The sequence below is a fragment of the Delphinapterus leucas genome, chromosome 1 (genome assembly GCF_059928025.1).
Source record: "Delphinapterus leucas isolate spDelLeu-1000000601 "Yukka" chromosome 1, BTC_Dleu_Yukka2, whole genome shotgun sequence".
Classification (NCBI taxonomy): Eukaryota; Metazoa; Chordata; class Mammalia; order Artiodactyla; family Monodontidae; genus Delphinapterus; species Delphinapterus leucas.
Genome location: NC_143129.1, coordinates 116,922,746 through 117,211,103, shown reverse-complemented (window position 1 = coordinate 117,211,103; position 288,358 = coordinate 116,922,746). Strand labels below are relative to the sequence as shown.

The following is a 288,358-nucleotide window of genomic DNA, read 5'->3' as shown; positions in this document are numbered from 1 at the left end:
CTGATTTTAATGCTTCCCACTATAGCAAGAAAATTATAATAAGAAAGAAAAGATTTTATTAAGCATTTATTCTGAATCAGACACAGTGGTATTCACTTTGCAATAACCCTACAAGATGGATCACATTAATTTACCCATTTTACAGTTGGAAAACCTAGCACAGAGAGTTGAAGTCAATTGCTCGAGATCTCATGTCTAGAAAGCTCTAGAACCGGGACTCAAACCCAGGCCTGATGGACTCTAAATCCCGTGCTCATAACCACTACACTATATTGCCAAGTGGCAAATGACGATATTGCCAGATGGAGCAGGCTGAGCTTTTGCTGATTTAGGGGAAAGAGAACCAGTAAAAGATCAGTTTCCACAAGTGCAAAGGCAAGTGCAAAGAGATAAACATTTAGCAAATTAATGCAGTAGTTTCAAGGGTAGTTTGAGCAGATGCCATGTGGAAGTTATCAGAGAAAACATCAGTTCTTTAAGCCAAATGGTATTTTGAGAGTATGAAGAGAATATGATTATAAGAATTTTAACCATAAGAACAAATCTATATGCGTAAACACTTAGCTAAGAGAATAGGGCATATTGCTAAGACTATTACATTAAACATGTCTTTTACAAATTAATGAGATATTGGTCATTAAGAAATTACAAGCGCTCAAATGCAGTGATTATGTTGGGATTTGAGGTATGATTACCGAGGTTAATATTTATATAGAAATACGCACCTTCCTCCTCAGTTCTCCCAGTAGAGGATCCCAAGAGGCCAAGACAGAAGCAGAGAATACCTCATCCGTGATAATTTAGGGCCCTCCAACTCAGAGAACAGAGCCAGGAACTGCGAGAAATGGAAGTCTGAAGGGGGCTGGAGTCAGTCACCAAAACAAGGCTCCCACGGCAGAGCTCAACAACGGCCTGCCACAGATGTGGTGCTTTTCATGTGAGCCATCTGGCCCTCCTGCTTTTACCTGCATATTGGAATGTCTGTGATCTAAAGGGCCAGGTGGTAAAGAGAAAGAACTTAAGAGTTTATGAAGAATTCTCACATATATGAATTATCTTGCTAGACTATGAATAATTCAAAGGCCATTAAGTAAAGCTAATCCATCTTTGTTACCCCTACCTATATGTAGCCCAATTCTTTCGTGATTTCTTGGGAGATGATGAAAAGAAGCAAAATTCACTAGTCTGACATGAGAACGACCTCAGTTGAGTTTCAGCATCCCACGTCAGGTACCGAGCAGGTGTTAAGGGTACGTTTGCACATAACAATGTGGAAAGAATATGACACATTTACACTGACCATTATGGGAACTAGAAGCACAGGGAGAGAGAGGAAAACTCTAATGAAGTCCAATCTTTGCCCTTCAACAGTGAGGAACTCTCAGTCTCTCCCGACATGGTCCAGCCTGCTTACTCTGAGGAATGGAAAGAACAAATGTTTTCCTCATCCTATAGCATTTATTTCACCAGCAGTCAACATCTCTGCCATTGCCCTTCTGCATGCCAGGCTCAGATGGAAGTCTCTTCCTTTTTGGAACTGTATAAAAAAATCTTAAAGTTAGAAGTGGAAATAAACTGAAAACAATCATGGGACCAAAACAAAACAGCAGATAAATACTTGCCGGAGTGAAATCCAACAAACCTATTTTGTAGCTTGCATTAGGCTAGCCATCTGCAAGTTGATCTCAGGAAAATTATAAATTAAAAATACTATAAACCATCATGTACATGATACATAGTTGGGACCTGGTAAATATTTGTTGAATGGATTAATTAATGCTAGCTTTTGCAGTACAGTTCCAGATGTGACGATTCAGCATTCTTGTTAAAATATCTCCAGCTCTGCTCACCTGGCTTCTGTCACAGCACACTCTGCTGATTCTCATTTTTCCTCTGTACCCAGTCTCCTTCACTGACGTTCTTTTCCTCTGTCCACTCAGAAAGGTCGTATCCATGAGAGGATCGAGCTTAGTCTCTTGTTCTTACTGCACACACTGCACAAGAACATGCTAATCACCATTAACCCCAGCCTACATGGTGGTGATTCCCACATCCCATCTCCAGCCTCGACCCTCTCTGAGCTTCAACCCCAGAACGTTTCCCACGTCCATCCTGCTGTCCTCCCCAACGTCCTCATCCGTTCCCCCCTGGGCAACCGCAATGTCCCTTGTCCTCTACACCAGCATTGCCTTTCTCAAATCTATTCTACCCAGGTTGCTAAACCCAAATTAAAGCATGCTGTCCTTCACTTTATGACTTTTAGTACTCCATCCCCCACCACTACCTATAGGACCAAGCTTCACCTCTTCAGGAGATGTATAAGCATCTCCAGGATCTGTCTCTGCCTACTTTTCTACCTTCGTCTCCTCCACTCATTGTCTTGCTCTTTACTCACTAGAAATTCAAACTGCTTGTTGTTACCCACACGCTCCATACTGTTTCATGCCTCCCTGCCTTTGCCCTCATTGTTCCCCCAGTTCCTACTCCCTTTCAAAAATTCAGTTCCAGCTGCCCCCCCTTTAACCTTCCTGTCCTCCTCCTCTACTCCCTGTAGACTGGGTCAGGTGCCCTTTATCCTGTGCAACCCTGCATAATACACATTGCTACCACTGAGTTTCCCACACTGCATTAAAACAGGCTATGAACAATTCTTCCTCTATCAAAACCTGCACTGAAAGAGGGGAATAAGACAGGTTTGGCTTCTCAGCACATAACATGGTATCTGGTATAGAGGGCAAAATATATATATATATATATTCTTTATATATCATATATATATTCTTTTATATATTATATCTGAATCACTTTGGTGTACACCTGAAACTAACACAATATTGTAAATCAACTATATTTCAACAAAAATTTAAAGATTAACATTAAAAAACTAAATAAATATTTGCAGATAAAACTGAGCTGAGAGTTGCAGACATATAAATTAATTAGCATATCAACCATCTCTGAGTGCACAACTACTCAGAGCACAATCAATTATTCCATTTCCTAAATCCCCCTGAGGAAGACGCTCACCCCACTCCATGCCGTTCAGAGCCACAGTTGCTAAACTGATATTGCCAAAACAGGCCTCAAGTAATGAGAAAGGTTCCATTTCCCTCTACCGTGAAATTTTTGAGATAGACAAAATGATGCTAGGACCCTAGCCACTAGTCCTGCCACATTTAGGATCCTGGCATCTATTGTTATGAATGTACTGCCCAATTGAGCACTCTTTGACCAATACTGTCACGGGCCAGGAGAACAAGCCAGCCACGGGTAGGTTTCTCATTAACCTCACTAGAATAATCCATTTCTCTGTCTTGACACTGTGTGCAGAAATAAATTGCCCATTTTGTTGAGGCAAGCACATTTTCAAACAACTTGAAACTACTCCAAACACCAATAGCCACGTGTGAGGGAAAAAGATGAAATGTAGTTTGTAGAAAATAAATTCTTGATTATGTTAGACTTACAGGGTATACGCGTTGTTGCTCTGTCAGAGTTAGAGGTGAGAGGCCCAGCAGTGTTTTGCTCCTACGTCAAACACAGAGCTGGCAACTTACTGTGCAAAATAAACTGCGGAGAAAAATAGAAAGGTGGCATCTCTGCTTTTTAACTATATTCCTCAAAGGTCATCATGAAGAGAGAAGTCATCATTATAGCAACCACGTGGGTGTTCTCTTGCTTCTTGGAAAGCTTTATAGGCCAGTTGTTTACGGCTAACTTTCAGTGAAAGACTAGTTCAAGTATATCAAAGCTTTATAGGCTGCGTGGGAGCCATTACACGTGGAAGATGACCTGACTGTTACTTATAAGGAGGCCAGAGACTGGTATTCAAGAAATAATAATGTTACCATTGCAAATAGAGACCAAGATTGTCCTAGGAGATCATTCTGAGTAATCAAGGCACTAGTTTTCTGCCACCTCGATGTGTAGGGACAATATGTGTGGTGACCACATTGAAAGAAAGAAACAAAGAACCTCTAGCCTGAGAATTGGTGAGCAGGCATATGTGTATAGGGTTTGAACAAGTCACAGCTACATCTATGGCTCATTTGGAGGTCAATGAATGGATAAGAAATAAAACTCAAGACAGCAAGATCTATACTTAAATAGTGACTGACTTTTGTTGAAGTGTTGAATCGTAATGGATACACTAATAGCAGTGAATGCTGTAAGGTCCAAGTTTTCTTAACTCCTTCTTCATAACAGTACTCATGACTGGTCCTTCATTTACTTTCCCACAGTCATCAGCCTTGTCCAAAACATTAGCTCTTCAGACCTGGGCTACAGTCTCACATCTGGGCCTCCAGCCTAAAGACTCTCCCTTCTCCAGTCTTTTTCTTTACACCCTTACCATGTTTGTCTCCTTAAATACTCTTTGAGTAGCACAGACTTCCATCCACTTCCATTCTTTTAGGGAACTGTTGCTTCCCTATTTTAACCATGTGTTTTGGGATGACAGAAACGTTCTCATCACAGATATCCCCTCCTAGACACAGGGGGAAGCATCTGACCTAGAGGGGACTAATCATGGTACCTATTCTCCTTGCCATAGTCCGGATTCACGCTCAAACTTTTTACCAAGGAATCAGCAAAAGTTGGAGACTTCTGCACAGGTGGATTTACTGTGACACGAAAGAGGTTTAACTGTCAAGGCCCCTTATCAGAACAGGCTCCTGGGAGTGGTGGATATTCTGGGACGTACAGAGTGTCTGCCTGGGGAGGGAGTAAAGCCAGGTTGCAGTCATGAGCATTTCTATGTAGGCCGTTCTGGTAAATTGCTTAAAGAGATCTCAGAGGGTAGAGACCTGATCTTCAAGGCTCCACTAATATGATAAATTATTTTCTCATTGTAAATATTCTTTTATTCACACATGTAGTTTTACATTCATAATTTTCTTTTTTTTTTTCTTAGAGGAGGTCCCTCAAATTCTATAAGCGGCAGGTTATTGTTTCAGGGCAGAAATCTCTAGGTGTCACTCTTAGAAGTTCTCCAGGATATGCCCCATATTCAGTCCAATCCCTCACAGCCTTCCATACCACATGCACCCTGGGTTCCATACTCCTCACCTCCTCATCACTCCTTCAATAGCCTGTGTCCAGCTTAGCAGCCTTTCCCTGCCCTTTCCATCTTGGAATGCCCATCTGAATCAGCCAAAGACCCATCCTTCAGGCCCTGCTAAAACCCCATGCAAATAAATTTGCCAGACATTTTTTTTTTTTTTTTTTTTACTTTTACTGGCTTTCCATTATCCTTGTAAGAATCGAATGAATATTTGTTTAATGAAATTGAATTGGATTAGGATACTCATCACAATATGCCCTGCATTAGTTACCTGTATGTCAATCTTTCCATCTTTTCTTTTTTTTTTCCACATATTTATTGGAGTATAAATGCTTTAAAATGTTGTGTTAGTTTCTGCTATATAACAAAGTGGATCAGCTATACGTATACATATATTCCCATATCCCCTCCCTCTTGTGTCTCCCTCCCACCCTCCGTATCCCATCCCTCTAGGTGGTCACAAAGCACCGAGCTGATCTCCCTGTGCTATGCGGCTGCTTCCCACCAGCCATCCATTTTACATTTGGTAGTGTACATACATCAATGCTACTCTCTCACTTCATCCCAACTTCCCCTTCCCGGCTGTGCCTTCAAGTCCCTTCTCTATGTCTGCATCTTTATTCCTGCCCTGCCACTATGTTCATCAGTACCGCTTTCATAAATTCCATATATATGCATTAGCATATGGTATTTGTTTTTCTCTTTCTGACTTACTTCACTCTGTATGACAGACTCTAGGTCCATCCACCTCATTAAAAATAACTCAATTTCGTTCCTTTTTATGGCTGAGTAATATTCCATTGTATATATGTGTCACATCCTCTTTATTCAATGATCTGTTGATGGACATTTAGGTTGCTTCCATGTCCTGGCTATTGTAAATAAAGCTGCAATGAACATTGTGGTACAAGTATCTCTTTTTTTTTTTTTAATTTAATTTAATTTATTTTTTGTACAGCAGGTTCTTATTAGTTATCTACTTTATACATATTAGTGTTTATATGTCAACCCCAATCTCCCAATTCATCCCACCACCACCATCACCCCTGCCATTTTCCCCCCTTGGTGTCCATACATTAGTTCTCTACATCTGTGTCTCTAACTCTGCCATGCAACAGGTTCATCTATACCATTTTTCTAGGTTTGTGGTACATGTATCTTTTTGAATTATGGTTTTCTCATGGTATATGCCCAGTAGTGGGATTGCTGGGTCGTATGGTAGTTCTATTTTTAGTTTTTTAAGGAACCTCCATACTGTTCTCCATAGTAGCTATATCAGTTTACATTCTTACCAACAGTGCAAGATGGTTCCCTTTTCTCCACGCCCTCTCCAGCATTTATTGTTTGTAGATTTTTTGATGATGGCCATTCTGATTGGAGTGAGGTGATACCTCATTGTGGTTTGGATTTCATTTCTCTAGTGATTAGTGATGTTGAGCACCTTTTCATGCATTTGTTGGCCATCTAGACATCTTCTTTGGAGAAATGTCTATTTAGGTCTTCCACCCATTTTGGATTGGGTTGTTTGTTTTTGTGGTATTGAGCTGCATGAGCTGCTTCTATATTTTGGAGGTTGCTTTGTTTGCAAATAGTTTATCCCATTCTGAGTATTGCCTTTTTGTCTTGTTTCTGGTTTCCTTTGCTGTGCAAAAGCTTTTAAGTTTCATTAGGTCCCATTTGTTTATTTTTGGTTTCATTTCCATTTCTTTGGGAGGTGGGTCAAAAAGGACCTTGCTGTGATTTATGTCATAGAGTGTTCTGCCTACGTTTTCCTCGAAGAGTTTTATAGTGTCTGGCCTTACATTTAGGTCTTTAATCAATTTTGAGTTTATTGTTGTGTATGGTATTAGGGTGTGTTCTAATTTCATTCTTTTACATGGAGCTGTCCATTTTTCCCAGCACCACTTGTCAAAGAGGCAGTCTTTTCTCCATTGTATATTCTTGCTTCCTTTGTCAAAGATAAGGTGAGTATATGTGCGTGGGTTTATCTCTGGGCTTTCTATCTTGTTCCATTCATCTATATTTCTGTTTTTGTGCCAGTACCATACTGTATTGATTATTGTACCTTTATATTATAGTCTGAAGTCAGGGAGCATGATTCCTCCAGCTCTGTTTTTCTTTCTCAGGATTGCTTTTGCTGTTTGGGGTCCTTTGTGTTTCCATATAAATTGCAAAATTTCTTGTTCTAGTTCTGTGAAAAATTCCATTGGTAGTTTGATGGGGATTGCATTGAACCTGTACATTGCTTTGGGTAGTATAGTCATTTTCACAATATTGATTCTTCCAATCCAGAAGCATGGTATAGCTCTCCACCTGTTTATATTATCTTTGATTTCTTTCATCAGTGTTTTATAATTTTCTGAGTACAGGTCTTTTGCCTCCTTACGTAGGTTTATTTCTAGGTATTTTATTCTTTTTGTTGCGATGGTAAATGGGATTGTTTCCTTAATTTCTCTTTCTGATCTTACATTGTTAGTGTATAGGAATGCCGGAGATTTCTGTGCATTAATTTTGTATCCTGAAATCTTACCAAATTCATTGATTAGTTCTAATTGTCTTCTCATGGCATCTTTAGGATTTTCTATGTATAGTATGTCATTGGCAAACAGTGACATTTTTACTTCTTCTTTTCCAATTTGTATTCCTTTTATTTCTTTTTCTTCTCTGATTGCTGTGGCTAGGACCTCCAATACTATGTTAAATAGTAGTGGCAAGACAGGACATCCTTGTCTTGTTCCTGATCTTAGAGGAAATGCTTTCAGTTTTTCACCATTGAGAATGATGTTGGCTGTGGGTTTGTCATATATAACTTTTATTATCTTGAGGTATGTTCCCTCCATGCCCACTTTCTGGAGAATTTTGTCATAAATCGGTGTTGAATTTTGTCAAAAGCATTCTCTGCATCTATTGAGATGATCATATGGTTTTTATTCTTTAATTTGTTAATATGGTGTATCACATTGATTGTTTTGCTTATATTGAAGAATCCTTGCATCCCTGGGATAAATCCCACTTGATCGTGGTGTATGATCTTTTTAATGTGTTGTTGGATTCTGTTTCCTAGTATTTTGTTGAGGATTTTTGTGTCTATGTTCATCAGTGATATTGGCCTGTAGTTTTATTTTTTTGTGACATCTTTGTCTGGTTTTTGTATCAGGGTGATGGTGGCCTCATAGAACAAGTGTGGGAGTGTTCCTCTCTCTGCTATTTTTTGGAAGAGTTTGAGAAGGATAGGTGTTAACTCTTATCTAAATGTTTGATAGAATTTGCCTGTGAAGCCATCTGGTCCTGGACTTTTGTTTGTTGGAAGATTGTTAATTACAGTTTCAATTTCATTACCTGTGATTGGTCTGTTTATATTTTCTAATTCTTCCTGGTTCAATCATGGAAGGTTTTACTTTTCTGAGAATTTGTCCAGTTCTTCCAGGTTGTCCATTGTATTAGCATATAGTTGCTTGTAGTAGTCTCTTATGATCTTTTGTATTTCTGCAGTGTCAGTTGTAATCTCTCCTTTTTCACTTCTAATTTTATTGATTTGAGTCCTCTCTTGTTTTTTCTTGATGAGTCTGTCTAAAGGTTTATCAATTTTATCTTCCCAAAGAACCAACTCTTAGTTTTACTGATCTTTGCTACTGTTTTCTTTGTTTCTATTTCATTTATTTCTGCTCTGATCTTTATAATTTCTTTCCTTCTACTAATTTTGTGATTTCTTTGTTCTTCTTTTTCTAGTTGCTTTAGGTGTAAGGTTAGACTGTTTATTTGAGATTTTTCTTCTTTCCTGTAGTGAGCTTGAATTGCGATGAACTTCCCTCTTAGAACTGCTTTTGCTGCGTCCCATGGGTTTTGGGTCATTGTGTTTTCATTGACATTTGCTTCTAGGTATTTTTTTTGGTTTCCTCTTTGACTTCTTCAATGATCTCTTGGTTATTTAGCAGTGCACTGTTTAGTCTCCATGTATTTGTGTTTTTTACTTTTTTTTTTTTTTCAGTAATTGATTCCTAATCTCATAGCATTGTGGTCAGAAAAGATGCTTGATGTGATTTCAATTTTCTTAAATTTTCCAAGGTTTGATTTGTGACCCAAAAAGTGATCTACTCTGGAGAATGTTCCATGTGCACTTGAGAAGAAAGTGTATTCTTCTGCTTTCAGGTGGAATGTTCTAAAAATATCAATTAAGTCTATCTGGTGTATTGTGTCATTTAAAGCTTGTGTTTCCTTATTTATTTTCTGTCTGGATGATCTGTCTATTTGTGTAAGTGGAGTGTTAAAGTCCCCCACTATTATTGTGTTACTGTCGATTTCTACTTTTATGGCTCTTAGCAGTTACCTTATATACTGAGGTGCTTCTATGTTGGGTGCATAAATATTTCTAATTGTTATGTTTTCTTCTTGGATTGATCCCTTGATCATTATGTAGTGTCCTTTCTTATCTCTTATAACAATCTTTATTTTAAAGTCTATTTTATCTGATATGAGTGTTGCTACTCCAGCTTTCTTGTGATTGCTCTTTGCATGTAATATCTTTTTCAATCCCCTCACTTTCAGTCTGTATGTGTCCCTAGGTCTGAAGTGGGTTCTTTGGAGACAGCATATATAAGGGTCTTGTTTTTCAGCCAGTTTGTGTGTTTTGGTTGGAGCATTTAATCCATTTACATTCAAGGTGATTATCGATATGTATGTTCCTGTTACCATTTTCTTAATTGTTTTGGGTTTGTTTTTGTGGGTCTTTTTCTTCTCTTGTGTTTTCCGCTTAGAGAAGTTCCTTTAGCATTTGTTGTAAAGCTGGTTTCGTTGTGCTGAATTCTCATAGCTTGTGCTTGTCTGTAAAGGTTTTAATTTCTCCATAGCATCTGAATGAGATACTTGCTGGGTAGAGTAATCTTGGTTGTAGGTGCTTCCCTTTCATCACTTTAAATTTGTCCTGCCACTCCCTTCTGGCTTGCAGAGTTTCTCCTGAAAGATCAGCTGTTAACCGTTTGGGGATTCCTTTGTATGTTATCTGTTGCTTTTCCCTTGCTGCTTTTAATATTTTTTCTTTGTATTTAATTTTTGCTAGTTTGATTAATATGTCTTGGCATGTTTCTCTTTGGGTTTATCCTGTATGGTACTTTCTGTGCTTCCTGGACTTGATCAATTATTTTCTTTCCCATATTAGGGAAGTTTTCGACTATAACTCTTCAATTATTTTCTCAGAACTTTTTTTTTTTTCTCTTCTTCTTCTGGGACCCCTATAATTCGAATGTTGGTGCATTTAATGTTGTCCCAGAGGTCTCTGAGACTGTCCTCAATTCTTTTCATTCCTTATCTTTATTCTGCCCCATGGTAGTTATTTCCACCATTTTATCTTCCAGCTCACTTATCTGTTCCTCTGTCTGTTATTCTGCTATTGAATCCTTCTAGAGTGTTTTTAATTTCAGTTATTGTGTTGTTCATCACTGTTTATTTGCTCTTTAGTTCTTGTAGATCCTTGTTAAATGTTTCTTGTATTTTTTCCATTCTATTTCTGAGATTTTTGGATCACCTTTACTATCATTAGTCTGAATTCTTTTTCAGGTAAATTGTCTATTTCATCTTCATTTATTTGGTTTTTACCTTGCTCCTTCGTTTGTAACAATTTTTTTTTGTTTCATTTTTTTTTAATGGGTGGGTCTGTATTCCTGTCTTACTGGTTGTTTGGCCTGAGTCTTCCAGCACTGGAGTTTGCAGTCAGTTAGATAGAACCAGGTCTTGGTGCTGAGATTAGGATCTCCAGGAGGTCTCACTCCAATGAATATTCCCTGGGGTCTGAGGTTCTCTGTTAGTCCAGCAGTTTGGACTTGGAGCTCCCACCTCAGGAGCTTGGGCCTGACCTCCAGCCTGGGAACCAAGATCTCACAAGCCATGTGGTGCAGCAAAAAAAAAAAAAAAAAAAAAGAAAGAAAGAAAGAAAAAGAGAGCAGTACAATAACAAAAATACATAAATAAATAAAATTAGAAAGATAAAAAAATATATTAGGAAAAATTAAAATATGACTGAAACAACTGCAACAAGGTAAAATAAAACCATAACAGAAAAAAGGAAAAAAAAGGGAATGTGTATGTGCCACATCTTCTTTATCCATTCATCTGATGATAGACACTTAGGTTGTTTCCATCTCCAGGCTATTGTAAATAGAGCTGCAATGAACATTTTGGTACATGACTCTTTTTGAATTATGGTTTTCTCAGGGTATATGCCCAGTAGTGGGATTGCTGGGTCATATGGTAGTTCTATTTTTAGTTTTCTAAGTAACCTCCACACTGTTCTCCATAGTGGCTGTATCAATTTACATTCCCACCAACAGTGCAAGAGGGTTCCCTTTTTCCACATCCTCTCCAGCATTTATTGTTTCTAGGTTTTTTGATGATGATTATTCTGACTGGTATGAGATGATATCTCATTGTAGTTTTGATTTGCATTTCTCCAGTGATTAGTGATGTTGAGCATTCTTTCATGTGTTTGTTGGCAGTCTGTATATTTTCTTTGGAGAAATGTCTATTTAGGTCTTCTGCCCATTTTTGGATTTGGTTGTTTGTTTTTTTTGTTATTAAGCTGCATGAGCTGCTTATAAATTTTGGAGATTAATCCTTTGTCAGTTGCTTCATTTGCAAATATTTTCTCCCATTCTAACGGTGGTCTTTTGGTCTTGTTTATGGTTCCCTTTGCTGTGCAAAAGCTTTGAAGTTTCATTAGGTCCCATTTGTTTATTTTTGTTTTTATTTCCATTTCTCTAGGAGGTGGGTCAAAAAGGATCTTGCTGTGATTTATGTCATAGAGTGTCCTGCCTATATTTTCCTCTAAGAGTTTGACAGTTTCTGGCCTTACATTTAGGTCTTTAATCCTGCCACATCTTCTTTATCCATTCATCCGATGATGAATGGATAAAGAAGATGTGGCACATATATACAATGGGATATTACTCAGCCATAAAAAGAAACGAAATTGAGCTATTTGTAATGAGGTGGATAGACCTAGAGTCTGTCATACAGAGTGAAGTAAGTCAGAAAGAGAGAGACAAATACCGTATGCTAACACATATATATGGAATTTAAGAAAAATAAAATGTCATGAAGAGCCTAGGGGTAAGACAGGAATAAAGACACAGACCTACTAGAGAATGGACTTGAGGATATGGGGAGGGGGAAGGGTAAGCTGTGACAAAGCGAGAGAGAGGCATGGACATATATACACTACCAAACGTAAGGTAGATAACTAGTGGGAAGCAGCCGCATAGCACAGGGAGATCAGCTGGGTGCTTTGTGACCGCCTGGAGGGGTGGGATAGGGAGAGTTGGAGGGAGGGAGACGCAAGAGGGAAGAGATATGGGAACATATATATATATATATAACTGATTCATTTTGTTGTAAAGCAGAAGCTAAAACACCATTGTAAAGCAATTATACTCCAATAAGGATGTTAAAAAAAAAAAAAAAGGGAGTGTGGGAACAATCCAAAAGGAAAGAGCAATAACAAAGTATAAAGAATAAAATAAAATTAGAAAAATAAAAGATTCATTAGAAAAAAATAAAAATATAAATGAATCAATAACAATGAATCAACAAGGTAAAACAGAACCCAAATCCAAAAGAGGAAAAATGAAAAAAAAAAAAAAGCCTTGGCTATGGGGGCAGAGTTTAGGCGGGGACAGAAATTAGGCAGGGGCAGGATCTAGGCTGGTGGAGGGGGTGACGTTTGAGCATGGGGCAGGGCCTAGGCTCAGGACCCACAGCAGCAGCTGGAAAAGGCCTTAGGGGTGGGGCCTAGGCAGGACGACATTCAAAAGCATGGGACGGAGCCTCTGCTTAGGACCTGCATGGAAGGGGAGAGGCAGCACATGGAAAGGAGGACCTCTGTAGTGTGGAGTTCTGGAGTTTGGAGGTAGGGCCCTAGATGAGTCTGTGCAGGTGGGGTTTAGGCCCAGCATATTGGAGGGGGTCTCAGAGGGGTCTCAGAGTGTAGGGGCGGGGCTTGGGCTTTGCACAGCAGGAGGGAGGCTCCGAGGGCAGAGGATTAGGCCCAGGAGCCCAACAGGCTCCACAGTGCGTAAGTAGACAAAGTGCTGGCGGCATTCCCTTCCGTTCCTCTGTGCACGCCCCCTCCCTGTCTCTCCCAGTGTCTCCCCCATCCCTGCTGGACCCCTAACTGTGGCTGGGTTCCACTGGGTGTAGGAACTCCTCCCCTCCCCCCAGGCGCCCCTCAGGGGTGCGTAGGTCCAGCCTTTACTTTCTCTCCCCCTTTCCTCCCTCCCACTCCCTCAGGACCTGCACTGCTGGATGGGAACAGAGCATCAGGCCCAGGATCTCAGCTGGCTCCCGGGCACCCAAGTGGGCAGGGAAACCTGGCCACACTCCCTTTTGATCCTCTGCCCTCCCAGTGGTCCCCCAATTTCCCCTTTCATGCGTGGGATCCCTTCACCTCCCCCAGCTGCCCCTCAGAGGTACCAGTCCCATCCCACCTCCACTTCTCCTCCCCCCTTCACTCCCCCCACGCCCAAGTCCTGCCCGGTTGCTGGGGATTCCTCCTGTCCCCTAGGTGTCCGTGGTCCCCCACTGGTGCCTGGTAGTGCCCTAGTTGCGTGGAGCCGTGAATTCCACGTCCCCCTAGTCCGCCATCTTGACTCCACCCCTCCTCCGAATTCTTTATGAACCTCCCAAGGTCAGGACTCTATTTGCTTCAAGTGTGTGTTTCTACAGCTCCTATAACTGCTTTGCACATAGTTAGAGCTCAACAAATAACTGAATTGAATTAAACACATTCTCATTAAGTGGTTGTTGATTGACTGAAGGGTAAGGATTTTTACCTTGGCAGGTATTTCCCGAGCTCAGAGACCTGGTATACTGCCATAGAGGCAACTGTTTCCATTTCTCAGATTTTCTCCCTTTAGCACAAGGAAGCACACAGTGGGGAAACAGGCAAGGAACCTTGTACTACCCGGATTAGGAACCACAGTCCTGTTCAAACGATTTCCCTTCCTCTTAGATCCCAGCCAACAATTATAGCTCATTATGCTCCCTGCGAGACCCTGCCACGACTAGCTAGCTCTTGGCTTGTAACATCCCCCTGGCAATCAATACCTCACTTACTTACAACTTTCACTAAGCAAACCTTGCTGGAGGGTATACGAAGAAAGGCATAGCCAAGGAATCTAAGCGGTAGCTGGTAAAGCAGAGCCATTTTTCCAACCTCTGTTTAGAGAATAAAAACCACCTAAAGTAAATAAATAGTAGGACCAACCATGATTCATTGTGGTTAAGCTATTTCTACTCAAGATATGTGAGGAGAAAATAATAAATACTGTAAATTGCTCATGGGGCTGGATTGCTCAGTTCAGATTCAAGGCATATCGCTTGGGGTTATCTGGGGTGATTTATTAACCATCTTTCTAGTTTTTGTTAAGAGAAAAAAATATTCTTCAGGCAAGTTTTAGGCCCAGATCTATATGGCAGGGCTTTTCCTGAATTAGATGGACCTTTCGAAAATGATGCTGTTCCACGAGAATAGTTACTTTCTGAGGCTGGAATTTGAGAAGGTTTGTTCCTTTTTCCAGCGCAACTTGCTAACACAAGGGCACCCAGCCTCAGGTATCCCACTTATGATGCAGAGAGTAGCTCAGACAGGCAGGGGAATTGCCAGGATCCACAGGCTGAAAGAAAAAAGGGATTCCATTTGGGGCTCGACCTCCGCCTGGCTCAGGAAGATTGAGTTTGCTATCGGTGTCTGAACAAGCTCCCAAAGGCTAGCAAGCTCTCCCTTTCAAGACTCCCCTTTGTCACGGGGTAAAATGTTTATTAGTGAGGAATTTCAATTTCAGACCTTAAAATTGTCTTGCTTGGCCTCACGCTCTGTCCATGCCATGTATTTATAATACACGTCCTATCACTGTTTGAACATTTTTTTTCACCCTATGATCCTTTCCATGTTTGTTTTTAAAGAGATTTTCTTTTAAAACAAAGACTTATTACTTCATCTGGGCCATTTTATCCAGCATCCCAAAGGATTCTTAACAGGCTTGTGGTAGTTCTTAATGGAGTTTAGTGGAGAATCACAGCTGCAAGTGTGCCATGTCCACGTGCTGGTTGGTCTGCCCAGGTCTGAATGCATCACAGCTGCCATTCCACTGAGATGCAGCATACGGGGATCACTGTGTTAGTTTGTGAGGATTGCCATAAAAAATTATCATAGACTGTGTGGTTTAAAACAATAGAAATTTATTGTCTCACATTTCTGGAGGGTAGAAGTCCAAAATCAAAGTGTCCACAGGGTTCTTTCCTCCTGGGATGGTGAGAAGGAATCTGTTTAGTGCCTCTCCCCTAGCTTCTGGTGGTTGGCTGGCAACCTATGGCACTCCTTGGCTCTTAGATCTATACCTTCATTTTCACATGACATACTTCTGGTGTGAGTGCCTCTCTGTCCAGACTTTTTTCCTTTTTATAAGGACACGAGTCCTCTTGGATCAGAGCTCATGCTAATGACCTCGTTTTAACTAATTATATCTGTAACGACCCTATTTCCAAATAAGGTCACATTCAGAGGTACTTGGGGTTAGTACTTCAATATATGAATTTGGGAGGAAGACACAACTCAACACTTAACAATCCCTAAGGAGACACCAAAAGACCCTTAGAAAAAGCCTGTTTCTTGGGTCAAGACTTTATGTCATTTATCGTATGACAATCCTGAGTTAGCAGAAGAGAGAAGGATGTGCTTTGGTCACAAACTAATGCATGGCTTAATACAACAAAGGTTTATTTCTCACTCATGTCAAAGTTTGTAGTGGATCTGGTAGCTATTTTTTGAGGGCAGGGTGGGGAGTACAACTTGCCTCTAACAGTGACTCAGGGATCTGGACTGTTTTCATCTTGCATCTATCACCATCTCAAAGTTCTTCCTTTCCAGCCTTGAAGATGAGTGAGAAAGAGCATGAAAAAACTCACCCTTACTCTTAACTGCCTTGGGTTGGAAGTGACACGAATCACTTCTACTCCCAATTAATAGACCACAGTTAGTAACATGACCTCAACTCAGCTGCAAAGACAGCTGGGAAATATAGAGAAGCACATGGATATTTAATGAGCATAAACTACCTTTGCCACATCTTTCTTCACCTAGAACGTGATAGGTTTGATAAACTGATTCTGGGATAGTTTAAAAGCCTGGACTTTAGAGTGAGATTGGGTTTGACTGCCAGCTCCACCACTAAATAGCTAAGTATACTTGACCAATTCACTTCATCTCTCTGTCCCTCAATCTCCTCCCTATCAAATGAAGATAATAATACTGCCTCTCTTATAAGCTTGTTCTGAGCTTGTAAGTTTTTATTATGAGTGTTTCTAGAACAAGATACCACAAGAATTGAGCCATTTCATTTGCAAAAGATAATTTACAGATGTTAAAACAAAAAAGGGGGGAGGGTGTGTCATGTATGAAATAGTCTGAAAATTTTATTCATCTCAGTCCTGAGTAATTATATCTTAGTGCTTAGCAAAAATTTTATTAAATAGAGGAATTTGCCTTGTTGGTGACCCCATAGAGAAAGAAAAGTCATAATTGATGTCATCATTGTCAATCATCTCTTTATAAGAGGGAGTCAGAAAGCTTTGCTCCTGTATAGCTTGGAGCATATTGTTTTCATGGAACATTGTTCACCCCTTATGTAGCGAACCTCCATCTTTGTGCCAGATTTTCACCAGTAAAGTTATGAGAAAGAATGTTGGTAATAATCTGATTCTTAATATCATCCTTAGTGGAGAAAAAGAAAAACGGGACTTTGTTGAAAAAAACCTTTTCATTTTTAAATTGAGGTAAAATTCACACAACATAGAATTAATCATTTTACTGTGTACAATTCAGTGGCATTTGACACATTCAGAACGTTGTGCAACCATCACCTGTACCTCCTGCCAAAATATTTTCACAGCCCAAAGAAACCTCATAACCATTAAGCAGTCATTTCCCATCCCCCACTCCCCCAGAGCTCTTGAAAACCAACCACATGTTTTCTGTCCCTCTGGATTTACCTATTCTGGACACTTCATATAAATAGAATTATATCATATGTGACCTCTTGCATCTGGTTTCAGTCATTTGGCATATATTCAAGGTTCATCCATTTTGTAGCACAGATCAGTACTTCATTTCTTTTTACGAGTGAATAATATTCCATTGTATGGATTTACCACATTTTGTTTATCCATTCATCAGTAGGTGGATATTTGGATTGCTTCCATCCTTTGGCTATTGATAATAGTGCTGCTATGAACATTCATGTACAAGTTTTTGTTTGAATATCTGTTTTCAATTATTTTAGATATATATCTAGGAGTAGGATTGCTAGGTCATATGGTAATTCTAAATTTTATTTTGGGGGGAATTTCCAAACTGTTTTCCACAGTGACTATATCATTTTACATTCCCACTAGCAATATATAAGTGTTCCAATTTCTCCACATCTTTGTCAGCACTTGTTATTTTCTGTATTTTTTTAGCCGTTCTAGTGGGTGTGCTTCTCTAATGATTTGCATTTCCCTAATTCTAATTATGTGGAATGTCTATTCATGTGCTTGTTAGACACTTGTATATCATCTTTAGAGAAATGTCTGTTCAAGTCCTTTGCCCATTTTTAAGTGGATTTTTTCCTTTTTCTTGTGGAATTATAAGAGTTCTTTACATATTCTGGGTTCTAGGCCCTTATCAGATGTATGATTTGCAAGTATTTTCTTCCATTCTATAAGGTTGTATCTTTACTTCCTTGATAGTGTCCTCTGATGCACAAAAATTTTTAATTTTGATGAAGTATAATTTATCTACTTTTCTTATTGCTTTTGCTATATCTGAAAAAGCCTCTTAGAAAATATCTTTCTTAAAGTCTGACTTACAAACTCATTGAAAAGAAAAGCTAATTTGTCAATTTGACACATAAAGAGCAAGGAGTATTCTATGATCTTCTACACTCATCTATTAGCAAGAATTTACTAAAACTAATTTCCAATTTGTAATATATTTCCCCAAAAATGTATCTGTCATTAGTATGTCTTTATGGCTATTTGTAGAATCAGATGTGTACATGAGAAATATGCAGAATCCAATAAGATGTCATTAAAATATCCATAACTATTGTGGCCCAAAGAGGCAGAAAGGATCCAAAATTTAATCAGAAAATTTAGAAAATAAAGGGTAGGTAGTTATATCCTGGTTGAAGGTACAATATTATAGGCTGGCAACTAAACTAATCAGCTGAAGCAATTAGATAAAGCGTACCTTGAACCCAGGAGATAGGGATTGTAAAACAAACCTCATCTGAAGAAAGTAGCTTGAAGTCCTTGTTTTCATAGCAACTACTAAAAAGGGGTCCAGGTGTCCATATCTGAGATAAAAAGAATAACCCTGAACATGCAAAGCCTTGGATTCCACATCTGAGATGAAAACACTATTCCTTTAGTGAGTGTCTTTCCAAATCCAGGATGGTTTAGAATAAATTATAAAGATGATGAAGTATTAATACTTTCGTGTTAAGTTCAAGAATAGGTTTTTCATCATTGGGACAACCTGTGTATATTCAGTATTTAAAGTGTTCATAATAATTTAGAATTGACATATTAGAGAGTCTGACAGATTAGCCTTGTGATTCCAATTTAAAATATGTAATTGACTTGTGATTTCAAGTTGAGGTATAAGATTTTTGACTAAGTTTGTAAACAGAATTAGAATGTTTAAGAGAATTAGATTTACTATATTTATAAGTTTAATAATTTATTAGACTGAAATGACTTATTTGAATTCTCAAGGCAGTTTTGCTCATTAGAGACATAAACTTGCCTGGTCAAGTATCTAAAGTGCTTAAAAAGAAAACTGAATGCATTACATTTATAGCTGCAGTTTAAAATGCCAAAGTTTGTAAACGAGCCTGACTATTTAAAGAGAAACTAGTTTGTTAAGTTGATCAAACACTTAGTCAATTCCCCCTCAAAGTTATGCTCCATAGTTGTTTAAAAATTTAAATTTGTAACAAGAACTATTTATAAATTGAACTTCAAAGATTTAGAAAAAAAGTAGGGAGTTTTAATTTTGAGAATTCAACATTAACTTAAATTATAGGTAACCTTAATCATACAATATATTGGATTTTAAAATTTCAAAATTTTATAAGTGATGAAGGTAGTTTCTAATATACATAGTAACTAGTAATAGGACTATGGATATTATAAAATAACTTTTAACTTATCTATTTTTGTTTTGATTACATTATTTAAGGAGAGACAGAACTTTCTGGATAGCAAGCCATAGATATGATAAGCTGAATACGGTTCTAGTCCAAAGTTACATTTGGTATGAATCATAGGAGATAAGTGCTTTGTGGTCACACACACAATACATCACACAGGAAAAAAAGAGGGAAATGCCTTAGACAGGCAATATATTTGAAGCACCCCTATCCTCAAGTCATCTTCTAACAGACTGGAGTTATGTGAGGTGCCCATAGCTCATCATGACCATTCAAGTTGTTCAATCAAGGAACAGTCCTTCTGGGATAAGAGAAATGAAATTCATAAGCAAATGTCAACATGAGATAGACTCAGTAGGGGCAATTCTGCATATATTAGGTAAAGGCTTAGCATTTTTTTTTAATAAGTGGAAAAAGTCGGTTTCCTTACAAACAATTAAAAAAGAAAAAACAGCTTTAGAATTAGGTATTATTCTCTGAGTTCTGTTAATGGAGAAATATAATTGCTGCAACTAATATGTGTCACTGAAACACTAGCGACAAGACTAAAACTCCCAGGAAAGACACGGTCTTGACATTCAGGATGGCTGAGCTCAACATCTTTTTAAACTGCCTGCATATAACTTTGTGGTTTTAAAATGGAAAAAATTGGAGATTTTTAACAGTCTCAAGGAGTGACTATCTGATACAGTTCTCTAGTGGGAAATGAAGTGCCATCAGATGGCTAAAAGGCATGACTTTGGAGTCAGATAGCTTGGGTTCAAATCTTAGCTCAGGGGCTTCCCTGGTGGCGCAGTGGTTGAGAGTCCACCTGCCAATGCAGGGGACACGGGTTCGTGCCCTGGTCCAGGTAGATCCCACATGCCACGGAGCGGCTAGGCCCGTGAGCCAAGGCCGCTGAGCCTGCGCGTCCGGAGCCTGTGCTCCGCAATGGGAGAGGCCACAACAGTGAGAGGCCCGCGTACCGCAAACAAACAAAAAAAAAATTAGCTCAGTCACTTATTAAAGGAATGACCTTGGACAAGTCACTTATCTTCTGGAAGTTTAGTGACTTAATAGAGCTGTAAGTAGAAAAGGCAATAGCTATCTCCTAGGTTTGTGAAATACTGTAAAGACTTAGTACCATGATCACCACGCAAGAACCACTCAATAAGTTATACTGCTGCTTTCACTGCATTGTTAGATATAGGAAATTTCTGTTAAAAGGACACGAGTCCACCATTAACATGGCTGCATTTTTTTTTTCTGTCTTCAGCCTCTGGCCAAGAAATATGCATTACTGTTTTACATTAAGTTCATGTTTTTCATATGCTTGAAGCAAGTTGTCTCTTTAAGAATCAAGAATGATACACTGTCATCTGTTAAACATTTGAAGAAAGGACATGAAAGCTGAAGGCTTTTATTAAAATGTCTCTAGATATGAAATAACATTCTTCTCATTGAATGGTCATAAATTGAGAAAGATGAGAAAAGCCAGTTTGCACAGCTGTGAACGTGTAGTTATTTTAAACCAAAATTTGACTTCTAAAACCTTCACCCATACATGAAGAAACTACAAAATCATTAAAATTTGTGAGAGTTTGGGAGTGTTAGATATGATTTTACTGTTATCCTAATTGGTCTTTCAGTATTTCACTGTTACTTAAATTAATTCTCACACATTGGGATTCACCAGTACAAAGCATTAAGTAAACGACCATGGTCATACCTTGTATTTTTTGGTAAATTTGGGAGGCTGGGTATACAGTATGGATCAATGTCATCTAAGATCTCTGAGCCCACCCTGGGAAAATACAGCTTCTAGAAAACTGCCACATGGTTCACATTTACCTACGTCTCCACGAAGACAGTCCTCTTGTAAGCAAACTGCTCTGTTCAATAACTGTTTATTACAAAGAGACTTGAAACTTTATTTAGCGGCAAATACCATTTTTTCAAAACTATGGGTTCAATAAGTAGCAAGTTTTACTAAATGCATAAGGAGCTGGGATTTCATTTTTTAATTAATTAAGGAGTATTTTAGATAGAGAAATTAGGATTTCATTTTTTAATAAAGCAAGGAAGGAATAAGATGATCATAAATTTAAAAATGTTATACAAATGTGGACCATCTGTACCTTATCTTCACTAGAAGAAAAAAAATTAAGAAAGGAAACCTTCAAGTGCACAGGACATTTAAATGGTGAAGAAGATTGAAGAAGGTTTTGGAACCTCTATGCCTGAAGGTCTTCCAGAGGACAATCCATACTTACCTGGGGTGACTAAGTCCTCCTAAGCCAGATGCCATCACAAAGCCCCAATTAATCAAAATATTCCGTTTTTGACAGATATACCCGTGCATATTCTACGACAGGAAAGTCAAATTTATAGTTGGGAAGTGCATCTTTGATTGCTAAGCACTGAAATATCTGCCCAAATTAGCCTGACCCTGGATGTGGACTTTGATCTCAAAATGGTTGAATCCTGAAAATACTGTCATTGTCTTTGAAAGCGCCAAGAACTGGAGACAACTTTTTAAGTAGCATCATTAGTGTAGAAGCACCTTTCACAGATTTCATGGCATAACCTTCCATGAACCTGAGAGAGAAGACTTCATCACACCCAGACTCTGGGAGGGTCTTTCTTTACACTCCCATTTACCCGATTAAAAACAATTTGTAAAACTAACTAAGGCACAGTTAGGGCTCAAAAGTTGGAGTACTTAAGAGGATTTATTTAAATCTCTCAAAAAGCAGCTTGAAAACAAATCCTGTCAAATGCACAATTTCCCTATTCTTCCCAAAATTTTTGCTTGGCTCTTTCCCTTTTATTAAGCTCTGTAACTACTCATTATATTGCAAAATAATGTATATGGTTGTTAGCAATCACTTGTACCTAGAAACATTTCTCAAAGTTGTTTGAAAGCAAAGCCTTGAGATTTGCCAACATGGTAAAGCTTGATTATGAGCATATGATTCATCAGAGAAAATAAACTGAGAGAATATTTTTGTAATGCTATGAACACGCGCCCTTTTCTTCAGATCTTTTTCCCCATTAGCATCACCTGCATGAATTTTCTTCTCTCTGAGGGGGTACCAAAACAAAGCTTTAAACTAAATATATACAGCAAAACTCAGTGAGCTTTACTTGCCCCAGGGGCTGGCAAGGAAGGCCAACCAGATCTCATTTGCAAGAAGATTCAAGGTTTCAAAATGCCTTAGTAATACTGAGACTGACACGTGACTGCTAGGGCTAAGATCCTAAACTCTCCAGCAATGAGCCTTCCCAGGGGCCCCAAGCAGTGCACCTGGATAGACACAGTGAAGAAATGAAGGTAATGATGCTGGTGGTCGGATGGGGAAACAAGCCATCCTAAGAAGAGAAGTTGGAGGTTCAACGCTTGACCCAGGGATGAGGTTGGGGGACGGGAAGTCACAGAGGATGAATGATTTTAAGCATCTCTCAGTTTGGTGGCACTCATATTACCTTCAAAGGAAAATGATTATAGATGCGGAGTCACATGGGAGATCAAGCCACCAGAGATCTGAAAGGAGCAAAGCAAGAGAGAGAAGAGAGCATTTCCCCACTTCCATGTGCAAGACTGAAGGACAACTAAGCCATCTGAAAACAGCAGAAGAAGATGGGATTAACACGTACACACTACTGTATATAAAAGAGATAATCAACAAGGACCTACTGTGTAGCACAGGGAACTCTACTCAGTATTCTATAATAACCTAGATGGGAAAAGAATCTGAAAAATAATGGATATATGTGTATGTATAACTGAATTACTGTGCTGTACACCTGAAACTAACATGACATTGTAAATAAACTATACTACAATTTTTAAAAGGATTTTTCAAAAAGAAAGAAAATAGCAGAAGATACTACAGATACCTGAGAGCATTGTGGCCATTGCCGAGAGTGTCAGAACAGAAATAACAAGGGGAAATACGTGGAGATCAGCAGGATCAAAGGACTTGATAAGAGACCACAGATACTTCTTTCACTGATAGGAAGGATTTGGGGGAACTAGGGTGCCAGTGATTTCGCTGGGGGTGTTAAGCTGGAGATTATTGTTTTTCCCCATTATTGTGATCCTATTGTGGCTGCAGATAAGAATCTCATGGAAAGCAAATATGAGTGGTGTATTGAACAATCTGCACACGGCAAGGCTCAGTCCCTGCTACATACTTTCTTGTAGGGGGATGCTCTCTGCCATGATTTCTTCACACTTTCTCTTTTTATTGGCCCCTTGTGCAGTTCACTAGAGCCCCCTTGCTACTGGTGTCACTTCTTTCAGCTCTTGGTCGGCATCCTGGCCAGACGGTTCAAGCCCAGCTAGCTCCCATGGAGTCCCAGAGGTCAAAAAGAATCTCATAGAACCCTCCCAGGCCAGACAGTCGTGTAGCTGTAAGCAATATTTCCATTCTCATCTCTTGCCAATTCCTTTTTTCTTTATTCACATCAGCAAGTCCTCTTCATACAGAGATCCACCTGGAGAGAAGAAGCCAGACTCTCTCCCTTTTTTCCAGTCCCCCTTTCAAACTTAAGTGGCTCTCCCCTCACTTGTTCTGGTGGCTGCAGTGTATAGGTGCTCCAAGAATGCATTGTCCTCTAAGCTGACAACTTCTCTGATTATTCTTCTTGACTTCCTTATATAAATGGAGGGGCTAGTTTGGCCACCTCTTAAGTATGTCTTGCAAGGATTTTTGGAGACAGTTTTTAGAATGGGAGGCCTACTGTTCCCATTTTGGGGGATTGCCTGCATATCTGAGGCATAGAGACAGTTCAATTCAAAGTCTTGTCCAGTAAACACCTTAGTAAAGAGATGTTAAATGGGGCAGCAAGAACACTGCTACTCAAAGGAACAATCTCCACATCTTTCTTAAAGCAATGTCACTGCCATTCTATTGGTACAAAATATTATAGAAATATTATTTTTTATTCACATTCTATAGGCAATGACAATGAAACTTAAGCATCTTATCCAAGATCATCCAACTAATAGATAGGGTGAAGACAAGATTCTCACTCAGTTCTCTCTTGAACTGAGCTTCATGATTTGACATGTTATTTGACATACTCTCACTGCTATCATATTTTGTTTCCTCTTTATAGTGAATCTCTTATATGGTTAAGTCAGTATCCGTGCATTAACATACCTGAATATTTTATGTTGCTAAAGGCTAAAATTCATTGTTTTAGCATTTCAAGTAGATGTTATTTGGACATTAACCTAAACATATAGCTAAATCCTCTATACCTAAGAGACTAAGCATTTGTAAATTGATGCTTCATATTCCAACTCTTTAATTGATTTGGTAAAATTGAGAATGTATTCTCTAATTATATGAGGAGAACCCAGAGTCAGTATGTTAGCTCTTATGTAAAAATTCAAGGCTGTCTCATATTGTACATCCTCTAATAAACAGCAGGCCAATTATAGGTCAATCAGGTAATAGAAAAAAGTCATTAGCAAAACTAGATCTAGCATATCTGGCTTTCCAGACAAACACCCTGCAAGAGAAAAACAAAATCAATCTGACCCAGCTTCACCCTCAAGAAATTGCAGATCTATTTAGTCATTGTACCATGTCCAATACAACACATCTCCTAAATACTGGGGAATTTTAACATTTTGTCTAGGAATATTCCTGAAAAATGACACATCAATTTGATAAACTTTTTATAAGGTAGCCAACTTCTAAGATTTTTTTCAGATTTTTAAAGACTATTTTTTTAGAGAGGTTTTTAGGTTCTCAGTAAAAATCAGAGGAATGTAGAGAGATCTCCCATATACCATCTGCCCCTACACACGCATAGCCTCCACCGTTATCAGCATCACTTATCAGAGTAGTACATTTGTTACAATTGATGGACCTACATTAACTCATCATAATCACCAAAACTTCATCGTTTACATTAGGGTTCACACCACTGTTGGTGGTGTACATCCTATGGGTTTGGATAGATGTGTAGTGATGTGTATCCATCATTATAATATCACATGGAGTAGTTTCACTGCCCTAAAAATCCTCTGTGCTCCACCTATTCATCTTTCCCCCAATCCCAACCCCTGAAAATCACTGACCTCTTTACTCTCTCCATAATTTTGCCTTTTCCAGAATGTCATATAGTTGGAATCATAGAGTATGTAGTCTTTCAGGTTAGTTTCTTTCACTTAGTATTATGCATTTAAGGTTCCTCCATGTCTTTTGATGGCTTGGTAGATCATTTCTATTTTTTTTTTAAATAAAGTGCTCAGGTATCCTAGGATACTTTTATTTATTTGCTTGTTTGTTTGTTTATTTATTTATAGATCTTTATTGGAGTATAATTGCTTCACAATACTGTGTTAGTTTCTGTTGTACAACAAAGAGAATCAGCCATATGCATACATATATCTCCATATCCCCCCCCCTTTGAGCCTCCCTCCCATCCTCCCTACCCACCCCTCTAGGTGGTCTCAAAGCACTGAGCCGATTTCCCTGTGCTATGCGGCTGCTTCCCACTAGCTAACTATTTTACATTTGGTAGTGTATGTATGTCGATGCTACTCTCACTTCGACCTAGCTTCCCCCTCCCCCCCCGTGTCCTCAAGTCCATCCTCTATGTATCCATCTTTATTCCTGCCCTGCAACTAGGTTCATCAGTACCATTTTTTTTTTTTTTTTAGATTCCATGTATATGCGTTAGCATACGGTATTTGTTTTTCTCTTTCTGGCTTACTTCACTCTGTATGACAGACTCTAGGTCCATCCACCTCAGTACAAAAAACTCAATTTTGTTTCTTTTTATGGCTGAGTAATATTCAATTGTATATATGTGCCACATCTTCTTTATCCATTCATCTGTCAATAGACATTTATGTTGCTATGGTTTTCTTAGGGTATATGTCCAGTAGTGGGATTGCTGGGTCATATGGTAGCTCTATCCTTAGTTTTTTAAGGAATCTCCATACTGTTTTCCATAGTGGTTGTATCAATTTACATTCCCACCAACAATTCAGGAGGGTTCCCTTTTTACCACACGCTTTCCAGTATTTATTGTTTCTAGATTTTTTGATAGTGGCCATTCTGACCATGTGAGGTGATATCTCATTGTAGGTTTGATTTGCATTTCTCTAATAATTAGTGATGTTGAGCAGCTTTTCATGTTCCTCTTGGCCATCTGTATGTCTTCCTTGGTGAAATGTCTATTTAGGTCTTCTGCCCATTTTTTAACTGGACTGTTTGTCTTTTTGATATTGAGCTGCATGAGCTGCTTGTATATTTTGGAGATTAATCCTTTGTTGTTTCATTTGCAAATATCTTCTCCTATTCTGAGGGCTGTCTTTTTGTCTTGTTTATGGTTTCCTTTGCTGTGTAAAAGCTTTTAAGTTTAATTAAGTCCCATTTGTTTATTTTTGTTTTTATTTCCGTTACTCTAGGAGGTGAGTCAAAAAAGATCTTTCTGTGGTTTATTTCAAAGAGTTTTTTTCCTATGTTTTCCTCTAAGACTTTTATAGTCTGGTCTTAGGATACAATGACCAAAGATAAACCCACGCACATATGGGCACCTAACTTATGACAAAGGAGGCAAGAACATACAATGGAGAAAAGACAGCCTCTTCAATAAGTGGTGCTGGGAAGACTGGACAGCTACATGTAAAAGAATGAAGTTAGAACACTACCTAACACCATACACAAAAATAAACTCCAAATGGATTAAAGGTCATTTCTTTTTAGTGCTGAGTAAAATTTCATTATCTGGATATACCACAGTTTATTCATAAACCTACTGAAGGGCATATTGGCTGCTTCCAAGTTTTGGCAGTTATGAATAAAGCTGCTATAATCATCTGTGTACAGGCTTTTGTGTGAACGTAAGTTTTCACATTTTGGGGATAAATATTAAGGACAGCGATTGCTGGATCATATGGTAAGAGTATGTCTAGTTTCATAATTAACCACCAAACCGTTCTAAAGTAGCTGTACCATTCTGCATTCCCACTAGGAATGAATGAGTTCTTATTTCCCCACATCCTCATCAGCATTTGACGATGTCAGTGTTACAGATTTTGGCCATCCTAATAGGGGTGTAGCGGTATCTCATGGTTGTTTTAACTTGTATTTCCCTGATGATATAGGATGTGGAGCATTTTTTATATGCTTATTTGTGATTTGAATATCTTCTTTGGTGAGGTGTCTCAGGTGTCTCTGACAAAATCATTTTTTTAACAGAAATTGTTGGCAAGCTAAGTCCCCTTTTCATTTCCCTGATTCTATATCATTGTCATTTATTTAATTTTTATTTGAACACACATACATAATCTTACAGTTAACTCATAAAATCTTGTCTTCTTAGATTCTGCTTACCCCTTCAGCTTGTCAGTATCTTCAGTCATACTAGTAATTTTGCCTTCCAAATCAAAGTGGCTGCAGAATTTCAACACAGGAGTGTCTCTAAGGGTGGGGGAGTATGAATCTACATGGAGGTGAGTTCTTAAAGGAGTATTCACTGAACATGTTAGTCAAGACTAAGAAAACTTCTAATGGAGGCCAATGTGGAGAACAGGTTTTCCAATTCAACACTTGCTGTATTCATTTAACAAATATTTGATGTTCTTCAGCCTCATCTTATCAGCAAATTTGAAAATCACCCTTTCATATTTTCAAGCAAACTATTAACAGAACATTATACAGAACAGGTTTGAAGACAGAAATGTTACAAACTTGCTATCAGATTAATATATTATTATTAATATATGGAATTCATCAGAAATATTTTGCCATAGTTGCTTAATTTGTTATGACACCGCCTAATTTTACTTCCAAGCAGTCTTTTTGTCCCCTCAATTTAAGCTTATCATGACACAGAGGAAAATGTCAATATAAAATAATACATCTCCAAGATCTTCTAGTAAAATAGCTCTGGCAAAGAAAGAATTATATTAACATGTCTTATTTTTAGTAAATCCAGCCATCCATTCAATAGCTTGCCTATAATTTTGCCTGTAGTTGACATTAATTTCTAGAATTTACCTTTGGGTTTAATAAAGGTAAATGGAAAGCCCCATGACAGCAGGGTACCATAACTGCCTTGTGTCCTGAGAGCCCTGCACAATGCCTAGCATCCAGTAGGCACTCAATAAATGTTGGTTAGTTGGTTAGTTGTTGGTTGGTTGGTTGGTTGAATGAATGAATGGATCTGTGGTTCAGTGAATTCACTCTTGTCCCATTTTTTTTAAATCCAAATGGCATGTGTTTCTAGTCTTCTGATCCTCACACAATTTCTCAAGAAGTTCTCTGCTCCAGATGTGCCAGAAGTAATATGAAATTACAGACAGAATCAGCCTTAAATTGATACTGAGGTGGTAATGGCAAAGTACTATCCTTCCCAACCAGTGAATATGTCTGTAGTTCTCACACCCTATGATTCTGTAATAAATTTTGTGCCCTGAGTATCTAAAAGAGCTTTGACCTCTAGCCCTTTGTTCTAACATTGAGCACATATGTTGGACTATTTGTTAGTATATGCCTGACTACCCATGTACAGTTTTTAACTGCAGCTGAGGCCTGGCACCAATTCCTAAGCTTGGGGTACTGAACTCTTCTCTTTATTGCCAGCCAGAGACTGTATCTTTCTTCTGATACTCCTGTTATTGACTTTATACGGTAATATGACCTGCCAATTACACACTATTGCCATGCCCTGTCTACCATCTCGAAGGGCCTCTTAACATCACTAGAGTCCTGGCTAGAATTAGAATTTGTTATCTTCTCTTACATTTAGGGACCTTGGATGTCTGTCTGGCTTCACCGTGGGTAGGAGTAACTCTTCTGTAAGTTCTTAGGTATTCTGGTTTGTTTCCTCAACTCCCATTCAGCCAGTCTCCGGGTTCCTAGCATGTTCCATGACCAAAGAAACAATGACATTTAGAGTATAACCAGCTGTGTTAAGGACTCAATATCATTTAGATATCTAGGTTTTCTTGTCTCCTTGGATCTATTTTCCCTGTATAATTTCAGTTCTATCATATTTAGTTTGAATATTGAGAAGTTCTGAAGGTTTTCTTTTCCTTCAATATTATACGATCAGTCTTTAACAATTACATTAAACCTCAGTATTTTGTGTTTTAATCTGTTCGACACTGTTGTTATAGGTCTGGTCCACTGTCTTTTAATCACCATAATTAAATGTCCTCCTTTAAATCTTTTGTACATATCCTTTTAATTCATTTATTCCAAAAATATTTCTGGGAGCCTTCTATTTACCAAATCTTTTGTAAGTGCTGAGGATACTTCATAAACAAAACAAAGGGCAAACAAAGATCTGGTTTTTGGTGCCTATATTCTGATCTGAGGAGAAAGAAATTCAGCAAACGAGTGTAAATATAATGTCAGGTGGTGAAAATGCTATAATGAAAAATAAGGCAGTGCAAGAGAGTTAATGAATAGGGTGATGAAGGAAGTCCTCTCAAGGTCACATTTGAGCAGAGTGGAAGGGAAGGACCGAGCTGTAAGATACCTGTGTGGAGCTCTTAATAGGCAGATGGAATAATTAGGGCAAAGCCTTGAGGAGGAACTGTGTTTGTCTTTGTTCACCACAATGGATGAAAGTGAGCTGGCAGGTAAAATAAAATGTGACACTATAAAACAGAAAAGGAATACAGGAAAAAATAAAATGAAAAGTATACAGATGGGACAAATTGAAAACAAATAGCAAGATGGAAGATGTAAATCAACAACATCAATAATTACATTAAATACGTATGGTCTAACCCAATTAAAAATCAGAGATTGTCAGTCTGGTTAAAACAGCAAGACTCAACTATATGCTATGTATAAAAAACAGCTGTCTACAAGAATCTTTAAATAAAGATTCAGAAAGATCAAAAGCAATTGAATAGCAAAAGATATGTCATATAATCACTAACCATAAGAAACCTGGTATGGCTTTACTAGTGTCAGACAAAAGAGACTTCAAGACAAGAAGTATTACCAGGTATAAAGAGGGACATTTTATAACATTACAAGTGTAAACTCAACTGAAAGACATAACAATCATTTTTTTGTGGTAGAATATATATAACATAAGATTTACAATTTAACTACTTTCAGGTGCACAGTTCAGTGGCATTAAGTACATTCACATTGTTGACCAACCATGGCCACCATTCATCTAGAGAACTTTCTCATCTTCCCAAACTAAACCTCTATACCCGTTAAACAATAACTTCCCATTTCCTGCTTGCCCCAACCCCCTGGATACCACCATTCTATTTTCTATCTCTATGAAGTTGACTACTTTAGGTACCTCATATAAGTGGAATCATACGATATTTGTCCTTTTGTTTCTGGCTTATTTCATTTAGCACATCTTCTGGGTTCATTTATGTTGTGAAATGTGTCAGGATTTCTTTCCTTTTTAAGGCTAAATATTATTTCATTGCATGTATATACCACATTTTTATTATCCATTCATCTGTCAATGGATGTTTGGACTGTTTCCACTTTTTGGCTATTGTGAATAATGTTGCTATGAACATGGTTGTATTGATACAAATATCTGTTCAATTCTCTTCTTTCTATTCTTTTGGGTATATACCCAGAAGTGAAATTGCTGGATCATATAGAAATTCTATGTTTAATTTTTTTGAGGACCAGCCATACCGTTTTCCACAGTAGCTGCACCATTTTACATTTCCACCAGCAATACACAAGAGTTCCAGTTTCTCCACATCCTCATCAATACTTGTTATTTTCTGGGTTTTTTAAATATATAATGACTATCCTAAAAGATATAAAGTAGTATCTTATTGTGGCTTTCAATTACATTTTTGTAAAGATTAGGAATATTGAGTAGCTTTTAATGTGCTTATTGGCCATCTGTATATCTTCTTTTGAGAAATCTCTACTTAGTTCCTTTGCCCATTTTTAAGTTGGGTTGTTTGTTTTTTGTTGTTGAGTTGTGGGAGTCCTTTATATACTCTATATTAATCCCTTATTAGATACATGATTTGCAAATATTTTCTCTTATTCCATTGGTTTTCACTCTGTTGATCATGTCCTTCAATGCACATATAATAATCTTAATGAACTTCAAAATACAGGAATCAAAAACTGACTGAATTAAAAGGATAAACAGACAAATCCACAATCACAGTTGATTCCTTTAACATTCCTCTATCAGAAACTGATGAAACAACTAGACAAAAATATCGATCAAGATAAAGATTTGAATAACAAAGTTGACTTCATTGACATTTATTTGAAAAATAACTGACTAGAGGCCAAAATTTTATAGAATATGTTATCTGAGCACAACAGAAGTAAACCAGAAATCAACAACGGAAAGAGATCTATGAAATGCCAAAATATTTTTAACTTAAGTAACACATTTCTAAATAACACATGGGCCAAGAATAAATCACTGTTTTAATTCATTTAAAACAATTTTAATTGAATAATTGAATAGCAATAAAAATACAACATATTAAAATTTGTGTGATGCAACTAAAGCAGTGCTTAGAGGGAAATTTATAGGTTTAAACACATATATTAGGAAGGAAAGATGGTATAAAAATAGTGATATAAATTTCTACATTAAGAATCTGGGAAAAGAAGAGCAAATAAAAACCAAGGTAAGTAGAGGGAAGGAAATAAAAATATTGGAGCAGAAAAAAAAAGGAAATAGAAAAAAAAATCAGGGAAAGTTAACAAAATCAAAAGATGGTTGTTTGAAAAGAATAAAAATAACTGATAAACTTCTAGTGAACTGAGCAAGAGATTAAGACATAAAACATAACTCTGTGAGAGGGGATATCACTCCAGATCCTACAGACAGTGAAACTATAGTAAGGGCCATTCCACCACTGGCTTAGATGTAGAAAGTTGCAAGAGACCATCACTCTCATCCTAGCAACAAAAACAAGGCAGATCAGATAAACTACAAAATAATAGGATTATAAAACCAATCAAAATACTGAGCAGAAAAAGAACTGCAAATAGCCCAAACATCAGAAATAGAGGAGCCATATTATGTTGGAAAAGTAAACCCTCCAGATGTTCTCATCCCAGGCAGAAACGTGAAGAATCTACCACAGGTGGGATTAGTATACAAAGTATTGGGTTGTAGGCCAAAAAGTGCCTTCGGTTCTTAAGTAAAAATAAAAGACACATTTTTCATCTTTACAAAGAACTTTATTGAACTACATATTCACCCTTTTGTTCCACTGCCTTCTGCCATTTTTCAGGCAACTTCATAATTCCATCTTCCCAAAACTTTTTATCTTTCTGAGCAAAGAACTGTTCCAGGTGCCTTTGACAGTCTTCCAGGGGTTTGAAATTTTTTCCATTAAGAGAATTTTTTAAAGACCAAAACAAATGGAAATCTGAAGGTGCAATGTCTGGTGAATATGGTGGATGAATCAGAGCTTTCCAGCCAAGCTGTAATAGTTTTTGTCTAGTCATCAAAGAAACATGTGGCCTTGCAGTATCCTGATGGAAGCTTATGCGTTCTCTGTTAACTAATTCCAGACGCTTTTCATCGAGTGCTGCTTTCATTTGGTCTAATTGGGAGCAGTACTTATTGCAATTAATCGTTTGGTTTTCCAGAAAGAGCTCATAATAGAGGACTCCCTTCTAATCCCACCATATACACAACATCACCTTCTCTGTATGCAGTCCGGCCTTTGGTGTGGTTGTTGGTGGTTCATTTCGCTTGCCCCACGATCTCTTCCATCCCACAATATTGTACAGTATCCACTTTTCATTGTCCATCACAATTTGTTTTAAAAATGGAATGTTTTCATTACCTTCAAGTAGAGAATTGCATATGGAAATATGGTCAAGAAGGTTTTTTTGCTTAACTCATGTGGAACCCAAACGTCAAAGCCATTCACATAACCAAGCTGGTGCAAATTATTTTCAACACTTGATTTGGATATTTTGAGTATGTCAGCTATCTCCCATGTGCTATAATGTTGACTGTTCTCAATTAATGTCTCAGTTTGATCAGTATCAACTTCAACTGGTCTACCTGACTATGGAGCACCGTCCAGTGAGAAATCTCCAGCACAAAACTTCACAAACCACTTTTGACACGTTTGATCAGTCACAGCACCTTCTCCATACACTGCACAAATCTGTTTTTGCATTTCGGTTGCATTTTTACCTTTCTTGAAATAATAAAGCATAATATGCCAGAAATGTTGCTTTTTTTCTTCCACCTTCAATATTAAAATGGCTACACAAAAATTCACCAGTTTTGATAAGTCTTTTTTTAAATGTGCACTGATAAGACAGCTGTTACATACAGCCTAACCAATTTGTTCTGAATGAAGTTAAAGACTACTAAGTGCTGCTAGAGCCATCTTACGGAAAAAAACCGAATGAACCTTTTGGCCAACCCAATAATAAATAAAGCAATTATACTTCTGTATCCTATCAGCAAAAACTTAGAAAATAAAAAATTTCCATTTAAAAAGCACCCAAAATACATACTTATGAATATATCTAACAAAAAAAATCAAGACATATATATTGAAAATTCAAATCATTCTGTGAAACACTAAAGAATTCCTAAATAAATGGACAGAGATAAACCATATTCAGAGATTAGAAGACTCAATAATGTTAAGATGTTAATTTTACCCAGATTGGTGTAGAGTCAATGTAATCCCAATCAAAACCCTAGAAGAATTTTGTAAAAATTGACATATATATCATAAAATTATATTATGCTATAAAGGACTTAAAACAGCCAAACAACATTTTTTTTTAAAAAAAAGCAAAATAAAGTTGTATTGATGCCACTATTTGATGTCAAGACTTTAATATAAAGCTACCATAATTATGTGGTATACATGTAGTGCTAGTGTAATGATAGACAAAAAAAACTCTGTGTAAAAATATGTTAGGGTGTATATATGATCAAGATAGTTTTGACCAAAGTACCAAGATTATTCAATGAGGAAAGGAAAATCTTTTCAATAAGTATCACTGAAATAAAAGGATATCCTTATGGAAAAACAAACAAACTTCACCCCCTATCTCACTCAATATACAAGAACTAATTTGAGATGGATTACAGACCTAAATGTAAAAGCTAAATCTATAAAACTTGGAGAAGAAAATATAAAAGAACATTTTCATCACCTTGTGGTATGCAAAGATTTCTTAAATAGGACACTAAAAAAGCATTAACCTTAAAAGAAAATATTGAGTAGACATCATCAATATTAAAGACTTGTTCTTAATAAAATATACCATTTATGCATATAAAAAAACAGGCAATGGACTGCAAGGAACTCCTATAATGCATACACGTAACAAAGGATTTGTATACAGAGTATAAAAGGAACTACTACAATCAGTAATAAAAAGAAAAACAACCCAATTTTTTCAAATGGGCAAAAGATTGAACAGACAATTTACAAAAAAGACGCACAAATGGTCAATAAGCTCACAAAAAGTGCTCATCGGAGAATGCAGATTTAAACCAGAATGTGGTACTATTTCACACACACTTTTTTAAATGGCTAAAATTAAAATACTGACAAAATCATATGTTGGTGAGAATGTGTAGCAACTGGAGCTCTCATATACTTCTGGCAAGAGTATAAAAATGCTACAACCACTTTCAAAACCAGCAGTTTCTTATATAGTCAAACATACATTTACCCTCGTTACCTAGCAGTTCCTCTCCTAGATATTTACCCAAGAGAAATAGAGACATATGCCAAGACAAAGACAAATATAATACTTGTACAAGAATTTTTGTAGAGACCTTATTCATAATAGCCAAAAAAAAATGGAAGCAATGCAAAATCTCAACAAGAGAATACAGTAAAAACAAAAAAAAATCCGTGGCATATTCATAACATCAGTTACTATTCAGCAAGAGCAAAAAGAATGGATTGATACAAGCAGCAACTGGATGAATCTCAAATGGATTGTGTTGAGCAAAGAAACACAAACACATACTTTATTATTCTATTATTCCATGAAATCCAGAACAGGCAGAACAAATCTAGGTACAAAAAATCAGAATGGTGATTGCCTATGGGGTTGAGGAATATTCATATATATATATGTATATATATTTCTCAATGAGAGAAAGAGTGAGAGTTAGAAAGAGAGAGAGAGAGAAATAGAGAATGAGAGAGAATAGGAAAAGAGAAAGTGAGATAGCAAGTAGGGATAACTCTTTGGGGAATTTCTGCTACAAAGAGATTCAGAAAAACAGAGCAGGAAGGGAATGTGGGGTCAAGGTAACGTTGTTTGTATAAAGTCGGGTGATATTTCAGCCTTTTTGCACCATGATTCAGAAAAGAAAGAGTATGTGAAGATACAGGGAAAGAAGACCCAAATATAGAAGTGACGTTCTTAAGAAGGTAAGATGGGATGGATCCAGAATATAAATGGAGGGACTCTTCAGAAAGGTTTTTGAACAACCATCGTGGTCTCTTTAAACACCAAATTAAAAGAGAGAGTGCATTTAAAATGTTTAATGCAGTGCTGGCATATACTCAGTTGCCAAAGAAACACACACACACACACACACACACACACACTACTATTGCTCCTCCTTTTCTTTGTTTATACAGATTACATACCATGGGTGATTTCACAATTAACACTTCTCACAGCATGCAAAGAAAGCAAAGTTTGTCACTAAGGAAGGATGATGAATTTGGGTTAAGGGATTTTCACAGAAGGTTTTAGAAACTGATAACTTTAATGGCTATTCTCAAAAGACAAGCACAACATAAAGAGGAAATGTAAACTTCTTGGTCCAATGCAGGTTCAAGAGCTGAATTAAGGTTACAGTAGAATAACTGGTAATCATCCTTTCCTCATTTTGAACAGATTGAAAGCTCCAGCTCTTCCATAAATGTTACAAATATCCTAAACTGCCAGTGATTTCCATAAGCCTCACTGGTTTAGAATTAATACCACTAAAGCTCCATTCTCACCACCTACAGGACTGTCACACACACACACAAACACACACACACACACACACACACAGCCTGTGTTCAACATCGACAAATACCCACAGCTTGAGACTAATAGTCAGGAATTAGGAAGGCAGGAACCTTCGATAAAAGCCACATATAAAGGCCAAAGTGGATTTTAATATTGGGGACAACAAGCATTTACTAATTTTTTCTACTGTAGTGCACTGTCCTTCAATCTCTATTTCTGCTCCTAATTGTTCCTGCAGGTAGTAGGTTAACATGCATCGTACTTAGAGAAGGAAGCAATTGAATATGGCATAGATACTGAAAGAAAGGGCTCAATAAAAGAGCAGCATGCGCTTTAATCTGGCCTTTTACAACATCCACTATCAAAGAGCTTTGGGGGTTTAAGGGGATTGGATACCATAACCCATCTGTCAGGTCATTATGTAAAGAAACGCTCCTGCTGTTTTCAAGGGAAGATACCCTACTGTATATTATTATCATTAAGCGTTTACAGAGTACCGTAGTCTCACAAAGCACTTTCAAGGCATTTTTATCTGTTTTTCCTCAAAAAACACTGTCAACTCTGAGAATTATTTACAAATGAAGAAACTGAGGTTCAGGAAGATGATGGCAAACATCTCAGTCACCCAGGGAGTAGCAGGAGGTATGAGGTGAATTCAGAGCCTTAAGAAAAGGGAATACTTCCTGTGTCCCTTTACCTAAAAATATTCCAAAGGGTTTATTTTCTTGTTTGTTTGTTTCCTTTTTTCAGTCAAGACCATTTCTCCTGTGTTTTCCTGCAATCTTATGCATTATTTTATAGCAAATACTTATGGGTTATTTTCTGTAGACATAGGATGCATCTTAACAACAGCTGTGCATCAATGATTGACATTGTTCCATATGGGAGGAGAAACAAGATGCATTCAAGCATGAGCATGTGTAAAGATGGCCTGATATATCATAGCTATCATTTACAAAACTGGAGATCCCAAATCTAAGGCATAATGAGGCAAAAGTGAAATACTACATGTCCATTCATCCATATTGCTCATAATTTACTAGAAATAATTTAACATTCCAGTAAACCCTAAGCAAGCCACTTAGGATACAGGGGAAGAAAATAAAGATGCCCGCTGGGAAATAGCAAAGCTATCTAATATGGGCTCCCTGGAGAGATGTAACATGTCACAATAACATGGGTGCAGTTACCTGATTACGTTTGTTTTCCTGAGATTTTCCTCTGCTTTTGATTTTTTTTCTTTTTTATCTGAGACATTCTTTATTTCTCCTTTATTTCTTTTTCTTTTTTACATCTTCATTAGAGTATAATTGCTTTACAATATTGTTACTTTCTGCTATATAACAAAGTGAATCATCTATGTGTATACATATATCCCTATATCCCCTCCCTCTTGCACCTCCTTCTCACCCTCTCTATCCAACCCCTCTAGGCAGTCACAAAGCACCAAGTTGATCCCTCTGTGCTATGCAGCTGCTTCCCACTAGCTAACTATTTTACATTTGGTAGTGTATATATGTCCATGCCACTCTCTCACTTCATCCCAGCTTCCCCTTCCCCCACCCCCGTGTCCTCAAGTCCACTCTCTACATCTGCATCTTTATTCCTGTCATGCCCCTAGGCTCACCAGAACGATTTTTTTTAAATTCTATATATGTGTTAGCATACGGTATTTGTTTTTCTCTTTCTGACTTACTTCACTCTGTATGACAGATTCTAGGTCCATCCACCTCACTACAAATAATTTAATTTCATTTCTTTTTATGGCTGAGTAATATTCCATTGTATATATGTTCCACATCTTCCTTATCCATTCATCTGTTGATGGACACTTAGGTTGCTTCCATGTCCTGACTATTGTAAATGGTGTTGCAATGAACATTGTGGTACTTGTCTCTTTTTGAATTATGGTTTTCTGGGTATATGGCCAGTAGTGGGATTGCTATGTCATATAATAGTTCTATTTTTTGTTTTTCAAGGAACCTCATACCATTCTCCAGAGGGGCTATATCAATTTACATTCCTACCAACAGTGCAAGAGTGTTCTTTTTCTCCACACCCTCCCCAGCATTTATTGTTTGTGGATATTTTGATGATGGCCATTGTGACCAGTGTGAGGTGATACCTAATTGTGGTTTTGATTTACATTTCTCTAATGATCAGTGATGTTGAGCAACCTTTCATGTGTTTGTTGGCAATCTGTATATCTTCTGTGGAGAAATGTCTATTTAGATCTTCTGCCCATTTTTGGATTGGGTTTGTTTTTTTGATATTGAGCTGCATGAGCTGCTTGTATATTTTGGAGATTAATCCTTTGTCAGTTGTTTCATTTGCAAATGTTTTCTCCCATTCTGAGGGTTGTCTTTTTGTCTTGCTTATAGTTTCCTTTGCTGTGCAAAAGCTTTTGTTTCATTAGGTCCCATTTGTTTATTTTTGTTTTTATTTCCATTACTCTAGGAGGTGGGTCAAAAAGGATCTTGCTGTGACTTAGGTCAAAGAGTTTTCTTCCTATGTTTTCCTCTAAGAGTTTTAAAGTAAACAGTCTTACATTTAGGTGTTTAATCAATTTTGAGTTTATTTTTGTGCAGGGTGTTAGGAAGCATTCTAATTTCATTCTTTCACATGTAGCTGTGCAGTTTTCCCAGGACCACTTATTGAACAGGCTCTCTTTTCTCCATTGTATATTCTTGCCTCCTTTATCAAAGATAAGGTGACCATAGGTGTGTGGGTTTACCCCTGGGCTTTCTATCCTGTTGATCTATATTTCTGTTTCTGTGTCAGTACCATACTGTCTTGATTATTGTAGCTTTGTAATATAGTCTGAAGTCAGGGAGATTGACTCCTCCAGCTCTGTTTTTCTTCCTCAAGATTGCTTTGGCTATTCAGGGTCTTTTGTATTTCCATACAAATTGTGAAAATTTTTGTTCTACCTTTGTGAAAAATGCCATTGGTAGTTGGATAAGGACTGCATTGAATCTGTATATTGCTTTGGGTAGTAGAGTCATTTTCACAATGTTGATTCTTCCAATCCAAGAACATGGTATATCTCTCCATCTGTTTATATTATCTTTAATTTTTTCATCAGTGTCTTACAGTTTTCTACATACAGGTCTTTTGTCTCCTTACATAGGTTTATTCCTAGGTATTTTACTCTTTTTGTTGCAATAGTAAATGGGGATGTTTCCTTAAATTCTCTTTCAGATTTTTTATCACTACTGTACAGGAATGCAACAGGTTTCTGTGCATTAATTTTGTATCCTGCTACTTTACCAAATTCGTTGATTAGCTCTAGCAGTTCTCTGGTAGCTTCTTTAGGATTCTCTATGTATAGTATCATGTCATCTGCAAACAGTGAGAGTTTTACTTCTTCTTTTCCAATTTGGATTCCTTTTATTTATTTTTCTTCTCTGATTGCCATTGTTAAAACTTCCAAAACTATGTTGAACAAGGGTGGTGAGAGTGGCCCTCTTGACTTGTCCCTGATCTTAGAAGAAATGGTTTCAGTTTTTCACTATTGAAAATGATGTTGGCTGTGGGTTTGTCATATATAGCCTGTATTATGTTGAGGTAGGTTCCCTCTATGCCCACTTTCTGGATAGTTTTTCGCATAAATGGGTTTTGAATTTTGTAAAAAGCTTTTTCTGCATCTATTGAGATTATCGTATGGTTTTTATCCTTCAATTTGTTAATACGGTGTATTGCCTTGATTGATTTGTGTATATTGAAGAATCTTTGAATTCCTGGGATAAACTTCACTTGATCATGGTGCATGATCCTTTTAATGCACTGTTGGATTCTGTTTGCTAGTATTTGGTTGAGGATTTTTGCATCTATGTTCGTCAGTGATATTGGTCTGTAGTTTTCTTTTTTTGTGACATCTTTGCCTGATTTTGGTATCAGCGTGATGGTGGCCTTGTAGAATGAGTTCGGGAGTGTTCCTCCCTCTGCTATATTTTGGAAAAGTTTGAGAAATATAAGTGTTAGCTATTCTCTAAATTTTTGACAGAATTAGCCTGTTAAGCCATCTGGTCCTGGGCTTTTGTTTGTTGGAAGTTTTTTAATCACAGTTTCAATTTCAGTGCTTGTGACTGGTCTGTTTGTATTTTCTATTTCTTCTTGGTTCAGTCTCAGAAGGTTGTGCTTTTCTAAGAATTTGTCCATTTCTTCCAGGTTGTCCATCTTATTGGCATAGTGTTGCTTGTAGTAATCTCTCATGATTCTTTGTACTTCTGCAGTGTCAGATGTTACTTCTCCTTTTTCATTTCTATTTCTGTTGATTTGCATCTTCTCCCTTTTTCTCTTGATGAGTCTGGCTAATGGTTTATCAATTTTGTTTATCTTCTCCAAGAACCAGCTTTTAGTTTTATTAATCTTTGCTCTCATTTCCTTCATTTCTTTTTCATTTATTTCTGATCTGATCTTTATGATTTATTTCCTTCTCCTAACTTTGGAGGGTTTTTTTTTGTTCTTCTTTCTCTAATTGCTTTAGGTATAAGATTAGGTTGTTTATTTGAGATTTTTCTTGTTTCTTGATGAAGGATTGTATTGCTATAAACTTCCCTCTTAGAACTGCGTTTGCTGTGTCATAAAGGTTTGGGGTCATCGTGTTTTCATCATCATTTGTTTCTAGGTATTTTTTGATTTCCTCTTTGATTTCTTCAGTGATCTCTTGGTTATTTAGTAGCATATTGTTTAGCCTCCATGTATTTATATTTTTTACATTTTTTCCCTGTAATTGATATCTAGTCTCATAGTATTGTGGTCAGAAAAGATACTTGATATAATTTCAATATTCTTAAATTTACCAAGGCTTGGTTTGTGACCCAAGATATGATCAATCCTGGAGAAGGTTTCATGTGCACTTGAGAAGAAAGCACATTCTGTTGTTTTTGGATGGAATGTCCTATAAATATCAATAAAGTCCATTTGGTCTGATTTGTCATATAAAGCTCGTGTTTACTTATTTATTTTCATTTTGGATGATCTGTCCATTGGTGAAAGTGGGGTGTTGAAGTCCACTACTGTTATTGTGTTACTGTCGATTTCCCCTTTTATGGCTGTTAGCATTTGCCTTATGTATTGAGGTGCTCCTATGTTGGGTACATATATATTTACAATTGTTATATCTTCTTCTTGGATCGATCCCTTGATCAGTATGTAGTGTCCTTCTTTGTCTCTTGTAATAGTCTTTATTTTAAAGTCTATTTTGTCTGATATGAGTATTGCTACCCCAGCTTTCTTTTGATTTCCATTTACAGGGAATATCTTTTTCCATCCCCTCACTTTCAGTCTGTATGTGTCCCTAGGTCTGAAGTGGGTCTCTTGTAGACAGCATATATACAGGTCTTGTTTTTGCATCCATTCAGCCAGTCTGTGTCTTCCGGTTGGAGCATTTAATCCATTTACATGTAAGGTAATTATCAATATGTATATTCATATTACCATTTTCTTAATTGTTTTGGGTTTGTTTTGGTAGGTCTCTTGTGTTTCTTGCCTAGAGAGGCTCCTTTAGCATTTGTTGTAAACCTGGTTTGGTTGTGCTGAATTCTTCTAACTTTTGCTTGTCTGTAAAGGTTTTAATTTCTCCATCGAATCTGAATGAGATCCTTGCTGGGTATAGTAATGTTGGTTGTAGGTCTTTCCCTTTCATCACTTTAAATATGTCCTGCCACTCCATTCTTGCTTGCAGAGGTTCTGCTGAAAGGTCAGCTGTTAACCTTATGGGAATTCCCTTGTATGTTATCTGTTGTTTTTCCCTTGCTGCTTTTAATATTTTTTCTTTGTATTTAGTTTTTGGTAGTTTGATTAATATGTGTCTGGGCATGTTACTCCTTGGATTTATCCTGTATGGGACTCTCTGCGCTTCTTGGACTTGATTGACTACTTCCTTTCTCATGTTAGGGAAGTTTTCGACTATAATCTCTTCAAATATTTTCTCAGTCCCTTTCTTTTTCTCTTCTTCTTCTGGGACCCCTATAGTTCGAATATTGGTGTGTTTAATGTTGTCCCAGAGGTCTCTGAGACTGTCCTCAGTTCTTTTCATTCTTTTTTCTTTATTCTGCTCCCTGGCATTTATTTCCACTATTCTATCTTCCAGGTCACTTATCCTTACTTCTGCCTCAGTTATTCTGCTATTGATTCCTTCTAAAGTGTTTTTAATTTCATTTATTGTGTTGTTCATCTCTGTTTGTTTGCTCTTTAGTTCTCCTAGGTGCTTGTTAAACGTTTCTTGTATTTTCCCCATTCTATTTCCGAGATTTTGGATCATTTTTACTATCATTACTCTGAATTCTTTTTCAGGTAGACTGCTTATTTCCTCTTCATTTGTTTGGTCTGGTGGGTTTTTACCTTGCTCCTTCATCTGCTGCATGTTTCTCTGTCTTCTTATTTTTTTTAACATACTGTGTTTGGTGTCTCCTTCTTGCAGGCTGCAGGTTCATAGTTCCTGTTATTTTCGGTGTCTGCCCCCAGTGGGTGAGGTTGGTTCAGTGATTGTTGTGTAGGCTTCCTGGTTGAGGGGACTGGTTCCTGTGTTCTGGTGCGTGGGGCTGGATCTTGTCCTTCTGGTGGGCAGGGCTGCTTCTGGTGGGCAGGGCTGCTTCTGGTGGTGTGTTTCGAAGTGTCTGTGAACTTAGTATGACTTTAGGCAGCCTCTCTGCTAATTGGTGGGGTTGTGTTCCTGTCTTGCTAGTTGTTTGGCATGGGGCATCAAGCACTGGCGCTTGCTGGCTGTTGGGTGGAGCCGGGTCTTAGGGCCGAGATGGAGATCTCTGCGAGAGCTCTCAACAATTAATATTATGTGGGGCCAGAAGGTCTCTGGTGGTCCAATGTCCTGGACTCGGCTCTCCCACCTCCTCAGCTCAGGCCCAACACCCAGCCAGAGCACCAAGACCCTGCCAGCCACATGGCTCAGAAGTTAAGGAAGAAAAAAAAAAGAACAGATAGAACCCCAAAACAAATGGTAAAAGCAAAACTAAACAGACAAAATCACACAAAGAGACATACACACACACACACATGCACAGAAAGATCAAAAGGAAAAAAATAAAAGGGAGAGAGCAACCAAACCAATAAACAAATCCACCAATGATAACAAGCACTACAAGCTAAACTAAGATAAACATAAAACCAAAAACAAATCAGATGCAGAAAGCAAACCCCAAGTCTACATTTGCTCCCAATGTCCACCACCTCAATTTTGGGAATTTTTGTTGTCTATTCAGGTTCTCCACAGATGCAGGGTTTATTAAGTTGATTGTGGAGATTTAATCCGCTGCTCTTGGGGCTGCACGGAGAAATTTCCCTTTCTCTTCTTTGATCGCACAGCTCCTGGGGTTCAGCTTTGGTTTTGGCCCCGCCTCTGCACATAGGCCACCCTCAGGCATCTGTTCCCTGCCCAGACAGGAGGGGGTTAAAGCAGAGGCTGATTAGGGCTCTCTTGCTCACTCAGGCCAGGGAGAGGGAGGGGTATGGTAGCCATAATTGGAATGCGGGGCGAGCCTGTGACTACAGAGGCCAGTGTGACATTGCAACAGCCCGAGGCACACTGTGTGTTCTCCTGGGGAAGTTGTCCCTGGATCACAGGACCCTGGCAGTGGCAGGCTGCACAGGTTCCCATGGGGAGTGTGGGTAGTGACCTGTGCTTGCACACAGGATTCTTGGAGACAGCAGTGGCAGTGTTAGTGGTCCATACCTGCATTTGGGGTTTGAGATGATAGCTGCAGCTTGTGCCCATCTCTGGAGCTCACTTAAGCCAGCTGTGGGCACACAGAGCAGGAAGCCCCTCTCCACGTGCACCCCAAAACAATGGTCTCTTGCCTCTTAGGCAGCTCCAGACTTTTTCCTGGACTCCCTCCTGGCTAGCTGTGGCACACTAGCACCCTTCAGTCTGTCTTCACACAGCCAACCCCAGTCCTCTCCCTGGGATGTGACCTCCAAAGACCGATCCTCAGCTCCCAGCCCCGCCCGCCCCGGCGGGTGAGCAGACAAGCCTCTCGGGCTGGTGAGTGCCGGCCGGCACCGGTCCTTTGTGCGGGAATCTCTCTGCTTTGCCCTCCGCACCCCTGTTGCTGTGCTCTCCTCCGCGGCTCCGAAGCTTTCCCCCTCTGCCACCCACAGTCTCCGCCCACGAAGGGGCTTCCTAGTGTGTGGAAACTTTTCCTCCTTCACAGCTCCCTCCCAGAAGTACAGGTCCCATCCTTATTCTTTTGTCTCTGTTTTTTTCTTTTTTCTTTTGCCCTACCCAGGTACATGAGGATTTTCTTGCCTTTTGGGAAGTCTGAGGTCTTCTGCCAGCGTTCAGTAGGTGTTTGGTAGGAGTTGTTCCACGTGTAGATGTATTTTTGATGTATTTGTGGGGAGGAAGGTGATGTCCATGTCTTACTCCTCCACCATCTTGAAGGTCTCTCCTCCTCTGCTTTTGGAAACAGAATTATGGGAGTCATTTTTGTGAGTTTTACTATTGAAGGATTGCAGTTTTCCTTTGAAGAAGAATTAATCCCTATTTAAAATAAAGGAATGAGTAGCATTTATATATTTAGATCTTAATGTCAGAAAATGGAATCCTCAAGTGTGCAAAATTTTATGAAGATTCCGATCAAACTGGAAGACTTAATTAAAACTATGTTTTGTATCTTTTCAAGTTGTTGTGTCTCCCCCACATTGAAAAGAGGAAAATATCATACTATTCTTTTAATCATGAGTTGGTAAACATGATTACCAATATTCACTTACTTATTATCTACTGAGCACCTATCTTATGCCAGACACGATCCCTTTCCTAAGGAGTTCACAGCCTGATAGAAGAGATAAGATATATTCATATATAACCTTATTGCATGGTAAAAGGTGATGGTCCATCCACGAATTATAGGTAAATTATTCTGGAGCTTGAGGCAGGATTATCATCTCAGTCTCATTCACTGGAGGAGCCTGGGTTTGGACATGTGAGGAAGGAAGAGGGACGTGAGAAAGCTTTACATGACAGATTTTAATTGAGGTGGTCCTCCAAGGATGTCTAGGAATTGGCCACGCAGGGAAGTAGGATACTGGACATTTCAAAAAGAAGGTAGTGGCACATGTAAAGGCACAGGGGCAGAGAAGGGACTTATGGGGAGCACTAACAGTAGCTGGTAGACATTCAGATTTACTAGGTGGTTAGACTGGATCGTAACTACTAGTAAAAGGAAGTAGGAGAGAAGTCAAAGGCAGACCAATCAGTGCTGCTATTTGCAAATTTGGTTAATCCTCAGTTTTAAGAAATTCCGACTGAGGTGGCCTGGGGTACAGCCTTTGAATCTATAGCTATAATAATCCACAGGTGATCCGATACTCAACCAAGTTGGGAGCCACCAGCTACTTTCAATTTCCTCTCATTCAATATGTCTCTTCCTTTCATACCCACCCCCACTGCCCACCTCAGGTCCTCATTATTTCTCACCTGGATGACTGTAATAGCCTCCTGCCTCACTTTCTCATTACTGCTAGAATCATATTCCTAAATTGTATGTATATTCCTCACCACCCTACTTCAACACCGCTGATGGCTCCATATCGCCTATTAAACAAAGGACATGGTATGTACTTGGTTAGACAAAAGCAGACCCATAATCTACCTTTTATCTGCTTCCAACACAAATGTGCACACACACATACACACACACACACACACGTACACCCTCCCAACATTTCCTAAAGCCCATTCAGCCTCTGTTGCAATGTCCTGTGCTCCCCTTCTCTCCCAGCAGAAATACTAATGACATTTATCATTTTGTTCCAGGGAATCTATTCTAAAGGAAGAGTCTAAGATATTAAACTGTTTCTCTTTAGCCCTATCTCTGTCACTTCCCACAGCACTCTCTAGCACCAGCTGTAAGGAACTACTGGCAATTCTCATTGTCTTTTGTTAACAGTCTCCCTCTACTTAATGGCTTCCGGCTGGCTGATTCCCCCCCTTGCTTTTCACTTCTCTGTATTTCATCCTTAAAGAACAGTTCCAATGCCCCTCCCCTGACGAGTCTTCTCCATTCCGCTAAGCAGTTAGCTCTTCCCCAGACTGCATAGCAGCTTGACTGTGTCTCCACTATCACACTCATCCCATCGCATTGCAGTGATTTACTGATGAGTCTTCTCTGAACCACAAGGGCCCAGAGAACTAGTAGCATTTCTTATCTAGCTGGGTAGGCTTTATCATAGGCCTTTCTACATTTGTGAATATATCAATAAATGGTTCAACTCAGAAGTAATAAAGTCTTAAACTAGGGGTGTTTTGGAGGCTGTTGCATAGGCTTGTTGCCTGTTAAACGTGAATGATAAAGCTATGAAGGGTGTCAAATACGAGGTCAAGCCTAGGTGATGGTGAGGATGATCTTGCAAAAGAAATCAGAAAACACGGGCTAGGATGAGTAAGAAAGTAAAAGATAAATGTTAACAATTTCAGGCTGGGGCTTGAAGAAGACAAGGAGAAAGAGAGTTCAGGGTTCCAGGCATAGACACAATAGACATGCATGTCAGCCCATGCATACCTCTCTGTGAGCTGGGGAATCTGAGCCCCTCCATGTTCTGCTTGGGATCCTCTGTCTTCTGGCTTTCATGCTTGGGATTCAGTGTGGGTTGCTATTAGTCATTGTATGACTACATGAGAATCAATAGATGTGTAACCAGTCTATTGAAAGGACTGAACATACTGAGTACAAACAGGAAGCAGCTGTATCTTCCTCCTACCACTGCCTTTCAACATGTCAGATTCCCTTCTCCCATACCTGAATGACATTTTAGGCAGCTTCATTACTTTCTAGTCATTTTCAATAACAACAACAACAAAAATTAGTCCCATTTCAGTAATTATGACACACATCCAGATGGTAAAAGGTTCTCTTAAATTTGAAACTTGAGGCCTTTCTCACCTTCTGAGATGGCCCACACTCTGTCTGTGGAGTGTGTTTCTCTCTAAATAAATCCACTTCTTACCTATCACTTTGTCTCTCACTGAATTCTTTCTGCGATGAGACCTCAAGAACCTGAGCTTCATTAAGTCCTAAAACCAGATACTGAAACCCCCACCAGGTGGGAGAGGTTAACTGTGTGCTACCCACAGGCACATAGACCCCAGATCAGCTGGAACCAGAAGGCTGATGATGCTGACTCCTGCTTACCTCCCCACCAGCCAATCAGAAGAATGTCCACCAGCTGATCATGCCCTCCTCTTTGTACGATTACTATGAAACTCCTTGCTACCCCCTCCAGGTTGGGACACACAGTTTTGAGGGCATGAGCCCACTATGGCCCCCATTGCCTGGCAAAGCAATAAAGCTATGCTTTTCTACTTCACCCCCAAAAAAAAGAAAAAAAAATTGAAACTTTAATCTCACATCTCATTCAAAGCTTCTCTTCTCCCCCCCAGCACGGTTCAGGCCCAACCTGAGTCCAGGATCCTGTAGCAGAAAAGCTGGGCATTGTCTGTTCCTCTCTCCCTCTCTCTCCTCCACCAGCTACTCTGGCTTTTCTAGAGGCAGGACAGGGAGAAGGAGTGTCCAGAGAAAGGGACAAAATATTGTTACTTAGGCAATGATGCTTATAGTTCTATACTGGCTGTTCCTGATACTTTACATGCCATCTGTGTATTCACATGTTAGCTTTTCTGCGGGGGCCATTTGTGGGTACATCATAGCCCCCTATTTAGTAGATGTGGGCATGCCCCACCTAACTTCTTATGACACACACACACACACACACACACACACACACACACACACACACACACACACACCAGGGTCTCATCAAAGCAGTTGGAGCCCAGTTACATTGAGAGCTTGTTCTATGGAAAATACATATTTGTGTGACACCAGCTGATGGGAGCAGAGACCTGCCTTAATGCTGCCACTTCTCCCTGCACAGGTGGCTCCATAAGCCCCACAAAATCTTGATGAACCCATCACTCAATAATGAATAGCCTTCTTTGTCTCTGGGAGATCAGCCTTGTTATAACAGGAATGAAAAGAGAGAGAGAAGAGAAACGGTCAGTGCTCAGTTTTTAGTTTTTAATTTTTTAACATCTTTATTGGAGTATAATTGCTTTACAATGGTGTGTTCCTTTCTGCTTTATAACAAAGTGAATCTTCTATATGTATACATATATCCCCATATCTCTTCCCTCTTGTGTCTCCCTCCCACCCTCCTTATCCCACCCCTCTAGGTGGTCACAAAGCACTAAGCTGATCTCCCTGTGCTATGCGGCTGCTTCCCACTATCTATCTAGAGTCTGTCATACAGAGTCAAGTAAGTCAGAAAGAGGAAAACAAATACTGTATGCTAACACATATATATGGAATCTTTTAAAAAAAAAAAGGGGGTTATGAAGAACCTAGGGGCAGGATAGGAATAAAGACGCAGACGTAGAGAATGGACTTGAGGACACAGGGAGGGGGAAGGGTAAGCTGGGACGAAGTGAGAGAGTGCTCAGTTTTTAAATTTTAAAGTAGATTTGCGAAACTGATAGCAGAGAGCAAAGCGTGAACACTGAAGTTTTTCCTTGCAAGAACCAGGTTATTTTGCAAGAAAGATTTTTTTTTAATTCGAAAGCATGGTTTGGGGAATTGGGTAAGAAATAAAAAGGCAAAGCACTGAAAGAACTTGGGACATAAACTTTATGCCATAAACACTAATTGGAAAGACCAAAAGAGAGCCAGGTTACTGCACTCCAGAGGAGATAAAGATTCACGGGGCTGGAAGAGGAAAGACAATAATGAAAGAGGATGTGACTAGGGGAAGAGGTCCCTGAGGCCCAAGACGGGGGCCTGAGCCTGAAGGAAAAACAAAATGCACCCGAAACTGCCCAGCCTTTGCCAGAGCAAAAGGTACATGTTACGAGCATCAGAGAGGCATAGAAAACCCTCTCATTGTCCCATGTCCATTCTAAGAGCATCCAATGGACCAGTACACGTCATTGATGCTAAGAAATTCCATCTGCTTTTCTTTTTATTACCATCCAGGAATTTACTATTCACTGCAGTCTACTTATCACCTGGTGATCATGCCTATCTGTTTCAGCCCTATCTGAATCATCCTTTATGGACAATCTACTTCCTCCTACTGACTCTCTGGAAGCTCAGGACACTTGAAAGTCTCCAACAGAGTGCGCTGGAGTCTTAGGGTGGCGATATCACAGTAGAAGGAGAGGCCACCAGCCCCCAGCTTCTGTACACGGGTTATGTTGAGTGATTACTCCCACCCAATGCCCCTAGCAGCCCCCATGCCAAAACACCACAGTTATCATTGTTTCAAACATACCAAGGTTTACCTAGGAGAAAAGCATAACAACAACAATAAAGCCTGACAATCTGAAAAAAAGCAGAATACAGCAAAGTAAGTTTCCATCTTACTACAAGTTATCACACCAGCTATTCTAACTACTTTCTCAACTAGGATATGTGGGGAAAATGGGCTTTCCTGGATAGCAGGGCTTCAAACCACTTTCTCCCATAGTCTCATATATTAAGAGCAATATAACAAGAATATTTTATTCTTTTCTAAAAACTCTAAGTTATGTCAAATAAGTTTCTTATTAAAAGAAAACAGAGAGGAAGGAACATATGCAGAGGTGGTATGGCTATGAGGAATTCTAAAGTCAAATCAACACAGGCATTTAAAGACACTCTATACTGAATTCAATAATACTCAGTTTTCAAAATTAAATACCTAAAATTTATCGGGTCGTAAAAAATGTTCGTGGTGCATTCCACACTTCTCTAGATATTCACAAGCAAATATTTATTTCAACTTCTTAGAAATTTTTTCGGTGTCTTTTGAAATGTATTTGTATTGACCATTTCAGAACATATCAGTGTTGACCTCAACAATTACAAGTCATGACTCCTTCCTTCCATTGCTTTCCATATCAGTAGGCTAAAGCATAATGGAAAACCTTCAATATTCAGCGAATCTCTTACAGTCCTTGGATGAGTGACTACAGGTTATATATTCTGTTCATGCCTGTAGTTGCAAAGTACCTTTGTAGGCTACAGGATGAGCTATTACTCAACAAGAAATTGTTTTCTGTTTTTTCAACATTTTAACAAACATTTACTAAGAACCTACTTTGGTGTACTAGGAGCTGAAGACACAAAGATAAATGAGAAACAAGCCTTGCCTTTAGGGAGTTCATAATCTCTTTTATTTAGTGTATTTATATGGTGTTCTTTTTTTCTATTCAATTTATCCAGATAAATGGGGTGTGCCTGTTAAACTTTGTTTTCATACTTGTGTTGCTGTGTTTGAGGGGAAATCTGATTCTCCTTCCCTCTCTTGGTAGCTGTCCACATGAATGTCAGAAGTCTATTTCTTTTTCTGGTCCTCTCCCTCCTTCCACCTTAAACTTCCTTATATTTCTTCTCCCTTCCTTAGTGAGTTAAGTGACAGTATACTTTATTTTATATTTGTTAGATTCTTGTGTTCCCTGATCTCAAATCTTAATTTTTACACTTAAAATGTCTCTTTACTGCTTAGGTAGGCTATATTTCTCCCTATATATGTCAGTAGAACTCAACAGAAAAACAAGTTCTTTACCTTCTGAGCTGACAACCTTGAGGTTCTTTTCATATTTAGATGCTTCAATTATATCCCAAAACAGTTCCTCATGAAATATAATGATAATAATAAAAACCCGTAAATAATAGAAGGTGATTACATTCATTTCTCATTTCTACTCATTGTCTGATAGCAAGTGTCTCACTCTATGATTTTCATTAGACTTGACCTCATTTCTTTTATGTTCTTAGTATGTGGGCCAAAATAAAGCTATTTAATTTGAGAGCAATAAGAAATGCCCTTAAAAGAAATCAGAAAATGAACAGATTATGAGCAAGAAAAAAAATTCCATCACACCTAGAAAATAACATATGAACAAACCTGGCTCAATCATCATTTTACTTTATTTCATGCCCTTATATAATCAACTCCCCCGTGCAAAGCAAGATCAAGTTTACATGTATATTAAGTAAACAATATTTTGTGAAACTCCAACATTCTAAAGTCAGATTATTCACCTTATTTATTCTTATTTGGGGACTCTTTTACTATTAAGACTTACCCTTAATCTTGCTCAAAGTGCTGAGTGAATATATTATCAACTGTTTTCTCCTGAAAACTTTGCCTCTGCCAGTCCGCTTTATGAACTCCTGGCCACGGCTGTAGACTGCTGCAGCTCTCTGTCTCTCTACCACTGCACAGCTCCCTGTCTCTCTAACACTGCACAACAAACATGTCTGAGTTCTCTCTGTAGGGACCTTGGATTCTTTGTTCTGACAGCTGCCTTCTCTCTATGTTGTGTGATGGGAGAAGTTTTAAATCTCTTTGGTCACATGTCTGCATTTGGCATTTAAACTGAAAACGGATTGCACCACTGCACTGCTGCCTAAAGCATCTGTGTAGCTCCAGTGTTCCCTGCCCTCTCCTTACCCCCACAGCAGTCCTTACTGGCTTCATGCTCCACTCACACCGTGGGACTAAAGTAACTCAACTCGGTCAAAATGTTTGGGATATGTACTCTATGCTGCACAATCTGATCGGTGTTTAGAGATAAAAAATGAAAAGACACGTTAGGGGCAGGTGGAGATTTCAACCGATTTCAAGTAAAGGGAATAGCATTTTACAAAAGGAAAAGCAAGGAGGTAACCAGCAGAGTCTCTTCCAAGAATTGCATGAAACAAATGTTACAGATAAACAAAGAGCCTCAGAGAAGCTTAAGATAAAAGAGGCTTAAAAGCTCTTGTAAAAGTCTTAAGATGACAGAACTAGTATCAGATTTAGAATTAATACTCAGGTCTGACTCCAGAGCCCACGCTCTCCACATTATTGACCCAAACAGAATGCGATTCACTGTCCATATTACACATATGTCACATATGTAGCAACATGAGATACCTTCTTAATTCCTAATTCCTTGTCGGTATTGTGCTTCCCATAATATGGTCAACCTAATTTAAACTGGCTTCCTTCTCTACCGCTCTATTGAAACAGCTCTTGTGAAGGTCACAAACTGTCCCATGTTGACCAATTCACCTCTTTTCTCATCTCACTCAATGTCCATGCAGCTTTCATCTGCTTGAAACAATTTCTCCTCTTGGCTCCTATGACCCTTCCTACCCCTGGTTTTCCTTCGACCTCAGTTGTGGCTCTTTTTCTGTCTCCCTTGCTAGCTTCTCCTTCAACACCTCTAATGCGGGAGTGTACAGGCATGGCTGGGAGTCTTTCTACCCCCTATCTACCTTCTCTTCCAGAGGGAGCTCCTTCCAACACCATGATTTTAAAAATCTCCAACCCTGAATGCCAAAATGACAGAGAAATGGCTTAAAGAGTAGCCTCTGGAGCCAGACTTCCTGGATGGTCATCCTAGCTCCACTGACTAAACTAAACTGGATGATCTTGGGTTAGTTGCTTAACCTCTCTGTGCCTCAGTACTCTCATTTGAAAATGGATATGAGAATAGTAGCTATTTTTATATACAAGTATCTTCCTAATAATTCCACTTGGATATCAAATTTAACACATCAAAAGTGAATTCTATATTCCCCAGCCCCTCACAAACCTTTCCTCCTCATGTCAATAAATGTCAATAAACCATACACTCAGGTGTTCACGTCAAAAAATCTAAACACATCCTTGATTCTTTCCCTTTACTGGCCCCCAATACCAGCAAGTCTTATCCTCTACCTCCCCAATATTTTAATTTCTCCTTTCTTCATCTTCATGGTCTCTTTCACCCTCATCAAATCTACTAACATTAGTAGCCTCCCAAATGTCGTTATATTCACTCCTTCCACCCTACAATCTGTCTTCTGCATAGGAGTAAGAAAGGTCTTTCTTCAAAGGTATAGCAACGCCTCACTTTTCTGCTTAAGAGCATGCAGCGGCTTTCCACAGAGCTTAAAAAATCCAGCCTCCACACCATGACCTAGCAAGCCCGTGTGAGTAGCTCCTTCGTCTCCATCCTCATCTGTGCCGCCCTCCCTGACCTACCACAGGCCACCCCTCCCTCTTGTCACAGCCTTTCTGTGTTCCCTAAACTTGCCATCTTGTACTTTTCAAGGACTTTGAGCTTTGGTGGGATGTCCTTCCACTGGCAGAGATATTTTACCTCTGGATCTCTACTACTCATCAGACTGCCTGGAACATAGTGTGTGTTCTATAAATATCAATAGCTTTTTGATTGATTGATGGCCCTTTAAAGTCTACAGGTCAAAATTTTACTCATTTAATTTGTATTTTAAATGCTTTAGGGGAATTTTCTATATAAAGAAACCAGAAGTAAAATATTATTAAATGTGCAAAATAATTCCTAAGTTACAACTTTAAAATTGGGATCTTGCAGTTATAAGTGTGTGTTATACGAGTTATACGAGTGTGTGTGTGTGTGCGCACATATACATGATCTGAAGATTTTTTTGCAAAGTAGGTGGCTCACTGAATACATAAAATTTGTTATATTCTGAGGTAACTATGTCTAGTATAGAGTTAGGCCCAGGATGTTAAATATAATTACTGTTTTTTCAAAACTAAGTACAATATGAAAGGACAAGAGCAGGACCAGACCTCAAGGGTACAGGGCAACGCCTCCTTGTGGCATTAACATTCCTAGCACACGCCTGTCAACATTCCCAGCAGCAAGCTACAGAAACCAGGCAAGTATTTACACAGAATTTTTTAAAGCCACAAGCTTCTTCCTATAAAGAATTCTAAAAGTAAATCTTTTAAAAATAAATGCTTTAGGTGTATTTTTTCTGAATTTTCCTGAATTAAAGTAACATGAAAGTAACTTTCCTAAAAGCATAGATCTGATGAATTTATTTGCAGCCATGACCTTTTTTTTTCTTTTTCTGCCCTCACCTGGTAAATGCACTCCCAGAGGTTGACAAGTATCTAAAGATCCATAAAACTTGAATTTAAAAGTATAATAAATCATTTGTCACTGACATTTTTAAGATTTGGCCTTATCGAGTTTTAACTGATATGTTTTGCAGGTAGTCCTGCTGTTATATGGAAGCAATATAAGTTTAATATTTAGTTACTGCAACCTAAAGACACTGTCTTACTAAAGTATGAAAACCTTAAGAGGAAATTTTGTCCCTAAAGTAATTAAGGCAAGATTTTGAGACACAAAATCCAGCAAAATGTCCAATTAAAGTTAATCACAATTAATTCTTTGAAAGCTCAAAATTTATTGGTGACATCTTCACACTTCCACTTTATGGTCAAGTGTCAGTTGTTTGTATTCAGAGTTGCCATTCCATTTAACAGAACTAAAATCTCCCTAAAGAAAAGTTCCAGACATACCAGTTCTCTTAAAGTTGGATATTATACACCTTAATTATTTTCAAACAATATAAAAATTAAAAATCCACCACTCACACATTTAAAACTCCTGCAGTTTTACTTAACTTCATTATATCAGATGGAGAAAATATATCTTGTTGAAAAACATTTCTGACAGGACAGTGTCAATATTCAGAAACTTAAACATGGACGATAAATGAAATCGTAATGAAGAAATATATTGTGCATAGAAAAATATTTGAAGGCAAAAATATGATCTTTATAGAGATCGTCAACTGCCATAACCCTAACTAATCACTGCACCTCATCCATCATGTTCAGAGGCAGGTAAAGTAATAGATTCCTAAGTAAAGCTCGGACACGATTCTACCACTTACAGTGTAAAATGGCCACTTAATGTATTTTTGTAAAGCGTGCTTATGTTGCTCTCTCTTGGTGAAAAAGTAGTACTGTTCAAATTGATTGCTACCGATTTTTAAAACTTTGTTTAAAGGTTTTCTTGTTAAGAGAAACAGTATGTTTCAAAACAGCATTTTCAGTGCCATTTGCACAAATTGAAGTGCTAATTGCTAACCTTAGAACAGCTAGAACTGCTTTAAATAATTCCGAGTTTCTAAATTGACATGAATTAAAAGCCAGTTGGAGCACACACTTAAACGTTTTCATTTATGGCCTGCCAGGAAATTTCATTTTGTAATAAACAAAGTACCAAAGAAAATGAACAGGAGGGTACTAACTACTTAAAAAATTCAGCTTTGAGAACCTGATTTACTGAAAAGTGAAAGTCTTTGCAGTTTCCTAAGTGCTCTATCCATTTACATATTTGCAGAAACAAATTATGAACCATTTGAAAAGAAAACTTACTGTATAAACATAAGTAGTAGCAGAAGTCCAAATGATTAATAAAAAAAAAACTTGTGTGATTACCAATTTTAAAATCAGAGCCAGTGGTTTGCTGGAGCCAACTCTTACCAACTTGCAAAAGCTGACTCTGAAAATAATGTCCCAACTCCACGTTCACTGACATAATTTTGATATTAGAAATCTGTCATGTGGGAGTATTAACACTACAGAAATTGGCAAACACTGTAAATCAGCGTTTTGTTTTTCTGTATGTGTGTGTATTTACCAGCACACCACCAGAAATGTCAAAAAACATGCCAAAAAGGTCTTTCCCACTGGTTAATGACAATTGATCCATAATTAACAAATTAACAAAAACCAGAATTTTTCCTAATTACGATGAATATAAACACTGAATAAAGAACCAGGGGAAGCCATTACCTACTAAACATTGTATAAATGAAAATACAACTAAACTGAGTGTAGAATCTTGGAATAAACAGGCATCTTTTCCTTTCTCTTTAATTCACTTATAATTCAAGCAACATATAGCATTTTATTGTCAGAATAGAAACTTCACAATTACCATTTCCTCTCCTCCAAATCAAGAGTCTTTTCAGAGAGTCACTCCAGTCATACTTTAACCAGTTCTCTGCATTAGTCAAATAGACCTGACTAACCTTTGGGAAATTTAGCTTACCAAAATGCCACACTCAACCAACAAAGTGAAAGAACGTTTTGTATGCTTTTGTATTTTAAATACGGGACTGAATAAAGTGGATGTTCTATCATGTGAACGAAGACATGAAAGATGTAAGCAAAGGTTTCTTTGACAAAGACTTGAAAATGGTATTCCGTAAGCCAAGCCCCTCTTGTGCTCACTGGGTCATCTTTGGAAGGCAAGACTCAGGGACTTCAGAGTTTTCCTTTCCCTTGGAAGACTTACCCATAAGTTTAGAGAAATAACCTCAGGAAACAAGTGTTATGTTGTTTAAAACCTTAGAGCAGGACTTTCTATCTACAAGGTACGAAAACTTGACCTCTGAAGTATCATAGTCTTCTGCAGCTCACAGATGTCAAAGGCAATGCAAGGAACTCACAGCGCATGGTCTGGTAGCTTGCATCTGCATTAAGTACAGCTCACTGTGCAGGGAGGATTATCGAATAGAGGTTTGATTATTATTATTTCAGTTCTGCCTCTTCCCACAGGATCTGCTTGAAGATGTTATACCACAAGGTGACTATTTTATTGAAAGTAATATAATATTAATTAATTAATGATTACATATAAATAATGGAAAGAGACTAACTGAGCAATAGTTCAGTTAAGTAGCTTAACAATGTCACTAAGAGTGACAGCAGAGCTGAGCAATGGAAAAACAGTACCAGATACTGAGGGCAGAAACAGTGTCTTTTAAATTAATCTTTCCATGTATTTCCTCCTAATGAAAACCGATAACAGAAGCACATTATAGATGAAAAGATGTTAGAGAATATATAATCATTAAAGCAGCAAGAGTTGTCTCTCTATCATTTAAACCTCAGAATAGAATATCTAGTGATATAAGGTTGTTGCTAATATTATTGACAGACAAACAGGAAGATCATCATATCAGTAACATAGAAAGAAAGAATTATCACACTGCAAAGATCAATGGGAATGCAATTTGCACTGTTACAAGTCATTCAGTTGAAGATATGTGAGAATCAAGTTTTAAATACAACATATAATCAGAATCTATTGTGAAACCATATAATAAAAATAACTTTAAAAACTGCATCAAATCAATAAGGTATTTCCTTACTAAAATAAAAGCCTGACCTCTGGTACAGCTATTTTGAATGTTATCTAGCATAAGGAATGAAATGCATCTCTCTCATTGATGACTTCAGAAATGCACAAAAAATCTTCATAACCACCCTATCAACACTGTCATTATTCTCCCCATTTTACAGATAAGGAAAATGAGAAACAGAGTATTAAGGTCAGACTCTTAGGAGGTGGTAGGACTGGGATTCAAATTCTGACAGTTTCACTTCTGAGTCCTGCCTCCAAGCAGCTGCATTACACACCTCTCATCATTTGGACTAAAGCTGAAACTGTAGAAAATCCAGGAGTCCTTTCTGAAGAGAAAGTTTAACTGTTTTTTGTTTTTTTTTTTTACCTCTTCCTATTATGTGCTCCTATTTTTAATCTAAATATTAAGCATCAATTCCGCTTTCTGTTAAGCAAATTACTCATGGTACCTGGATGCCTATAAGGGCAATTCCATCTGGCAACCAGAGCTAAGCCCGCACATTATAGAGGTCCTCCATGTCACCAAGAATAGAACATGTTACAGAGTTTCTTACATATCTCTGTTATTTATCCTTAGTATATTTTATTATAACGATCTATTTAGATGACTTTTTCCTCTGCTGGAATTGCAGCTCATGGAAAGTGAGCATGTTGTCTTATTAATCATTTGTTTCTCTGGTATCTAGCACAGCTCCTGACATACAGCTGATACTTGATACATGTTTGTCAAAATGAAATTACATGTCTCAGCCAACAAAAGCAGGCTTGAAAGGAACAACTTCAGCCTGCATATTAAACACAAATTTTTTACACTAAATTTTTCACAATAATTTTTTAAAAAGTAGACAATCCCTTGATCTCTCTCCTTCATTCCTCATATAAAATAGGTCCAAAGGTCTGAAGGATTCTTCCTCAGAAATGTCTCTTGAATCTGGATCCACCCACCTAAGTTGAGGCCCTGGTCCTCACTCCAGTCCTAACTAGTTTCCTGCCGCCCAGCTCAGTCTTCCTCCTTCTTCCACCAGGCCAGCGTAGCCAACTCCATAAGTCGCAGACCCCACCTCCTTACTACTTGATTTTTTTTAATGCCCATCGATTCCAGTGTGTAAAGGGTATAATCCAAACTCTTAACTGTAGCATCTAAGGATTTTGCAGTTTGGGCTCAACCTACATCTCTTCATCCACTCCATACCCCAACCCACGCTGAGCCACACGGAGCTTCTCGGCTCTGTGAGTGAGTAGGGCCCTCTCACCTCTGATATTCCCTGTATCTGGAACCCTCTTCTTTTCTTTTGAAATCCTGCTCATATATCAAGACCTAACACCACTGCTGTCTTGTGACACTGTTCCCAGTTCTCCCACGCAGGATGCTCGTGGTTTCTGCTGTTCTCGCACAAAACCCTCATATCTCCATTGTGCCACCTGCCTGCGTTGCCGCTACCTAGCAGTGCCTATGTATCTCCCTACCCAGAATGTGAGGTCTGTATACCCCAGAGCTCCGTTCAGCAGTGCTTGGCAGGTAGGAGGCCTAGTGCTGTTTGTGGTGCTGACAGCATACATCAAGCCCTGTTGAGCAAAACCAAGAGCAGCCCATAAAAAGTTTTCACTTATTATGATTTTTCTTTACATCTTGTTTCAGAAAAGCCATGTGCACGGTAATTCTGTGATGTTTATACTTAGCATTTCCTAAGAACAAATACGTAAGTCTGTTCCTTACAGAACACTCTATTTTCCCTTCTATTCAGTGTATTCAGAGATCTTGATGGTTAGAGGAACTTTTGGGGAATTGAACAGACACATTGTTCCCTTGACCAAAACTGACCTGCTTCAAGAGGAGGAACGAGCTAGACAGCAAGGCTGGAAATATGTGATGGGAGGACCTGAAGCATGGCCCAGAGTGCTGTGACAGTTCGGGGAGCTCTCAATCCTAAAATATCACCACAGAATTGTGTTTCTCTGGGATGGTGGAGAAAGGCATCACGTGGAAGTAAAATGACAGCAACGAACATTTATTGGGAGGTATGCACCAGGCTCAGAACCCTGCATAGAATAGTCCAGTTAGTTCCCTTACAACACTATAGGGAATGCCCTATTCTACCATGAAGAAACTGAGGCTCAGAGTCATTGACACCCAGGTCATCTGGCATCTGAGGTCAGTCTTTCAACCAGCATCTTACTTTACTTAGAATAACAAAATCTACAGATTTTGGTTTTGTTTTGTCTAAAATCCCTGGCTGTGTAAATAACTTTTTTTTTTTTTTTTTGCGGTACACGGGCCTCTCACGGTTGTGGCCTCTCCCGTTGCGGAGCACAGGCTCCGGACACGCAGGCTCAGCGGCCATGGCTCGCGGACCCAGCCGCTCCGCTGCATGTGGGATCCTCCCGGACCGGGGCACGAACCCGTGTCCCCTGCATCGGCAGGCGGACTCTCAACCACTGCACCACCAGGGAAGCCCTGTGTAAATAACTTTTAACTTACTTGTGATCTTGAGACTGAATTTAGTGGGTATATGTACGGTGTTTTTATAGAATGGGTGAAGATGAGCACCATCTGGTAACAAGTTTCCTTCGTCTCATTCTTACAGATCCTGACATCCTGATGATACCCGACAGACTCAGAATGACAAAGAAGAGTCTTCTGATCGTCGGTGAGATTTTTTTTATATACAATGGGGAAATGACACTACTTTACTACAGAGACTAGTGGTTCCTATTTTCCTCACAACACAATTCTCATATAGACAAAGTTGGTTTTTATTTTTAAGAAACGAAGACCCTGTCCCACTCAGGTAGGTCATAGCAGAACCAGGACTGGAACACACATCACCTGCTTCCTATTCCATTGGATGTTCTATTACATAAGAAAAGTAAAAAAGATAGTAGATGAGAAATAATAAGCTAAGGAAGGTAATAAAGCAGACTCCAACCTTTATAAAGAACTTCCTTTTATTTTCCCAAAGCCTTGGGATTACTTAGCAAGGTGTTATGGTGCCATGGAGTTCTCTAGAAATCTGTAATCCCCTATTTAATAATTAAGTACCTAGGTCAGATGTGCAAACTGGTGTGGAAATTTCTAGCATGTATAAGAAGCAAGATCGATATTAGAACATTTCAGCTCTAGAAGTGAGCTTCTCCTGGTTTATCAGGATGTACATTCTCAGGAGATTCTAAACCACACAACTTAAGAGAAGTGAAACCATTTACCTGTTGCTCAGAAAAAAATGGATACTATGTGGACCAAAATGCTGAAAAAAGTATTAATCCAAAAGTGTAGACAATAATGCAGAAGTGGAATCTGCCTTTGCACTTTGTATACATTTATAAGAACTCAATGTTTTAGTTAAAACAACCAAAATAGGCAATGGTCATTTAGTATTTTTAGAGTGAGAATAATGTGGTAATGCTTCACATGGTAATAAGTGGAACCAGAGGAGATGAAATGCAGAAAATTAGAAATGGTCAGGAAAAAAATTCAAAAACACAAATATAAGTAATCTTTGGCTGAGAAACCTGAGGCTAAAATACAAAATGAAGCTAGCTTCTGAAGAATGTACTTATTCTTTATTTGCAGTAAATGTTTCATGACAACAAGACTGTTGCTTCAGTTTGGAAGAGTCAAAAACATAATGGGATTAGCTAAAGTTGCTTTTCTTAAAAATAATCCCTTCATTTTCTTCCACAAATGTTGAGTTTTCCTTTGTACATCACATTATGATGTAGAACATTTACTGAACAAATACCAATTTGAGTTCAAATGATATTAGGGTTTGATGATCTACCTATTTTTAGACTAAGGACTATGTGATTTTCTGAATTCACATTTTCATCATTTTAATGAAAATGAGGTAATATGTTGAAATTGTATTTTCTTAGATTGCATTAAGGTTTATATACTCTGTATTTTTCACACACACTGTCATACATTTTCCACAGAATCAGATATATTATAACCATGGCAATATATTAACATTTTTACTGCTAACAGCATACTGTATTGCCATTTTAAAAAATAAATTTTATTATGTTTCTTGACCTTTAAAAAGTTATCTTATTCTATCACTAGCAACAGCAGCATCTGTAATAGAACAGAGCTTGGCTAAATTTACATAGTTTTGTTATTATCCTTGAAGGTTTTTGTTACAACAGTGCCAATTTATGTGGTTTATGTCCGCTTGCACCTGTTCTTAGGACAAAATTTGGAATTTGCTTACCTTCACTGTATATTTCTACTTCTATATAAAATATTGAAGGCTGCCTTGCTATAAAGTTATAAAAATGGTGTCATTTCTGTACAAAAGTCTAGACACTACTTTCCAAGCCAAAATTTTAGTATTTTTGATAACTATATAAAATAGTTCAGTTTAGGTCATTATAGTACCATTCAGTGTATAACTCCCTAAATATACTGAATAGCAGTATTTTTCCTATATTTTTAAAGAGGGAGACTAATTTGGCAATATTTCATAAGGACAAATAGAAATGAAAGACGAAACTTCTGAAGGCTCCCAAAGTGTCTAACATACTGCTTAAGGAAAACTCAACCACAGAAAATAAATTGGCTCAGTAGATTTTGTCTCTCACAAATACAACAAATTTTTAATAAATTCCAGCTCTGAAGGAAACTTATCAGCCACAGACAGGCCTTTTTGTTTATATAAGAAGAGTCTTTCAGATGGCCAGCAAGGGCATCTAGATATACTGTCTGTTATACAAAGCTCTTATCATCTGCTGATGGGTGGCGTTAGACTCTCATTAAAGACAAACTTTTATCATGTTAGACCCAATACATCATTAATAGTTTTTCATAAGGGCTTGAACCACATTCTGACCACATCTTAAGCATTTTATATTACTTTGCATATCATGATTATGTTTCAAGTATCTAATATAACTCATGTTTACCATTAAGACTACTTAGCTGCAGTCATCCTTCTTGGGTCAAGACATTCCTGCTGAAACACTTGTTCAAATATTCCTCTGGAAATGACCAAATTCTCAAGCAACAAGTGCAAGTAGATTCTTGCACTAGATTTGTCAGTGTTCATAATTATACCACAGTTTATATTAAATAAATAAATTAATAAATACCTTGATTCCTTTATTAGTGAATGACTTGGTGTAGTTAGGTGTTTTCCAAACCTTAGTCAATAGAAGACTAGTCCTGGGAGATGCATTTCAATAAGATACCATAGTGGAATTAGTTTAGGAACTAGTGTTATGTCCCAGTCCCTCGCTGGGGACTCTCAAAGCATCTTAGAATACTAAAGACTCTTGATAGGTCCTGAAAGATACATACAAAGATACAAAGATGTATCTTATACATCCAATGTTTTCCACATTTACTTGACTGTGGTGACGGACATTTTCGTCACTATATTCTATATGTACATGAATAATCACTAAGAGACTAGTCTCTGCAAATTAAAGATCTATTATCTTACTTTCTACAAAAGAGCTAAATGTTAATCTTATTTTAAGGCACTACAAGAAGTTTTCTAACACTTGACATTATTTCAGAATGATTTATTTATAGTTTTAAAAGATTTTCAATCATTTACTATATGTATATTTATCTTACAAATTATTTGATATAATAGGGAGATACTAAACTACCCACATTGGTCTCATCTTTATCTGTCACTGAAAAAAATTCAAAGTTTAAAGATTTTATAGAATATTTTTACTTTATAAAATAACAAATCTTTAGAACTACATTTAAAAAGTCAATATCCATATCACTTGTTGCTGAGGTATACATGCATTAAAGTTCCTATCATGATAGATTTTTATCCAAAGAGCTTCCTTTCTTTAAAGGAAAAATATTCAATTTCTTTATATACAATCATCTTATAGACAATGGTAATAGTGGCAATAAGACTATGATATGCTACTTATTGAGGTTTAGTATATTTTAATAGTGCTAAAATTATAAATTCCTGAAAAAAATGTCATAGCTGAGATGCTGACACATTTCTATTCAGATTAGTAATACTATTGTTATAATGATGCTAGAAAGATATAAAAATGTCATTTCTAAATTTTAGACCAGTCTACCTTCCAGCTAACTAAGAGAGGAATTGACACCAACTCTGTTTACTCAACCTGACTTTAATAGCAGGTAAAGTTATCCCCACAGTTCTACTGCTGACTCTACAGCAGAAGAAAATTACTGTGAAAATATATTTCATCACCCTGAAAGCTTAACTGAGAGCCAGTCTCTTCTACTACTAAAAACAGTGTGTGTGGGGGAGGGGGAGTACAGAAATAACCATTTGATGACATATGTAGCTTTCTTATATTAAACATTTTTTTATTATAGTAACATATCTGAGTAATTGAAATAACTTCACCATACAGATATCACATGCTGAAGCATGACAATGCAATACTAATTGCACATTGTGTTGACATTTCAAGCATATTTTCTGTAACAACATTTGCATTCATATACAGGTAGTAAAACACATGGGGATAATTTGAGTCATGATTCATGGTAGCAAATGTATTGCTTTCAAGCTAACCCTCAAACCCAGAATCTTCAGCAAATCTATTAATATTCAATGTAGTAACATGTACATTAGTTATTGTATGAACCAACCAGCTCAGGACCAAGAACTGTCATTGTTAGCGTTTGAAAGAGAAATATCAGCATTATCTGATTATTTTTGTAAGGTAAGTCTTCTTACTAATTTAGAAAATATTAGTGTACTGAATGATGACTTTACCAATACTTTTCAAATTAGCAGGTGGGGATAAAATAAAAACTTTATGTAGCTCTTTTTAGGTAATACAGCCCAGTTAATGCAGAATGTTTCACCTGAATAGTTTTCCTTCAATACCCATAACAAGGCAAAAAAGCACCAAAAAAGGGCAAGAATCTCAAGGTGTGCAATTAGTTTTAATTTAACAATTTTTGGTCGCAAGACTGTTATTTGTGGCCATTATCTTGGTTCATATGGATCCAGACAATTAATGCTTTTTAGACATTGAAAGTTCAACCTTGTTCTTAAAAATCTCAGCAGAAAAACTGAACTTGATCCAATAACACATCTTATAAGTTTTATTGTTGCTGAAGCAAAAATACACCACCATAAACCAATGTTTAAAAGGCAGGATTTCTCTTTTCTTGAATTTGTCCATGCAAAGGTCAAAACTTCAAATGGAACTTAAGTTTAAAAAAGAAGAAGAAAGAAAAAACAGTGTAAGGAGTAAAATTTTGATCATCAAAATACTTTCAAAATTTTAATTTATTGGTAAGTAGCATTAGTGCAAAATATTTAGATAACTAATTCAGTTCTTGAAAGCTTTATTAAATTTCTCAATTTAAAGAGAAAAGAAATTTTCAAAAACCATCAGGTCACAGGAACACAACTAATTGTACTTACACTTTTTATTGTTTAACCCTTAGAACCAAGTAAACTAAGACTCAAAATGTAAAACAGCATTACAGAACAGAAAAGAAAAGTATTTATTGTCACTCTTCTCAAGGTATTTGGTATTATATTTTCAAGAATATACGTTTAAGAATGAAGCAATGCTTTATAGAAAACTAGAAATAATAGAGTTTATGCAACTATCAATTTTTTGGTACTTTTGAAAATAAGTAATGTGGAAGTTTAGATTTGAAGAGAAGTTTTAAATGGAATGACTTTGTCATGCTAAAGAAGAAAGCATTTGGATTAATTTATATTAAAACGTGAAATTTAGAGTTAGGGAACAAAATTCTATAATCATATACTTTCCAAATTAAAAAAAGAATTAGAATGAAATCTTCTTCTTGATGTCTAGAAGCCACTATCATCTAGCTGTGTGTAAATATTAGATGAGAAGAAGATCGGGGTTTTTTGCTTGAGTTTGGTTCATTTTAGTTCTGGGGGGAGGAATTAGTAGAAAAATTTTGTGTATTTAGACCTAATTCAGATATATGAAAAAATTTGTATAGATCTTTGCATCTGATAGAGGTTACCATTGGCATTTCCATATTTGATCCTGTTATAATTTCATTTTTACACATGCAACATGAAATAAAATTTGTTGCTAATTATCATAATATGAATCACAAATAGTTCCTTCAACAGAATACATAAAGCAAATGGTAATTATTACAATGCTGGATTATTAGAGTGAAAACTAATCTGCAATCTCATACAATGTTCATAGATGATAATTTAACATTAAAAGATTACTTCTTGTACAATTCTGCAATCATTCCAAACATATACAGTTCTGGAAAGCATTAGTCACAGAATGAGCAGGGATATATTTTTTAATAACAGAATGAAAATACGCTTTCATCATAAGTAAACCAAATTCCCTATCAAAATCTCTTGGTAAGATTGAATAGCTTCTGAGTTTTTCAGATAAAGTTATTTTCTCTCCTAGAAGAGAGAGAGTCAGACCCATACTATCACTTATACTGCTACGTTTTAACTCTATGAATAAAAAATTTATAATAAAAACTAAGGAATATTTTATATCACTAAAATATTTCTATGGCCTCTAAAGACTTCCATGGTTTATTACTGTATCTTCTTTTCTTAGTTTCTCATTAGGGAATAAGCATTAACACAACCGTAGTCCACAGCATACCAGGTAGTATACATAAATAATGAGCACATGGCTTTTATTCACAACTTCATCATATCAGGCTAGATCAGTATAAAGAGGCAAATGTGGGCAATAAAATTCTAGCACTCAAACAATGCCAGACTTAGGTAACTAGAGGAATGAAAATGAAATTTGCTCATCAGTAACTAACTGGGTAGTTCCATACATTTAAATTTACTTTTATTGTATTTATTTTTCCCCAGGGGGAGACATGTTAGACATTCTTTTTTCGTTTTAAATAAAAATTTCACTTTTATACAACTAAGAAAAGAACTTCCAAAGTACCCACTCTAGCAAATTAAGTCACCGTTGTGATTTAAGCTAATGCAAGTGAGTGGCCAACAAACTGGGTTGATATCATATATCAGACACTTGAAATTGTGTCTCATTCATGAACAAAATCATGAATTTCAATGAAAAATGACTAAAACTGCTCCATGAAAAGGCCTACTTGATGATCATTCTTATAATAATTTTGTTAATCTCCCAATTTTTGCATTATTTATTCCAAAAAATTCTAAACATATTTAAGAATTCACAAAATGGCATCATAAACACTCAGAGCTACACTGCAATTTCCTTCATCCTGACATCCTTATCCTCTTTTCCCACAAAGACAATAACAAACTCTTCTTTGGGATGCAATTAGCAAGGAAAAGTATCCACTGGAATACGGATGATAGGTAGTCATAAAGAATCAAGTAGCCAGCAATAATTTAGGGAAGAACCTATTTTATCCTAATACAGCCTCAGAACATGGCTTTAAAAGCACAATATATCAACTTACAACTTTGGGTTGCCAGTTATCCAGCTTGTGAATTAAAGCAGGCCAGTTTGCCCCTCTCAATTCTCCTTCTGCTTTGGGACCATTTCTCCATTTACTGGAAATAGCTTTCAGGATAGTAAAAGGAGGTAAAATACTCATGAATGTTGCAAATAATTACCATCTGTGAGAGAATAAAAATACTGGGAGAAGTTTAAATAAAATTCTAAAAGGTGAATATTGCAATCTCTAAGGATATCCATGGTACTATTTATATTTGTATAGAAAACTGAAAGCTCACTCATTGTTTTTGAAACTGTAAGCAAAAAAAAAGGAAGTAAACTGCTATGAAACTTACACATAATAACTTTGGACAAGAAGAAAACTTCAAACTCTATTTTGATTTTTTTTTTAATTCTCAAGGGCACATCGATAACTAATAATATTTAGTAATCAGAATCTCCTATTTGCAATAATTTAGATTATTTTCTATGGTGCAATATGAAACTCTGTATTAGTCTTTGCAATGTAATTTGGTCTCAGCATTGAGAGACTTATAAAATAAGTGTGACACTTCTGTAACACTGAAATAAGTTTAAAATATCAGCTCTTTGAACAGAAGAAATTGTATTTGACCATATGTACTCATCAGAGATATACTTTCCAAAAAAAAGTGAGTGGTAACAGCGGTAAGAGATACCAAAATCATACGGAACAATTTTGTCATTACCACCATTTTCTGTTCCCTTTATGTGACTCCCAATAAAAAGTAAAAATACAAGCTAGTAAGTTTTGTTTATTTTTAACCCACTGGATTGTCTTCCATTTTAGATCATAGTATGACCTTACTAGATCCTTACTGAAAATTTACATTATCACTTTCACAAGTAGCTAAATTTCCACACTGAGGGATAAAAATCTTGGAGAATCTGGTTGGGATTTTTATAGTACTTTACAGTGTGCTATAGTAATGACAAACCTGTTTCATACTTAATCCTATCATCAAGCAACACCAGGCTTCTAATTTTTGTTTTCATTTTAAATAGCCACTATATATGAGAATTAATAAGGTAATTTACTATTAATGCTTTTTCAAGTCAAAAGACATATTACCAGAAAATAATTTAACACTGTAATGGGATCTTCAAGATCAATTCTGTTTTATATACTCTGCAGCAAAAATAACATTTCTAGTAGGAAGGTATTAATTATAAACCTAGCAAATTCTAGACATTCACATATTTGTGTAAACAATTTTAACATGGTTTATTACATTTCCAGAAAGGTTAAATCTTATATCCAGTTTCCTGCTAATTCTTCCTTCATATATTATAATAAATATATGTTATTTGAGTGCATGTGTGTACATAGTTTCACACACATATATGTCATATATACATAAAACAGCACTTAATGGTCACTGTCTTTGCAATGTCAAGTTGGGAAAAATATGAATTGCTATTATGCATAACCCATGGCGATCTTCCCTCTGTTTCACAAATGGCCATACCGGGATGTAAACAAAACACTGGAGCGAGCCATTCCAGGTGAACTGTATTTCAAGTTGTAGGTTGGTGTTCTCATGAAGAATTGTGTACTTCCTGGTAGTAAATACCTAAAAATGATAGTTAAAAAATTAGACTTTACAAACTAATATTAACATCTCTCACTAAAATATTATGTGGTTAATAATTTGTACATCTTACGTGAGAAATGATACTATAACAATGCAACCCACATAAAAAGATTTCCTCTCCTGAGTTGAGGAGGGGAGGCAGGGAGAGGGTCATAAAGCCTCACCCAAAGAGTTGAATATAGATGTAACATGTGATCTTAGTGTCCCAAGACATCCCATAAACAGCCATGAACTCACATGATAGGAGACTGTTTATGTGACTCATGTTAATTTGGAATTCATCATTCACCTCTGTAAATAATGTGTGTAACCAGTCAAATATTTCTTAAAAACATGTGACGTGAGAATTTGGCTAACCAATTAAAATAATGTTTCAAGGATGTTGAAACCATTGATTATAATTTAATAAATATATAATTGATGTGTTATGACTATAGGTAATCTAAAAGAAAAAGTTAAAGATTAACATTCATAACTAGATTGTAAATTTTATATTCTTGGACTACTGGGTGCTTGTGATTACAGAAAACCAAAAACAATCATAATTACAGGTTGCATGCAACCGTTTCAGCCAAATATATTTCAGAATACATAAATTTTCCAGATTTTAGGACACTATAGTATATATATTATATATAATGTAACATCATCAGGGTCTTGGGGCAGCATCCTGTAAACAAATCATTAATATTTCTGTAGTGAAATGGAGAAATATTCACAATAAATTGGATAAAGACTATTAACAACTTCGTGTCAATTCAGATGTGCCAATAAATGGGTTACTTTTATTTTATTTTTATTCGTTTGAGTTTTCAGAGCTTTGGGATTCAGTAATTACAAGTAGGAGTGTGTGCCTGTATAATCTGTTTTCTCTGGAAAACCTCTGATTAGCATTAGGCCAGTCCAATCTATATGTTGAGAGAGAAATGATCAAGGAAATCCACATGAGCAAATGCAAATAAGCATCACTATTAAAAGCGTTAAATCCTGGTAATGATGAGAAGGACATGCTAGAAAGTCAGGACAAAGATATCTATAAAAAATTCCAAGAGCAGAAGTAGCAACAGAAGGAGATTTATAATTAGTCTTGAAAAAAGAAACAAAGGTAGAGCATCAAATCACTTATTTTCTTCACTTGACTTTAGCATCTTCCAGCCACAGTATCATACTTCCAAAGACACATGAAGAAATTGAAGGCCAAGGATTAGCTACCTATTCTATATGAAATAATGTTGGTAACTACTAACCTCTGTGTCAATGGGAAATTACATTTATAGTTGTGTTATATGAATTTTGTAGAAGAATATGAATTCACTATGATCAAACTGCATATAGCATTCAGATTAAAATGGCAGAATTCTCCATAATATTCATAAATATCATTTGATCATGAATTATCTGATAATATCCCCTTAATCTATTAATTAATATCACAAACTATAAATAATTGCTCAAATCATTAAGTCAATAGAGCAGTTAAATAATATACAACAATATAAATTAAATCAAAATTGCACAATGGGTGATGAATAACGAAACGATTTCTCACATCACAGATTATATAAATTATTTTCTTAATACCACTTAGGTAGTTTATATGGATTAATTATTATGTCAAGAGCTAGTGGAGTCATGATGATTGATCTGATATCTTCTGCCAGGAAAAGGCTACCCTTCCTATCTAGGGCAAAGGTGCAAAAGAAACTAAAGTGTTTGATCAAAAACCACTATTCCATATTAGTTGAGAGCTATTCTATCTTCTACTGAAAATACATTCTGATTTCATTGATAATTATTATAGTAAACAGTAACTTTTGCTGACTTTCTTTTGAAGAATTTCCAAGCAGTAGTTACTACTGACATTACGATAACATTCACATAGCCTTCTGAGCTAAAGATCTCCATTTTCACAGATGAAAAAATAAAAGTACAAAGTCCAGGGTTAGAGCTAACTAATACTATTTCCTTTAACACTATTTTGTATTTTAAAAGTGTTTTTGTGTGCCAGGACCATTATAATTGATTTTAGAATATTAGTTATTTCTAATGATTCTCTATGATACGTATTATTATCAGCTCCATTTTAAAGATGAAAACACCAGAGTGCACAGGAGTTAAATGCCTTGCCCACAGGCACGTAGCTAGTAAGTGGCAGAGCCAGGATTCAAATCCATTTGGTCTCACTCCAGAACCAGTGCTCCCAGCAGCTATACTATACTGTTATTTCTGTGTGAATCCCAATTTTAAAACTAAAGGATATAATGATTATACTCATTTTTTTCAGAAATATAAAGTATAAAAAACCTAGAAAGTAGAAAAATATTATATATCTGCAAACCTAAACTTTTTAATAGAAGCAGAAAAGGCTAAAATAAAACTTTTTTAAAGACTTAGAAAGGAAAAGAAATTCAGTGTGAACTAGAAAAAGCATATAAAATCACATTGGAAGAAACATTTTGCTTCCCTAAAGCAAGTGCTGTGGGATATTTTAAAGCATTACAGGGAAACACAATGGATTATTTGCCTTAATATCTCCATTAGTATCTCTTGGGAGATCCCACACTAGCTGAACATCAAAGATTATTTTTGAAATGTTCTTTGCAATGAAGTTAAATAATACAATTTGATTTTTTTAGCAGGAAGAATCTCTAGAAAGTGGTTCTATAGATTGTATCTAAAGAGTTTGTGCTAAAGCACCAAAAAATGTGAAGTTTCCAGCTTTATTTTTATTGTAGCTTACTCTCGAAGTACAAAACTAGCTAACTTGTAGCTAACTCATCCCAAGGAGAAACACCTTAGACTTACACATTTTTGTTACATTTATTCCTAAGAATTATTCTTTGATGCTATTGAAAAATGATATTGTATCTAAAATGTCATATATTCTAGCTGTTTGTTATTAATATAGAAAAAATACAATTGATTTTATCCCAACTTTGATTTCATCAAAATTGTTAAATTTACTTAATAATTTATCTGTAGATTTACTTAGATTCTGTGAACACAATCATATCCATTAGTAATGAGTTTTAGTTCTTTCTCTCAAATCCAATGCCTTTTACTTCTTTGGCATGCTTCCTTGAATGAGCTAGGTCCAACACAATGGTAAATAGAAGCGGTAATAACAGTCAGTCTTGTCTTGTTTCTCACCTCAGAAGGAAAGCCTTCAACATTTCACCATTAAGTATATGATTGTAGGGTTTTTGTACTTATCCTTTATTAGATTAAGGAATTTCCCTTTGGTTTCTAACTTGCTAAGCATTTTTTAAGCATGAATGTAATATACTGAATTCTAACAAGTGACTTATCCTTTTTTTTTTGAGGTACGCGGGCCTCTCACTGTTGTGGCCTCTCCCGTTGCGGAGCACAGGCTCATGGACGCGCAGGCTCAGTGGCCATGGCCCAGCCGCTCCACGGCATGTGGGATCTTCCCGGACCGGGGCACGAACCCGTGTCCCCTGCATCGGCAGGCGGACTCTCAACCACTGCGCCACCAGGGAAGCCCATCCATATATTTTTAAATGATTTTTTATTCTACTAAAATTACATTGATCACTTTTTAATGTTATTGTACAATTAAGCTGATGCAATAAACAAAAGTAAGTCATGATACATTATCCTATTTAAGGTTTCTGGGTTTGTTTTGCTAATATTTTATGTAAGATTTTTCCATCTATGTACAGGAGTGAGATTAGACTGTCAATGTCCTGGTCAGGTATCAAAGGTATGGTAGCCTCATAAAACAAGTTAGAGAACATTCCTTCCTTTTCTCTCTTCTCTGGGTGGGTTTAATTAGATAGAATTAGATAGTACTTCTCTCTTCTCTGGGTGGGTAGAATTAGATAGAATTAGATAGTAATTTTCTCTTCTCTGGGTGGGTAGAATTAGATAGTAAAGACCTATGAATCTGGACTTATCTTTGTGGAAGGGTTTTTAATTACTGATTCAATTTTTTCAATAATTAAGAGTATATCTTCTTCTCACTTTTGGTAATATGTGTTTTTCAAGGAATTTGTTAACAATCTAAATTACCGAATTTATCAGCATGAAATTATTCATATTTCTTATAAAATTTTCAATATTTGTAATATCTGCAGTAACATCTCTATTTCTATTCTTGACGTTAACTATTTTTGTCTTTTACATTTTGATCAGTCTCACCAGTTGTTTATCAATTTTATTAGCCTTTTAAAAAACCCACTTTTGCCATTTTGATCTTCTTTATTCCGTTTGCATCATTATATTAATTTCTGCTCTCATTTTTATTATTTCCTTTTTCTGTATTCTTTGGGTTTACTTTAATATCATTCTGTCATCATTCAGGACGGTTGCTTAGATCATTTAATTTTTGCCTTACCCCTCCCTAATATGTTCATTTAAGCCTATAAGTATTCCTATAATAATGATTTATGTACATACTGTGTTTTTATTTGTAATATTTTTGTTATCACTCAGTTAAAAATATTTTCTTACATTCATTATGATTTCTTCTTTGATTCATGGGTTATTTAAAGTATATTTTTTATCTTTCCAAAGTATGGATTTTCTGGATATTTTGTTATTTTTAATAGCACGTGATGAGAAATAATACTCTGTGTGATTTCAATTTTTCGAACTATGTTTTATTATTCCACTATATAGTTGATTTTTATAACAGATTCAGATATGCTTGGTGTATTGTATTCTGAGGTCACTGAATTCACTATTATATGACAGTTAAATTTGTTAATCATATTGTTAAAATGTTCTTTGTCTCTAATTTTTTGAGAAGTATATATTAAAATCTCCCTCAATGGTTGTAGATTTGTCTATTTTTCCCTGTAATTCTGTCAACTTTTGCTTTGCAAAACATCTGGGACATTGTCACTTGAAGGAATCTATGGTGTTTATCAAGGCCCCAATCTTTGACAGGCCCTGAACTCCTACTTTTTTCCCTTAGGCCCATGAGTCTGTCAAAAGCATTATTCAGTACTAACTAGTACTCACTAACAAGTACCTGGTTTTAACTCTCTGATGTCTTCAAGCAACTGTTTTGGTATTTTGTCCAGCTTTTCTTGTTGTCATCAGAGGGAGGATTTGTCCAAATACCCAGTGCTTGCTCTATTACCAAAGGCAGAAGCCCTAACTCAGTGGTTTTTAAAAAATGTTTTTAGCCACGTAAATGAGCTTATATGGAAGCTCAGTACATGAAAGATAGAAATACAGAGATGCTGAGACTGAAAATTGTCTCTGAGAGTACTACAACTTACACATACTAAAAGTCACATATTTGTCTTTAATTCTAAATGGAACTACGACTGTCCTGAGAAGTGCTAAAATGTACTTCCTGTTTATTTGTGTATCTTTGCAGCTTAAAAACAATATTTTCATACTTTTGGAAAACTACCTATTTTAACTGGACAATATTTATAAAAATCCAGTTTTTAAATGGAACTTAAAATCCACCTCCCATAGATCTTTTTGGTGATGAAGGGAATAGTAGAGGCATACTGAACAATAAAAATTAAACTAAAGGCATCTTCTCAACTATATTAGGATAAAGGACAAATGTTGAAATATCCCTATTGGGGGAAAAATTAAATTTATTACCCTTTTGTATGCTCTTACTTGGCTTTTGAAAGCAAAAGTATATAAGTTAAATAATACCATCTCCATGTAGGTTATTTCTGTCACCTCCGGGTTTGTAATTGCTGTCCTTGTTCAGTCCTTTAAAGGTAAAGATTGTTCAAATTAAAAGAATCTTATAGATAATAGCATGTATGAATTTTTAGTCTTTAGCTTTTTCTCTAACCATATAGACAAAAAGAGACTTTCAATTTCAAACTGCATTGTGGCATTACTTTATATAAAACTCACAGGGTCTAGGAAATGTAAACCAGTACCTGGAATTACCCCAATTGGTACCAATGCCTGAGAGTGATCCTCTTGAATCAGTTGCATATTTGTAAACCACTAGCAGGCACTGTTTACAAAGCTCGACCAGGCGCTGGCAACATTGGAGCTGCAAAGGAGTCACCACCTCCGGGCTTTTACTGAAAATACTCTCCCAAGAGGATCTGTTGGCATGGAAACAGGCATGACCTCATGTGGCTGTTAAAAATGGCAACCAACTATATCACTTACCTAGCAACAAACCCATTAAAAAAACGTAGAAATGGCCTCACACATTTGAAGTGACTACAGATGGTTGAGAGGTATAAAGTAAATATACAAATTTGGAAATTAATCTTTACATTAAAAAAACACAACATAGAATTCATATCTTTAAAGACTTCACTGCTGCTAGCTCTAAGTAACAGGATGGTTTCCCAACACCTCCTAAAAATTGAGTTACTCTACATTAAAGTAACTGTAAAATACTGAGCTAATTTCTCACAAGTTAGGTATTCTAAGAATTTACATTTTCTAGGAAGCTACATTTATTTTTATATTAATAATGATCCCACAAATTAAAAAGTTGCTGCAACTTAATTTGTGATCTCTTAATTGTTATCTCTCAGATTCTCTCTGAGAATTTTGGTTAATCATTTGCTTATGACCACCCCTTTCAAAACACTTTCATATGTAATTATGTCCATGATATTCCTAGAGCACAGGTTCTATACTGTAGATGTAATGTAATCTCCACAAGTCCTGCCCTACTGCAGTTCCAAAGGTAGTGTCTTCCCTCCTTCAGTGCACTCAGCTTAGTGCACAGCAGGCAGCAGTACATACTGTCTTGGTAAATTTAAATGTGTGCATGCATGCATGCGTGCGTGTGTGTGTGTACACATATATATGTATTCACAATTCCTAAGCTGATTGTCATGGCCCAAATCAGGAAACATCTTATCACCCTACCACCATCGAGAAAGGGAGAGAGAGACAGAGAGAGAGAGAGAGAGACAGACTGACTTATTTCCTTAGTGTAACTGAAACTCCTTTCAAGCCTCAAGGGGAAGGTTTGCTTTAAGACTTGGTAATGGTTCAAGTCTCATTTTACATAAACCAATTCTCTTAACCCGCAGAGAGAGAAAAGACTAGATTTTCAGAAAGAAAAAAATATTAAGGAAAATATTTTTCTGAAGAAATGTACTTCCCAGTGGGAAATTCAAAGATTCCATTTTCAATCTTCTGTGGATATTTGATATCTTTGGAATTTTTAAAAAATGCTTTAGAAACTCAGAAAGGTATTTTTTAGTAGAAAGGCTACTGTTTATTTTTTCAGGATAAAAGAGCATGTCATCAGTGAATGACAGATTTTCTTAAAGGGAATAAGATTCAAATAAGTAGATTGAAAGGAATAAATTTTCTTCCATTTTCTAAGATGTTCGGGGCTAAATGTAATACTGTTTTTATTATTTAAAAAGGATTAAAAGTTACTTTCATTCAAGAAATAGTAATATGTTAGCTAAATTAACTCTAAAAATTTAAATTATTACTAAATATAAGAAAAACTAGATATGATATGCATATTTGTGTGTATATAGATATATCTCCAATTTACTTGATGTAATCAAGAAAAACAGGAGAACACCAATTAATAAGGGAATATGTTTATAACTGATAAGTCTTGATCTAGCAAGGCTTACATGACTGGGCCCAGAGAAATCAAAATTTCATACAAACGTAAATACACAAAGAAAACATTCTGACTGTCTGACTCTCAGCTGAGCACTTTTACTTTCTCTCCCCTGGGATTCTGGGTATTTCTGTAAAAGCCTACCTCCATCACCACCCTCCCCCCTGAACTTGAATATATTTATATTTTGATACTTTGGAGACATCTGATTAGATTCACTATCAGGTCCCTCACATCACGGTAATTTTTCTTTTGCTGACTTGGAGTACAGACGTAAGAAAAGAACACATAAAATGGAGGAAAGGCAAAGGACCTTCTTCAAATAGCACCTTAATTTGATGTAACACTCTGAGTAATATGTGAGTTATAATATAAGCAGCTTTGGCTTCTCATTCTCTCATTGTTCCTTAAATATTCAAAATAAACATACGAATCAAGGTTCTCTACCTAATTTTGGTGTGTATGTTCACCACCACTGACCAAAGACCACATTCTACTCTATTAATCCATATTTATGTGTCAACACTCCAGAATCACTCATAAAGAAAAAAGAAAATGACCAGGACTTGCTTTGTTTGGTACTAGGCTAATGGCACCCCCTCTGCACAAAAGAAACCTATTCTTCAACCTGAATGTTTTTGAACCGTGTCCCCTCCCTCCTACCCACTACCTGGCACAGCTGAGTAATATGAAATGCCTCTAGAACACGACAGCGTCTCAATTTTCAATACTAACACAAAAAATTTTAAGAAGGTGAAAGGATGGAGAAATAATTTAAAATACCAGTGCCTTTATCAAAGAACCCAGGGTCTTATCTGCCTGCTTTCTAAATCTAAATTCCAAGGAAATGGGAGGGCCAAAATCTATGAATTCAAAAAGAAAAATTAAATGGTTAAAAAGTTCTCTCCAGAACTCCCTAATCCTCAGAGAAATATGAAAAGAAATGACTTCAAATGACATTTTTAATAATATAACAATAAGATACAGAATACTGAATAACCTCCCGGTAACAAAGGGGAATGATTAATGAAATCCAGAGACTTGAAAAGCCTCATATTATCCAGTAATCCAATAATTTTTACCAGCTTTTTCATCAAAATATTTAATAAAGCAGCTATCTAAAAAGTGAAACATTCATTTCTTTCTCCTCTGGTAGAAGCCCAAATGAATGACTGAGTAGCCCAAAGAAGAAAGGAAAGTAAGAAAAAAAAAAAAATCTGGACTACACCAACCGGACAATCAGCAACAGAAAGATTAATGAGCTGAAAAGTATGAACAACGCAACATCCAGTTGAAAGTGATATGAGAACAGTAAGAGTCACATCATTTTAAGTAGTCTATATGATACGCATACATTTTCAGGTAGGCATATAATTCAGCCTAGAAGCAGACTGCTGCCTTAGAATATTCCTTACAATTTCTTCTTTCCCTGAGATTGTAAAAGAAAAGCTTTTCTATGACAAACTTCCATAGGAAAATGTCTTTGGCTAAAGGGTCTAAACTAGATTCTTTTCTTTGGGGTTTACATATCAGGAGTTTGAGTGGAAAGAGGGCTTTTCCAAATAATACATTCCTTCTCCCATAGTCCCCCTGCCTCCTCCTCTTTGCTTTACCTGGCAAATTCCTCTTCTTCCTCATCTTGAAAGTCTAAGCTGAAATATTGCTTCCCTTGGCCACCCTTCCTGAGCTCTGTGGCCTGAGTTTGAGTCCCATAGCACCTAGGCTTCCCCTAGCTCAGTAAAACATGGTGGATAATTTTATGCATGAAAATTCCAAAAGCTGTTCCCCTGGAGAGGACACATTCAGAACGTGGAGCATCATTCTGAATAGCACTCCCAGGAGGCTGCATGTGATAAAAAATGGTCACTGAGCATGGGCTTCAGCAGCCTGGAAGAGCAAGAGAGGGGGATGAGGGTGTTTTCTCTTTGATGCATCAGCCAAACCCCTGGGCCAATGCTAGGAAAACCTATGACAAACATCTACAATATTCTTTGAAGTCTCTGGACGTGGACAGGGAATGGTTTATTCATTTTGTTTTATTATTGAGATGTTGACAGGCAGAGGCAGGAATCAAGGTGGCCCAGAGTTATTTGGAATGTTTTTTCTAAGAGTTTTACACCTAACTGTGAAAGACAGCTACACCTTTTATTAAAATCATTCCTTTAGAAATGAGCTAAGAGTAGATTTTTACCTAGACCGCTAGGCCGTTAGATCAAAGGTTAAAGGAGTATACATTGACTAGATACGATTCAAAGAATAAGCAGAACTAGTCTGGGTCCAAAGTGACAATCAAACACACACAAAACTATGTGACTTCACTAAGTTGAAGAAGCCTAGGAATGCCATTTGTAAAGGTACAAAAAAAAAAAAAATCGGATGTAAAACTCATCTCTACAAGCCTCCAAGTTTTTAAAGAAATGGATGGAGAGTGGAGGTCAAATAGGACTCAAAGCTACTCCTTCTCCAGCCGCTCCAGTGCAGTGGGCTGGGGATTGGGCTAATGCTATGGGCTTGCAGTATAGCAAGCTTGGCAACCATGAGCAATGCTGCTTTGAGAGGACTGAATAAAGCATAGAGTTAAGAGCTTGGGCTCTTGACTCAGACAACCTGGGTTTAAATCCAGGCTCACTATGAGAACTTGGGCAAGTTATATACTTTATGCTTCCATTTCCTTATCTATACAATGAAAATAATAATAATAGTTTACTCAAAATATTGTAGTGGTAATTATAAAAATGTTTACTATGAAAAACAGTATCAGGCACTTAGTAACCTTTCAATAAATGTTATTTACATTCTTTATGATTACTAGTAGTAATAGATACCACCAGAGACATCTGGGGGGGAGTAGTGTGCTAGGTACAAGAGAAAAGGATTCTGAATGGAGTCAGAGTAAATTACCAAAATAGTGTCATCAGCACCAATTTCAGTAGCAGACTACCTCAGTGCCTTCCATTTGTGAAGAGTAGCTGAAATCCATGTTCAACATTCCAACCAACGGATCAAAAAACAGAAAAAAATTCTAATTATGACTTTAGATTAAGAGAGCTTCTACAGACAGCCATCAACTAAGGGCCATGGAGTACAGTTCAAATGTTTCACTTAAGTCTCTGTAGAAATAATTTATGGCCGAGATTATTCTCAGATTTCATCACAACCCAGAGCACCTTGTGAATTCTCCCTGTTGGTGAATGGTAGCTGAGGAAAATTATGGTGGTGAGAATAAGTCTGCAAATGGTATAAATGATTCAGTACTAGATGACTAGAATATTTAAATGGAAGACATTCAGAGATCATGTCAGGCTAGAATAGTCTGTTAAGGTTTTACCAAAAAAAGGGCATGGTCTGGGTCTTTACATAGGATTTAAATAATGCAGAGGGGATTGGAGAAATGGGGTTGTAGAAGGCAGCCCAATCAGCTACTCATTGACACTAACAGTTCGGAGGCAGAAAAGGACAAATTTTTAAGATATTTGAAAAATAATGAATTTGTTTTTGGGGAGCAAAGTTTAATTAGGGGAGTAATGAGAGAGAAGACTGGAGAAATAAGAAAGAATCAGCATATTAGAGAGTCTTATATCTCTAGATAAAAAGTCTAGACTTTAATGATAAATGAGGGAAATCATTACAGATTTTAGGAAATGACTCTGACAGTAGGATGGATAAGGGAAACAAAAAACTGGAGGCAAAAATGCCTGGGAATCTATTAATTTCATTTAGCCTTTCTACCAAAAAGGCTCCTCTTCTCTGAAATCTTACAATAACGTATGTGTCATCTCCTTCATAATCATGACTTTTGCATGTATCTTATTTTGTCTATTAGAGACAGCAGAGTTTTATTGGTTAAGACCATGAAATCTGGGACCAGGCTGCTTAAGTTCAAATCCCAGTTGCACTAGGTCCTTAGCACCTATCTGTGCCTTGGTTTCCTTATCTATAAAATGGAAATTATCATAAAACCTGCTTCAAAGTGATGTTATGTGGATTAAATTACTTAATACATGTACAGTGCTTAGAACAATGCCTGGCACATAGTATAAGTGGTATAGTGTTAGCTATTATCATTTTTAAGTTTCTTCAGGGCAGGATCTATGTCAGATTCAGCTTTGTATCTCCAAAAGTATTTAAATTATCAAGTAAATACTCGATAATTGTGAAGAACAGTGAAAAACAACCTACAATTAAATAATTGATAATTGTTAAGAATAATGAAAAACAATCTAGAGTAGCCACAGTGGGGATGTGACAGAAAAACTAACAAGATTTAGCACATGACTGAATAAAGAAAATGAAGGAGAACAAGGATGTGGATGCCCCTGAGATATCAAACCCATGTGATTAGGAGAATAACAATGGGGTTTTGGGAAGTCCAGAAGGGAAGCCATTTCTGAATAAAAGGGAGGTATGGAACGTTTGGTTTTAGATATCTTGAAGACAAAATGACAGTGAGTCACAACAGCTTTGACAGGACTGAAAGTCTGCAGAGGAGCAGGAGTGTAGCCATGATTTTGGAAGTCTGCTACATAAAGGCAACAGCAGAAGAGCTGTAGGGATACAGATTTCTAACTGAGATTTTTCATTAATTAAGACTACTTTCTCTCCACTGAATTCAACTTTGTTGGGTGGTGTTGTGTTCATATCCATCATCTCATCTATATCAGCTTAAATGCTATAAATTATAGTTGAGTACCGAAACTTACATGCAGTTACAAATCCACATTTTAAGAGATTAAAGAAATTCAGCCATTTTATTGGGCTAACTTTATAACTAAATAGTAAATTATTAAAAATGACAATAATAAAAGATAACTTAAAACTTACCCTGAATCACAGAAACAGTTCCACAGTCCTTGGCCATGACTCCAGAGTAAGCGATTAAAAACTCGGTTGAAAATCCGATATAAATTTACTTCCTCGACATCAGGTACCTTCCAGATGCGTGGAAGAACTGTACGGACACTTGTTTTTACTATGTCCAAAACCTAGTGGAAAACCCAAAATATTTCAAAATCTAGGTGTATACGTGTGTGCTTAAAATTCAAAGATGAATATACATAATTCAAAAATGAATACACACACACACACACTCACTCACTCACTAAACGACAGCACAGAATGAAAAGTCCAGAAATAGATCCAGTATTTATGAAACTCTGGTATATGACATAGGTGGCAAGTCTGACTCATTGGAGTAAGAAGAGATTAAATTTAAAAATTAAAGTTAAGTGAAATTTAAATTAAATCGATAAATGGAGAATTTTTAAATAGTAATCTTCATGGAAAAATAGATAAAGTTGAATCATTCCCTCAATTCACAAAAATCAACTCTAGAGTGATTAAGGTTTTAAGTTTGAAAAATAAGCCATTAAATATCTTAGTGAAAAGTATTAGTGAATATCTTTTAGACCCTGGTTTAGAAAAAGGTTACTTAAGTAGCAAAAAAGTATAGAACATAAAAGATTAATAGGTTTCCCTTATATTAAAATTAAGAACTTCTGGCCATCAAAAGATAGCTTAAAAGAAATAAAGATCAAGTCACAAACTGGGAAAATACATTCAAAACATATACATCTAACAAAAGATTAGTATCAGGAATATATAATGAATGCCTAACCAATTGTTAAATACACACCAACAAATTAACAGAAAAAAATGGACAAAAATACATGAACAGGAATTTCACAAAAGAGGAAATAAATATGTCTGATAAACATAAAGAATAAAAATTAAGACTTATATAAGACATCATTTTCTATCCACTTAATTGACAAAAATTAAAAGTCTGACAACACCAAGTGCTGGAGAAATATGGATCTACAGCATCTCTTAGACTTGTTGGCAGGAGTACAAATTGGAAAATAGCTGGGCATTATCTCCCAAAGTTGAAAATGCATATACCCCAAGACCCAGCAAGTTCATTCCTAAGAGAAACTCTCTCACAGGTTAAAAACAAAAGCCATGTACAAGAATGTTCAAACAGCTGTTCACAATTACAGACAACTTGAAAAATTCTAACTCTCCATCAATGGGAGAGTGAATAAAAGTCATATACTCATTCCCTTGGACTTTTATACAGCAGTCAAAATGAATGAAATTAAAGGGCACACAACAACCCGGAGCATCTTAATTATCAATGGTTAAGTTTTTAAAAAATACATACCAGTCATTACATACAGCATGAAACTCTTTTAATAGAAGTAAAGACAATTAAATTTTAAAAATACTTACGAGGAATACACATAGATATAATAAGAATATATAAAGAAAGAAAGCAAGGGACTGGGGAATACTGAATTTAAGAAAATGGCTACCTGAGACATAAAGGGCCAGGGGGATGGAAGGTAGTCATTTGATAAGAAAATAGATTATTGCCAAGATACTTGATTTGGGTGTTGGGTTCACAAATGGTACAATAACTTAAAAACACTAACTAAATAAAAGCAGACCACATATGGACCAATAATGAGGAAGTATCATGAAATAGGCCTAGGATTAATCTAATTCTGGGAAACTAAAATCCTAGAGGTTCTGAAAAATTTATAAATCCCAAAAAGCTACTTTGACTAATTCAATGTATTTAATACTTCTGCAATTCAGGTATTTGCAAGGAAACACTTTTTTAAAAAAGTAAATATGAACAAATACAGTTATCCTAATTTCAGTTCACCAAAGTAGATTTTTCACTTCTTATTTTATCTAATTAAAGGGACTCCTTGTAAAGATGAGAGTGAGAGATGAAAAGAGAAAGACTTTCAAACATACAGACTGAATGAAGATACGGTTTTTCTCCATAGGTACAAACGTATAGAAAATTGGGAGCATATAAAAGAAGAATTTAATTTGTTTCTCTTTAAAACAGCCATATTTAAAGAAGTGATATTAGTTTTCTCTGAAAAAGGCAAATTTAGAATAAACATCTGTTTAAAAACTCATTCTACGAGGCCACCATCACCTTGATACCAAAACCAGAAAAGGATGTCACAAAGAAAGAAAACTACAGGCCACTATCACTGATGAACATAGATGCAAAAATCCTCAACAAAATACTAGCAAACAGAATCCAACAGCACATTAAAAGGATCATACACCATGATCAAGTGGGGTTTATTCCAGGAATGCAAGGATTCTTCAATATACACAAATCAATCAACGTGATACACCATATTAACAAACTGAAGGAGAAAAACCATATGATCATCTCAATAGATGCAGAGAAAGCTTTCGACAAAATTCAACACCCATTTATGATAAAAACCCTGCAGAAAGTAGACATAGAGGGAACTTTCCTCAACATAATAAAGGCCATATATGACAAACCCATAGCCAACATCGTCCTCAATGGTGAAAAACTGAAACCATTTCCACTAAGGTCAGGAACAAGACAAGGTTGCTCACTCTCACCACTCTTATTATTCAACATAGTTTTGGAAGTTTTAGCCACAGCAATCAGAGAAGAAAAGGAAATAAAAGGAATACAAATTGGAAAAGAAGAAGTAAAACTGTCACTGTTTGCAGATGACATGATACTATACATAGAGAATCCTAAAGATGCTACCAGAAAACTACTAGAGCTAATCAATGAATTTGGTAAAGTAGCAGGATACAAAATTAATGCACAGAAATCTCTGGCATTCCTATACACTAGTGATGAAAAATCTGAAAGTGAAATCAAGAAAACACTCCCATTTACCATTGCAACAAAAAGAATAAAATATCTAGGAATAAACCTACCTAAGGAGACAAAAGACCTGTATGCAGAAAATTATAAGACACTGATGAAAGATATCAAAGATGATACAAATAGATGGAGAGATATACCATGTTCTTGGATTGGAAGAATCAACATTGTGAAAATGACTCTACTACCCAAAGCAATCTACAGGTTGAATGCAATCCCTATCAAACTACCACTGGCACTTTTCACAGAACTAGAACAAAAAATTTCACAATTTGTATGGAAACACAAAAGACCCTGAATAGCCAAAGCAATCTTGAGAACGAAAAACAGAGCTGGAGGAATCAGGCTCCCTGACTTCAGACTATACTACAAAGCTACAGTAATCAAGACAGTATGGTACTGGCACAAAAACAGAAAGATAGATCAATGGAACAGGATAGAAAGGCAAGAGATAAACCCACGCACATATGGTCACCTTATCTTTGATAAAGGAGGCAGGAATGTACAGTGGAGAAAGGACAGCCTCTTCAATAAGTGGTGCTGGGAAAACTGGACAGGTACGTGTAAAAGTATGAGATTAGATCACTCCCTAACACCACACACAAAAATAAGCTCAAAATGGATTAAAGACCTAAGTGTAATGCCAGAAACTATCAAACTGTTAGAGGAAAACATAAGCAGAACACTCTATGACATAAATCACAGCAAGATCCTTTTTGACCCACCTCCTAGAGGAATGGAAATAAAAACAAAAACAAACAAATGGGACCTAATGAAACTTCAAAGCTTTTGCACAGCAAAGGAAACCATAAACAAGACCAAAAGACAACGCTCAGAATGGGAGAAAATATTTGCAAATGAAGCAACTGACAAAGGATTAATCTTCAAAATTTATAAGCAGCTCATGCAGCTCAATAACAAAAAAAAACAAACAACCCAATCCAAAAATGGGCAGAAGACCTAAATAGACATTTCTCCAAAGAAGATATACAGACTGCCAATAAACACATTCTTTCATGTGTTTCAACATCATTAATCATTAGAGAAATGCAAATCAAAGCTACTTTCATGTGTTTCAACATCATTAATCATTAGAGAAATGCAAATCAAAACTACAATGAGATATCATCTCACATCAGTCAGAATGGCCATCATCAAAAAATCTACAAACAATAAATGCTGGAGAGGGTGTGGAGAAAAGGGAACACTCTTGCACTGCTGGTGGGAATGTGAATTGGTACAGCCACTATGGAAAACAGTATGGAGGTTCCTTAAAAAACTACAAATAGAACTACCATATGACCCAGCAATCCCATTAATGGGCATATATCCTGAGAAAACCATAATTCAAAAATAGTCTTGTACCAAAATGTTCATTGCATCTCTATTTACAATAGTCCAGAGATGGAAACAACCTAAGTGTCCATCATCGGATGAATGGATAAAGAAGATGTGGCACATATATACAATGGAATATTACTCAGCCATAAAAAGAAACGAAATTGAGCTATTTGTAATGAGGTGGATAGACCTGGAGTCTGTCGTACAGAGTGAAGTAAGTCAGAAAGAGAAAGACAAATACCGTATGCTAACACATACATATGGAATTTAAGAAAAAAAAATGTCATGAAGAACCTAGTGGTAAGACAGGAATAAAGACACAGACCTACTAGAGAATTGACTTGAGGATATGGGGAGGGGGAAGGGTAAGCTGTGACAAAGTGAGAGAGTGGCATGGACATATATACACTACCAAACGTAAAATAGCTAGCTAGTGGGAAGTAGCCGCATAGCACAGGGAGATCAGCTCGGTGCTTTGTGACCGCCTGGAGGGGTGGGATAGGGAGGGTGGGAGGGAGGGAGACGCAAGAGGGAAGAGATATGGGAACATATGTATATGTATAACTGATTCACTTTGTTATAAAGCAGAAACTAATACACCATTGTAAAGCAATTATACTCCAATAAAGATGAAAAATAAATAAATAAAGCAAAAAAATCAATTTAGGGAAAAAATTTCAAAATAACATTTTATTTATAGAAGAATATCAACTACAGCTTCTCACAGTGAATTGTGTAAGCAGCATGACTCCTTCCTTTCCTGCTCCAGCTTCTTTCACTGTGAAGTGGGAACAGTATGTAAACCCTACAGGCGTCAGGAGTGTGTGGGCTGAAGGGGAGGAGAGTGAGGAGAGATAATGCAATCTGTAATAAAGTAGCTTGTGAAAAATAATGTCCTGGAAAAGCTTGTTATTAGATAATGAAAGCTTAATTATGAAAAGGGATTTGAAAATTTTTGATATGAGTTGTTCACAATAATACTGATATAATTTGGACATCAGACATTAATCCATACCTTTTATCTTTTTATGATTTTCAGTTAAGCTAATAGTTTAACCTTTTATGTTTTTAATGTAGAAAACAGGACTCATAATTGATGTGATATGAGAATCAACACTAGCAGTAAATGGCAAATTTTAATCAATTCCCTTCTCAACTTCCCTTCCTCCTTTCTATGTATTAGTGAGTAATAACAGGCCAAAAGTCATAACGCAGGAAGAATTTAAAAAGCAGCAAAGATAACCCATAAATTGGTTTCAAGAATAAATATGAGTTCTACATAATAAATGCAATTAAAATGTTAACAGTACTGGAAATTTTAACATTACCTTCATTTCATATTCTATTATTAAATAATTATTCAGCTTTAAAGTGACACAGCATTTGAGATGACGAGTTATTCGTTATTTCCTTCTGAATATGCACACAGTGAAAACCATAGGATGCGACAGAACCAAAGAGGAGGGCAGCTCACATGAACTGGCTGCCTGCTCCGCGCCAAGCACTGCTCTCCATACATCACTTAGAGGAGGCTCTCTTGGCCACTACCCTGTATATGCTTTGTTCTTAATTTCGACGGAATTTTAAAGCATGATGGTCTAATATACTAGCCTACACATGGCTAAAAGCAGCAACTTCGGAAAACGGCCCAGGAGTTAGGGATAGGGAATGCAGCTGTGCCACTCCTCATGTTTCCTCCAACATGAAGACGGATAAATCTTCAGACCTCTTGCAACCCAGCGAACAACTCTGCCTGAGGAGTGATCTCCCACATTGTGAGACCAGCATGGCCTGGGCAACCCAGAAACTTGCTCGTTCTTTGCCAGAGCACCTTCTGGGAAGATACATTCTCCTTTGCTTCCCTTCATCTTTCAATTTCAAGCTCTGGTCCTGGAGAAAGGAGTGGGTTAGACCTGTAATTTGGAGGATACGAGGGCATATAAACCAAGGAAGCAAGAGCCCAAACCCTTCATCTCTCCTCTGAGTCTTCATATAGCCTCTCTCCTCTGCCTGGAACAGTCTTGCCCCATCTGTTCACCTGGTGAACTTCTATGTTTTACCTCAAACATCACTTCTCCAGGGAGACCTTTACCTGCCACTAAACTATTGTATGATCCCTGAATGCCCAACTCTTCCCCTATTAATAATTATCTCACTTTATTTTAATTTCCTGTTTAGTTAATGGAGGCTGTTAGCTACATAAAAAGAGGAATTATACCAGTATACCCTGCCATGTCCCCAAGGCTCAAAAGAGGTCTAGCACTTAGTAGGTGTTTGTCTTAGTGAAATTGCTTCTTGCAAGAAAGTGAAACCTATGCAAACAAGGTAAAAATCAGAGCTAACACTTACTGAAGGCTTACAATGGACCAAACACTGTTCTAATCCCTTTTACATACAGCAATTCATTTAATCCTCAAAATAAAAGCATTGAGATAGATAACACTGGTCTACAATCCCTTTCCAAAAATCTTGAGGCTAGATTTCATAATCATACACATTACTATTTCCACAGGAAAACATGTGAATATTCAAACCAAGAGACAGACAAAAATAACAAATAACTTCCTGTAGGGTCATTGTCTCCAAAGGAGTTCCGGCAGGTTAGGTTTTGCTGCCTAATGGTTATGAAAAATGTTTGGTTCTGAAAACATTTTGGATCTCATTTTATGGATGAGAAAACCCAGGCATAGAGCAGATAAGTAACTTACCCAGGATTGCACAGTTAGGTAATGGATAGCTATGTAGCCAGACCCATGACCTTAACCACTACCTGACAATGCCTCATAATTAATTTGATCTGTCCTGGTGCCAACAGCAAAATCCTAGAAGAGGTTGTCTCTTCTTAGATTCAGATTCACCTCTAGTCAAGTAATACTTGGGAAAATGGGTGGAGTCACTGTGTACAAACAAGGTTGCCCAGGCACCCCCTCCAATAAGGCCATGCAGTCCATCAGGAACCAGTTTGCTTAAAAGGCCACACAGATGGGGAGACAATGCCTGTACCTCTAGCAAAACACTGGCTGAGTAATTTTAGGAAGGCAGAAAACAGGCAAGAAATCAGACTGGGATGAGGAAAATTAGTGTCAGTTCCATCCGCAATGCTATTTGGATTTCTGGGTGTTTTTCAGTTAGAAGTAAATGGATGGGAGATGAATAACTTGTGAAACACAAAAACAAATAGTCAGCAAGGTGCCCTTTGTGTTTACCTGTGGACTCATGTGAGGCTAACTTATAGAATATGTTAGGTAATGGATCCATTTCCTGACATTGTGACTTTTAAAAGCATCCCGATCCAACATCAAGCTCTCCAAGGGAAAACATAAATGGGATACTCAGTCAATGAAAGCACTAATAAAATGAAAAGATTTATCTTTTCCATATGAAATATAGCACATTTGAAGGCATAAAGCCCACAGACAAATTCATATTTTGCAAGAACATACAGATGCTGAATGACAAACTGCTCCATATGGCTGAACAGTTGGTCCTAAATTAAAATAATGGCATGAGGTGAGGGAGGTTTAGAAATAACATTAAAATCACTACATGCTGTACTAATGATGCATGCAGCAGCCATGACATAGAGTAAAGGCATCTTTGCTGATGGAAAATGAACAGCCCTGTACAGCATCTATGTCAGCCCAAATGAAAAAGAGATGGAAAATAATAACAGCAAAATTCATGCAGAAGCAGCTACAGTAGGTATTTAAAAAATTGCTATTTAGAGAAGAAATACTTGATAAACAAGGGTTTCTTAGAACCCCAAAATAAATGCAAATATTGTACAACCTTATTATCACTACTTATTTCTCTTCCTTCTCCAATCTTAGTTTATGCCTAGATATCAGAGAATAAGCTTTTCAGAAAATTTGGCATTCTTCACAGCCCACCATTGCTGTGATATTTTCATACTTCAAGTATATTCCTTACAAACTATATAAAGCAACTGCATTCTTAGCAGAAAGCTGAATTATGCTAGTGTGGAGTTACCACAACATGACATTAAGTAAGATCAGCTGATTCCATTTTCACCTGGTGAGGATTCCTTTCAGTAGTTTAGTCCTACATCATTGACCTTTAAATTTTACTCCCATTAAGAAAAATTTGAAATAAGACATGTGGAAGAGTTTGTGTGTGTGGCATTCTAATCTTAAGAGTTTTGCCATATTCAAATGAGAAACTAGCAAAAGCTTCCAATACTAGAGCAGAAAAAGTGAGATACATATTTCAACAATGGTTTCTAAATGGAATTAAGAGATTTAAATGAGAGTCTTGTGCATTCCACATCTAGAATTCTGCTTGGGACATGGTCGTCTCTCAATCAATATTGTTGAGTGCATGTTTTAATGAGCAAATAAATAAATGAATGAATAAACAACTCTCAAAATCCCCAATAGTGCCTAGTGTAGCTCTTGTACAAAATTGGCAACCAATGAATGTTTGTCAAATTAAATTGTATCACACACAACCTTTGTGGTAGTCATGCAGACATGCCATTTGCATCAACCAGCTTCTAAGAGTGCAGTTAGCTGACAGCATCCCCATTCAGGATCCGTTACAACAGTCAAGCCAAGCTTATACTCTCCCCAGGCTGCTCCCAACCAAGGATTGAGCACGGTTGGGATACCAGAGAGGGAATATTTCTGCCCAGTGTGATCCTTCTAACAGGCAATCTGTGTTCTGGGCTCCCCATCAGCCTGACAGGCCTTTCTCAGAACTTCACTAAAGTCTGAAGATCTTCATCCCCAATCCTCCTGCCTTCCATTCGCTGGTGTTAGACCAATATTGCAGGTGGAAGGCTCTTCTACCTGCTCAAACTTTCTCTCCCCTTTATCCTTCTTGGGTGTCTTCTCTCATAAATGTCTTTCACTTCTAATTCTGTCTTATGTCTGCTTCCCAGGGAACTGAACTGACATAGCCATCCAATGATTATTGACTATCATCATAGTCCAAAGGATAGATCTGATTAATCCACATCTAGATGTTAAATTAGTTAAGTTCTTGGCCTTCTAAATGGGTAACTTTTAATAATACCTAATGCTACATTCTAAAGCTGACCCACATTTCTAGGTTTCTTTTTTGTCTTGGATGCAGTTTCTAGCTTTATAAAGCAATAGCACAGGTTTCAAACAGACAGTCAAATGAAGAGTCAACATGTTACAACCCAACAGACAAATTTTTATACTTCATTTATACATATTCTACATAAAATAATTCTACACATGAAGAGTTATTAGTAATAAAATACATCAGAGAAACAGCCTGGCATGAAGATCCTTAGAAGGAAAAAAAAGTCACCTGCATTTTATACCTTCTAAGCCTAGAGCACCTTTGCCATATGATGGCTTACTTCCTCACAAGAACTCTCCAATACTTAATGCTACGAACCTCAGAGAAGTTGTGAGAAGTTACCTGTCCCCGCAAAAAGGGCAGGGGCAGTACTGAACCCAAGTCCATATGACTACAAGTCCAGTTCCTCTTTCCACTACCTATTATTGCCCCTTTAGTTTAATATCAACATATAAAAGCTTTAAAAAAATGTTTCAATACACTTTGCAGCTAATTATTATATTGGCTCTCTTGTTGTCAAGAAAAAAAAAATATTCCAGTCAGTCAGTCATTCTCAGATCCCACTTTACCTCTGATTTCATCTGAAATAAACAAGGTAGGGAATAATGTATAATATATACATTATTATAAATATATAAGGAAGTCTCATCCATCGCTATATACCCAGGAAATTAGAGTCTGTTTTGGGGGAAGAAAAGTCTTTTAAAGAACAAAATGGTTGATGAAAGAACAGGAAACAGAGTAATCATAACAACTGGAAGAAAAGTTGCTACAGATAAGTTGCATACTGTGTAAATACTGGGCTTCCTCTTCTCATCATAACCTACACCTAGCATCCCTCAGCCACCTTTCCGGACCCTCCATGAACCTGGGCAACTTTGCAAGATAAACTTATTCTTGTTAATATCTGCCCTTACTCTTCTCTGAGAGTCAAAATTCAAGCTATGAAATAATGCCATTTGCAGCAACATGGATGGACCTAGAGATTGCCATACTGAGTGAAGTAAGTCAGACAGGGAAAGACAAATATTGGGTTGGCCAAAAAGTTCGTTCGGGTTTTTCCGTACAGTGTAATGGAAAAAAACACAAACAGACTTTTTGGCCAACCCAATATCATATGATATCACTTATATATGGAATCAAAAAAAAAAAAGGTACAAATGAACTTATCTAAAAACAGAAATAGAGGCACAGATGCAGAAAACAAACTGATGGTTACCAGGGTGTGAGGGAAGAGGAGGGATAAATTGGGAGATTGGGATTGACATATACACACTACTATATATAAAATAGATAACTAATCAGGACGTACTATATAGCCCAGGGAACTCTACTCAATACTCTGTAATGACCTATATGGGAAAAGAATCTAATAGAGTGTATATATGTATAACTGATTCACTTTGCTGTACAGCAGAAACTAACACAACATTGTAAATCAACTATACTCCAATATTTTTTTTTAATTCAAGCTATGAATTCTTCTGCCCCAAATAGAACTGTCTATTAAATTACCTTGTAGAAGAATGACTGTAACTGCCTGGGTAGCTTTGTGTTGGAGATGGGACATCTTATCACTGATAACAAGCACAAAGGAAATATAGTAGCTTTGATTAATGCCAAAATGGAAGATGCAACAAAGGAGTTCAAAGAAAAAGAAAAAGGTGTTTAAGTTGTAATAAAAAACATGCCCTCTCTCATCAGTGCTCTCATTCCCTTAACATAACAGGGTATGATGAACACAGAGATGCAGATGCACATCTGAGAACTGGAGGGAAGGATTACACAAAGATAACTTACTCCAAATATTCTTAGAGTAAATCAGTATAGCAGAAGTCACTATACTGACACAAGTACTTGCTAGTAAATTTATAAGCAAGTATTTACTTTTACTCGAAATTTATAAACACAATCGAGCATAACAACCCTAAAACATGAAATAGATTGTTTCTTCTAATTGATAAACATTATTACTATTCATGCACATCATTTGATCGCCCCATACAATGTTTTATCAGACCTTCTCATATCACATGTTAAAAAAACATAACAGCATTATCTTAATTTGTTGATGTTCAGATAAATACATAGCACTAGTAAAGAAACAAGGGTAAAGAAAGAAGAAGCTAACTTGCTATTGACAGAATCCACAAAAGAGTCTAGATTTGAATCAACTGAACAAATGTTTATAGAAAGCCTACAGCTGACTACAAAGTAAGACACACCTCCCCTCCTCGCCCCTGGCTTTTAGAAAGGTGGAAAAAATAATACAGAAACCTCTCAAGTCAGATCATAAGTACAACTGAGTATGAAGTACTGTGAGGATTTAGAATAGGGAAAGATAATATCTGGTTATGGGGGAATACAGACAGGCCTCACAGAAATGTCTGTGTCTCCCTGTCATTCTTTCATTTCTAAAAAGATTATGTTCACTTGAAAAAAAACAGAAATAGACAAAAACAAAAGGAAACATGACACCAAATATTACCACTTTCCTTCCTCTGGCTCAGTAAGTCTATCCTCCAGAAATAAAATATCTTAATTTTTGAAATTTTTTTAACACTAGATATATATTTTTAAAACAGTAAAAATCAGAGTGGCGATTTAAAGTAGGACAACACATATTACTGTATAACTTGTTTGTTTAATTTACTATCTTGGTATAAGATGGCATATGAAAAGGAAAAAGGCACTCTCTCTTTGAGATGCCCAAGGCAATGGTGACCTTAATGGACATTCTTGCAAACCCTCTGATAGAATTTCTCAGCAGGAAAATAACTGAGAAGGTTCTCATGTAAGAACTTAGAAGGCTACACGTGGTCTGTCTAGATCCACGCTCTTAAATGCAGTAGTCACTAGACACATTTGGCTATTTACATTTAAGTTAATTAAAATTAAAAGTTCAGTTCCTTAGTCACAATAGCCACATTTCAAGATCTCACTCAATGGCCACATGTAGCTAGTGACCACCGTATTGGACATCACAGATACAGAACATATCCGTCATTGCAGAAAGTTCTATGGGACAACACTCACAGTAAATAAACCTGGTATTTTTATTTCACCTGGCTAGAGAATGGATTGGTCACAAAGACTGCATGGGTAACTAATGAAGAATAAAGATGAAAGCCACCCAAATCTGGAAGGCTCCCTCAGTGCCAACGTGAACCACACTTAATTGGCACTCATCACTCTGAACCAGAATGCTTCCCATATGTGAAAAGAGATGCCTGACGGCTGATGGACTCATGGCCTCCCAGAAACCATGCACTTGGTAGCTGCTTATCGCTTATATTCTTCACTCATGATTCGTAAAATCTGGCTAATTTTACCAATGTACATATGTTGCATATGTCACAAGTCATAATCTTGTGCTGTATCTCAAGTTAAGATCTATGATTCCAGAATAGCACTCAAATTAACACAACTGAATAGTATGGATGTACTATAATTTATTTAATCATAAATCTACTGATAGATATTTAGTCTGCTTCAAGTGTTTTGCTTGTACAAATGCCACTGCAGTGAATGCTCATGTGCATAAATCTTTTACACATACATTTTATACAGATTATTATTCTGTAGGACAGAATGCTGGAAGTGGTTTTGCTGAGTCATAAAGTTGTGAACGTTTGTAACTTTAACAGATACAGCAAACTACCTTTCTAAAGAGCTGTACCAATGTGTTCTCTCTCTAATAGTATAATAAAGCCCCTTTTATCCAAACTATTTCCATCACTGGATATTATGTCTTATTAATTTTTGCCGACATGTTTTTTACTTGCTTTTCCTTCAGCATTAGTGAGGACAAGATCTAGTTACATGTTAATTGGCTCTTTGAAGATCCATAAATTGTCTTTTCATGGCTTTTTTATATGCTTTTCCATTTTATTTATTAACTTTACAAGATAGTATGTCTTCTGCTGATTGTCGGTAGGAAGTATTGGTTTACTTGTGCTACTTTGTGTTTTATGTGCTGCAAACATCTGTCCTCTTCAACATCCACCCCTTTCCCCTGCCACCCAATTCTCCTCACCACTTCTGCCTTTTAACCTGGTTTAAGACACCTTTTGCCATCCATTAAGTTTTTATGTCAACAAATATGTCGTTCTTCTCCTTTATGATTTCTGGGTTCTAAAACCTAAGTCTTCCTTATGAAGTTGTTTCTTCATTCTAAGATTATAAACATAGCTTTCTGTATTTTCTTTTAAACTTTTAATATTTTTTTACATATAAAACTATCATCTATCTAGAATTTATTTCTGCATATGGTGAGAGGTAATGCTCCAACTTAATTTTCTTACAAAAAGGTAGTCAATTGTTTCAGTATCATTTAGGGGAAAAAATTATCTTTACTCCACTGATTTGAAATGTCACATTTATCAAGTATTAATATCTTATAAGTATTTTAATCTGTTTCTGGGTTATCTATTTTGTTTTAATTACCAATTTAGCTAAACTCTTCTATCTTCTAGGTTACAAAAAGTACAAGGACTTGAAAAGATTCAGGGTTCCAATTCCACTAAGAGGTCCTTATTTTAATGAATAAGGCCACAGTTAGTGACTTGACAAACAGGAGTTCTGGGCTTACAGTATGTTTTCAATCTACTTCTGTTACCAGCTTTGTTACACCCTCCTCAACAGTAGCACAGTGTTTGGCACATGACAGGACACTAAGCTGTCCTTTGTTGAATGAGTTAATGCTTAATAATGAGTTCAGTTTACTCAGAGGAAAGTACATAACTTCAAAGTCATTATTTGATCACTGTCAACTTCCAGCTTACTAGCAATAAATCCTAGAAAGGGGAAGTAACAGTTTGCACTATTTAGGAATACAACAGCTTCACTAAAGCTACTAAAATAGTACATCTTCCCCCAGATAATGTTGCAATGCATCTATGGGCCCCTCGGGCTGCTGGCCACTCCCCTCTCCTACTCTCTGAGATGTTGTACTGTCTCTGAAAATCTCCAAAGCCCCTCCGCATTGGAGGAAAACCTTCACATCTTCCCACCACAATGCCACAGACTCTACCTTCCCTCCTATTAGAATAAGTGCTCCTGGTAGGACAAACCTGCCCAGCTTACTTACTTCGAGAATTTTCTATCACCTCTCTTTCCTGTACCATTCCTCTCTTCTAGATCATTCTCATCAGCAACTAACAAGTGTAAATAGCTTCATCTTAAAAAAAACAAAAACAAAAACAAAAACACCTTGTCCTCAACCCACATGCCTATCCAGCTACCACCACATTTAACTCTCCCCTCTATAGCAAAATTCCTTGAAAAAGTGCTTGGACTAGCTGTGCTTTTTCCCATTTCTTGAACCTACTCCATTCAAGTTTTACTCCCCACCATTCCCCTGAATTTGTTATGATCAGGTAACCATTAACCTCCAAGTTGTCAAAAACAACAGTCAGGTCTTCTTGTTCGTCTTATAACTCCTATCAGCAACATCTGACTCAGTTGATCACTCCATCCCTGAAATAATTGCTTTACTTGGTCTCAAGGACCCCAAGTTCCCATGGTTTTTCATACTTTACTGGCTGCTCCTTCTTAGTCCCCTTAGATTAATCCCTCCACCCCATCTCTCTGATTTCTATACATAGAAGTGGCCCAGGGCTCAGTCCTCAAAACTCTTCTCTTTTCTAACCACACTTACTCTCTAGGTAATCTCATCTAGTCCCAAGGCTTAAATATCCTAGTGACCCTTAAATTTTGTATCTCCATAGGCAACCTTAGCTCTGAACTAAAAAACTCATATATACACCTACACACTCCATCTTCAGTTGGATGTCTAACCAATGTATCAACCTTAGCAGGTCCAAAACCAAAATCAAAGTAAAACAAAGCAACAGGAACAACAAAGCCCTGCAGTTTCTCCAGCATCCACCCAATTCAGTTACCACCCTAGCTAAGTAACCGTTAGCTCTTGCCTCAGTTACTCGAAAAACCTACCTGGTCTCTACTTCTGTTCTGCCACATTCCCTCTCCCCTAGTTCTATTCTTCACAAGTAGCTCTCATGAACCTTCTAAATTATAAACCAGACTATGTAACTCCTCTGCTCAAAATTTTCCAGTGGTTTTTCATTACTTGGAATAAAACCCAAAGACTGTCCATGGCCTGTAAAGTTGTGATCTGACCCCTGATTATCTATCCAACTGTCGCCTCCACATCACTCACTCTTAACCAGCACAAACCAACTATCCTGTACATAAGGAAATAAATGGTGTCTCCTGTCTCATGGATACATCAAGCTGACGTCTACCCCAGGGCCTCTGTATCTGCTCTTCCCTCTGCCTGATGCATTGTACCTACAGATGTCTGCATAGTATTTTTCTCATTTCATTTAGGTCACCTTCTCTCAATTTTTTAATCCTGATTTATTTTTCTTCATAGTACTTAATACTACCTTACATTCTAGTATATATTGGTTTATTGTCAAACACCTTAACTAGAATATAAGCTCTATGAGACCATGGAATCTTTTTTTAATCTACTTGTTTATCCTCAGAAGCTAGAACAGTGCCTGAAACATAGTAGATACACAATAAATATTTGTTGAGGAAATGAGTAAGCAGATGAGCATTTATATAGTTTGATTATGAATGTGGCTTAATGATCCTAGCTTAATACATAATCCAAAAGAGCAAATCTGTTTTTGGGTATTCATTACTCACTTTTCGTTGTTTTACAGAGTCCAATTTTATGAGCCAATATGAAGCCACTTTTGTTTTATGATACTTCCAGTTATCAATCATCTGTTTTGGAGGAGAAACATCAAGAAATTTAATCTAATTAATTTGTGAAATGAAAGCACTATAATACTATTTGCAGTAAAGAATGTCTACTTTCATAAAAAGACATGTGAGAAGACTTTTAATGTAAGATGAAGAAGCCATCTGAATTTAAAGCTTTTCTCTTTTTGCTGTAAAAAAAGCACACAATCTCTAATGGTTGAAAGTCAAATGTCTTCAGGAATATAAGGTTTGGGAAGAAGCCCAAAACATAGATTTTTCATTTTAATTCCAAGAACTGTATTTACAACATCATTCACAGTAACAAAATATTGAATAACACATTAGAAGATAGCCTATATTTAATTAGGATTCCATTATGCCCCTGTTTTGTTTCTTGTGCAAATCTGCAAAATTTCTGTATATTCTAGTTATATATATTATAATAAATAGATTAAAATAGTTGCTGAATAAGTAAACATATAGTAAATAATCTAATGTCTTGTATAATTATTAATATCTTTTATCAATTATATAAGCCTATATCCACGTTCTTTATAGAACAATCACAGTAGCCACAAATATTAGTTCTACTCTCAGATTATCTAATTTTTCATCTAGCTGATTCAGAAAGGTATTACATAACTTATATCTCTAAGATATAGAAATAAAATGTCTGGTACAAAGACGTCCTACTTTATTGAAAAAAATAACATATGTAAATAAAAATATATCTAGCATAATGCTTTATAACTAATGTTCATTTTTCTTCCTTTTCCCCTGATGTAACAAATAGCACCTCATTTGCAAACAAGATACCATTTCACTTTTTAAAAAATATGTAACAAATGCAACGCATAATATTTGGGGATTTTGGTTATAACTATGTTATGACTACAAAATACAAATTGCCATTATTGATTTGTTAACTAAGAAAGTCTTTTTTATTATTGTTTTTTGTTTGTTTTGTTTCTAGACAGCGCTTTTAGACAGGCCTAAAGTAAAGCTAAAAAGTGAAAAACGCCAAATGTATGGCTGTGGTTTTTATCCTACAATTGGCCACTAGATGGTGCCTTCTCCTCTGGATTAAAACAAAAAAAAACAAAAAAAACAGGGAGACCAGAAAACAACGTTCTATTCTGAGGAGTTATCTAAGAAGGACAATTTGAGAAGAATGCTTGAATGAAGAAATAGAACTCTGAGTGTAGAAATGCTCTTTCACCAAAAATATTCGAATAACTTGGACCTTCTTTCTAAATTAGGAGTAAGTCATTGACTTTAATGTGAATTTTAGGACTCTGACATTTTAGAACGTTCCACTGGGTGGTGCAAATGCTTGTGTAACAAGAAAACACACACAACATAAGCCATTTCAAAATCTGACTAACACCATGCAAGGTGTCACATTCAAATATTCTTGACACTTTAGGCCCATGGCCCCACTTTTTTCCTTATTATCTCATTCCATATTAGATCTTTCTAAATCGTTACAGAAGCAGGCTTAACTTGATGTGTCTTTAATCATTAAGAACAATAATTATTTAACACTAATTATTTTCACTTGATGAAGCATCATTAAAATAGGACTATACACTAAAGATATTTTGCATTGCTGATTATAAATGTGATTTCATTGCTCGTGAATCATAACAATTAAAATAACCCCTGTATCTTCTAAAGCTTGTGGAGGTTGAAAAGAACATCAATTAAGTTTACTATGTCATTGAGGATAATGCCATCAAGCAATAAATTTTAATATTTTAAGAAGATGAATAAAAAGTTATGAGCTCCTTGGTATTTTATATACATCAAATACTCACATCTTCTATCAGAAGTAATGATTCTGCATCTGATTTTCCAGGAAACCGGATCTTCATGTCCTTGAGAACAAATAAGGTCTGACTTGTTAGATCGTCTTCTTGTTCTTTTGGTCTCAGTTGCCGCAAAGACTCACTCTTAAATTTGAAAGAATACAGATATTTGGAGGGGGTCTTATTTCATTGTGCCACTATAATCTGAAAGATATTTCTAGGTAAAAATGATGCACTTTTAATTGATAAAATAACAATAAAAAAGGAAGAAAATAATGTTTTTACATTTATTCTTAGCATTAAAATCTTAGGATTAAAAGGGTATGATTTCCCAAGAGTGTCTTTCACACTTCCACACAGTTGTATTTTATGTAGCTCAAAATACTGAAACAAAAATACAAGTGTTTAAAAAAGACTTCCTGGTCAGTTTCATTTTCTACATATACCTTAGGCAATTCTTGATTAGAAAAAAAAGCATTCATTGTTACCCAGTGAAATTCATTCACTTATATTCTTCAGACTCTTCCCTTTGGAAGCAACTTCCACATTAAATAAACAAATTAAATAAGTCCCTGGTCTATGTGAAGGTACATGGAGATATCTATTTGAGCATTTATAAAACTAATACTATATGTTAACAACATACAGGAAACATTATAAACAATGCCGTACTTCAGTGCTCTAAGGCTAATTTACCAATAGTTTATTTTTTTAAACTATTAATCAATAGTCCCATTAAGGAAAATTTTCCATACAACAAATTTCCCCAAATTTACAGATATACTGTACAGTACACTGGAAAATCACATATTTACTCAGATGATTTTCAAAAAAATTATCCTACTCCATCAGCAAATGGAAAATAAAATACTATTCTCAGTGTTCATCCTCAAGTTCTGTGATACAGTGAAGTCTGCCTTTTAAGAGTCCATACTCAGTTATAGGTGAAGAAAGATGAATAAACCCAAATTCCAGGAGGCCATGAGTTGAATTATAGAAAGGATCTGAAGTTCAATCTGTCCTCCTTCCAGCTAATCTCTTTGCCACTTAAATCCTAAATACAGCGCTAATCTCAGGGGAGCAAAACAGAAGACTTACCATCGGAGAGTCGGTAGAGCTGGAATCATTTCTTTGAGGCGGATGCCCCATGTAGGAGGAAGCACGGTTTAAAGAATGTGACCGAGACCCTGAAGCTGACCGGGATGATGATATCACTTGCTGAGCAGAAAAGGGGCGGTTGTCTGCACTGGATGGTGATTGAGAAGAGATGGACCGAGGGCAACTGACTGAACGCCTTATGGAGCCTATGGATGATGGAGAGGAGGGATCGCACAGTAGCAGAGTTAGTAGAAGTTTTCCACTGTATTGGATCTATACAAAGTAATAATTAGCAGGGTGGCAGTAAATGTCAAAGCATAGGCATCATCATGAGAATATGAGTTTGGAGTTAATTCTTCAATTTAAGCAGTGAACTTGGTGCAGAACCCCTGTCATGTATAAAGAATGGCTATTCTGTATACATATATATAAAGAATGGATATCATGAGAATAATACTTATACAGTACTTTAATGTTCTATTCTCAAAACATGACATAAAAGGAACAAAAGAAAGGAACGCTAACATGTATGGAGCTCCTTCTATAAACCAGGCATCATGCTAGGTGCTTCACTTTTATTTTTGTTCTCACAGAAATCCTCTGAAGTACAAATCTCCATCACCTGGAGACTCAGAGAAAGAAATTTCTCAAGGTCACATGACAAGAAAGTTACCAAGTTCAGATTTAAATCCTGACTTAATGGCAGCAGCCTCCCTCTTTCTATAATGTCATGATGCCACCTACTATCTTCGGACTAGACTGGTCGCTTATTAGAATCTGTGTAGAGGTTAGAAATAGAGTATTTTACAGCAGGATTCATAGGGAGAAATGGATAGGAGTCTATATAATGGCCAGGATAAGTGGATGTTATAAAATTTAGGGCCCATGAGAATAAAATAATGATAATAAAACAGAAGAAAAACAAAGATTATCCTAATGAAGTTTAAATATGTAACTGGTTATTATAAGAGTAGTACTAGACAGATAAGTCGTCTTATTCACAGGACAGAAGAATTTTAAAAATTAGATTTACATTCCTATAGTAAAAGATTTAAGTGAAGAAAAATGTCTGGATCAAAAGGGTTGTTATCAGAACAACTAGGGAAAACCACAGAACATCTTCCTCAGGGCATATTGAGAACATTTGAAAAAGAGAACCAACTATTCCAGGTAAATTTTAATTCCTGACACAGAGAAATAGAATATCACTCAATATTATCAACATTTATATCTTTTTTAATACATATATTCTATATACGCTCTGTTGTATATTCTCTCTCTGCTTGGGAAATATATCAATCACTCTTCATTAATTAAATAATTTAATAAAACTCACATGAAGGCAGGATGAATACCCAAATATTTCTCTTCATTAGCTGTTGAAAAAAATTTAAACCTTTATAAAGGCAATGGACATGAACCTTATGTTTAGGGAAGTATTTCTAAAGAATATTTTGAATTGATGATAAGTCTAATAGTCCTCTTTTGGTTCTGGAGAGGACCAAAAAAGTATACTCATTCAAGCTATAAAAGATGTTAAAAAAAAAAAACAAACCTTCCATTTGTTCCAACCTCCTTCTGAACCTGAAAGTCACACTATTTTTTTAAAGAACGGTGCTTCTAAAAAGGGCTGTGTGGGGTACATAACACTGGTCAATCTTCTACTAAGAAATACCCATAAGCATGTACTAATACCTACACCTTGGCCCTGCTCTCTTCAAGGGCTTACAATGATGGGTTTGGACATATATAATCTGATCATAGCTGCAGAAAGAAATATCCTTTCTCTTGAGTCACCAGAGATTTCCATTTTTTCCTCTGCATACACTAGAATTCAGACAGAATAACTAAATAGCTAGACATGCCAATGATACTTAGATAAACAATAAATGGTTGAAACTTGCATACACAAATTATCTGAGAAAAAAATACGTCATATAGTTTTGTGTAGGACTACCATATATCAAATCTAAATATATCCTTTGGTACTGTAACAATTTTAAATTGCCTAAATTAACTATCTACAACAGAAAGCATTGTACATAATCTGGATTTTTGTCCTCGGTTATCAACATCCCTTTGTAGAGAAAACTCAAGGAGTGTTTGTGGCTAAGATATTCCTTAGTGTAAGATTAAAGAGGAAATATAAAACAAATTGAAACCCTTGCTGCAATTCTTAATGACTATAAAAACAAACAACCAATAAGGAAAAAGATATTAATTGAAATAGACTAGCTTTAAAATGTGAATTTATGCTTAAAAACATTTCTAGTACACTCTTGTCTGATCTCAATTTATTAACCTATTGGTCTGAGAAGAAAGAAGAATCTCAGAGCTATAGGAGCCCTAGCAATTTTTTCTCACCACTACCCTTATCCTCTGTCAGTTCCTGCTGTTAAGGATACATACATTAGCCAATAGAAAAGGGGCTCCAAAACTGACAAAATCTGGGCAGAACAATGTCAGCTTCCAAAAGAGAAACAGAGTCATATTTACACAGAGATGCACTGAAAGTACGTAAGGAGTCTTTAAGAAAAAGGGAAATAATAGATAAAATAGCTTACAAACTCTGGAACAGGTGCTCAATAAACATATATTAAAGGAGTAAATAAACAAATGAAATGGAACATAATACATTATTTCCCTTCCAAACACATAAGCCCTCAAAGACAGGAACTTTAGCACGTATCTTTATGGAATAATTTGGAAGTAAAAGAAAGACCATTAAAAATCTTCAACTATTAGGTCTGCATTCCTTATGCATTTTCTCATAAGTCTGGAAGGCCAGGTTTAAAACATACATATTATCAGGTAACTATTAAACCATTGCTGGAGATAGAGCAACAAAGGCTCAGAAATGTGTTTATTGCGTGATTGGACCGGTCCCTTTGTGGAGCCCTAGGATGAGGGAGGACAAGGCAAAGAGCGAGATGAGAAACAGAGGTTAAGAAAAGTCCTGCTTTGGAGGCAGCATCAGGAAGGGGTATCCGACTGAGCCTGGGCAACAGCAGTACCACACTGGACATCTGGGGATGAAAGACGAATAACAGACACAACAGTGGACATTTGGGATCGAAGAAGGAATGAAAGACAGGAGAATGCAAGAGAGAGAAAATGGGAAAAGGAATAAAAGAGGAAAGAGGAAAAAGGCAGCAGGAAAGGAAGGAGACAGAGAAGCTGGTTGGTTCCTCTCTTGAATACTTCCTATACACCGAAGCCCTGACTGAAGTGCTTACCCGTGACGAAAATGGGAGGGAACAAAACTTCTAACTATTTCACAATTGTGTGGCTCACAGATACATTCAAGTCAAATGCCTAGGGAGATACACACGTTTTTAAAAACAGGCGAGAATATGAAACAAAATGAGTGCCAGAGTGGGGAATGCAATGAGAGAATATTTGGGCTTAAAAGAGAATGCAGTCATCAGATCAACCATGAGGCACATTTTATACAATTCATGCAGAAATCTAGGACTTAACAAAAACTTTGAAATATAGAAGAATGGACTGTAGAGATCCTTAAGTCAACTCTTTTGTTTTCTATTTGCAGACCCCGAAAAGGGTTGTGGGATCCAGACCTAATCAAGTTCTGGTTGGAGAAGGAAGTGGGATAGAATCCAGGTCTCCTCACACACAAGGGTTCATTTGGCCCAAGGTCTTTTTATTGAGTTCAGTAATTTCAGTTCCATAATTTGTCACATAACAACTAAATTAGAAGAAATTAACTTACTGGATGGTTGGATTAATCTGTAGTGGTTGGACTGTTTAAGATTATATGTAACTTGCTTTTCTCTTTTCTTATTTTGGTACTCTTCTTTTTCATTTTCTTCTGATTCTGAAGAGCTGCTGCTACTACCATAGCTGCTGTCACTGCTGTAGTACTTCTGTCTTTTTGTTATCTCGGTACTCTCGGGCATGGAAGACAGAGGCTAAAATGGAAGGAAATGTGATATTTTGTTAGAATTCAGAAAGGCTCATTCACATGATTACTCACTATTTTTAATTTCTCACTTATGATTACTGCTTTTCACTTTAGTCTGAAAAATCCCCCCAAAGTACTACTGCTCTAATGCTATCCACTAATTGTTCTGTTTCTGTGAAATATTCTTTCTTAAATAATATAGTTCAGTCATGATGAGGAAAATGCTGTTTATGCACGATTCAAATAAAGGACCAAAATATCCACAAAGAATAACAAAATAAAGAAAAAACATTTGAGATAAAAACATAAAAATCAAACATAGCTTTTCTTCATTCCATGCAGAATGATTACTCATTACTCATCAAGACTCAGAGGTATACCTCTGTTGTATCCCTAATGTTCAAAATCACTCAACAAATGTGTATTTGTGTGTGTATGTGTGTGCACTTGTGAGAGAGAGAGAGAGAGAGAGGAGAGAAGAAGGGGAAGGAGGGGCAAGAGAGGCAAAAGTAAAATAAAATAAGGAAGCAGAAGCCAGATAAACCACTATAAGTAAAATAATCCACTATCAATAAAGTAGGCCTCATCTTAAAACAGAGCCTATGAGCCTATGATACACTCAGATAATATGCAACAAGAAGCAAGGCATTCCTCACATGTCTAATTTCTCTTTGGACATTTTTAGAAATAACAATTTTTAGTTAATTATCCACTTTCCAAATTGGCCATGCACAAACTCACAGCTTTTCTTGAAGGATTTCTACCTCTGTTACATAGGATCTGGCCATAATGGAGCAACAATACTTTTCATTGCCCACACTACATTTTTAAAAAGGGATATAATGTAAAAATCAGTATGGCATAAATTTTTTAGAGGATAAGTGCCATGTAGAAGGGTAAATCTGTAAAGATTTTAAACGTCAGGCTATCATGTTCCAATAATATCTCCATCAGAATCACTTGTCTTTGAATCTCCCAATCAATGTGTTTCCAATGATGCCAGCTGAAGGAATAAAAGATAAGGAAAGTGGGACATCTTCACTTCAGAAAGAATGTGCACAACCAAGAGCACGACAGTTTTGTAACTTAGTCATTTTAAGAGACAATTACACATGCCACATGCCTCTTATTTCCTGGGGAAGGTTCCTGCAGTTGTATACTAGTTTCTTGTTCTCTGTTAAATCAAACAAAAATGCTTTGATGTTAGCATATACCATAATGAAATCCTGGGTTACCCTGAGATTTCACTGAAATAAGGTATATCCTCCCATGCAACAGTGTAGGATGAAAGATAAAGAAAGAAATAGCATTTCACAAAGTGCCTGGAATACATAGTAAGCCAAAGCATGATGTTCTTAAAGTTACTGTCTTAGCAGAGGATGAAAAATAACCAAAGCAGGGAAGTAGTTTAATACACTAAGGTACCAACTTGTGTTTAAAAATATGTTCTCCTTTTGATAGTCTTAATATTTACTGAGCACTAACAATGTTCAAAGAGATATGCATAAAAACATTTACCAGTAACACAATCATCAAACATTTTGATAGTCTTAGGGAATATGAATTCTAGAGGAAGGATGTTTCTTCAGAAGTCTAGCGTACCCAGAAGAAACAGTGGCACAATCAGGCTTGCTAGTAGTGCCTTCCTTCAAGTAGGCAAACAGCTTTAAAGTTTCTTAAGGAGCTTGACTACATAATGAGTTACTCGATCCTATAAAGAATCACAAAGGGAAACGGATAGTTGAACCTTTGTGTCATATACGCATTTGGGATTTGTTAACCAATACACTGTTAAAGCAATAAGTAATAAGAAGTCACAGCAACATAAACTCCAAACAGTGCCGTAACTACAAATTGGAATTTGTAAACCCGCGTTGAGTTCTGACACAAACCATACCATTTATTTTTATGTCCAATTGTATTATGAACTGGCTCATATATTAAAATATATATAAATGGCATAAAGAATAATAAATACTAAGTACCTAGCACTTGGCTGAAGAACAATGCTAATACTTTATGTGATATTATTTACATAGCTAATTAATACTTCTTAGATTCTCAAATAAGTGAAAAGTTATTTCTCCCAAGTTCAATTTAACCTTGATAACCTTCAATTATTCTACCAGTAAAGACACTGGAAATCAGTGTTTGACATGTGATAACAACCCTCTAAAAAGGAAAGGCTGCTTTGAAGTTTGGCTCACTCCAGACCCTCAGTATACCTAAGGTTAGAAGTTATAAAAATAATTTTACTTTTTTTACTTTTTACTTTTTTACTGATTATGCAGTTTTCAACACTTCAAAATATTTCTGGTGTTAATAACTATAGGAACTAACCAATTCATTTCATTTCAACGAATACATTGTTAGTTCCTACTATTTGCCTGGAATAAGAGGGGTTGAAAAATACACAGTGTGAATTCTGCCCTCTAGGAAGTTATATTTTTATTTGGATGATAAGCCTTATTTGATGAAGCAAAGGAAAATATAAGACAGTAGAAGACTGACTTAGAGCCTTTGCATTTGCCAATCTTCCATGAATATTGTGCCCCCAGGTTGCCTCATATCTGGTTTGACAAATTGCTAAATAATTAATATACAAAGTTTAGAGACTTTCCGATGTTTTCCAAAATGAAGCAATAATTCACGAAGGTATTCACTTTTACAGATACTCTAAAAAATATTTGTTCCAAAGGAATTATCAACATCTTCTACAGTTCTTTGATATAGAATACATAATTCAGAAGAACAGTGCCTGACATTCAAGGTCTCTGGTCTTCATCAGATACGTATCTTTTACCAGGTTCATCTTGCACCAATTTACTCTCCAAGAATCTTCCACCCGAGTCATACCAAATTCCTTGTCATTTCTCCAACATCCTAAGCAGCATCATACCTCCATGTCTTTGCCTTTAATGTTCAATTCAAATGGCACTGCCTTTATGAAGCCATCCATAATCTACCAATCCCTTTCTTCTCTATGTTGCTGTAGCACTTCCCACTCCCTTAATTACAGTACTTGCCACAATATACCCTGGTTTTTGGTTCACCTATCTGCCCTTCCACTAGTCAGTGAGGTCCTTGTGGACACATTCAACAAATTTAACTAATGGTTTTGAGAACCTACTAAGTGCCAGATGCTGTGCTAGGTGCTAGAGATGTAAAGATGGAATACACCTCCTATCCTCAAGGAACTTACAAGCTCATACTAAGGCAAGCATGCAAACAATTATTTGTCACATCTGCTCTATAAAAGTGTCACTTGTGGTACATGAAATAGAAGGAGGGGACAGAAGATCTAAGTCCAGCTAGGAGAATGAGGGAAGATTTCACAAAAGCAGCGGGATTAGGAGGGGGGTCTCTAATCAATCAAGCAATTAATCAATTATTCTTTTAATAGGCAAGCATTCCAGGCATATAGAAAAAGCATGACAGAGCATGATGTATGTAGGGATATAGTAATAGTTCAGTATTGCTGAAATGTAAAGTGAAAAAAAGCAGAATGAAAAAACTTTCCAAGACTTTACAAATTCAACTCTTTCCTACTCTACTAGCAAGGACTTTGACATATAACAAAAGAACATGTGGATGTCATCACCACAGAGCAGATGAAGGTAAAGCAAACACCTACCTATTTTTGCCAGCATGACAGCTTTCTATGTCTTCCTAGAAACTGTAACTAGTTTTCCTTACAAAATTTCAATATTGCCGTGCCAGCAAAAGATGGGGCTCCCCATTAGGATCTCTGGAGTCATGATTTGCCTGATCTATAATGCTACACGTCTCTGATAATTATATGTTTGGAGACAGGAAAACATAATACTGAGTATAGAATGAGGGTACCAGTTCTAGGTCCTGCTTGGCCCTGACTCACAGGGCTTTCACTAGATGAGGGAAAGAGTCAGAAAATGAGGAAAACTATCAAAACAAAACAAAGCTTCTCCTGAGTATAAGAAAGCATGATCTTCCCAATTCTATGTTCACTGGAAACACAGTCCACAGAGTTCCTTGAAAGTAGCATCAGTCATTCTTACAGTGAGAAATACAAAGGGAAAATCAACTGTCCTTAGTAGAGTCTACTCTGATATTAAGGAAGATAAAGGTACTGCACCTTTGGTCCTCGAGACTTGGCAGTTTTGCCCATCAACTTTTCGTCATCAATTTCACATTGTTCCAGAAGATCCAAAATATCTTCCTCCTTAAAAAATATTTAATTAAAATCGTTATGACTAATGGACTCCAGAATTAATTAAAAGATTATTAATCTTGCGTACAACAAGGATTCCGAAAAGTATTTAACAAAGATTGCTCAGATCAAATGAGAAATAAAGGGTCATGGAAAACCCTCTTAAAGAAACTTTCACTAAAACCTGGCAATAAAAATAATACTTAGCTGAAATCTATTATGTATTGATTATCATAAACAAATATATCCTTATGTTCTAGTATACTATTAAAATCTTAGAATACAATACTTCAATAAATTAGCCTATTGGACACTTTAAAATTTCTAAAAGTTCACTCTAATTTTTCCAGACCGCAATTTCATCAATCATTGCTGTATCAATTAGTGCAAAATAATACTACGACTGCAGACAGAACACTGATGATTGGCCTAATAGTTTCATTTAGAACAATCTAATGTTAGTATTTAGGTAATAGGCACAATTTAATGAAACTTTTAAATTTTTAACTATTGCACACGAGTATCTTTAGAACTTTATGAAAGGTTTTCACTTTATAGGCCTAACACCTTTTCTCATGCTCTTCTAGAGTCACTTTGAAGTCAAAGGGTAAAGTTATAAAAACATACACCCAAGTGGATGTTGAGCAAACCAGAGCAATAGGAGTACAACAGCTTTACTAAATGAGGTAGAGTTAACTGCTTTCATTGAGTTATTTATTCAACCTATACAAATATCACAACTTCATTTATATATTTATGATTTATATCTGTGCTTCTTTTTTTAAAAAAAGGGTTTTAGAGAAACTAGAAATCTCACTGTGCAATGGAAATCTGTAAAATAGGTTACTCTTCATCGCCATCTAAGATTTAGCTATTAAAATATCAAAAGACTCTTAATATAAAGTTTGATTAAACAATAATCCTACAAAGGATTCCAAAGACAGCAGCACAAGACAGTTGAAAAGTAAGGAGTTCTGCTTCTGTTCAGGAGAAAGAAGGTCATATAGACAGCATTTTCATCATAAGAGCTAAAAAAAGATGATAAACTAAATAATCATATATTTTAAGACATTAGAAAGCTGTGGATAAAAGTAGTGTAAAAGGAATTATATCAGAGAGGGAAAAGTTCTCCCTAGGTGAGCAGAGATAAGTGGCCACTTTCTACTTTACGTTCATTTGTCAGGTCTGGACACAGATGAGCAGAGATTAGGTCTATAATAGAGAGATTCTGTGGGGGTAAAGAGAATCCAGTGGAGTTTTCAAAGGTCACGTGGGCTACTGAGACATCTAGAAGAGCCCCACAGAGCTGGTTCTCTTCGCCTGCTGGGTCTTTCCAATAGCAATTTTAGTTGAGTATGTAGTAGAATAGGGGGATAGAGGCATGGATGGCAAACCAGAACTAGAGAGAAGCTCACGCACTGCAACAGAGCCCGCGCTGCAACGAAAGATCCTGCATGCCTCAATGAAGACCCACGTGCTGCAACTAAGACCCACCACAGCCAAAAAACTTAAATAAATAAATATAAATAAATAAATTAAATAAATTAAATAAATAAATAAAACTCTATAACCATCGCCTGTAGTGTACACATTATTTTCAAGTAGACTTGGACATTCACTAATATAAGTACCATATTGAGTTAAAGCAAGTCTCAATTTATTTTACAAGACTGAAATCAGAATATGTTTTCTAACACCAATGAACTAAACTAGAAACTTTACCAAAAATAAAACTAGAACATTTTAAATGTATGGAAATTAAGCAACAAACTTCTAAGTAACCAAAATAAAAATATAATTTGAAATACAGTTAGTAAAAATACAATATATAAAAATGCTAGATATAAGGGTAATATACAAAAATAATCGGGTGTTCACATCCTGGCAACAAGTTAAAAATAAAAAAAATTTACAAACAATATTATCAGCAACAGCAGCAAAAACATCAAATACTTAAAAATAAGTTTAATGAAAGATGTGCAAGAACTATAAGCTGAAAACTACCAATATAGCAGAGTTATTAAAGATCCAAGTAGATGAAGAGATATGCCATATTAATGGATCGGAAGACTCAGTATTGTTAATTCCCCAGAAATTGTTTTGTAGAGTCCTCAGTCCAAATTAAAATCCCAGCAGCCTTTTTTGTAATTAAAAAATTAATCAAAATTTAGAATCAAACTGATTCTAAAATGTGTATGAAAGCATAAAAGGACCTAGAAAAGCCAAAAGAGTTTTAAAAAGAATAAATTTGAGGACTCACACTACCTAGTTTTGACACTCATTATAAAACAACACTAATAAAGACTGTGTGAGTGTTATATAAGAAGAGGTTCCCAGATCAATGGAAGGGGGCAGGCAAAGTGGTGACATTTAAACTAGATTTTGAAGAATCAAATTGAGACTTGAAGCCTATTTATTATGTGCCAAGGTACTTAATACAGACTATTTTAATTAACCTCAATTTTATTTTCATAACCTGTCAAGTATACTTTTAATACTACTATTTTAGTGATCTGATTGATCAAATAGTTTAATGTAAGTTTACAAAATTAACATGTGGGGGAGCTGGAATTTGAATGTAGGTCTATCTGGCTCCAGAATCCTTAGGATTTCTAGGAGCAGAGTGATGGGAAGATGGAACAGAGGCTGCATCCAGAGGAGAGAGAAATGACATTATAAAACAGGTAGAGGAAAATGAAAAGGTCTCTCACTGTCTGGATCAGGAAAAACAAAAAGACCACAGAACATAATTCTAATGGTGGAAATACTTGCATATGTCAAAAGAGGGAAATTTAAAGGAAAAGAGCATTGGGGTATACAATATTCCTTCTGCTTCTGTCCCTTAGGCCTAGCCAGCTTGAAAATGGCTTTATATCTTCCTGTTGCAGAATTTTAGTGAAAAGACCATAGCAATATAATATATAAACTTTAACTTATAAACTATAATAAACTTTATCATGATTTTTGAATCACTCAATATAACAGGGTATCCAAGATACTGGAGGTATCACTCTAGGGAGATTTCCAGTAATGTAAAATATAAACAATTTTAATAGGTCTGTGTGATGGAATGAAGAACACAAGAAAGGGTAAGTATGTGAGTAAATATGAATACTTAGAAAACTACTAAAGACCACTGACTGTTTAGACAACAAATAAAAACTTATTTGTCCAATGGAACATTAGCAAGCATGATGCTAGCAGAGGCTTGATTAGTTGCTGCACTCTGGGCTTGTCCTCTTGAAATGCTCCATTTTGGAACCCTGAGCTATCATATTAAGAGATCCAGTTACCCTCCTTACATGGTCATGTAGAGAGAAAAAGACACCCAGCCTGCTCCCCAGATGTTCCAGCTATCTCATCTGATGCACCAGACACAGAAGTGACGCCTTCTTGGATTTCCATCCCCAGTTGAGTTGATAAATGCAAATATATAATTCACTCCAAGCTAGCTCAGCAGAAGAACTACTCAACTAAGCCCAGCCAAGACTGTGGAATAATGAGCAAATAAATGCAACGGCTTATTATACTGCAAAAGATAACTAACAGACCTTTTAGTAAGGCAGATAGATTACTCTGTGTGTGTGTTTCAATTACTTCTCATATGCCAGGTCTATGCAGTATCAGGAAAAAATTATTGTATAATGTTAGTTACAATCTAACTATGTAGCAATATAGTTACATAGTTAACTATATTGTTAACTATGTAACTCATAGTTATATCTCATTCTCAAACAATGAGAACATCACAAACCACTAGGTTATTTCAATCTATTTTTTTATTCAGTTATGTATAAATAACTCTGTAACAAAACATTTATTACAATAGATTACAACATAATATCAACATTTTCTACTGCTTAACTTGTCTTGTTAAAAAAACATCTTATTTATGAAATCATTTGGTTGGTTATGAAACATTACCAACTGTTAAAATGGAAGGAAAGAGCATCTTAAAAGTAAAATGTTTTTATATGTGGAACTACGATGGGTTGTTTATAAAGACATATTGTGTGGCTTCATTCTTTTTTATCTTTATAAACATTCATTCCTTTACCTTCATCCTTTTCAAAGGATTATTCATCTCTCGCTGGAATGAAGCTGCTCTTCCTGAAAGGAAGGTCTGAAAGGCAACAGCCAACAAATTTTCATACTTTTCAAGTAGTGTTTTATCTTCAGGAGGATAAATTCGCCTACAATAAAATCAGATAAACCAGCTTGCTTAAAAAAAGCTATCATAGCACAAGAGTTAAGGTCAACTACATAGATAATTATTGACCATCTACTCTGTCAGTCACTTTACTAGATGCTAGAAATAAAGATGAATATAGTTACAAGAAATCCATAAATTTTCATTTGTTACCAATACAAATTGAAGTTTATCTAGAGAATTATCATTGAACAATGCAGTTCCAGAAGGCACGGTATAAAGGTTTGGTCAAGGGGAGGTGGTTGAAGAAGAATCGCAATTGGGCATATTGAGAAATACAGAACTTTACTGGAGAGAATTTAGGTGATGAGGGATAATTTGAGAAGTTTTAGACTCAGTGTGATTATTGATGTACACAAGAATGCAGGGATTAATTCTAATGATCTTTTGAGGGGTGGCGGAATTTGTCTCTCTGGTGGGGAGAATTAGGTAGACGTAGGGTGAGAGGAATGTGTTCTCATCATCGCTGTTGATAGTGTTAAGGCCGGGAAGAACATCCGGAATGCGGGAAGCTCTATGACGTCAAATCCTCCTAATTCTGTTGAGTCAGTTTCAAAGCTTGGGAGGAGGGGCTGTCTTTCCAAGAACACAAAGAGCTTAGGGGGTCCCCTTTTCTCCTGTCAAAGGTGATACTGTGGAGGAGGTCCAGTTCTGTACAATCCAAACCCCTTTCTATTGTCTCATACCTGCCTCCTCCAAACATTTTCATTATTTGCCTGGTTCCTGATATATCTGAACTTAAAACAAAGTACAGGGGCTTCCCTGGTGGCGCAGTGGTTGAGCGTCCGCCTGCCGACGCAGGGGATGCGGGTTCGTGCCCCGGTCCGGGAAGATCCCACATGCCGCGGAGTGGCTGGGCCCGTGAGCCATGGCCGCTGAGCCTGCGCGTCCGGAGCCTGTGCTCCGCAACGGGAGAGGCCACAATAGTGAGAGGCCCGCGTACCGCAAAAATAATAATAATAATAAATAAATAAAAATAAAACAAAGTACAGCAACCACTCTGAACTGACAGAAAGAATACTAAGAGACCTGAAACCTGACTTTTTCAAAATAGTGTATTATAATTAAATAAGGTGACATGATTACATCAGCCTGAAAAGACTTCACACAACCACCCCAGGAGCTCTCTCCAAGTCTGAACCATCTACTTGCTAACTATCTTTTCTTTCTGGAAATAAATTAAACAAAAAGCACTTTCTCAGAATGAAATAAACAGTGCTTAAAATAAGCTTAAAAGTTAAAAAATGCAGGCACTTCTGTTTTGACACTGCACTTCTTCAATCTATTAAAAAACAAAAGCACAGTTACCTGTAATTCCCCATGTGTCGATTTTCATGTTCTTCTTTCGAGATCTGCTTCCGTACCTGAGCAAGTCTCTCCTTCTAGAAATGAAGAAATTTTACAAATAAAACCTGACAAATGAATTATGCAATTCAAATTGCAGGTACATTGTTAAATTTTTCATACCAACTCTTCTTTCCGCCTCTCCAACTGATGTCTTTGCTGTTCTGAGTCTGAGGAACCCGGTAAAAGCCTTTTGATTGAATTTTGACCATAAAGTCTCCTTTGAGCCTCAGCTTTTTGTTTAGCCAAGTTTCTCCTTTTATCACTGGTCCTAAAATATAGAACACAAGACCATATTCAAGAATTCAAATAAGCTCTAACCTTATCCCTGTGAGAATCAGCAGAAGAGGGGACCCAGTGGAGATAAGAATCAGTTTTTATTAAATTTATATATTCACATATGTTATATTCACCTAGTCATTCATCAAATATGGATCTCCATACAGTAAATAGAAGTTCTGAAGGTAACAAGATAAAATGGAGACAGTATAGCAACTTACTAGCAATACAACCTTAGGTCAATTAACTGCGGGGTCTGTTTTCCCATCCATTAAATGCTAACAATATCATTTCCCTCCTAGAGTTCTTATAAAGATTAACTTGGGGTAACATTAATAGGTCCTTAATAAATGTTGTTTCCTTTCTCTTCCTTCAACCAATGCCCTTTATATTTAAGCATTCTTACTTATACTGACCACCCTTCAGCATATTTTCAATTCAGATTGAAATCTCAGCCTAACAATCATTGCTGAATTGAAAGCATTTGCATAGTCCTTCTCATTTTTGCCCAACGATGCAAATTTACTCATAGCGGTCTGATTTTTATTGGAAAATTCCAATAAAGTTGTAAGAGTGCTTTCCTCTGAACTTGTTTTCTCTCTCTTCCCTCCCATGTAGCTGGTATGATCAGATAAGCCTGACGTCTCTTCTCTCTCCCCCTGACTTACACTCTTATATACCAATCTTAAAGATCTAGCAGGAACAGGGTGGACTCTAGAGAAAAAAGGAAAGGAAAAGCCAATTTTTCCCTCAGCCATAGGAAAAAATAGAGTTCTTATTCTTGAGCTTATATTTCCATGCCTTGCAATGTCATTAGTCTGGTAGGGCCCAGATGAAGGTGTAAACCAAAGGAAAGGGTACAAGGAGGCCATCTGGCCAGCTTCTAGTGTGGAGAGGTAAAAGACACACTTAAGTTTACAGGAGGTCCCATTCTATTCAATAAGGGATTGCACTGAGAATACTGGGCCAAGGCCCTAGATAATAGAGAGTGTTCTTTTGCCTCAAGTATGCACCACCTCACAACTTGAACTTGCAAGGGTGTTAGGAAACTGATCTATTATCTTTCATAACAACATTACGGTTTCAGTGGCAGGAGTTCAACAAGTGAACAGAATAGAAGGAATAATTTGAGAAGAGGAATAAACACGTCCAGAAAATTGTAAGTCATTTAGTATGTCTGGAGCTATCGGTGAATGCAGGAAACTCAGCTAATTAAAGCTTTCTAGCTTTAATACTAGGTTACTGACTCTCAAATTGAACTTTAGGCAATGGGGGAGAGGAGAGAGTGAGTTTTAAAAGGAGAAGGGAATAATTATATTTGCAGGTTTTAAATGTTATGCCTTGGCAGCAGAAGCAAGAAGAACCACAATCCTGCAGCCTGTGGAACGAAAACCACATTCACAGAAAGATAGACAAAAAGAAAAGGCAGAGGACTATGTACCAGATGAAGGAACAAGATAAAACCCCAGAAAAATAACTATATGAAGTGGAAATAGGCAACCTTCCAGGAAAAGAATTCAGAATAATGATAGTGAAGATGATCCAGGACCTTGGAAAAAGAATGGAGGCAAAGATCAAGAAGAGGAAAGAAATGTTCAACAAAGACCTAGAAGAAGTAAAGAACAAACATCTAGAAGAATTAAAGAACAAACAAACAGAGATGAACAATACAATAACTGAAATGAAAAGTACACTACAAGGAATCAATAGCAGAATAACTGAGGCCGAAGAACGGATAAGGAACCTGGAAGCCAGAATGGTGGAATTCACTGCTATGGAACAGAATAAAGAAACAAGAATTAAAAGAAATGAAGACAGCCTAAGAGACCTCTGGGACAACATTAAAAACACCAACATTCACATTAGAGGGGTCCCAGAAGGAGAAGAGAGAGGGAAAGGACCCAAGAAAATATTGGCAGAGATTATACTCGAAAACTTCCTAACATGGGAAAGGAAATAGCCACCCAAGTCCAGGAAGTGCAGAGAATCCCAGGCAGGATAACCCCAAGGAGAAACACACTGAGACACAGAGTAAGCAAATTGACAAAAATTAAAGACAAGAAAAATTATTAAAAGTAACAAGGGAAAAATGACAAATAACATGCCACAGAGCTCCCATAAGGTTAAGATCTGATTTCTCAGCAGAAACTCTACAAGCCAGAAGGGAGTGGCATGATATATTTAAAGTGATGAAAGGGAAGAACCTAAAACCAAGGTTACTCTAGCCGGTGACGATCTCGTTCAGATTCAATGGAGAAATCAAAAGCTTTACAGACAAGCAAAAGCTAAGACAATTCAGCACCACCAAACCAGCTCTACAACAAATGCTAAAGGAATTTCTCTAAGTGGGAAACACAAGAGAAGAGAAGGACCTACAAAAATAAACCCAAAACAATTAAGAAAATGGTCACAGGAACATACATATCGATAATTACCTTAAATGTGAATGGATTAAATGCTCCAACCAAAAGACACAGGCTCACTGAATGGTTACAAAAACAAGACCCATATATATGCTGTCTACAAGAGACCCACTCCAGACCTAGGGACACATACAAACTGAAAGTGATGGGATGGAAAAAGATACTCCATGCAAATGGAAATCAAAAGAAAGCTGGAGTAGCAATACTCATATCAGATAAAATAGATTTTAAAACAAAGAATGTTATAAGAGACAAGGAAGGACACTACATAATGATCAAGGGATCAATCCAAGAAGAAGATATAATAATTATAAATATATATGCACTCAACATAGGAGCACCTCAATACATAAGGCAGCTGCTAACAGCTATAAAAGAGGAAACCGCCAGTAACACAGTAATAGTGGGGGACTTGAACACCTCACCAACGAATATATCATCCAGACAGAAAATTAATAAGGAAACACAAGCTTTAAATGACACAATAGACCAGATAGATTTGATATTTATAGGACATTCCATCCAAAAACAGCAGACTACACTTTTGTCCCAAGTGCACACGGAATATTCTCCAAGATAGATCATATCTTGGGTCACAAATCAAGCCTCAGTAAATTTAAGAAAATTGAAATCATATCAAGCATCTTTTCTGACCACAATGCTATGAGATTAGAAATAAATTACAGGGGAGAAAAACATAAAAAACACAAACACATGGAGGCTACACAATATGTTACTAAATAACCAAGAGATCACTGAAGAAATTAAAGAGGAAATCAAAAAATACCTAGAAACAAATGACAATGGAGACACAACAACCCAAACCTATGGGATGCAGGAAAAGCAGTCCTAAGAGGGAAGTTTATAGCAATACAATCCTACCTCAGGAAACAAGAAAAATCTCAAATAAACTATCTAACCTTACACCTAAAGGAACAAGAGAAAGAAGAACAAATAAAACCCAAAGTTAGTAGAAGGAAAGAAATCATAAAGATCAGAGAAGAAAACACTGAAATAGAAACAAAGAAAACAATAGCAAAGATCAATAAAACTAAAAGCTGGTTCTTTGAGAAAATAAATTGATAAACCTTTAGCCAGACTTATCAAGAAAAAGAGGGAGAGGACTCAAATCAATAGGTTTAGAAATTAAAAAAGAGAAGTTACAACAGGCACCACGGAAAAACAAAGCATCCTAAGAGACTACTACAAGCAACTCTTCGCCAATAAAATGGACAACCTGGAAGAAATGGACAAATTCTTAGAAAAGCACAACCTTCGAAAATGAACCAGGAAGAAACAGAAAATATGAACAGACCAATCACAAGCACTGAAATTGAAACTGTGATTAAAAATCTTCCAACAAAGAAAAGTCCAGGACCAGATGGCTTCACACGTGAATTCTATCAAACATTTAGAGAAGAGCAAACACCCATCCTTCTCAAACTCTTCCAAAAAACTGCAGAGGATGGAACACTCCCAAACTCATTCTATTAGGCCACCATCACCCTGATACCAAAACCAGACAAAGATACTACAAAAAAAGAAAATTACAGACCAATATCACTGATGAAAATAGATGCAAAAATCCTCAACAAAATACTAGCAAACAGAATCCAACAACACATTAAAAAGATCATACACCATGATCAAGTGGGATTTATCCCAGGGATGCAAGGATTCTTCAATATATGCAAATCAATCAATGTGATACACCATATGAACAAACGGAAGAATAAAAACCCTATGATAATCTCAATAGATGCAGAAAAAGCTTTTGACAAAATTCATCACCCATTTATGGTAAAAATTCTCCAGAAAGTGGGTATAGAGGGAACCTACCTCAACATAATAAAGGCCATATTCTTGGATTGGAAGAATCATTATTGTGAAACTGACTATACTACCCAAAGCAATCTACAGATTCAATACAATCCCTATCAAATTACCCATGGCACTTTTTACAGGACTAGAACAAAAATGTCTTAAAATCTGCATGGAGATGCAACAGACCCTGAAGAGCCAAAGTAACCTTGAGGGAAAAAAACAGAGCTGGAGGAATAAGACTCCCTGACTTCAGACTATACTACAAAACTACAGTAATCAAGACAATATGGTACTGACACAAAAACAGAAATATAGATCAACAGAACAGGATAGAAAGCCCAGAGATAAACCCACGCACCTATGGTCAACTAATCTATGACAAAGGAGCCAAGGATATACAATGGAGAAAAGACAGTCTCTTTAATAAATCATGCTGAGAAAACAGGACAGCTACATGTAAAAGAATGATATCAGAACACTCCCTAAAACCATACACAAAAATAAACTCAAAATGGATTAAACACCTAACTGTAAGACCGGACACTACAAAACTCTTAGAGGAAAACACAGGCAGAACACTATGACATAAATCACAGGAAGATCTTTTTTGACCCAACTCCTAAAGAAATGGAAATAAACCCAAAAATAAACAAATGGGACCTAATGAAACTTAAAAGCTTTTGTACAGCAAAGGAAACCATAAACAAGACAAAAAGACAACCTTCAGAATGGGAGAAAATATGTGCAAACAAATCAGCGGACAAAGGATTAATCTCCAAAATATATAAACAGCTCATGCAGCTCATTATTAAAAAAAACAACCCAATCCAAAAATGGGCAGAAGACCTAAATAGACATTTCTGCAGAGAACATATACAGATGGCCAAGCGCCACATGAAAAGCTGCTCAACATCACTAATTATTAGAGAAATGTAATTGCAAAACTACAATGAGGTATCACCTCACACCAGTTAGAATGGGCATCATCAGAAAATCTATAAACAACAAATGCTGGAAAGGGTGTGGAGAAAAGGGAACCCTCTTGCACTGCTGGTGGGAATGTAAATTGATACAGCCACTATGAATGACAGCATGGAGGTTCCTTAAAAAGCTAAAAAAAGAATTACCATATGACCCAGCAAACCCACTACTGGGCATATACCAAGAGGAACCCATAATTCAAAAAGAGTCATATATCACAATTTTCATTGCAGCACTATTTACAATAGCCAGGTCATGGAAGCAACTTAAATGCCCATTGACAGATGAATGGATAAAGAAGATGTGGTACATTTATACAATGGAATATTACTCAGCCATAAAAAGGAACGAAATTGGGTCATTTGTAGAGATGTGGATGGACCTAGAGACTAAGTCAGAAAGAGAAAAACAAATATCATATATTAACACATATATGTGGAATGTAGAAAAATGGTACAGATGAACCAGTTTGCAAGGCAGAAATAAAGACACAGATGTAGAGAGAGAACAAACGTATGGACACCAAGCGGGGAAAGTGGGGGTGGGTGGTGGTGGGATGAATTGGGCGATTGGGATTGACATATATACACTAATATGTGTAAAACTGATAACTAATAAGAAACTGCTGTATAAAAATAAGTAACTAAATATAAAAAAAAAAAAAAGAGTATCCCTTGGCAATACGTACAGTGGCTTAGAAGTAGATGAGAAAAGAAGCAGGCTGTTAAGATAGTCTATGGTCTGAATGTTTGTGCCCCCCCGCCAAAACCCATATGTTGAAATCTTAACTCCCAAAGGTGATGATATTAGTACGTGGGGCCTCTGGGAGGTGATTAGGCCATGAGGGTGGAACCCCCTTGAAAGGGATTCGTGTCCTTATAAAAGAGACTACAGAGAGCTCCCTAGACCCTTCTGCCATGTGATGATACAATAAGTAGTATGTGATCCAGAAGCAGGCCTCACTCAACCATGCTGGCACCCTAATCTTGGACCACCAGCCTACAGAACCATGAGAAATAAATCCCTGTTTTTTATAACCTATTAAGTCTATGGTATTTTGTTATAGCAGCCCGAACAAATTAAAACAAATGGAATGCTATTTCATCAGCAAATATAAAATATGACAGCCTGGACCAGGGAAGCAGCAGTCAGATTAGAAAATAAGGAAAGATTTGAAGGGTTATTTTAGAGGAAAAATGAATGACTTTGGTGATTAATTATTATTATTAGTTAGATGTGAGGAGTAACAAAAAGGGCTGAACTTGAGATGGCAACAAGATTTCTGATTTTAGTGACTGGATGATTGAAAATATCATTTTTCCAATGGTAAATACTAAATCTGGGTGAGTTTCCTTTGTTTAGGGAAAGGGTAAATGTGGTTTAGGTAGCCCTTAACTTTTAATTTTTTTGATATTCCATTTTATGTAGAACAATCATTTCTATTTACCATACAATTTAAAGGAAGGAGAGGAGAGAAAAGAAGAACAAAGACCAAACAGTTGATAAGAAAAAAATGTAAGAGAAGAAGGAAAAATGAAATGACAGAAAAGAGGAAGGGAGAATAAAAAAAAAAAGGATTGAGAATATTATGAATGCTGTGGAAGAAATGAACATAGAGCTATATGCACCTTCACAGCAAACACGGCACTCACAGACAAGGACACTGACACACACACAGCTCAAGAACATACCTATAAAGAAGAGTAACAGAAATAAGCTCACAAAGAAGTTCCTTTGGACACACTGAGAAACAAAGAAAAGCCAGTCACACCCAGACACTTTCTCTAGACGACTGCTCCCATATTCTGGCCTTGAGAAATACTGCCATTCTAAAAACTGTGTTTGGATTCCTATAAATATAGGTATAAATCAGCACTAATGACTCTTAGTCCACAATAAAAATTTAACCAGAGACCAAAGGATCTCCATTCACTTAGCACTGTAATGAGCATTTTTCCATTCAGCTGTATCCACACACTGTCCTAAGGAGTTTTGTTTATAGTTTCTGGAGCTCTTTCCACTACTCATTACTCTGTGATTCCATACAAGGGATTTCTCTTTCTAATCAGCTGGCTTCGCACACACAATCTCCTGTCATATGGAATCCCTGGAAGTTCTATGAACATCCTGTGCTTGCCTCACTTCCTTATCTTACCACAAGGAGTTATCTTGGAATGAAATGTCCTTCCCCTACCCTTGTCTTCCAACCTAAATTTTTTTTTAGTACTCACTATACGCTAGTTCTAGATATGGCCCTGGGAATACAAAGATGAATAGACAGAGACATTGCCCTCAAGTGTCAGCAATGGCATGTGAATAAATACATAGAGTACAATGGATGCTATTTAAAAAGTGATAGTAAGTAGGGTGATGGAACAGGGGAGGAAGTAAACCACTTTGCCTCAGCAAAAGCTTCAAATAGGAAGTCAGGCCTGTGCTAGGTATTTAAGGATGAGTTGACAAGAATGTGGTATATGCATGCAATGGAATATTATTTGGCCTTAAAAGGGAAGGAAATTATGACACATGCTACAACATGGATGAACCCTGAAGACATTATGCTAAGTTAAATAAGACAGTCACAAAAGAGCAAATACTGTATGATTCTACTTATATGAGGTACCTAGGCAAATTCATAAAGACAGAAAGTGGAATGGTGGCTGCCAGGGGCTTGTGGCAGGGGGAAATGGGGAGTTGTTTAATGGGTACAGAATTTCAGTTTTGCACAATGAAGAAAAGTTCAGAGAAGGATGGTGGTAATGGTTGCATAATAATGTGAATGTACCTATTGTCACTGAGTTGCAGACTTAAAAATGGTTACAATAGTAAAGTTTAAGTATATTTTACCACGATTTTAAAAAATGAATCAACATTCACCAGAGGAACAAAGCTAAGAGAAAATTTAAATAAGAATACACGCAAAACCATGAACATGTAAAACAGAATCGCATGAGAGTTCTTAGAAAAATTAATTCTAAGTCAGGGAAAAGAGAAGAACAAAAAGTGATCATATTGGCGAGATATGCAAGGGCCAGATCAAAAAAAGTCTTGTGTCTAAAGATCAAAAACACTTTGTAGGCAATGTTTAAACTTTATCTGATAGTGTGGAAACAATCTGAGCAGAATATTAGAGTTTATAAATATCTCTTTAAATGTTGGCATCACTCAGGCTCTGCCCTTACCCCACTTTACTTCTCAATATATACACTCCAACTGTATGTTCTCATCCACTGGATTCAACAGCAATCTATACACAGATTTCAATCACATAGATGTCTCTATCCCCTGGAGCCCTGTATATCAAATCTCCCACTTAACAATTCTGCCTGGGTGTCTCAAAGCACTTCAAAATCAACATGTTTAAGACTGAATTATCTCTCATTTCTACCTTCCTCCAACACTTCTAAGCCTGTTTCTTGCCTTAAAGCTCTATCTAAATAAATGGTATACTGTCAAATAAGTCATCCAAGCCAGAAACTGAGACTTTGAACTCCCAGCACCTACCCCTATAGTAGTGGGCACTCAATAAACACTTGTTAAATGATTTGCAGAGCAAGAGTGGACACTGCAAAACGGGGTGAAGGTTAGTGCTGAAGGAAGGAAGGAAACCAATAAAATAGCCAAGGAGAGAAATGAGAAGTCCCTAAACTTGAAAAGGAGTCTAAGAAATTAAGCGGAAGTCATACATTTGACAGAACTACTTAAACTATATGCCAAAAAATGTATAGGCATATTGCTTAAATAATCTAAAATACTTGATACACTTGTATAAGCTAAATAAAATTTTCCCATTCTACATTTCTTTCCTTTCTATTCATTTCCTTTAGAATAACTGAAATATCAGTAGAATTTAGGCAAATCATAATTTGATCATACAAAAGAAGGGGCCATATGAAAATTTCTGAACAAGTTTACATATCAATCTTTTTTTAATAATGCCTTCCACATAAATCTACTTCTCAATCAGGCATCTGCTAAATGCCTGAAAACATTTCAAATAAATAAATTGCTTGGAAGTATCCCACAACTCTTTTAGAGTTCTTGAAATGACAATTAGAACCAATTGAGATCATAAAATTCCTGAGCTTAAATGACCTCAGAGGTCCTTTAATCTAATACCTTAAATGCTATTTGTTTTTTTGGTTTTTTTCGCACACACACACTGTATTTTATTTTTACAAGAGATAAATAAACTGACACCAAGCATTGTAAATGAATGACCACAACGAAAGCAACAATGACTGCAATTGCCAAACACGAAACACACTCATACTATGTCACAATATTGACATTCAGTCCAGTAATCCTCCACTGTAACAGCTCCTTTACTTTGCAGTGAAAATTCATTTGTATATTTTTTGCCTCTGAGTCCTTGAGGGATTTTTTTTTTATTCAAACAGAAAGTCACAAAAATTATAATCATCCTCATCAGTTCACTCAGTCCCATGTAATTATTTTTTTTTATCTTGATCTTCTGTTAGCACTTTTATGAATTCATCAGTTTTCCATTAGAGTTCTGAAAATGCTTATTCATTCAGTTCAGCAGTATAGTCAGCTACCAGAAACCTGTACTTGTCAGAGTCTTTTCCATGAATTCCTTGAAGATGAAACCCTTTTATACGAACATTTTTGCAAAAGCATCAGAGTACACCCAGAACTGTCTGTAAATGACAAAACACTTAAAAATGACCACGGTTAAAGATTTGATGAAAGTTCATCATAATGCAATTAACAAGGAAATTTAGTTATTTCTGAGATATACATTTTAAAGTAATAACTAGAATTATGACTTATAACACTATACCAGAACGTATAAGATTTTTAGAAATTTCATGTAATGTATGAAACATTTATATTAACATATTTCCATACAAATAACCCAAAGGAAGTTTAGTATTAGTTGTTTCTATTTGGTTGTTTTTTTTTATACTGCAGGTTATTATTAGTCATCAATTTTATACACATCAGTGTACATATCAAACCCAATAGCCCAATTCAGCACACCACCATCCCCACCCCACTGCGATTTTCGCCCCTTGGTGTCCATACATTTGTTCTCTACATCTGTGTCTCAACTTCTGCCCTACAAACCGGTTCATCTGTACCATTTTTCTAGGTTCCACATACATGCGTTAATATACAATATTTGTTTTTCTCTTTCTGACTTACTTCACTCTGTATGACAGTCTTTAGATGCATCCACATCTCAAAAAAAGACTCTATTTCATTCCTTTTATGGCTGAGCAATATTCCATTGTATATATGTACTACATCTTCTTTATCCATTCGTCTGTCGATGGGCATTTAGGTTGCTTCCATGACCTGGCTATTGTAAATAGTGCTGCAATAACACTGGGGTGCATGTGTCTTTTTGAGTCATGGTTTTCTCTGGGTATATGCCCAGTAGTGGGAATGCTGGATCATATGGTAATTCTATTTTTAGGTTTTTAAGAAACCTCCATACTGTTATCCATAGTGGCTGTATCAATTTACATTCCCACCAACAGTGCAAGAGGGTTCCCTTTTCTCCACACCCTCTCCAGCATTTGTTGCTTGTAGATTTTCTGATGATGCCCATTCTAACTGGTCTGAGGTGATACCTCATTGTAGTTTTGATTTGCATTTCTCTAATAATTAGTGATGTTGACCAGCTTTTCAGTTGCTTCTTGGCCATCTGTATGTCTTCTTTGCAGAAACGTCTATTTAGGTCTTCTGCCCTTTTTTGGATCGGGTTGGTTGTTTCTTTAATATTAAGCTGCATGGGCTGTTTATATATTTTGGAGATTAACCCTTTGTTGCTTCGTTTGCAAATATTTTCTCCCATTCTGAGGGTTGTCTTTTCATATTGTTTATGGTTTCCTTTGCTGTGCAAAAGCTTTGAAGTTTCATTAGGTCCCATTTGTTTATTTTTGGTTTTATTTCCATTTCTTTGGGAGGTGGATCAAAACAGATCTTGCTGTGATTTATGTCAAAGAGTGTTCTTCCAATGTTTTCCTCTAAGGGTTTTATAGTGTCCGGTCTTACATTTAGGTCTCTAATCCATTTTGAGTTTATTTTTGTGTATGGTGTTAGGGAGTGTTCTAATTACATTCTTTTACATTTAGCTGTCCAGTTTTCCCAGCACCACTTATTGAAGAGACTGTATTTTCTCCATTGTATATCCTTGCCTCCTTTGTCATAGATTAGTTGACCATAGGTGCGTGGGTTTATCTCTGGGCTTTCTGTCTTGTTCCATTGATCTATGTTTCTGTTTTTGTGCCAGTACCATATTGTCTTGATTACTATAGCTTTGTAGTAGAGTCTGAAGTCAGGGAGTCTGGTTCCTCCAGCTCTGTTTTTTTCCCTCAAGAATGCTTTGGCTATTCGGGGTCTTTTGTGTCTCCCTACAAATTTAAAATTTTTTTGTTCTAGTTCTGTAAAAAATGCCATTGGTAATTTGATAGGGATTGCATTGAATCTGTAGATTGCTTTGGGTAGTATAGTCATTTTCACAATATTGATTCTTCCAATCCAAGAACATGGTATATATCTGCATCTGTTGGTATCATCTTTAATTTCTTTCATCAGTGTCTTATAGTGTTCTGCATACAGGTCTTTTGTCTCCCTAGGGAGGTTTATTCCTAGGTATTTTATTCTTTTTGTTGCAGTGGTAAATGGGAGTGTTTCCATAATTTCTCTTTCAGATTTTTCATCATTAGTGTATAGGAATACAAGAGATTTCTGTGCATTAATTTTGTATCCTGCAACTTTACCAAATTCATTGATTAGCTCTAGTAGTTTTCTGGTGGCATCTTTAGGATTCTCTATGTATAGTATCATGTCATCTGCAAACAGTGACAGTTTTACTTCTTCTTTTCCAATTTGGATTCCTTTTATTTCTTTTTCTTCTCTGATTGCCGTGGCTAGGACTTCCAAAACTATGTTGAATAATAGTGGTGAGAGTGGACATCCTTGTCTTGTTCCTGATCTTAGAGGAAATGTTTTCAGTGTTTCACCATTGAGAACAATGTTTGCTGTGGGTTTGTCATATATGTCCTTTATTATGTTGAGGTAGGTTCCCTCTATGTCCACCTTCTGGAGAGTTTTTATCATAAATGGGTGTTGAATTTTGTCAAAAGCTTTTTCTGCATCTATTGAGATGATCATATGGTTTTTATTCTTCAATTTGTTAATATGGTGTATCACATTGATTGATTTGCATATATTGAAGAATCCTCACATCCCTGGGATAAATCTCACTTGATCGTGGTGCATGATCCTTTTAATGTGTCGTTGGATTCTGTTTGCTAGTATTTTGTTGAGGATTTTTGCATCTAAATTCATCAGTGATATTGGTCTGTAATTTTCTTTTTTTGTAGTATCTTTGGTTTTGGTACCAGGGTGATGATGGCCTCAAAGAATGAGTTCGGGAGTGTTCCTTCCTCCGCAATTTTTTGGAAGAGTTTGAGAAGGATGGGTTTTAGCTCTTCTCTAAATGTTTGGTAGAATTAACCTGTGAAGCCATCTGGTCCTGGACTTTTGTTTGTTGGAAGATTTTTAATCACAGTTTCAATTTCATTACTTGTGATTTGTCTGTTCACATTTTCTGTTTCTTCCTGGTTCAGCCTTGGAAGGTTATACCTTTCTAAGAATTTGTCCATTTCTTCCACGTTGTCCATTTTATTGGCATAGAGTTGCTTGTAGTAGTCTCTTAGGATGCTTTGTATTTCTGTGGTGTCTGTTGTAACTTCTCCTTTTTCGTTTCTAATTTTATTGATTTGAGTCCTCTCCTTCTTTTTCTTCATGAGTCTGGCTAATGGTTTATCACTTTTGTTTATCTTCTCAAAGAACCAGACTTTAGTTTTATTGATCTTTGCTATTGTTTTCTTTGTTCCTATTTCTTTTATTTCTGCTCTGGTCTTTATGATTTCTTTCCTTCTGCTAACTTTGGGTTTTGTTTGTTCTTCTTTCTCTAGTTCCTTTAGGTGTAAGGTTAGATTGTTTACTTGAGATTTTTCTTATTTCTTAAGGTAGGCTTGTATAGCTATAAATTTCACTCTTAGAACTGCTTTTGCTGCATCCCATAGGTTTTGGATCATCGTGTTTTCATTGTCATTTGTCTCCAGGTATTTTTTGATTTCCTATTTGATTTCTTACGTGATCTCTTGGTTATTTAGTAACGTATTGTTTAGCCTCCGTGTGTTTGTGTTTTTTACTGTTTTTTCCCTGTAATTCATTTCTAGTATCATATGTTGTGGTCAGAAAAGATGCTTGATATGATTTCAATTTTCTTAAATTTACTGAGGCTTGATTTGTGATCCAAGATATGATCCTAAATGTTATTTGAATGCTTATAATAGCAGACAACTCACTACCTCATTAAGCAGTTCAGTTAAACTTCTAACAAATTTTTTCATAATGAGCCAAAGCTTACCACATAATAAGATTTCAAACATTTGACATTCATGATTATGTATGCTTCAACCAAACTAATAATATTCTATTGATCCAGCAATCCCAGTTCTGGGTATATATTTAAAGAAGTTGAAATCAGGATTTGACTGATCCTGTTGAACCAGGATTCAACAGATACCCTGCGGGTATATGATCTAAAGATACCCACATTCCCATATTCACTGCAGCATTATGCACAACAGCCAAGACACTGAAACAACCTAAATGTTCTGCAATGGATGAATGGATAAAAAATGTGGTATATATAAGATGGAATATTATTCAGCCTTAAAAAAGAAGGAAATCCTGTTAATGCTGTTCAATGGGAAGGTTAACTCTCACTTAACTGCTTCTCTTTTCTTCTCTGTTTACCCAGGCAGCGTGATACAGTGGAAAGACCTTTGGACAGAAAAGTCGGAAATGCATTTTTGAGGTTTTTTAACTCCCTGAGTGACCTTTGTGCTTTAGTTTTTTCTTGTGAGGTGAGGAAAACAGTCCAGAAGGCTTCCTAAGGTATTCTCCAATTCCACCCCATAGTCTGTATTATACCAACAATGCAATTTAAGCATATTTACTGTAGGTTCAAATAATATGGGGAGAAGGAGAAGCTGAGTTCAGGAGAAGAGGAAAAGATATTTAAAAAGAAGAAAACTAAATGGGTTTGAAGAATGGAATCAAGAAATTCACAATACAAAATACTAAAATTAAAAGACAATTCCACTTACAAATGATTGTTCTATGCCAAATATGGTGAAAAAAATTCCAGAAGATGGAGGAAACACTTTACCTTATATTTAGTAGCTTCAGTGCATTTAGCAGCACTCCCCTTTTTACATCATAGTCTATTTTCTGATCAGTTCCAAAGCTTGGAGCTCGATTGATCTGAAATTTACAAAGAAAACAATAAGTAAACAAATGTTGGTAGGTCAATCAATATGCAGTACAAATTTGTTAATTTAATGTGGGATCCCCAACCAGTAGAAGGACTCTACAATAAATCTCAAAGCACTATATGGTAGATGGCCCAGTCACCATTGCCACTCCTCCCTTCCCCAACACCTTAAGTCAAGGAGTTGCAAGGAATTGACTGTCATCACTGCCCCTTCCCCTTGCTGCCTTAGCTTCAGATTTTCAGTCAGCATATCTGCCCTCTCCCTCCTCTCCACTCTCTCCAATCTATTACTCCATGAACTCTAGGTCTTAACTTTAGGAAGTTAAAGTGACTCATCCAGACAAAAAGGTTGGAGGACCAGTAATAACAATAACAATAATAAAAATGGAACAAAAAATAATAGGGATATTACCAATATAGTAATAATTATATTCATGTATGTATTTCCCATATTGAAATTATCAGTGCCCTCTTTTCACTGCTTTCAGATCTTCCGGATGAATATGTCTATTGTTGCCTGAAAAATAAATTGTATTTCTTTCTTCCTGGGTCAGACAATAATTCATCAATTTTCATTTCATTTCATTGAAATTACTCAGAGGATACCATTAAAGGTAGCTGCAAACTAACCTCTATGAGCTTTTCTAACTGTTTAAGGAGTCATGGGAATAACTGAGCCATTTGTGGTTGTTCTTCTTTCCCACATCATTTCTAGGATTTCACTAAGAAGAAAAATAAGAAGTAACTACATATACCCTGAAATCTAGTATACAATATATTACCACTTCAAGAGCTGGAGTGTTTGTTTTTGTCTTTGTTGTTTTGGGTATTATTGTTGTTGTTGTTGTTGTTATGAAAATGTAATTGGGATAGCAGATGTTTAAGAAAATTACTTACTCAATTAACTCAGTTGGTGAGAACACTGCTGAGTTCAAAACTACAGCTTTGCTTCATGACCACCAACTAACTCCACAGGCTATCTCAAAAAACATGCATGCTACTCCTCATAGAGGTGGGTCATGTTATACAAAACCATCACCACAAAAGACAAGATAACTGACAACACGCATTTTACAACTGGCAGCTGAAGGAAATGCCACATTACACTTAAGAAATCATCCAGGAATACAAATGCCTCTAATTGTAAATGTGGCACAAGATCACTGCAGAAAAATTAGAAACAGAAGCCAAACAAACAACAGAAAGATCACCTGCAATTCCACTACCTTGTGTCTTGTTAACCATTTGATAAATGGTGCTCCAGATATTTGCTATGTATACATTTTATAATATTCATTTGCCTTCCAATATATCTCTATACTAAATATACTACTTTATAATCCAAGGTTTTCTCTTAATAATGTATTGTGAAAATCTTTCATGTCATCATTTTGATAGTTACCTGGTATTCCTTGTATAGAATTATGGCAAACTGTATTTTTTTCAATAGAGAAATGCCTTACTATATTATGCCTTTGCTGATTTCTGATATAGAAGGTGATGAACATATTCTTGTCTGTGTGATGTGGTCTCAAGGGGAAGAAAATAGCTTGGTAATTGCAAGAACATCCATTTATTCCAGGTAAATTTGAAAAAGGAAGTTTATTAATCTACTACTTCAAATCTCCAAGTATTTCCTCTTACAAGTGCAGAGAAAGGGTAAAGTAATATTTTTATATGAAAAAAGCTTCAACCATTCAATACTGATTCAAATCTCTGGAATTTGCAAAACAAAGATAGTTCTGCTACTACATGTAACAGGATTATTTAAAAAAAAACATTTTTGAACTGATGATTAAGTGGTTTACTGAAATGTTATCTATCTTTATAGAATTCCTCAGTGCTTCATTCTAAAACTGCAGTCTAGAATTCTGCCAAGCATATCCCTCCTCCAGGATGGTAGACAGTCTTGGTACAACATAATCTCAGACCCTCTCTCTTTTCTATTTCAGACTCTTCACTCTACTCTCATGCAAGAGAAATTGGTCTATCAAGAAATGTACCTACACATCAAATAAACTAATAAGTGGAAAGGAAGAAAAACTTAATTCAATTAACATTTTGGATGTTTTCTTTAAGTTTTATGAGAAAGGTAAAGAAAAGAATAAAAGAAAAACCACAAGTGGCTGACAGAAGAAACGCTGAAAATTAGGGTTCCATCCAGCCCAAGTTCTATTCTATAACGTGGACGGCTTCTTTTGGTTCTCATTTCCTAACCCAACTGTAAAACAAACAAAACCCACAAGTGTTAGAGTCTTAAAGCTCAGCAGCTTGTAAATGCGTGCAAAAAGGAAAATTATTAGAAAGCAAATTAAATTAATAAATACTATTTATTAACCAACCAAATCACAGTTTTATTATCAAGATAAGCACAATCATTTCATGCACACATAAAAGTTTCCATAATAGATTCTGTGCTCCTAAATTAGTGCTGTTTCCTCCGACTAGTAACTTCTCCCAGCCCCAGCCCCTACCCCACTTTCTACCACCTTAAATACTCCTCAGGTGTTCCCTCTTCTGCAAAGACATTTTTTTAACTCTCAAATATACACATGTACACAGAGAGGTTAATCACTCTGTTTGTGCTGGCTCCTTATTCCCTACTTATACTTGTAAATACTAGCATAAACACATATCTGAGTCCCCATTAGACCAGGACAACCTTATTTTTCTTCTATCTCCACCATCTGGCCCAATGATTTGTTGAAATTAATTCAAGGATACTTAAAATATTAGCATTATATTTATACTCCACTCAATTTCCATGTTTTTCCCTAAAAATGTTTTCTATGATTGAAAATTTCTGCAATTTGCCACTACGAATCATTGCCTGCAATTATTCCAGTTAACTAAAAGTTAACATGTTCAGAGGCACTCTCTACCTAATTCCACTTGATGGCGCCAAAAGGTTTTTACCAATGTATATTGGAAGTACTATGATTGCAGCCAGGAGAAAATACAAAGGAAGATCTAAATAAGATTCTTTAAACTGTTTTGATATAATAAATGTTCATTACCCACAGCTGTTGGTTATTGCGGAGTTTTTAAATGGTTATGATTGATCTGAAAATGATGAAAGAATGAATAGAAAATGAAAAGAAGTTATTGTGGAGTTTTTTAATGGCTCTTATTGATCTGGAAATGATGGAGAAAATAAAGTATAAAGAAACATGAATGTCAACAATAGTATTTCTGAGCCTTTAAAAAATACAGAACCATTCAGTCAATTCTGATCTACCAAGCTAATGGTAAGCTCCAGTTAGGCAAGTGCTTTTAAAAACAGGTAAATAAAATATCTATAAAATCATTACTCCTTGCTATCCTTTCAGTTCTACTTCATGCATACTGCCTTCACTTCTTTCCCACTCCATCAAGGCTAAAAGACAAGCAACAGGGGCAGAAAAAAAAAAAATACAGGTAAAAACAGGAAAGGAAAGTAAGAAGAGGAAAACAGCAAAAATAAAGGAAGAAAATGTTAGGCCTTAGGTGAAGGGCCATAGTCCAGAGTCAAGTGCTTTCATATCCAAGGAACGGAGGAAGCAAAATAATAAGCAAAATTCTTCACATTTATCATATTTCTAGGACCCAGGCAGGAGCAAAATTTGAATACCTGACAGAACGGTATTTGATTGGAAATATAATACACATTATTTGCTCATAGTAGATTCAACACACACACAAATGAAACCAGTAGCCCTCAAACTGGAAAAGTGTTCTTTCCTAAAAATATATTTTGAGTGTCTTGATCTCACCTATCACTCATTCAATTTGCTTTTGCAAACCTTGATATTACAGATGTAACTTCAAAGTCATTAACAAAAAAAGAGATAACCAGCTTAAAATGACAGGTAGCTGTTGATGATATCTTCTATAGTAATATTTTCCTTAAAATGTAACTAATCTAGTAAACACTGTTTAGGTAGGTGTTATTTTCTTGACAAAGTTTCCTAAATGCAATATTCTGTGGCCATGTGATCTATGACCATGGAGCTCGATGATCAGAGCCACATACTCTATGATCAGGGAGCTTAGGGGAATTGCTGGATGTGGTACTGTGTGACTTCTAAGGTTTCTTCTGTATACAATATAAATACAAACATGACTGAAAAGGTACAAAAATCTTAGATATTATTTTTATTTTGCCTTTATATTATTCTATATTTTCCAAATGATCTTTTATAATGGAAGAAAAATAATGACGACTCTGACCAAACCAGGGTCTGGCAGCAAGCCCAAAGGCACAGTTCACAGGCTAGACATGAGGGGAGCCCCAGGCACGTAATATGGCCTTAAAGGAGAATTCATGTCACCTGGGGTGTTAAGTATTAACTACTGATTAATGAACTAATTGGAGCCTCTCTCCTCCTAGAGAGTTTGAAGGGGAGACACACTGAAGGCAGGGAGCTACAGTCCTGCAGCCTAGGCACCCACGGAGAGGAAAGACAACAACCAGAAGTCATGAACTGGTAGAGCTGTGAGGCTGAGAAAATAGTGGAGAGAGTAGACAACAAATCAGTAAAAGCAGATCCATGCCTATATGCAAAATGCCTAACCTAGAAATTCACCCAGTGCTAATTTGGGAAAAGTAAGATTAAATACACTGACCCACTATCGGAACTGTTCTATTCCCCGAATGCTCATTCTCTTCCTCCCACATACTCTATTCAGGCTTCTTTCTGCTTAGTTAATGAAACAACTGTGCCAAGTACACATGTAAGAAACATTTGTTTTAGTACACAAGAATAGGGATCACAGGGGCCCTGAACCAAGATGGCAGAGTAGAAGGACGTGCTCTCACTCCCTCTTGTGAGAACACCAGAATCACAACTAGCTGCTGGACAATCATCAACAGGAAGACACTGGAAATTACCAAAAAAGATACCCCACATCCAAAGACAAAGGAGAAGCCACAATGAGATGGCAGAAGGAGCGCAATCACAGGAAAATCAAATCCCATAACTGCTGGTGGGTGACTCACAGACTGGAGAACACTTATACCACAGAAGTCCACCCACTGGAGTGAAGGTTCTGACCCCACGTCACGCTGCCCAACCTGCGGATCCACCAATGGGAGGAGGAATTCCTAGAGAATCAGACTTTGAAGGCTAGCAGGATTTGATTGCAGGACTTCGACAGGACTGGGGGAAACAGAGACTCCACAATTGGAGGGCACACACAAAGTAGTGTGCACATCGGGACCCAGGAGAAGGAGCAGTGACCCCAGGGGAGACTGAACCAGACCTACCTGCTAGTGTTGGAGGGTCTCCTGCAGAGGTGGGTGATGGCTGTGGCTCACTGTGGGGACAAGGACACTGGCAGCAGAAGGTTGGGAAGTACTTCTTGGCATGAGCCCTCCCAGAGTCTGCCATTAGCCCCACCAAAGAGCCCAGGTAGGCTGCAGTGTTGGGTTGCCTCAGGCCAAACAACCAACAGGGAGGGAACCCAGCCCCACCCATCAGCAGTCAGGGAGATTAAAGTTTTGCTGGGCTCTGCCCACCAGAGCAACAGTCAGCTCTACCCACCACCAGTCCCTCCCATCAGAAAACTTGCACAAGCCTCTTACATAGCCTCATCAACCAGAGGGCAGACAGCAAAAGCAAGAAGAACTACAATCCTGCAGCCTGTGGAACAAAAACTACATTCACAGAAAGACAGACAAGATGAAAAGGCAGAGGGCTATGTCCCAGATGAAGGAACAAGACAAAACCCCAGAAAAAGAACTAAATAAAGTGGAGATAGGCAACATTCCAGAAAAAGAATTCAGAATAATGAGAGTGAAGATGATCCAGGACCTCGGAAAAAGAATGGAGGCAAAGATCGAGAAGAGGCAAGAAGTGTTCAACAAAGATCTAGAAGAATTAAAGAACAAACAAACAAAGATGAACAATACAATAACTTTAGTGAAAAATACACTAGAAGGAATCAATAGCAGAATAACTGAGGCAGAAGAATGGATAAGTGACCTGGAAGACAGAATGGAGGAATTCACTGCTGCGGAACAGAATAAAGAAAAAAAAATGAAAAGAAATGAAGACAGCCTAAGAGACCTCTGGGGCAACATTAAACACAACAACATTGACATTGTAGGGGTCCCAGAAGGAGAAGAGAGAGAGAAAGGACCAGAGAAAATATTTGAAGGGATTATAGTCGAAAACTTCCTTAACAAGGGAAAGGAAATAGCCACCCAAGTCCAGGAAGCACAGAGAATCCCATACAGGATAAACCCAAGGAGAAACATGCCGAGACACATAAAATAAATTGGCCAAAATTAAAAACAAAGAAAAATTATTGAAAGCAGCAAGGGAGAAACAACAAATAACATACAAAGGAACTCCCATAAGGTTAACAGCTGATTTCTAAGCAGAAACTCTACAAGCCAGAAGGGATTAGCATGATATACTTAAAGTGATGAAAGGGAAAAACCTACAACCAAGATTAGTCTACCCAGCAAGGATCTCATTCGGATTCCATGGAGAAATCAAAAGCTTTACAGACAAGCAAAAGCTAAGAGAATTCAAAACCACCAAACCAGCTCTCCAACAAATGCTAAAGAAACTTCCCTAAGTGGGAAACACAAGAGAAGAAAAGGACCTACAAAAACAAACCCAAAACAATTAAGAAAATGGTCACAGGAACATACATATCGATAATTACCTTAAACATGAATGGATTAAATGCTCCAACCAAAAGACACAGGCTCACTGAATGGTTACAAAAACAAGACCCATATATATGCTGTCTAAAAGAGACCCACTTCAGACCTAGGGACACATACAGACTGAAAGTGATGGGATGGAAAAAGATACTCCATGCAAATGGAAATCAAAAGAAAGCTGGAGTAGCAACAATCATATCAGATAAAATAGACTTTAAAATAAAGAATGTTACAAGAGACAAGGAAGGACATTACATAATGATCAAGGGATCAATCCAAGAAGAAGATATAAGAATTATAACTATATATGCACCCAACACAGAAGCACCTTGATACATAAGGCAGCTGCTAACAGCTATAAAAGAGGAACTCGACCGTAACACAGTAATAGTGGGGAACTTGAACACCTCACTTACACCAATGGACAGATCATCCAAAATGAAAGTAAATAAGAAAACACAAGCTATAAATGACACAATAGACCAGATAGATTTAATTGATATTTATAGGACATTCCATCTAACAACAGGAGATTACACTTTCTTCTCAAGTGTGCACGGACCACTCTCCACGATAGATCACATCTTGGGTCACAAATCAAGCCTTGGTAAATTTAAGAAAATTGAAATCATATCAAGCATCTTTTCTGACCACAATGCTATGAGATTAGAAATCAATTACAGGGAAAAGAACCGTAAAAAACACAAACACATGGAGGCTAAACAATATGTTACTAAATAACCAATAGATCACGTAAGAAATCAAATAGGAAATCAAAAAATACCTACAGACAAATGACAATGAAACGCGATGATCCAAAACCTAGAACTGCAAAAGCAGTTCTAGTGGGAAGTTTATAACAAGCCTACCTCAAGAAACAAGAAAAATTTCAAATAAACAATTTAACCTTACACGTAAAGATAAAAGAGAAAGAAGAACAAACAAAACCCAAAGTTAGCAGAAGGAAAGAACTCATCAAGATGAGAGCAGTAATGAATGAAACAGAAATCAAGAAAACAAAGCAAAGATCAGTAAAATTAAAAGCTGGTTCTTTGAGAAGATAAATAAAATTGATAAACCATTAGCCAGACTCATCAAGAAAAGAAGGGAGAGGACTCAAATCAATAAAACCAGAAATGAAAAAGGAGAAGTTACAACAGACACCACAGAAATACAAAGCATCCTAAGAGAATACTACAAGCAACTCTTTGCCAATAAAATGGACAACCTGGAAGAAACGGACAAATTCTTAGAAAGGTATAACCTTCCAAGACTGAACGAGGAAGAAACGGAAAATATGAACAGGCCAATCACAAGTAATGAAATTGAAACTGTGATTAAAAATCTTCCAACAAACAAAAGTCCAGGATCAGATGGCTTCACAGGTTAATAAAGGAAAAGTCCCAAACTCATTCTATTAGGCCACCATCATCCTGATACCAAAACCAGACAAAGATACTACAAAAAAAGAAAATTACAGGCCAATATCACTGATGAATATAGATGCAAAAATCCTCAACAAAATACTAGCAATCAGAATCCAACAACACATTAAAAGGATCATACCACATGATCAAGTGGGATTTACCCCAGGGATGCAAGGATTCTTCAATATATGCAAATCAATCAATGTGATACACCATATTAACAAATTGAAGAAGAAAAACCATATGATCCTCTCAATAGATGCAGAAAAAGCTTTTGACAAAATTCAACACCCATTTATGATAAAAATTCTCCAGAAACTGGGCACAGAGGGAACCTACCTCAACATAATAAAGGCCATATATGACAAACCCACAGCAAACATTGTTCTCAATGGTGAAACACTGAAAGCATTTCCCCTAAGATCAGGAAAAAGACAAGGATGTCCACTCTCACCACTATTATTCAACATAGTTTTGCAAGTCCTAGCCATGGCAATCAAAGAAGAAAAAGAAATAAAAAGGAATCCAAATTGGAAAAGAAGAAGTAAAACTGTCACTGTTTGCAGATGACATGATACTATACATAGAGAATCCTAAAGATGCCACCAGAAAACTACTAGAGCTAATCAATGAATTTGGTAAAGTTGCAGGATACAAAATTAATGCACAGAAATCTCTTGCATTCCTATACACTAATGATAAAAAATCTGAAAGAGAAATTACGGAAACACTCCCATTTACCAATGCAACAAAAACAATAAAATACCTAGGAATAAACCTCCCTAGGGAGACAAAAGACCTGTATGCAGAAAACTATAAGACTATAAGACAGATGGAGAGATATACCATGTTCTTGGATTGGAAGAATCAATATTGTGAAAATGACTATACTACCCAAAGCAATCTACAGATTCAATGAAATCCCTATCAAATTACCAATGGCATTTTTTACAGAACTAGAACAAAAAAATTTTAAATTTGTAGGGAGACACAAAAGACCCCGAATAGCCAAAGCATTCTTGAGGGAAAAAAACAGAGCTGGAGGAACCAGACTCCCTGACTTCAGACTCTACTACAAAGCTATAGTAATCAAGACAATATGGTACTGGCACAAAAACAGAAACATAGATCAATGGAACAAGACAGAAAGCCCAGAGATAAACCCACACACCTACGGTCAACTAATCTATGAAGAAGGAGGCAAGGATATACAATGGAGAAAATACAGTCTCTTCAATAAATGGTGCTGGGAAAACTGAACAGCTAAATGTAAAAGAATGAAATTAGAACACTCCCTAACACCATACACAAAAATAAACTCAAAATGGATTAAAGACCTAAATGTAAGACCGGACACTATAAAACTCTTAGAGGAAAACATAGGCAGAACACTCTATGACATAAATCACAGCAATATCCTTTTTGACCCACCTCCCAAAGAAATGGAAATGAAACCAAAAATAAACAAATGGGACCTAATGAAACTTCAAAGCTTTTGCACAGCAAAGGAAACCATAAACAAGACACAAAAACACAGCCTTCAGAATGGGAGAAAATATCTGCAAACAAATCAATGGACAAAGGAGTAATCTCCAAAATATATAAACAGCTCATGCAGCTCAGTATTAAAAAAACAAACAACCCAATCCAAAAATGGCAGAAGACCTAAATAGACATTTCTGCAAAGAAGACATACATATGGCCAAGAGGCACATGAAAAGCTGCTCAACATCCCTAATTATTAGAGAAATGCAAATCAAAACTACAATGAGGTATCACCCCACACCAGTTAGAATGGGCATCATCAGAAAATCTACGAACAACAAATGCTGGAGAGGGTGTGGAGAAAAGGGAACCCTCTTGCACTCTTGGTGGGAATGTAAATTGATACAGCCACTATGGAGAACAGTATGGAGGTTCCTTAAAAAACTAAAAATAGAATTACCATATGATCCAGCATTCCCACTACTGGGCATATACCCAGAGAAAACCATAATTCAAAAAGACACATGCACCCAATGTTCATTGCAGCACTATTTACAATAGCCAGGTCATGGAAGCAACCTAAATGCCCATTGACAGATGAATGGATAAAGAAGATGTGGTACATATATACAATGGAATATTACTCAGCCATAAAAAGGAATGAAATTGGGTCATTTGTTGAGACGTGGATGGATCTAGAGACTGTCATACAGAGTGAAGTAAGTCAGAAAGAGAAAAACAAATACTGTATATTAACGCATATATGTGGAAACTAGAAAAATGGTACAGATTAACTGGTTTGCAGGGCAGAAATTGAGACACAGATATAGAAAACAAACATATGGACACCAAGGGGGGAAAGCCACAGGGGGGCGGGCGTGGTGGTGTGCTGAATTGGGCGATTGGGATTGACATGTATACACTGATGTGTATAAAATGGATGACTAATAAGAACCTGCTGTATAAAAAAATAAAATAAAATTCAAAAAAAAAAAAAAAAGAAGAGGGATCAGTTCTCTTTCTTCTTAAAGAAACGCCTTACCTCCAGAAGCCATGGCTTTAGTTTTCTATCCAACAAAATATCAAATCCCAGGACTTCGAAGCAGACACTTTCGCTTCCTGGAGGTTGACCAGGTCTGCACATTCGATATGCATGCAGGACATGAGGTTCTGCTACAATCAGAGTCTTTACCACCAATTCCTGTAAAGATTGTCATTTTAAAAAAAAGATGAAAAGCCTTATCTCTTTGTATCTCATTTACATACATGGAAATCAGGCCTGGACTTACAAACTAGCATCCTGGCCAGGTTCACAAAGGTCTGTGGCATCTAACCCCTGCCACTGCTCTGACTTATTCTCACCCAACTCTCCCCCTGCCCACTGTGCTCCAGCCATGCTGCTCTTCTCTAGGCCTCTCACACTAGCTGATCCCTCTTCCTGGAACACCCTTCCCCCAATATTCCCATGTCTGGCCCCTTGATACTCAGAGAGTCCTTCCCTGACCCCTGAGTCAAAAGTAGGCACCCATACATCATTCATTACTGTGTCACTACACAGCGTAGGACCAGCTGATCTTTTTTTTTCTTTTGTTAAAACAGAGTCCTTGTCTGTATTATTTACAACCCCATTCCCAGTGCTTAACAATAGTGCCTGGCATTTAGTAAATGCTCAAGATCACCTGTGAACAAATAAAAATTTATGAATGCGGCTTGTATTTGTTAAATAAGTAAGGTAGGATCACATGCTTGCCTTCTCAGAAACCATACAGAAGGCGAGGGGATGGGAGGGAAGACAATTCCAAGGACAGTAAACTATTTCACAAACAACATTATAGAACCTCCACTTAGACAAAGCCTGAAAGGTCAAGAGGACAGAATCTAGGAGAGCTGGGTTTCTCTGTGCAGTGATGATTCTGTTGTTCATAAGGTTTATCTGAAATCAGAGTACTGCCAATTAACAAACTAGCTGTCAACATTTTCTGTGAGAACACATAATACTACTAGGGTGAGTTACTAATGCTAATAAAAGAAAAAGTTGGTTTACCGAAGTTTGAGAACAAGCTATGGATTGTGGAAAAGCTGTCTCGCTGGTTTTTGCTTAGAATATACTGTCTTTTTAACTCCCATTCTACAGGTACAGGCAATATAGCATTGCAGTTAAGAAAATGGCTCCAAAGTTGACTTTCTGGCTTTATCCCAGGCTTTGCTACTTGTTAGATGTGCATCCTCAGTCATGTTGCTTAAACTTTGTCTCATTTTTCTAAAATGTAAACTGGCAATAGCAATAATACCTGCTGCAAAAGACTGATGGAAGGACAAAATGAGACTCCATGTATAACTCTTAGCATAGTGCCTAGAACAGAGTAAACCGTCAAGAGGGGTTAGCAACTTAACTACTATTGTTATATTTATTCTATTATTCTTCTGGAATTCCACCTCATATATCTGGTTAGACACAAACATTCAGCTGCCTGGTGGGAGCAGTATTTATTATGAGAGAAAGAAATGGAAGATGAAGTTAACCTCGCTGTTACCAAGAATCCCAACCCAGAACGTATGTGGGGATATCGGAGATGCCACAAGAGGCTGTTCTTAGAAAATTCTATTCAAAATAACAAATGCGTGGTAGCACCACAGTATATGCGGATAAAAAAGAAAAGCCCACGTTATATAAATCTTGAGATATTACTGAAATCACCTGAGTAGGAAAAAGAGGTTAAAACCTTGACTACTAAGTGTCTATGTGAAACAAGATAGGTGGGGAGATGGGGGGGCAGAGTGAGGGGGAATGAATATTTAGACTCTGGATTACAAATCTGTGTTTTTACTACATAAAAACAGCACACTTTTAGGAATCCAGAGGCAAGACTGCAGGTATATGTGAAATCAGTAATGATACAACCAAATACAAATTCCACTAATCAAATCAAATTCCACTAATGCTTTTGAGAATTTCCAACATTGCTTTGAAAGATGATTTTGTAGATTTGTACCCAAAGTATATAAAAAGCATTCATTAAGGATGATCTTATGAGTGATTAAAGTCATTTTTAACCTCCATGGCCTGCTTTTCTATTGATTTCTTATTTATTCTTGACCAGCACAAAAGCACATATATCTGTTCTTCATAGAAGGTATTGCTGAATGTTAGTTTTCATATGCAGACAGCTACTTTTTAGAGAAATTACCATCAATAAAGTAGTCACCGAAAAAAAGTTCTAAGTTAAATTCATGAAATTAGTAAACTATTAAGATAAAAATTTATTGCACAATTGCTTTCTTCATCTCCTCTTATTCTCTTTTTATACTATCCTATCGATTCACCTTCAACAGACATCTGTAAGTACATGCAATTCTTAACAAGAAAAAGTACTACTTAACAAGAAAAGTACAATTTATGTGCAAGTGTTTCCTACCAAACTCTTGAGTTTTTTGAGGCTTGGAGCTGTATCTTATAAATCCTCAAATTATCAGCCAGGGACAGGCTTATATTATGGGTTCAATAAATGTTTACTGAATAAATGAACGAGCAAATAAGTGAATAGAACTCTTTTCTCTCATCTGCAAAACTAAGCTCTACATCTTCTCAAAATAAATTCCTTCCTATTCTATTTCAAATAAGGCCACACCCATTCTCCTTATAATTATTCCTCAAAACTGCAGAAGAATATCTGAATACTTCTTCCCCCCTCCCCATTCTAAACATTCAGTTAATCTCAAGGTCTACTTCATTGTCACCTCTTTTATTGTGGTTCAATTCAGGCCATTCTTTCCCTGAAACTACTCCCAAATGCCCTCCTCTACCTACTTCTGGTCTTCACTCTAATCCATCCTATACCCATTGTCATATTTATCTTTCAAATGCATGCATGGTCTTTGGCCTTATTAATCTCCTCCCTTAAAAACTGAATGAATCCTTACTGCCTACCAAGTGAAGCCTTGATTTCCAGACCTAAAACTTGGCTCCACATATCTTTCCAGCCATTAAGTCTTCATGTATCTCCCACAAATATGATATGCACCAACCTGGGCCACTTTGAACTATTTTCATACCTCCATGCCTTTACTCATGCTTTTGCCTCCGCTTAGCATTCCCTCTTTCCGATCCTAGCAGTAAAAGTACTACTTATCTATTAAGGTCCATGACAAATTTCACTTTCTTCATAAAAGCACACTTTATCTGCCCAATCTAATGTAATCCGTTCTTTATTTAAAATGGTTGATGATCCTTTCAATTAATATGAGGAAAGACAGTTAAAACTGTGAAATGGTATAATCTTACTGAAATATCACTCCAAAACTTAGCAACATCATGTTGATTTGCTTGTAGAAATTCTGTAAACCATCTGATGGAACGTTTGCTGCCTTTGTTTTCAGTTTCATCCCTTTCAAAATGCTCATTGTGCTTGTTCACAGAGTAGTTTGTCAGATGCATGTATAACTGGGTCTGTAACAAGTCAGAACCAAAGTTGTTATCACCTATGAGACTCTAGAACCATGACATTTCACAGAAAAGAAAGCATCCAAAGAGGAAAGCCAATTTTAAAGTTTAAAATATACATATTCATAATTTAATGATTATAAAGGTAATTTTCAAAATGCAATGGCACATTTTTCTAAAAAAGGTTGTGAAAGTAGTCACCTTCAAAGTTACTTTTGTATATTATTGAAAAGATATCTACCATAGAAAGTATGAAAATAATAAGGATATATAGAGTAATTAAATGAAAATGTGAAACTACATATTGCTAAGCAAGAAAAATGCTGTAACTCTGAAGTTTGTTTTTCTTAGTTGGTTTGTTTTTAATGTTTTTCTAAAATTTTCATCCTAACTTGTTTTGGGAAAGGAATTTTCTGAGAGAGTATTCTATATCTTCTCAAACAAAGATTTAAAAGTAAAAGCTCAAGTAAGTAGCAGAAACCTAGAGGCAGGATACCAACCTCAACCTCTGCCCTCCCATCCTGACTGGAAGATCACTGTAACTTGTTAACAAGACAGAGTGCACTCAGAGTCAGGAGACAGAAGCACCACACGATGCTGTACAAATGTCTAAATGATTAACAGCAAATTTATAGCGCTCCATACTCGAGTTCTTAGGTCTTAGTCTCTCTATATTCTTATGTTTGTTGACAATGTTATCCTCAAATAAACTTGAAAAAGAATACAAAATTTAAAATTTCTCATAATTGTCAATTAATATACATTAATAGCTCCTTATCAATCTATCATAAACATTCATGAGGTCTGTAAATCCCACCCTCATGATCCTATTCCCAGAAACCACTTTAGATAGCAATGTTGCATCACAATGAATACATACTTTGAGCACATCATTACTATTCTGATTTGTTAATAACAAATGATATTTATATCATATTTTATTTTCACTGCAGTTACTTAAGTCTACAGTATTGAAATCTTTGAAGCAGAACTGATCATATGAGCTACATGTTGTTTATTAATCCATATGCCCACCAGTAATTAAGAATTTTTTTTGTTCATTGAACAATATTTAAGGAGCACCCACCACTGGCAGGAATGTGTGCTGTGCACTGTGGACACAAAGATTAACAAGGCAGACATAGTCCCTACCTTCATGAAAATTATCACTTTAAGTGATATTTAAAAGAAAGAGCATAACCTCATACTTGTCTAATTTTAAGTGCTTGATTTAAAGAAAACAGGAAATTAATCAAACTATAACATTTCTTAGTTTCCAAAATAGAAATTATTTTTGTTTGGAAAATAATTTTTTGAGGAGCTCTCCATTTGGCAGGAATTTCTTAAAAAAAATACTAACAGCAGTAATAAAAACTCTAGCTATCCTAGTGGAAAAGTGAATAAGAAATGGAAATTTGCATTTTTCTTAAAACATTACTTTTATATGTAGCATTGGAAATTCCACAATTTCACATCTACCTTGACAAAAATCCCCTTCTAAACAGTTCACTGTCAGTTGGACATTTGCCATAAGGAGAAGTGATGGCAGCTCTGAATCAAATAGCAACCTGCAATGCATAAAAAGTATATAACTATTCTCTACCCTGTTTTATAGTGTATAGGCTCAAAATAATGAATTGGAATATACAGAACCTTTCAAGGATTGACTGACTGCTACACGGGGTGGCAAAAAAAATTTATGTTTATTATATTTCAATTTCTAAAATTCTCTCTTATGATTTCCTTACATGTAGCTTATCAATATACAGCTCATGACAAAATGCACACTATTTTAAAAATTGGAAATACGAAGAAGGAAAAAAATATGAAGCAGTCTGCTGTCCAAAAACAACCAATGGGAGCATTTTGGTTTATTTTTTCCACCTTTTTTCTTAAACTTATCTTTTACATAAGAGTGATCTCACTTTAGATAAAGTTTTGCACTTCACTTTTTAAATTTTTCATATCTTCATGTAGGAACTCAATCATGAAATTTTAGAGATATATGAGGAACACTGATGTTTATACAGGAGAACATCATTTTTCATATGTGAAAACCAAAGACAGGAGATTATGTGACTCAAGAGCACTTGGCAAAGCGAAACCTAGAGGCCACATTTCCTGACTCCCAATCTTTCAATATGATTTCCTAACCCAGTGTACTTAAGCAAATCACATACATCCAACTTAAGAAATTAGAATAGATCACTTTATCACCTAAATGAGCTTTCAAGTCTTACCCTTTCCTATCTCTTCCTTTACTCTTTCCTCTCAAAACATGACTATCTGCCTTACATATATATAATCCAGTCTTACCCACTCCAACTATTTTAATTATAATCTATAAACTGATAAGCCCCAAATTACGCCTGTAGCTCAGTTCTCTCATCTGAGCTTTAGACCTATACTCTATATCCAAATGCCAATAGTATAGATCCATTTGGAAGTCACACAGGCATCTCAAATCAAACACATCAGCTTTCTGCAAAACTTTAAAAGCTCCTATACTCCCTATCACAGTGAATGTCACCATCCACCCAACTGCTGTGCCAAAACTCTTTTGAGTTTTATCCTTAATTTCTCTCTCTCTTTCCCTTATTCTACAAATCAACCTGTTGGTATATCAGTGTTACCCATGGTATCGTAAATATATCTGAAATCTGTGTTCTTATTCGTAGTCCTGCCCTACTATCACTTCAAATTAAGTCATCTTGTCTCTCACATGTGGTTAGACTAGAATACAGCTTCTTGTCTCCCTTACTCTAGTCTCCCCTATCCATCTACAGCCCCACCTCACATTCCCCACACTATAGATCAGGTGACCTTTTTAAGACAACAATCTCATTCCTTCTTTCCCTTGTTTAAAATCTTTCAATGCTTCCCTTCTTCTTAGGCTAAGTTCCAAAATCCTAGCCATGATCTACCAAGATCTGGCGTCTGGGACTCTCCATCCTGATGTCTTAGTCTGTACTTTAGCCATATTGAACGTGTGTGCTCTCTCCAGACGTATCACTCTCCCTACCTCTGGGCCATTCTTCTACCTGGAGTCTTAACCCATCCCACCCCACCTCTAACTTAGCTAACCCCTCACTCTTCAGATTTCACTTTACAAACTCCCTCTCTAACTGTATCTCCAACTGAGTTAGATGTTCCTGCTATGCACTGCCATAGCATTCTCAGTTTCTTAAACCATTACACTTACCACTGGGTATTATAATTGCTTATTTTATTTTCTGCCTCCCCACTAGACTGTTGCTTTTGTGAGATCAAGTACTGTATCTGTCTCGGTCACCGTTTTTCCAAAACCAGCACAATGTCTAGAATGCAGTAGAGTTCAAACATTTCTTGGAGTTTGGATGTATCCACACCTTATGACCTTTGAAGAGATGATTCTTTCTTTTATCTTCCTTCCCTGTAAAAACTTTGACAGTTCCCTTATTCTTCCTTTGCCAGGTTTACAACATTTTTTAGTTAATTGAACGTAGCAACATTTATGATTAGTCATTTAATTTTGGAAAATGACCACTCAATGTAGTCATTATGTGCATAATATTATAGAAGAACAATAACCAGGCCTTTGACAAAAATGGGAAACAATCCTTAATTAGGTATTTTTTTTACTGTAATTAGTAGATCCAAAAATAGAGGTAGAGGTTAACTAAACTTTGAAGTATGGATAATAAACTACGGTTTGTCTCTCATAAACTATAAATTACATTTATGACTTTCATGATAAATTATGATAATAAATTACAGTTTGACCTTCATAAACTACACAGTTATGACTTTCATCAATATGTTATGGTTACACAAAGATAATCTTAATGGAAAAATACTTAAAAAAATCTCCACTTAACAGAATTAAAAACGTACTATGAAACTGCCAATTTATGTCTCTACTTCACAATTGATCAACATAAATTTTAAATCTTCTCTTTTGTTCCAACAAAACATAACTCTACTTTTTGATAACTTTTGCTTTCTCTGTTTCATGTACTTTCTCCCACATTCTACATGTTTAAACCATACCTTTCATACAAAGACTGCTCAAATACCACCTCTCCCATGAGAAGCTGAACAAAACCTATTCCTACACTCAATTCTATAACACTATCTGTATTTCTCAATGGCATATTATTTTAATTTGTATTTCTGTATCAATCATTTCTATCCAGGACCACTACACACACATATATACTTTGAAATCCATCCTCATGCTCACAGCACCCAGATGGGGTGTATTTTCCTAATTAGCCTACCTGGAGCAGCAGGCACTTTTTTTTCTAATTTCCACAAAGTTGTCTTAAATTAGAGGCAGTCTTATTTATGTATATAATTCTTCTAGACTATAAAAGCCTGAGAGGAGGAACTTTGTTCATTTAACATTTATACACAATAGGTGTTTTAAAAAATAGATGTTGAATAAATTAATAAAATCATAGTGTCTGGTATCACTTACCAAATTGGTCTCATTAGGTGGAATGTACTTCTCTGTTCCCATTCGCACAAGTCCATCGTGGTAGAGAAATATTTTTAGTGGATCACACGATGTTACCAGAATATAAATTCGTAAATCAAACTTGTAACCTTCCATTAGGAAAGGCTTTTCAATGTATTCTTGAACAATCAAATGATCCTGAGATGGAAGTTTGTCACCATTTCTTATCAAAGAAATCCTAAATTTAAAGAAAAGATTAAAAGAATAATTTGTTATGGAGTCAGGATTTTAACAGTTATAGGTAATACTCAAGAGGAAAGTGGTCCCATCACACACACACAAAAAAAATACAGCATAAAAATACTGTCAGAAGCAACTTTTTTAGAACCATGGATACTAACCAAGGAACATGTAATAAAAAACAAACAAACAACAACAACAAAAAAAACAGCTGAATCTGTGTAAAAGAGATTCCTAGCATTTTAACTTACTCTGGTACCACCCCCAACCCCCAGCTCAGCAGTGGCCTTGAGCAGTAACCTGTGTTCCCAGTACAGGTACTGGTTCTAGAGGCAGTAGAATAGACCTATTCTTGTGGTTGTTTTGTTTGTTTGTTTGTCTATTTGTTTAATTCAGTTCTGTGGTTCCCTGGACAATCTCAAAGGTTTTCTTTTATCTTGTCTAACTGTGAACTCTCCCAGTGCTGAGGCAGCTACTTGGGGGGGTGGGGGGGTGGTCGGCAGAGACAATGTTGAAAACATTTAAAGACAAATGTAGTAGTCCCTGCAACAAATAGCAGTTGGGAAAACCATCAGACTAACTGCAAAGATTGGGGGGAAAGACAGGAATGACAATCTTTGGGGAATAAGGGCTTTGAAAAGCTCTCATATATTTCTGGGATTCTAGAAGACCATATGAATGCCCAGGGCTAAGTGCATGCTCAGGAAAGACCTGAGATGGCCCTAAGCTCTTACCTCCAGCTAACCATCAAGTAGGAAGTGAAGGCTAAGGCAGAGTTATAAACTACCTAGCTAAGTGTTGAGAGCATGTTCTAACACACACACACACACACCATCTGCAAGGACTAGGGGATATATATATATCTATACCTATATCTATATATACACACACACATACATATATATGTATGTGTGTATATGGATATAGGTATAGATACAGATATTTGGTTCCCAGTGTTTAAGGAAATTTCTATTCAATTACTAAGGGATTGGACAATTACACTGACCACTGACCTAACAGAACAGGAACTTCAGAGGTCACACACAATTAAAAAATACAAACTTTACAAAATTATTTCAGAAAGGTCACTAAACAAATAATCATCAACTAGAACAAATGGTAACAAAAAACCCTGTAGAGGAGGGAGAATCTAATTGTCAGAGTTGCTACATTACAATACACAAAATGTCCAATTTTCAACAAAATATCATGAGTCATTCAAAAAAAAAAAAGTATGACCCATACACAAAAAAAATTCTCAATTAATAGAAACTATACCTGAGGAAACCCAGACATTTGGCTGACTAGACAATAAATTATTTAAATCAACTATTTTAAATTTGTTCAAAGAGCTAAAGGAAATCATGTACAAAGAACTGAAGGAAACCATGGGAATAATATCTCACCAATGCAGAATATCAGTATAGACAGAAATTACTTTTAAAGGTGGCAGGGTAGGTGGGGGGAACCAAACAAAAATTCTGAAGTTGAAAAGTACAATAATTGAAACAAAAATACATTAGAGGGGCTAAACAGAAGATGAGGGAAGGCAGGGAAAGACTCAGCAAACTTGAAGATAAATCAGTTGAGATTAGTCTGAGGAACAGAAAGGAAAAAGAATGAAGAAAAATGAACAGAGCTTAAGAGCCCTGCAAGACAACATCAATAATATCAACACACTAATAATGGGTGTCTCAAAAGAAGAAAAGAGAGAGGGGCAAAAAGACTCTTTGAAGAATTAATGGCTGAGAATCTCCCAATCTGATGAAAAATATTAATCTACAAATCAAGAAGCCTAATAAACTTCAAGTAAGATAAACTCAAAGAGAGCCACACTAAGACATGTTCTAATCAAATTGTCAAAAGCCTAGAGAAAGAGAGAAAAAAGTAGCAAGACAGGCCACTCATCCCACCCAAGGGATCCTCATTAAGATAAACAGCTAATTTCTCATCAGAAACAATGGAGGGCAGAACACAGTAAGATGACATATTCAAAGTGCTGATAGAAAAAGAAAAAAAAAAAAACTGTTAACCAAGAAATCTATATCTGACAAAATATTCAAAATTGAAAGAGAAATTAAGACATTACCAGATAAACAAAAACTGAGAGATTTTGTTGCTATTATACCTGGCCTATAAGAAATGCTAAAGACAATCCTTCAGGCTGAAGCAAAGGGACACTAGGCAGTAATTCAAATCTACACAAAGAAATAAAGAGCACGTGTAAAGATTACTATATAGGTAAAAATAAAAGTCACTACTAGTGTAGTTTAGGTTTGTAACTGCTTATTTTTCCTGTATTATTTAAAACACAACTGCATAAAACAATTATTATAAATCTATTTTGATGGGTACACAATATATACAGGTGTAATTTGTGACAAAACATCATAAAGGGTGCAGAGGCAAATAGATGCAAAGTTTTGTTGTTGTTGTTGTTGTTTTTACTGTTAAAAGTAATGATATTAATCCAAACTAGGTTGTTATAAATGGAGATGCTAATTGTAACCCCAAAGCTACCATTTAAAAAATAACTCAAAAAATATATAGTAAAATAAATGACAATGAAATTAAAATGGTACACTAGAAAATACCCATGTAATACACAAGAGGGCAGAAATGGAGAAATTGAGGTATGAAAACTATATAAGACATAAAGAAAACAAATAGCAAAATGCCAAAAGTAAATCTTTCCTTATCAATAATTACATAATAAATAAGAATGGATTAACTCTCCAGTTGAAAGACAAGATTTGGCAGAATGTATAAAAAATATGGCCCAACTACATGCTGTCAACAAGAGCCACACTTTATATTCAAAGACTTAAATAGGCTGAAAGTGAACAAATGGAAAAGATATTCCATGCAAACAGTAACCAAGAGAGAAATGAAGTGGCTATACTAGTATCAGACAAAATAGACTTTAAGACAAAAAGTACTGCAACAGACAAAGAAGAACAGTAATATAATAATTTTTAAAAGTCAATACATCAAGAAGATATATTATAAACATATGCACCTCAAAACAGAGCTCCAAAATATGTGAAGCAAAAACTGATAGAATTGAAGGCACAGATAGACAGTTCAACAATAGCAGCTGAAGTGTTCAATGCCCCCCACTCTCAATAATGAACAGACAATTAAACAGAAAACCAGCAAGGAAATAGATATATTCTACAGATGAGAGGTGTACTTTACCTATGTACTTCTGCATTGCATGAGATAAACCATGGCAGCACAGTATGTATAGTATACTTTTTCAGCTATTTTATTACTGTAGTCAATGCATATTATTAACTATTTATACTAACATTAAATATATATAAAAATGAATTTTTAACATAATTTTTAACATTAAAATTGAGAAAATGTGAACTTCAATTATCTTCCCCAAAATGTTTACCTTGATACTAACATATAGTGAACCAAATTTACATTAAACAATTAATATACAATTTCCACTAACACTACATGTTGTTTGTCTTTTAAATCACTAAACCGCAGTTTAAAATAATGTCTGATTAAATTATTAAATTATGATTAAAAGTTAAAAGGAAATGTGTTGAACAGTAATTTACCTGGCAGCTATATTTCCAAATATCTTTTTTCCCCACAGCACTCTAAATCAAAGATAAAAATTACTTGTGTTTTTATTAAAAGTAGCTTCAGCCACATTTTCTTTCAAAAAGTAAACAGCAGAAAACTAACATAAGAAAGCAAAAGTAAACAGGAATATTAAGTTGTATAATCTATCCCCGGCTAACAGGTCTAGTTCTCAGCACTTAAGCTTAAAATGTGTTCTACTCATCTTCGATCCAATTACCATGGCTACATAAAGAAAAAAGTTATTTGTAAAGCAAAGAAAATAGATATTTTGTGCTTAAGATTTTTTTTTAAGATGAAAACAGCAACACCCTTTCCATTTCATTCACCAACTCAATTTAGCTCTATTGTATCAACTGATTTTCCTCTCCAAGCTTACTCTAAAATTATGATGAATGCAAATTTTATGTTTAAGAAAAAAATTAGAAAATATTTACTTTCTCTATTTTGTAGTCTCCTATCAAAGTCTCACAACCTGTTGATTAAATTTTTAGATTGAATTATTGAAGTCTCTGGGACAAGGTGAAAGCGCTCATTAAATATTTAGTTCCAAAAAAGCAAAAGTTAGAAAGCTATTTTATTTTTTTTTCATATTAGTACTCAACCATGAGCAAATGGTCACACTTATTCTTTCCCCCAATTTTTTAAAATTTTTATGTATTCCATATGAAAAATACCTACCCATGACCCATTGCACCATTAGCTGGTTTTACTATAAAAGTCTTCTGCTTTCTTTTTTTCTTTAATTCTTTCATATAATTCTGAAATTGTGTATATTCAGCAGGGAAGATCCATGTTCGAGGAACAAAGGTATAATCCAGAGGCCGGGACTTGATCATTCTGTAAGTTAGAGATAATATGAAAAGTAATTTCTATTCAAACTTATCTAAACTTTCTTTCTCTGTGCTACTGACATTTACTACAAGGATTTAAATTCCCTCCATTTCTTCATTTATTGATCCATTCATTAATTTTTTAAAATGCCTATTAATCACCTACTATATGTTAGGCACTATTCTAGATACTAGGGATACATTAGTGGAAAAAATAGACAAGAATTTCTGCCCCATGTATTAATTTACATATTAGTATCAAACATTTGAGTATATACTACGTGTTGGGCACTGAGGATTAACATGGTCTCTGTTCTAAGGAATTTATACATAGGCTATTAATTAAATACAGTGTGATAGGTGCAATAAAGCTACATAAGGCAAGGTAACATGTGGAAGGCAGCATTAACTCTGCCTCTGGGATGAGGGTGGTTAGTACGGTTCACAGCCAGGTGCCATTCATATTGCTTCTTAAAAGATGATTTGGAGTTTGCTGGGTCATCCATAGGGAAAAATTTTAGATTGCCTTTTACCCCGGTGTTTTCTGGAGTTTTACCACTTTTGTGAGAAAACCATTGAAGCCTCTGAGTCAGGTTTTGTTTACATCAACTACATCTCCCTATACATGTAGTTTTATGGCTACAATGTATGGCCTGACATTTTTGTATTTGCTATAAATCAGGCTGCCTATTTGGTACATAACTTAGTGATACTGATACAATACTAGATATAAAATGTTTGCTTTTGATTAATCCAAATGCTAATTATTTGGTACATATTGATTCCCAATAACAATTTTTAAATTCTTAGAAATATTTTTAAATATTACCTATTTAAGAAAACCTGATTGTTTCAAAAAGTCTTCTTTATAAATGTATCCAAGTCTTTTATAGATGAGTAGTTACTGTTTCCAAACGAGATTAGTTAAAACTAAAATGGGACCATAGTATATAATATGCACAGAAGCAGGGCCTATTCTGTAAGACTAGGGTGTGGAATATATAAGCCACCTGGCTTCCACAAAAACTGGAAGGTCATACAGTTACCATATTTCAAGTGCTCTTTCAAGAGAACCCGATAAAAAAAGTTACGTTTCCTCTATGAGAAGGAAAATAATCACCAACTACATCTGTCAAATCCAAACTAAGCCAACCAGGTAAATTATCTCAGTACAAAATAGGCTAACACTGATTGCTTTGAAACACACACACACACACACACACACACACACACATCTAAAGGAAGCACAATAACAGTGCTAATGTACTTGTTTTTATTTCCAACACCTTTGCATGTATTTATTATATTTTAACAATAATGTGAAATTAGATCAAGTTAAAGATTTAATAGAACAATACATTTTAAAACTAACCATGAGGTGTTTATGAATGATACCATTCTTTGTTATATTTAGAAAAAAATCCAAGCATACAATTTATCAACTTTCTTAAAATAAAAAAAAACCTTATCAACAGAAATATAAGCTGCACAAAAATTCTGCAGTATATTCAGTATAACACTTTACCTGTTAACAGTTTTTCCCATGAAAGCAGATTATTACTCTAAATAATGGTCTCTGAGATAAATATGTGTGCATGTATCCCCAGGTAGGAACGTATACATGTGTGTATGCGTATATGTGTGCACACAGGCACCTATTACAGTGCCTGGCTCATATTAGATGCTCAATAACCAGTATTCTGAACACACACATACCCACAGGTGGGATATAATGCAACAAATTAGTTCCTGCAAGGTTTAACTGAAAATAATTAAGTATATATTGAATGCCATGTACAGAAAACTTTTTACATTTAAAAGAAAAACTTATGCTGCTAGAGAGACAGCAAGTTGCAGTGAAAAGAACCTTGAAATTCTGGAGACCAGGTTTCTACTCCAGCTCTGCTGTTAGCTATTTGACTTTGTGCAAGATATTCATGTCTCTGACCCTCAATTACCTCCTCTGCAAAGTCAAAGAATAGAATCAGGAAAATTTTAAAACACTCCTAGCTCTAAAATTCTATCTCTTCCAACAAAATATCATTTCAAATCAATATAAATTTGTGAAAGATAGCACTATGACATTCAAAATGTAATTTTTGAACAGGTCTTCTCTACTACAAGAAAATGAAGATTACTTGGTCATATTTCTTGCTAGGAAATCCTTCCTACAGATCTCCCCCATTCCTGGAAAATGGTTGATCCTCTGGAAAATAAAAAGGTCAACATTAATATTTTCATTAACTTAATGAATATATTCATTTATACTATAATAAAGTTACATTCATTCTTTGAGTTTAATTTTTTTTAGTAAAAAACAAAAAACCTGATGAAAATGGACTAATTTGTTGCCTACAGTCAATTTTGTATAACCCTCTACACTAACAGGAAGAACTATTCAAAATCTCAATTGTCTAAAATTCCATGTATTTGGCTTTTTTATTTTTTAATATGTTTGTATTACATTCCAGAAATAAAATAATGAAGCCAAATTACACATAGCTGACATTACAAGGGATATCTGTGTTCAGATCTCTTTATGCAATCTACTCCACATCATTCATCTTTAAGCATAATGCAAAGCACCAGCCTAGGAAGAGTTTTCCTCTATCAATTCTTCCTTAAAGATGGAAAGAGGTTAAAAGTTAAATTTGAGAGGATGCAGTCTTCAGGCAAAGAGTCAGTATAACTGGACAGCAACAAAACAGGCTATTCAGGTAAATTAGAACTGAAATTTAATATGTCAACATATTAAGAGCCTTATCTAAAGAAAATTATAATGGAATTCATATAACTTTCCTACTGACCAAAAATTGGTCATGATTAATTTCCCACCTGGTAATTTTGCAGCTCTGCAATCTTCTCCTGCTGAACAGCTGAATCACACCATATAAGGTTACTTGTTTCATCCTCATCTGGCGTTTTCATAAATCCCATTTCATCTATTACTAAACGAACTGCAAGTAAACAGTTAAGTTAAACCAAAATTAAAATACTTCTGAAATACATTATTATGAAAATATTTTTTGATATATATCAATTTTAGCTCACAGTATTTCACTTGTAAAATTTCCATTAGTTATAGCATAACCTTATCTTTAGCTACAACAATTTAATGCCAAATTATACTCAATAGCAACAGAGAACTGTTTTTAAGTGGCACCCAAAATCCTTAGTTTCAATTTTCTGAGATTTAACAGGTACACAACACTATTAAAGAGTTTAGTGATTATTCATGGCATAGTGAAAATACACACACAGCTGACAACACTTCTACTCAGGAAAATGTACTTATGGCTTTTTCATGACCTTGGGTTAGGTACAAAAAGGAAAAGATAAAAATAGCCCCGATCATTAGACCAATCCTAAATTTTCCACCTCCCTAGTTCAAATTATTTTTAGCAGTTAAAACCAAGTCAGCTATATTGACACAGGATACAAAATAATGAAGCAGAATTACAGTAGAGATTTGGAAACTCTGGCCCTCCTATCTGCTCCCAACCCTCTAATCCTATGGAAAAAATTTATGCTCAGAGAAAATCTTGTTTTTTAGATTTCACAATCAACACACTGATATCACAATTATACAATTAACATATTGACATTTTTCTTCCAATGAAGTTCAAATTTAGAATAAAGATCAGCAAATACTTAGGATAAATTTAGGTTCCAACAGAATTTGGAGTCTTAATAGAATGGCGTAACAAATTAGCAGCACTTCGATGTTTATTTTTAAACATTTTCTTTTTACTGCCCTATATATGGGGAGATATGGTAAAAAGGGATTAATTGTCTGAATGTACTTGGCTCAAGTATGAAACTGATGACCAGACACCTGCTGGTCAAGTCCTAGGGACTCTTGATTGCTTTTTGGCTGAGGAGAAAGAATGGGCTTTTTATGCAATAATGCCTAGAACACAGGCATAATAAAAGAAAAGGACAGTGACTGGAGACGGATGAGGTCGGGGAAGGGATTGTTGAGGTGAAGTTGCTTTTATCCACGAGAAGCTTGATAAAACGTGGGGTTGTTCTGAAGACCTACGTGACAACGTACAGTACAAGAATTTGGGGAAAGGGCTGCTCCTCTCTCTGCTGCAGACCACCAGGCAGTGCTGGCGTCCTGAGGGCCCAAGAGCTTCTGTGTCATCTAGAGCTCGTGGGGAGGGCAAGGACCGTAGTGACACAGCCTAGGAGAGTTCTTTCACTGGTTCACAAGCAGAAAACAATGACAAGGCCAGAACCGCAGCTCAGGGGCAGACCCATTTCTGAGTGCATGGAAGTCATTGCCCTGGGCCTCTCAAATAACTGGGAAACCCCTGAGGAGAGAAATGGAACTGGTGGCAGTTATGGACGGAGGGAGTATAATGAGCTACTAAAATGTGTGTATTAATGTACACATGAGCTGGTGAGGCTGGGAACATTCAGGGTACATAATGGTGGAAAAGGTCCATTCTCTTTTTAGATTCTCAAAGTCAAATTTGTAAGGTCGGTCATATATAGATCTGTCTTATTATGAAATTCAAAGCTTGGAGAGCTGACAAAGTTGAACTTCAAAGAAAAATACAATGTAGGGTATTAAACTGTCACTTTTTTTTTCAGCTAAGCTATTCAATCATATTTTTGTTTGAATTGAAGTTTTAGAAATCAATTGGCATCTTTTTAAGTATACCATCCTCCACTGCACAGAAAAGAACTTCCTTTAACATGTCAGTTTCAAATAGAAGGCTGTTGGCAGCCAAAGCCTATATCCGTGCTTTTAAATGTTGGTCTTTTAGGAGCTCTCTGTACAAAAAGAAGTGAAGTAATTGCCTCAATATTGAATTTCTACCAAACCAAACTCCCCACTGGTAAATAGAGACAACCACACCAACCATTTTTCTCACATTTCCCCTTGCATAATTAAGTACCCCCTTCTCCAATCTGTCTTGTCCCCATTTAATGAAAATTACCAAAAATACATTCCTCACAAATTTGTCCTACTTTTTTTTTACCTTGACCCATAGAGCTTTCAGAGGCTGTTCAGGAGTTTTAAAAATAGGAATCCATGCAACAACTCTCTGAATTTTAGATACAGAGGACACCTTAATGTTCCTCAATTTAAATTTCAATTCATGTTTTATTTAGGCAGTATGATAGAGTAAAAAGAACACTAAATTTGGAAGCAAATTAATTCAGATCCAAGTTCTACTTTTGCCATCTGTACGATCTTGAGTAAGTTGCTAACTCTTACTGAGCTTCAGTTTCTTCAACTGTGCTAAGGGGCATTTTAAAAAGTAATAATTAAAATTTCATAATGTATTAATTATAGGACTAGTGTGAGAATGTAGTTCCCCATTCCACAACGTGTCTCCAAGAGGAATTATGGGAGAAATTTCTCTCAAGACTCAGAATTAGAAAAAAATTGCATTTCTCTTGAATAACCAGTACGGTTTTATCTTCTGGGCACTGTGTATTCTATATAGCTGATTATGTTTCGATTATTTGCTTTGCTTGCTAGGAAGCTCAGAGTCAAACCCATGCACATCTCTAACAATACAGGATTTCATGGAATGCAGTTTGTATTCTGATCAGCCACAAGATTCATCCTATTTTAGTGTTTTTATTTTTCCTTATTTATTTTCTTATGGCTGTTAGCCACTTCAAATTCACTATTAGAGTGAGGAAAGTCAGGGAAAAGGACAACAAGGGAGTAATGCAGCCTATTTGACAGGGTTACTGGAAGATTAAATGAGGTAATTCATGTGAAAATATTTGGTGCAGGGTTATAAAAGAATTAACATTAAGACTGGTAGTGATCAAAGTATTCTACATGAGGAAACAGGCAACACGAGGAACAAAACACAAGTGTCCTGACTATGGATTAATTATCTTTCTATTATATAATTCAACTTGTCAAAGGAGCAGTAATTAAATTACAAGAAGTAATCTGTTGCATATCACAAGGTTAAATAAGGGAAAGCAAGGTAACACTTTCTCCTGGACACACAGCCAATTGTCTCTTTCCCTCCCCTATACTTAGCTTTGTATTCTCCCAGCAGTCCCTTGTCCAAGTCTCCAAGCCTGATCTAGCCAGGGCTTTTGCTAAAAACACAACTGAGCAGGCTCAGCAAAGAGGTCTGGAATCAGTGTGAATAAGGCTAATGCAACTTCAGCCCTTAGAAGTGAGAGGGAACTACAGTCAAAAACACTCTCCTTTAGATCAAGTTGCTTATAAACCCCACCAAGACCTTAAAAGCAAACAGGAGGATAAGTTGACACTGCCCATTAGTCACCTTGACAACGGTTATTCTTGTTTTTTCACTCTAGAAAATACGCTACAAATAATTCACATCTCACCTTTCCACACTAACTCGCCCAAAGTTTTTTCCTCTGAGGAACACGTGTTGAAATAGAGTATTAGGGGACCTCGATTCCTATGAAATATTCCATTGAACCCTGATGAACTTTGGTGAATTACTGTAAGTGGAAACATGACCCTCAAAGGTTAATAAGAGTAAGAATAATTAACATCCTTGAGATTCACATGGTTTCCTCAATTCTTTTAATGCAAAATTATGTTTTAAAAAGAGGGAGATTTTTTGAGTACTTGTAGTAGTAATGAGTTTCTCAGTGCCAGGCAAAAGTATCTTAATTTAAAGTAATTCTTACCTATTCTCTCCACTGCAGATACTGCTTACATATAAAAACTAAAACTCTATTAATAAAAGGCAACAGTATCATCAAAATAATTTTTAAAGCATAGAGAGAAATATGTTCTTACTCTATTGTCAGGTTCTCATTGTTTAATATAAATCTCAAATTCTGCACTTTTCATTTTACATTTTTAATCTGTTTTAAAAATGATTTACAGGGCTTCCCTGGTGGCGCAGTGGTTGAGAGTCCGCCTGCCGATGCAGGGGACACGGGTTCGTGCCCCGGTCTGGGAGGATCCCACATGCCACGGAGCGGCTGGGCCCGTGAGCCATGGCTGCTGAGCCTGCGCTTCCGGAGCCTGTGCTCCGCAACAGGAGAGGCCACAACAGTGAGAGGCCCGCGTACAGCAAAAAAAAAAAGATTTACAAAATAATGAATGTTAAAGATTAAACATAATTTTAGCCCCAAGTGAAAAATGCATTACAACAATACAATTTTCCTAAGCACTTCTGTATTTAAAGATTAAAGCTAGAACCATTGGTTTTACTGCTCATATTACTTTACACTTCATTTAAAAACTAAGTATTAATCAAAATCATATATATTTAATCCAATTCCATCACTAACTAAAGCTTTTTAGTTTACAGTGCTGTTCTATTTGATTACTGACATGTTAAATATCTCATAAAAAAAGAAAATTTTATAGAAGCCATTCAAAAATCCATTACATAGAAGATAATTATCTCTGAGAAGATAATTATCTCTGAATTTCTATGTTGTTTTCAACATCAAATTAGTTTTTCCGACAATTATGAAAATCTCATGATTCTGAGGAGACCTACCAATTTCAAACTTTGTCCCAGCAACATTTGCTGTAATGGTTCCCTTCTTTTTCTTCTTTCTGACTTTCCTTTTCATCGTGCTTTGATAAGGCAATTCTGTATTCAGATCCAGGGGAGAGGGTCCCTGAATAACTTTAAAAGAAATGTAAACCAACCAAACATCACTGAAATAACAAAAACTCCATACCAGAGAACATAAATGCCCCCCACAAGGTAAAATTATAAATGCTGATTCTTTGAGTCCCCAATTAATTTTTAATTCTTAAAAAAATTAGCAGTGACGATCTATAGTACAGCCACATAATAGGTACACATGATTAAATCAAGCTGCTTACCTCTTTCTTGAGGCAAAGATGGCATTCTTGCCTGTGCCGATTAACAACAGCAGTGTGCGCTGCTGTACAAGCTCTTAGGAAGCCTGGAAGGCCCGCATTAGTCTAAGTAGGATACGGCTCCAAATCACTGAAAGTTCCTATCATATTATCTTGGTGGAATCCTCAGATTTCAGGACATTGACATTATGAGATAAGAAGGGACCTGCAGTGATTTTAAAACAAAGGCATTAGAAAACAACTTTTATGACATTTTTTTGACATATGCCAATATTCTTCTTTTTAAAAGTCAAGGAGAGATGAAAGTTAATGTAGTTAATCAACAAATACTAATTTATTAAACCTTATGTAAAAATGCCAAGCAATAGTCCCCCATTTTTAAAAGTGCACAATCTAAAGGAGGAGGTTTTAAGTCATGTATCATATTTGCATACAATAAATAACATGCTTTACACAAACAAGGACAACAATAACAATATTCACTACCATTTGTTGAACGTTTACTATCTCAGGTCACTTATACCACTTAAACTTTCAACAAAACTATAAGGTAGAAGCTTTTATCCCCATCTAACAGATAAGTAAATTGAGCTCAGAAAGGACAAATCTTCACAAAGAAAGTAAGTGACAAAGTAGAGATTAAAATAACATCTCTCCGATGTTAAAACCAGTGCCCTTAACCAGGACCCCAATGCCTGTAATTTAGTTGAAGCCCCGCTTTTAATATGAAACAGTGAAATAAGTGCCAGTGCCAGGGTAGAGATCACATGCTGACAGAATGGAGGAAAAAGAAATTCCCTTTAAGTTGTGTGAGGGGGAGGGGTGACTTCATCAAACAGACCACATTTGAATTATGCCTTTAAAAATGAGAACAATTTTGAAAGGCAGAAAATAGGAGTCATTACCATGATGATCTTATTTGGGCACACGGAGGAACACAATAAACATTTTGTAATGAATGAACTAATTAGTTTGGCTATGCCTCAACACGGTCTATTACACTTCACTTATATTTTCATTGTGTATGTATGAACCTAGGGGTTGTGCCCTGACTATACTATACTGCCCAGTCTATACTATCAACTTTCTAACTTCTCCCTTCATACTTCAAGAATCTTCAAGTTCTTGTAAAATGTCTCTGAACATAATGAAAGTTAAAAAACCTATCACAATAAACAAAGGTATGCTATCAACACCTTTATCAGGATATTATCAGGTTTATGAGAAGTTCACAAGTATTTAAAAATTCAGCTACATAAAATGTGACTCATATACACCACTCCCAACAGACATTATTAATAATAAGATTCATTATTAAAGAAAATATAGAGCTTAATTTGTTCTCAAGTATCATTTCACTAGAATAATTCTCTAGAATAATTCAATATCAAAACCAGGGCACTATTATTTATTACAGACCAACTATGGGCAGGCACTATGTTAAGAATCTAAACTATTTTACCTCATTAACAAACTTGGAACTTAGGTATCATTTCCCCCAGTTTTCCAGACTTGGAAACTAAGGCTAAATAAGTTAAGTAAATCAAGGTAATACAGCTTATAAATAGAAAACCTGGGCTTTGAACCCAATTTTGTCTGATTGTCTGTTCTATTCACTGAGCCCCACTAGTTTCAGACAGCGTGCTAATATGCTACATAGATGTACAAGAAGTTTGTGACCCTACTGCAGTCCATACTGCAAGATATGGGTGTATCTGGGAATTCACGATACTTCAAACCCAACAGTGAAATCACAGTAAACATCCCTAACCTGACGACAGTTCCCAATTCCAAGCTGGAAACAGACTAGATCATTTTTCAGAATAAAAGAAAGGAGTAGTTTATGGTTCAGTTTGGTTTCCTTCTGGAAGGTCTGATACCTCAGGGAGGTAACTATTTGAGTTTACAAGTCCTTGTGCAACACCTTGTTACTGGAGTAAACAAAGATCCTCTTACGGTAATGGAGTACTTATTACATTGAAAGTAGGTGACAAAGTAAACAAGAGCTTGAGAACAATGTTTGCCTAACTATACTAACAATAAATTAATAATTGTTATAGGCTGTAAAAACAGATTTATTAATTTCTGACTTACATAATGAGCCTAATAACTTCGATTTGTATAGAGCTCAATACAAGAACTGTTATCCCTTCCCCCAACCACACAGAATTTAAAGGCCTTAAAATTATTCTCTCCATAGATTATGCTTAATTCCATTTATGGTTTGGTGATTAACAATAAAAGTGCTCTAACAAACTCCAGGACCTCATTCTGCCATCCAATTCTAACCATTTCACTTTATTCTAAACAAGAGATTTGAGATGACAGATTGATCACACCACTCAGATGAACCATGGTTACCTACTTTCCAAAAGCAGAAAGCATGTTTTGGTTACCTCCCAAATAAGCCAAGTTTCGCTGTGAAGTAAAATCACCTGAGGCACTTTTGAAAATCCTGGTACCCAGGCCACATCCCAGACCCAGGTGGGGCTTAAGCATCAGCATTTTTAAAGCTCTCCAAATGATCCTAGTGTACAGCCAAGGTTGACAGCCTCTGCTTTAAGCACATAACTGCACTAAAGCAAATAATAGTTAATTACAACATACACATATCAAATTATAAGAAAAAAGTAAAACAAAGATGAAAACTCTTATAACTGGATGAAAAGGGTCAAATAGGTAGAAGTCATCTATAAAAATCCTCATATCTAGTTCAAGTAAACAAATTAGAAGAAAAAAGAATTACATCAGCAGAAATTGATTTCTAAGACAATTTTATTTTGCAAGTAAAGAAGCCATCTCCAAAAGGAATCAATTTACTAAAATGTCAAGCAAATAGTATCCTTAAATGTAGAACTTCAAGTGCTACCACGCAAAACAACAGCTGCATAAGACTGAAACAACAAAAATTCTAATATATTCGTGATGGAGTACCCTTTCTTCCCAGTTCTTCCTGCTGAATTTCTACCCATCACTTAAAATCCAAATAAATTTCCACTTTTTCCTTAAAGCGTCCTCTGATCATGTCTGAAGAAATTCATTTCTCCCTCTTCTGGCCTATCCTAGAGACCATTATTTGTACCCCTATCATATCACCAATCACAAACCAAGAAACTAAGCTCTGTGAAAACAGTGGTTTTCTTCTATCTTGTTTACTCTTCCACTCCCAGAGCCTAGAATAGTACCTAACACAGTGCTCAATAAGTGCTTGTTCATGAATTTTAAAAAATCAATCAACTAATGACACCTGGGAGTAAGAAGCGGTGGTTATGGAGCTCTGAGAAGCAAAACACATGTATATAGTATTTTCACATTTTTAAGTGAAAACAGCAAAGTACATAAAAGTTTACATTTGTGTAAAATGATAGGTGAATACATGGATATATGCACAGAGCAGTGGTGGCCTTTTGTAGCTGGGGGCAGAGCTAAGGGAGGCTAACTTTCATGTATACCCTTCAGTGACCCAAGCATGTATCACCTATTCAAAAAGTTAAATATATGTGATAAAAGTTTGTGTCAACATTATCATGTTGACAACAAAACCCATCAAATTGTGTATTTCATTTAGATGAAAATAATTTAATCTAGATGAAAGTATAATATGGTAGAAAGAGCACTGAACAAGAAGTCAATTAGAACTCTTACCCTTTATTCTGTCATTTACCAAATAGATGATTTAATTTCTTAATATGCAAAAGGAAGGAATTGATTCTTTCCAGCCCTAAAGTCTAAAATGTCAACCAATGAGGATAGCATTGTTGATATTTCGGATGACTACAAGATGAAGGCAAAACTACTTTTGTGTAAAAAAACTAGGAAATTCAGGCCTTCTCCAACAATTCCCCCAAACCCATGACCTGGTGAATGGTATATGGGCTCTTTGTACGTACTGAAATTTTAGCTTACCAAAGATTACTAAAATAATCTAACAAAAGGTCATGGGAACCAAAATTAGAGCTAAATTGAAAATATGTGTAATAACATTAAATAGAAATGTAATAAAAGCTGGTTTTCTGGTGATGAGAGAAAGGAGAAGGGACCCAAATAAACCAGTACCTACTGTATACTAAGCACTTTCACATAACTTTATGTGTATTTAGTCCATACAAAGCATTTTTTATTCTAATTTTACATATGGTAAAATTTAGATTCCGTGGATAAGTAACTTGCCCAAAGTCACACCTTAATAGGTGACAATGAAGTGATTTCTCTCTAAAGCCCATATTCTTTCCCACTTTTTGTGCTACCTTCAAAACTCAGTCTTTAAACATGACATATTAACAATTTCACAAAGAAGCTTAATTCTGCTTGACTGGAACTATTTTAAAAGCTAGGGAATGAAAGCAAGAGAATCAAAGTGTAGTTTAAAATGTGGTTGAGATCACAAAGTTGCATCAGCTTTAGTTTTCCTTCTTGGAACACCTAGGCAGCTAGCAGGATCCAGATCATCTTCCCGGGTTTCTCCTTCATGAATGTACTGCAATTCAACAAGTACTGTTATATATCAGGTACTGTTCTCAGTAAACAAAATAGATAAAAATTTTCTTTCTCTGTGGCGCTTGCATTCTAGTTGTGGAGAGACAAACAATACCAGTAAACTACAGAAATTTTCTTAGGTCACTCTTCCAAGGCAATAGAAATAAAAGCAAAAATAAACAAATGGGACCTAATGAAACTTACAAGCTTTTTGCACAGCAAAGGAAGCCATAAACAAAATGAAAAGACAACCTACGGACTGGGAGAAAATATTTGCAAATGTGACTGACAAGGGCCTAACTTCAAAAATATACAAACAGCTCCTACAATTTAATAACAAAAAACCCAGTTGAAAAATGGGCAGAAGACCTAAATAGACATTTCTCCAAAGAAGACACATGGATGGCCAATAGGCACACAAAAAAGATGCTCATCGTTGCTAATTATTAGAGAAATGCAAATCAAAACAACGAGGTACCACATCACACCAGTCAAAATGGCCATCATTAAAAAGTCTACAAATAATAAATGCTGGAGAGGGTGTGAAGGGAACCCCCCTATGCTGTTGGTGGGAATGTACATTTGTGCAGCCACTATGAAAAACAGTACAGAGGTTCCTCAAAAAAGTAAAAATAGAATTGCCATATGATCCAGCAATCCACTCCTGGGCATATACCCAGACAAACTATAATTAGAAAAGATACATGCACCCCTATGTTCATAGCAGCACTATTTACAATAGCCAAGACATGGAAGCAACCTAAATGTCCATCAACAGATGAATGGCTAAAGAAGATGTGGTATATATATTCAATGTAATATTACTCATCCATTAAAATGAAATAATGCCATTTGCAGCAACATGAATGGACCTAGAGATTATCATACTAAGTAACATAAGTCAGAAAGAGAAAGACAAATACCATATGATATCACATATGTGGAATCTAAAATACGACACAAATGAACATGTGTACAAAAACAAGAACAGACTCACAGACATAGAGAACAGATTTGTGGTTGCCAGGGTGTTGGGGGGGCAAAGAATTGGGAGTTTGGGATTAGCAGATGCAAGCTATTATATATAGGATGGATAAACAACAATGTCCTACTTCGTAGCACAGGGAACTATATTCAATATCTTGTGATACACCATAATGGAAAAGAATATGAAAAAGAATATATATGTATAACTGAGTCATTTTGTTTTACAGTAGAAATTAAAACAACATTGTAAGTCAACTATATAGGTCAATAAAATTATTGACATAAATTTTAAAAATAAGTAAATAAACTAAAGAATATGCTAAGTTCTATGGGGAAAAAAAAAAACAGAGCTACTAGTTAGGATGTCAGGAGTGTGGCGGGGAAAGGGTGAAGGTTTGCAATTTTAAGTACTGTATCCAGATAGGCCTCACTGGGGATGATATACTAAGGAGGACAATGATTTGTAATCACAAGTGGAGTTGATAAAAATATTATGCAGGGGCTTCCCTGCGCGTAGTGGTTAAAAATCTGCCTGCCAATGCAGGGGACATGGGTTCGAGCCCTGGTCCAGGAAGATCCCACATGCACCACAACTGCTGAGCCTGCGCTCTAGAGCCCGCGAGCCACAACTGCTGAATCCCGAGTGCCTAGAGCCCATGCTCTGCAACAAGAGAAGCCACCACAATGAGAAGCCCGCACACCACAATGAAGAGTAGCCCCTGCTCGCCACAACTAGAGAGAGCCCACGAGCAGCAACAAAGACCCAACTCAGCCATAAATAAATAAATAAATATTTTTTAAAAATATTATGCATATGTGAGCATATGGGCATGTAAGCATGTGTGGATGTGAACATGTACGATAGGGAGGAAATGGGGAAACCTACTACCTTCTGGGTACTGAACAATCTTTCAGCCCTTCAACATGATTCTTCCTAAATCCTAGTTTTCCTACATCATTTTCTACATTGATTTTCATATTTCTATTTTCACACTGGCAAGGAGTAGAACAGATATGTTTCACAATGTATGTAGATTTGTATACTTTTGATAGTGTATCACTTTTCTGAAGGAGGGAGGCACTAGAAAGATCCCAACCACTCCCTCCACCTTGTGTCCCCTATACCGACACTAGGTTGTGACACACTCCTGAAGACTCCCTTTGGTTCTTGGGCTCCCAGCAAAAACTGTGTAGTTTTTGGCATCTAGCTCACTCTCACCCCACTTCCATACTTTCAGTTTTCAAAACCCATCAAAAAATCTATATTAGTCAGTACAAGCTATATAATGCTGCAATAATAAACAACCCCCAAATCTTAGCAGCTTGAAACAACTAAGGTCTATTTCTTGATCATGTTACATCTCAACCATGGCAGGGGTGCTCCACACATCACAGTCACACAGAAACCCAAGCTGTCAGAACAGCCATCATCCTAACAATAACCAGTCACCGTGCCAGAGGGAAAGAAAGTTTTGGAGGATCTTTTGGCAGCAGCTAATGACACACACAATTTCTGCTCACAATTCAATGGCCTCAAGCAGTCACATGACCCTGGCCAACAAGAGTTAGGAAGTGCAATTGTATCAAATGACTAGCAGGAAAAAAAGCCAGTAACTAACACTAAGAACCATCACAGACTCAGACCTTGATTACTGCTTACATGAACCTAGTTTCTAGTTCTCCGTGACTCCACTTTATAGTATTCTCCCTTGCCTGGAAGAAAAATTGCTGAGATCTGTATTGGGTCCACTCTACCTCTCAGCTTTACGCAGTAGATAGTTAAATTTCTCTATCCTGAGCTGCTATGGAATGAAATAAAGATGGTGAAGAAGAGGAAGAAGACAAGGAGGAAGAGGAGGATGGGGTTGACACAGTCATTTATGTAAAACATACTATGTGCCAGGCACTCTTTTAGGTTTCTACATATAAGACTCTGATCTTCCCAACCCTAAATGGTATCCCGTTATTATCCCCGCAGACAGTTGTTTAAAGAAAAGAGATATAATGAACAATGATATTAAAACACAAATAAAATTTTTAAGTGATAACAATTTTGCAAATTTGCCCCAAGATAATTCTCTCTGGATGTCAAACTGTTATCATCTAATGAAAGATGTTTCAACTACTACTTCAAGAAAAATGAAAAATAATAAATATAACAAAAATTATATCTAATTAAGCTTTTACTTGGTGGGGAAAACACTCGCCATACACATAATGTATTATTTGCAGAGAGGTTATTGCAAGTAGCAGTCAGGAATCTATTATTTCATGAAAATCATCAAAATAAGGCAGTTGTTGTTTTTTTAGGTAAAATAGTAATATTTCCAAACATCAGATCATAAATACAATTTTGTCCATTGTTGTGTTTTAAAACATCATTAAATTTCAGCAGTTGGTCCTCAAACCAAATTTGATATGTTATTTTTATTTTCCAAGAAATGATGCATTTTCTTACATGAAAATAAGATAATAAAAGTAAATGAATCATGTGCTACTTTTTAAACGTTAAAATTTGAAGTGTTTCTTATTTGCTTTACATATTATGAGGATCATATTTAATGTGAGCCTTAGACCACCAACTTCAATTTTAATGTGCATACTAATCACCTGGGTATGTTGTTAAAGTTCAGATTCTGATTCATTAGGTCTGGGGTGAGGCCCGAGAGTCTGCATTTCTAACAAGTTCCCAGGTGTGTTGGTCTACAGACCACACTTTGAGTAGCAAGGCTCTAGACAACCACAATGTTTAATACTATGCTGATAGAATTTTTTTAACTTAAAGCCTTTCTTTATAATATATAAAAATTATGAAATTATAAACTGATTTTTAAATTTTTTTATTTAATTTATTTATTTTTGGCTGCATTGGGTCTTTGTTGCTGCACGTGGGCTTTAGTTGCAGCGAGAGGCGGCTACTCTTGGTTGCGGTGCGTGTGCTTCTTATTACGGTGGCTTCTCTTGTTGCAGAGCACGGGCTCTAGGCACCTGGGCTCAGTTGTTGTGGCTCGCAGGCTTTAAAGCGCAGGCTCAGTAGTTGTGGTGCATGGGCTTAGTTGCTCCGCAGCATGTGGGATCTGCCCGGACCAGCGATCAAACCCATGTCCCCTGCATTGCAGGTGGATTCTTAACCACTGTGCCACCAGGGAAGGCCTAAAATGATTTTTAAATTCATGTAGTTATGTGAAGTTATGTATTAATATTAAATGGGTCCATGAGTCAAAAAAATTAAAATAAAATTTAAAAGGTTGGGAAATGTTGACCTAGAACAGTGATTCTCAAAGTACAGTCCTAGGAACAGCAGTATCACCTGCAAACGTATGAGAAATGCATATTCTCAGACCCAACCTGAGATCTTCTGAATCAGAAATCTGGGGGTGAGGCCCACCAGTTGACAAGCTCTCCAGGTGATTCTGATGTAGGCTAAAGTTTGATAACCACTGTACTAGAGGGCCAAGCACCAGTGACATGCAAACCCCAAGAAAGTAAGGGACACCACTACTGGAGCCTATTCTCTCCTCACGGGTCTTTTGAAGCAAAGTCATATGACTTAGAAATCACCTGGCCAAGCAACAAGTAGTGGAGAAAGCACATGCCACGCAGGGCTTTGAGCAGCTGCAAAGGAAGGCATTTGCTACAAAGGATCTCATTTACTACTGCAGACAGCCTTGCAAAGTGAGGTGAGGTTTTGCTAATTTAGAAAGACATACCCCTTGCTTGAGCCCTAGGCAGTTGCCAGTGCTGACCAACAAAGAAATTCATTTTAAAGATAAGCAATCTACCAAAAATAATTATTTGAAGATTAACAGCAACCACAAAGATCAATTATATACCCTCTACTCCCAAGTATTGGTCCAGGAGCGTGGGAGCTTGATCTGAAAAGGTCATGGATAGCAGTAAAATAGTGGGAGAGGGGATGAAATGAACATCAACAGGACAGTGCATACATTGTGGTACACTCATACAGTGAAAGCACTATACACAAGTGAAACTAAATGAACTAGAACTACATGATGAATCTCACAAACAATGCATATCAAAAAAGTTGAGGAATATACACAGCAGTACATTATTTACGTGAAGTTTAAAATTATTAAAACAATAATATATGATAAACATTGAGATATACATATAGATCTCTTAGAAATTAATGCATATGAAATAAAAGTGTAAAGAACTACATGGGGATGATAAACACCCCATGATACCTCTTGAGAGGAAGGGAGAGCATGTAATAGCCAGTCCTGTTTTACAGAAAGTGAGCAGCTACGCTCCTATACATGCCAAAGATGTAACTCAATGTAAAGAATGAATATATCCTTATCATTCTAGCCTTTTGAAAGAATAGGTAGAAATGAAATAGCCAAAATACTTTTGTTTGAACCACTATATGTCTCCTTGGAAGTATTCTGTTTTAAGTCACACTGTTGAAAATGTAGGTCCAATTCTGACTCATTAGCAATGTGGTGGAGTCACTGAAGGATTTAAAGAGGAGTAACATAATCCAAATTTCTTTTTTATAGATTACACCAGCAGTTATTGTTGGGGCTGGATGGGAGAGCGGCAGGAGTGAACAGAGAGTCTCAAGAGTTGCACAAGTCCAGGAGAGAGATGGTAAGAGTTCGATCATGGATACAAGCAACAGACACAGGGAGAAAGAACACGTTAACTACAGAAGAACAGTAGAACTTGGTGATCAAGAAGGAAAAAGTAATCTTGGATGACTTACAGATCTCTGCCTTAGGAGAACTGGGTAGAAGACAGCACCATTCAACAAGAGAAGGCAGAAAGAAAAGCCATTTTGAGGGATAAGATGATTTCAGTTTTATATTTGCAGAAAAGGATAGATGGAAAAAAATAGACAATAAGACAATGGAATTAGTGATGACTGAAGATAAGGAAAACCTCCACTTTTAAAAATAAAATGCTTTTGGTTAAACACAGAAAGGTCCTTTCCAAAGCATAAATGCTCTTATCTCTGTGCTCTCTGCCAAGAAATGGCAACAGATTTTCAAAATGCCCAGCTGCCTGACTGGTGAACAAATGACATCACCCAAACAACTGTCACAGTGATACTGCTTTGCCACCACTCATTGTGTGTACAAATTAAAAGGGTTTTTAGAGAAGCTACTTACTCCCTGAACACAGAAACTTTTGTCTCCCTATCCCAGACTGGATATATTCTCAAAAGCTAGATCCATAGTGTTTTCCAGACCTTAAAAAAAAACCATTTGATCAACCACTTGTAAAGACCCAATAGGAAGCCAAGTGTGACATTACATAAGAATAAACAGAAGAACTATTTATTCATTCTAGCAACAATTGATATTTACCTTGAGCAACAGTAGCTCCCATGAATGTACTGCTTATTTATATTTCAAATTGCCTTAGACTGTTTAGCATTTGTTCAATGTTTATAATTAAATTACAGCACCCATACAAAATTCCACTAAGCTCTGTGGAATTCCTTGTCTTTGGAATTTAGTGTAGTATGACATGAAAAAATAGGGATTGATAAATAAGTAATGATAACAAAGCATAGCTTGAAGGCATTTTTTTCCTTATTAATAGCTATATTTCCAGTACTTAGGATAATGAAAAATACCCAAACCATGCTTGACTCCACAAAGACCTCTCTCTTGTTCTAAGCTATAGAATTGGAATTAAAGGTTCCTTGGACCCAACTTTCCATGATTTTCAGGAACCTAGATCACAAGTTGAAAGAGAGGGACTGAGGGAAGTGGAAAATTTCTAAAGTATCTAGTTCTCTGTACTCTGCCAGAAAATGCACAATAGATATCAAAATGCGCAGCTGGTGAACAAATGACATCACCCGAAAGGTCATCTGATGCCAGCATTTATAGTGTTCAATGTCCAAAACTTAACTCTTTAACTTCTGCTGAAAACCTGGCACTCCTCTTATGTTCCTTATCTTAGGCAAAGGCGTCACTACAGCCAAGTATTCAAGAGACAGATAAGTCAGAATCATCTTTAACTCTTTTTTTGACTTCCTTGTTTGATACTCATTCAATGAACACCCTGTTATTAATTTTAGGGTATACATTAGTTCCATTATTCATCTTACCATCTACCTCTAAAATGTGTTTTAAGTCTTAAATGTATAAAATGCATTGGGTTGTTAAACCTCAGATGGCATCCATATCAGTTAATGAGTTAACACATGTAGAAAGACCACTAGCTATCTACCTAATAGCCTTTCACTAGTTCTTCCTTACTAACAACACCTATTGAGTTATTATTAGAGGTGGCATTGTACCGATCTACATAAGCACATTTCCCAGACATCCTTACAGGTATACATGGCCATGTGACCAAGTTCTGGCCAGTGAGGTGCAAGTAGAAGTTGTTAAGCAGGACTTTCCAGTAAAAGGGAGGTAGACAATTGATGGACACTCATTTATTTGCTTTCTTCCTTCCATCCTGGAATGCAAATGTGATTGCAGGAGCTGCAGCAATTCAAAGGGGTGTTGGTTTTGTCATGGAAATGCTAATTCAGTCTTGGACTGCCCGCCTGGGGTGGGGGGCCTCCATCTTGTTAAGCCATGGTTATTTTAAGTTTCTGTCATCATCAGCTAAATGTGCCTTCTAATGGACATGCTACTCCAATAGAAATTACGAGTTTTGTTTCTGAAAAAGATAAACCAAATGCAAAGTCACTGGCACAAGTGACTTTAGGCATTTATCGTTTTTGCCACAGCTTACATTTACCCATTTTCTGTGAACAGTGATCTGAATCTCCTGTGAAGAACTACTCCGCCTGCTTTCATTCCATGTGCCTTCATGGGGTTGATGCCAATCCCAGCTCCAAGGCTAGGCAAATGACTCAGATCTAAAGTGATTGTGGAAGTCCATTCCCTTGACCATGGAACTGGTTCAGAGAGGAACATTGGATCCAACTAAGACCAGCAAGAATCAAGTCTAGAGCTCGTCTTCAGACTCTTAAATACAGGTTCTCTTCTGAGCTGGATTTGAACCTGAGAGGATCTGCATTGCTGGTCGTCATCTTGCCTCTACACAGAGTCTGAGGATAAAGTCAACGTGAAGGAGGCAGAGACAAAAACAGATAACATATTCCTGAACTTTTCAGTAACATAACCTAAAAAATTCATTTTTTGCTTAAAACAGATTCCTAACCAATGGAACTTAACCAACATAGGTTCCATTTTTAATTTTGATTTTAAAGAAAGAAAGTTACTTCAAAATGTCCTTGCATAAAATTCCGCAACTCAAGTGAAATAAGAACAGGCTTCCTTGCACGTTTTCTCCATGAGACAATTGGCTCCAAGGCAGCAGCTTTAGAAAAAAGTATTTTAATTTACATATTCTTCAATCTCAAACACACAGCCTGGAACATAGAAACTAAACTGCTGAACTTCCATATCAGAGGGATACAGTTCTGTAGGAGGTTTTTGAACTTAAAATAAGAAAGCAGACTCACAGATATAGAGAACAAACTAGTGGTTACCAGTGGGGAGGGAGGGGTGGGACAATATAGGGGTGAGGAAGCGGGAGGTATAAACTACTGGGTGTGAGATAGGCTACAAGGATGTATTGTACAACACGGGGAAGATAACCAGTATTTTGTGATAACTGTAAATGGAGTGTAACATTTAAAACTATATAAAAACTTTTAAAATTTCCATTGTATTGATTTCTATAATAGAATCAGGTAAATTTGTCACAGTTTTCAAATCCCTCTAAATTAAATTAAATCCCAGTAAAATTAATCCATGGTCTTAGAGTCACGCAGTCTAAGTGTAGAAAATCCATATGGAAAAAGGAAAATGCACAGGCCTAGTTCATATAATGCTCTGCGTGCCCCCATCAGCTAAATTAAGCTGAGTATGTCACCATAAGATCCTAAGGAGGGAAGGAATAATAAGACTACTTTGTTTCTAGATCGTTAAACTAGGTGTAAAGAGAATTTACAAGATCAGCTTTTGGAAAGAAGTAAAATACTAATAGCTTTTATCTAACAGGCCCAGTATTAAGAAAACTAATTAAACTTAACTATATTTTAATAAGTTTAGCTCATTTTAAAATAAGAATCTTTCCCCAAAGTCATTCCATACCTTTAAAAACAGTGTATCTATCTCGCACCACAATCTTTGCTGTGAAACCAGTCCTTTTATAGAAATGCATAGAAAAAGAACTATTTTTGTCCTTCATTCTAAAAACAATAACGGAATGCAGAATAGAATTAGTGCCCCAAGTTAACCAGTGCTCAATAATATAATATCCACAGATACTAAACGCTCAAGCAATACAAATTTCTTTTTTAATAGTTCTTTCTTCTCTTGACCTCTACCTTCCCTTCTCACACAGAGTAAATAAATACTATTAGGATGTATCTCCGATCTGTTTGAAGTTTAGTTACCCTCCATTATTTCATTACATTCCTAATTAAGGCAATACACATTTTTAATGCTCATCATTTTATTAGGTGCTCTACTGAGAAAAAAAAATATGCATCTTGCCTTCGACATACACATTTATCTTTGAGAGAAGTAGCTAAGCATATCCAAAACTACCTAAAAGATAAGAATTCATCTAAAACAGACTGACATACTGATTATATCAATAGAAATATACTTAAGAATGAGAGTAGACCCTAAGTATCTATAAAATTATACATGCAACCATATATCCACAACATGTATCTCAGTGTTATAAATTAACTACTATATAAAATCAACAAAGCTGATTTTCAGTTGTGCCTCATGGGATTTACATTTACTATTTTCTACTCTTACCTAGTATTCAAAGTTATCCATATACAGGAGATCAAGATGGCAATGTAAGATGATGTGGAGCTCACCTCCCCCCACAAACACATCAAAAAAACAACTACAAGTGGAATAACTCTCATGGGAAACTAACTGGAAACCTGCAGCAGGACTCCTATATAGCCAAGGCTGCAGAAAAGATTTACACGGAATTGGGTAGGGTGGGAAGAAAAGCATGAGGTCGGGACCTCTGCCCCTAGGAAGGGATTAGGAGGAAAAGGGACATCACACAGGCAGACATTCCTCCCAGGAAATGAGTGGGTGTCCCAGTCCTGGGGTCCAACGCATAAGAGACAAGCCACCTTGACTACTTGAAGAACTGCTGGGACAGATAGAAAGACTGGGGAAGCCTAGACTCCACTGGTGAGAGAGCACCGGTGCTGGCTTGCCCCCAGGTAGGGCGGAAAGAGGCCTGCCCTAGCAGCTACCGCCTCTCCACTACCTAATCTGAGCCAAGTGAACACCCCAGCCCCCCTCACTCCACGCCACAGCTTGATGCTGGGTCTATAGCAGCCAGGACCTGGGAAAAGACTCGATCTAGGGATGCACAGGTGACCCAGGGGCCTAGAGTGTGGTCCAGGTGGGGCAGCAGGAGCAGCACTGTTAGCGCTTACACAAACAGCACCCCAGAAGCAGCCCAAACTCCTGGCACCATGGCCACCAGAATTCCTGAGACCACCTTGCCCTACCCAGTCCTAGCTGAGCAAATGCTCCTGCCCCACCCACTCCATGCTATAGACTAGCACTAGACCTGGGGCAGCCACAACAGGGGAAAAGACACGACTGGGGACTGCATCTGAACAGAGCCACAGATGCCTACACAAGCAGCCGATCAAATCTCTGTAAATACACAAACTCAAACTGCTTCAGCACCTCCCTCTATTGGGGCAAAGGGCCCAGTGCAGAGAGAAGGAAAAACACACACTTAAACGGAACAGAGTCAGCTCAAACCTGACACTCAGGGATTCCACTCCAGCAACTTGGAAGCAGATAGGCCCTTAAGCAGGCAGTGACAGCCACTGAGCAAAAGGGAAGTAGTGCCTCACACCCTGCACAGGCTCTAGCTGCTCCATCACCAGCCACACCACCTATTAAGGAGATAGTGGTCAGCACACCCTGAGGAAAGTCAGCTGGGGTCCACATCAAATCCAGCCCTCCCACCAAACGCACTGGGCAAACACAGTCTACATAAGGATGCTCCTACATAAGAATACCCTTTCAAGACCACAACAGATAACTATTTCACCTAAATTCATAGAGACAGATAAAGTTAAGTAAAATAAAAAGGAACTACTCTCAATTGAAAGAGCAAGAGAAAACCCCTGGAAAAACTAAATAATGAAACAGAAATAGTCAATCTACCACACAAATAATTCAAAACCTTTGCAATAAATACACTAACTGAATTAGAGGAGAGAACTGATCTAAACACAAATCATTTTAACAAGGAACTAGAAAATATAAAGAGCCAATCAAAAATAGATAATTCAATATCTGAGATAAAAAGCACACTAGAAGCAATGAATAGCAGACTAAATGACACAGAAGAATGCATAAGTGATCTGGAAGAGAGAATAATGGAAGTCACTCATTCAGATCAGCAGACAGAAAGACAAATAAAAAAAGAATGAAAGCAACATATGAGATCTATGGGATAACATTAAACATGCCAGCATTCATATTATAGGGGTTCCAGAAGGAGACGAGAGAGCAAGATGAGTAATGAGAATGTATTTGAAGAAATTATGGCTGAAAAAATAAACTAAAAAATTCGTTTTTTGCTTAAACCAGATTCTTAACCAATACAAATAATCATAAGCTTACGTTCCATTTTTTTATTTTGTTCTTAAACAAAGAAAATTACTTCCCAATGTCCTTACATAAAATGCCACAACTCAAGTGAAATAAGAACAGGCTTCCTTACATGTTTCTTCCATGAGAAAATTAGCTCTGAGGCAGCAGCTTTAAAATTGTCTTTTAATTTACATATTCTTCAATCTCAAATACACAGCCTAGAACAAGGAGCTAAAGTGCTGACTACCAAGACTGAAACAGGAAGAAATAGAAAATACGAACAGACAAATTACTAGTAATGAATTTGAATCGGTAATTTAGAAACTTGCAACAAGCAAAATTCCAGGACCACATAGATTCACTGGGGAATTCTACCAAACATATAAAGAACTAATACCTATCCTTCTCAAACTATTCCAAAAGACTGAAGAGGAAGGAACACCCCCCAATATAATAAAAACCCTTTATGACAAACGCACAGCCAACAGAATACTCAACGGTGAAAAGCTAAAAGCGAGGGGGCAGATAGCAGCAGCAAGAAGAATTACAATCCTGCAGCCTGTGGAACAAAAACCACATTCACAGAAAGATAGACAAGATGAAAAGGCAGAGGGCTATGTACCAGATGAAGGAACAAGATAATACCCCAGAAAAACAACTAAATGAAGTGGAGATAGGCAACCTTCCAGAAAAAGAATTCAGAATAGTGACAGTGAAGATGATCCAGGACCTCAGAAAATGAATGGAAGCAAAGATTGAGAAGATGCAAGAAATGTTTAACAAAGGCCTAGAAGAATTAACGAACAAACAAACAGAGATGAACAATACAATAACTGAAATAAAAAATACAGTAGAAGGAATCAATAGCAGAATCACTGAGGCAGAAGAACGGATAAGTGACCTGGAAGACAGAATGGTGGAATCCACTGCTGTGGAACAGAATAAAGAAAAAAGAATGAAAAGAAACGAAGACAGCCTAAAAGACCTCTGGGACAACATTAAACGCAACAACATTTGCATTGTGGGGGTCCCAGAAGGAGAAGAAAGAGAGAAAGGACCTGAGAAAATATTTGAAGAGATTATAGTCAAAAACTTCCTTAACATGGGAAAGGAAATGGCCACACAAGTCCAGGAAGCACAGAGAGTCCCATACAGGATAAACCCAAGGAGAAACACGCCGAGACACATAGTAATCAAATTGGCCAAAATGAAAGACAAAGAAAAATTATTAAAAGCAGCAAGGGAAAAATGACAAATAACATACAAGGGAACTCCCATAGGGTTAACAGCTGATTTCTCAGCAGACACTCTACAAACCAGAAGGGAGTGGCATGATATACTCAAAGTGATAAAAGGGAAGAGCCTACAAACAAGATTTCTCTACCCGGCAAGGATCTCATTCGGATGCGATGGAGAAATCAAAAGCTTTACAGACAAAGCAAAAGCTAAGAGAATTCAGCACAACCAAACCAGCTCTACAACAAATGCTAAAGGAACTTCTCTAAGTAGGAAACACAAGAGAAGAAAAGGACCTACAAAAACAAACCGAAAACAATTAAGAAAACGGTCATAGGAACATACATATCGATAATTACCTTAAACGTGAATAGATTAAATGCTCCAACCAAAAGACACAGGCTTGCTGAATGGATACAAAACCAAGACCCATATATATGCTGTCTACAAGAGACCTACTTCATACCCAGGGACATATTCAGACTGAAAGTTAGGGGATGGAAAAAGATATTCCATGCAAATGGAAATCAAAAGAAAGCTGGAGGGACTCCCTGGTGGCGCAGTGGTTGAGAGTCCGCCTGCCGATGCAGGGGACATGGGTTTGTGCCCTGGTCCAGGAAGATCCCACATGACGCGGAGAGGCTAGGCCTGTGAGCCATGGCCACTGAGCCTGCGCGTCCGGAGCCTGTGCTCCGCAACGGGAGAGGCCACGACAATGAGAGGCCTGCGTACTGCAAAAAAAAAACAAACAAGAAAAAGAGGGAGATGACTCAAATCAATAAAGTTATAAATGAAAAAGGAGAAGTTACAACAGACACCGCAGAAATACAAAGCATCCTAAGAGACTACTACAAGCAACCCTATGCCAGTAAAATGGACAACCTGGAAGAAATGGACAAATTCTTAGAAAGGTATAACCTTCCAAGACTGAATGAGGAAGAAATAGAAAATATGAACAGACCAATCACAAGTAATGAAATTCAAACTGTGATTAAAAATCTTCCAACAAACAGAAGTCCAGGACCAGATGACTTCACAGGTGAATTCTATCAAACATTTAGAGAAGAGCTAACACCCATCCTTCTCAAACTCTTCCAAAAAATTGCAGAGGAAGGAACACTCCCAAACTCATTCTATGAGGCCACCATCACCCTGATATCAAAACCAGACAAAGATACTACAAAAAAATTAAAATTACAGACCAATATCACTAATGAAAATAGATTCAAAAATCCTCATCAAAATACTAGCAAACAGACTCCAACAACACATTAAAAAGATCATACACCATGATCAAGTGGGATTTATCCAACGGATGCAAGGATTCTTCAATATACGCAAATCAATCAGTGTGATACACCATATTAACAAACTGAAGAATAAAAACCATATGCTCATTTTCAACAGATGCAGAAAAAGCTTTTGACAAAATTCAACACCCATTTATAATAAAAACTCTCCAGAAAGTGGGCATAGAGGGAAACTACCTCAACATAATAAAGGACATACATGACAAACCCACAGTAAACATCATTCTCAATGGTGAAACACTGAAAGCATTTCCTCTAAGATCAGGAACAAGACAAGGGTGTGCACTCTCACCACTATTATTCAACATAGTTTTGCAAGTCCTAGCCACAGGAATCAGAGAAGAAAAAGAAATAAAAGGAATACAGATTGGAAAAGAAGAAGTAAAACTGTCACTGTTTGCAGATGACATGATACTATACATAGAGAATCCTAAAGATGCCACCAGAAAACTACTAGAGCTGATCAATGAATCTGGTAAAGTTGCAGTATACAAAATTAATGCACAGAAATCTCTTGTATTCCTATACACTAATGATGAAAAATCTGAAAGAGAAATTAAGGAAACACTCCAATTTACCACTGCAACAAAACAAATAAGATACCTAGGAATAAACCTACCTAGGGAGACAAAAGACCTGTATGCAGAAAACTATAAGATACTGATGAAAGAAATTAAAGACGATACCCACAGATGCAGAGATATACCATGTTCTTGGATTGGAAGAATCAATATTGTGAAAATGACTATACTACCCAAAGCAATCTACAGATTCAATGCAATCCCTATCAAATTACCAATGGCATTTTTTACAAAACTAGAACAAAAATTCTTAAATTTTGTATGGAGACACAGAAGACCCCCAATTGCCAAAGCAGTCATGAGGGAAAAAAATGGAGCAGGAGGAATCAGACTCCCTGACTTCAGACTATACTATAAAGCTACAGTAATCAAGACAATATGGTACTGGCACAAAAGGAGAAACACAGATCAATGGAACAAGATAGAAAGCCCTGAGGTAAACCCACGCACCTATGGTCAACTAATCTATGACAAAGGAGGCAAGGATATTCAATGGAGAAAATACAGTCTCTTCAATAAGTGGTGCTGGGAAAACCAGACAGCTACATATAAAATAAGGAAATTAGGGCTTCCCTGGTGGCGCAGTGGTTGAGAGTCCGCCTGCCGATGCAGGGGACACTGGTTCGTGTCCTGGTCCGGGAAGATTCCACATGCCGCAGAACGGCTGGGCCCGTGAGCCATGGCCGCTGAGCTTGTGCATCCGGAGCCTGTGCTCCGCAACGGGAGAGGCCACAACAGTGAGAGGCCCGCGTACCACAAAAAAAAAAAAAAAAAGAATGAAATTAGAAAGCTTCCTAACACAATGCACAAAAATACCCTCAAAATGGATTAGAGACCTAAATGTAAGACCGGACAGTATAAAACTCTTAGAGGAAAACATAGGAAGAACACTCTTTGACATAAATCACAGCAAGATCTTTTTTGATCCACCTCCTACAGTAATGGAAATAAAAACAAAAATAAACAGATGGGACGTAATGAAACTTAAAAGCTTTTTCACAGCAAAGGTAACCATAAACAAGATGAAAAGACAACCCTCAGAATGGGAGACAATATTTGCAAACGAATCAATGGACAAAGGATTAATCTGCAAAATATATAAACAGCTCATGCAGCTCAATATTAAAGAAACAAACAACCCAATCCAAAAAAGGGCAGAAGACCTAAACAGACCTTTCTGCAAAAAAAACATACAGATGGCCAAGAAGCACATGAAAAAATGCTCAGCATCACTAATTATTAGAGAAATGCAAATCAAAACTATAATGAGGTATCACCTCAGACCAGTTAGAATGGGCATCATCAGAAAATCTACAAACAACAAATGCTGGAGAGGGTGTGGAGAAAAGGGAACCCCCCTTGCACTGTTGGTGGGAATGTAAATTGATACAGCCACTATGGAAAACAGTATGGAGGTTCCTGAAAAAAGTAAAAATAGAATTACCACGACTGGGCACATACCCAGAGAAAAGCATAATTCAAAAAGACACATGCACCCCAGTGTCCATTGCAGCACTATTTACAATAGCCGGGTCATGGAAGCAACCTAAATGCCCATCGACAGACGAATGGATAAAGAAGATGTGGTACATATATACAATGGGATATTACTCAGCCATAAAAAGGAATGAAATTGGGTCATTTGTTGAGCCATGAATGGGTCTAGAGACTGTCATACAGAGTGAAGTAAGTCAGAAAGAGAAAAACAAATATCATATATTAACGCATATATGTGGAACCCAGAAAAATGGTACAGATGATCCGGTTTGCAGGGCAGAAATTGAGACACAGATGTAGAGAACAAACGTATGGATACCAAGGGGGGAAAGTGGCAGGGGGTGGGGGTGGTGGAGTGATGAATTGGGCGATTGGGATTGACTTGTATACACTGATGTGTATAAAATTGATGACTAATAAGAACCTACTGTATAAAAAAATAAATTAAATTAAATTTAAAAATTTAAATAAAAAAAATGTGACACAGACAGTAAGTAAGCAAATGCTGCTGGAAAAATGGCTCCAATAGTCTAGCTCCATGCAGGTTGTCACAAACCTTCAATCTGTTAAAAAAAAAAAAAAAAATACAGTATCTGTGAAGTGCAATAAAGTGAAACAATAAGAAAAAAAAAAGGAATAAGAAAAGCTAAAAGCCTTCATTATATTCAGGAACAAGACAGGAATGCTCACTCTCACTACTTCTAGTCATATAGTATTAGACGTCCTAGCAACAGCAATCAGACAAGAGAAAGAAGTAAAAGATATCCAAATTCGAAGGGAAGAGGTAAAATTATCACTATTTGCAGATGACATGACACTCTATAGAGAACCTCAAAGTCTCTACCCAAAAAAGTATTAGAACTAATAAATGAATTCAGCAAGGTTGCAGGATACAAGATTAATATACAGAAATCTGTTGCATTTCTCTACACTAATAATGAAATATGAGAAAGTTTTTTGAAAGAAAAAACAACTAGGAATAAACTTAACCAAGGAGGTAAAAGACCTATACTCTAAAAACTATAAAACATTGATGAAGGAATTTAAAGATCATACAAAGAAACAGAAAGATATCCCATGCTCTTGGATTGGAAGAATTAATATTGTTAAAATGGCCGTACTACCAAAAGAAATCTAGAAATTTAACATGACACCTACCAAAATACCCATAACATTTTTCAAAGAACTAGAACAAATAATCCTAAAATTCATATAGCACCACAAAAGACCCTGAATTGCCAAAGCAGTCTTGAGAAAAAAGAACAAAGCTGGAGGTATAAACCTCCTAGACTTCAGACAATACTACACAGCTACAGTAATCAAAACAGCATGGTACTGGCACAAAAACAGACACAAAGATCAATGAAGCAGAATAGAGAACCCAGAAATAAACCTATGCAATTGATCTACAACAAAGGAGGCAAGAGTATACAATGAAGAAAAGACAGTCTCTTCAACAAGTGGTGCTGAGAAAACTGGACAGCCACATGTAAAGCAATGAGATTAGAACATTCTCTCACACCATATACAGAAATAAACTCAACATGGTTTAAAGACTTAAATGTAAGAGCGGTTTGAAACCATAAAACTCCTAGAAGAGAATGTAGGTGGAACACTCTTTGACATAAATTGTAGCAATATTTCCTTGGATCAGTATCGTAAGGCAAAATAAATAAAAGCATAAATAAACAAATGGGATCTAATTAAACTTAAAAAGCTTTTGCATAGCAAAGGAGACTATCAACAAAATAAAAAGGCAACCTACGGAATGAGAGAAAATATTTGCAAATGATGTGACTGACAAGGGGTTAATATCCAAATTATACAAACAGCTCTTATAACTCAATATCAAAAAACAAACAACCCAATCAAAAAATGAGCAGAAGACCTAAATAGACACTTTTCCAAAGAAGACATGCAGATGGTTAACAGGCACATGAAAAGTTGCTGAATATCACTAATTGTTAGAGAAATGCAAATCAAAACAATGAGATATCACCTCACACCTGTCAGAATGGCTATCATCAAAGTCTACAAATAATAAATGCTTGAGAGGGTGTGGAGAAAAAGGAACCCTCATACACTGTTGGTGGGAATGTAAGTTGATACAAACACTAAGGAGAACAGTATGCAGGTTCCTCAAAACACTAAAACTAAAGCTACCATATGATCCACTCAACCCACTCCTGGGCATATATCCAGAAAAGATGAAAACTCTTAATTCAAAAAGATACATGCACCCCAATGCTCACAGCAGCACCATCTACAATAGCCAAGACATGGAAGCAACCCAAGTGCCCATCAACAGATGATTGGATTAGAAGATGTGGTGTATATATACATATATATATATGTAATATATGCATAATATGGAGTATAAATGGAATATTACTCAGCCATAAAAAAGAATGAAATATGGCCATTTGCAGCAATGTGGATGCACTAAGTATTATGCTTAGTGAAATGAGTCAGACAAAGAAAGACAAATACTCTATGATATCACATGTGAAATCTAAAAAATAACACAAATGAATGTATATGCAAAACAGAAACAGATTCACAGATATAGAAAACTAATTTGTTACCAAAGGGGAGAGTGACAAATTAGGGGTATGGGATTGAGAGACACAAACTGCTATATATAAAATAGATAAACAACAAGGATATACTGTATAGCACAGGGGATTATACCTATTACCTTGTAATAACCTATAATGGAGTATAATCTGCAAAAATACTGAATCACTATGCTGTACACCTGAAACTAACATACTATTATAAATTAACTATATTTCAATAAGAAGGAGAAATTTTAAAAAGCTATCCATATATTATACAAGTCTGACTATAAAAATGTGCTTTCTTTAAAACAATTTTAAACAAGGTACTGAAAAACTGTCACCTATTTCTGTCTTGGGCTGACTTTGGTGATCATGCCACATTGCTAGAACTTATACTAACAGATTATTTTTTTAAAGCTTCATTTATATCTTCCCAATCAATCTATTAAAGAAAAAAGAAAAAAGATTTGCTTTCTTTAAGAACATGAAAAAGATGAATCTTAAAACAAATATACATTTGGTGTGCAATTTTAAATATTGCCTCTACCTATATTATTTTCTGCCATTATTTAGTTATTTAAATATTCACTTTAATGTCTTCTTTAACTAGAATATAAGCTTCTGTACAGTATATATATTCTGCATTCTCCACAACACTCCGCATGTTCAAAATGTGGGTGGGCCTCATTCAATTAGTTGAAGGCCTTAAGAGAAAACACACTGAAACCCCAAAGAAAGAGGGAACTCAGCCTCAGACTGTCTTGGACTTGAGTTGCAACATCAGCTCTTCCCTGGGTCTCCAGATTGCCAACCCTGCAGATTTTGGATTTCCCAGTGGCCACAGTCACATAAACCAATTCATATTCATTCTCTCCTCCTCCCTCTCCCACTCCCTCTCCCCCTCGTCCTTTCCACTCTATATGTACTATTGGTTCTGTTTCTTGAGAGAACCCTGAGTAATACATTCATTATTCCACAGGGTCAGCTACATTTCATGAGACTAAAACCATGATTTAACATACTCTTTAAGGCAAAAAGTTTCTGGAGAAAAAGATATACCAACCTAAATATAACCAAGGCCTAAACTAAGGATGTTAGATTATTATAAAAAGGATGGATAAGGACAGTTGTATAAAGAACAATCTACAGGATTTATCTTAATAGAAGAGAGAAAAAGAGTAGATTATATAGACTATTTCATAATTACCACCATATTTCCTTGATTCTAAGCCATACTGTTTTGGTTTGTTTGTTTGTTTGTATTTTGGGTTTTTTTGTGGTAAGCGGGTCTCTCACTGTTGTGGCCTCTCCCGTTGCAGAGCACAGGCTCCGGACGCGCAGGCCCAGCGGCCATGGCTCACGGGCCCAGCCACTCCGCGGCATGTGGGATCCTCCCGGACCGGGGCACGAACCTGTGTCCCCTGCTTCGGCAGGCGGACTCTCAACCACTGCGCCACCAGGGAAGCCCCTGTTTTGTTTTTTAACATTCAAAAACATATAAAATTGTGATGCATCTTACAATCACTGACAGCCGGGTGGCAGTCCTGACATAATGATCACTGCCTGTGCATTTACATCAAAATTCGCAGAACCAGTGTCAGAGACTGAGAGAAAAACGCAGATATGATAATGGAACACTCTTTTAAGAAATTTGCATCACCAACTCTTGATGACAGAGAGGATGATGTTGTACAGAAAAACATGGACAATGAGGACTCTAAAGAAGAAGAGATTCAAAAGTGTCTGCCTTTGAATGTGAAGAAGTTTAAGGAATGCCTTGATCAATTTATTTGACTTATATTTTTCCTTTTCTTGTTTGCATGAAAGTGATGTGACTTTTTAGAATTATCTTTAAGAGCATTTAAAATAAATGCTCTTCCAGTGTGTATAAAATAAAATTGTAGTACTAAGAAAGTGTCGTTTCATAGTTGAAATTGCAGAGGGTTTTTTTTTCCCAAACTGATAAAACAACAGTGTGTCTTACAATGAATGTGATCTTAACTGCAATGAAAAATAGCAGCATATTGGCTATCAGAATATAGAGTGTATAGAACTAATGACAACTCCAACCATCTTTTGAACCTTCACTCTATGCCAACAGTTCTCAAACTTGAATGTGCATCAAAATCTCCTGGAGGGCTTGAATAAGATCGCTAGGACCCTTCCCCAAGCTTTTCGCTCAAGGCAGCACAACCCGTGTCAGACCTACTACAGCAAGGCTGCGAAACCTCATATACTCTTGACCTGGGCAGGATTAGCTCAGGGCAAAGGGTTGAGCCTGCAGAGAAAGGGTATCAGTACCTGCAGCTGCACAGAGGGCGGGGAAACAGTGACTGACACATGTGTGATCCACTTCCAAATCCAATTCTGACACCAACAATCTGTGTGGTAACTGCACAACGTACTAATATTTCCAATTATTAACCTGAAAAAAAAGGAAGAACTAAGACCCCTTCTAGCTCTAAAATTCTAAAATCTTTGTCCCAAGCAAAGAAAAAAAAATTATAATCTAGGTCACTCATGATCTGGATACGCTTTCTACTCAGGCCTCACTCAAAATATAAATTTTAACATTCCAGTTAAAACTGGACTCCAAATGAAGAACTTCTAAAGTAGTGAAGTGAAAAGTTCAGCAATTCTTCTCCTCAAAACAATGTTTATCACTGCACAAAACTGTCACAAACAACCATTCCAGGCCTCTGGAATATAAGAAATTGAAAGGCTTTCACTCAAGAAAAAGTACTGAACTTGGAGGAAGAACAGTGGGAGTGGCATTTTAGCCTGGAGCCGTCCTCATACACCAGTACCCTCTAGCTCCATCAGTACCAGGGCTGGGCCGGGCGTGGAATGCAGCAGCTTTGCTGCTAAATAGACCTGACTTGATTTGAAGCAAAGTGTGGAAAAGCACCATGCCCATAGGCATTATGAAAAAGAATAGCAAACTTGGTGGCAAATAATCAGGGAAGGCCAACATCACAGTTGCCTGTGGCTGTGATCCCGTCTATACCATTACCGGACCAGAAAAATACTGGAGTCATAAGTACCCACCCTCCATCACACCTAATCCCAAAATGAAGAGTGGCCTGCCATTTTCTCTGCCCTCTTTACTCATCACCTCCACTCCTTACCCACCCCTAAAAAGAATAAGAACTTAAGCATGGAATCCAAAGACACACAGATTATATCTAAATTCATGTTTTCAATGAAGACATTACTCCCCTCTGGCTAGTGAGAAGTCAATTATATCTGCTTCTTGACTCTCAGTTGGGTTCTAGTTAGGTGAGACATATTACAATTGAGTTCCAAGGAGAAGAGGTTTTATTACAAACACTAATAAAAGTCAGCTAGGATATTGGCCTGGAAAAGTATCTTTTCTTTTGCTCTCTTGTAACACTAAGGTTAAGGAATTGAGATAACTTTCTCAACTTATGAGTCCCTAATGTTTATCCCCACAACAGAGTTTCCATCTTATGCTGTCAAAGGAAAATGGAAATGCTAACTTTATAATCTCAATCTATATAACTGTCAAATGGAATTTTCCTTCACCCAAGGAGGTGGTAAGTTGCGGTGAAGATATTAATAATAAATGTAGAAGTTCTTTATAGGAAGTCTCTCTGTCTACCCTTTATTTAAATATGTATTTTATTTATTATTATTATTTTTTTATACAGCAGGTTCTTATTAGTCATCAATTTTATACACACCAGTGTATACATGTCAATCCCAATCTCCCAATTCATCACACCACCACCCCCACCCGCCACTGCTTTCCCCGCTTGGTGTCCATACGTTTGTTCTCTACATCAATTTCTGCCCTGCAAACCGGTTCCTCTGTGCCATTTTTCTAGGTTCCACATATATGCGTTAATATATGATATTTGTTTCTCTCTTTCTGACTTACTTCACTCTGTATGACAGTCTCTAAATTCATCCACATCTCTACAAATGACCCAATTTCGTTCCTTTTTATGGCTGAGTAATATTCCACTGTATATATGTACCACATCTTCTTTATCCACTCATCTATCTATGGGCATTTAGGTTGCTTTCATAACCTGGCTATTGTAAATAGTGCTGCAATGAACATTGGAGTGCATGTGTCTTTTTGAATTATGGTTTTCTCTGGGTATATGCCCACCAGTAGTGGGATTCCTGGGTCACATGGTAATTCTATTTCTAGTTTTTTCAGGAACCTCCATAGTGGCTGTATCAATTTACATTCCCACCAATGGGGCAAGAGGGTTCCCTTTTCTCCACACCCTCTTGAGCATTTGTTGTTTGTAGATTTTCTGATGATGCCCATTCTAACCGGTCTGAGGTGATACCTCATTGTAGTTTTGATTTGCATTTCTCTAATAATTAGTGATGTTGAACAGATTTTCACGTGCTTCATTGCCATCGGTATGTCTTCTCTGGAGAAATGTCTATTTAGGTCTTCTGCCCGTTTTTGGATTGGGTTGTTTTTTCTTTAATATTGAGCTGCATGAGCTGTTTATATATTTTGCAGATTAATCCTTTGTCCATTGATTCATTTGCAAATACTGTCTCCCATTCTGAGGGTTGTCTTTTCGTCTTGTTTGTAGTTTCCTTTGATTTGCAAAAGCTTTGAAGTTTCATTAGGTCCCATCTGTTTATTTTTGTTTTTATTTTCATTACTCTAGGAGGTGGATCAAAAAAGATACTGCTGTGACTTATGTCAAAGACTGTTCTTCCTGGGCTTCCCTGGTGGTGCAGTGGTTGAGAGTCCGCCTGTCGATGCAGTGGACACGGGTTCATGCCCCGGTCCAGGAAGACCCCACATACCGTGGAGCGGCAAGGCCCGTGAGACACGGCCACTGAGCCTGCACGTCCGGAGCCTGTGCTCCGCAACGGGAGATGCCACAACAGTGAGAGGCCCGCATACCACAAAAAAAAAAAAAAAAAAAAGAGTGTTCTTCCTATGTTTTCTTCTTAGAGTTTTATAGTGTCTGGTCTTACATTAAGGTCTCTAATCCATTTTTAGGGTATTTTCGTGCATTGTGTTAGGAAGCTTTCTAATTTCATTCTTTTACATGTAGCTGTCTACCTTTCCCAGCACCACTTATTGAAGAGACTGTATTTTCTCCATTGTATATCCTTGCCTCCTTTGTCATAGATTAGTTGACCATAGGTGCGTGGGTTTACCTCTGGGCTTTCTATCTTGTTCCATTGATCTGTGTTTCTCTTTTTGTGCCAGTACCATATTGTCTTGACTACTGTAGCTTTATAGTATAGTCTGAAGTCAGGGAGTCTGATTCCTCCTGCTCCATTTTTTTCCCTCAAGACTGCTTTGGCTATTGGGGGTCTTCTGTGTCTCCATACAAAATTTAAGATTTTTTGTTCTAGTTCTGTAAAAAATGCCATTGGTAATTTGATAGGGATTGCATTGAATCTGTAGATTGCTTTGGGTAGTATAGTCATTTTCACAATATTGATTCTTCCAATCCAAGAACATGGTATATCTCTCCATCTGTTTGTATCGTCTTTAATTTCTTTCATCAGTGTCCTACAGTTTTCTGCATACAGGTCTTTTGTCTCCTTAGGGAGGTTTATTCCTAGGTATTTTATTCTTTCTGCTGCAATAGTAAATTGGAGTGTTTCTTTAATTTCTCTTTCAGATATTTCATCATTAGTGTATAGGAATGCAAGAGATTTCTGTACATTAACTTTGTATCCTGCTACTCTACCAAATTCATTGATTCGCTCTAGTAGTTTTCTGGTAGCATCTTTAGGATCCTCTATGTATAGTACCAGGTCATCTGCAAACAGTGGCAGTTTTACTTCTTTTCCAATTTGTATTCCTTTTATTTCTTTTTCTTCTCTGATTGCCGTGGCTAAAACTTCCAAAACTATGTTGAATAATAGTGGTAAGAGTGTGCAACCTTGTCCTTTTCCTATGTTAGAGAAATGGTTTCAGTTTTTCACCATTGAGAACGATGCTGGCTGTGGGTTTGCCATATATGGTCTTTATTATGTTGAGGTAGGTTCCCTCTATGCCCACTTTCTGGAGAGTTTTTATCATAAATGAGTGTTGAATTTTGTCAAATGCTTTTTCTGCATCTATTGAGATGAGCATACGGTTTTTAACCTTCAATTCGTTAATATGGTGTATCACACTGATTGATTTGCATATATTGAAGAATCCTTGCATTCCTGGGATAAACCCCACTTGATCATGGTATATGATCCTTTTAATGTGCTGTTGGATTCTGCTTGCTAGTATTTTGTTGAGGATTTTTGAATCTATGTTCATCAGTGATATTGGCCTGTAGTTTTCTTTCTTTGTGACATCTTTGTCTGGTTTTGGTATCAGGGTGATGGTGGCCTTGTAGAATGAGCTTGGGAGTGTTCCTCCCTCTGCTATATTTTGGAAGAGTTTGAGAAGGATAGGTGTTAGCTCTTCTCTAAATTTTTGATAGAATTTACCTGTGAAGCCATCTGGTCCTGGGCTTTTGTTTGTTGGAAGATTTTTTAATCACAGTTTCATTTCAGTGCTTGTGATTGGTCGGTTCATACTGGGATCTTATATTCACCACTTACCTGCTTTACATGTCACATTCCATTTGTTTTTGTTTGCTTGTTTGTTTTTAACATCTTTATTGGAGTATAATAGCTTTACAATGGTGTGTTAGTTTCTGCCTTATAACAAAGTGAATCAGCTATACATATACATATATCCCCATATCTCCTCCCTCTTGCGTCTCCCTCCCACCCTCCCTATCCCACCCCTCTAGGTGGTCACAAAGCTGAGCTGATCTCCCTGTGCTATGTGGCCCACTAGCTATCTATTTTACATTTGGTAGTGTGTATATGTCAGTGCTACTCTCTCACTTTGCCCCAGATTATCCTTCCCCCACCCCATGGCTTCAACTCCATTCTCTACGTCTGCATCTTTATTCCTGTCTTGCCCCTAGGTTCATCAGAACCTTTTTTTTTTTTTTTTTGGTTCCATATATATGTGTTAGCATACAGTATTTGTTTTTCTTTTTCTGATTTACTTCACTCTGTATGACAGGCTCTAGGTCCATCCGCCTCACTACAAATAACTCAATTTTGTTTCTTTTTGTGGCTGAGTAATATTCCATTGTATATATGTGCCACATCCTCTTTATCCATTCATCTGTCAATGGACACTTAGGTTGCTTCCATGTCCTGGCTATTGTAAATAGAGCCACAATGAACATTGTGGTACATGACTCTTTTGGAATTATGGTTTTCTCTGGGTATATGGCCAGTAGTGGGATTGCTGGGTCATATGGTAGTTCTATTTTTAGTTTTCTGAAATTTCAAAATACTTTAAAGCAAAGATACAAAAATCATCAATTATGAATTATATGCCAGGATGAACTTTAGTATACAGTATTAATAAAAACCACTTAAAATAAATCTATAAATTGGCTACTTCTAAACAAAGACTGATTCCTAAGTATTACACAAGGATTATGATTGTGATTTACAACATTGTGTTTATTTTGGTACTGAAATGTTTTCTAAACTACCTCAGAGGTTAACATTTCTAGAGTAAATCAAAATGTAAACTAAGTGATCCCAGATTCCAGGAATTCAAGCCAAGACTTAGATCATCAAGTAAAAGTATCTAGCAAGTTAGATACAGTACAAGTTATACTTGTTTGAGGTTTTATTCACATTGCAACTCAGAGAAAATTAAGAACACATAGTAATACTGAACTCACTTAAAAAATGTTTCCCTTTAGGGCTTCCCTGGTGGCACAGTGGTTGAGAGTCCGCCTGCCGATGCAGGGGACACGGGTTCATGCCCCGGTCCGGGACGATCCCACATGCCGCGGAGCGGCTGGGCCCGTGAGACATGGCCGCTGAGCCTGCGCGTCCGGAGCCTGTGCTCCGCAACGGGAGAGGCCACAACAGTGAGAGGCTCGCGTACCGCAAAAAAATAAAAATAAATAAGATGTAGTTCTTCACCTGTCTACCTTTCAGCTGGGAATATTATGAAAGAGATCTCCCTTAGTTTGAGATCCCCATAAACAAACCCTAATAATAGGATTCAGATACAAGTCGTTTATTTCAGGAAGTACAGGAAATCCTGTTAGGGGAACTGGGAAGTGAGACAGGTAAGGGAAGGAAGCCAATCAAGCCAGTCAAAGCCAGCTACACTATAGGTGGCTGACCCTTAATCCCTGAGGAAACTCTGAGAACCAGTGTAAAACACCACGCTTCAGAGTTAACCTAGCCATGGATCAATCATTGGTTGACGGTTGCTGTAGGGAGCAAATGAGTATTAATTCCCTAGCACTTTTAGCCCTCCTGAGGGGTGAGAGTGGGTGTGGGGAGATGAGGTCTGGAAAGGCAAGGGTCCTGTAGTTCCATGGCTTCCAGAAAGGTCGTCAAAAGCCCTAAGGGAAAGTAATGCAGATGTTGGCAAGCAGGTAGAAGCAGGGACAGCATAATGAAGTGGTAAAGTACCAAAGATATGGTCAGGACACTGAGGGCTTTTAATCAACAGCTATCCCTAAATTACATTATTTGTGTCCAAGACTTAATTATCACTTACCGGATGATGGATCCATTCTACACTATGGTTTAAATTCAACCAACAGACCATCTATCGTGGCCCAGCTATCATATAAAAACAAGTTAAAATATCAGCACCAGTTCTTAGCAAGGTCTAGGATCCAGTTTCTATATGGAGGACTTAGGAATAACAATCTGGTTTAGATGGGTGTGCTAGGAGATTTGATATTGCACATCAAGTACACTATAGTTGCTTATATTGTTTACTTGCTGTATTTGCATAGTAGGTATTCTATATTAATTAGATTGGGTTGTGTGTGTGTGTGTGTGTGTGTGTGATTTTGATGAAGTAGATGTAGAGGTTCTACATATGTGGCTCACATCCACAGGATACACTTCAGTGGCCCACTGCTGGAACCTTTCATTCTGTCAACTCCACTGCATGCACTGGAGTTTGCTACACTCCTGGTTCTGTACCCCATCCTTGAATGTTTCTTCTGGACCCTACAGTTTTACTGCCTATTCAGACTTATCTTCCAGTTCTTGGCATGTAGTCCTTGGTTCTCTTTGCTGTTAAGGTTTTAATGCCTCTGTTATCTCTAATAATAAACTTCCCACTCCAGTCCCCCTGCCCTGTAAAAACCAATCCTAAAAATATAAGGTAAGAGGAAGAAAAGGAAGAGAAGGGAAGAAAGGATTTACACCATTTAAACCTCTAGTTCCTAACTCTCCTTTAAACTCCAGATTCTATAACCAACGCTTTTCCCTCTGACATTTCAAACTTAGTAGCATTTTCTATCTTAAAACTTCAACAATCCCAGTAAGTAACACATCCCATATGTCTACCAAGAGACTTGTATGAGAATATTCATAGCAGCTTTAGTAATAATAGGATGAAACCAGAAACAACACAAATAACAACTAAGAGTAAAATGGAGAAATAAATTGTGACATATCAATACAATGGAAAACTACATATTAAAAAAGAATGAACTACATCTAGTCACAACAACATGGATTACTATCACAGCATAATGATGAGTGAAAGAAGCTGGATATGAAATGGTATGCCCATATATTCTGTATGATTTCATTTATATGAGGTTCAAGAACAGGAAAAACTAAATCTATACAATAATCAAAACAGCATAGTACTGGCACAAAAACAGACACATAGATCAATGAAACAGAATAGACAGCCCAGAAATAAACTCATGCACTTATGATCAATTATTCCACAACAAAGGAGGCAAGAATATACAATGGAAAAAGACAATCTCTCCAATAAGTGGTGATGGAAAACTGGACAGCTACATATAAAAGAATGAAATTAGAACATATTTTCATACAATGTACAAAAATAAACTCAAAATGGATTAAAGACCTAAATATAAGACCTGAAACGATAAAACCCCTAGAAGAGAACGTAGGCAGAACACTCTTTGACTTAAATAGTAGCAATATTGTTTTTTATCTGTCTCCTAAGGCAAAAGAAATAAAAGCAAAAATAAACAAATGGGACCTAAAAACTTAAAAGCTTTTGCACAGCAAAAGAAACCACCGACAAAAAGAAAAGACAACATACTGAATGGGAGAAAATATTTGCAAATGATATGACTGATAAGAGGTTAATATCCAAAGTATATAAAATGTTCAAACAAATCAGTATCAAAAAAACATAAACAACCTGATTAACACATGGGCAGAAGACATGAATAGACATTTTTCCAAAGAAGATATACAGATGGCCAACAGGCACATTAAAAATGCTCAACATGGGGGCTTCCCTGGTGGCGCAGTGGTTGAGGGTCCGCCTGCCGATGCAGGGGACACGGGTTCATGCCCCGGTCCAGGAAGATCCCACATGCCGCGGAGCGGCTGGGCCCGTGAGCCATGGCCGCTGAGCCTGCGCGTCCTGAGCCTGTGCTCCGCAACGGGAGAAGCCACAGCAGTGAGAGGCCAATGTACCGCAAAAAAAAAAAAAAAAAAAAAATGCTCAACATCACTAATCATCAAAGAAACTGCAAATCAGAACCACAATGAGATATCACCTCATGCCTGTCAAAATGGCTATTATCAAAAAGTCTATAAATAACAAATGGTGAGGATGTAGAGAAAAGTGAACCTTAGTACACTGTTGGTGGGAATGTAAATTGGTGCAGCCACTATAGAAAGCAGTATGGAGGTTCCTCAAAAAACTAAAAATAGAAATACCATATGCTCTAGCTATTCTACTCCTGGGTATATATCCAAAGAAAATGAAAACACTAATTCAAAAGGATACATGCACCCCAATGTTCATAGCAGCATTATGTACAATAGCTAAGATATGGAAGCAACCTAAGTGTCAATCAACAGATGAATGGATAAAGAAGATGTACACACACATACACACACACCCACACAGACAGGGGTATTACTCAGCCATAAAAAAGAATGAAATAATGCCATTTGCAAAAATGTGGATGTACCTAGAGGCTGTTATGCTTAGTGTAATAAGTCAGACAGGGCAAGACAAATACTCTATGTTATCACTTACATGTGGAATCTAAAACAATAAAACAAATGTGTATAACAAAACAGAAACAAACTCACAGATATAGAGAACAAACTATTGGTTACCAGTGAGGAGAGGAAACAGGGGAGGCACAAGATAGAGGTATGGTATTAAGAGATACAAACTACTGTGTATAAAATAAATAAGCAACAAGGATATATTTTATAGTACAGAGAAATAAAGCCATTAGTTTGTAATAACTGTGAATGGAGTAGAATCTATAAAAATATTGAATTACTATGTTGTACAACTGAAACTAATATAATATTGTAAATCAACTATGATTCAATTTTTTAAAAAAACATAAACCTAAAATGATAGAATTCAGAATAAAGGCCACCTCTGGGTAGAATCAAAGGTCATTCACTGTGATTAGTCATGAGGGAAACCTGGGATGCTGGAAATGTTCTATATCTCTACCTGGGTGATGCTTACACAAGTTTAAACATACTTAAAAATCCATCAAGCCATATCCTTAATATGTGTACCGTTTACTCTATATATGTTACCTATATTTGTGTGTGTGTGTGTGTGCATGTGTGTGAGACCTCAATTTTTAAAAAAGGTAGTGATACAGAACCATCAGAGACAGGAGGAGAATAAGGAGACTCCAGGGTCACAGAAGTCAAAAGGAGAACAGGGTTTCCAAAAAGGTAAGGTATGATCAACCACATGAGTACTACAGAAAGAAAAATCAAAAAGAAAAACGACCAAGAAGTAGTCACCTTATTTAGAAAAGTGGAGGTTATGACTGTTTGGGGGACAGCAACAGGAAAAGTCAGATTACTGAGGGTTTACTAGATAAAAGAAGGAAGAGATGACCTTCAAAAGGGAATGGGAAAAGAAAGATGGCATGTAGTTTAGGGGAAAGAAGGTCTAAAGGAAAGTTGGGTCTTTTTGGAGGTGTGTAGTAAGAGAGGGATATGAGAGAAAAAACTTGAATATGTTGAGCCAGTGAGTTAAAAATAATTAAAAATAAAAAAGAAATGCAATGCCTAATGGGCTAGGCACAAGGATCTAACTACAGCCCACAGGCCAAATCCAGCCTACTGCCTATTTTATAAATAAATATTTAGTGTAACACAGTGACCCCCCCATTTGCATATTATTGTCTAAGGCTGTTTTTGCCCTAAAACAGTAGGACTGAATAGTTGCAATAGAAACCATCTGACCTCATACAGAAAAGTTTACTCACCCCAGAATGAGGGTACTCTAAGAGCTAAAAGGAGAATTAATAGACATAGAGAGGTTAACTCTATACAAGAGTAGAAAATGTGAGATTTTGTCAACAAATAGTGGTCGAGAGAGGGAGGGATATAAAAAAATTAGTCCTATTCTATGCCAGGGAATGAGCAATGCACTGAGTGTCCATATATAAATTAGAAATGGTTTCAGGCCCCCAGAAAATAAGTCAACTATAATAATGTTAACAATTACTACTGATGCTTCTACTACTACAGCAATGACTAATATTAATATCATACTGCTTACTGAACATTTCCATCTGGATATTTTCAATGTCACCACAAACTCAAAACCAAACTCATAATCTTGGAATCTTCCTCTCCCTACCCACTAGCAATTCCATGCTCAAGTCCTGCTTTGTTTACCCCCGATTATTTTTGGAACCCATCTACTTGTTTCTGTCCCCTTCACCTCCACATCTAGTCCTAGCCACCATCACTCTTTCACTTGAACCACTACACTAGCTTCCTAATAGAACAACTCATATTTACATTCTTAGTCCCCTCCAATCCATTTCCTACAATGCAGATTCCAAAATACAAATCTGATCACAATCTTGTCATGTTATTCTCGCACTTCCCTTCCCCGCACCACCCCCCACCCCGTCATCCTAGCTGGCTTAAACCCCTTTGACAGCTTTTCAGTGCTCATCTGATAAAATCCAAAAGCCCACTCATGGCCCAAAAAGACCTTTCCAAAAAAGACCTGTGATACTAGTCAATTCAGCTAAGCTAACAATATTTCCTAGATATCCCTTCCTTACATAGTTTCAGGTTAGAGTTAGCCACAAGAAGAAATCTGCATGTAATTTTGAAGGCAGAAGTAAAGAAGTAGACTTTATGCTCCAAAGGTCAGTACAGGGGCGCCATGCACTGTTGTGCATGTTGACACTGATCTGCTGGCTCCCCCTGTTGGTATAGAGCAGCATCTGAGCCTGCAGCTGCTCGAGATCCTGCCAGATCTTCAGCTTCTCCAAATCCTGGCACATCAAGCCTTTCTGGACCAGGCACACGTGCAGCTCCATGGCAAAAAACTGCACCTCTTCCTGGAGGTCACCCACATTGTCAAGACTAAAGAAGGCAAGAGTCAGATATAGGTTCCAGTTTGTTCTTATGGGTTCCAATCTGTTCTAGTAGATTCTAGTTCATATTAGTTCTTTCCGATTTTCAGCCCTGCTGACCCAGCACCAGATGCAAAATTATAAGCCCTCTGTAGACTGCTTTTCATCTTTATAATAAATACTTTATTCCATATCACTCTTAGTGGTTCTGCTTCGCTGATGGAACCCTGAACAGATGCAAGTGCCAATTAGTCTGCCTGTCTTTCCAGCCTCTGAGCCACCTTCCCTTTCACTCTCTGTGCGGTAACCACCCAGTGCATGTTCCCACTACATAGGCTTTATACATGATACTCTTTCTGACTGAAATCCACCTCCATCGGTCCCTGGCCTTTGCCTAGTTAGAGCCCACCTTCCCTGACATTACTCTCAGAGCATTGGGTACTTTTCCTTCATAGCACTTATAGTAATAATTATACATTTATTTTTAATCAATTCCATCTCTGTCACTGGCCTATAAACTTGCAAAGAAATGCGACTATGTCTGGTTCTGCTCACAGGTGTTTTCCAAGCACATAGAAAAGCACCTGGGACATGATAGGTGCTCAATAATGAGTGAATAAATGAATGAATATTTGCTTTGTACCAAGCACTATGTAAAATGCTTTATGTAGATTATCTCATGTAATACTTACAAAAACGCTATGAGTCTGGAACTATTATCATTCCCATTTTACAGATGAATAGATGAAGTTACATTGCTGTAAGCGGTAAGACTGGTACCTTACCACTTATGCACAAAGAACAGCTTTACTCCAGCATTCACACTATCAATCCCTTTGCCCTTCACAACACTATAAGGCCAATTTAATAAGATTTTTCTTTTTCATTTGACAAATGAATAAGCTGAGAGTTAAGAAGTTAGTTGACTTGCCTAAGGCCATGCTAGGTACCAGCTAAGGCTAGAGCCCAGGTCCAACACCAAGTTCGTTGCTTTTTTAAAAAAAAACCTGAATCCTGCTACCTCTCTGCAGCCAGGCACAAAATTCATCCCTATACTGTATCCACATTCAGATTCACCAAATCTCTCCTTCTGTGCCTAACCTCCACAGTAAACTCTCTATGAGCACGATCTTCTTTTCAGAAATTAATAAAGTTAGTGGGAAGACATAGCACAGCACTTTAAACAACACAGTTGTATGCTAATGTCATACAATGCCATGGCTTAGTTTCCGTTAGCATCATTTTAACACATCTTAAGACCTTTAATCAAAGGGAATATAGAATGGGGGGAAATGTATATCATAGCATATTTATATGGAAAAGTTCTTCAAAAGGATGAAGTTAACTTTTATAAGGAAAAGGAAGTAGTAAGGAAGAAGGAAGAAATAAGAGTAAGGGAGGGCTTCCCTGGTGGCACAGTGGTTAAGAATCTATCTGCCTGTCAATGCAGGCGACACAGGTTTGAGCCCTGGTCCAGAAAGATCCCACATGCCACAGAGCAACTAAGCCCATGCACCACAACTACTGAGCCTGCACTCTAGAGCCTGCAAGCCACAACTACTGAGCCCGCGTGCTGCAACTACTGAAGCCCACGCGCCTAGAGCCCGTGCTCCGCAACAAGAGAAGACACCACAATGAGAAGCCCGCGCACCGCAACGAAGAGCAGCCCCTGCTCGCCACAACTAGAGAAAGCCTGAGCAGCAACGAAGACCCAACGCAGCCAAAAATAAAAAAATAGAAAAAAAAAGAGTAAGGGAGGAAAGCCAAGGGAAGAGGGTGGAAAGGATGGGTTGAGAGTTAAATTTTTCTTCCTAACAAAAGTAAGCCATTTTTTTCAGTCACATAGGAGTGTATGATTTCATTTGCCTCTACAAAATATGCTTAGTCATTAATTCTAAGTGAATCACACGGCCTCTGACAACGGCTGTCCTGTGTGACACATTCTAGATTTCAACTGACAATCACAAGAGACTCTAATAGTTCCACAGTGTCAAAGGTAATAATTTGAGAATGAGGACAGCAGAGTGAGAGCACATGGCAGATAATCATACCGACAACATATGTCAATCTTTATAAGACTCAACTCAATGGTTTAGATACTTCTCACAAATTCTAGAGTCCAATCCAAGTGGATTATTCCTAGCTTGGGTTTTATCATATTGGAATGCTCTGGAAACAAATAATCCTTCATTCAAATCCTACATTCAGAAAATGTTCTTCCTTTCTCTACTAATACCTCACCTCAAAACTGTTCTACTGCTATCAAATTAATTTAATTTTGTGCCTACAAAGGCTAACAAAGTAAAGGATTAAGCCCTTCTTTAAGCTTAAAATTCTTTAATTTTCTTGATAACCTCAATAGCAAAGCTTTTTAAACTAAATCATCTGTAAAACCTTAAAAAGCTAATTTTCCTTCCTGAAATCTGACACTTCAATTTTAAATACCTAATTTCAGCTTTGAATACATGATGCCTGTTGGTATATCAAGCATTTCATTTTCAGGTGCACTGACAAGCAGAAATACCAACTTTTATTCTCAGTCACAAAGCATAAAGTTCTTCAACTTCTTTTGCAAATATCTGACTCTACCATGATACATTTTGCATTACACAGTTTTGTAAGTCACTGTCAATAAACAATAACTAACATATAGTAAATGCTTACTAAGTACCAGATACTATTCTAAGAACTTTACATCTATTAACTCATTTAAATTTAAGAGCATATGTACCCTACAAATGCTTTAATACTTGAATAGGTTGAAAGAAAATGCACAAAGAAAAAGGTAAGACAAGAATGCACTTTATCTAAACAAAGTTGATGTAGCAACTTACAAATCCATTTCCTGGACACAAAAAAATGTTTGTTTTGTTATTTGAACATTATTAAGTATAAGGAACACATACATCCATGAAAAAGGAATGCTTTCTCAGTCACCATTATGGAAGCTGTTATTGAAAACTAAGAAGCAAACTAAAGATTATGACAAGAACTAGTAAATTGTTATTTAAATGCAAAGGCAACTAATAAATTATATATTTGAAATAAATCATTCAGATATTCTTTTTGAAGCAATTATATTACAGAAAAATCATACTGAAAAATAATTATAATAAATAAATAAGCTTCCTAAGACCAAAATCAAAACAAACAACAATAGGAAAAAGCATACCAGAAGACTACTAAGTATATCAACTTAATACAATGGAAAATATAGACGCTGTTAATAAGCACACAAAAAATATTCCAGTCATCATGATATTAAGCATAACAGATCTTGACGTCAAGTGGCAAAAGAATTTGTAGGTTAATACTCACTTTTTTGTACTTTCTAGAAAATATACACCAGACACAATCCACTATATAATATCAATACATTTCTACTAAAATTAGAATACTCACGTTTGAGATATTTATCTGAATCAAACTGATCTGCTATACCTGTCCTGTAAGTCACTGTGTAAGGTTTAAACTTGAATCTAAAATATTTTTTAAGGTATTCAATCTATATTCTTGAGGCTGTTCAGTGAAAGACAATTCTATAATTCATTGAAATAACTGCATGGGTAACTCAGCTCCTGATGATAAAAGTAGCCATTTTCCTCTCTAGTAAGCAGTGTTCTCCCTTTTTTTCTCAGTCATATGCTATTCTATTCTTTGACAGAACAAAAACAAAACATAGTGTTTTCTACGTGATATGAAAAGTGTTTATTTAGCACAGTGCCTAAAACATAGTAAGCACCACAAAAGGGTTAGCTATACATTATTGTTGATGTTGTTAATCAAGGAAACCAGACATGTATCAAATTCCTACCATATTCCACACATTGCACTATAGGCTTCACAATCAGGCATTTCAACATACACTGCACCAGAGGAGGTTTAAAAAAATACTTATGCCTATACAATACTTAGGAATAAGCTTAACTAAGGACATGAAACTTGTACACTAAAAACTACAGAACAGTGACAAAAGAAATCCTAAAAGGGCCAAGTAAATGGAAAGACACCCCACGTTCATGAAATAGAAGACAATACTGTTAAAATAGCCACACTTCCCAAAATGACTTACAGATTCAATGCAATCCCTACCAAAATCCCAATGACATTTCTTACAGAAATAGAGAAAACAATCTTAAAATTCATATGGAACTACAAAGGACATCAAAAAGCCAAAACTATTTTGAGAAAGAACAAAGCTGAAGGTAACACACTTCCTAATTTCAAAATATATTACAAACTTATAGTAATTATAATAGCATGATACTGGCATAAGGCTAGACACATAGACCAGTGGAACAAAAGAGAGTCCAGAAATAAATCCACGTAAATATGGTCAACTTATCTTCGACAAGGATTCCAAGCATAAACAATAGGGAAAGGATAGTCCCTTCAACAAATGGTGTTGGGAAAGCTGTACATCCACATGCAACAGGATGAAATTGGACCCTATCTTAACACTATATGCAAAAAATCAAAATGGATTAAACACTTAAGTGTAAGACCTGAAACTGTAGACTCCTAGAAGAAAACAAGGGAAATGCTTCATGATAGTGGTCTTGGCAGTGATTTCTTGGATATGACACCAAAAGTACAGGCAACAAAAGCAAAGGTAGACAAGTGGGACTACATCAAACTAAAAAGCTTCTGCACAGCAAATGAAACTGTCAAAAGAGTGAAAGGACAACCTACATAATGGGAGAAAATATTTGCAAACCATATATCTGATAAGGGGTTAATAGTCATAATATATGAGAAACTCCTTCAACTCAACAGCAAAACAATAAACCAATTAAAAAATGGGCAAAGGAGTTGAATAGACATTTCTCCATAGAAGACCTGCAAATGGTCAACAGGTATATGAAAAGATTCTCAATATCACTAATTATCAGAGAAATGCAAATCAAAACCACAATGAGATATCACCTCACACAATTAGACTGGCTATTATTCAAAAAAAAAAAAGATAACAAGTGTTGGTGAGGATGAGGTGAAACTGGAACCCTCTCACATTGTTGGTGGGAATGTAAAATGGTGCAGGCACTGTGAAAAACAGTATGAAGTTTCCTCAAAAAATTAAAAATGGAACTACCATATGATCCAGCAATCCCATTTCTGAGTATTTATCCAAAATAATTGAAATCATGATTATGAAGAGACATCTGCACTCCCAGGTTCATTCCAAGACATGGAAACAACCTAAATGTCCATCAGTAGATGAATGGATAAATAAAATATGGTGTATGCACACAATGGAATATTATTATGCTTTAAAAAAGAAAGAAATCCTGCCATATATGACAATATGGGTGAACCTTGAGGATATTATGTTAAGTGGAATAAACCAGTCACAGAATGACAGATATTGCATAATAACATTTTTATGAGGTGTCTATAATAGTCAAACAAGGAGAAACAGAAAGAAGAATGGCAGTTGCCAGGAGTTGAAGGGAGGGGAATATGAAGAGTTGCTATTCAAAAAATATAAAGTTTCAAAAAAGAAAAAAAAATACTGATGCCTGGGTCCCAGGCCCAAACATTCCAATTTAATTGGTCTGAGATACAGGCTGGGCATTGAAATTTGTTAAAGCTCCCCATATGATTTAGACATACAGAAAAGTTTGAGAACCACTATTTAAATAGATGTGTTGTTTCATTTGATCCTCATAGATTGTTTTATTAGTTCCATTTTACAGATGGGAAAACTGAGATTCAGACATATTCACTAACTTGTCAAAGACTTGGACAGGTCTCCTCAACTCTCAAAACCTTTGAACTATATACCATGTTGCCTTCTGAACTGCAAATATGCTAAAGCCATCGGTCTGTTTCTCACAATTTTGAAATCCTGATGAGAAAAAGCCAAATAGTTCGTTTGTAAACCTGCATATTGGGTATGAAAGGGTCCTCCCTATGAATTCTGAACTCTAGTACAGGTTTTGCTTATTTGTTTTTTAAATACAGACCGTGACCTATAGAGGGTCATGAAATCAATTTAGTGAGATTCAATCAGCATTTTTAAATGAAAGAATAGAATAGATGAAAATATAAGAGAGACAGACTGCATTGCATGTAGGAGGAAAAGTAAGTACTGAGTCTTGACATTTTTCTTTCTGGTGGGGGGCAGGGGGAAACGCATGGGTGTGTTTGGGTGTATGTATACTATGGCAAGAAATAAATTGTTATTTCTTCTTACCATGAGTTGCAGCCAAATATGTTTGAAAAATATTCTAGCTAGAGATAAAAGCATGAGATAAAAAGACGATCCTGAAAATGGTATTCATTTTCTAATTTGCATGCATTTAACCTGTGTTTTTCTCTAATCCTGGAATGTTCTCCTTCACCACCCAACATTCAAGCACAGCTTAGATGCCCTTTCTTTTCCTTCTATCTCTTAGGCAGAATGGTCTGTCCTTCCCATGAACACTGTTACATAATCTACCACATTGTATCATATTTTTAAAGTATTTGATTTAAAGTTCTTTACTGGAAAAGGCAGTGTCTCTCATTCTGAGCAATATGAACAAAACACAGAGCCTGATACATAGTAGAGCTTAATGTGTTTATTTGGGTTTTTTTTAATTAGGTTACAGCAACTCTGCATTATTTTACTCATGAAATTTTGGTGATACAAAATAAAAGTTAAGAATGAATCACATCTTCCATCTTTCTAAGTAATCACAAATATAGTTACTTTAATATCTGGCTTATCGACACCTAGTCTACATGATATCCTTTCTCTGCCAAGGATTACATCAAAGAAGCAGGAAGCCAAACTTTGAAGGTATCTCTATTGCATTAGCCTACATTGTTTATGCCAGCCTACTCTCTTATCTATTTTAATACTAAATAGACTTCCAATTTCTGTTTTCATACTTGGTTTTAATTAAACAGATTTACTGAACACTTACCAAACAAAATACACTAAATAGGTTATGTTTTGTTTCCATTTTACAAATGGTAACGGGGAAAAAAAAACATTTTTACTAAAAGGCAAATCAAAACGAAACAAATAATGATTTATTCTCTCTTAATCTTAAATTCTTAACTCCACCAAACTCTTTTTATCATCTATGTTCATCTAAATAAAGGTATTTTATCATGTCTTTCACATTTCTTAACTTCATTGAAATACTGGCACTATTTGATTATTCAAAGAAAGTATTTTAAAAATATACATTTTATATATATAAATATATATACAAATATGAGGTTTTAATATCTTATATCCCTGACCAGTCAAAAGTCCAATATTATCACAGTGATCTGAATAATTAAGACATTTAACAGATATCATTCACCATATCTAGTAAGCAGTTAATAGAAACTACAGAAATTTAAATAAAACAGAACTCAAATTTATTTAGCATTAGAAGAAAGTAATTTTAAATTATAATAGGATATAAATGAGAATTAAAATTGGAAGAATGCCAGAAAGCATACTCCCTAAAAATCTATTTTAGGAATCCATGTGAAAAATTCTGCCAGTCTTTCTGCAAAGTTAACCTTCAAAATTTCTAGTTACAAACCTTTGCAATCTTAAAATGTGAAGAAGAAAATCACATACCATTCTTTGGTTTCAAATTTTTGGCCCAAATCAAATGGCTTTATTACCTTCTACTTTATGCAGCTTCACGGAACATTATGGGCCCAACTATTAGAATGAACAGCTAGCCATGGCTGGAGCAGACTGGCAGACAGCATCGCTGATTCATCTCAGGAAGAAGCAGGCTGAAGCACCTACAGTTCTGATGATGTCCAAAGAGGGTAAAGTAATGGTCATAAGCCAAGTATTTCCTCTCGGAGCACAGACAGAAGGACTGGAAGTAGACAAAACTCTGAGCTCGCTACATTTGAATTTCAATTTAAATGTAGTTCCTTTGGGCCAGAAAAGGGCAGAGGGGAGGTAAAAGTAATAATTTGCAGAGCTATACTGTGATCCCAAGATTGGACAATTTAAGTATGTTTTTTAGAATACAGTAACGTTTTCCTGTTTCACGTAATTTCATTAACAAGTTATGTGACTATTTCACCTATACTATGCTAAGTATTTAGCTTGTACTTTATAACCTGGAGGTAACCTATAACAAAAAAAATGAATTTCCTATTTTCCTCATTTTAGTCCATTAGAATTTATATAACAACTATCTCACCTACCAAATATATACCTAAACAGTTTAGAGTTAAAATAATAACCCTTCATCTATTATATTATACAATCTGAGACAACTGCTTAAGAAGACCATTAGGATAAAAATGATGCAGACACCAGTCATAGAGATTGAGTTACAAATGTGCCCTGGGGACTATATGCACCAGAGAAGCTTTTCTTTCTCAGCTTCCCAGTCCATTTATCTGGCTCCTCACAGACCAGAATCCACTAATTAGAGGAGATGGACTAAGGGACCCTAAACCAGAACCACATCCAAAACTCAAATGAGACAGATAAATTATAGTCATAGAAAGAAAGGAAAGGAAAGGAGAGGAGAGGAAAGGAGAGGAGAGGGGAAGGGAGGGGAGGGGAGGGGAGGGGAGGGGAGGGGAGGAGAGGGGAGGGAAAACGGTAGCCCTCTTATTTACCCTCTAGAATGACATCCTGCAGATTTTCCATAATATAGAGAAGAATTGCTCTTTGCCAAAAATTAAACATTCATCTAGTTTTCCTATGAGAAACTGCAAATCTCAACCATGAAAGCAAGACTAATAAATAGGTAGCATAAATCTAATAATTAAATATTTTTATAATTTTATAACTGATTTTTGTAACACATTGTATGACTCATTTTTTAAGGATCAGTTTAAATCAAAATTAAATCAAATTATACAGAAGAGTTTCCAATAAAGCAAGAGGTGTTTTGGTATTTGGAAAAGGAAAACTGAATGAGAATTATAGTTTATTATATTATTATAACATATAATACTATATATTAATAATCATTTATAATTAATAATAGATTATGTTATTTTTATATGTTACAAATAAATAAGCATTTATTTAAACCCCAAAACTCTAATCTGGCAGTGAGGAAAATAAAAATTTCTAATATGATGGAAATTTGGCTACGTTATAATCAAATTAGTTGCTTAGAATTTGAAAACAATCATTGAGGCTAGGATATATAATTGAGTCTAATTCATTCTTTAGCACATGTTAAAAGTACCTAACTGACTCCAAACCTAAGATCATGACCTTCCCACTGATTTAGTCTGGACAAGAAGGATGGGCCCTCCTTTCTCTTGTGGGCCCTGGGAAGCAGAGAGGAGCCCGTGCTCTAGCTTCAGCTGCCTGCAGACATCACAGTGAATCTGAGTTAGTCCACCGTGGGCAGCCCCAGAAGGCTTTAAATGATGTGGAAAATGTGTACAGATTGTAGGACTTACTTAAGGCAAATTCACAAGGGATTACTAATGAAAGAAAATTAGACTCAAATGCTCAAAAGATTTTTAAAAATCAAATACCCATTACGTTGATCTGATAGCTGACTTTAAAAGACTACTGCTAAGGAAGCAAACCAACCTAAAATGCTCATGCAATTACTACAAACTAATTTTACTCCTCTATTCAAAAAAGTCTGAGGCCTAATTCAACTTTTGCTAGGTGAGAATTTTCCAAACCCCAACAATTTTGTTTTCACTTTCTCTCGATAGAAACTTAACTGATGGTTTAAAAAACACTCCAGAAAAAATATTTTGGTCTGAAGAAAAAAATTACACTTCTCTGCAAGAGAGGCGGAAGTGGTAATTCCAACTATTTTATCTCTACCTAAAACTGTTCTAGCTGAAATGGGCATTTGGAGCCACATTCCATGTCATAAATTTAGGACTTCCAACACCTACTCTTCTGTGTGTTGGAACAAATGCAAAATTGATTTTGGAGGAGATTTAAACCTGTCTAAGATCATTACTTTAGCCCATTTGCTGCAGAGGAGCTGTGGCCTTCTATTTAGCTACATATATTTGGTAAAGTCCTCCTATTACTCGGTCCAGCTGACTCTCAAATCATGGAATTCTTTACTTGACTGAAAAGAAATAATAGCAGGTAATTCTTAGGGAGCAAAACCTCAAACAGATTGCTCCTTAACATCTCAGCTAAGAATAATAATATGTATGAAGGAATTCCTAAAAGATATGCAGAATTTTCTTTGAGATACTGTAACATCCATTCCTAGATTAAGCTAGATCATCAGAGAGCTACATACCTGGACCACACTACACTGTTGGTCAGAGCCACCCTATAACAGAAGAATAGTTATCATTTATTGAGCACAGACTACAATCTTCACCTATATCACAATGCTCTCAAGGTAGATATTATTCTCATGTTAGAGAAGAAAATAATCAGATCTTTGGAGGTTACTTCCCCCCAAAACACAGATCCACATCATGGGCCCATTGAAGGACATTATAAAAAATAGCCCAAAATATCCTACTGAATTCCACTGTAAGGATGTTGAAGACATTTTGCATTACACTATACTGAATTCACTTTAAAAGAAACTGTAGCATAAATTTCACTTTGGATTCTACATAGCAACAACTTTGTTCCTCTTAGGCAATTGGTTTGTTTTTCTCTTTGATTAGTTTTTCAATTAATCATTAAACTTTCTATGTATGTCCCTTTTTGCCTGGAAGTTAGAAAACTTGAATTAAATGTGTGCCCAGCTCTCAGTGCTTTGCGACCACCTAGAGGGGTGGGATAAGGAGGGTGGGAGGGAGATGCAAGAGGGAGGGGATATGGTGAGATATGTATGCATATAGTTGATTCACGTTGTTATACAGCAGAAACTAACACAACACTGTAAAGCAATTATACTCCAATAAAGATGTTTAAAAAAAAAAGCGTGTCCAGCTCTAATAAACATGCAGGGTTTCGTAACATGGATTTTGTGAGCTAATGTCTCCCCTAGCTCATTTCATCTTATTTTTTCCCTCACTGATATTCTAAGATTTTTTTTATTTATTTATTTATTTTTTTTGCGGTACTTGGGCCTCTCACTGTTGTGACCCCTCCCGCTGCAGAGCACAGGCTCCGGACTCGCAGGCTCAGCGGCCATGGCTCACGGGCCCAGCCGCTCCGTGGCATGTGGGATTCTCCCGGACCGTGGCACGCACCCGTGTCCCCCGCATCAGCAGGCGGACTCTCAACCACTGCGCCACCAGGGAAGACCCCTAAGATTTTTTTATCATCTCATCTTGCATGTTCATTCTATTACAAACTAGGTATCTTCAAATGGTATTACCAAAATCTTATAAAAAATCTACAAGGTGTACATTTTACTACATACAAATTATACTTCAATGAAGTACCAGGGAAAAATACAAAAGAAAAGCCATTTACAATAATCAAAATCAAAAGACAGTAATGTAAATATTTCTTGTACTATCTTTTAGTCAATTCTTGGTAAAACATTCTAAATTACTTCATCCTTGCATAAGTTATAACTGAATTAATATTTCTTTTATAATTTGTAACTTAAAATATAGTTATATGTCTATATAAGACATTTGTTAAAGTTAGGGTGGAGATAATTTTGAGGGATTTCATTTTGTAAAGATTACATTATGGACTTCTATTGGTCTATTTATCGTATTTTTTCCTAAGAGATTAGCATACATATCAATGAATTGATGTGGAGGAAAAAGCATCTTTTTGTGAAATAAAAATACTAGCGGAGAAAGAGGAAAATGTGCACGTGTAACAACTTGTTTAAACCAATGCCAAGTGTGAGATGCATATACCCATGACTCTGGCTTCACTTTTCTCCTTGCCTTGGTCATCTTAGTAGTGCTTCTCAAACTTTTGGTGCTGGAACTCTTTATGCTCTTTCAGTTTTGTTGAGCTTTGTTTTTGTGGGTCATATCTATCAATATTCACCTTATTAGAAAGTAAAACTGATAAATGTTTAAAATACTTATTCATTCATTTTAAAATAACAATAATAAAACCATTACATGTTAACAAAAACATACTGTATTAAAAAATAACTATAGTTTTTTTAAAAAGGAATGAGTAACATAGTTTTGTACTCTTTCAAATTCCTCTAATATCTTTCTTCAAGAAAATAGATTCTCATACCTCTTTCTGCATTCATTTTGATAAGTTCTTCTGGTTGAAATATATGGAAAAAATTGGCCTCACAGAGATATGTAGTTGGAAAAAGGAGTATTTTAATACCCTTCTCAGGTTATTATAGATATTTGAATTTAATACAACACCCAAACTCAACAAGTGGTAGTTTCTTAGTACCACATGAGGCCAGTAATATTCTAACAACCAAAACCAAATAAAGGAAGCACAACAAAAAGGAAACTACAACCAATATCTCTCCTGAAATTAATAGCAAAAAATATTTAACAATGTTGGCAAATTGAATACTACAATAAGCATGTATATGTATGTGTGTTTGTATGTGTGTATGTATGTGTGTGTCATGTATACATGACCAAATGGGATTTATTCCATGTATGCAAGGCTGATTCAATATTAAAAAAATTAATCAATATAATCCACCATATCAATAGGCTAAGGGAAAAATCATATGTCCATAACAATTGTTGCAGAAAAAGCATTTGATGTAATTTGATATCCATTCAAGATAAAAAGTCGCAGTACACTAGGAACAGAGGGGGGAACCACCTCAACCTAATAAAGAACATCTACAAAAAAACATACAGCTAACATCATACTTAATTGTAAAAGACAGAATAATTTTTCTCTAATATTGGGAAGAAGACAAGGACGTCCACTCTCACCATTCAAATTATTTAGCACAATACTAGAAGTTCTAGCCATTGCAACAAGGCAAGAAAAATAAATTAAAGGCATACAGACTGAAAAGAAATTGTTTCAGTTTGCAAATGACACGACTGTCTACATTTAAAAAAAAAATCAAAGGACCTACAGTCCTAGATCCAAAATGTGAGTTCAATGAGGTTTCAGGGTACAGGACCAACACAAAAACCAATTGCATTTCTATATATTGACAGCAAAGAAATGGAAACAAAAATTTTTTAATGCAGTATCATTTACAGTTGCCCCAAAGAATATGAAATACTTAAGTATAAATCTAGCAAAACATGTGCAAGATATGTGTAATTAAAATTATGATATTTTGATAAAAGAAATCAAGGGAGATGTAAATACCTGGAGACACATATCATGTTCACAGATTGGAAGAATCAATGTAGTAAAGATGTTAATTCTGGACTTCCCTGGTGGTGCAGTGGTTAAGAATCTGCCTGCCAATGCAGGGGACATGGGTTCAAGCCCTGGTCTGGGAAGACCCCACATACCATGGAGCAACTAAGCCCACGGGCCACGACTACCATACCCCCGTGCCACAACTACTGAAGCCGGCGTGCCTAGAGCCCATGCTCCACAACAAGAGAAGCCACTGCAATGAGAAGCCCTAGCACTGCAACAAAGAGTAGCCCCTGCTTGCCACAACTAGAGAAAGCCAACGCACAGCAACAAAGACCCAATGCAGCCAAAAATTAATTAATTAATTTTTTAAAAATATTAATTCTCCCTAAATTAATGTACAGGATTAACATAATTCCTATTAACATATTAGTTAAGTTATAGCAACAAAATTCTTCATTAAACAGATTAAAAAATGGATCTTCCAAAAAGAAAAAGTTAATCAAAATTAAGTTTAATTTGTTAAATAACTACACCGGGCATCATAATTGCAAAGTCTCAAAAAATCTCATGGACTTCAAAGAATAAAGAGGAAAATAATAAACAGCAACTTGAAACAATTCTATCAATACATTTTTAAACTGCTAAAAGTAATCATTGCTACACAGGCAATAAAAGCAAAACTACACAAATGGGACTACATTAAACAAAATTTTTGTGTACATCAAAGAACACAATCAATAGAGTGAAAAGGCAACCTATGGAGTGGGAGAAAATCACTTATCTGATATAAAGAATTCCAACAACTCAACAACAAAAAATCAAATAACCAGATTTAAAAATGGGGAAAGGGACTTCTTTGGTGGCGCAGTGGTTGAGAGTCCGCCTGCCGATGCAGGGGACACGGGTTCATGCCCCGGTCCGGGAAGATCCCACATGCCGCGGAGTGTTTGGGCCCGTGAGCCATGGCCGCTGAGCCTGCACGTCAGGAGCCTGTGCTCCGCAACGGCAGAGGCCACAACAGTGAGAGGCCCGCGTACCGCAAAAAAAAAACAAAAACAAAAAAACAGTTGTTTGACTGGTTTAGAGTAAAAATGGGGAAAGGACTTGCATAGACATTTCTCCAAAGATGATATAACAACAATCCCATTTCTAGCTATATATCAAAAAGAACTGAAAGCAGGGTATTGGAGAGATATTTGCACACCTATGTTCATAACGGCACTATTCTCAATAGCAAAGATGTGGAAGCAACCCAAATATACATCAACAGATGAATGGATAAACAAAATGTGGTGTATATACAATGGAATATTACTTGGCTTTAAAAAGGAAGGAAATCCTGTCATATGCTACAACATGGATAAACCTTAGGGCATTTTATTAAGTGAAATAAACCAGTCACAAAAAGACAAATACTGTATGATTCCATTTATATTAAGGTATCTAAACTACTAAAACTCATAGAAACAGAAAGTAGAATGGTGGTTACCAGAGACCTGGGGGAAGGGGAAAGGGGAGTTGTTGTTTAATGGGTATAAAATTTCAGATTTGCAAGATGAGAAAGATCTAGGGATCTATTTCACAACAATGTAAATATATTTAACACTACTGAACCATACACTTAAAAATGGTTAACATGGTAAATTTTATGTTATGTGTTTTTATCACGATAAAAAATACAAAACGTTAACTGAAAGAAAAAATTGTTGCATTTGTGGAATGCCTACAAAATATCAGAAATCACCCAAATAATTACATAAATCACAGTATTTTTACACTACTCTGGACTCTTTTCTTCCAGAAAACATGAATATCACTTGCATATTACCATAATATGTATAGTTATACCAAGGGGAGAAAAACTCTTGGATTACTATTATGTAATTTTACTTGGAGATCTAAATATCTATATTCATAGGTATTGCTGAGTGTATTTGTTTAATTTTGTTCTCAGTAGAAGCTATACTTTAGGACCTTCACTTCATCCTATATTTATTATTCTGGTTCCTTATGAATTCAAAAACAAAATTCACAGATATGCTTTCAAGCACATTAAGGAAGTAAATAGGCCATATTATAACTAATGAAAAATACATTTAACTTTTAATTCCTTAGTCAAGGATGAAAATAGCTCTCAACACATACCCAAGATACATTTGTTTGTTTGTTTTTGTTTTTGTTTTTTGCAGTACGCAGGCCTCTCACTGTTGTGGTCTCTCCCGTTGCGGAGCACAGGCTCCTGAGCCGTGCAGGCTCACGGGCCCAGCCGCTCCGCGGTATGTGGGATCTTCCCGGACCGGGGCACGAACCCGTGTCCCCTGTATTGGCAGGCGGACTCTCAACCACTGCGCCATCAGGGAAGCCCCAAGATACATTTTTAAAAGAGAAAATGCCTCCTATTCCAAAATGACAACCTCCTAACATATGTAGCAGCAAACTTTTCTTTCTGCCAGAAATGCCCATTTGGCACTGATTTCTGACAAGTGAAAAAGTTTTCCACATATGTATAGTCCACTTGATTTTAAGAAGCACTGATCCCTCCCTTTAAAACTTTCCTGAATATTAAAATGTATGTTTTCCTTTAATTTTTGCAGCAAATTCCAGAAATAACTTGTTTAAATTTTCCAAAAATAATGGATTGAAGTATGTGTGTGTTGACTAAGGGTGAAACTGACATGGACTAAAGTAGACATCAGAGATTAGGAAAAAGTATTCAATGGATTTGACGAGTCTTTTTTTTTTCTCAAAATACTGTAAAAGTAGTAAAACCATTAAAACTATCTAATAAATGAATGAAGGTCATCCCCTTGTTTACATATAACAGTAAATAGTAGCACCTATTATCAAAATTAGTATAAAAGGGGCAGCTGTAGACCAATTTCTAATCCTATGATGATTCGGCATGCATTTTGCCTGTTTTTTTTTTTTTTTTCCCTCTGCCTAGCTCGATTTTTCACATCATTAAAACAGAGGAAGTAATATCTGTCAATCTTTAGGATTCTAGATTGAGAGATGTAAGTAATTAAATACAACATTATCATCTTGGATGTGATCAAACCTACAGCTAAATGAAAATGTCTCCATCTGGTTTCATGTGAACTAAACTGATTGTAGAAAGTGTTCAATTTCTATCTTTCCTCTCCATAGAGTAGCTAGCACATATTTGTTTGGGTAACTGCAGACAGACCGATTCTAAATATAAACTGAGACGTGTGCTAAAATTACTGTCCTGATTTTTCAGCAATCACTATGAATGTCACACATGAATTCAGATTTTATTTATTAAATACCTGGAAAAATATATTTTAAATAATAGCAATGACAAAATTACACATGAAAATCTTCCCATCAAATGCAATGATGCAAATTAAATCCACAGTTCCTAACTTTTCCTACCAATACACCACACATACAACCATTCATATCACAAAGCCAGTCAAACACAGTACTAGAATCACATCAATTAGATTTTACACAAATTTTAAGTGGGCTCTCTTCTCTTACAAAAGAAAGTACTACCTTAAATGAGAAGTATACCTAAACAGCCCTAAAATTCTAATCCAGCAAAGAGCATAGAAATAATCTTGAAGCTGCTGCCTGGATTACTGCTGATCCATCTTCCAAATCTACAAATGTTCACTTTACTTTAAAAAGTCAACTTCACTGCAAATAAGCTCACAGAGGAGGGAGGAGAATTTTTATGAAAACAAGCTACTGCCACCTTGCTGAATTAGATGTGTCACCAGTTCAGACTTTGCAAAGTAGTGGGTAAAAGAGATAGAAATGTTCAAAATAATCTTTTATCAAACATAATGTTCCATTTCACATAGCTACGCAGAACAAAAATAACACAGAAGTTTGGAAGCTCAGGTGCCATAACACAATTTAGAAAAACCAAACAATGTGGACAGTTCAGCATGCCCATTGGACCAAAAATATCATCAATTTCAAAAGGAGTAATCAGCCCCAGGGGAGACGCAGTGACCACTTGACCACCTAACTCTAAACCTTCAAAGAAGTCAAAGAAACACAGGCCAACTAGTTGCTTACAAGTAAGAAGTGAAAGAAAAAATAGAAAATTGGATTTATCACTCAACTCCCAGAGCCTAAACAATCCCAACACCTTGGCTTTGTCAACTATCGTGTGTACCATGGGTGGGAACGTGTCAGGTAAATGTCAAATGGGAACTAACGAAATAAGGGTAGTGGAGAATAAATAATAATAATAAATAATTTAAGTTTTTAGCTTTAACTTAACCCTAGGGAAAACTGTTGACTAAGCCCAGTTGAACTTTGACAAATAATGCCTGGGAGGAATGGAAATAGACTTACCACCTTCTAATAGCTTAAGCAAACTGTTTTAAATAGTAAGTCCCAACTAAGCACACAACAAATTCTGCCCAGAATATTACTCAGCCTACCTCAGTGCCCAATTTCCACCAGAAATCATCTGTCAGGTCCTAAAAAGACGGGGCCTATTTTTGGTTTGTAAAGTGATGCTTCAGTTTTCATTGTTTCCTTTCACATCTTCCCAAACTGATGATATATTCCAAGTGCCTGCCTCTCTGCTAACTGCTTGTGCCCTCGAGGCGCTTTTGTATCCCTAACTCCCCTTCCACTGGTTCTCAGAGACACTTCATGGCCTCCCTGCCTCAGTGGCTCCCTGGCCTCAAATTCCAAGGAGAATGGGGGTGGGATCCAGAGGAAACCCAGGTGAGAGCCTGGGGAAGCAAGGCAGAGGCCTGGCCAATGTACCTGTCCAAGGAGGTAGCGTCATGTAACCCTACAACTGGTGGGACACTGAAGCACACTGTCTCTCCTCAATGAGGGGAATTTCCTCTGGTCGAGAAATACTGGGAACGAGAGGAGGGGACACCCGAATGCCGGCAGGGGATGTTGGAAACCTTAGGCGACTCCCCAGCGGCTGCTGTTCTCAAAGGCCATCTCTGGCAATGTACACGGGGGAGAGGGGGAGAGTCTTCAATGTCCACCAGACACTCTTGCACCTTGTAACCTGGGTTTCTGCTGAGAACTGAAAGAGGTCTGGAATTCCTGTGCTTACCTATGTGGATTCTCCAAATTAGAACGCGATAGTGAGTTCATAAGCCTTGCACTGCCGGGGTACTGCAGCTGAGGCCTGGGAACCTGATACAGAAGGGTGGAAGGAGTTTGAAAGAGACAGATATTGTGTGGAGGATAGGGGTGGATTCCTGAGGGAAGGGCACGGTAAAGGAGAGAGTTGACGTCCACAAATACAACACCAGTACCAGAAAGTAGTCTATCACACAAGCCCCTTCTCTGGCTACAAACTCTTGCTCACTCTCACCAAACCTGTCCTCCATTATTTACATCTTCTCTCTTCAGTGGCCCCAACTGCCTGCCTTTCTCCCAGTATCCATGATTTAACTAATCTTTCTAATCAAAAGACAAGTTTGCCTGAAATAGTATAATCTGAGGAGTCACAGACAGGAGTGTTATTAATTATTAACATGCAAATATCCTGTACTTAATATGCTAATGCTCCAAAGAAAACATACAGAATCCAGTAGAGTTTTAAAACTTGCATAAAATTTAGTCAAAGTCAGCATCACAAAAAAAATCTGTAACTATGTGTAGTAATGGATGTTAACTAGACTTACTGTGGTGATCATTTTGCAATATATACAAGTATTAAATCATTACGTTATATACCCAAAACTAATAAAATGTTATATACCAATTATAGCTCAATTTTTTAAAAAAAAAGTCAAACAAGAACTCATACCTTTTAACCCAGAACTTTTATTTCTGAGACTCTATCCTAAGGAACTAATTTCTAAAATTTAGAAAAGAGCTTATGAACAAAGATGTTCATCACAGTGTTGTTTATTATACAGTGACTATGTATTTGTATAACAGATTCACTTTGCTGTATACCTGAAACTAACACAACATTGTAAATCAATTATACTGCAATAAATTTTTTAAAAAAAATACAGTGACAATGAGGAGTGATTAGGAATTTATGGCACATCTACCTCATGGAAAATTATGTAGGCATTTTAAATGTTCACTGTCAAATTGTAATTAAGTGAAAATTACTGTTATAAAATTTATAGTAAAAATGTATAAAAAGTAATATACACAGCATGATTAAAACTATGTGTGGAAAAAAGAGTGGAAGGAAACACATCAGTATGTTAATAGTGGTTGTCTTTAGTTAGTAAGATTACGGTGATTTTTTTAATATATTCTTAGTTTCCAAATTGTTTGTAATACTATAATGAAAGGGGGAAAGCTTTTAAAAAGGCAAACCTCCTTGGAAGAGGAAAAATCTTACTTGCATAGAAAACTTTCTGGGTTAGTACTTTTAATATTAGTACCCAGGAAATATAACATTTTCTCAAACGGCACTTGGAACAAGGAATATGGAGCAAGACAAGCCAAAGAGAAACTTGGCTTGCTCAGTGACCTACACTAGTTCCCTATGATTACCCAATAAGGAGCAGATTTCACTGCCTGATACGCAAGGTTCTTCATAGTTTGTCACCATGCATCCAAACAGTACATGACCACTTCTCTGCTGAACTTCTTCCTCTGGCTTTCTCTTTCCTACTAAAAGCCTTCCCATCTCTCAGAGAGTGATTTAATACACTTCCATCCATGAAGACTTTCCTGATCCTCTTATGGCCCTAGCCATTACTATTTCTCCTTCTTCTTAAGGTGTTCATATGGCACTTAAGTCTGCACTACATTTTTCCGGTATTAAGCCAATTCTACCTATTTGGTTAATTGCTCATACGTAGGTAAATATTTTCCCAGCTAGACTTTTAGTTTCCCCGGCTAGATTTTTAGAATTTAGATGGTCTGCAGATAGTAGTCATTTGACAAACACACACACACACACACACACACACACACACACAAAGGGAAGAGAGAGAGAGAATACAGTTCCAAAGCCAAGTTGGTATTATATTCATACTCAGTGATGTTATCTAAATAAAGTGTACTGCATCTGTTTTAAAATGCTCCTACTGACCCTCCAACGCTAGAACATGCACTTTCCTTTTTTTTTTAAATAGCAGTGGGATTGTATTTTTGCTTATTCATTTATACCAATTCTGCTGTCTCCTTTGGGATTAAACAGATTGGACCACAAGAGGCCTCACTGAGGTCAGGGTATGGTCTATAGCCATATAAAGAACAAAAAGAAATGACCTCCTAGAAATCAAACTTAAGACTCATCTCAAGACCCTACTTCTCTTAACAGCCTTGTCTGAACAACAAATGTAAATTTGTGCCTCCATTTTATCCCTTTAGTCTATCAATATCCTCATCAACTCAAAAAAGAATTCTCCAATGCAAATGGTTAAATACTTTAGAAATGATGGACTAAGGTGACTATGATCCTATCTGCCCTCATATACTAGTCCAGTACTTGGAGATAATGAGCATTTGTACTATAGCAACCTGCTTCCTGAAACATCAACAAGAGTTGCATATCTTAAGAGAAAATACATAAATCGTAAATGAAAGCAAATCAAATGGCCAAGCAAGGAACAAAGGAAAACCTAGCATCCATTATTTTTATAGAAAGCGCATACAAGGTCAATATAACTGTTGACTCTGAAGGGCAGGGTAAAAACAAATCAATACAGTTTCCCACTATACAGAGCTACACTTTGCTACAACACATGTTTTGTGTAAGAGTCAATGCTTGTCCAGATTCCACCACTAGCTAGCTGTGTAATCTTGAACCTTCTCTGTATTTCAGTTCCTTCGTCTGTAAAATGGAGCTATCACCTGCTATGCCAAAGCACAAAGCATTCACCATCTATCACTGCCAAAAATATTTTGAACAGCTCCTGTTATGACCTAGCTCTCCTATGCAGTGTGGTCCAGATACTACATTTTGGCATATGCTTTCTAAGAAAATAGTATATTTTTTCATATAATTCAAAGAATGCTCCTACTTTTATACTAAAAGAATGATAATTCCATACACAGGAAGTTTACAGGTTGTTGCTGTTGTTTGAGATTACTTCTATGAAAATTAATACTATGTTTAATATGTAATAAATCATATACTTGTACATATAACTTGGACACACTTGGATACACAACTCCTTAATACAGTGGAACGTTCGTGGGCTTTGGAATCAGGGCATCTCATATCCAAATACCTATGCTGTGACCTTGAGCACGTAATTTAACTTCCCCGCTCTTCACTTTGTACATTTGGTTCTGAGTTGTTGTCATGATTTAATGAAATTATTTATATATATATATATATGTATGTATACATAAAGTGCCTAGGCTCTGAAAGTATTATTTCCTACCTCCCTTAAATCTTTTCCTACTATGTCAAGACCAATCAAACCCACTCTGAATACAAGACAGCTTGGATACAGCATCTTTCTCACACGTTAGCGGGGGATGCAACGCGATGTCAAGTTGCATGAATGATGGCACGAATTGGGCATCCAACCGAGGAAGAAGTAGAGAAAATGACAGGTGTAGAAAAGGGCCCTAGACTTCACTCGCCTGTGCGAAAAAGACACACTGAATACTGCACCGCACACTCACGGAGGTCTGTACCGTGATGTGGGAAAAGGACAGAATCACAGAACAAGCCAGCAGGGAGCCTCCCAGCTCCCCCCACCCGACCTCGCCCACTGGGGTCGTTCATCTGGAACCCAAAAGCTGAGGAGAGAGCAGCAACTGACCTCGCCCCCCCCCACCCTCCCCCATTCTGCCCAAATCTCTCAGGGCGCGAATGGTGCTGAATCATTAGCACCAACAGCAGCAGCTCCCCGTGCCGCTGCTCTCGCGGGGGCCAGTGTCCCCGGAGCAGTGACCGTCCGGGCGGGGGCCGACACCTCGGGGGCGTGGGGACAGGGAAAGGGGGTCAGGGAGGATCGGGGCAGCAGGTACTCACCGGGGTAAGGAAATCCCAGCCCGGGTCCTCGCCTCCGGGCTGCGGACGGTCCCTCCACGGCTCCCGCGCACCTCGGCTGCCCACCGCAGCTGCCCCGGGCCCGGCAGCCCGCGCTGAATATCGGCTGCTCCCCTCCGCCCGCCCACCCACCCACCCACCGCCCGCGGCAGCCACAGCTCTAGGCGCCGGCGCTCGACCCGGAGCAGCTGGAACAGGGGTCGCTGCCAAAGGGGTGGTGGCTACCGATGGGCCAAACCATTCGCGGGCGGCGACCGGGGGTGCGCGACGTGCGCGGCGGAGCGGGAGCGAGGGCGCCGGGGCCGGCGACGGTTGGGAGGAACCAAGGACGAGGGGGCTCCTCAGCACCCCGCCCCGCTCCGGGACGGCTACGGGCGGGAAGGGCCAACCGAGGAGCGTCCGCTTTTCCCTACTGACGACTGAGAAGGTGCTTTAGCTTTTCTGGCCCCCCTCCCGGTTTGCTTTGGTCCCGCTCTGGGTTCTTTTAGAAGCCAGCAAACAGAAGACCTAGCAACGCGGGCGCCTGGGCGGTGTCCCCTCCTAAGGAGATGTGAAAGGGCGCTGGCCCGGAGCCCTGCCTCCGTGCCCCTGCTGCTCCAGCGCGGGCCCCGGGGGCGCCAGTCCTGCTGCAGAGCTCACCACTGATGTATTACCACCAAACCAGAGCGGGCCGTCTGGAGCCCTTGAAGGGACTCTTAGATCTTTTATCCAAGCATCTCTGTGGAGCAAAAAATAAAAGGGTATTTATCCAAAGCCAGCTTGAAAGTTAGAAAATAAAATCAAGTGGTGCCCCCATCCTGTAGGTGCTTTGTAGTTACGGAGAAGTGAGCGACAGTTTGATATCCGTTTTCCTTTCCTCCGCAAATGTTGAACCACAGCAGATGGAAAATGTAGATTTAGGAAACCGCTTTAACATATAGATCTATACAAGATGATTAAAGAAATGCACAACTATTTGAGGGTCATTGTTCACCATTTTACAGATTAGTGTCTTGGGAATGGGGAGGGAATCGTGTCTTCATATGAAGTGAACTTTATGTAACTGGAAAGAGACGCCCCACACGTGACATCCCTTAGACTTTAGTGAAAGCACTTTTGTGGTCCCTGCCCCTGACACAACCAGGCTGAAACAAGTTCCTGTCAGACCATGGTGGAGATGGAGACAAGTGTATTGTTCTCCTTATAGAAAGAAAAAAAAACAGAGTTGGCAACTACCTATAAAATATGATTTAAGGGAGACCAAAAAAAGGCCCACCAGATTCTTCTCAATATGAAATTCCACAGTTAAAAGCCGTTTTCTCTGGATTAAGGCTTTGTTCTCTTTTGAGTAAATTAACAAGACTGTTTAACATAAATTGAGTACCAGCTATGGACCAAACACGGGGCATGAGGGATTTTAGTTTCCCAACCAGGGATCAACCTGTGGCCCCTGCAGTGGAAGCATGCGGTCTTAACCACGGGACTGCCAGGGAAGTCCCCATATAGCTGCTATTTTTAAAAAAGAGAAACTGGCCTCAGAGTTTGTTGTGCTGGGTTCACATATCATAGAATGAGTGGCAGACCAGGCATTGCAACCTGGAGTTTTTGACTAACGCCTTTCCAATAGAATGCCTCTGGGAAACACAGGCCAAGCCTTATCACACCCATGATTGGCACTTGAACATGAGTTTGTTTATCCTTCCCTTGTGCAAGCTAGGTTTCATTGTGGAGAAAGGAACACTTCAGTATCTAAGTTGGACGTCACCCTGAGATTAGGAATAAGGATCAGAAAGAAGCTGGACTTCATGCAGAACTAGACTGAAAACATCTATTTCAAAAACTCATGATTAAAGTCATGTGAAGGTGAGGAGGAATTCTTCACTATTTTTTTGTTAATCACTATATGGCACTTTACACAACACTTAAACAATTGTTACTCTATTACACTTTACGCTATCATTCTTCCAATCCCAGGTAGGAGAAAGAGTTTTTTAATGAGCCTAATGTCATTATATACCTCCTTATATACCTTACTAGAATTTAAAGAAGTTAACAGGGCATTAACAACTTTCATATCACCTTAAAGAAGCTTTCTGAAAATTAAGAAATTAAATTGTTAACCTTATGTTGTGCCATTGTTATGATGTTAACTTTTGTTAACTTTTGTTACATCAGTACCAGCGCAACAGAAATGCCCTGAGCTCCACGTTGCTGAGAAGCCGGGGCACTAGATCCCCAGTGAAGCCAGGCAGCTGTGACTCAGGGCCAGGATGGCCTCTGCCTCAGAAATGTGTGATTCTTCTCTCCACGGACAGATGTTTCACTTTCAAAGGAGACAACAGAACTGAGGTAGACAAGATGCCTTTTGAATTAGAATTCTCTGCCTGGTTGACAGAGATATAAGCAAGGAGCATAAGGTCTTTGGTGGGCCACCTGAGACCAAACTGGGATTTAGAACCTTATCATCTATAAACCTGATGGACTTGGCGACAGCTCCAGCCATCTGTTCGTATACATTGATGATCTTGGAGCATGTGTTTCTGAATAAAGAAGAATGGAGAAATTTTGTGCCAGAGGCCTTGGGAAACTGTCGAAAGGAATGGAGGGAGTGATGTTGTGCCTGCATTCCCTGCTCTCCCACAGAGTCTTTGAAGGTTTTAAGCCCTTTGGGGAAAGAACTTAGGGCCAGAGACTGAGGAATCATTTTTGCAAATGACTGTGGGATTTCAGATTTAAGAAGTATTACTTTGGGCTCTGGTGACAAAGTACAGCACAGAACTGGAGAGAGGGTCATTCTCTCAACCCAATCTGCCACAGACCTCTGTGTACCTTGTCACCAGTAAGGAAGGGCTCTACCCAGAGAAGTCATATTCTCATAAAGAACACTAGTGCCCAATCAGGGTCAAGATAACTTGATGAGGAGCACAGACCAGTAGAACAGGAGTGGAATTCTTCCTGAGCATCTGAGAGAAACAACTGAAGATTTCCAGTCCTAAGTGGTGGAGCCCGGGTAGAGGGAGGTGATTGATAAAACTTATTTAGGTAGTGATATTAAGGTGAATTCATTTGTATTCACAAACCAGAATCACCTGGGGATGTTCAAATGCTATTACACTTAAAATTATATTAATAAAGAGAGAGCTAGAGAGAAAGAAAATACTTAATGCCTTTGATAAAAGTACAGTGTGAGCCACACCATGTTGAAACTTGATTCAAGAATATTAAGTACCTACTATGTGTTGGCCCCATACTAAGGTGTATGGTGACATTAACCTTCCAAGCTACTCTTGCTGAGGAGAGTATTTACTAGCGTAATTGAGGCAGGAGATAAATGGGTTCCAGTTGTAGAATTTACAACTAGCCTCCTATTTATACTTCAGATAGAAATAACAACAGGAATAGGATGAATAGCTGGACTTTGTCTCCTGTGAACACTTTAAGATAACAGTAATGGCAGAGGCAGAGAGGGGCTAAGCCCTGCCTGGATAAAAGATAAGGAAGTCACATCTTTCTCATTGTTGGGGTCAGGGAGACGCCCCAAATTACACATGCACAGAAAGTTTCCTCAGGAGAGGGGGCACCAGACCACAATAAGTTTTGCTAACTTCCCAGAGACCCTCAAGTTGAAATCCATCTTGGCTAAAGGATGCACGTGCACATAGGGAGGACCCTGAGACAAATCAGGTACAGGGTCAAAGCAAGACAATTGGCCAGAGGAAAACAAAGACCCGGAAGACTGCCCCCTTATAAATGATCTAAACTTCCCAAGGGTGCAACTCTTACTGAGCCCACCCATGTGTCTATCCGCACGTATTCCTCTCTTAATAAGCACTTTACCTGCTTGGCTATTTTCCATCTCTTTGTTGAAATTCTTTCCCAAAGGGGCCGAGACCCAAAGCAGTGCCGCCATCCAGGTTCAATCCGGGGTCGGGGAACCGAGATGCCACTTCAAGTTCCCACAGCCGCGGCCACCCTACAGGTGCCCTGAGATCATTATTTCTGTTTATTTGCTTTTAGCTAACACTTTTTAAATCATTATTATTTTTAAAGTAAGTACTATTATCCTATGAAGCACTATTTTCATCCTCATTTTTTAGATGAAGATACTTAAAGGTTAATTTGTCAAAGGTAACACAGCTGGAAAAAAGCAAAGCCAGGTTTCAAACTCAAACCAATACATGACGTTACTGTCTACATACTTTTACTGCCTCCTGCTACACAGAAAGCAAGTTTCACATCGTATGTTTGTCTACCATGGGAAATCTATTTTCTTTTTTTGTAATCGATTTTCAAATCTCATACTTAAAAGGAAATGAATCATTTCTCACAAAGAGGATTTAAATGAGAGTCCTCCTAGTGGAAACACAGTACCCTTTTCTATGGACTGTTTCAGTGGAACATTGGGTAACCGTTAGGTTTCCGTGCTCGGAATAGAAACCCTGAAACAAGAAGTGACCATTGCAGTATAGACTTAGCCAGTGATTTCTACACTTTTGCTACAGATTCTGATTGCAGGAACTCCTGGGTGAGACCCTAGAATCTCTACTTTTATGAAGCACCATAGGTGATTCTAATGCACAACCAAGTTTGACCAGTCCATACAAACAAGAACAGCTTGGGGCTCACAAAAACATCCAGTCTCCTAGACTCGCCCCTTAACCCTACCAATTATTGAGAAGGAAATGGGAGACTAGTATTTAAAACCTACTATATATAATTTCACATTTCTTGTACTGAAGTGTATTTATTAAATTGTTTAGAGTCTTTTTCAGTATTGTTTTGATCATTCTGAAAATTCTTCAAAAAGCCTTAAGTTAAAGATTATACTCACAATTACTATTATATGTAGATATCTGGAATTTAAGACTCTTCAATTATTATATGGTATTTTTCGTGCAAGAAAAAAGAGTCCAATTAGCACAGTGTAAATTTATGCATTAATTTTTGGAGAATTGACACATCTGTAACAATAAGTCATTCCATCATTCCATCCAAGATGATAATGGACTTTTCCATTTGCTTATATTTTGTCATGCATTTCCCAAGAATATTTTCGTAGTTTTGTTCATATATGTTCTGCACCTACTAAACTTACACCAAATTATTTTCTAGCATTTGTCCTTTGAGTAAAATATTCTTCCCATTTCTTTTTTTAGGTGCTTTTGCGCGAACAGAGCTAGACTGGTTACTTCTGTAATTTATTTTGTATTCAACACACCAGATTCTCTTATAACTTGCTTTTTCATGAGAGTCTTTTGGGTTTTCTGAAAAAACAGTCATCATCATCAGGAAGTTTATCTCCTTTTCCATTATTTATACTAGTTATTTTACTTACATTTGCTAGAATCACCAATACAAGTGATTACAGTGATGTGTGTCTGATTCCTGATTTTAAGTGAAAGATATATTTTTTGCCATTTAAGATAATGTTTATTTGTGGGCTTCTCTTTATTATAAGTAATTTCCTTCTATTCCTATTTTGCTTCAAGTTTCCCTTGGCATTGGTTGCTTGACCTTTGTCTGATGCCTTTTCACCACCTATTGATAATGGTTGGGATTTTTCCCTTTAATTTTTAATGTAATCAATATGTAGGTAGACTTCCTGGAATTGAACTGCCCTTTCATTTCTCTAATAAAAGACTGTTTTGTCATAGTGTATCACTCACTTGATTCACTCCTCTATTATGTTCTCTAATATATTATTTAAACATTTGGCATTTATAGTCATAGATGAAATGGCCTGCACTTTTGTTGTTGTTGTTGCGTTGCTTCTTTGGCATCAGTATTGGAGGTGCTCTGGTCTCATAAAACTAACTGGAGAACTTTCAATCCTTTTCTAAGACCCACAATAGTTTAAATAATATTGGAATTATCTATTCTTTAATAGTTAGATTAAAAATTCACCTGTGAACCCATCTGCCTGCTGCCTTTTTTGATAGGAGATCATTTATCACTTTTCCAATCTTTTCTGTAATAATTGGTCTATTCGGGTTTTCACGTCTATCTCATTTGTGATCATGTATATTTTCCTAGGAAAGTATTCATTTCTTCTAGGTTCTTGTTCTTTTAATACTGCTTTAGAGTCACTGTATTTACTTGGAATTCTTTTAAGTTCTTTCTACTTTCACATTATTAATCTTGTCTAATTTTTATTGCATTCTCTTTTCTTATCAGGCTCACATTGTATTTATCTACTTTATTGGTCTTTTTAAAGAATCAATCTTTGAATTTATTATTCTTTTCTGCTATTTCATCTATTTTAATAATTTCAGCTTTTATCAATATTAATTCTCTCTTCAAAGTTTCTTTTGTTTTGCTTTTATTGATGTTCTTATCTGGATTCATTAAGATAAGTACTTAATTCTTTTATTTTTACATTTCTGCTTCCATACTTAAGGGCAACACATTTTCCTCTAAGTTCACCTTTGCTGTTCCCCATTATTTTAGTACAAATTGTTTGTTTTTCCATTGCTTCTATGGTATGAACATTTATGTGTCCTACCAAATTCATATGTTAAAATCTTAATCCCCAAAAATAATGGTATTAGGAGGTGGAGCCTTTGGGAGGTGCTAAAGTTATGAGGGTGAATCCCTCATGAATGAGATTAGTGCCTTTATAAAAAGAGTCCTAGAAAGATCCTTAGTCCCTTCCACCATGTGAGGACACAGTGAGAAAGTACCTGCTATGAACCAGGAATAAAACCCTCACCAGAAGTGATATTAGACTTCCAGCTTCCAGAACTGTGAGAAATAAATTTTTGTTGTTTATAAGCTACTCAATCTGTGATATTTTGTTATAACAGCCCAGAGAGACTAAAACAATTCTTTAATTTCCTCTTTCATACCAGACTTATCTCATTGTGTGTTTCTTAATTTCCAATTAACTTTATTGGACTGTAATGAGAGAACATAACGTGTAAGCTCTCTACTTTGAATTTGTTAAGGTTTTCTTTTTGCCTAGCACATGATTGATTTTTGGAAATATGCTGTGGAAACATGTTTTTATATATCCTATTCAAGAAATAAAATGTTCTATATTAATATGTTAAATCAAGTTTATAAATTGCATTATTCGTTTCCTCTATATCTTCTCTATAGCTTTTACGGGGGGAGTCTATTAAATTATTCGAATTCTTGGAAATATACTGAAAAATTCTGTACAATTGTATTTTTATCATGTTCTTTCATTTATTTTTTTTTCATAGAAATAAAATGTCCCCTTGTAATCCTAAAAGTTTTGTTTGTATATTTAGTTTCTTATTTTATTTGCTAAAAACAGTGCATTTAATCAATTTATAATGTCTGTCCTTATCCTATTGGGTGCTTTTATCCTTCTATTCCACTTTGTCTGCCATTAATATTTCCTCTCTTGATGTCTTTCTATGCATTTCCAATGTTTTGTTTGGTTTTGGTTTTTATGGTTCTTTTATTTTCAAATCCCTTTTATTACTGTATTTTAAGTATGTATTTTGCAAAGAGCAAAATTCTGCTCTTTTTTAAAAAACTGTAACAGACTTTTGTAATAATAGAATTTGAGTCTATCACATTTTATATAATGCTTGATATGTATCACATTGCGCTTTCCATATTATTTTTTACTTACTTATCATACCACATTATGATAAGTGGGATAAGGGGAAACCTTTACCTTTTTTATGCTTGCTTGTCTGATCGAGTTTTATTCATTCCTCTTTCCCCTTGTTTATTTGCAAGTTATACCATCTTTTAATTTGTTTTTCATAAATGGTTATCTCCCCTTCTCTTGTTCTCATAATCAGATAGTATTACTGGGCTATTATATGAGAGCAAGATATTAATTACTTTCCTTACCAAGATTCTATTTTCCTCCTTTTCCATTTCAATAAGGTTTAGAATACTTTCACTTTCTTCCTCTTTCAACATTCTTTCTCTTTCAACATTCTTTCTCTCCTACGCTCCAGTTCTATTTCTGTCTTTATCTTTTTCCATCTTGAAATTTCTATTCTGGCCTGTGTCTTATTTGGTTAAAGCCTTTTCTTGTAGATTTGCCTCTGATGAAATGCATAAGTAGTAAACTCTTTCTTGTATATCTTCAAATACCTTTCTTTCATACTTGTCCAGGTATTGAATTCTTTGGTTGTGGTCCTATTCTGAGAGAAATCTACAGATACTAGTACATTCTTGTTTCTAGCTCCATTGTTGCAAATAAGAAGTCTGATGGGTTTTTTTAGATAATTTGTTCATAAGTGCTTGGAAACATGTGAGAATTTCCCCTGTATCCTTAGCATTCAGGGATTTTAGCAGACTTAGGTCTTAAAATAGGGAAATTTTTATACTGATTATTTTTACTTATTGCCTTATCTCCAATTGTTCTTTCTTTTCCCTTTGAAATTCCATAGGTGTTAGGTCCCTTGGACCTGACTTCCATTTCCTTTTGAGGTTCACTTCGCTTTGCCTTATGCTTTGAGATATTTCTTAGCACTTGATGTTTCAGACCACTGATTCAGTTTCAATAGAGACTGTCCTCTCCCACAGTTCTTTTCCTGAATTTTTTTTATTTTGGAAGCCACATTTTCAATTATAGGAAGAATTTTCTTATTCTAGTCTTGAATCTTAATTCAAAATGTCACCATCTCCTTCAACAGCACTCTATCAGTGGTGTGTCTGTTCTAATGACTGCTTTTCTCTCAGTTATTGTGTAGGTTATTTTTCTATGTCAACTCATTGGAGCTCAGATGCTAAATGAAAAGAATCTCACAGACCTTGAAAGATGAAGCTATCTCTAACTACAGGAGCCTGCCAGACCCTGCTGCTGGTCTTGAAGGAAGACCCCTCCTTGCTCTCAGATCTCCCACAGCCTGAGGAACAGGGAGATCCAGTCTTCCTGCACAGCTTTGGTTTGGCCGTGTGAAGGTAAGAAGATCTGGGCCAACATTGTCTTCTGTCTGGAGAGTTACAGGCCTCTGACCTCCCAGCATTTCCGAACATCCACTGACGACGTTACCCTTCCCATAAAGGAAAAAGCATCAGACTAATTTCCCGCTGCTAGAACCTCAACAAAGCCTGAAACCTAACATCTCCCTAGCTTCCCATGGAAGCCAGCAGCCATTAGGTTCTTGAAAGGCAGATAGCTTAGAGCTGAGGGTGAAGGGAAGAGGAGCTGAGTTCATGTCAACATACCACCAGAATCTCCCTTAAGCCTGTTTTTTGGGGGTTTTTTAACATCTTTTTTGGAGTATAATTGCTTTACAATGGTGTGTTAGTTGCTGCTGTATAACAAAGTGAATCAGCTATACATATACATATATCCCCATATCTCCTCCCTCTTGCGTCTCCCTCCCACCCTCCCTATCCCACCCCTGTAGGTGGTCACAAAGCACCAAGAGGATCCACCTGTGCTATGCAGCTGCTTCCCACTAGCTATCTATTTTACATTTGGCAGTGTATATATGTCAGTGCTACTCTCTCACTTCGTCCCAGCTTACCCTTCCCCCTCCCCATATCCTCAAGTCCATTCTCCACATCTGTGTCTTTATTCCTGTCCTGCCCATAGGTTCATCAGAACCATTTTTTTTGTAGATTCCATATATATTTGTTAGCATGCAGTATTTGTTTTTCTCTTTCTGACTTACTTCACTCTGTATGACAGACTCTAGGTCCATCAACCTCACTACAGATAACTCAATTTCTTTTCTCTTTATGGCTGGGTAATATTCCATTGTATATATGTGCCACATCTTCTTTATCCACTCATCTGTCGATGGACACTTAGGTTGCTTTCATGTGCTGGCTATTGTAAATAGTGCTGTAATGAACATTGTGGTACAAGTCTCTTTTTGAATTATGGTTTTCTCAGGGTATATGCCCAGCAGTGGGATTGCTGGGTCATATGGTAGTTCTATTTGTAGTTTTTAAAGGAACCTCCATACTGTTCTCCATAGTGGTTGTATCAATTTACATTCCCACCAGCAGTGCAAGAGTGTTCCCTTTATTCCACACCCTTTCCAGCATTTATTGTTTGTAGATTTTTTAATTTTTTTTGCGGTACGCGGGCCTCTCACTGTTGTGGCCTCTTCCCTTGCGGAGCACAGGCTCAGCCGCCATGGCTCACGGGCCCAGCCACTCCACGGCATGTGGGATCTTCCCGGACCAGGGCACGAACCTGTGTCCCCTGCATCGGCAGGCAGCCTCTCAACCACTGTGCCACCAGGGAAGCCCTGTTTGTAGATTTTTGATGATGGCCATTCTGACCAGTGTGAGGTGATACCTCACTGTGGTTTTGATTTGCATTTCTCTAATGATTACTGATGTTGAGCATCCTTTCATGTGTTTGCTGGCAATCTTTATATCTTCTTTGGAGAAATGTCTGTTTAGGACTTCTGCCTATTTTGGATTGGGTTGTTTGTTTTTTTTTGATATTGAGTGGCATAAGCTGCTTGTATATTCTGGAGATTAATCTTTTGGCAGTTTCTTCGTTTGCAAATATTTTCTCCCATTCTGAGGGTTGACTTTTCATCTTGTTTATGGTTTCCTTTGCTGTGCAAAAGCTTTTAAGTTTCATTAGATCCCATTTGTTTATTTTTCTTTTTATTTTCATTACTCTAGGAGGTGGGTCAAAAAAGATCTTGCTGTGATTTAGGTCAAAGAGTGTTCTTCCTATGTTTTCCTCTAAGAGTTTTATAGTGTCGGGCCTTACATTTAGGTCTCTAATCCATTTTGAGTTTATTTTTGTGTATGGTGTTAGGAAGTGTTCTAATTTCATTTTTTACATGTAGCTGTCCAGTTTTCCCAGCACCACTTATTGAAGAGACTGTCTATTCTCCATTGTATGTCCTTGCCTCCTTTGTCATAGATTAGTTGACCATAGGTGTGTGGGTTTATCTCTGGGTTTTCTATACTGTTCCATTGATCTATATTTCTGTTTTTTGTCCCAGTGCCATACAGTCTTGATTACTGTAGCTTTGTAGTATAGTCTGAAGTTTGACAGTCTGATTCCTCCAACTCCATTTCTTTCCCTCAAGACTGCTTTGGCTCTTCAGGGTCTTTTGTGTTTCCATACAAATTTTAAGATTTTTTGTTCTAGTTCTGTAAAAAATGCCATTGGTAATTTGATAGGGATTGCATTGAATCTGTAGATTGCTTGCAGTAGTATATTCATTTTCACAATATTGATTCTTCTGATCCAAGAACATGGTATATCTCTCCAACTGTTGGTATCTTCTTTAATTTTTTTATCAGTGTCCTATAGTTTTCTGCATACAGGTCTTTTGTCTCCCTAGGGAGGTTTATTCCTAGGTATTTTATTCTTTTTGTTGCAATGGTAAATGGGAGTGTTTCCTTAATTTCTCTTTCAGATTTTTCATCATTAGTGTATAGGAATGCAAGAGATTTCTCTACGTTAAGTTTGTATCCTGCTACTCTACCAAATTCATTGATTAGCTCTAGTAGTTTTCTGGTGGCATCTTTAGGATTCTCTATGTATAGTATCATGTCATCTGCAAACAGTGACAGCTTTACTTCTTCTTTTCAAATTTGTATTCCTTTTATTTCCTTTTCTTCTCTGATTGCTGTGGCTAAAACTTCCAAAACTATGTTGAATAGTCATGGTGAGAGTGGGCAACCTTGTCTTGTTCCTGATCTTAGAGGAAATGGTTTCAGTTTTTCACCATTGAGAATGATGTTGGCTGCGAGTTTGTCATATATGTCCTTTATTATGTTGAGGTAGGTTCCCTCTATGCCCACTTTCTGGAGAGTTTTTATCATAAATTGGTGTTGAATTTTGTCAAAAGCTTTTTCTGCATCTATTGAGATGAGCATATGTTTTTTTCTCATTCAATTTGTTAATATGATGTATCACATTGATTGATTTGTGTATAGAAGAATTCTTGAATTCCTGGGATAAACCTCACCTGATCGTGGTGTATGATCCTTTTAGTGTGCTGTTGGATTCTGTTTGCTGGTATTTTGCTGAGAAAATTTGCATCTATGTTCATCAGTGATATTGGCATTTAGTTTTCTTTTTTTGTGACATTTTTGTCTGGTTTTAGTATCATGGTGATGGTGGCCTCGTAGAATGAGTTTGGGAGTGTTCCTCCCACTGCTATCTTTTGGAAGAGTTTGAGAAGGATAGATGTTAGCTCTTCTCTAAATTTTTGATAGAATTCGCCTGTGAAGCCATCTGGTCCTGGGCTTTTGTTTGTTGGAAGATTTTTAATCACAGTTTCATTTCAGTGCTTGTGATTGGTCGGTTCATATTTTCTATTTCTTCCTGCTTCAGTCTTGGAAGGTTGTGCTTTTGTAAGAATTTGTCCATTTCTTCCAGGTTGTCCATTTTATTGGCACAGAGTTGCTTGTAGTAACCTCTCATGATGCTTTGTATGTGTGCAGTGTCAGTTGTTACTTCTCCTTTTTCATTTCTAATTCTGCTGATTTGAATCTTCTCCCTTTTTTTCTTGATAAGTCTGGCTAATGGTTTATTAATTTTGTTTATCTTCTCAAAGAACCAGCTTTTAGTTTTAGTGGTCTTTGCTATTGTTTCCTTCATTTCTTTTTCATTTATTTCTGATCAGATCTTTATGATTTCTTTCCTTATGCTAACTTTGGGCTTCCTTTTGTTCTTCTTTCTCTAATTGCTTTAGATGTAAGGTTAGATATTTTATTTGGGATGTTTCTTGCTTCTTGAGGTAGGATTGTATTGCTATAAACCTCCCTCTTAGAACTGCTTTTGCTGCATCCCATAGGTGTTGGGTAGTCGTGTTTTCATTGTCATTTGTTTCTAGGTATTTTTTGATTTCCTCTTGATTTCTTTAGTGATCTCTTGGTTATTTAGTAGTGTATTGTTTAGCCTCCATGTGTTTGTACTTTTTACAGTTGTTTTCCTGTAATTGATATGTAGTCTCATAGTGTTGTGGTCGGAAAGATACTTGATGTGATTTCAATTTTCTTAAATTTACCAAGGCTTGATTTGTGACCCAAGATTTGATCTATCCTGGAGAATGTTCCATGTGCACTTGAGAAGAAAGTGTATTTTGTTGTTTTTGAGTGGAATGTCTTATAAATATCAATTAAGTCCATCTTGTCTAATGTGTCATTTAAAGCTTGTGTTTCCTTATTTATTTTCATTTTGGATGATCTGTCCATTGCTGAAAGTGGGGTGATAAAGTCCCCTACTCTGATTATGTTACTGTTGATTTCCCCTTTTATGGCTGTTAGCATTTGCCTTATGTATTCAGATGCTCCTATGTTGGGTGCAGAAATCTAACTGTGCTTTTCTGTAACTCACATTAACTTTTACTTAAGTTTCTTGCTCCATCAGGTAATAAAGATTTAATCTCAGTCAGTTCAAGATCCTGTCTTTTTTTGCTCTGGAACAGAATCCTGATTCTGGAGTTCTTATGTGGTGCTGAGATGTTTGGACAGGAGAAGTGGGCATCTGGTCTGAGTCATGTATCCATTTTGCAAACTCCACCTGTTTAGAGCCAAACTGTGTTAGTTATTATTACATGTTCTAACACCTATTTCATGTTTTAGAAAGGACACATAAATGACAATGAAACTAGGGTTCTTGGCTGAGCTCAGGTAGTCCATGCTTTGAAACATGTTTTCCCTCAGTTAGGGCTTGTCTACAAGACTAGTGTCTGCCAAGAACATATTTCAATGAGAGACTGAGGAGTCTTCTGGGAAAAAAAAGTCAGGTTCATAAGCTTGTTTCAATAATTATGCCTCTGTGCTCAGTGCCAGAATTTGAGTGCAGCTAGGTATCTTTTGCTCACATTGAGTTCTAGCCCAGTTCTCAGGTTCAAGTCCTAGGAAAATGAGGGCTCAAGAAAACTTTTTTACTGAAAACTCTGTAAGACACTGAAAACATAAAACAGGAATAATTGGGACCTCCGTGAAGAAAATGGGTGGGAGTTTTTTGTTTAATTTTGGTGTTGTTACTGCTTGTTTGTTATCCTAATATCAGCTGTGGCCGTTTTGAGGACAGTCACTTATCACACACAGGCATTAGCAATACCAGCAAACTGGGGAGAAGCTGCGTCACAGGCAGCAACAGACTGTGATTTCCTGGAAACTCTAGCAGAGGGAAAGGAAATGGCAAGTGCTCTAAGGTAACTGGGCATCTTAAGTTCTCAGGCAACTCTTCACCAGTCCCATTTTTCTCCCTGAAATAACAGGAACACTCTGAGTAAAACTCAAGGTACCTCACACAAAGATGCAGGGAAATCCTAGGAAACATGGGGAAAGAAAACAGGAATACTAATTGTTGTAATTATTGTGTCTCTGTTTTTTACCCACAGCTGCTGAAGTTTGAGGAAACACAATTTTATAACCAGTGCTTGACAGAGAAGGAAACTGAGTCACATGAGCACTTGCCAGAGTCACATAAGAAATTAAAAATGGGTCTGACTAAAGCCTAGTTTGTCTAGTTTTTAACCCATGATGTCAGTCCCCTTTCATTTAAGGAAGGAATGATACAAAGTAAATCACAACAAAGCAGACAAAATATAAAAACCCTCAAATATTTGTCCCACTGATTAATGGCTCTATGATTTTATAATTGGATTTGAGAGACTACAAGCTTGTCAGGCCTTCAAGCAGTGAGTGATCTTCAGTCTTGTGCACATTTCCCACACAACAGTGATATGTTTTAAAGAAGGAACTTGGCCCTTCCTATCCAATGCAACCCCACTTCTTCACTCTGTCGAGGATGTAGCTTAAGGTTTTCTGTTTGCTGCTCCCAGTGATAGACACCTTTCTTCTTATAAGTGTAATTTGCACATCTGGTTATTTAAAAGTGAGACTGTAATATTTCTGGTTGATAATTATAGTAAATCCATGTGTTAATAACAGGATTTCAGTGTATCAAGTTCATTTCCAGAATAAATTATAAATAATTCAACATAAATCATCCAGAGAACATACAAGCTTGGTAGATTATTATGGTAAGAGAGCTAATAATAATAGTACTTTTTGGGCTTCCCTGGTGGCACAGTGGTTGAGAGTCTGCCTGCCGATGCAGGGACATGGATTCTGGGAAGATCCCACATGCCACGGAGCGGCTAGGCCCGTGAGCCATGGCCACTGAGCCTGCGCGTCCGGAGCCTGTGCTCCACAACGGGAGAGGCCACAACAGTGAGAGGCCGGCATACCGCAAAAATAATAATAATAATAATAGTAGATTTTATTGAGTTTTCAATAAGTAAAATACACTATACTAAATACTTCATTTAATCTTCATTTAAAGTCATGAAAAGACCATATTAGTCCCATCTTATAGATAAAGAAACTGAAAATGTAAAGGAATTAAATAACTTCTGGAGTGTTACAAAGCTAGAAATTGCCAAAGTGCGACTTAAATTCAGGTTTGTCTAAATCTAGCTCGTTCTGATTCCTGAGCTCCTGTCCCATTCTACTGCCTCATTGAGGAAGAGAAGCTAATATATTTTATCCCATTTGTGGACCCAAGTATCCCAGACTTAGCACATTTTATCATCAGACCAATTCCTTAGGAAAAGCCATTCCATTTGCCAGGCAAATAAGAAAAAATTAAACTTGCAAACCATTTGGCCCATTCTCAGATTCCAAGAAGAATAATTTCCTTAGAAGTACAAGGAATGAAAATCTCACTCACTAAATTCTATCAGATGTACTTCTGTACTGCCTCTGACCTTGCCCTTTTGCCTTAAGTTACTGCCAAAACTACTAGTTCTCATAATATTTTCAAGATATAAAGAATAATTATTGAAATTCATCTAATTATACAAAGATTTTTTAAGTATTTTTGATACTAGACAGAGCATTTCTCTTCTAAAGGCTATTCTATCTCTTAAAGTGTCATGCAACAATCTGAATGATGATTTCACATTTTCAGTGAGTAAAAATACATTCCCTATTACTATTGTTTACTCTTCCCCTGTAACTCACTTCCAAAACAAAACACATTCAAATTTTACATACTCATTATTATCTAAATATTCAAGAATAAAACTGAGAATACGGAAGCAAGCAAAAACATTCATATATATCACAAAATTAATAATTTAATTAATTAAATGTTCCCTATTTTGGGCTCATTTGCACATAATTCTAACAAGAACATTGCCTTGCATATAATAAATATTTGGTAAATATTTGTTGAACAAACAAATGAATGAAATCTTTATAACAGATCGAAATCAGTAAATCAGGAACCCCTATAGGCATAGTAGGAAATTGTTTTTCTTCCCTATCCAGAGTCCACTCACCCTATTCCAGTGATATAACACCTATTTTGGTACATTCCTATCTTCCATTTGTATAACCACTGTTTCTTCTTAACACTAAGAGGAAAGCATGAGGGCCAAACTGACCAATTAGAAATTTTCCCAAGGCCAAATCTTGAGAACCTAGGACTGCTGGAATTTGTTCCTTCCTGTAAAGGTACCCTGCCAAGAGAGCTAAGTGGTCCTTGTTGACTGGACCCTTGGAATCACCCTGGTCACCCTGGTTCTTGTCTAATTTGAGCTTTGTTCTTTACCTTACCTGTAGATTTTGTTAATTACCTGGTATCAATGTAATAAGATGTCTTTTCTGCTTTAATTATCTAGAATTAATTTCTATTACTTAAAACTGAAGAACACAAAATTTCAGCTCCCACCTAGGATGTACAAACTTGTAAAGATTATCGCATTAAACCTAAACATGAGGTGGGGCGGGGGTGTGGGGGTGTGAAAGGTAGTTAACCCACAAAAGCAAAGACTTTCCTTGAGCATTTCAGAGAGCTGAGATCACAAGGCAACTGCATAACCTGAATTCTAATGAGGGACAAAATCCTTCGAGGACAGATGGAACACGTGAGCCTTTCAACCTGTGGCAGAGTAGGGGAAAAACTGGTGGCAGCCATACAAATAAATGGGTTGGGAAAAAATAGGTAAAATTTTAAAAATATATATTAAAGACACATGTGGGCTGATGCATCAGTTTGGGATAGCTGAGCCCGCTAGAAACAAGGGGAGATTGTACTCAGTGCAAGCTTTTTCCCACAGGCTTCCGCAGGGTGCTCACAAAGAGACTGGGGACTGGGCAGGAGATTTGAGAGAGCCACCTCACTAATGCAGGTAAGAAGAGGTAATGGGTGGCTGTTAGGGGATGGGCACAAGGCCTTACCTGCTCCCTTGTTTTCTTCTCCCCTACGAAGCAAAGGCCTTAATCTCTGCAAGGAAGAGCAGCAAACCCTCTTGCTTACAGGGTAGAGGCAAAGACGCCTTGCATCTAAGGAGGAAGTAGAAGCACAAAGCCACCTGCTCTGGAAGAGAGGCAAGAAACCATCCTGGATCTTGAATCTTATCAGAGTGCTGCCACCAGCGAGGGAGGGGCAAGAAACTCCTGCACAAGACCAATCCCAGATACAAGACAGAGTCTGGCTGCCATCGACAGGATGTGTAGACACAGTGAGAAAGCTCCAGTTGGTTCAGGTTCCCAGTGCCGCCCCCCTCACCCCTCCACATCTCCCACATCAGGCAAAGTTGAGTTGATCCCAGCCCCAAACAGAGGCTGCCCCACTCACGGCCCCACCCCCGGAGCCCACGGCTCACCGCGCCCCTTCCCACCTCCTCCCCGAAGCTGGAAGCCCTGCTTGCCCTCTGCGTCCCCTTGTAACATCCAAGGAGTATGAAGCGTCCCTGATCAAGCTCACATAGAGAGAGGCTTTGTTTTGTGATCTTTGACAGCTGGGCAGGAGCAGAAGTGGTCAAGAATGCATGGAAATGTATTCACTTAGATCCCAAGAATCTGCAGATCTTGAGGGTAGAGTTTGCCAAAGCCAAACCGAGAGGGCCAAGAACAAGCTAATGGCTATACCAAATCCCACCAACGCCCACCCCGCCCTAGGAGTACACTTCATCGCAAGGGCCTCTATGACCTGATGGGGACCACTCTGATCCCCACATCCCCAGAGGCCTGGGCCTCCTACCCTCTGTACCCCACAGAGCTGACCCCAGCCATCTCACCTGCTGCCCTCACCTGCCCAGCTGCCACTGCTGCCGCCGCCCTGCCTGTTCTGCTACATCGGCCCCCTTCCTCGGACACCACCCAGAAAGGATGGAAATATCGCCAGTTCTGTTAGATCTTCAGTCTTGTCACCACGGCTTGAAGCCCCTGCCCCACTGGGGAGGAAGACTCCCTGAGCGCCCCCTGCCTCCAAGTGGCCTGTGCAGAGCTGCTGCTTCCCTCCAAAGACTGTGAATTTTAAGCCTGACTCAGTGGACTGCTTCCTGTTTCCTTTTTCTCCTCTTCCTCAGCCCTGCCTTGCCCTAAATCCCCTCTCCAAGGCCTCATGGCAGGATTCAGGGGCCTTCTTGCTGGGCCACCCAGATCCAGCTGAGAGGCCCTCTCTGGGACTGAGCAAGACCCGACCTCCACTCCAAACTTGCTTCTGTAACTCCAACTCAGAGAAACATGGCCTTTCATTTTCCATGTTTTCTGACATGAATTAAGACACAAACTTGTGTATATGTGAGTGTACAGTTTGTTCTCACATTGTGTCGCCATAGCAACAGGTCCTGGCCACGAATAGTTCATCATTCCTGGTCCCTCCCTGTACCTCTCCCCTGTACCCATCCTGCTTCAGTGAGGGCCAAGCGCTGCAGCCTGTTTTTCCCCAGGGACCAGAACTCCCCACTACCACACACACTCCCAGGCTGAACAGGAAGGACCACCCAACACAGAGAGAGTGTTTTCTTTGTCATTTCAAATCACGGTCCTCCACGTCCTTCTCCTCAGACAGGCCAACACCCTTTAAGGAAATTCTTTCTCTGCCCTTTTTTTTTTTTTTTTTGCGGTACACGGGCCTCTCACTGTTGTAGCCTCTCCAGTTGCGGAGCACAGGCTCCGGACGCGCAGGCTCAGTGGCCATGGCTCACAGACACAGCCGCTCCATGGCATATGGGTTCTTCCCGGACCAGGGCACGAACCCGTGTCCCCTGCATGGGCAGGCGGACTCTCAACCACTGCGCCACCAGGGTAGCCCTCTCTGCCTATTTTGCTTACCTCTTCCCAGGGCACCCCACCCCTGCCATGGCTCCTCATTCTTTCCACAATTCAAAACCAACCAAAAAGCGAAAGTATTGTTGTACCCTGTATAATGAAATATTTGTGAATCATAAAGAGTTTTTCAAGTGTGTGCAATTATTGAGGAGACCTTGTTTGCCTGTCAGATAAGTTTTTCAGATAAAGTTTTGGTGTTTTTTTTGTTGTTTTGTTTTGGTTTGGTTTTGGTTTTTCTTTCTTTTTTTTTTTTTTTTATTTACCATACGGCTTGAGGGGTCTTAGTTCCCCAACCTGGGCCCTCAGCAGTGAAAGCAGAGTCTCAACCACTGGACCACCAGGGAATTCCCCCCACATAAGTTTAACATTGTGTTTGAGGTGTGAAGAAGAAAAGGGTTTCCGTTCTCCAGCAGTGAGCCTTAGTGTCAACCTTTATTTTAAGAAAAATAACGGGGCTTCCCTGGTGGCGCAGTGGTTGAGAGTCCGCCTGCCGATGCAGGGGACACGGGTTCGTGCCCCGCTCTGGGAAGTTCCCACATGACGCGGAGCGGCTAGGCCCGTGAGCCGTGGCCGCTGAGCCTGCGCATCCGGAGCCTGTGCTCCGCAACGGAAGAGGCCACAACAGTGAGAGGCCTGCGTACCGCAAAAACAAAAGAAAAAGAAAAAGAAGGAAAAAGTACACAAATTTTTGTTTCATGAGCACATCAGTGCTTTGCCTTTGGCCGCAGCTGTGGCTTTCTTACTATTTTCAGACTTGGGAAAGGAGGAAGCTGTTGTAACTGCTGATCCTGTGAGAATGTGAAACTGGATAATATATGAAATGTAAAATAAAAAAAGCATCTAAAGGTAAAAAAAAAGAGAAAGAGAGAGAAAGCTTCACTTCCAAGGCCCAGCTGCACAGGGCTTGCCAAAGAATAAGGCTGGAACAGGACAACAGAGAGTTGTTGGAATGTAGGCAGAGACTGACAGGTGAGGGAGGAGCAGAAACAGCAAGAGAAACCCTCCAGCACTCAATCTCTCATTCCAAGCATAAGAGAGTAGTAGCCCAATTGCTAAAAGAATCTGAAGACTGTGGTGCACAGAAGACAACAAAAGCAAAACAATACCTAAGCCCAATTCAACTCCTGACTATGTTGACTCAACCCCACACTAATGGTCTGACAGAAGAAAAGGTATTCCCATATCCAGGACTAAATACTATTTACCTTAGCCTCTACTGTCCTACACATGATACTCAGCAGTCAATACAAAATTATAAGACAAACAAGCAAGAAAAAACAACCCACTGAGAGGAGATAAAACCATCAACAAAAGTAGACTCAGAGATGACCCAGATGTTGCAACTATCAGACAGAATCTTTAGAATAATTATGCTTAATATACTAAAGGATCAAATGTAAAAGTTGGAGAACGTGCAAAAATCCATGAGGAATTTCAGCAGAAAAATAGACCAAGTGCCTTCTAAATTTTTGAAGAAATTATATTGCTAAAGAGATTGTGAACTCTGACTAAAACAACATTTAACTATTTGAGATTTAACACAATCTTCAGGCTCCCAAACTTGCAACCAGAAAAAAGGAGCAGTGAAAGCTGGACAGGGCTGTCCAGAAGGATTTGCTTATGGATTGGATGTGGGATGTGAAAGAAAGAGGGGAGTCCTGACTAATCTGATATATAGGATGGAGATGCATCAAGTGATCTGCAGAAGTGTACTGAAGTAGAAGGTCTGGTGATGGTGCGGGCAGGGATTGGGGCGTGGCAACAAGGAGTTCCATTTTGGACACATTAAGCTTGATTTGTTTATCAAACATCCGAAGTGGAGAAGTCAAGTAGAAAGCTGGATGTCTGAGTTTGTAACTGGGGAAAGATATCTGGGCTTGAGAAATAAAATTGAGAGTTCAAAACATATAGAGGAGATTTAAAGCTATAAGTCTAGCTGAGGGTACTGTGAGAGGGGATATTCATAGAAACAGAAAAGGCCCAAGGACTGAGCCCTTAGACATTCCAAACTTAAGAGGTTGAGAAGAAGAGGACCCAGCAAAGAAGGCTGATCCATTATCCCTAGACACGCCTATGAGTGGATTGTATTAATACTGACAGACTGACAATTATCACTGAGCCATGTTTGACTGGTCACCTTGAAGATCCGGAAATATGATTTTTTTAATGAATAGTCATAATATTCTTTTACTTGCACCATATTTTTGAGCTTTTTGGGGGGGCAAGGCTAAACAATTTGGTAGGAAAAATGTCATTTTCTGTTCATATAGTATTTTTTAAAAGGTACATAGTAGTTAGTTTTTAAACAAGTTGCTTTTAGCCAGTCAGATGTCATGCCATTATATAAATCTATGAATGTAACAAATGACATAAGAAAAGTATAAATTAAAAGTTTTACAATATGTATACTTATACTGGAACTACTCCAAATGGTACTAAAAAAAGTAAATTTGCAAATAAAATGAAACTATGGCTTTTACATACTGAGAACTTCAATGTTTTTCAGGGTTTTGTTTATTTTCAATATGAAGTTTGGCCATATTTTTATGTACTCTTATGACTTTTTCAGTTATGAAGTATGACATATTTCTGTGTAATAACCATGTTTTCTAGTTTCTGTATTTTGATGTTTGACATCTGAGGTCCTGCTGAACCAGAGGGACTACCCCTCCCAGAGGTAGTTAATTTCTAGAGCTAGCAAGCAACTCACCAGCCAGCGTGTCTTTCACATGCAAACTAACCCCTCCAGAGCTCACACCCCTAACCCCTTCCTCTAATGGGCTCTCACACTCAGGGCCACTATTACCCTGCCCTATCACCCCAAGGCCCGGGACCAGACAACCAGCCCCTGTCCCCCACAGCCTGCTGAAATTCTTGAAACTAGCCTATCCCAAATCTGCTCAGCCCGCCTCAACTGTTCTTTCCCTCAGAAACCACAATAAAGGTTCTTGCCTGCATTTTACCCTCTCCCTTTTATTCCCTGTGTGGCCCTGTGGCACGTGCTGTGCCTTCTCTCTCTAGGGATCAGTGAGCGTAAAGCTCCTTCATGACAACCATTTCTGTGTCTGCATCTTACCATACAGGAGTAAAGCAAATCCCGTGTGCCTGATTAAAACATTTTGCATTTCACCTCACAGCAGGACCTTTACTATATAGCAACACCCTAAAACAAAACACCAAAAAGCAAACAAAGAAAACTAGCTCAGAAAGGGCAAAATCCTCCCAATTCTTGTTTTCCGTAATGTCTGGCTGGCTTCTTCCTCTAGGGAACAAGCAATACATTGTCATCTTTGGTTTGCTGCAGGGAGTGTTAACTAGGAAAATAAAGCTTCATCATGCAGCATAACTGAAGATCTCAAAATATAAGGTTTTCAGGAGATAGAAGTTTGGTTGCTTTTCCCTTTTTCTTTCAGCAAATTTGTTATTCATCTTTGAGATGGTTCAGAGCTTTGCTCTGGTACTAACATACTTTCCAGTTTTCTGATAATTCTGTGCAGCCACTTTATTTTTACCCCTCTTAAGTAGATCTCAAATTAATGTCGGTTGAGTCTTATTGAATTGCTCCTTTGACATCCTTTTATTGAAGTCATTAATGGAGGGATTAATGACATTTTTCTACAGGGAAAGGGATATGGAGAGCTTTTGCCCTTAGCTCATCTCTTGTGAGATGGGATTACAGGCAGCTTGAATGTTTATCTTTTGTGAGTAGGTTTTTCATGATGACAGGACTTACAGGCTATTCTTTTTTTCATGTGCTTACGTTCTGGCATCACTCACTGGAGCAATTTGCCCCAAGACCATGCGTGGAGACACCCTAAGGCCCCAGAAGGTTTGACTGCCATGTCTGAGGATCACTCTGGTGTGTCCTTCCAGGGCCTCTGCCCCTTCCACCTCAGAGTTGCTGAAACCACGTGGTGCATATCCATAGCTGGAGGATTCCCGAGTGTTCTTGCCATGCCACGCCATGCTCTGACTTGTGTTCAGTGAAATGCCAGGAGGTAGAATCATCAAATTATGCTGGTTTCAGAGTGGTTTGGGTTGAAAACTTTATGAAGTGATAGATCAGAAATAGCAATATTAATAATAATATTAATAACATAATCATTTGGAAGTTCAGAAAGAGATTGTCTGAAAGTAGCCAAGAAGGGGGTGCTATTGTTCATACTGGGCTGCAGACAGAATAAAATTCATCAACACATTAGTTTTTATTTTATTATTAATTTTATAATACATTCAGATTTATTATTAATTTAAAGAGTTCTCTGCCAAGTGGTTGGGACCTTCTGTGGAGAGGATATGACCAAAAGAATACTCAAATCATTGAGAAAATATAGAGTGCAACTTCTTTTTCCTATGAAGCGATTGATGTATGTAAATGATAACGAGTATCTGTTTCTAATCAGTTTAGATTCTGAATTAGGTGCTGGGCTGATGTCAACCCCTTTGTCATTTTGAACGTTAAGACACTAATTCTGGAGTGAATCATAGCTCCTCCCAAACTTAATCATATTCTGCTGGATGATTATCATACCATATCATGTCATATCATATTATGCCATATGAGCCAAAGCTGATAGACATTTTAGGCAACTGAGGCTTTTTCAGAGTAACGAAGGGTAGGCTGTCAAGGAGGCTAGAAACATCATGAAGAAGGGCTGGAAATATAGCTGCAGGCACCTCATTGTCTTACAAACAGGAATGTCTGCCTGCAGAGGTGTGGGAGCAGCTGGGAGAGTGTGCTGTTGGCTGACTTGGGTGGAATACAACATTCTCTGATCTAGTTATAACTGAGCCAAAAAAGCTTTCTCTTGCCTCTCATGGAAGTCTTTGTGTCATTCCTTTTTAAGTTTGTTCTGTTTTGCCAACTCATATTCTTTGGATCACTGTCAGAAATTAAACATGTCATGACTGACCATAGGTTTATATTTGTGTTCAAATTATATCAAGTGTACATCTTGCTGGAACAGCAATTGGATGGCTGCAGGTCCACGTCCCTCAGGCTGGGCTCTGGAACATATGCTAGAGCTCCCCCAAGGGAAGCTTGGGTAGAGACATGGGAGCAAGAGCTCAGGGAAGCTTTATGAAGCCCCGTCTTGGATGTTTCTGATAAACCACAGATTGCTTGCCAGTTTGCAAATTTAAAAATTTCTCATGCCACTCAGGACTGCTTTACTGATAACAGGATTCTTGGGGACAGCTGGGAGATTGATATCAATGCTTGACTAGACCCAAAGACACACAATACTCTTCATTAATGGCAATTATAATGGTAGTTAGTATAATGATTGTGCTAGGCGCACCACTGTCTCATTCAATCCTCCTAACAATCTCATGAGGTAGGTACTATCATCATCCCCATTTGATGGTTAAGAAAACTGGTTTAGAGAAGTTACCCAAGATGACACAGTGTGTGGCAGAGCTGGGATTCAACCCAGGTGTACATGGCCTCTGAGCTCTACTTCCACACAAAGGAAATGGTCATTTATTCCCCAAAAGTCATCCTCAAAATTTACATCTCTTGCTTTATCACATCACTGTCTCCTACACTGATTCTCCTAAGCCCACTAATTATACACTGCCAAAGCCTTCTCTACTTCTCCCTCAGAGCACTCATCATGCATGTTATTACCTTTTTTTTTTTTGATATCTACCTTTCCTGAACTCTGTAGGGGACAGGATCATGTCTGATTTACTCCCCACTCTATCTCTAGCACTTAGCAGTCACTCAATAAAAGTTTTTTGAATATTTTTAAACTCTCATAATTTTGGAATTTTCATTTTAAAACATATTCAAATATATGATGCATACACTCTCTCCAAAAGAGTCTGCCTTTACATATGTTCCTCAAGAGCTGAATATGCTAAAACAAAAATTTAACTCCATGTGGATAGAATCCCTCTAATAACATACATATTTGTAGAATCACAGAACATGGCCATTAGGAAACCAGTTAGTTCTATTCTTTCATTTAAAGATTAGGACCCAAACTGATTATGTGACTAAAGTCACAAAGTTATGCATAGCAGAGCTAGAACCAGAAGCCTGACTTCTAGGTTAGTGACCTTTTGAAGTCCACCTGTCATTAATTCAATTGGCAGCTTTCCATTTATGGAAATATAAATGCAGGGGTTTCTTGATTGCAGGGGAAAAAATCTGGTCAGTGGAGTTTCAGAGGTCCTAGTATCATGTGTACATTTAGAAAACTTGGGAGATGAAAGAAGTATCAGAATAATACTAGCTGAATCCTCTGATATATTTAATACATTCGATGTCAAAACATAGCGAAGAAAAGGCCAGGTGCTTGTATGGGAGTGTCTGTAATAAGCCAACCAAAGAAACATGGCCTTCTTTGTGAATAGAAAAGTGCTTTTTCTCGTTTTAACTTTGCATTTATCTCCCCTGCAGCTTCCGCACTATGGCCATCATTGCATTATGCAGCTTGAAACCTTTCCTACACATCCAGTATACCTGATGTGGGAGCAGACTTCCTGCCTTGTCCGGACAAAACGATAGGGGTCCTGTTGGTGCTGGTACCAAGACAAATATCCTGTGGTCTGATTTCTGAGGACTGAGAGAGCCATAACCCTCACAAAGAATGTGAATCTTTAAAAACATACTTGAGAATCCCCTACCTTCACTCACAATGTATTCATTCACTCAAAAAGTGAAATAGCCTTGAATGCGTGAAATTCAAGCAATAGATATGCACAATATGGAAGTGTGATGACTTCTGTACCCAGAGAATTAAAACTTAATTATAGTCACATTTTAGACACCATCTTTAATGGTACATTTTAATCATTTAACCTTTTTAAAGTGTGTTCTTTTCTTTTATAGTTGATTGGCACTGTACCAGGCATTTTATTTCATGTATTACACTAACTTGCTATAAATGATGAAGAGACTCAAACATTCAGTGGCTGAAACAAAATGGAAATTAGTAGTCTCCCATGTAAGAGGCTGGAGGTAGCTGGGCTATTAGTGGCTTTGCTCCACAAGGCTATCCAAATCCTTCGGGTTCTTTATCTTTGTTTCCCTTGTTTACATGGTTGACAGTCACTCAATTCTCATGAGAAAAGGAACAAGAAAGTGAAGGGCAAGGAGCTTCCTCTCAAGAATGTGACCTGGAGGCTGCACTTCCCACTCATACTCATATCCTTGGCCAGATGGTCACATGGCCAAAACTTGCGGCAGAGTCGATTGGGATATACAGTCTTTGGCTGAGTCTAAAGTTAGGGAGTTCCGTGACTAAGAGAAAGAAGGGGAGAATGAATATTGAGGGATAAATAGAAATCATCATTTTATGTATCCAGAGTTAATGGATACAAACATATTTTTCCAGTTGGACTTTTCCCTTTTGATTTTTTATGTACCTCAAGAAATCTTAATAGTCTTTGTCAAGACTTCAATTGGCCATCTATCCTTCATCATCCTCATCGTCACATCACAAAAGTAATAGCTTTTGTTGCTTACAATGGGGTGGGCAATCAGTATTAGGGTGATATTAAGGCATTAAGGTTAAGTACTCTGTGATTCATCACTAAAGTATTGGGGTTTATTGTCATAGTTGATCCAAAATTTTAAAAATTTACTGCCTACTTTCTATGTAGTTTCCTTTTCTGTTAAACAAACCACTAATCCTTAAATGTGTCACCATTCCTTCCTAGTGGATGTGTAACATCTATAATAATTCTGAGTACTGAGAACCTGGAGTTGGGTGAAGGCTCCAGCTCTAAGGCATCTAGTAAGGAACTAAAGAGAGAAGAAAAGTCTTCAAAGATAAACATTTGTGAGGTCAACACGAACGGACACAGTGGCAAGATGAAAGTAAAAGTTTTTAACATTTAGAAAGCATTTTTTAGAATATCCATTTTGAAGCAAGACTAGAGACATTCATGCTCTGTTGTCCGTGTGGCCTATCCATTCCAGCAATAAAATGGCAGTCTAGATGGCAGACTGGTCTATCTTAACATGTCCCCAAGTCTCAAAAGTGCCTTAAAGGGTCTCTGAAAGCTGGCACTGGTCACGGTGTGTAACTTCTCACAATAGTTCTATGATCGGAGTATTATTATCAGCTAAATTTTACAGAAAAGGAAATGGAGGCTGGCAAGATAAAATAAATTGTTCAAAGTCACAAATCTAAGAAGTAGCAAAAAGGGCTTAACCCTAAGGCTGAATTTCTATACTTGCCCAGCTGCACCAAGCCCCAAATTTGGCAATTGTCAGAGTCCTTCTCATTCAGCCTTCTCATCCATCAGTCACCAAGACCTTTTCTTTTTTTTCTCTATAATAGTTTTCCATTTGTTCTCATTTTTCTATTACTACTACTCTGACCTAGTTTCAGGGTACTTCACTTATAGCCAACATTACTCTAATTATAATAATTACTTAACCTTGTCTCAAATGTTTTTCCATTTCCAATCCACCCTCCATATTATTGTCGGAATAGTTTTGATCCTGTCTCTTCCCTGCTTAAAAGTCTCCCTTAGTTCTTTATAGCCTCCAGAGTAAGTCCAGACTATTAGTTTGACATAAAAACCCTTTGGATATCTTCTGTTTTCTTATCTCTTTCATTCCGGTCTAATTCCAACACCAGCTCCTCCACTCAGCTGCACAGTCCCCACATGAAACAGAGTCATATCTGCCATCACCCAAACAGTTCCCGTCATGGACTTACAGAGAATTCTTGATCTCTGTGATTAATTATTCAAAATTTTATTTTTAAAGTACAAAGGCTTTATCAACTACATGTAGGTAGCCATGAATATTAATATTTCTGAAAGGCAATGATGGAATAAATGGAGATGATTTCTTCCTGCAACTCTGCAAGTATACCTGCTATAAATGCCTGGGAGTTCCATTTTCTCTTTCTGCAGTGAAATCCATCATAGGTTTTTAGATTACTCTGCCTTTGAAGGAAAAAATCACTTCCAAAATATATGCTATACAAAAAAGTTTTTTCTTACTCCCTAGAGATCATTTATTTCATTGTGTGGAATTGTCAAATGTCAAACCATGACTACAAGATTTGATGTAGTATATTTAAATATAGCTAAAATGTTTCCTCCCTTTCAGGGCCATCTTTTCTGCCCTTTTGATGGCAGGCTTAGCCAAATGTCTTGCTGTGACCAAAGAAATGGAATGGAAGTGGTGATATCAGCTCCAAGAAGTTTTAATAGCCTCCATGTGGTTCCATAATTCCAGCAATGTCTAGATACAGGCTTCTTTTTCAGCCTGGACTCCAAGAGTAGAGTGGTCTAGACTTCAGTCAATCTTCAGCTAACATGTAAAGAGAGTAAGAAAGAAATCTTTATTATAGTAAGCCACCACGATTTGGGGATTGTTTGTAACTGCAGCATATCTTAGCCAAAGTGAACTGATACCTTGGGGCTTTGACATTTTCCTGCTCCATACTCCACCATGTGGATTATTTACACACTCCCATCCATAATCATTTAAGCATCTTGGGTTGGCTTCCATACATATGCATATATCTTCAAAGTTCAAGGAGGAGGACACTGATTCTTAAAAGTCTCAGGTTTGGGAAGGACCCTAATGTCATTTGGTCTGATTCCCTGTACAGTTGGCCCCCAATATCTGCAGATTCAACCCAGCTCAGCTCGAAAACATCCCCCCAAAAAATTCCAGAAAGTTTCAAAAAGCAAAACTTGAATTTCTGCACAGTGGCAAGTATTTATACAGCACTTACATTATATTAGGTATTATAAGTAATCTAGAGATGATTTCAATTATATGAGAGGATGTGAGTAGGTTATCTGTAAATACTACACCATTTTATATGAGACTTGAGCATCCCCGAATTTTGGTATCCACGGGGATCCTGGAACCCATCTCCCTCAGATACCAAGGGACAATTGGATAACACTTGAATATTCTATTTGATATCTGTGACAAACTTCTGCTTAACCAACTGTAGTGGTGAGAAACTCACTCCTTCACAAGGCAGCCCACTTCATTTAAGACAGCTTTACATGTTAGAAAATTCTTTCTTACTTTTAGTGGAATTTAATTTTCCTTTAACTTCATATAGCCAGTGGTTCTAATTCTACTCTCTGTGGCTGCTCCCATCTCTCTCTTCCTCTGCGCTCCTCCTCATGATCCATGAAAAAATAGTTGAGGGCTTCCCTGGTGGTGCAATGGTTGAGAGTCCGCCTGCCAATGCAGGGGACACAGGTTCGTGTCCCGGTCCAGGAAAATCCCACATGCCGCGGAGCTGCTGGGCCCATGAGCCATGGCCACTGGGCCTGCGCGTCGGGAGCCTGTGCTCCACAACAGGAGAGGCCACAACAGTGAGAGGCCCGCGTACCGCAAAAAAAAAAAAATAGTTGATAACCTGGACTTCATTAAAATTAAAAACTTCTGCTCTGCAAAAGACAAACTTAAAAGGATGAGAAGACAAGCCACAGACTGAAAGAAAATAACTGCAAAAGACACATCTGACAAGGGAATGTTATCCAAAATATACAAAAACAAAAACAAACAAAAAAACCCACAACTCTTAAACCTCAATAATAAGCAAGCAAGCAACCTGATTTAAAAATGGGCCAGGGACTTCCCTGGTGGTGCAGTGGTTAAGAATCCGCCTGCCAATGCAGGGGACATGGGCTCGAGCCCTGGTCCAGGAAGATCCCACATGCCCCGGAGCAACTAAGCCCATGTGCCACAACTACTGAGCCCACGTGCCACAACTACTGAAGCCCGTGTGCCTAGAGTCCGTGCTCCACAGTGAGAAGCCACTGCAATGAGAAGCCTGCACACCACAGCAAAGAGCAGCCCCCGCTTGCTGCAACTACAGAAAGCCAGCACACAGCAAGGAAGACCCAGCACAGCCAAAAATGTCAATAAATAAATTTTTTTAAAAAGTAATTTAAAAATGGTACAAAGACCTTAACAGACACCTCACCAAAGAAGATACGCAGATGGCAAATAAGCATAGGAAAAGATGCTCCACATTATATGTCATCGGGAAAATGCAAATTAAAACAACAATAAGATACCACTCCATATCTATTAAAATGGCCAAAATCCAGAACAGTGACAACACCAAGTGCTGATGAGGATGTGGAGCAGCATGAACTCTCATTCACTGCTGGTGGGAATGTCAAGTGGTACAGCCACTCGAGAACAGTTTGGCTGTTTCTTACGAAACTAAGCATACTCTTACCATACAATGCAGCAATCACACTGCTTGATATTTACCCAAAGGAGTTGAAAACTTATGCCCACACAAAAACTTGCACGTAGATGTTTATAACAGCCTTATTCATAATTGCCAAAATATGGCAGCAACCAATATGTCCTTCAGTACGTGAGTGGATAAATAAACTGTGTTACATCCAGACAATAGGGTATTATTCAGCACTAAACAAAAATGAGATATTCAGTCATAAAAAGACATGGAAGAACTTTAAATGCATACTACTAAGTGAAAGAAGCCAATCTAAAAAGGCTACATATTGCATGACATTCTGGAAAAGGCAAAACTATGGAGACAGTAAAAAAAAAAGGTCATTGCCTGCCAGTGGTTGGAGTTGAGAGAGAGATGAATAAGCAAAGCACAGAGGATTTTTAGGGCAATAAAAATACTCTGTATGGTACGATAATGATGGATATGTGTTGTTATACATTTATCCAAATCCACAAAATGACAACACTAATGTAAACTCTGGACTTTGGTTGATAATGATGTGTCAATGTTGGTTCATTGGTTGTAATAAATGTCCCATTCTGGTGGGGAATGTCGAAAATGGGGGAGGTTATGCATGTGGTGAGGGGGGCGGAGGTATACAGGAATGTCTGTACCTTCCTCTTAATTTTGCTGTGAACTTAAAATGGTTCTAAAAACACAAATCTTTAATTAAAATAATATTTTATTCGAGACTCAATTCCCACATCTATAATATTTGCCACAAAGGATTGTTGACAGCTTATTTCTTCTTCTTCTGGTATGTGCATAAGTGTGTGTAGGCAGCACAGGTAGAGGGTAGGGAACGGTGGGGTTGGGAGAGAAAGGAGTATGGTCAGGTAAATTAAAATAAGTAGGACTACTAGTGGCTTCCTTATTATTCAGTTTTCTGAAGCAGGTAAGAAGGCTAGGCAGGTCCCCACCTCCTCTCCCCCGATAATCTATTGTAATAACTTTGAAAAGAATTGGTGTTTTAAGACTCTATGCTAGTGAATTAAAGTTTTATTTTATGCCTTTCCACTGAAATATGCCATGCTCTGATAGTGGTTGACAAAATATCAAATGAAATTAAATGGAATAACTTAACAGGGTTTAAAACAATTTTGGTTAAAAGCTTTTAAATAAACTGAGGAATAAGGAAAAAAATGGAGAGGAATACTTTGTTTGATTTGAATGGTTAGCCTAGAAAAGAAATGGTCATAACCAAGCAAATATAGGGATTCCCCAGGGCAAAGGAAGTAATCCAGGTGAAAGTGGAGCAACAGGCAGGGATGTGGACTATCATGGACTAAATATCCATGTGTCCCTCAAAATTCATATACTGATGCCATAACTCCCAGTCCCCCAGTGTGTCTGTGGGGCCTCTAAGGAAGTTATTAAGATAAAATGAAGTTGTAAGGGTAGGGCCCTGATCCAATAGAATTAGTGTCTTTATAAGAAAAGATACCAGAGCTCGCTTTCGTGCACTCTCTCCCTCTGCTTCTCCCTCTCCCTCCCTCTCTCTCTCTCTCTCTCTCTCTCTCTCTCTCTCTCTCTCTCTCTGCACATGCACCAAGGAAAAGCCATGTGAAGACATAGTGAGAAGTAGGCTATCTGCCAGCGAGGCAGAGGGCCCTTTTACCAGAAACCAAATTGACATTAACCTTGATTTTGGACTTCTAGCCTCCAGAACTGTGAGAAAATGTATTTTTGTTGTTTTAAGTCACCCAGACTCTTGAATTTTGTTATGGAAGCCCAAGCACACTAACACACCAGGTAGTAGGCAAGTGGTAGCAGCAAGAGCCAAAAGTGTACATTATAAGGCAAGCAACCAATATCAGAAAAGTGCAGCACCACTTTAAAAATTCAGTGCCAGGAGTGACCATTGAGATAAAGCAGACACCTGGAATTTTAGTATAAGACTCCTGGGTAGGGAGCCATGAAAATCTGCATGGTCGGAAGGATATTGTTTTTATTGTATTATTAAGTATTCTATAAATATTTACAACAATAACAATTGTAAATATTTATAGAATGCTTGCTATGTGCCAGAGGTTTACATGTGTAGCAGTGTCATAGGTGTACAGGTGAGCAGCAGTGTAACCACTTTTATTTCTTTGTAACTGAAATTAACTCACTCATGTTTCCCCTGCAACTCCCACTTATGTCAGTCCAGAGGAAAATACTCAATCTTGTCACTAAGTAGCATAACACATTGGTTCCCTGACTTGTAGAGTGAGAGCCATTATGGTAGGAAATGCCAAGTAGCAGCTACTAGAACTGCCTCTACCTAGGAAAATAGTAAACCAAAAGCAATAATATATTCTTGGAGTAATTGCAGAGATTAGTGCCACCATTGAGGACGTGAAGGATGCAGGGGTGGTGATTCCCACCACGTCTGCATTCAACTTGCCTATTTGGCCTGTGAGGGGACAGACAGATCTCAGAGAATTACAGTGGATTATTGTAAGCTTAACCAGGTAGTGACTCCAATGGAAGCTGCTGTACCAGATATGGTTTTATTGCTTGAGCAAACTAACACACCCCCTGGTAACTGATATGTGGTTATTGATCTGGCAAATGCTTTTTCTCCACCCCTGTCAATAAGGCCCACCGGAAACAGTTTGCTTTTGGTTGTCAAGGCCAGCAATACACCTTCATTGTCCTATCTCAGAGGTATATCAACTCTCTGGCAGTATGTCATCCTTTAGTTCACTGGGATCTTGATAGCTTTTCCCTTCCAAATGATATCACATTGGTCCACGACATTGATGACATTATGCTGATCGAACCTAGTAAGCAAGAATTAGCAATTACTCTAGAATTATTGGTAAGACATTAGTATGCCAGAGGGTGGGAAACAAATTTGATGAAAGTTCAGGAGTCTCCGATCTCACTGAAATTTCTAAGGGTTCAGTGGCGTGGGGCATGTCAAAACATTCTCTTCTAAGAGGAAGAAAAACTTGTTACATCTGGTTCTTCCCACAACCAAAAAAGTGTCACAATGCCTAGTGGGCCTCTGGTTTTTGGAAGCAATATATTCCTTGAATGTGTTACTCTGGCCCATTTACTGTGCGACCCAAAAAGCTGCTAGATCAGAGTTCTCTGAATGGGAGAAATATGGGGAGGTATTTGTGTATTTGTGTCCCATGTGAATGCTCGCTGTAGGATGACTTCAGCAGAGGAGGATTTTAGTAATCAGGTGAATAGGATGACTCATTCTGTGGCTATCAGTCAGCCTCTTTCCACAGCCACCCCTGCATCACCCAATGGGCTTATGAACAGGGTGGCCATGATGGCAGGGATAAAGGTTATGCATGGGATCAGCAACATGGACTCCACTCACTAAGGCTCACCTGGCTACAACCATTGCTGAGCGCTCAATCTACCCGCAGCAGGGTCTAGCACTGAGCCCTCCATACGGCACCATTCCCCAGGGGGATCAGTCAGCTCCCTGGTGGCAGGTTGATTACGTTGGACTGCATCCGTCATTTTATTCTTATTGGCATAGATACTCTGGATACAGATTTGCCTTCCCTGCACATAACATGTCTGCCAAAACTACCATCCATAGACTTACAGAATGCCTTACCCACACAGCATTGCTTCTACCCAAGGAACTTACTTCATAGCAAAAGAAGAGCGGAAATGGGCCCATTCTCATGGAATTCACTGGTTTTATCATGATCCCCACCACCCTGAAGCAGCTAGTTTGATGGAACAGTGGAACGGCCTTTTGAAAACTCAGTTATGGCACAAGCTAGGTGGCAATACCTTGCAAGGCTGGGGCAAGGTTCTCCAGAAGACTGTGTGTGCTCTGAATCAGCATCCAATATATGGTACTGTTTCTCCCATAGCTAGGATTTATAGATCCAGGAATCAAGGCACAGAAGTGGGAGTAATAACGGCACCACTCATTATTACCCCTAGTGACCCACTAGACAAAATTTGTGCCTCCTGTTCCCAGGACCTTGTGTTTTGCTGGCCTAGAGGTCTTAATTCCAAAGAAAGGAATGTTTTCACCAAGAGACACACAATAATTCCATTGAACTGAAAGCTAAGACTGCTGCCCAACATCCTTGGACTCCTCATGCTGCTGAATCAACAAGCAAAGAAGGGAGTTGCTGTGCTGGCTGGTGTAACTGATCCTGACTACCAAGGGGAAATTGGACTGTAACTCCACAGTATAGGTAAGGAAGAGTATGTCTGGAATACAAGGGATCTCTTAAGATGTCTTTTAGTATTACCATGTCCTGTGATTAAGGTCAATGGAAAACTACAACAATCCAATCCAGGTAAGACTACTAACAGTCCAGACCCTTCAGGAAGGAAGGTTTAGGTCACTCCACTGGGTAAAGAACCATGAAATGCTGAGGTGCTTTCTGAAGACAATGGGAATACAGAATGGATAGTAGAAGAAAGTAGATGTAAATACCAACTATGACCATGTGACCAGTTAAAGAAATGAGGACTGTAGCTATTACGAGTATTCCTCCTTATTTTGTTATAAATATGTTTCTGCAAGTATGTATTTATCTATATATATATATATATATAAAGCAAGTATCTCTGTTTTTTTCCCTCTCTTATTCCCTTATCATGTAACATAAGATGCACTGACTTATTTTCACAGTATTTAAGGATTATTCATCTTACATCATAGTATTTAAGTTATGGGATATCAAGGATGAAAGTAAATATCACTTAAAGACATTAGCTCCTTTTCTGAGAAAGGGTTTTAGTGCATTTTCAGTTGTATGCAGAATTGTTGTGTCATGTTAGGCGAAATTATGACCTTGAGTTGTCTTTACTTGGAGATTAAGTATAATTTAAGGAGGTGTGTATGGATGCCAAGTTGACAAAGGACGGACCTGTGATGCTTAATTTTATGTGTCAACTTGACTGGGCTAATGATTCTCAGGTAGTTGTTAAAACGTGATTCCTGGGGCTTCACTGGTGGCACAGTGGTTAAGAATCTGCCTGCCAATGCAGGGGAAACGGGTTCGAGCCCTGGTCTGGGAAGATCCCACATGCCGTGGAGCAACTAAGCCCGTGTGTCACAACTACTGAGCCTGTGCTCTAGAGCCCACGTGCCAAAACTACGGAAGCCCGCGCTCCCAGAGCCCATGCTCCGAAACAAGAGAAGCCACCACAATGAGAAGCCTGTGCACCTCAACAAAAAGTAGCCCCCTCTCACCACAACTAGAGAAAGCTCGCGTGCAGCAATGAAGACCCAACAGAGACAAAAATAAATAAATACAATTTTTAAAAAGAGAAGTGATTTCTGGGTATGTATGTGAAGGTGTTTCTAGATGAGATTAACATTTAAATTGGTAGACAGAGTAAGGAGATTGCCTTCCCCAACGTGGGTGGGCCTTATCCAATTTGTTGCAGGCCTGAATACAACAAAGGCAGGGTATGCGAAAATTTGCTCTAAGTACCTAACTGTATGAACTAGGACATCGGTCTTCCCCTGCTTTTGAACTGGGACCTATACCATGGCTGTCCAGGTATCAGGACTTTGAACTCAGAATGGAATGATAACACCAGCTTTCCTGTGTTTCCAGCTTGTACACAGCAGGTTGAGGAACTTCTCAGCCTCCATAATTATGTGAGCCAATTTATTATAATAAATCTTTTTATTTAAAAATGTATTATATTTGTGTGTGTGCATGCGCATGCTCAGTTTCTCTGGAGAATCTTGACTATTTGGGGCAATTTTCTTCAGGATCTAAATTGAGTCATTTTCGTTTTGTTTGTTTTTTTTAACATCTTTATTGGAGTATAATTGCTTGACAGTGTTTAGTTTCTGCTGTATAACAAAGTAAATCAGCTATTTGCATACGTATATCCCCATATCCCCTCCCTCTCGCTTCTCCCTCCCACCGTCTTTATCCCACCCCTCTAGGTGGTCGCAAAGCACAGAGCTGATCTCCCTGTGTCATGCAGCTGCTTCCCACTAGCTATCTATTTTACATTTCGTAGTGTACATATGTCAGTACTACTCTCTCACTTCGTCCCAGATGACCCTTCCCCCTCCCCGTGTCCTCAAGTCCATCCTCTATGTCTGTGTCTTTATTCCTGTCCTGCCCTTAGGTTCATCAGAGCCGTTTTTTTTAGACTCCATATATATGTGTTCGTATACTGTATTTGTTTTTCTCTTTCTGACTTCACTCAATATGACAGACTCTAGGTCCATCCACCTCACTACAAATAACTCAATTTCGTTTCTTTTCACAGTTGAGTAATATTCTATTGTATATATGTGCCACACGTTCTTTATCTTCTTTATCCATTCATCTGTCAATGGACACTGAGGTTGCTTCCATGTCCTGGCTGTTGTAAATAGTGCTGCAATGAACATTGTGGTACATGACTCTTTTTGAATTATGGTTTTCTCAGGGTATATGCCCAGTAGTGGGCTTGCTGTGTCACATGGTAGTTCTATTTTTCGTTTTGTAAAGACCCTCCATACTGTAATTCATAGTGGCTGTATCAATTTACATTCCGACCAACAGAACAAGAGGGTTCCCTTTTCTCCACACCCTCTCCAGCATTTATTGTTTGTACATTTTTTGATGAAGGCTATTCTGACTGGTGTGAGGTCATACCTCATTGTGGTTTTGATTTGCATTTCTCTAATCATTAGTGATGTTGAGCATCTTTTCATGTGGTGGTTGGCAATCTGTATATTTTCTTTGGAGAAATGTCTATTTAGGTCTTCTGCCCACTTTTGGATTGGGTTGTTAGATTCTTTGATACTAAGCTGCATGACCTGCTTGTATATTTTGGAGATTAATCCTTTGTCAGCTGCTCCATTTGCAAATATTTTCTCCCATTCTGAGGGTTGTCTTTTCGCCTTTTTTATGGTGTTCTTTGCTGTGCAAAAGCTCTTAAGTTTCATTAGGTCCCATTTGTTTATTTTTCTTTTTATTTCCATTTCTCTAGGAGGTGGGTCAAAAAGGATCTTGCTATGATTTATGTCATAGACTGTTCTGCCTGTGTTTTCCTCTAAGAGTTTTATAGTGTCTGGCCTTATATTAAGGTATTTAATCCATTTTGAGGTATTTTTTGTGTATGGTGTTAGGGAGTGTTCTAATTTCACACTTTTACATGTACCTGTCAAGTTTTCCCAGCACCACTTATTGAAGACTCTGTCTTTTTTCCACTGTATATTCTTGCATCCTTTATCAAAGATAAGGTGACCATAGGTGTGTGGGTTTATCTCTGGCCTTTCTATCCCATTCCATTGATCTGTATTTCTGTTTTTGTGCCAGTATCATACTGTCTTGATTACTGTAGCTTTGTAGTATAGTCTGAAGTCAGGGAGCCTGATTCCTCAGGCTCCATTTTTCATTCTCAAGATTACTTTGGCTATTCAGTGCTTTTGTGTTTCCATAAAAATTGTGAAATTTTTTGTTCTACTTCTGTGAAAATTGCCAGTGGTAGTTTGATAGGGATTGCATTGAATCTGTTGATTGCTTTGGGTAGTAGAGTCATTTTCACAATGTTGATTCTTCCAATCCAAGAACATGGTATATCTTTCCATCTATTTGTATCATCTTTAATTTCTTTCATCAGTGTCTTATAATTTTCTGCATACAGGTCTTTTGTCTCCTTAGGTAAGTTTCTTCCTAGATATTTTATTCTTTTTGTTGCAATGGTAAATGGGAGTGTTTTCTTGATTTCACTTTCAGATTTTTCATCATTAGTGTACAGGAATGCCAGAGATTTCTGCGCATTAATTTTGTATCCTGCTACATTACCAATTTCATTGATTACCTCTAGTAGTTTTCTGGTAGCATCTTTAGGATTCTCTATGTACAGTATCATGTCTTATGCAAACAGTGACAGCTTTACTTCTTCGTTTCTGATTTGGATTCCTTTTATTTCTTTTTCTACTCTGATTGCTATGGCTAAAACTACCAAAACTATGTTGAATAATAGTGATGAGAGTGGGCAACCTTGACTTGTTCCTGATCTTAGTGGAAATGGCTTCAGTTTTTCACCATTGAGGGCAATTTTGTCTGTAGGTTTGTCATATATGGCCTTTATTATGTTGAAGGAAGTTACCTCTATGCCTACATTCTGCAGGGTTTTTATCATAAATGGGTGTTGAATTTTGTTGAAAGCTTTCTCTGCATCTATTGAGATGATCATATGGTTTTTCTCCTTCAATTTGTTAATATGGTGGATCACATTGATTGATTTGCATATATTGTAGAATCCTTGAATTCCTGGGATAAAGCCCACTTGATCATGGTGTATGATCCTTTTAATGTGCTGTTGGATTCTGTTTGCTAGTATTTTGTTGAGGATTTTTGCGTCTATGTTCATCAGTGATATTGGCCTGTAGTTTTCTTTCTTTGTGACATTTTTGTCTGGTTTTGGTATCAGGGTGATGGTGGCCTTGTAGAATGAGCTTGGGAGTGTTCCTCTCTCTGCTATATTTTGGAAGAGTTTGAGAAGGATAGGTGTTAGCTCTTCTCTAATTGTTTGATAGAATTCATCTGTGAAGCCATCTGGCCCTGGACTTTTGTTTGTTGGAAGAATTTTAATCACAGTTTCAATTTCAGTGCTTGTGATTTGTCTGTTCACATTTTCCATTTCTTCCTAGTTCAGTCTCAGAAGGTTGTGCATTTCTAAGAATTTGTCCATTTCTTCCAGGTTGTCCATTTTATTGGCATAGAGTTGCTTATAGTAATCTCTCATGATCCTATGTATTTCTGCAGCGTCAGTTGTTACTTCTCCTTTTTCATTTCTAATTCTATTGATTTGAGTCCTCTCCCTTTTTTTCTTGATGAGTCTGGCTAATGGTTTATCAACTTTGTTTATCTTCTCAAAGAACCAGCTTTTTGTTTTATTGAATTTTGCTATTGTTTCCTTCAATTTTTTTCATTTATTTCTGATCTGATCTTTATGATTCTTTCCTTCTGCTAACTTTGGGGTTTTATTTTCATCTTTCTTAATTGCTTTAGGTGTAAGGTTAGATTGTTTATTTGAGATCCTTCTTGTTTCTGAAGGAAGAATTTTATTGCTATAAACTTCCCTCTTAGAACTGCTTTTGCAGCATCCCATAGGTTTTGGGTCATCTTCATTTCATTGTCATTTGTTTCTAGGTATTTTTTTGATTTCCTCTTTGATTTCTTCACTGATACCTTGGTTATTAAGTAGTGTACTGTTTAGCCTCCATGTGTTTCTATTTTTTACAGATCTTTTCCTGTAATTGATGGCTAGTCTCAGAGCGTTGTGGTGGGAAAAGATACTTGATACAATTTCAATTTTCTTAAATTTACCAAGGCTTGATTTGTGACCCAAGATATGCTCTATCCTGGAGAATGTTCCATGAGCACTTGAGAAGAAAGTGTATTCTGTTGTTTTTGGATGGACTGTCCTATAAATATTAATTAAGTCCATCTTATTTAATGTGTCATTTAAAGCTTGTGTTTCCTTTTTTATTTTCATTTTGGATGATCTGTCCATTGGTGAAAGTGGGCTCTTAATGTCCCCTACTATTATTGTGTTACTGTCGTTTTCCCCTTTTATGGCTGTTAGCATTTGCCTTATGTATTGAGGTGCTCCTATGTTGGGTGCATAAATATTTACAATTGTTACATCTTCTTGGATCAATCCCTTGATCACTATGTAGTGTCCTTCTTTTTCTCTTGTAATAGTCTTTATTTTAAAGTCTATTTTGTCTGATATGAGAATTGTTACTCCAGCTTTCTTTTGATATCCATTTGCATAGAATATCATTTTCCATCCCCTCATTTTCAGTCTGTATGTGTCCATAGGTCTGAAGTGGGTCTCTTGTAGACAGCATATATATGGGTCTTGTTTTTGTGTCAATTCAGCCAGTCTATGTCTTTTTGTAGGAGCATTTAATCCATTTACATTTAAAGTAATTATCAATATGTATGTTCCTATTACCATTTTCTTAATTGTTTTGGGTTTGTTATCATAGATCTTTTCCTTCTCTTGTATTTCCTGCCTAGAGAAGTTCCTTTAGCATTTGTTGTAAAGCTGCTTTGGTGGTGCTGAATCCTCTTAACTTTTGCTTGTCTGTAAAGGTTTTGATTTCTCCATGGAATCTGAATGAGATCCTTGCTGGATACAGTAATCTTGGTTGTAGGTTTTTCCCTTTCATCACTTTAAATATGTCCTGCCACTCCCCTCTGTCTTGCAGAGTTTCTGCTGAAAGATCAGCTATTAACATTATGGGAATTCCCTTGTATGTTATTTGTTGATTTTCCTTTTAATATTTTCTTTTTGTATTTAATTTTTGATAGTTCGATTAATATTTGTCGTGGCATGTTTCTCCTTGGATTTATCCTGTATGGGACTCTCTGTGCTTCTTGGACTTGACTAACTATTTCATTTCCCATATTAGGGAAGTTTTCAAGTATAATCTCTTCAAATGTTTTCTCAGTCCCTTTCTTTTTCTCTTCTTCTTCTGGGACCACTATAATTCTAATGTTGGTGCGTTTAATGTTGTACCAGAGGTCTCTGAGACTGTCCTCAATTCTTTTCATTGTTTTTTTCTTTATTCTGCTCTGCAGTAGTTATTTCCACTATTTTATCTTCCCGGTCACTTATCCATTCTTCCGCCTCAGTTATTCTGCTATTGATCCCATCTAGAGTATTTTTAATTTCATTTATTGTGTTGTTCATCCTTGTTTGTTTGTTCTTTAGTTCTTCTAGGTCCTTGTTAAACATTTCTTGTATTTTCTCTATTCTATTTCCAAGATTTTGGATCATCTTTACTATTATTATTCTGAATTCTTTTTCAGGTAGACTGCCTATTTCCTCTTCATTTGTTAGGTCTGATGTGTTTTTGCCTTGCTCCTTCATCTGCTGTGTGTTTTTCTATCTTCTCATTTTGCTTAACTTACTCTGTTTGGGGGCTCGTTTTCACAGGCTGCAGGTTCGTAGTTCCTGTTGTTTTTGGTGTCTGTCCCCAGTGGCTAAGGTTGGTTCAGTGGGTTGTGTAAGCTTCCTGGTGGAAGGGACTAGTGCCTGTATTCTGGTGGATGAGTCTGGATCTTGTCTTTCTGGTGGGCAGGTCCACGTCTGGTGGTGTGTTTGGGGTGTCTGTGGCCTTTTTATGATTTTAGGCAGCTTCTCTGCTAATGGATGGGGTTGTGTTCCTGTCTTGCTAGCTGTTTGGCATAGGGTGTCCAGCACTGTAGCTTGCTGGTCGTTGAGTGAAGCTGGGTCTTGGTGTTGAGATGGAGATCTCTGGGAGATTTTCGCTGTTTGATATTACGTGAAGCTGGGAGATCTCTTGTGGACCAGTGTTCTGAACTTGGCTCTCTCACCTCAGAGGCACAGCCCTGATGCCTGGCTGGAGCACCAACAGCCTTTCATCCACACTGCTCGGAATAAAAGGGAGAAAAGTAAGAAAAGAAAGAAAGAAAGAAAGAAAGAAAGAAAGAAAGAAAGAAAGAAAGAAAGAAAGAAAGAAAGAAGGAAAGAAAGAAGGAAAGAAAGAAGGAAAGAAAGAAAGATAAAGTAAAATAAAGTTATTAAAGTAAAAAATAATTATTAAGAATTTTTTTTTTTTTTTTTTTTTTTTTTTGGTGGTACGCAGGCCTCTCACTGTTGTGGCCTCTCTCCCGTTGCGGAGCACAGGCTCCGGACGCGCAGGTTCAGCGGCCACGGCTCACGGGCCCAGCCACTCCGCGGCATGTGGGATCCTCCTGGACCGGGGCATGAACCCATGTCCCCTGCATCGGCAGGTAGACTCTCAACCACTGCGCCACCAGGGAAGCCCAAGAAAAAATATTTTAAAGTAATGAAAAAGAATTTTTTTAATGGACAGACAGATCCCTAGAACAAATGGTAAAATCAAAGCTGTACAGACAAAATCACACACAGAAGCATACACATACACACTAGCAAAAAGAGAAAAAGGGGAAAAAAAATACATATCTTTCCTCCCAAAATCCACCTCCTCAGTTTGGGATGATTCCTTGTCTATTCAGGTATTCCACAGATGCAGGGTACATCAAGTTGATTGCGGAGATTTAATCCTCTGCTCCTGAGGCTGCTGGGAGAGGTTTCCCTTTCTCTTCTTTGTTCGCACAGCTCCCGGGGTTCAGCTTTGGATTTGGCCCCACCTCTGCGTGTAGGTTGCCTGAGGGCGTCTGTTCTTTGCTCAGACAGGATGGGGTTAAAGGAGCAGCTGCTTCGGGGGCTCTGGCTCACTAAGGCTGGTGGGAGGGCGGGATACGGATGCGGGCGAGCCTGCGGCGGCAGAGTCCAGCGTGACATTGCACCAGCCTGAGGCGCGCCGTGTGTTCTTCCGGGGAAGTTGTCCCTGGATCACGGGACCCTGGCAGTGGCGGGCTGCACAGGCTCCCGGGAGGGGAGGTGTGGAGAGTGACCTGTGCTTGCACACAGGCTTCTTGGTGGCTGCAGCAGCAGCCTTAGCCTCTCATGCCTGTGTCTGGTGTCCACGCTGATAGTTGCGGCTCGCGCCTGTCTCTGGAGCTCCTTTAAGTGGCGCTGTTAATTTCCTCCCCTCGCGTACGAGGAAACAAAGAGGCAAGAAAAAGTCTCCTGCCTCTTCGGCAGCTCCAGACATTTTCCCGGACTCCCTCCCGGCTAGCTGTGGCGCACTAGCCTCCTTCAGGCTGTGTTCACGCAGCCAACCCCAGTCCTCTCCCTGGAATCCTACCGAAGCCGAAGCCGGAGCCTCAGCTCCCAGCCCCCGCCTGCCCCGGCGGGTGAGCAGACAAGCCTCTCGGGCTGGTGGGCACCGATCCTATGTGCGGGAATCTCTCTGCTTTGCCCTCTGCACGCCTGTTGCTGTGCTCTCCTCTGCTGCTCCGAAGCTTTCCCGCTCCGCCACCCGCAGTCTCAGCCCGCAAAGCAGCTTCCTAGTGTGTGGAAACCTTTCCTCCTTTCCAGCTCCCTCCCACGGGCGCAGGTCCTGTCCCTATTCTTTTGTCTCTGTTTTTTCTTTTTTCTTTTGCCCTACCCTGGTGCGTGGGGAGTTTCTTGCCTTTTGGGAGTTCGGAGGTCTTCTGCCAGCGTTCAGCAGGTGTTCTGTAGGAGCTGTTCCACATGTAGATGTATTTCTGATGTATTTGTGGAGAGGAAGGTGATCTCTGCGTCTTACTCTTCCGCCATCTTGAAACTCCTCACCCCTAGTTTGCCATCTTGACTCTGCCCCCCAAGTCGTTTTCAAATTCAAACTCCCATCTTGCTTTTCATTCCTCTAAATGATTTTCTCCTTATTTCTCCCTTTAGTAGGGTCTGGATACATAGGGACTTAAACCCTGAATCTACCAAATTCTAGCCATATGACCATAAATTTTCTGCATTTTATTGCCTCATCTTTAAAATAGAGATAATAACACCACCAATCTCATAGGTTGTTACTAGAATTAAATTAGATAGGGCACGTGAATGCTAAAAACGGGTTCTAACACATAGTAAATTCTCAGTAAGTATTATCCATTATCACTGTAGTGGAAGAGGGGCTTCTTGTTCTCTTGATGCCCTCTGGTCCTTACTCGTCTCCCTTACTAATAATGTAGCTTGTTGTTTGATGTCTGGGATTGAGTAGGACTGGATGATTACCCCAGGCATCACTCTGGCTCTCACAGGCTTGCTGATTCTTTGAGACTCAGCTGAATCCTCCATCTGGACCCCTTTTGGGGAGGTCTACCTGTAGCTTCTGCTACAGGGTTCCCTTGCCTCCTGCTGTAGTGACTCCCTTTAGATATACTGACTTTTTTATTGACATTTATTTTCTGTGCTTCCTCTAAGGGGCTAATACTGTACTCTGTATTTTGCCCTTCTCAACATTTACCTTTTATAATATCTATGCTCTAGTCCTGCAGGCTCTAGCTTTGATGATCCAAGCCAAATCTTTTTAGAAATCAAAACAAACAACTTTCCTCTGAAGTCCTAGCCCTTGCAAATCAAAATCTCTTTGGTTTCAGACTGTGTGCCTGCTGAGTGTTTAAAAAATTCCACTTAACATCTCTACAAACGTCTTTGTTGTAGACTTTTATCTGCTTTACCCTGAGGCAATGAATATTAGTCGAGTTGGTGGAGAATTTAGGGACAAAGAAAATAATTTCAAGGAATGAAGAAAAATTCCCAAATAATAGAAATGTGGTAAATATGATGAACTGATCTGACATGGAAGATACACGATGTACATGCTTTCAACACGTAGAAACACTGCAAAAAATATATTTTTAATTTTTTTAGTGAACTCAAAGTTAAGAAAAGGAAAATCCAAAGTGCCAGAAATACGCAGGAAATCAGTTAGAATGGTGAGTAATAGCTTATAAGCTTATCAGAACTGAATATAGTCCTTAAAGGCAGAGAGCTGGAATTTTAATGTTTGTGTGAGGAGGCAAATCCAGGTCATGGGTGCCATGCATGGGTGACAACAGAGTTGAGGGAGCTACACAAAGCTGGGGGAAACTATATACTTCTAAGGACTTCCCAGTGTTTTAGGGTAAAACAAAACAAACATTCATATGGAACAGACATATGGAACCAAGTGAAAAACTCAGAAACAGATGCATGAATATATGGAACCTTGGTAAGTGACAAGGGGGGAATAAGAAATCATTGGTGAAATGATGGACCTTTAAATAAATGTTGCTGAAAACAATTGCTAGTCACATGAAAAAATTCTATATTTACCTACTCCATATATTCAAAATATAGTAAATTCACTAAGGGAGAAAAACCCTTAAAATACTTGAAAGAAAACATGAAAATAACACGAGGTGTTTCTTAGGCTGAACACCTAAGGCTGAGGCTGAGGATTTTCGATTTTGTCCTGTAGGCTGAGGGAGACATTGGAGTGTTTCAAGCATAGGAATGACGTGACCCATACAGAAGACTGATGGACCTCAGAGAATGACAGTGGATTATTGTAAACTTAATCAGATGTTGGCTTCAACTGCAGCTCCTATTCCATATGAAGTTTGTTGCTGGTGCAAATCGACATATCCCTGATGCCTTGCATGCAAGCTGTTCATCCAGCTTATGTTTTTATTCTCTAAACCCACTAGGAAAATGATCAGAAATAGTTTCTTTTTAACTACTAGGGCCAAGAAGGTTCCTACCTCAAGGTTATAGCAATTCTTCAACCCATGCCAAGATCTGGTCCTCAAGGACCTTGACTGCCCCTGCATTCCATAGGATGTTACTATGGTCAATTTCGTTGACAATATCATGATGATTCGCCTGGTATGCAGGAAGTAGAAACTCTTCTAGACATTTTGGTAAGATGCATGAATGTCTGGTGGTAAGAAATAAAGTCACAAGAGACTTCCCTGGTGGCACAGTGGTTAAGAATCCGCCTGCCAATGCAGGGGACATGGGTTTGAGCCCTGGTCCGGGAAGATCCCACGTGCCATGGAGCAATTAAGCCCGTGCACCAGAACTACTGAGCCTGTGCTCTAGAGCCCGCGAGCCACAACTACTGAAGCCCACATGCCTAGAGCCTGTGTTCCGCAACAAGAGAAGCCACTACAATGAAAGCCCATGCATCGCAACAAAGAGTAGCCTCCGCTTTCCACAACTAGAGAAAGCCTGAGCAGCAACGAAGACCCAATGCGGCCAAAAATAAATTAAATAAATAAATTTATTTTTAAAAAAGAAATTAAGTCACAAAACCTCAGAGGCCTGACACCTCAATAAATTTCTAGGGTTCCAATGTTCAAGGCACATTAAGCTACCCCTTCCAAAGGGGTAAAGAACAAATTGCTATATCTGGCCCCTTTACTACTAATAAAGAAGCATAACAATTAGTGGGTCTCTTTGGATTTTGGAGGTAATACATATATTCATTTGGGTATACTATTCTGAAGTATTTACTGTGTAATTGGAAAAGTTGCCTGTTTTGATGAAGTGTAGAAGAAATAAAGGCTCTGACATGGGCCAGGCTGCCATGCAAGCTGCTCTGCCACTTGGGTCATATGACCCAGCAGACATGATACTTAAAGTGTATGTGGCAGACAGGGATGCTGCATGGAGGCTTTGACAGGTGTCTATAAATGAGTTACAGGGCAGACATTTAAGATGTTTGAGCAAAGCTATGCCACTCTCAGCACATAACTATACTTCTTCTAAGAAAGACCATCCAGTTTGTTACTGAGCCCTAGTAAAGACAGAATACTGACTTACCCTGGGCCATAAAGTAACATGCAACCTGAGCTGCCCATCATGAACTGAGTGTTGTCTAATCCACTAAGTCATAATATTGGTTATGCACAATTGTGCTCTATTGTAAAATAGAAGTGGTGTATATGAAGCTGGACTTGAGAAGGTCCTGTAGGTACAAATAAGTTGCGTGAGCAAGTAGCCCAGGTTTCCAAGGTCCCTCTTGTTGCTACAGTTCCTCCTTACGGAGTGTTTTCCATTGCCAGTTAACTTAGGGAAAAAAGGGTTTAATTTTACATTCGGTTCTGCGTGATATCTGACACCGCAAAAGTGAACTGTGGATGACTTAGCACTACAGTCCCACTCTGGAGTGGTCTTGAAGGGAAATCCTTCCAGTGGGCGGGACTTCAACCAATCCATCTGTTTTTTTTATTTTTCCTGGAATACCAAAGGTAGAAATCTACTCTAAGTCATGGACAAAAGCTAATAATTTGGCTGGATTGTCAGAGAATTGGTAGGAACACAGCTGGAAAACTGGTGACAAAGAGATCTGGAGAAAAGGTCCATGGATAGTTGTTTCTGGAAGCAAAGATATTTGTGTCCCAGATAGATGTTTATCAAAGATGTTTATCAAAGATGTTTATCAAAGATGTTTATCAAAGCTCAACAGGAAGAGCTGTTAATTATCAAGTGAACAAGATGACCAATTCTACAGACATCAGTCAACCTCTTTCCCTAGCTACCTCATCCTTGCCCAATGCAATCGTGACAAACTGTCCAAATGGACAGTTATTTGCTTAGCAATACAGACTTCTAATCAGTAAGGCTGAGCTGGCTACGTAATCTACTAAACATATTGGACCATTCCGCAGGGGAATCAGAGAACCTTCTGACTGATTACATTGCCTATTTCTGTCATGGAAGATAGATCACTTTGTTCTCATTGTGATAGACACTTACTCTGGCTGTGGATTTGTTTTCCCTGCCTACAGTGCATCTGCCAAAGCCATCACCAGTGAACTTAGAAAATGTCTTATTCACCATCATTATATTCCACACAACATTTCTTCTCACCGAGGAGTTCAGTTTAGAGCAAATGAAATGTGGCAATGGGCCACATCGAATCACCCTGAAGTAGCCAGCCTGATAGAATGGTGGGATAGCCTTTTGAAGACTCAGTTAAAAGGACAACACCTTGCAAGGCTTGGGTAATGATCTGTAGGATGCAGTGTATATTCTAAATCAGTGACCAGTATATGATGCTCCTCCTCCCATTTCCAAGAATTTGTACGTCTGGGAATAACTGGTTGAAATGGGAATGTTTCTTCCCAGTATTGCCTCTAATCAGGGCCAGAATTAAGATGAGATGAGTGAAGCACTCACTGATGGTGCAAAATTTAACTAGGTGCCGAAAATGCAGCAATCAGTGTCAACAATATTTTAATGTAATATTTTAAAATCAAAATTAATACAAAAATCATGATAAATGATAACACAAAAATTTTAAAAATAACATCTTTGTTTGCCTTATGACTGTTATGATGCAAAGGGAGCAGCCATTTCCCATCAGATTAGAGTTCCTAGTCCATAAGGTCATCACACCCCTACGAGGCAGATTTACAAGGTTGAGAAGGGTATCCGAACAGATTAGACAAACTGGGGCTACGTATATAGTCACGTTTTAAAATTATTTTAATTGTTGCATATTTTTCTTTTTCACACAGGCACTTCCCTTTGTGATACTCTATGAAAAGTTTTGCTTCCTGTGTCCATGACTTTGGGCTCTGCTGGTCTAGCGTTCCTAGTTCTTAAGGATGGCATATCTCCATCCAGACACAGCAATAGTTCCATTAAAGTAGAAGTTGAGATTGCTACCTGCCTGTTTGGGGTTTATTAAACCTGTGAATCAACAAAGAAGAGAGTTAAATGTATTACTGGAGTGATTGATCCTAACTATCAAGGGGACACTGAGAGTATACAATGAGGTAAGGAAGAGCATATCTGGAATGCAGGAGATCACTGCGAGCAACTCAAAAAACTTTCATGTACTGTGATATAAGTCAAAGGAAAAAAATACTGATACATACTACAATATGGATGATCCCCAAAAATATTATGCTACTTAAAAGAAGCCAAATGCAAAAGATCACATGCTGTACAATTTCATTTATATGAAATGTCCAGAAAAGGCAAATCTACAGAGTCAGAAAGTAGATTAGTTGCTTCCTGGCTGTGAGGGTGGTAATGGGGATTATTTTCCAAGGAACACGAGGGATCTCTTTGGGATGATGGAAATGTTCTAAAACTGAAGAGTGATGATGGTTAAACAAATCTGAAAATTTACTCAAAATCACTGAACTGTGTTAAATGAGTGAAAATTATAGACATGTAAATTAAACTTCAACAAAGCTTTTTAAAAATAATTCAGTGGAAAACTACAACAACCCAATATAGGCAGGGCTCCTAATGACTCACACCCCTCAGGAATGAAAATTTGAGTCACCCAGCAAAGAAGGAACCATGAGCTGCCAAGCTACTTACTGAGAGCAAATAGGTAGCAAAAGGAGATGCTACACAGCTACAACTACATGACTAGTTGTAGAAAGAAACAGTATAACAATTATGAGTATTTGGTCCTTAAGTTTGATATGAATATGTTTGTGTATATAGTAACCAATCTTTCCCCCTCATCCATTTCTCTCTTATCTAACATAGGATGTGTTAATAATAGTCTGATATCTTAGAATTTAAGTTATCAACTATCAAAAGCATATGTGATTCAGCTAGAAGAGAAATGTACATGATCTATAAAAATATATACGGGGAATTTGTATCCTCTTTGGAGAGAGGGTTTGCATGATTTTGGTTATGTAAGAGATATTTGCATCATGTTAGATGGATGCTTGATTTTGCTGTCATCTGTACTTGACCATGAAGTAGAGTTCAAGTAGAGTTTTAAAGAAGTGTGTACAAATACCAAGTTGACAGGAGGTGAACTGTGATGGCTTTTAACTGTTTCAGCCTGGCCAAGCTGGGTTGTTTCCCATAATTCCCTTTCCTGTGTAGTCCCATGTTAGGGTTGGTCACAAAGAAATTTCCTCGAAATTTATATGGCAGAAACATTTTAAAGCTGCCGTTTTTGTGTTCTAAAATTTGGTGTAGGGTGCCAGGCAGTATGGCAGCTCACACTTGTTGTTGCTGATCTTCTAGTTAACCTTGTTGTGTGGGATACCACCGGGGCTCACAGCTTCTCCAGCTCCCCGCAGATCTCTTCTTAGTGTCCAGGGCTAGGTATATATGAAACTCCATGGTAAAGAACACCAGCCTCTCCAGTAGGTCCCTCACACCACTGAGGTTCCAGGTATCCTCATGGAATCCAGTTTGTTTTCATGGGTTCCCTTCATCATTGCAAGATGTAGCTTGTCCTTGCTCCCCACTTCCCCCTACCCCACCTCCAACATTCTCATCCAGCTCTCTTCAACTGCCAGCCCAGCTAACCTATAGTGACCTTTGCCCTAACACCAGGTACAAAGGCCACCTAGTCTGGCATAGATTTCTTGACTAGCTTCTGCATTTGTGTAAGGTCCATATGATCTACATAATAAATTCCTTATTCTATGTAACTCATAGTGGCTTTTCTTCTCTGAATGAACCTGGCTGATACAGAAACTATAGCAACAATGCTGGCAAAATGTAACCAACATTTTTATTTAGCATTTACTTTGCATCATATACTACTTTGCGTGATTTATCCCATTTTAATCTTTTCAGCAATATCATAAAATAGGCACTAATTTCTCCCATTTTATGATGAGGGAAATGAGGGTTAGACAGTTGACGGAATAGAAATGCAGAGCATCTGATCCAGCACAAAGACTGGCCTTTAAAGCAGTGTCTGTGTCTTTGTCTCCAGAGTTCCAGCTCTAAACCTATGCTCCACTCATCTGAACGTTTCTCTCGTCATTTTCTCCTTTTCAGTAGACTTGAATTACTTCTGAAATTTCCAGAACTAGACATAGCCTATGATTGTGTGCCTTTAAAGACTTATTTTGAAGAATACTTTACCTAGCCTTCCAGATATTATCAAGCTTCTTTAGGTCCTGGCCCACGGCTACCCCATGGTCATCCGTCTGCTACCCCAGAAATGTAGTTGTTCCAAAATACCATCTTAAAAGGATGCATGAACTAAAAATTCATGAACCTGACCTCATTCTCTTTATCTCATAAAATATTTTTATACAGTTACTGAGTCTATGGAGAAAATTATACATAATGCCCTTTCTAAAGACAGAATGCTTTTCTCTAATTGAATTATAATGTTCCAGATATGTTGGTATATTCACACTTTTCCTTGCCTTGGTATTGCTAGAGAAACAGATTTATTCAGATCCTCTTATTTAAAGTCCAGAAATTATTTTTCTATTTTTCCCAATTATTTTGGCCACTTTCATTCTCTAAAGATAAAAATTGAAACTTTTGGTAGTTTTAGAAGAACAAGAAAAATTATACAAGTTACTTACATGCTCTGTCAACTTATTTCTCTAAAACTAGAAAAAAATGAACTTAGAATTCAGAAATTAGACCTAGAGAGTCCAAGAAATCACAAAACTCCCACTGTGGATCATCTTTCTTATAAACACTATGTGTTTTTAATTGAGAACTCTTGAGCTTGTTAAGCCCAAAGAATATATGAATTTTATTTCATTCAGAAACTATTTTTCATCATTAAAGCAAAGCCTTTGAGAGTATTATGAAAATGCGTGTTGTTATAAATTAGCTAATGTGATACTGCAAAGGAAACTTCAAATACATTTTGTCCTAGTTAACTTTAACCAGTATCTACATTAACTAAAGCCAAAACCCAAAACTTTCTTGCCCTTATAATTGTCCTCAAAACCTAGTATCACACACACACGTGCGCACACACTCACACATTCCGTGGAGGATAACTAAATCAATCTTCATTCTTATTTTTAAGCTTCAGAGAAAAGGTTATTTAAAAAGTACACCAGGGGACGGGCAGGGAAGATGGCGGAAGAGTAAGACACGGAGATGACCTTCCTCCCCACAGATACACCAGAAATACATCTACATGTGGAACAACTCCTACAGAACACCTACTGAACGCTGGACCTCAGACCTCCCAAAAGGCAAGAAACTCCCCCACGTACCTGGGTAGGGCAAAAGCAAAAAGAATAAACAGAGACAAAAGGGTAGGGACGGGACCTGCACCAGCGGGAGGGAGCTGTGAAGGAGGAAAGGATTCCACACACTAGAAGCCCCTTCGCGGGTGGAGACTGCGGGTGGCGGAGGGGGAAAGCTTTGGAGCCCCGGAGGAGAGCACAGCCACAGGGGTGCAGAGGGCAAAGCGGAGAGATTTCCGCACAGAGGATCGGTGCCGACCGGCACTCACCAGCCCGAGAGGCTTGTCTGTTCACCCGCCAGGGCGGGCGGAGGCTGGGAGCTGAGGCTCGGGCTTCGGTCTGAGCGCAGGGAGAGGACTGGGGTTGGTGGCGTGAACACAGCCCGAAGGGGCTAGTGCGCAACAGCTAGCTGGAAGGCAGTCCGGGAAAAGGTCTGGACCTGCTGAAGAGGCAAAAGACTTTTTCTTCCCTCTTTGTTCCTGGTGCGCGAGGAGAGGGGATTAAGAGCGCTGCTTAAAGGAGCTCCAGAGACAGGCGCGAGCCACAGCTAAAAGCGCGGACCCCAGAGACGGGCATGAGACGCCAAGGCTGCTGCTGCCGCCACCAAGAAGCCTGGGTGCAAGCACGGGTCACTATCCACAACCCCCTTCCGGGGAGCCTGTGCAGCCCGCCACTGCCAGGGTCCCGTGATCCACGGGCAACTTCCCCGGGAGAACACACGGCGCGCCTCAGGCTGGTGCATGGTCTCTGCTGCCGCAGGCTCGCCCCACATCTGCACCCCTCCCTCCCCCCGGCCTGAGTGAGCCAGAGTCCCCGAAGCAGCTGCTCCTTTAACCCCGTCGTGTCTGAGCGAAGAACAGACGCCCTCCGGCGACCTACACACAGAGGCGGGGCCAAATCCAAACCTGAGCCCCGGGAGGAACAAAGAAGAGGAAGGGAAATCTCTCCCAGCAGCTTCAGAAGCAGCAGATTAAAGCTCCACAATCAACTTGATATACCGTGCATCTGTGGAATACCTGAACAGACAACGAATCATCCCAAACTGAGTAGGTGGACTTTGTGAGCAAGAGTTATATTTTTTTCCCCTTTTCCTCTTTTTGTGAGTGTGTATGTGTATGCTTCTGTGTGAGATTTTGTCTGTATAGTTTTGCTTCCACCATTTGTCCTAGGGTTCTATCCGTCCATTTTGTTTGTTTCTTTAAAAAATTTCTTTTCTTAATAATTATTTTTTATTTTAATAACTTTATTTTATTTTACCTTACTTTATTTTATTTTATCTTCTTTCTTTCTTTCTTTCTTTCTTTCCTTCCTTCCCTGCTTCCTTCCTTCCTTCCCTCCTTCCTTCCTTCCTTCCTACCTTCCTCCCTCTCTCCCTCTCTCCCTCCCTCCATCCCTTCTTTCTTTCTTTCTTTCTTTCTTTCTTTCTTTCTTTCCTTCTTTCTTTCCTTCTTTCTTTCTTTCTTTCTTTCTTCCTTTCTTTCTTTCTTTCTTTCTTTCTATTTTTTCCCCTTTTATTCTGAGCCCTGTGGATGAAAGGCTCTGGGTGCTGCAGCTAGGAGTCAGTGCTGTGTCTCTGAGGTGGGAGAGCCAACTTCAGGACACTGGTCCACAAGAGACCTCCCAGCTCCACATAATATCAGATGGCAAAAATCTCCCAGAGGTCTCCATCTCAACACCAAGACCCAGCTTCACTCAACGACCAGTAAGCTACAGTGCTGGACACCCTATGCCAAACAACTACAAGACAGGAACACAACCCCACCCATTAGCAGAGAGGCTGCCTAAAATCATAATAAGTCCACAGACACCCCAAAGCACACCACCAGACGTGGACCTGCCCACCAGAAACACAAGATCCAGACTCATCCACCAGAACACAGGCACTAGTCCCCTCCACCAGGAAGCCTACACAACCCACTGAAACAACTTTAGCCACTGGGGACAGACACCAAAAACAACGGGAACTACGAACCTGCAGCCTGCAAAAAGGAGACCCCAAACACAGTAAGCTGAGCAAAATGAGAAGATAGAAAAACACACAGCAGATGAAGGAGCAAGATAAAAACCCACCAGACCTAACAAATGAAGAGGAAATAGGCCGTCTACCTGAAAAAGAATTCAGAATAATGATAGTAAAGATGATCCAAAATCTTGGAAATAGAATATAGAAAATGCAAGAAACATTTAACAAGGACCTAGAGGAACTAAAGATGAAACAAGCAACGATGAACAACACAATAAATGAAATTAAAAATACTCTAGATGGGATCAATAGCAGAATAACTGAGGCAGAAGAACGGATAAGTGACCGGGAAGATAAAATAGTGGAAATAACTACTGCAGAGCAGAATAAAGAAAAAAGAATGAAAAGAACTGAGGATGGTCTCAGAGACCTCTGGAACAACATTAAACGTGCCAACGTTTGAATTATAGGGGTTCCAGAAGAAGAAGAGAAAAAGAAAGGGTCTGAGAAAATATTTGAAGAGATTATAGGTGAAAACTTCCCTAATATGGGAAAGGAAATAGTTACTCAAGTCCAGGAAGCACAGAGAGTGCCATACAGGATAAATCCAAGGAGAAACACGCCAAGACACATATTAATCAAGCTGTCAAAAATTAAATACAAGTAAAACATATTAAAAGCAGCAAGGGAAAAACAACAAATAACATACAAGGGAATCCCCATAAGGTTAACAGCTGATCTTTTAGCAGAAACCCTGCAAGCCAGAAGGAACTGGCAGGACATATTTAAAGTGATGAAGGAGAAAAACCTACAACCAAGATTACTCTACCCAGCAAGGATCTCATTCAGATTTAATGGAGAAATTAAAACCTTTATAGACAAGCAAAAGCTGAGAGAGTTCAGCACCACCAAACCAGCTTTACAACAAATGCTAAAGGAACTTCTCTAGGCAAGAAACACAAGAGAAGGAAAAAACCTACAATAACAAACCCCAAAAAATTAAGAAAATGGGAATAGGAACATACATACCGATAATTACCATAAATGTAAATGGATTGAATGCTCCCACCAAAAGACACAGACTGGCTGAATGGATACAGAAACAAGACCCATATACATGCTGTCTACAAGAGACCCAGTTCAGACCTAGAAACACATACAGACTGAAAGTAAGGGGATGGAAAAGGATATTCCATGCAAATGGATATCAAAAGAAAGCTGGAGTAACAATTCTCATATCAGACAAAATAGACTTTAAAATAAAGACTATTACAAGAGAAAAAGAAGGACACTACATAGTGATCAAGGGATTGATCCAAGAAGATGTAACAATTGTAAATATTTATGCACCCAACATAGGAGCACCTCAATACATAAAGCAAATACTAACAGCCATAAAAGGTGAAATCAACAGTAACACATTCATAGTAGGGGACATTAACACCCCACTTTCACCAATGGACAGATCATCCAAAATCAAAATAAATAAGGAAACACAACCTTTAAATGATACATAAGATGTATGTAAGTCCATACATAAGATGGACTTAATTGTTATTTATAGAACATTCCATCCAAAAACAACAGAATACACATTTTTCTCAAGTGCTCATGGAACATTATGCAGGATAGATCATATCTTGGGTCACAAATCAAGCCTTGGTAAATTTAAGAAAATTGAAATTGCATCAAGTACCTTTTCTGACCACAATGCTATGAGACTAGATATCAATTACAGGAAAATATCTGTAAAAAATAGAAACACATGGAGGCTAAACAATACACTACTTAGTAACGAAGTGATCACTGAAGAAATCAAACAGAAAATAAAAAAATACCTAGAAATAAATGACGATGGAGACATGATGACCCAACACCTATGGGATGCAGCAAAAGCAGTTCTAAGAGGGAAGTTTATAGCAATACAATCCTACCTTAAGAAACAGGAAACATCTCGAATAAACAACCTAACCTTGCACCTAAAGCAATTAGAGAAAGAAGAACAAAAAACTCCAAAGTTAGCAGAAGGAAAGAAATCATAAAACTCAGATCAGAAATAAATGAAAAAAAATGAAGGAAACGACAGCAAAGATCAATAAAACTAAAAGGTGGTTTTTTGAGGAGATAAAAAAAATTGATAAACCATTAGCCAGACTCATCAAGAAAAAAAGGAGAAGACTCAAGTCAATAGAAATGAAAAAGGAGAAGTAACAACTGACACTGCAGAAATACAAAGGATCATGAGAGATTACTACAAGCAACTCTATGGCAATAAAATGGAAAACCTGGAAGAAATGGACAAATTCTTAGAAATGCACAACCTGCCAAGACTGAATCAGGAAGAAATAGCGAATATGAACAGACCAATCACAAGCACTGAAATTGAAACTGTGATTAAAAATCTTCCAACAAACAAAAGCCCCAGACCACATGGCTTCACAGGCGAATTCTATCAAACAATTAGAGAAGAGCTAACACCTATCCTTCTCAAAATCTTCCAAAATATAGCAGAGGGTGGTACACTCCTAAACTCATTCTAGGAGGGCCACCATCACCCTGATACCAAAACCAGACAAGGATATCACAAAGAAAGAAAACTACAGGCCAATATCACTGATGAACATAGATGCAAAAATCCGCAACAAACTACTAGCAAACGGAATCCAACAGCACATTAAAAGGATCATACACCATGATCAAGTGACGTTTATTCCAGAAATGCAAGGATTCTTTAATATACGCAAATCAATCAACGTGATCCACCATATTAACAAATTGAAGGAGAAAAACCATATGATCATCTCAATAGATGCAGAGAAAGCTTTTGACAAAATTCAACACCCATTTATGATAAAACCCTGCAGAAAGTAGGCATAAAGGGAACTTTCCTCAACATAATAAAGGCTATATATGACAAACCACAGCCAACATCATCCTCAATGGTGAAAAACTGAAAGCATTTTCACTAAGATCAGGAACAAGACAAGGTTGCCCACTCTCACCACTCTTATTCAACATAGTTTTGGAAGTTTTAGCCATGGCAATCAGAGAAGAAAAGGAAATAAAAGGAATCCAAATCGGAAAAGAAGAAGTAAAGCTGTCACTGTTTGCAGATGACATGATACTATACATAGAGAATCCTAAAGATGCTACCAGAAAACTACTAGAGCTAATCAATGAATTTCGTAAAGTAACAGGATACAAAATTAATGCACAGAAATCTCTGGCATTCCTATACACTAATAATGAAAAATCTGAAAGTGAAATCAAGAAAACACTCCCATTTACCATTGCAATGCAAACAATAAAATATCTAGGAATAAACCTACCTAAGGAGACAAAAGACCTGTATGCAGAAAAATATAAGACACTGATGAAAGAAATTGAAGATGATAGAAATAGATGGAGAGATATACCATGTCCTTGGATTGGAAGAGTCAACATTGCAAAACTGACTCTACTACCCAAAGCAATCTACAGATTCAATCCAATCCCTATCAAACTACCACTGACATTTTTCACAGAACTAGAACAAAAATTTTTCACAATTTGTATGGAAACAGAAAAGACCCCGAATAGCCAAAGCAATCTTGAGAATGAAAAACAGAGCTGGAGGAATCAGGCTCCCTGACTTCAGACTATACTACAAAGCTACAGTAATTAAGACAGTATGGTACTGGCACAGAAAGAGAAATATAGATCAATGGAACAGGATAGAAAGACCAGAGATAAACCCACGCACATATGGTCACCTTATCTTTGATAAAGGAGGCAGGAATGTACAGTGGAGAAAGGACAGTCTCTTCAATAAGTGGTGCTGGGAAAACTGGACATGTACATATAAAAGTATGAGATTAGATCACTCCCTAACATCACACACAAAAATAAGCTCAAAATGGATTAAAGACCTAAATGTAAGGCCAGAAACTATCAAACTCTTAGAGGAAAACATAGGCAGAACACTCTATGACATAAGTCACAGCAAGATCCTTTTTGACCCACCTCCTAGAGAAATGGAAATAAAAACAAAAATAAACAAATGGGACCTAATGAAACTTCAAAGCTTTTGCACAGCAAAGGAAACCATAAACAAGATGAAAAGACAACCCTCAGAATGGGAGAAAATATTTGCAAGTGAAGCAACTGACAAATGATTAATCTCCAAAATTTACAAGCAGCTCATGCAGCTCAATAACAAAAAAACAAACAACCTAACCCAAAAATGGGCAGACCTGAATGGACATTTCTCCAAAGAAGATATACAGACTGCCAGCAAACACATGAAAGGATGCTCAACATCATTAATCATTAGAGAAATGCAAATCAAAACTACAATGAGATATCATCTCACACCGGTCAGAATGGCCATCATCAAAAAATGTAAAAACAATAAATGGTGGAGAGGGTGTGGAGAAAAGGGAACACTCTTGCACTGCTGGTGGGAATGTGAATTGGTACAGCCACTGTGGAGAACAGTATGGAGGTTCCTTAATAAACTACAAACAGAACTACCATATGACCCAGCAATCCCACTACTGGGCATATACCCTGAGAAAACCATAATTAAAAAAAGAGTCATGTACCAATATGTTCATTGCAGCTCTATTTACAATAGCCAGGTGATGGAAACAACCTAAGTGTCCATCATCGGATGAATGGATAAAGAAGATGTGGCACATATATAAAATGGAATATTACTCAGCCATAAAAAGAAATGAAATTGAGCTATTTGTAATGATATGGATGGACCTAGAGTCTCTCATACAGAATGAAGTAAGTCAGAAAGAGAAAGACAAGTATCGTATGCTAACACATATATATGGAACTTAAGGAAAAAAAAATGTCATGAAGAGCCTAGGGGTAAGACAGGAATAAAGACACAGACCTACTAGAGAATGGACTTGAGGATATGGGGAGGGGGAAGGATAAGCTGTGACAAAGCGAGAGAGTGGCATGGACATATATACATATATACATATACACTACCAAACGTAAAATAGATAGCTATTGAGAAGCAGCCGCATAGCACAGGGAGATCAGCTGGGTGCTTTGTGACCACCTAGAGGGGTGGGATAGGGAGGGTGGCAGGGAGGGAGACACAAGAGGGAAGAGATATGGGAACATATGTATATGTATAACTGATGTATAACTGATTCACTTTGTTATAAAGCAGAAACCAACACACCATTGTAAAGCAATTATACTCCAATAAAGATGTAAAAAAAAAAAAAATGTACACCCGGGCATAAGTTCAGGAAAGACATTATATTGATCGTTCACCATCATATCATGTGTGTTCCCCCACTGAGACTATTTACGAGGCTTCTCAGTTCATCAGAACTGCAGTACTAATCAAAAGAAATAGGGCTTCCCTGGTGCTGCAGTGGTTGGGGGTCTGCCTGCCGATGCAGGGGACGCGGGTTCGTGCCCCGGTCCGGGAGGATCCCACATGCCGTGGAGCGGCTGGGTCCATGGGCCATGGCCACTGAGCCTGCGCATCCAGAGCCTGTGCTCCACAACGGGAGAGGCCTCAACAGTGAGAGGCCCGTGTACCGCAAAAAAAAAAAAAAGAAATAGATACATGGGATTAAATCAACTACAAATGTTTCTTGGTGTTTCTGATTTACTTTACTAAATTGGAAGCCTCAGAAAGATAGTACAGTCTCTGGACCAAGCTAACCTGCCAATTATAGTATGAATCATATTCCTGAAGGAGAAGCTTTATCATTGTATTCCCCTTTTCAGATGCCGCAAAAAGCTCTCCTAATACCAGTTCACGTCAATTAAAATACCTAATAAAAGCCTTATAGGCCCTCTAGAATTGAATCCCACACATCTTACTTTCTTCGGTATTCTAGCCTATGTTTTGCACTCCAGTCCCAGATATGTTTGCTTATCAACTCTTCAGGCTGCTCCCACCACTGAAAGTTCTCCCCTAACCTCGCCCCCTTATATAACCATGTACCCAGTCATTTCAAAAACATCACTCTTGAATCTTCTTCTCTGTGGTGCACCAAAGACTAATATTCCTGTGCAGGCTGAAATGAGGCTATGGAGTTTGAAGTTGTTTTTATAATCAGAGAGAAAAATAGTAGAGGTAATTAAGCAAGGGAGTAACATAATATGCTTATAAATTTCCTGTCTTTACTGTAGTGGCATGACAAGTAAAAGACATTTTTGAGAAAAGTGATTTAAATTCTGAGCTAAAGTAAATAAATAAGAATTTGGTCTAAGACCATAAGAAAAGATCGTTTAAGCAATCTTACTGGGAATGTAAGGCAAACTCTGTATTTAACTATATTACCAATTTTCTTATTATGGCTGGTTATTTCTTAATATAATATCTAGTAACATTCTAGCAGTATTTATCAAAGTAAATTTTTGACTGAATCACAATGAAAGTATTGAAAGAGGAGTCAGTGGAATAGTATTGGCATGAGAATTTAATCTCAGTAAGTTCCCTGGATGAGTAATATATATCAAGGTTAGGTGTAGGTCTTTGGAAGGTTTATATTCTTCTAAAAAATGTACTATTTGCCTTTTCTTGTCCCTATTCTACTTGGCAGGTGTCATGCTGGTCCTGATCCAGCCTCTTTTGAGGAAGTATTCTTCAACAAAAAAGACATTACTCCATCGTTAAGGTCAGTACTTGCCTCCTCTTGAGGAATCAGGAAGCAGGACATAAATCTTCTTTTTATTTCCTAGGGAGTACAGCAGATGGTGAAGAAAAAAGAGGAGAGAGGAAAGAGAGAGATACAGGGAGGGAGAAATTTTGGTCTGTTGACAGAATTTGAGGGTGAGACATTAATTTTGGGTGCAGCACGGACTGAGATGTCTCCCTAAATATCTTCTAGACAAGTGTTTCAGGGAACTCGTGCCAGGTTCTTAGGTGTGATGATAAAAGTCCTGTAAGAGACCTGTAAATTAGGGGCAATTATAGCTCTAACCTTTCACCTGAGCTCCAGACTCGCATATACAGTTGTCTCCTTGACAACTTGACATAGGGTGTTTAATGGTCATTTCTAAACTCAATGTGTCCAAAACGAAACTCTTGATTTCCACTCTCCTCAATGCCCTCCAGCACTTCCCCCTCCCCCTCACTTCCCTTGCTTTAATACATATCAAATTTTACTCTTTTGAGTTGCACTGTCTAAAAAAGCTGTGTGTCTTCCTTGGTTCCATTCTTCCTCTCACATCATACAACCAATTCATCAGCAAATCCTATCGTTGATTTCTTGTTTCATACTATTGTGATTGGAAGAGATACTTGGTATAAATTCACTCTGCTTAAATTTGTTAAGACTTGTTTTGTGATCAATTATATGATCTGTCCTGGAGAATGTTGCATGTATACTTGAGAAGAATGTGCATCTGCTGCTGTTGGATGGAATGTTCTATTTTGTCTGTCAGGACCATTTGGTCTTACATACGGTTCAATTTCACCATTTCATTGTTGATTTTCTGTCTGGATGAGCTATCCATTGTTTAAAGTGGCATATTAAAGTCCCTTATAATTAGTGTATTGTTGTCTATTTCTCCCTTCAAATCTGTTAATATCTGCTTAATATATTTAAGTATTCCTATGTTGGGTGCATATATGTTTACAATTGTTTTATCTTCTTGATAAATTGACCCTGTTATCATTATGTAATGACCTTCTTTGTCTCTAGTTACTGTTTTTGGCTTAAAGTCTATTTTGTCTGATAAAATTATAGCTTCCCCTGCTTTCTTTTGGTTTTATTTCCATAGAATACCTTATTCTATCCCTTCACTTTTAACCTATGTGTGTCCTTAAAGCTGAAGTGAGTCTCTTGTAGGCAGCATATAGTTTGGTCTTGGTTTTTTTAATCCATCCATCCACTCTATGCCTTCTGATTGGAGAATTCAATCCACTTACATTTAGAGTAATTATTGGTAGGTAGAACTTCTTAATGCCATCTTATTAATTATTTTTTGGCTGTTTTCAAGTTTCCTTATTCCTTTTTTTCCTCTCTTGCTGCCTTTGTGAATTGACGATTGTCAAAGCTTACACAAAACATCTTATATATATAACAGCTTATTTTACACTGATAACAACTTAATTTCAACCACATACAAAAGCTGTACCTTTTTACCTCCTCCTTTTCTGTTTTTGATGTCACAATTAACCACATTTTATATTGTATATTGATTAACAAATTGTGTAGCTATAGTTATTTTTAATCCTCTTGTCTTTAACCTTACACTAGAGTTAACACACCACCATATTACAACATTAGATTATTCTGAATCTGACTATATACTTACCTTTATGAGTGTGTTGCATACTTTCAAACGTTTTATGTTACTAATAAGCAACCTTTCATTTCAGCTTGAAAAACTCCTTTCACCATTTTTTACCTCTTCCTTCTCAGTTGCCGGCTTTCTTCTTTTTTTTTAAATTTTAATAATTGAAGTATAGTTGATTCACAATATTTTATTAGTTTCAGGTGTACAGCATAGTGAGTCAATATTTTTATATATTATGCTCCATTTAAAGTTATTGTATAATATTGGCTATATTCCCTGTGCTGTATATTATATCCTTGTAGTTTATTTATTTTATACATAGTAGTTTGTGCCTGTTAACCCCTCACCCTTCTCTTGTCCCTCCTCCCTACCCTCTCCCTACTGGTATCCACTAGTTTGTTCTCTATATCTGTCAGTCTATTTCTGTTTTGATATATCCATTCATCTGTTTGTATTTTAGATTCCCCACATAAGTGATAGCAGTATTTGTCTTTTTCTGTCTGACTTATTTCACTTAGCATTATACCCTTCAGGTCCATCCATGTTGTTGCAAATGGCAAAAATTTATTCCTTTTACAGCTGAGTAATATTCCATTTTATATATATATATATATATATATAATGGAATGTATATATGTATATACACACACCGTATCTTGGCAATTGTAAATAATGCTTCTATGAACATTGAGGCGCATGTATGTATTTGGGTGAATGTGTAAGGTACTGGCACAAAAACAGACACATACATCAATGGATCAGAATAGAGAGGCCAGAAATAAATCTATACACTTATGGTAAAGTAATCTATGACAAAGGAAGCAAGAATATACAATGGGGAAAAGGCAGTCTCTTCAACAGTGGTGCTGAGAAAACTGGACTGCTATATGTAAAGAATGAAAATAGAACATTTTCTAACACCATATACAAAAATGAACTAAAAATGGATTCAGGACCTAAATGGAAGACCAGAAAACCATAAAACTCTTAGAAGAAAACATACACAGAACAATCTTTGACATAAATCATAGGAATATTTTTTGGATCTGTTTCCTAAGGCAAAGGAAACAAAAGAAAAAATAAACAAATGGGACCTAGTTAAACTTTAAAACTTTTGTACAGCAAAGGAAACCATCAATAAAACACAAAGACAACCTAATGAATGGGACAAAATATTTGCAAACAATATGACTGATAAGGGGTTAATATTCAAAATATATAAACAGCTCATAAAACACAATACCAAAAAAAAAAACCCACTAAACAATCCTATTAAAAATGGGCACAAGGCCCGAACAGATATTTTTCTGAAGAAGATATATAGATGGCCAACAATCACATGGAAAATGCTCAACATCAGTAACCATCTGCAAACCAAAAACACAATGAGATATCACCTCACACCTGTCAGAATGGCTGTCATCAAAAAGACCACAAATAACAACTGTTGGCAAGGATATGGAGAAAAGGGAACCCTAGCACACTGTTGGTTGGAAAGTGAATTGGTGCAGCCAGTTTTGGAAAGAGTGTGGAGGTTCCTTAACAAACTAAAAATACTGCTATATCCAGCAATTGCACCTCCTGGGTATATATCTGAAGAAAATAAAAACACTAAAATTCGAAAAGATACAGGCACCCCAATATTCATAACAGCATTATTTACAATATCCAAGATATGGAAGCAATCTAAGTGTCTATCAAGAGATGAATGGATAAAGAAGATGTGACATATATATATATATATATACACACACACACACACACACACACACACACACACACACACACACACACTGGAATATTACTCTGCCATAAAAAAGAATGAAATTTTGCCAATTGCAACAATATGGATGGGCCTAGAGGGTATTATGCTTACTGAAATTTGTCAGACAGAAAAAGACAAATGCTGCATGTTATCACTTATGCGTGGGATCTAAATAATAAACAGATGAGTGGATATAACAAAAACAGAAAGACACTGACAGATATAGAGAACAAATTAGTGGATACCAGTGGGGACAGGGTAGCGGTAGGGGCAGAATAGGGATGAGGGGTTAAAAAGCACAAACTACTATGTATAAAATAAATAAGCAACAAGATATACTGTACAGCACAGGGAATATAGTCAATATTTTATAATAGCTTTAAATGGAGTATAATCTATTGAAATATTGAACCACTATGCTCTACATCTGAAACTAATATAATATTGTAAATCAACTATACTTCAATTTTTAACAATTAAAAAATAAATAAGCTTTCTGCCCCCTTTTTCTCTTCTCCCTCTGGAAGTCCAATGATTTGAAAATTGGCCATTTTGATGGTATACTATAGATTACACAGACTTTCATTATTTTATTTTCCCTCTTACTAAACAATTTAAAAAGTCTTATCTTCAACTTCAACGATTCTTTCTTCTGCATGATCAAGTCTGTTCTTGATGCTGTCTATTGCATTTTTTATTTCATTCATTGAATTTTTCAGCTCCAGAATTTCTGTTTTGTTCTCTTTTTATGACTTACATCTCTTTGTTAAATTTCTTATTTTATTGATGTACTGTTTTCGTGATTTTGTTGAATTGTCTTTCTGTGTTTTCTTGTAGCTCATTGAGTTTCCCTCAGACTATTTTGAATTTTTTATTGGGTAAATCATAGATCTACGTGTCTTTGGGTTCAGTTACTGGAAGACTACTGTGATCCTTTTGTGGTTATGTTTTCTTGATTTTTCATGTTCCTTAGAATTTTGTGTTGCTGTCTTTGCATACAAATAGCAGTCACCTCTTCCAGTCTTTACTAACTGCTTTTGGGTGAGAATTACCTTCCATCAGCCCTGCTAGAAATTTTGAGGCTTTCTCAGACCTTCTATGGTTACACCTGCTCCCTCTTGTGGCAGAATTCTTAACCTGTATGCCTTCTCTCAATCCTGCAGTGCACCAGGTGGAGTGCCTGACAGCCTCTCTTTGTTTCTCCAAAGCTGGTGTTACAGCTTAAGTTTGTGGTCTCTTCCTGACCCAAAGATTCAGGCCTGCTTTCTGTGCATGCTCACTAGCCATCCTCTAAAGCTTGTTTTTGCTCACCACCTTTGGGATCACGTACAGTGTGCTGGCTGCAGAGTGGAGAGGGTGTATGGGAAAAGCACAGGATGTGTTGGGGTTGCCCGTGGCCCAGTCAGGGGTATCCACAAGTGGGGCTTCCTCAGTGTTTTGTGGGCAGGCTTCTTGATGGAGTCTATATTTAGTTAATAGGATCAGTGTCAGTTTAATGCCCTACAAACATTCTATGTGTGACTTTCCCAGATTCTTCCTGTCCCCTAGTCATGGAGCTCTTCATTTAGTTTTGTAGATGGGGTGAGGGAGAAATGAGCCTCTTTGGAAGAATCCACACAGCTGGGGAAGCTGGGTTCTCACTCACATGCTCTCCTTTTCCCCCATGGGAGAAACCACGGGCCAAGGAAGAGTTCTCTTAACCCTAAATTGTGCCTCCCTTGGGGGAGGAGTGACTTGGGTAAAATCAAACTGTTTCTCTTACCCACACCAATGCATCCAAACTCAAAACTCGTATTTTTTTCTCCAGTGGCATGTTGGATCTTCTCCTCTGGAAACCTGGACTTCAGCAAAGTCTCTCTCATCCATGGGTGATTGCCTGAGTCAATGTTCCCCTGGGCCTTCCAGACTGGTTGAGAGGGGCTAGAGCTAGTATGTGGGTCACATCAGTGTTCACAGCTGGAACCAAGGTCCCTCTGCCTATACCTGATGCATGGATGGGTGAGATTCCTCCTGCGTGTGCTGGCCCAAGACTGCGGTGCTGGACCCCCAGCTCCCACAAAGTCACTTTTATTCAACAAATTCAAATGAATATTTGTTGTTGGTGGTGGTGGTGGGGAAACAGCATGTTGAACTCTCAGCCAACTGCTCTATAACTTATGCCTGAATGAAGCTTATCTAATACACATTTTCTCCATAAAGCCCATCACACCTTTCTTGCACTTAGGAACACTTTTATGCCCCTGAGATCTGAAGAGAATTCCCACCCCCACCCCCCCGCCTGCCTACTTTTTAACAGCATTCTGGGTGGGGAGGGGAAGCAGGCTCTCAGGAGATTTTCCTATCCTGATTGAATCACCTACCCCCAGGGTCATGACTCAGCTTATCCTGACTCAGACACTATCACCAGTACTGAAGTCTGAAATAATAACAACTTCAATTTTTTTACCAATTCCATTCTGCAATCCAACACTCTTCCCATGAAGGGACTGGAGGGTGGAATATTAGGAAACCTCATTAAGAGAGATGGTTACAGAAGAAAATGATTTTAAATGGTACCAATATTTTTTAAGCTCAAATCATACCACTGCCCCCAAACTGAGACAAATTAAATAACCCAAACAAGTGGTCATGGTGCAGGTCAAAGGGAACTGATGCTGTCCCCTTTGTTGTGTGTGTGTGTGGGGGGTGGGGGACAGAAATGACCACAGTGGTCTTATGCTGTCATGATGCTGACATAACTCTACCTTGGCTTTAAATAAAAATAAAAGGAACATTTTTCCTTTTCACCAAGAACTTTATGGAACAACCTATTCACACTTTTGTTCCACTACCTTTTGCCATTTTTCAGGCAACTTCATAATTTCATCTTCCCAAAACTTTTTATCTTTTTGAGAAAAGAACTCTTCCAGGTGCCTTTTACAGTCTTCCAGGTAACTGAAATTTTTTTGCATTAAGAGAATTTTGTAAAGATCTAAATAAATGGAAATCTGAAGGTGCAAAGTCTGGTGAATACGGCAGATGAATCAGAACCTCCCAGCCAAACTGTAATAGTTTTTGCCTGGTCAACAAAGAAACATGTGGTCTTGCGGTATCCTGATGGAAAATTATGCGCTTTCTGTTGACTAATTCCGGATGCTTTTCATCGAGTGCGGCTTTCAGTTGGTCTAATTGGAAGCAATACTTGTTAGAATTAATCGTTTGGTTTTCTGAAAGGAGCTCATCATAGAGGACTCCCTTCCAATCCCACCATATACATAACATCACCTTCTTTGGATGAAGACCAGATTGTGGTGTCATTGGTGGTGGTTCATTTCGCTTGCCCCACAATCTCTTCCATTCCACATTATTGTACAGTATCCACTTTTCATGGCCCATCACAATTTGTTTTTGAAACGGAACATTTTCATTACATTTAAGTAGAGAATCGCATGTGGAAATATGGTCAAGAAGGGTTTTTTTGCTTCTTACATGGAACCCAAACATCAAAGTGATTCACATAACCAAGCTGGTGCAAATGATTTTCAGCGCTTGATTTGGATATTTTGAGTATGTCGGCTATCTCCCATGCGGTATAACGTAGATTTTCTCAGTTAATGTCTTAATTCGATCACTATCAACTTCAACTGGTCTACCCAGTTGAGCATCGTCCAGAGAGAGATCTCCAGCACGAAACTTCACAAACCACTTTTGACATGTTCGATTAGTCACAGCACCTTCTCCATACACTGCACAAGTCTTTTTTAAAATCTCAGTTGCATTTTTACATTTTTTGAAATAATAAAGCATAATATGCTGAAAATGTTGCTTTTTTTCTTCCATCTTCAATATTAAAATGGCTACACAAAAATTCACCAGTTTTGATGTCTTTTTTTAAATGCATGCTGATATGACAGCTGTCACATACAATCTAACAAAAATTATTTTGAATGAAGTTAAAGACAACTAAGTGCTACTAGAGGAAAAAAACGAACGAAGCTTTTGGCCAACCCAATAGTTTTTTAATCCTGTTACTCTTGCATTCAAATGTCTCACATGCATCCTTTCTTTTCTCTTCCACTGCTGCTACACCACTCAATGATTTCATGTCATTCTTCTATTACAGCAGCTACCTTACAAGTCTGTTTGCTGACAGTCTATTGATCATCCAATATATCCAACACACTGCTATCAAAGTTAGCTTACTAATAAAATGTGGATTATATCACTCCTTTCTTTAAATATCTTCAGTGTTTATTGCATAGTGAACGAAGTCCACATTTCTTAAAAGCCATGTAAGGTTTCTCCAAATGAGCATATGATCTTAGTCTGAAACTACAATTCATTCACTTATGAATAAGCACCTACTTTTTTTCAGACATCACTCTGGATACAGTAGATATAGTTATGACAAAGTAGCTTATATTCCAGTGGGAAGGTTGCAACTCTTACAACTCCTTCCATAGCATCTGATTTTGATCTAAGGACAGTCATACAAGCCCCTGCTCCGAGTTTCCTGTTCTTAGTTTTCAAAGATTTTCCCCACTTAAGAACAAAATCCAATGCTAAATTCTCTATGCGATTGATCATTTAACAACACTTTTCTTATGTTTCCTCAGTGATTTATTTACATTATAGTACAAAGTTAATGAGTCTTGCTTTACATAATTGCTTACTTGCTTAAGCAATTGCTTAATGTGTCTTTCTTGCCTTAAACAAAAACTTCTTGAGGGCAGGGCACAGATTTTATTCACCTTTTTAAGCCCATCATGCTTTGCATATAGTAAGGACTCATTAAATTTGTTGGAATCATATTTGTTGAATGATTGTTATTGAAACATAAATGCAAGAAAACATAGAATGTTACTGGGTCATTGTGCCTATTATACAACAAGTTTATCCTAGGTGCTTTTCATAGGTGATTTAATTTAATCCATATAACTTCACACTTTAGGAAACTAAGGCAAAGGGGAATAAAGAGTAATTTATGTGAAGATCTCAGATAGCGGCCGTACCAAAAGACGTACTCAGATTTTTCTGACTACAAAGCTCAAACTCTTTCTACTTTACTACATACCACTCTGGTTTGTCGCTATCAATAATATGAATATATTTTTAATTTAGTGGGCCAGATTCACCTTGGTCACAGATGGGCTTCAGTTGTAAAAGCTGAGATTTCATGAAAGTTCATGCCCCATTTGTTTGGTGATTTCATAAATAAGAAAAAGTTTTGTAAATTTGAGTGTTATTTTTTGATCAAGTTACTCTCTAAAAATGCATATTGCCGAACTGAAAGAGCAGAAATTTAGTCATAGTTTTGACAAAACACACTGGTAAAATCCGAATATCCCAAACATATCCTTTTCTGAGTGTATTGCATATTAAGAAAGGAAAAAAAGTTGTTGGTTTTGTTCTCCCCTCCAGGTTTTCCTTAATGTTTTCAGTTTGTATTCTATTCCCTATCCAAGAGATAAGCTACAACTCCACTCTGGTACAAGTTCATTTTTGTTGACTCTGAGCAGGTTACTTAACCACAGTCAACTATTTTAGTCACCTCATCTGTAAGGGAATACCCAAAAAGGTGAATATCAAACCTCAGATAATAAATTTATGAACCAAGGGATTAGGATTATGCTCAACTGGAAAACTTTGCACTGTACTAGAATGATTTGAACAATTATCATATTTGTAATTTATTAACTATAAAATAACTTCCTCACTTTGGAAGTACTATTCTGCCCTTTGATACTTAATGTGGTATCATTAGGTTCAGGACATATAATACTGTATAATAATGAAATATTAGACTGTGTGGATTACTAGTTATCATTCAAAATAATCATAATTTTATGATGGTTAAATAAATTCTCATTTGCACTTACTTGATGTAAAATACAATATAAAGACAAAATGACCTGGTCATATTTTCCAACGATTATCAATTTCAGTTTACCTGTCCTGGTGATTGTAAAGGAAAAACAAGTGTTTTTGACATACATTGTTTTTGAGGGTGTTTACTTTTTAAAAGGACTTGGAAATCTAGTTGATAGTATATGTAAAAACTACAAAATAAATAGGAATAACAATTTACTAATTTTTCCCCCCTTTCTCACTCCTTTCTGAAAAGGTGACTCTAGGAAGAATACAGGGCTGAGACCCTTTGTTCCTAAGGCTCAGTTTTCTCATCTGCAAAATGTGGATAATAAAACCTAATCTTAATGAGACTGAGATTACACTTGTTTCACACATTAATGGTATATAACAGTGCTCTGTCACTTACAATTTGAGTGAACTTGGCCTAGTTACTTCACTTCTTTGAACTTTTTTCTCATTTGTAAATTGTGGCTAATATAATCTGTCTTGCTCATGCAGGTTTGTTGTGGGATCAGATAAACAACGGCATGTGAAAGTGTTTTTATAAAGTACTAGAAAATGTAAGGATAATTCTTTCCAAAGCAACTACCACTGGTCCAATTTTTCCTGCTACATAGTGCTGTATATTCTTAGATACAATATTATACAGAAGGGAACTCAAAGTCTTTTCTCCGTTATCACTTCCTTTTTTCTGCATCTGCTTTCCTAGGGAAACAAGATTTAGTTCTACCTTTGTGCTTGTCCAGGTTAGAAAAGGCATTAGTGGCAAAGGATAGCAGTTGCCCCATTCTAGCTCCAGTTATTCAAGAATAACTGTACAGTTAATGATATTTCTGCCCTTTCTAGGTGTAAATAAACAATTCTTGAAATATAGTCTTTTAGATGCTATATAAACAATGGATTCCTAAAGAGAACTCTTCTCTAATAATGAAAAAGCAACTTGTATATAATTACAACTAGATGATTGTGAATGTTTACTAATTGAAAACGATTCATGAAACTATACTCTTGAAGTATAGTCTTCCTAGAATCAGAGCAGCAGTGTAAGTTAATATAAAAAAAACAGAAATAGGGACTTCCCTGGTGGCGCAGTGGTTGAGAGTCCGGCTGCTGATGCAGGGGACGTGGGTTCGTGCCCTGGTCCGGGAGGATCCCGCGTGCCGCGGAGCGGCTGGGCCCGTGGGCCATGGCCGCTGGGCCTGCGCGTCTGGAGCCTGTCCTCCGCAACGGGAGAGGCCGCAGCAGTGAGAGGCTAGTGTATCGCAAAAAAAAAACCCACAAAAAAACAGAAATAATAATATACAGAATAAAAACCAAGATATTTCCAATTGTTGATGATCTTTTCCTTTCTTAACAATTAATTTAATTTCTTAAACAATGAATGATAAAGTTAAATTGAGAGAGAAATTTGT

General features: G+C 37.4%; 1 protein-coding gene across 6 annotated transcripts; it reads right to left on the bottom strand.

Annotated features, from left to right (window-relative positions):
• Nucleotides 1-63,513: 63,513 nt before the first annotated feature.
• Nucleotides 63,514-217,779, bottom strand: TTLL7 (tubulin tyrosine ligase like 7). Of its 6 annotated transcripts, XR_002645650.3 has the most exons (23): nucleotides 217,635-217,779; nucleotides 158,958-159,159; nucleotides 158,623-158,754; nucleotides 153,983-154,104; nucleotides 153,286-153,353; nucleotides 150,996-151,154; nucleotides 146,493-146,709; nucleotides 141,875-142,039; nucleotides 138,635-138,793; nucleotides 127,921-128,015; nucleotides 113,317-113,464; nucleotides 113,158-113,231; nucleotides 111,697-111,832; nucleotides 107,565-107,651; nucleotides 103,259-103,457; nucleotides 99,529-99,734; nucleotides 98,440-98,574; nucleotides 96,563-96,643; nucleotides 80,617-80,777; nucleotides 74,117-74,290; nucleotides 68,109-68,213; nucleotides 66,623-66,726; nucleotides 64,374-64,393 (listed from the first exon to the last, which is right to left on the bottom strand). XR_002645650.3 is itself a non-coding variant. In XM_022580987.3 (22 exons), the coding sequence occupies exons 2-22, from the start codon at nucleotides 158,980-158,982 to the stop codon at nucleotides 64,384-64,386; spliced, it is 2,658 nt and encodes an 885-aa protein (XP_022436695.1). In that variant the 5' UTR covers nucleotides 158,983-159,159; nucleotides 217,635-217,779; the 3' UTR covers nucleotides 63,514-64,383. The 6 variants fall into 6 exon arrangements, 5 of the variants coding, with proteins under 5 accessions (XP_022436695.1, XP_022436694.1, XP_022436691.1 ...); XM_022580987.3 differs by lacking the exon at nucleotides 66,623-66,726 and having other exon boundaries at nucleotides 63,514-64,393; XM_022580986.3 differs by lacking the exon at nucleotides 64,374-64,393 and having other exon boundaries at nucleotides 66,609-66,726.
• Nucleotides 217,780-288,358: the final 70,579 nt, after the last annotated feature.

Coding starts and splice junctions, on each gene's coding strand:
- TTLL7 (XM_022580983.3), bottom strand. CDS start 158,982: ATGCCATCTTTGCCTCAAGAAAGAG. Junction 153,354..153,982: donor CAGAGCTGCAAAATTACCAG/GTGGGAAATTAA, acceptor TTTATTTTCCAG/AGGATCAACCATTTTCCAGG. Junction 107,652..111,696: donor ATCCTTTGAAAAGGATGAAG/GTAAAGGAATGA, acceptor ATATTTTTTAAG/GAGGAAGATATTTTGGATCT.